Source organism: Chelonia mydas, chromosome 5, assembly GCF_015237465.2.
Source record: "Chelonia mydas isolate rCheMyd1 chromosome 5, rCheMyd1.pri.v2, whole genome shotgun sequence".
In the NCBI taxonomy this organism is placed as follows: domain Eukaryota; kingdom Metazoa; phylum Chordata; order Testudines; family Cheloniidae; genus Chelonia; species Chelonia mydas.
In genome coordinates this window covers 59935279-60145317 of record NC_051245.2, presented here as the reverse complement: position 1 = coordinate 60145317, position 210039 = coordinate 59935279, and the positions used below count along the sequence as shown (strand labels likewise).

At 43.0% G+C, this 210039-nt stretch overlaps 6 protein-coding genes across 22 annotated transcripts; 4 read left to right on the top strand and 2 right to left on the bottom strand.

The window, feature by feature from the left end:
* Positions 1-35857: 35857 nt before the first annotated feature.
* Positions 35858-42464, top strand: GLRX (glutaredoxin). Of its 2 annotated transcripts, none has more exons than XM_043547039.1 (3): positions 35858-36160; positions 39009-39129; positions 41833-42065. In XM_043547039.1, exons 1-2 carry the CDS (start codon positions 35954-35956, stop codon positions 39117-39119), a joined length of 318 nt encoding a protein of 105 aa, XP_043402974.1. In that variant the 5' UTR covers positions 35858-35953; the 3' UTR covers positions 39120-39129; positions 41833-42065. The 2 variants fall into 2 exon arrangements, with proteins under 2 accessions (XP_043402974.1, XP_037759195.1); XM_037903267.2 differs by lacking the exon at positions 41833-42065 and adding an exon at positions 42228-42464 and having other exon boundaries at positions 35861-36160.
* Positions 42465-63684: 21220 nt separating this feature from the next.
* On the bottom strand, positions 63685-137344 carry RHOBTB3 (Rho related BTB domain containing 3). Of its 9 annotated transcripts, XM_037903258.2 has the most exons (15): positions 137096-137266; positions 136219-136371; positions 129499-129724; positions 128476-128550; positions 121313-121505; positions 114897-115048; positions 95827-95938; positions 93913-94278; positions 86730-86842; positions 83686-83806; positions 76007-76180; positions 74326-74492; positions 69817-69913; positions 68430-68471; positions 63685-66511 (listed from the first exon to the last, which is right to left on the bottom strand). In XM_037903258.2, exons 2-15 carry the CDS (start codon positions 136245-136247, stop codon positions 66468-66470), a joined length of 1911 nt encoding a protein of 636 aa, XP_037759186.1. In that variant the 5' UTR covers positions 136248-136371; positions 137096-137266; the 3' UTR covers positions 63685-66467. The 9 variants fall into 9 exon arrangements, with proteins under 9 accessions (XP_037759186.1, XP_037759188.1, XP_043403629.1 ...); XM_037903260.2 differs by lacking the exon at positions 69817-69913; XM_043547694.1 differs by lacking the exon at positions 63685-66511 and having other exon boundaries at positions 68240-68471.
* An 85-nt stretch (positions 137345-137429) lies between these two features.
* On the top strand, positions 137430-150428 carry LOC102948102 (carnitine O-palmitoyltransferase 2, mitochondrial-like). Of its 5 annotated transcripts, XM_007054078.3 has the most exons (5): positions 137430-137622; positions 142385-142465; positions 144103-144209; positions 145916-147217; positions 149415-150425. In XM_007054078.3, the coding sequence occupies exons 1-5, from the start codon at positions 137438-137440 to the stop codon at positions 149741-149743; spliced, it is 2004 nt and encodes a 667-aa protein (XP_007054140.2). In that variant the 5' UTR covers positions 137430-137437; the 3' UTR covers positions 149744-150425. The 5 variants fall into 5 exon arrangements, with proteins under 5 accessions (XP_007054140.2, XP_043403626.1, XP_043403628.1 ...); XM_043547691.1 differs by lacking the exon at positions 145916-147217 and having other exon boundaries at positions 149415-150428; XM_043547690.1 differs by lacking the exon at positions 144103-144209 and having other exon boundaries at positions 137561-137622; positions 149415-150424.
* A 10325-nt stretch (positions 150429-160753) lies between these two features.
* Positions 160754-172769, top strand: SPATA9 (spermatogenesis associated 9). The gene is given in 6 exon segments (XM_007054099.3): positions 160754-160814; positions 160949-161037; positions 169182-169409; positions 170101-170196; positions 172502-172744; positions 172746-172769. Coding segments are annotated over 6 exon segments (741 nt in total).
* Positions 172770-176001: 3232 nt separating this feature from the next.
* RFESD (Rieske Fe-S domain containing) lies at positions 176002-183792 on the bottom strand. Of its 4 annotated transcripts, none has more exons than XM_043547700.1 (4): positions 183729-183792; positions 180525-180705; positions 180391-180425; positions 176002-179607 (listed from the first exon to the last, which is right to left on the bottom strand). In XM_043547700.1, exons 2-4 carry the CDS (start codon positions 180700-180702, stop codon positions 179338-179340), a joined length of 483 nt encoding a protein of 160 aa, XP_043403635.1. In that variant the 5' UTR covers positions 180703-180705; positions 183729-183792; the 3' UTR covers positions 176002-179337. The 4 variants fall into 4 exon arrangements, with proteins under 4 accessions (XP_043403635.1, XP_043403634.1, XP_043403633.1 ...); XM_043547699.1 differs by lacking the exon at positions 183729-183792 and adding an exon at positions 183427-183666; XM_043547698.1 differs by lacking the exon at positions 183729-183792 and adding an exon at positions 181802-183664.
* A 20612-nt stretch (positions 183793-204404) lies between these two features.
* Positions 204405-206850, top strand: GPR150 (G protein-coupled receptor 150). Its single transcript, XM_037902506.2, has one exon. It carries the CDS (start codon positions 204613-204615, stop codon positions 205903-205905), a length of 1293 nt encoding a protein of 430 aa, XP_037758434.2. The 5' UTR covers positions 204405-204612; the 3' UTR covers positions 205906-206850.
* The last annotated feature ends 3189 nt before the right edge of the window (positions 206851-210039 follow it).

Here is a 210039-nt window from a genome sequence, read left to right as displayed (position 1 = left end):
AAACTTCCAAGGAAGGAGATTCTACCACCTCCCTAGGTAACGCATTCCAGTGTTTCACCACCCTCTTAGTGAAAAAGTTTTTCCTAATATCCAATCTAAACCTCCCCCACTGCAACTTGAGACCATTACTCCTTGTCCTGTCCTCTTCTACCACTGAGAATAGTCTAGAACCATCCTCTCTGGAACTACCTCTCAGGTAGTTGAAAGCAGCTATCAAATCCCCCCTCATTCTTCTCTTCCGCAGACTAAACAATCCCAGTTCCCTCAGCCTCTCCTCATAAGTCATGTGTTCCAGACCCCTAATCATTTTTGTTGCCCTTCGCTGGACTCTCTCCAATTTATCCACGTCCTTCTTGTAGTGTGGGGCCCAAAACTGGACACAGTACTCCAGATGAGGCCTCACCAATGTCAAATAGAGGGGAACGATCACATCCCTCGATCTGCTCGCTATGCCCCTACTTATACATCCCAAAATGACATTGGCCTTCTTGGCAACAGGGGCACACTGCTGACTCATATCCAGCTTCTCGTCCACTGTAACCCCTAGGTCCTTTTCCGCAGAACTGCTGCCTAGCCATTCGGTCCCTAGTCTGTAGCTGTGCATTGGGTTCTTCCGTCCTAAGTGCAGGACCCTGCACTTATCCTTATTGAACCGCATCAGGTTTCTTTTGGCCCAATCCTCCAATTTGTCTAGGTCCCTCTGTATCCTATCCCTGCCCTCCAGCGTATCTACCACTCCTCCCAGTTTAGTATCATCCGCAAATTTGCTGAGAGTGCAATCCACACCATCCTCCAGATCATTTATGAAGATATTAAACAAAACCGGCCCCAGGACCGACCCCTGGGGCACTCCACTTGACACCGGCTGCCAACTAGACATGGAGCCATTGATCACTGCCCGTTGAGCCCAACAATCTAGCCAACTTTCTACCCACCTTATAGTGCATTCATCCAGCCCATACTTCTTTAACTTGCTGACAAGAATACTGTGGGAGACTGTGTCAAAAGCTTTGCTAAAGTCAAGAAACAATACATCCACTGCTTTCCCTTCATCCACAGAATCAGTAATCTCATCATAGAAGGCTATTAGATTAGTCAGGCATGACGTACCCTTGGTGAATCCATGCTGACTGTTCCTGATCACTTTCCTCTCGTGTAAGTGCTTCAGGATTGATTCCTTGAGGACCTGCTCCATGATTTTTCCGGGGACTGAGGTGAGGCTGACTGGCCTGTAGTTCCCAGGATCCTCCTTCTTCCCTTTTTTAAAGATGGGCACTACATTAGCCTTTTTCCAGTCATCTGGGACTTCCCCCGTTCGCCACGAGTTTTCAAAGATAATGGCCAATGGCTCTGCAATCGCATCCGCCAATTCCTTTAGCACTCTCGGATGCAACTCGTCCGGCCCCATAGACTTGTGCACGTCCAGCTTTTCTAAATAGTCCCTAACCACCTCTTTCTCCACAGAGGGCTGGCCATCTACTCCCCATGTTGTGATGCCCAGCGCAGCAGTCTGGGAGCTGTCCTTGTTAGTGAAGACAGAGGCAAAAAAAGCATTGAGCACATTAGCTTTTTCCACATCCTCTGTCACTAGGTTGCCTCCCTCATTCAGTAAGGGGCCCACACTTTCCTTGGCTTTCTTCTTGTTGCCAACATACCTGAAGAAACCCTTCTTGTTACTCTTGATATCTCTTGCTAGCTGCAGCTCCAGGTGCGATTTGGCCCTCCTGATTTCATTCCTACATGCCCGAGCAATATTTTTATACTCTTCCCTGGTCATATGTCCAACCTTCCACTTCTTGTAAGCTTCTTTTTTATGTTTAAGATCCGCTAGGATTTCACCGTTAAGCCAAGCTGGTCGCCTGCCATATTTACTATTCTTTCGACTCATCGGGATGGTTTGTCCCTGTAACCTCAACAGGGATTCCTTGAAATACAGCCAGCTTTCCTGGACTCCTTTCCCCTTCATGTTAGTCCCCCAGGGGATCCTACCCATCTGCTCCCTGAGGGAGTCGAAGTCTGCTTTCCTGAAGTCCAGGGTCCGTATCCTGCTGCTTACCTTTCTTCCCTGCGTCAGGATCCTGAACTCAACCAACTCCTGATCATTTCTTCTAGGGCTGTTGATTAATCACAGATAACTCATGTGATTAACTCAACACAATTAATCACGATTAATTGCACTGTTAAACAATAGAATACCAATTGAAATTTATTAAATATTTTGGATGTTTTTCTACATTTTCCAATATATTGATTTCTGTTACAACACAGAATACAAAGTGTACAGTGTTCACTTTATATTTTTGATTGCAAATATTTGCACTGTAAAAATGATAAAATAGTATTTTTCAATTCACCTTATACAAGTACTGTAGTGCAATATCTTTATCGTGAAAGTGTAACTTACAAATGTAGATTTTTTCGTTACATAACTGCACTGAAAAACAAAACAATGTAAAACTTTAGAGCCTACAAGTCCACTCAGTCCTATTTCTTATCCAGCCAATCACTAAGACAAACAAGTTTGTTTACATTTACAGGAGATACTGCTGCCTGCTTATTATTTACAATGTCACCTGAAATTGAGAACAGGCATTCACGTGGCACTTTTGTAACCGCCATTGCAAGGTATTTACATGCCGGATATATTAAACATTCGGATGCCTCTTCATGCTTCAGCCACCATTCCAGAGGACATGCTTCCATGCTGCTGATGCTCATTTTTGAAAAAAAACACAAAACCAACCTCATTAATTAAACTTGTGACTGAACTCCTTGAGGGAGAACTGTCTCTTCCCTGCTCTGTTTTACCCGCATTCTGCCATATATTTCATGTTACAGCAGTCTCTGATGACCCAGCACATGTTTGTTTTAAGAACACTTTCACAGCAGTTTTGACAAAATACAAAAAAGGTACCAATGTGAGGTTTCTAAAAATAGCTACGGCACTTGACCCAAGGTTTAAGAATCTGAAGTGCCTTCCAAAATCTGAGTGGGAAGAGGTGTGGAACATGGTTTCAGAAGTCTTAAAAGAGCAACATGCAGATGCGGAAACTACAGAACCCGAACCACCCACAAAAAATCAACCTTCTGCTGGTGGCATCTGACTCAAATGATGAAAATGAACATGTGTTGATGGTCTGTTCTGCTTTGGATCGTTATCCAGCAGAACCCATCAGCATGGACACATTCTCTGGAATGGTAGTTAAAGCATGAAGGGACAGCTGAACCTTTAGTGCATCTAGCATGTAAATATCTTGCAATGCTGGCTACAACAATGCCATGAGAACACCTGTTCTCACTTTCCGGTGACATTGCAAACAAGAAGTCAGCAGCATTATCTCCTGCAAATGTAAACAAACTTGTTTGTTTTCAGAGTAGCAGCTGTGTTAGTCTGTATCCGCAAAAAGAAAAGGAGTACTTGTGGCACCTTAGAGACTAACCAATTTATTTGAGCATAAGCTTTCGTGAGCTACAGCTCACTTCATTGGATGCATGCACTTGTTTGTCTGAGCGATTGGCTGAAGTAGGACTGAATGGACTTTGTTTTATTTTTGAATGCAGTTAATTTTTGTACATAATTCTACATTTGTAAATTCAACTTTCATGATAGAGATTGCACTACAGTACTTGTATTAGGTGAATTGAAAAATACTATTTATATTTTTGGTAAATATTTGCACTGTAAAAAAAAGTGAGCACTGTACACTGTTCTGTGTTGTAACTGAAATCAGTATATTTGAATGGTATTCTATTATTGTTTAACAGTGCGATTAATCACGCCATTAATTTTTGTAATCGCTTGACAGCCCTAATTTCTTCTCTGTGTAGATACTTAGACTGTCACCCCTTAACCTTTTAACTACATTTAACTGTCCTTTTGGAAAGAAAAGAGTTAGCTTAGGTGATGGTGAATAGAGCAGTTCCCCTTCTGTGAATTTTCGTGATTTCAAAGACCTTCTAGTTCTGGATCTGGGCAACCTGAGACCTTTCAAAGTTTGTTTGTGAAGAACCAGAGAGACCACTGCAGAATAGCCCACAGGTTAGGACACTCACTTGGAGTGTGGAAGACACAGCTTTATGTCTCTGCTCTGAATCAGGACATGGTAGGGATATGAGACCTAGGTTCAGTTGCTCCTACGGCCCCCTGTATTTTGTCCAGAAATTCCATCCTGGACCTGAGAAGCCTTCCTGACAAAAGTTAAGTCAAAACTGATACATTTTTGTGAAAAGTTTTATTTCTCTTGTGAACTGGTCTTTTCTGACAAAAGTTTGGTTGAAAAATTCCTGACTAGCTCAAGTCCTGAGCTGCTCCTGTTAAGTGTAATTCTGTTCCCTGTAAGGTATAATATAAAACACACAAGGGGGAGAGAAACGAATAGCAGCAACACTAGGAAATACAGCTTCTACCTTTGAAGCTTGCTCATGGCTGGCAAATTACAGGCACAACACACACTTGTCAACCATTCTGAGGCCTGGCAAATTTTTGTCAGGCTGTTTTAAGGCATTGCTTTTAGCTTGCTTTCCTGATTATAAACTCAGCAATGTTGCAAAAGGAGTCGTCTTGGCCAGCTAGGCTAGATTCCTGCAAGGGCTGGTCTACATAGGGCTGCACAACAGCTGTAAACTCATCTCTTTAGAGATAGCTTCTACTTATATTGATTTCTAGTACAGGAGTAAATTTTACATGTGTGCATACCTTATGCTGGTATAACTGCATCCACACTAGAGGGTAAACCAATCTAGATAATCAGTATAAAAAAACTAGATGAGAAGGCAAAAAGAGAAGAGAAAAAGTTTGGGAAGGAAAAAGATACAGTAGGGAGGCAAGCAGGAGGAATGTCAGTCACATTTTAATAATCAGAATTTAACTGTGGAGGGGATGTCACTTGGTGCCCTCTCTTGCTTGGTCTGGTTAAGGTACCTTTCAGGATCAGGACCCTGAATGCTGAATACTGTTATGATGAATGCTTGGGTCCCAGGAAAGAGTGAGGACAGGCAGGCATGCTCCTTCCAGTCTACCCATCCCACTGACTCTGTCAGTAACACCTACATAGGCAATGCCCCAAAAGGGGTGGAAAACCTCAACTTCAGTACAAACACATTTTGGGATGTCAGCTATAAACACTTCTCCCATTTCTAGAATCATTCAAAACATTATGCCAACTCGTGACTTTACCAGAGCCTTGAAGACTCCCATCGCAGTTCTTTTCACTTAAACAAGCCAGTATTTCCTTTTATAAACTTTCAACAGCTGCTGAGCTGGACTTTAATCAGGTTGGACAACTTAAAACAGGCCTCTGTCCAACAGAGGCTGGAGGTGAAGCAGCTACTATTCAGTACAGTCCAGTGGTCTTGGCAGGGATGTGGGAAGGCATGGGAGACTGGGGAGGAGCCACTGCCAGTCTGCACCCAGGCTGAAGGTCTCCACTGCTGCAAGGGAGTGCAGAAGGGGGAGGGGCTCAGGTGACTGGGCCCAAGTAGACAAGAGCTCCTGATTTCTCCCAACTCTAATTCCGATCCTTCCTGGTCCCTTTGGACAAGCTGTAGAGGAGCAGCTGTGGCCCAGGTGTCTTTGAGCAAAGGCAGCTGTGGGCTAGATGAAAATGCCTAGTAGGCTGGATCCAGCCCATATGCCATATGTTTGACACACCACGCTGGTTTAGAGAATAAAATGAGAATATGAGATGCAGTATGTCAAAAAAACACCTTTTGTGGGCTGGCTTCAGCTGGATAAGACAGGGCTTGTGGAGTAGTGTGCTCTGAATCCAGGCAGTATTGAATAGTGCTATCAGTTACTAACCAGTTCAGATTAGGTGGCAGGTTAGTCAGGATACTAAGAAAATAACACACCTAACTAGCAAAGGGCCTCGCAATAGTAATCCCTTGTCTAGATAAGGAAAAAGGCAATTTAAAAAACATTAGTTAACCAATTAAGCACTGTTTAAAAATATCTATACTAGATGCTAGCACTTTTAAAAATGTTAGCTGGTTATAATCAACTCTAGGGTTTTAAAGGTTTAAAAACACCATTTTTATTAATCTATACAAGGCCTGAAAGCAAAGTGTCAAAGGCTGGGAAATGAACTTTCACAGCAGGGACTTTCTGGTGTTTCCAATGTATGCTCCCCAGCAGCCCCTCCTGCCCGGCTCCTGGGCTCTCTGGGCAGCCGGCTGCCCAGGAGGCCTGTGAGCTGGGCAGCCCAGGCAACTTGATTCTGGGGAGTATATTTTGTTTCAGAAACTCCAGACCATTTCTGCTGCAGAATTTAGTTTCCCGAACAGCTCTAATCATTAGCCATATAAAAAGGTCTAACCTAATGAATCCCGTTAAGTTCTTGTCCTCCGTAATACCTTGCGCCAGTGAGCTCCACCGAGTACTTTTACATGGCATAAAAAGTATTGCCTTTTATTGATTTTAAAGTGGAATTATTCAATGGATGAGCTTTAATAATACTTCAAAAGATGTACATTTGCCTTGAGAATGAGCCTCAGTTTCACGCTTTTAGTACTGAAGAACAAATACAGTGAAAACATTTTGCTGTAGGACTCTGGCCAAGTAGAAATGCTTGATAAATGCATTCAATAAGTCTTGAGTGCAGCTACGTAGTTGAAGTGCTACTATCATTTTTAAAGCACTTGAGGTGCACACCAGGGCTATATCGACAGTGAGTCATTTTTCATAAGGCTGCTAGAAAATTAAATTTAACGTACTAGAAAAGGAAGTTGTTTCCCTGTACAGTACCTGGAGTTCTTTCTGATGTGTTGTCTTTATGGAGTTAAAATCTGAGGCATGTGTGCTCAAGATTGGAATTTTTTGGGCAGCAGCATCCACTGGGCCACACCTGTGCCTTTCAAACTCACATACCTAAGGGCATAAAGGGGACAGAGACCAACCAACCCTTAGTTTCTTTGCTAATACAGACTCTAAATGGTGTTAGTCTATTGTTGTGAGGAAAGCAGGGTAGGTTGTGGAATACACTGAGAGAACACATCTGGAAGAGCTCCAGTTATTGTAGAGGTAAGTAACTTTCCTGAAGGCTGCCCCCTGGAAGAGAATGCAGAGAGGAAAAAGTACCTGAGAAGAAGAGGAAATGATAGCAACTGAACTAAGAAGAGGCCCAACCACAAGAGAAAAGTACAACCAACCAAAGTCTTTCCCTAGCTTGGATCTCCTTTCTTCTTAGATTTGTAGCTCTCCTTCTGTAAATGGGTAGTGACTCAGTATAATTAAGCTGAGTTGGCTATGCCTATGCCAGCTGGCCAACACTGCGCCCTACCATAAACTTGCATATTTCCTGCTTGAATTTAGCCTTAGCTTGTATTTTCTGGAGGCAAACATAAGCAATGTTACATGTTTCTCCATGAGTGATCCAGGAAACAGGAGCTGCTTCATTACCAATTTATAATGATTTAGCTTTTAACGGCTGGTAACCTGGAAACTAATTGTTGGGTCACAAATGATAATGGGTGACCATCAAAATGTTCAATTCTCCTCAGCATCCCAAAGTTCAACCAGTTCCCATCCAAAGTTTTATTGGCTAAGACCAGTCCTTTTCACAAGATTTACAGATATTGTGGTTGTGGCTGAGCCAGAACTGTTGCAAAATTACCTTTGATCCTGGTCAAATCCTGGAAGTGCAGAGTCTCATGAAAATACTATTTAAGCAAAAAACAGATCCATAGGTCAAATACTGGGTGAACGATTGGGTCAGTTCTTTAACCAAGCCAGTTCCCCTTTCCCTAATTCTTGCCCTTTCTTCCCTATTAGTGTTGCCATGTCTGAGTGGTTTAATATTATGCATACATGCTGGTGATGTTGTTACAGAGCCTGCCCTTTGTTCTGTATGTTCTCTAATTCTTTCCACGTAGGTATGTACTTTTGTGTCTTATCTGTTTGCTTTCAGCAGTGAGAGTCAGGGAATCTTTATTTCTACCTGATTAGATTCAGTATTTTGCTACAGTCAGTGTAACTCAACACTCTTAGACCATGAGATTCATTCTCCCATAAAGGAGCAGAAAATATTAACCTTTGAGATGTAATAAAAGACACACAAATGGGTGACCCATATGCAAGGAATAAACTCTCTCCCCTTTCTCTTTTCATCTAGATTATAATTTCTTTATTTTTAAATGAATTTAGGTGTTGGATTGACAGTTTTGGGATCTGCAGTCCTCTTATAGCTACAGAACATGAAAAGTTGCCTCTGAAACTAATGATATTTTATGCAGTGACTCAGTGTTTGCCTGGAAGAACTTCCAAAGTTTTTCAGAGGCACAATGCTATAAAAAGATAATAGGTCAGATTGTCCTTGAGACGTACTACATGGTTTGAGATCAAGCTCAGTCTTAGTATGGGCTCCAGAACACCACCTATTTACATTATAAAGTTACAATGGTTGCCTTTGACAATTGTGATTTTTCATTATTTCTACAAGTGCTTCTTTCTAGTCAAAATATTTCAACAACATCGAAAGTGGAAGGTTTATATTAATAAGTCTGTGTACGTCTCCCTGTCCCAATAATTGACAGAACTTTTATGCCCAATGCAGTATGACTAACAATCAATCAGCCTTATGCATCCACATGACAAATTGCATAGAGGCAAGAGTTAATTCATTTAAAACTTGGAAACCTGAATTCTACTTGATTTCCTGTAAGTCAAAGTGTGTCTATAAATACAGGAGGACAATTCAGATAGTTATTCTTCCTATATTATGAATATCTCCAATTATTGTAACACTAAGGGCCACATTTACAAGGGTACTTAGGTATGTACTGGGATTTATAGATGTTCTTAAGCAGGGTAGGTGCCTAAGTTTCATTGGGAGTTAAGTGCTTTTGTAAATCCCTACATACCTATCTGCATGTTTAGGTACCTAGACATCTTAGCAAATCTGGCCCTACATGATTTAAAAAACCCTCTCCTCGAAGTTTTGGTCTTCTCCCCTTTATTCATCATCCCACTATTTCCAACTACTTATAGTCTGATCTTTTTACTCAGGTCCTTTGTATAAATTACAGTGTGAGTTCTTAAGAGCAATAGCCTTGTCTTATTTCTTAATTCTAATGAGCCTTGCATGACTAAGGCACTGTATTAAAAACTGAGACTCAATTTGCTAACAGATTAGGCCTCAAATATGAAACAAACTTTGATTATCTTTGGCTATGCAAGAGGATCTAAAGTTACCCAGGGTGTAAATCTTGAATGCAGGGTAGCCATATGATGTCAGAACTGAATTTTAGAGACACATGATTCTTATTGCTAAACTACCTAGTATGTTATATGTTAATTGCTTTCTGCCTTTTCTCTGTGATAGAAATTTGCTTCCTGCAAGACTTGGGGTACATCTACACAATGATACAAAAGCTGCGGCACCAAGTCTGAGCCCCAGTCAGCTGACTCAGGTTGCAAGGATATAAAATTGCAGTGTAGACGTTTTGACTCAGGGGCTCCAGCCTGAGCCCAAACATCCATCCTGCAATTTTATATCCCCACAGCCCAAGCCCCACAAGTTCAAGTCAGCTGGCCTGAGCCAGCCACAGCAATGCTGTGGTTCTTTAATTGCCGTGTAGATGTGGGACAGAGTTCTGAAAACCAGCAGCTGACCCAGCACTCTGGTCACTGTAAATCCAGTTTGTTCCCTTGGAGCCCAATTGAGAAGGAATGTCTAATTTCTAGATCAGCCTGGGCTGGAAAGAGCTAAGGAGCTAATTATCCCATTAACTGCTAGCGTAGAAAAGGAGCCAAAGAAAGTGCAAGGGAAGGAGGAGAGAGAGAGGGCGGGACAAGAAAGGTTATGGGGGCCAGGGTAAAGACAGATCTCTCTCATGATTGTATAATGCTGTAAATGAGAACTGCTGCACAGGACTATAAGAGGGTGGGGGTTAATAAAACAAAGTACCCAGGGGTGATTACAGACCAATGGTGTCAGAGCCATTTATATGGGAAGACAGGGGCAGAGGGCCACACCCTGTCACAAATAGGGGCTTGTTGGGGATCTGCCATCGCCCTGCTGATGGAGAACATGACGGTGGAGCTGGTGCAAAGATTCGGTGGTTCAGGCATTGGAGGAAACATTGCAATGGCTCCTAGAACTGCAGAAGATCTAGCAGGCCTCCCAGCAGTCCCACCACCTGCAGAGACGGTCCTTGCAACAGAAAAGCCTATGGGACTTTTTTCGATAGCAAGCCCATGCAAAGCAGCAGTTTCTCCACCAAGGTATCCCTGGAAGTACAGGTTTAGATGGAAATAGGTTGAGGTAGTGGACACGTGCCACACCATCATACTAGGCATGGACTGGAGCCCCTTTCCACTGGGGAAGCAGGCTATGGCCTGGAGTGCCCTGTGGAGAGGAATAAAAAGGAGAAACTAAACCTAAAAGGATTGGAAAAACAAACACAACCCAGAGGGAAAGAAAGAAAAGAGAGGCCTCCTAGAGAAAGAGGGGGAGAAAGAAGAAAACACAAAATTAGCTTTGCGGGATAAGGACAGCCTGTACTTGTTGACGGGTTGGATGGTCACCCAAAAGAGGAGGAGGGACCCCACGAGCTGTTTGGAGGCCTGAGAGAACCTGAGATCCTTGGTAACCAAGAGGGTGAAGGATGCCAGTGGGCCCTACCACAAAACAAAGGTGGTGTGAGAGTGGGGAGAATGTTCCAGCAGGCTGCGCCTGGTGTGAAGACATAATGGCCAAGACAGAATTATGTGGGGGCGAATTGCCCCTCAATGTGATTTTTGTGGGTGGAGAATGGGTGGACCCCATAAGGGGAGCCTGGAGGACCACCCCGGGGACAAAGAAGGACTCAATGAGAGCAGCACCTCCAGCAACAGAGGAACATCCCATAAAAGGGGAAACTTCCCCCCAGACAAGGTGGGGAGGTGTATGACAGAGTGCTGAGAACCAGGAGCTGAACCAGCATTCTGGTCACTGTAAATCCAGTTAATTACCCTGTAGAAAGCCTGACTGAGGGAAGGAATGGCTACTTACTAGATCAGCCTGGGCTGGAGAGCGCTAAGGAGACAATTAGCCTATTAACTGTAAGAATTAAGAGAGAAAAGGAGCATAGATAGGAAGCACAAGGGGAAGAGGAGAGCGAAGGGAGAAAAGCCAGCAGGGCCAGGGTAAAGGGACATCTCTGCTTGGAGAGATCGCTTCCTTCCCTTATGATTGTATAACATTGTTAATAGGAATTTCTGCATGGGACTGTAAGAGGGTGGTGGCTGATAAAACACAAATAAAGTACACAGCAGTGGCTACAGACTGGAGGTGTCAGAACTGCTTTACAAGAAGACAGGAGCAGGGGCCTGTGCCCTGTCATATGTACCGTTTGTGGGTAGGTGAGTTCAGACTTGAGTATACGTTGCAGTGTGTATAAGCCAAGTCCAAAATCACCTGGTTTATAGGAGGAGAAATGAAGAATGTCTGCCAATTGACATTCCATGGGCAACTTTAGGTAGGCAAAAAATAGCTTCCAAAATAAGTAGGCCAGAACAGTGGACTTAAGGCTTCTAAGTGTTGGGAAGGACATCGCAGGATCTTTAATGACTACCAGTAGTCAGAATCCAGATTTTTTTTAATGTCTCATTTTCCAGCCTTGCAGCGCTCCATGTTAATCCCAGATTTGGTACTGACTCAGAGGGAACAATCTCGCCTACTGAATCAACAACAACTCCACTTCCTGCACCACCTTCAAAGACCAAGTACTCACCAAGCCTGACCCTGACTGAGCTAATGAGATGTCAGAATCACAGACACAGACTGCATGGCCACAGGTTTACTTGCATGGTGTTACAGAAACCACAGCCAGAGATGTTAGTCTGTTTATAATTAGGTGTAGCCATTGAGGATTTATACCAAGCAAATCATGTGTTACCAACAGACACTGAAATGGCATCACAATTAGCAAGATGTGCTGTTTGCTACAAGTTAGAGGCAGGGAGAACACTAAGTACACAGACAGAATGGGACTCCTGCTAGAAGTCTGAAGCTTCTCTCTGAGCTGATCCAAAAACGGGGTGGGGTACTTAGGAAAGGCAAGTAGTGTTTTATATCTCTAGCTTTGGCCGCTGCCGAGAGAGGGTGACTGGTTGATTGTCAACAAAGTAGAGATGCAGCTCTTTAAATACAAAGAATCACAGCAAAAATAAGGGATGTCAATTATAAATACTTGAACAAATAGCTTTTACGACCCAGCCTTATATGCCATCCTTAAAGTCCAGGAAATTTCACTGAACAAGTGGGTGTAAGACAAGAAAGCCTGCTTGTAATGAACAAACAGGCAAGTTATTGCGTGTGGCCGAAACTCGCTGTGTCCCTGTCTTCCTGCACTCTTCTGCAATTATGACTACATTGTTGCTCTCATATGATTTCAGAGTATGTTTGGCTTGTAGCTTTAAATGGCCATTTACTTATATCTGCTATTAAAATAAACTTGGGGCTGCCCCACTATCCTTGTCATTGGCCTCTGTTGAAGGGGAGACCACCAACCATGTGAGACTATAGGGTGGTGAGGTGATATGAACAAACGGGAAAAAAATCACTTTCCCTTGTGATGCCAGCTCTTCAAAAGTTGCATCACCTGAGCATCTATCTAAAGTGCCTGTCACTACGATATCAAAGTGTCATAGGGTGGGATCCACAAAGAGATTTAGATGTTGCAATGCTGAACGTCACGGTGCCAAACTTTTAGACACCTAGAAAAATCACAGGCATCAACACTGCTATCTAAAAAGCCTGAGTCAGGCTCCCTATACAATGAATGGAGAGAGAAAGGTGCCTTGGAATGTGTTCCACAAAAGCCAGCATGCTAGGTGGGGGAGCTGCCTAAACTAGTCAATGGGAGATGCCAGTGAGAGGTGTGCGAGAGCCCCACCCCTCTCTGAGATAGGTGCCTCCCTGCCGCCCACACTCAGGCACCGATCTCTGCTTGGCAATCTACGAACAGGAACCTGCTGCCACCTGTAGCAGGCGTCTTCAGAGCCTAAGTACTCTGGTTTCTTTCAGGAATGAGTTAGGTGCTTGCTTCACTTACTACAAAAGAGGAGAAGGTGGGACCCACCTTTAACTTTTATCCCAGTGATTAACACAATCAGCTTGGATGTGGGAAACCCAGGTTCAATTCTCCTCCACTTGAGGGTTGGGGGGGGAGGAGAAAGGGGTCTCCCACTTCTCAGGGGAGTGCTCTCACCAGGGGGCTAGGGGATAGTCCGATGGGGTGCTTTCTCAGTCTCTCTAACTGAAGTTGTCCCACCGTGGATAAGTATGAAAGAGGGATTGATGCATGGGGACTAGATCTGGGTTCTTCCACCTCCCTAGTGGATGCCCTAACCACTGAACTACAGAGTCATTCTTCCTCGCTCAGGTCCAATGACCATTCAAATATCTAGCCACAGTGAAACAGAAGACTGAGGGAGTCTCACAGCAGAATATGCCATCGGTTGGTGATTAGTGCACCCTGCTTAGAAGTGGGAGATCACTGTTCAAATCCTTTTTCCCTCTCTGGCAGAGAGGTGGGGAGTGAACACGAGTCTCCCCCATCCCAGCTGAGTGCTTGAACCACTAGGCTAAAAGTTGTAAAATGGGCCCCATCTCCTCCTCTGGCAGCAGTGGGAGAATTCTGAATTGGACCCAATCTCCCAGATAGTCCAGTAGGCATGCTCAGAGGCCAAGCACTGCATATGATTTGGCAGCTGAATATCTCTCTTCCCCTGGTTTGTAGATTGCTCTGGGGAAGTGCACATGCTCAAAAGCAGAAACGTAAGCTTCTAGGGAACTTTCACCCTGAAAATGTAGGCATCAAGTCAGTTTAGCTGCCTACAGGCATCCAGGGGGAGTTTTGTAGATTGTAGTGGAGGCAAAACTGGAACTGAAGTGCCTAAACAGACCTGGGGACTTAGATTTCCCTCTCCACAAGAATTCAAGGCTTTGACTTGTAGCAGAAACTGAGATACTAAGGTAATAAGCGCATCTTACATGTCTCTAGACTGATTAATCACAGCACATAATTCTTTCCTTACACTAAGTCAATTGAAACTGCTCTCTAAAAAGATTAATAATGAGTACAAAACTGTTTGGGGGAATAAAATTCCCTGTGTCACCACCCGCCTTAAGGATGTGTGTCATATCTTCCTCATTCCTTTGAAATTTGCTGTGTCCTATTAAAATGTCTTGGGCACCATCTGCCTTAGCATGCAAAGATTATTACCCCTCTTACAAAACTGCTAACTTTTAAAAACACTCCTTGTATTACACAAAGTTAGAAAAGCAAAAAAATGCTGATGTGCGAGACAAGGCTGCGTGTTTGATTATACAAGATTAAAAATAAGGAGCACTCATTAGATATGTAGGTTAGCTTAATTTCCTTTCTCTAAATTATGTCATATACCACTGTAAAGCAACACACAGACTGAAAAATGAAATGTAACTAATAATTTTGTACTGATACAGTAAAATGCCTTTTTAATCCATGTTTTATCCAACCTTTGTCACTGCTTGTATGCACAACATATATTAGGGTACTCTGCCACAAAATAAAATCGATCAGTGGGTTTAAGGGTCCAATCCTACAAGACACTGATGGCCCTGGCCTGGCATTTATGTCAACGGATGTTGAGGGAACTCAATGCCTTGTAGGACATGTTTGACACATTTCAGGAGTTTGATAGGAAGTGAAGAAGCCAATTTAGAAATAGTATTTTGGGAATCCTTCATTCATATTTTTAGTTAAAACAATGTAATAGTAATCTCAATTTTCTCAGGTTAACATTTTGGGCCCAGATTTTCGTCTGTGGTTGAGGAGTGGTAAGTGCAAAGGAGGTGGTAAACCTGATCATGGGCCATCTGGTTGCCAGGATAGTCCCAGGCATAAAGTAGATACTATGCCTACAGACTTATCCTCTACACTGTGGGCCAGGAGCAGATTCCATGGGTAAGGAGAAACCTCAGGAGCCGTATCCACCTGACGTAAGATTCTGCTGTGCCTCCATGTGGCCCATAGTTTTGGAATGGTTAATTTTGGGGTTGTGGGGCATCAGAGGGCATGTTATGGTTTCTCCAAACCATGCAAAACAGATTTTGAACAAATAAAACTCCACAAGGAACTTAGACCAGCAGCATATCATTACCTAACTTAGAAATTGGCCAGACTACCGGAGTTAACAGACCTGGACTGTTGCAAAAATGTGAGCTCATTTTTAAATTACCTCAGGGGGGGCCAGGACTTTGGTTTTACACAGCACCTCCAGCAGCACAGTGTCACTGAAGAACATGCCTGGTCCATACTGACTCACAAGGAAACGCACCACTTCCTGCACCACCTAGGACTTCCCTGGAGATCTTCCACCCAAGTACTGGACACAGTCTAGCCATTTTCTATTTTTGAAGGTATAGGCTTAGTGATATACTATTAGTGAGATCTCGTCATGTGAACAGGTGGCCACCAATAGCCTTTGTTGTTTTCTTTTAGTAAATGTTTTCCGGTAATTAAAAAAAAAAAAATCTCTTAGACAGCAATTCTCTCAGTAGCATCAAAACAAGCAGTTGACTCAATGGTGAAGGTTTCGCTCTGACTAGTGATGCCTCTCCAGCATTGGTTGATGGAATATTTCATTCCACAATACATTTTCAAAAATCCCTCTGTATTTTTTTAATCTTGGTATTTTAACTGCACCAGAAAGATGTGTGTAGGTTACATTTGAGTGCATGTGTTTGTATCTATTGGTAGCAATTCCACAGTTAAGGCTGCATTGAGATTTACACTTAAAACTAAAATCTCTGTTTCTCACTCTGATTAAACAGAGTCCCCACATGTGATAGAATACCTCTTCATACGCTGATTAGGTTCTCTATGTATTTTTTTCTGATCACATCTCAGACATAAGCCATTTTTGAAATTTTTAAAATTAAAAGTTCTGCTTTGAGCTACATAAACATTTTCCCCTAGGACTGGCTCAGATTTGTCCGCTATGGCTGTTTTCTGATGCTCCCAGCCTGCTTCTCAGATCCACCAGCTGTCCTCTGCACCAGCCCAAGCTAGGCTCTTTTGGAGAGAAGAAGATAACCAGGGGTAGGCAGGCAGGCAGAGTGAGTAGGGCAAATTGGGGAGGCGGAAGAGGTTGAGCTCCCCGCAAAGGGAGGCAAACACAAGTGAAGGCAAAGTCCTGGAGCAGAGGATCTTGTGTGGGGAGAAGCTCGCTGGATGCAGACTAAGGCACTGTCCCCTGAAGAGCTCTATTAGCACCAGGGCTTTGGGTCCCTGGCATGCTGCAGCTAACACCTTCATCCAGAGCCCTTCAAATTCCAGTGGTTCAGTGCCAAACACTCCACCCTTTCATGCTGCTGCCTCAGCTCCATCCCACCCTGTAGCAGCACCAGAGGAGCTGGGTGACACGGTGCGGACCAAGTCGAGGAAATGACTTAGAGCCCCAGCCACAATTTAAGGCTAACTAACGGCTCTAGCCCTTTCTTCCAGATTGTTGTTTTTCATCCCCAGTGAGGCAACCCAGGCAAGCTAAGCATATCCCAGCCTATAGCTTGCAGGTAGCAATCAGTTATTCACTGCACGGCAACCTGCTGCTCTGCACTCATTCACGGTTCTATCTGGGACTTCGATCCCAAGGATTTTTCCCTTAAGCCACCCTGCACCAAAGGGTGATTCACAATGCACAGGCTTTCATGCTTCACTCAAAGTACCTAAAAGGAGCCGAAAGACAGGAATGGCATTTTAAATCCAGCCAGTGGATTGTCTGTTTGAGGTCTAATCAAGCATAGTGCTACTACATCATCTGTATGGGCCTGTGAGATGCTATTGAGCAGCCCCAACAACTGCTGGCTTCACTTGGAATTGTGGACATTCAGTACCTCACGGGATTGGGCCCTTTCTCAGCTAAAATTAACATTAATTAATTAAATAAAATGTCCGGGGGGGGAGAAGAGAAGTTTTTCACTCTAAAAATTTTTTAAACACTATTATATTTTGAAAGCCACTCTCAGAAGCCCTGAGCTGTCACCTACTCTTCCTCCTTTAGAATCTGTGCTCGCTGAGTTACCTGGCTACCTGGTCAGGCAGGATGTGTCTAGTGGCAACTATGTACTATAAACATCCCGATTTGTCATCTAATAAAGAACTTTATCAGCAGCTGTTTGGCTGCTGCTTTCTTACACACGCAATGGCAATAGTTACTTTAGCATTTAGTCGTGTCACCTCCTTCGGCCGATGCAGCATGCCGTGCCTAATGCGGTTTGATATTGAGGTTTTGGCTTAACCTGTGGGTGTAGTGCTGCAGCCGTCACTTGCATAAGTCCTACTAGTTCTAAGTGGACCTATTGAGGCTGCTTATGCAAGCAAGTACTTGTCCAGGTGTGTACGAGTGGCAGACTCAAACCCTGAATTTGTTTGAAAATCGTCAGAATTGAGAAGTCAAATTTTATTCTTCAGATTAATTTAGGCCAACTGGCGTTACTGTTAATAGGAGAGTGTTATTTAAAAGTTGTAGCTGCGTCAGTTCTGCTCGAACGTACCTCAGATAGATTTGTTCTGTTTGATTTGCATCTGCTCTTCTCAATTTAAAAGGATTTAAATTGTTCCACTTCTGTTTTAAAATGTATTAATAGAGTGCCATAGGCATCATGGCAGTTTACAAATACCTAAGACTAGCTCCCTACCCTACCTTGAAGTTATCATCTAAATTAGATGGATAGCACAAGCAAGAATCTTTGTCTTCCCAACTCTAATTACAGACTATGGAGGAGAGCCTGGATCAGTGAAAATAATTATTCTGTGGTTCAGAATTCAAACCCTCATTTACATTTCTCTGCTTCACTTCAGACCAACACCCCTGCTAATGTTGGAATAAGTGATACAGTTTGTCATAGCAGCAAAGAATCAAAGTTCTGACTCACTTGTTTAACCATAAGGCTCAGAAGCCTAAATTGCACAACAGTTGTGTGTGCAAACTTGATGCTCTGAGCAGTACACCCAAATATAAAACTGGTGGTGCAGTAATCAAAAGAGGAATCGCTGTGATGTGTGTGTGATTTATATTTTCTCAAAGTCATTTCCTTCTGATGGCCCTTCCTCTTATTCTGTTCATTTAATTCTCTTTTAATTATGAAACCTATGGGCCTGATTTTTCTCTCACACCAGTTTTATACCTGAGAATAACCCCACTGACCTCGAGGATTGGTGTACACTGAGTCCACACCGGTGTAAGTGAGAGGAAAGCCTTATTTATCTGGGAGCACTGTAGTGACTTAGAATCCTGAATACATTCATAATATAACCTCAACTGTAAGAACAATTGAGCAGGATCACTAGTGCCAGGAAGTTACATTGATTTTTCCAGTGGGATTATAAAGGCAAAAACAAAAAAAAATACATTAAGTCCACACAACAGTCGACAGAGACTGAGCAGCATCTCTGCTGTAGTAGGAGTCAATGAGCAATACTTTAGCAATGAGGGAAAATTACAGCTGGAGAATACAGGAAATCTACTCAGCTGTGCAAACATAAAATAGGAACAGAGGGGGAAATGTTACTAATGAAAGCCACCATTAAATTGAAGATGCTGGACCAAATTCATTCCTGATGTCACCCCACTGAAGTCCATGTCAATACACCAAGGATGAACTTGATCTCCTGTCTTCTTCTGCATGACCAAGTAAGACCAATGGCTTCTCAGCTGATAAGCAAATAGCACTGAGACCATTTTTAAAAGAGCATACTGATTGTTATCATGGTGAACAAACACACACAAAGCTCCCTCACCAGAAATCACTGCAAAGATGATCTGTACACGCAGGCAGAGTTCCAAATTCATTGGAGAGGATGGATGCCAGTCTTGTGTTTAAGGCTCAGATTAGGAGCCAGGGATCTTGGGATTCTGTTCCTGGCTCTGCCACAGGCTTCCAGTGCGACCTTTGCTAAATCTCTCAACCTCAGTTCTTCCCTCTATGAAATAGGGATAATAATGCTTCCCTACCTCAGAGAAGTGTAGTGAGGTGTCCAAATGGAGTACTGTAAAAATCCATAAAGCTACAATATTTAGGTGTCTACAGATACAGGGCTTGAATATGGTTCTGCTAAATAAAATTTAGGCCTGTGAAATACTGAGGTTGTCTGATGTTGTATGAAGGAAGGGATGAAGCAGTTTTCCTAAAAGAAGAATCAGACTTTTTACCCATCCCATGTTGCTTCAAATCCATTTGCTCTTGTATGCCTTTGAAACATAGAATCATAGAATATCAGGGTTGGAAGGGACCTCACGAGGTCATCGAGTCCAATCCCCTGCTCAAAGCAGGACCAATCCCCAACTAAATCATCCCAGTCAGGGCTTTGTCAAGCCTGACCTTAAAAACTTCTAAGGAAGGAGATTCCACCACCTCCCTAGGTAACGCATTCCAGTGCTTCACCACCCTCCTAGTGAAAAAGTTTTTCCTAATATCCAACCCAAACCTCCCCCACTGCAACTTGAGACCATTACTCCTTGTTTTATCATGTGGTACCACTGAAAACAGTCTAGATCAATTCTCTTTGGAACCCCCTTTCAGGTAGTTGAAAGCAGCTATCAAATCCCACCTCATTCTTCTCTTCAGCAGACTAAACAGCAGAGGCTCCCTCAGCCTCTCCTCATAAGTCATGTGCTCTAGACCCCTAATCATTTTTGTTGCCCTTCGCTGGACTCTCTCCAATTTATCCACATCCTTCTTGTAGTGTGGGGCCCAAAACTGGACACAGTACTCCAGATGAGGCCTCACCAGTGTCGAATAGAGGGGAACGATCACGTCCCTCGATCTGCTCGCTATGCCCCTACTTATACATCCCAAAATGCCATTGGCCTTCTTGGCAACAAGGGCACACTGCTGACTCATATCCAGCTTCTCGTCCACTGTCACCCCTAGGTCCTTTTCCGCAGAACTGCTGCCTAGCCATTTGGTCCCCAGTCTGTAGCAGTGCATGGGATTCTTCCGTCCTAAGTGCAGGACTCTGCACTTGTCTTTGTTGAACCTCATCAGATTTCTTTTGGCCCAATCCTCTAATTTGTCTAGGTCCCTCTGTATCCTATCCCTACCCTCCAGCGTAGCTACCTCTCCTCCCAGTTTAGTGTCATCTGCAAACTTGCTGAGGGTGCAATCCACGCCATCCTCCAGATCATTAATGAAGATATTGAACAAAACCAGCCCCAGGACCAACCCTTGGAGCACTGCACTTGATATCAGCTGCCAACTAGACATGGAGCCATTGATCACTTCTACATGAGCTCTTCAGGTGAGGACACCTGACATGCCTTTTGCCTTACATACCCACTGTCTAACTCAGCACTTCAAGATGACCTGTGAAGGAAAACAGGCTGGCTGTTTGCCTTTTTAAATACTTTATGACAGAAAAAGAAGAAATACCAGAAAGGCTGGGGGGTTAAACATTCCTAAATATTTTTACCTTATAAATATCAAGCATACCTAGTCTTTTGACCCCTGTTTTCTGCTGGAGGTCTACTTTAAAGCAGTGTTTCTCAACAACATTTTTGATACCCAGGACTAGCTTGCTGCCTTCCTAAACTGTGTGAGGGAGATCTCAGTGACCAGCACCAGTCCCTCAATAACAGATCAGTTGTTGAGAAACACTGTGTTAAAGGACTCAGAGAAGTGGACTGGGAGATGTTCAGGCTTTTTAGATAAATCAGGATTAATGAAAAGCCAAGAGTTTTGAACAGAATATAAATCACATCGCAAGTAATCAGATTTCATTTTTCTAGTATTTGCATAAATGAGGGTAGACAAGACCTGATCTTCTAGGGGACTTACCACTGTGTCAGTTGTCCACCTGCAACTCTTGAAGTCAGCAGATGAGGATCCTCATCCGCTGACAGAAAAAACCCAAATAGAAAGTAACCTTAAGAAAAATAATTCCTTCTTTATACAACGTAAAGAAGCAATAAAGGACACAAGCTTTTGCAGATCACCCGTTAAAAGTTATGGGTACAAGTACATGCCACAGAGAAGGGGATGTGTTTGGACGCAACGTGGCCACTCTGTTATCCCTATACCTTCACCAAAGCTCTGCTGGCTGCCAACACCCACACACCCTCCAATAGACTTGTCACCTCTCACTGATATTGCAGAAGCGCAGCACCCTCTGCTGAACCCCAGCTCCCATTTAATTACATCTCGTGTAAGTAGGTGCCAGGTCCTGCTGCTAGAAGGGGAACAGTAGGCAGCCTAACTTTTCCTTCCCCAAAAAGGGGTGTGCACACTATGAGAAAACTCTCTCCTGCTATACTGCTGAACATGCCCTCCCAGCCACACACCCCTAACTAGAATCCCCTAACGTCCAAGTGATAAATATCTCTAACAGGACCCAGCTGCTGAGCCCTCATATACACACTCAAGTTAGCAAGCAGCCCTTCTGAGCCCTTCTCCCAGGCTGCCAAACCCTCTGACAAGCCACCATCATCAAACAGCCAGCACCGGGTTATGGAGGAGGGCAGATAAGATTATCACAGTGGTCCCTTTTGTCTTCAGAATCTATGAACCCTCTTATACCAAGTATAACCTGATGCCACTGTTCCCAGCTGGGAAATCCTCCCAGAAGATACCTACATCCCCTGCTTCCCTGGCGCAAACTTCTGCTACCATTTGTCTCTAGTTTTAGGGTAAGGGTGGGGGAAATGGGAATAGTGTCTCCTACCTCTTTCCTCTATTGAAAGATCTAAGAGGGACAAATAAACCCTAACTGTCTCTCGTTCAATTTGACCATGTAGGGCCTGATCCAATGCCCATTAAAGTCAATGAGATCCTTTCTATTGGTGTCAGCGGGTGCTGGATCAGGCCCTTAATCAGCTACATTTAATGTAACCTACAGGGTAGTTGATTTAAGAAATAGCACGGCTTTATGTGGCTGAGTTGTTCCTTTTTCTAGTTCTCTCGTTAGCTGTGAAACATTTGATTGGGCCATGAGACCTACACAATAAGTGGAAAACAATGAGATCTTGAAAGGGGCTGACTTGTTTTTTACTGAAAGTGAATTGGCAGTAAGACAGCCACATATGCTAATATTTTTAACAAAAAGAAATGGATGTTATTTACTAATGTGATGCTGCTACCTGCTGGACAGCATGCATAGCACATGGACATCATGACATGACAGAGTGTGTATGGCAATAAAGAAGCTGATCAGAACAGAAGTTTATTAAAAGTTTCCTACCAAACACAAAAGGGCTTGATTCTGAGAAGTGCTGAGCACTTGTAACTGTTGTTAATTGAAACTATAAAGAAAATGTAAACCCAAAGGACCCAGTTCTGCTTTAATGCCACTATAAATGAGGAGTTTCAGAGTAACAGCCGTGTTAGTCTGTATTCGCAAAAAGAAAAGGAGTACTTGGGGCACCTTAGAGACTAGCCAATTTATTTGAGCATGAGCTTTCGTGAGCTACAGCTCACTTCATCGGATGCATACTGTGGAAACTGCAGAAGACATTATATACACAGAGACCATGAAACAATACCTCCTCCCACCCCACTCTCCTGCTGGTAATAGCTTATCTAAGTGATCATCAAGTTGGGCCATTTCCAGCACAAATCCAGGTTCTCTCACCCCCCCCCAACACACACACAAACTCACTCTCCTGCTGGTAATAGCTCATCCAAACTGACCACTCTCCGCACAATGTGCATGACAATCAAGGTGGGCCATTTCCAGCATAAATCCAAGTTTAACCAGAACGTCGGGGGGGGGGTAGGAAAAAACAAGGGGAAATAGGCTACCTTGCATAATGACTTAGCCACTCCCAGTCTCTATTTAAGCCTAAATTAATAGTATCCAATTTGCAAATGAATTCCAATTCAGCAGTTTCTCGCTGGGAGTCTGGATTTGAAGTTTTTTGTTGTAAGATAGCGACCTTCATGTCTGTGATTGCGTGACCAGAGAGATTGAAGTGTTCTCCGACTGGTTTATGAATGTTATAATTCTTGACATCTGATTTGTGTCCATTTATTCTTTTACGTAGAGACTGTCCAGTTTGACCAATGTACATGGCAGAGGGGCATTGCTGGCACATGATGGCATATATCACATTGGTGGATGTGCAGGTGAACGAGCCTCCGATAGTGTGGCTGATGTTATTAGGCCCTGTGATGGTGTCCCCTGAATAGATATGTGGGCACAGTTGGCAACGGGCTTTGTTGCAAGGATAGGTTCCTGGGTTAGTGGTATGTGGTTGTTGGTGAGTATTTGCTTCAGGTTGGGGGGCTGTCTGTAGGCAAGGACTGACCTGTCTCCCAAGATTTGAGAGAGTGTTGAGTCATCCTTCAGGATAGGTTGTAGATCCTTAATAATGCGTTGGAGGGGTTTTAGTTGGGGGCTGAAGGTGACGGCTAGTGGCGTTCTGTTATTTTCTTTGTTAGGCCTGTCCTGTAGTAGGTGACTTCTGGGAACTCTTCTGGCTCTATCAATCTGTTTCTTCACTTCCGCAGGTGGTATTGTAGTTGTAAGAATGCTTGATAGAGATCTTGTAGGTGTTTGTCTCTGTCTGAGGGGTTGGAGCAAATGTGGTTGTATCGCAGAGGCACTGCTATGGGTACCCACATGGCCCCACAGTATGCCAACATTTTTATGGCTGATTTAGAAAAACACTTCCTCAGCTCTCATCCCCTAATGCCCCTACTCTACTTGCGCTATATTGATGACATCTTCATCATCTGGACCCATGGAAAAGAAGCCCTTGAGGAATTCCACCATGATTTCAACAATTTCCATCCCACCATCAACCTCAGCCTGGTCCAGTCCACACAAGAGATCCACTTCCTGGACACTACAGTGCTAATAAACAATGGTCACATAAACACCACCCTATACTGGAAACCTACTGACCGCTATTCCTACCTACATGCCTCCAGCTTTCACCCTGATCACACCACACGATCCATCGTCTACAGCCAAGCTCTGCGATACAACCGCATTTGCTCCAACCCCTCAGACAGAGACAAACACCTACAAGATCTCTATCAAGCATTCTTACAACTACAATACCCACCTGCGGAAGTGAAGAAACAGATTGATAGAGCCAGAAGAGTTCCCAGAAGTCACCTACTACAGGACAGGCCTAACAAAGAAAATAACAGAACGCCACTAGCCGTCACCTTCAGCCCCCAACTAAAACCCCTCCAATGCATTATTAAGGATCTACAACCTATCCTGAAGGATGACCCAACACTCTCACAAATCTTGGGAGACAGGTCAGTCCTTGCCTACAGACAGCCCCCCAACCTGAAGCAAATACTCACCAACAACCACATACCACACAACAGAACCACTAACCCAGGAACCTATCCTTGCAACAAAGCCCCTTGCCAACTGTGCCCACATATCTATTCAGGGGACACCATCACAGGGCCTAATAACATCAGCCACACTATCAGAGGCTCGTTCACCTGCACATCCACCAATGTGATATATGCCATCATGTGCCAGCAATGCCCCTCTGCCATGTACATTGGTCAAACTGGACAGTCTCTACGTAAAAGAATAAATGGACACAAATCAGATGTCAAGAATTATAACATTCATAAACCAGTCGGAGAACACTTCAATCTCTCTGGTCACGCAATCACAGACATGAAGGTCGCTATCTTACAACAAAAAAACTTCAAATCCAGACTCCAGCGAGAAACTGCTGAATTGGAATTCATTTGCAAATTGGATACTATTAATTTAGGCTTAAATAGAGACTGGGAGTGGCTAAGTCATTATGCAAGGTAGCCTATTTCCCCTTGTTTTTTCCTACCCCCCCTCCCCCAGACGTTCTGGTTAAACTTGGATTTATGCTGTGGAGAGTGGTCACTTTGGATGAGCTATTACCAGCAGGAGAGTGAGTTTGTGTGTGTATGGGGGTGGGGGGGTGAGAAAACCTGGATTTGTGCTGGAAATGGCCCACCTTGATTTTCATGCACGTTGTAAGGAGAGTGGTCACTTTGGATAGGCTATTACCAGCAGGAGAGTGAGTTTGTGGGGGAGGGGGCGGGGGGTGAGAAAGCCTGGATTTGTGCTGGAAATGGCCCAACTTGATGATCACTTTAGATAAGCTATTACCAGCAGGAGAGTTGGGTGGGAGGAGGTATTGTTTCATGGTCTCTGTGTATATAATGTCTTCTGCAGTTTCCACAGTATGCATCCGATGAAGTGAGCTGTAGCTCACGAAAGCTCATGCTCAAATAAATTGGCTAGTCTCTAAGGTGCCACAAGTACTCCTTTTCTTTTTATAAATGAGGAGGAATGTCATAAAAGTCAATGAAAATACACCAGTCTAAATCAAAGTACCTGAAGCGAAGCAGCTGCAAATTGTTAGGAAATTTTTCAGTTAAGATTCCACCATCAACTTTACCTGTCCTTATTTTTCAGTGTGCACATCACAATTACAGAGGGACAAAATGGCTCTGACAAAATAAGAACTGGCCTAAACTTTGGCCCTTCCCTCAGATCAAAGCCAAATCTTTTTGGAGGTTTGGAAGTGACCTGGTTAACCCTTTCCCCTACCTCTGGCTGGGATCTCACGCAAAATTACTATTTGTTGAGCTCCATCAGCATGCTTGATACTGCACTACATATAACAGAGCCAGCCAGCCTCAAAGACACCAACACTCTGGCTTCTCCTGTCCTATATAGGGTTTATCTCACAGTGCTTGATTGGCCACTACCCTGCCACTGTGTGGCCATTTACTCATATGCCAAGTGGGGGTAGAACACCGCCAGTCTGATCTGGTAGCATTTTACGTTCACTTTGCACCAAATGATTACACAAGGTGCATGACAGTGCGGAATGAAGCCCCCAGAATTCACACTGCACCTAGCAGGAGCCACATTTCCCTGCTTTAAGCTTCCCATCTTGTCTTCTCTGACAGGGCAGCTCCAAACCAGGCTAAATTCAAAATAGGGACCAGTGGTTACTGCCTGCTGCTAACAGGGAGAGCCACAGAACATACAAGTGGGGGAAGGGCAACCCCACAAAGAGAGAGGAAGGGATGGTATTGAGGCTTAGGCTGGATCTCAGGTGATGTTCCAGGCCAAGTTGCATGGGGCCAGATTTTCAGAAGAATTCACCATGCTACAGTTCCCATTCAGATACCTAAATGAAGGAGCTGGATTTTCAAAAGTGCTCAGAAACTCCCACTGTTCTCAATGGGAACTGCTCTGGTACAGAGCACTTCTGAAAATCTGGCCACCTCATTAAGATACCTGAATGGGATCTGAGCTTTTTTGAAAAATTTATCTAGCCTAAGTTATATGGCCCTGTCTACATAGTATCTGAGCACCTCCCAATCTTTAATGTATTTATCGTCACAACTCCCCATGAGGTAGGGCACTGCTATTATCCCCATTTCACAGGTGGGGACTGAGGTTCAATGAGATTAAGGGGCAGATTTTTAAAGGTGTTTTAGCAACGACTGACGCAGATAGATGCCTAGTGGAGTTTGGCTCCTAGGCACTTTTGAAAATTCCATTAGGCCCTACTTGCAACTTTAGGTGCCTTAATACCTCTGAAAACCTGGTCCTAAATGACTAGCCCAAGGTCACACAGGAAGTCTGTGACACAGCAGGGAACCTGAGGCCTAGGCTAGTGTCCTAACCAATGGATAATCCTTCCCCTCTAAAAAGAAATATCTAGCCTCAATTATGGAAGCTGAGAACCTGAAAAGTAGCTACCAGTAGGGAGGTGGAGTGAGAGGAAGGCGGAACAGAGAAAACACTATAGCAGCATGAGGTTCATTTGAATTTCGGAATGCTTCTCCTAACCAAAGCAAACCTCTGACCTGTTGGAAGTTTATCCATCGTTAATCACAATAGGATCATTTCATGCTCACACAAACTGGGAACCTGCTAATCGGCAAATAAGACAATGTAACATAATACAAAGGAACTGCACCTTCTGCTCTTCTAGTAAATCCCCTCTGAGCGCTGCATGCTGCGTGTATATCACTGCTATAGAAACAGCAAAGGCTTTGCATAGAGGCCATGTTTCAAATAAAGATCCCCAAATATTAATTTCCTTTAGCTATAAGATCACTGCTGCATATTAAATAAAAAGCATTGCCCAAGCCTGCTAGTGTGATTGCCTTGTGGATTTTGTGATGTTTCACTGAATACTAACAGGTTGCTAAAAACATCTGCCAACTATGCAATATCCGTCAATCACAGTAGTTTGTAGCTTATCTAAGCACCAAATATATCCCTCCACTCCCCTCCACCCATCCAGGATGCTTCCCACCTAATTTCTCCAACTCAAAGGGCCTGTGTTTAAGTGACCATCCTTCTGATGACAAGGATGGGACACAGGTTCCTGTTGTGACTGACAATTCTGTGCTGTGCATTGGCGAGAAGGGAGTTAGAGCACAGAGACAACAGGAGTCAAACATGTTGCTTCTTTGGAATATCTTGTCCCTCTTGGCCTGGGAAACAAGGAGCCCAAGTCAGATCCTTGGGTCAGCAGCTCAGCACACTGCACAGCAACTAGTGGGTCAGCCAGTAAATATGTTGTTAGGTATTAACTGGCATTTAAGTTACATACCTTATTCTTTTATACATCATGTCCTATGAGTTAGAATGAACTAACATCTCATGCTGATGATTTAACAATTATATGCTAAATTGATGCCAGTAAATTACACACATTTATTTTAAAATGATATAGTCAATGTGCATCTGCACTAAAGTAATTAAATCTATTTTTCAATTATCAGTTTATTCATATACAACATTACCTCTAACTCTCAAACATTTGAGAACATTCATTTTTACCTGTTAATATTGTACATACTTTACAATAGTAAGATATCAGATCTTAACTCCCTTCTTTATACCTTATTCATTTTCTAAATTTCTTCAGTCAAAACACCACCACATTTCTAGGTAACAAGTGAATATGTTCCACATATGCAGTGACAAATAGTGTTTTTCATGTTATCAATGACCTCTCACCAGACCTCTAGTTAATAATTGACCTCCCCAGGCCACTTCTAACATTTCTGATCACTTGAACTGTTTCACACAGCTGCCATGTTAAAAACAAAGCAACTGTCAGAAAAACTCATTCCCATGTCCCCCCATTGGGCAGTCTCACCACATTTTATTTCCCTACAGTTTTGCCGTTGATGTCAGTAGGGTCAGGATTTCTCCCATTATACTGATGTGATAATCAACAAAAACTAAGGACACGTCTGCACATACAGCGCTGCGGGGGTGCAGCTGTAGCACATCTGATGAAGACGCTCTATGCTGACGGGCGAGAGCTCTCCTGTCGGCATAACAAAACTCTCTGTAAGCGACAGAAACTATGTCGGTGGGAGAAACTCTCCCACCAACATAATGCTGTGCACACAAGCGCTTATGTTGGCGTGACTTAAGTCCTTCAGGAGGGTGGTTTATTCACCCCCAAGCGACTTAAGTTATGCCAACATAAACTGTAGTGTAGCCATAGCCTTAATTAAAAACTCAATTGAATTACAAAGTTATGGCCTTGCTACTATTTGAGCGTGCTTGCCACACAAACTGATCAAATATAATGTGCCAGGTTTTCGCAGTTTTTTTTAATGTCACTTCTGACACTTGCATGTGTCTAACTTATGCCTGCAAATCTCTACCACATACTTACAGACCAGCTATGCTGAGCACTTTATGGGCTGGTGCAAATACCTTCTAAGGTCCCAGTCATACAAGCACTTAAGCACTTGTTTAGTGTTATGCATGGAGGGTGAGATTTTCAGAAGAGCAAGTCCCACTTGCATTTCAAATTCAGTGGGACTTCATTCAGTGGACATTCAATTGGACTTGTGCTCCCAAGTCGCTTAGGGTTTGTCTACATACAAAAAACGGTATTGTTTTAACTATACTGGCATAGTAAAAGCAGTATAGGCCCCTAGTGTTAATACAATCATAGCAGTGTAAAGATATAGATATTCATATAGCTTATTCCCATACAGAAACGGGAATCAGCTATACCGGTGTAAGACTTGCCAATATAACTGCATCTACACTAGAGGGATTGTACTGGTATAACTATTTAGGTTAAAAAAACAAACAAAAACAATAATCACACCCCTGACTGCCTTGTTAAACCAGTGCAACAACTGTGGATAGAGCAGTCCCTAATCCCAGTCTGCAGCAGTGCTAGCCATTGCTGCACTATGGCTGCTAGTTTTGTCCCTGTATCTTTCTAGGAAACATATGTTTTAGGTTTCTGCCAGAATGTGGCTTTAAAACACTGCCTCTCCTTAGTGATTGTTGTTTGGCCAGGCTTTTTTTTTTTGTTTCTATTACCCCAGTAATTCCCTGAAAGTTCATTGGAAGCCTCTTTGACTTGAATTGCTGAAGTTGGCTACAGTTCCCTGAATCCAGGAGGACCCTTGATTTAACTGCAGTGTGTGAGGGTTTCCTGGGCATCAGAGGTGTTTCAATGGTTCACATTCATCATGGCTTGATTGTTTCATTTGCTGTTTGTTTCAGTTAAATTTCAAAAACTGAGACAATTTTAAAAACTTCCTAGTGGTTTTGTTTTCTTTTCCCTTCTTGATCAGATCACACTGGTTACCACAGCAGCAGCCGCCACCAATGTTCCCTCTAATTTTTGACAGGCTGTATGCGCAAAAAGTTTCTTCTGTGCAAATTGTTGTGCTTCTGTGCAAATTTTTGTGCGCGTGGTGTTTCGCTATGTGCGTGCGGTTTAGGATCTGTGTGCTTAGAGGGAACAGTGGCCACCACCTTCTGTGCCCTCCCCTGAGTGCCTCTTCTCTTTGGGTGCCCTTCTGAAAATCTCACCCTGGGAGTAGTCACATTAAAGTCACAGGATGTACTCGGAGAAAACTGGGACTGACTTCAATAGGGTCAGGATTTCCCCAATCCACATAAATTAACTAAATGTCTAGGTCTGTACAGAACTGGTGCCTAAGTGCACACATACGAGGTACTTACAATCATACTTTAATACAAACAAATGTATGCACATAAATGCAAGCACCTAACTTGGAACATTTTGTCCTATCTCTTGCCCTCATTTACCAACCTCACAGTATATTTTTATTGGTTCTTACACCCATAGTTTTTCTTAAGGAAAAAAAAAAACAATTAACTTTTACAGGTCAAAGATAGAAGCATTTGCACCTACCAGTACCTTTTAGAGCTACTTTCCGTATATACTCGTTCGTAAGCCAAATTTTTTTTAGTAAAAAAGGTAAGCATCAGAGAAGGGGTCGGCTTATGCACAGGTATAGAGCGGGAGAGGTGGCACACAGCCCCTCCCCCCAACAGAGGGAGCAAGGAGAGGCGGCACAGCCAGCAGAGCGAGAAGGGAAGAGGCAGGGCCAGAGTCTCTCCGCTTCTGGCCACACTGCTCTCCCCCACACCTCCGAAGCGGCTGCTGCTCCAGGGCTGGCAGGCTGCAGCTGTGCCGCTCGCCCCGCCCACCGGACCATGCTGCAGCCGTGCTGCCCAGGCTGCCAGAGTGGCTCCGGCCAGACCAGAGACATCCTCCCCTAGCCCGCCCCGGCGAAGGTGGGAAGGGATAGGATGGGAAGAGTGTGGGGGTCCTGGGCTAGGGGTGGGGTCATATGGGGGGGCACAGGGGTTACTCCCCTGACCCGCAGCTTCTCCCCCCCCCCCCCCCCCCAAAAAAATGTCCCCACCAGTTTGGTGTCCTGGCCCATCAGAGTAAGCAGCTGGCAGGCTGGGACACTTTGTTTACTTAGGTTTACCTCCGTGCCTGCGGACACTCGAGGTAAACAAACCGTCTCGGCCCGCCAGCAGCATATCCTGGTGGGCCAGGAGCCAAAGTTTGCTGACCCCAGAATTATAGGGTCGGATAATGAATGGGTCATAAAAATTTTCCATTTTTACTTATCCATCGGGGGGGGGGGGTGTCAGCTTATAAACGAACCGTCTTATGATCGAGTATATACGGTATTTCTAATTCAACCAGGATGTCCATGATGAACCTAGAACAGAAGTCTGAGTAGCATACCCTTGCTCTTAGCTGACTCCTCTTTGTGAGAGATGCATAACCATATCACACCCAAACTAATCTCTGGGGTAACTCCAGGGCTTAATTCACTGTGCCTGCTAGTGCTTAGACTTGACTGCAATGTGTGACAGAGACCCCGGAGCCAGAAGGATATTAAATGTCAAATATCCTTGTGGTGAACCTTTGGCTGGTGTGAGATGGGCCTGCCACAGCCACAACAATGCCAGGGAGTGAAACTCATAGAAACGCAGGATAGAATGGTAACAGCCTAATCAGCTTCACAGTGCCAGACAACAAAATAATCATACTATCCTGTGAGTTAAACAGTGTCTCTTATCCCCAGGCCCCAAAAATATAGCCTCCCTATCATAAGGTCTAACCCTAAGGTGACCTGTCATTTTGGTGATGTGGCATCTACTCCACCATTACAGCTCATATAAATGTCCAAACCCACCCCTGCCCAGCTTTGTGGCTTCATACCCATGCATTCCATAACGGGACAATAACCTCATGCACAAAGAACTCTCATGCTTCCTATTCTAGAATGAATGGAGACCAAGTTAAATTTAACAAGTGAATAACAGCCAAAACCTCCCTCTTGCCTTATAGTCTCCTTTTGCTTTTCCTAGTGCAATATTAGCCACGCCCAGGTCTGGAGTGCTCTGGCAGTTACTATATCAAGGGCAGCCATCTGAAGAGCTTGTGTTCAGCTGTAAGGTTTTTTTTAACCCAATCTCTACCACATGTTGTCAGGAGCTTATGTTCTGCTGCTTCCCTGTGCGACATTATGACTAATAAAACAACTCAGATGATGACTAGAAACAAAATATTCCTGACGCACTGTATAAAACGCAAACTGTCACCCTCTCGTTTGGAAATACAAGCTGTTGTCTTTGTAATGTGGGTGGGTGGCAACTATCAGGAGTGACACCCCAAAGCCAAACTGTAACTCTTAATTTCCTGGCATTTGTCTGTTTGTGTCATAATCTTTACATCATTTAAACATAGGGTTGGTATCTCAGTTACTTACTTTCTTACTGAAAGCTGACAGCAGAGACCCTGAGGCTCTTTTATGTGGTAAGTACAGTAGGTAATTACTGGACTTTTTGCCTATTGAACTCTGGCAACTCACTATTTTATTTGTTTAGATTTATACAAAATATTATAAAGTACCCAGCCAGGGCTCTAGGTGCCTTAACCATGTATTATAGCCAAGCAAAAATAAATGCAGTACCAACCCAAAACCAGAAAAGAAAAGAAAAGAAAAACTCCACAAAAAACAACCCAGTTACAAATCTCAGTCATTGGTGCACTGTCCCTCTTTGCAAGCGTCTGGTAAGGGAAATGGACTTTGCAGCTTACCCCACAGGCCAACAGATCCATGTTGTTTCTGACTGACAGAAGGCGTAAATTCAGAAATACAATGCACCTCACAGAAACTGTCCTCTTTCAAACTGGGGGTCGGGGAGGTGTTCCCTCTCAGACAACTCCATTGGCCGTGGCAGCGCTGCATGGAAAGTTAGCTAGTCCCTCAAGCTAGCCCAATCCAAAATCATGGGGACCCAGGTTTTGAAAAGTGCTTGGCATCTGCAACAGGGGCAACTTTTTTGAAAAGCTCAGCTCCCATCAGGCAACCTAAACAAGGGCCTGGTTTCCCAAAATGCTCAGCATTCAATGCAGTGCGCCCTTTGAAAAATCTGGCCCCCCCTGTAGGTGCAAAACACCTGATAATCTGGCCTTTAAGGCCTTGTCTGCAATAAAAAAATCCCTACCTGTATCAGCAGCTGTCCCCAATAATGCATCTGCCCTGTTTACGGCAAGTGTGGATCAGGTGTTTTAATCACTGTGAGTAAAATTTTCCAAGGCACCTAAGTGACTTGGGAGTGTAAATCCTACTGAAAGTTGCTGGGTCTGCCTGTCACTGGAAAAGTGACTTTCAATGGGACTTAAAAGAACCATCAGTTCTGCTATCTCCACTAGCAGTTTTTAGTGACAAAACCAAACTCTAACTCCTGTCTACAGCAGTGCTACCTCCTCCTTGCTGCACTATGGGTGCAAGTTTTACTCCTTATATCTTTCTAGGAAACGTATGTTTTAGATTCCTGACAGAATGTGGCTTTGAAAAGCTTCTCCTTGTTGATTATGTTTGGCCAGAACTTTTGCTATTTCAGGGGATGACTGGGTTAATAGAAAGTTAATTGAAAGCCTCTTTGATTGGACTTGGTGCAGCTGGTTACAGTTCCTTGCACTCCACCAGGATTTTGACTTACCTGTCATGTGTGTGAGGGTCTCCGGGATGCTAGAGATGCGCAGATGGGATGCATTCTTCATTAATTGGATTGTTTCATTGTACAAGGGAGCAGGGTTCAATTAAATGTAACTTTAGCAGCCTCATAGCCAAGATGGAGCCTGCTCTGCAGGCAGCTTTGGCCAAGAGACGGTGCGTGCAGGAATGGAGCAGGAAAAGTCCCTTTCACCCCAGAGGCACCTGTTCCAAACGCCCCAGCGTGAACACACGTGCACACACACCCTGGAAAAGTACAAATAGTTATAAGAAAGAGAAATATTTATTTACAGAGGGATGAGGGGAGAAAAACAACAAGGGGAAATATAGGGGGAGCGGTAAAACAGGGTTGCCTCCAAACCAAGGCCCCATAGGTCCAGTGGTAGCAGAGTCCGAAAGGGCAGACACCGAGCAATGTGTCTGCACACAGAGTTTAGGAGTTCCAAGCAAAGTTTAGTGGTGAGTCTTGGGTGCTTCTGGTCATCTTTGGTGCCCATAAACTTTTCCCAACAAACCCCTTTGGTGCCCTCTTCTACTGCTCTCCGCAAAGCTACACAGAGCGACCACCTCCCCACTTAACTAGCTAACAGCCTCCCTCCTTATTCCCAATGCAGAGTCACAAGCCCCAGTTTTCACCGCCCCATGCAGCTCTGGGCAGCTGTGATACTGGATCCAGCTCTGGCCTGTCCTTCTTGGGTGATTCCCCCCTGGCATAGTGCTTCTCCTGGCTCCTGTCCGGGGGTGTTCCCGATTGGCCGCCCTCTCCTTCCCAGGCTTTAGGAAGGTTTTCTGCTGCTTCACTTTGTGAGGGCCTATGGACTGCAGCTCTTCTTCTTTTTTTTTTTTTGGAGCTCCAGAGCAACACCCTGGAGTTTTCCTTCTTTCTCTTACTGCTTCCCCCCCCAGCTTTTAGGAAAAAGATTTAAAAGGGCCATGCTCTCTAAACCCCAAAGGGGTTACATAAATTTCAAAAAACTCAAATTACGTTTTAAAAAGTGAGTAGTGATTTTGTTTTCCTTTCCCTTCTAGATCAGGCCAAGCCAATACGGTATCAGATGCAGCCACTCCCCTGAGTGCCTCTTCACCCCCCAGCTCTATTTGTGTCTAAGATGGGTCAGGTTGTGAAACATTTATTCTGACGCTGAGCAGTTACACAAGTGTTCCTAGTGAGACTACTCACATGAGGAACTGCTCACCTGTGGGAGCCAGCAGTTCACAATCTGGCACAGAGCTCTCAATACACCCCCTTAAACTGTATTTTTTATTTACTTTTATTTATTTCTTTTGATTTATATAAACATTCCGTGAATTGGGGCCCTTAGTCTGTATTCTAGGCTCATCTTGACATGTTGTAAAAAATTGAATGATTAAAAGCAGATTACTGCCGTTAATACACACACACACACACATATCCCTTCCATCAATAAATAACATAATCACCCACCAGTCAAAATTTTAGTTAAGATCTTTATAGGCTCCCATTTGAGTGATCCCAACCCTTCACAGCTAGAGAAACAAATGGATCTTCCTAGGTCTGGACCCAGTATTGAGAACTGTGCAGGTACACACATAAGCCTAGGGAGTTTTCAATGCAGTGGAGGGGCCTTAGAACCTGCACATGAATTACCAGGTGGACCAAGTGGAAGAGAGAGTTTTCTTTTTGTTATTTAAAAAGACGTAATTGTATTTATCGTTCTTCTGTATTAGGCCCCAAGCCTGCAAACAGCTAAACAAGTTTAATATTATGCCTGGGAATAGGCCCAGTTACTTCAATGGAATTTCTCAGATATATATAATTATGTGCATAACTGTTTGCAGGATTGGGGCCATGTTCAGTAAACTGCCTTGGTCTAGTAGAGGTTAGAGCACAGGACTGGGATTTAGGATTTCTTTTCTGTCACTGACTCAGTGTGTGACTTTGAGCAAGACCCCTAGCCTCTCTGTATCTCAGTTTCCCATGCCTCATGGGCCTGATGCCCTGAACCTGGTGGGGCTGAAGCCCTGAGCCCTGATGAGCTGAAGCCCCATATCCTGTGCCCCATGTGGGGCTGAAGTCCAAACCCCGCACCCTGCAGGGCTGAAGGCCCAAGCTGCACAGGACTGAAGTCCTGAGCACCAAGAGGGTGAAGCCCCAAACATAAGGTACAGAATTACAATTTTCCTCAGTGGGGGGGGAAGTCCAAAGTGGGTCACCAGCACAAAAAGGTTGAGAAAAACTGCATTAGAGAGATATCCACCCTTCCGTACAGCTGAAACCAGCAGCAGGCAAGCCACCACACAAACTGAAGTCTGGAGAGAGAGGCAAGGCTTAAGGTTTAACCCTTTTTGCATGCATTAGTTAATAAGGAAACATTGCAGAGTAGCCCATTTGTATAAATTTTCTCATATCACAACTCAGAGATGCTGAAATAACAGCTGATGGGCAAATTGCTTCACATTTGAAAACCGTTCATCTGTTTGCAGCCATGGAATTGCTAAAATATTATCTCTTTAACATCCAAGACTGAGTGAAGGAAAACTCCTCCTACAGGGTGGGGGCCCTATAAGGAAGGCAGTTTGCAGCTTACAAAAACGACAATCACTTGCTGCTTTAGCTATTACTGTTTCTGTTCTGCTTGAAGGATAGAGCTGCCTGACTCCTCCTTGTGTTAGAAAGCAATACTGTAAACATGACTCAGGAGTTTGTGCAGAGCAAAATCAAACCTGATAAAGTGGCTGTTTTTATAAAGCCAACCTGTCCTTACTGCCGTAATGTAATTAAACTACTCAACAAATATTCCTTCAAGAAAGGCCACCTGGAATTCATTGACATCACCACCCAAGATGATATGGATGGCATTCAGGATTATTTCCAGCAGACAACAGGGGCAAGAACAGTAAGTTTTTCAATTATTCATATTTGATAGTTGCTTAATCGTGGTCACAGTTTTCTCATTTATGTAGTGTGCAACAGTGTGCTAGGTGCTCTGCAGGCACAGAGGGCAGGTCCCTCCCTTGAGGAATTTGCAGTCTAGCTAGGTGGAATAGAAGGGAAAATAAAATACAGCCCAAGGCTTTTTTTCTCCCAATCCTGTTTAATTGGTTTTTAATGTTCTTTGTGGTGTCTTTTGTTTGTTCTCTTGTAAAATGGCTTCCCATGTTCAGAGTAACTGCAGTATTTCTGTCTTGTGTGCTGTAGTATTTTAGATCTCTTTGGTTCACCATGCTCCTCTCTGTGGGTCTTGCTCTGTTCCAGAGCTATTGTGTAACTAGTTTAATTAAGATGTGTGATACATTTTATAGAAACCTTTCAGCTTCCCTACTGGCTTTCTATGTATTTGGAAGGTGCTCATTGTTATGTCTACGGCATCATAGATACAATTAACCTGATTGATCCAAACAGCCAAAAGTTGTGATCCCTTGGATTGTTTCTGTTGGGAGGACACATGGATGATGGAATCAGCTATTTGTTCAATGCAATCCCTGTTTATTTACAAAGACTTTGTTTCCCTGAACACTCCCAGATATGGTTATCTACTGCTAGCTCCAAGTCTATTTCAGCCAGTACTGGGTCAACAAGCTCTGTTGGCTTTTTCTCTGGGCCATGTTGTCTGTGCTTCTGTGGCTGTGTTTTGTGTCTGGCTTTCCTTGCTGCCTTCTGTCAGCTTTTCCGGTCTTTCTGCTGTTTCTGTCAGACACCCAGATGAACACAGCTCCGATCCAGTCAATGCTCTGGCCCCTGCATTTGCTGTACAATTCATCAGGGATACCCTTTGACCCTTACAGTTCAGCTTCTACTCTGAAACCTACTCAAACCTTGCTAAGTGCATGTGTTTGGGGTGGTGGTCCTATTGTGTCAGCTATCTGGTAATATAAATGAGCTTAACGGCTTCTTATAACTATCCTAAATGGAAGATGGTGGATACGCTCCCCCAGTTTCACAGCAGGCTCGGCACAATCCATAATAAGCCTAATATTAACTCACTCTGAACACACTGTTCTTGCCCTGTCGCTTGTACTGTAAGAGTGGCATGGAATCTTAATGTACATAGACACTATGGTGATAAGCACCATGGAAAACCTGTACACAAGAGAACCTTTCACAACACAAGCAAAGTGAAAGTATGGTCTAGTAGTTTGAGCCTAGGACTAGAAGTCTTGGGCTTTAGACTCAGCTCTGCCACTCTTTCTATATATATATATATATATATAGCTTTAGGCAGAGCGGTTATCTGAATTGCCCCACTTTATGTAGCAGTAAAGTAGCTATAATATTATCTACTTCAGAATGCCCTCATTGTGAGTCATAATACTTGTGAAGCAATTGGAATTCCCCTGGTGGAAGGTTTTCCCAACTACTTATGAAGCAACTTCCTCATTTGCAGCACAGAGGACACACATTGTTATGCAAGGTTTCAGAGTAACAGCCATGTTAGTCTGTATTCGCAAAAAGAAAAGGAGTACTTGTGGCACCTTAGAGACTAACCAATTTATTTGAGCATAAGCTTTCGTGAGCTACTCACGAAAGCTTATGCTCAAATAAATTGGTTAGTCTCTAAGGTGCCACAAGTACTCCTTTTCTTATTGTTATGCAAGTCTCACTTGTGACCCTTCAGTTTTATATTTCACAAAGTTGCACAAGGATTGGTAAACAGATTTCCTCCCAGATAACAACTTGCATAGTAGCAGGCCAGCCTGTTCTAGTAAGTTAAAAAATAATTTGACTCAGGCTTTACACAGGAAATGTAGTTTTGTTTTGAACACAAAATAGATTTTGGTGTCAAAATCACTTGGACAGGCATAGAGATTTGCCTTTGAGTTGTCAATCTGCAGATATCTCATAGGGATGGGCAAGTAGAGTCAATGATGACACACTGCTCCCCAACCCTGACTCTTTTTTTTGGAGTCCTAAAACCAAACCTCTCGAGGTTTGGCAAAGGTCCAGTTAAGAGCTTCGGGCTAGATTAACAAAGGCAAGTTAGGTGTTGCAACACTACATCCTAGGATTCCTGTAGCTCAGTGGAATTTACAGCCCCAAGTTCGGGTCCCAGGCATTCCATACAATACATGGGAAGAGTTAGGTGCCTAAGGAAAGGATTCTGATAGGAAGCCAGCCTAGGTGCCTGGACTGACCAGCCAGAGGGAGATGCTTCCTCGGGGGGGCTGGGGGCGGTGGATTTTCAGCTGTGAACCCTCTCCTGGAGTGAGGTGCCTAACTAGGTCAGATCTTTCTCACAAGATAACAGAGCAGAATAGCCAATAGCCTCAGCTCCACCCCTTTCCTCTGAATTTCACTCCTGGCTAACTTAGATGGCCCCTGCTCAACTTGCGATGCCTACCTCCCTCCATATATAATGACAGGTTTCAGAGTAGCAGCCGTGTTAGTCTGTATCCACAAAAAGAACAGGAGTATTTGTGGCACCTTAGAGACTAACAAATTTATTAGAGCATAAGCTTTCGTGAGCTACAGCTCACTTCATCGAATGAGCTGTAGCTCACGAAAGCTTATGCTCTAATAAATTTGTTAGTCTCTAAGGTGCCACAAGTACTCCTGTTCTCGCCATAAAATTGATGGCACCTAATGCAGGGTTGTGAATTCCACTGGGTGGCAGAGCATCTAGAGATTAGGCTTTGTAACATGTAAGTAACATTGTGAATCTGGGCCCTAATGTCTTCAGAGATCCTGCTGTACAGCTTGTTTTTCCTCGCCACTGACTAACAAATGTAATTTGTGTGCACGTCTAGGTCCCCCGTGTGTACATTGGAGAAGTCTGCATTGGTGGATATTCTGATCTGGTTGCTTTAGAAGAGCAAGGAAAACTCTCTCAAAAGCTAACGCAAATTGGTGCTCTATAGTAACATGAAGGTAAGTGAGGGGGAACATACTCGAACCATCAGGAACCAGTTCCTGTATCAGAGAAGAAATTTGAATGTCATCAGGTAGATCAATGCTACTTCTGACTCAGCTGTAACTGGTATTGTGCTTACTGCACCTTTCCAGGGAAACAAAATCAGGACACCATCAGTTTCACTCTGTAACACAAAAGCAAATGTCCTGCTGGTTGTTTTGTGAAAGATTAGTGGAGGATAATACAAAGCCCGCTCTGCTTGCAGGGATAAGGAGGATGCAGAACCACACAAGGATACGTTATTGGTAGCTCTTATTTCAGATCCAGGTGAATACATGATGTCACCACTTTTGCCCATATCCAAATATATTTCAAGAAGATCCATTCCTGCAGAATGGTGGAGCGTTATGTTTCTCAGGTTAAAAACAGAAGCACTCTTGTGGTGGTTGGGGTTTTGTTTTAATGCTTATGCCTGACTCAGTATAATAATGGTGAGTGCTATGATGCAGTTGACCAGCGTTTGATTCCCAGGTCCGCTCATGGTTTCTTTCTACTTGCAACAGCTTGCCTACCAATTGACTACCCTACCAGAGAGAATGTTACACTTGCCCAAGTGTTTGACTGTTTTACCCTTTCCTAGCTGGTCTGTGTAGGATATAGGTTGCTGAAAACTACTGCAGCTAATAGACTCTTTACATCACAGGGCAGAAGCTCCTTTTGGAGTAGAGAGAGATGTAGCCTGACTGACAACCATGGAGAATTTGGGGCCATGGTATCATCATGTGGGCTCTAAGAGATCCATTGCAAGTTCCCACAGTCTGTTAATTTACCATATTTGTTACCTGATGACACTACTTTTTAAAATGATACTGTCTGTATTCCCAGTGCCTTGGAACCCTAGTCATGGGCCAGGATCCCATTGTGCTAGGGCTGTACAAACAGAACCAAAAGACAGTGTTGTGTAGTAATACAAGTGTGGTGGTCACCATTTTGATTGATACGTGGAGGGAATTGGAACCAGGGACCTACAGAGCTATAAGCACGAGCTGATACAACTTAAGTTAAATAGTCAAGGCTGTCTAGCTGGGGCTGTAACAGACTTGTATCCTCCATGGATTGAGTAGAGAGGGGGATCTGCAACACGCTCACCAGTGGTCTTTGGATGTTGTATAGCCAGGGATGGATTAAATCTATAAGGGATTCATATTGGTCTCATATCAGAAACTAGAGGCAGAAGGTTGTGGAAATGAATTGGGCAGCATTGCTTAGTTAGCTGGAAGGATGTCTGTCATAATACCAGAAAAACTACATGGGAGTATTAAGTCAGTGGAAAGCTTTGTGATCCTGTGGACAGGGTACTAGAGTGGGACTTGGAAAACCTGGGTTCTAGTCCTGGCTGGACCAGGGATCTGCTGAATGACCTTAGCCAAGTCACTTCACCTCTTTGTGCCTCCATTTCTCCATCTATAGAATGGACACAACACTTACCACCTCTATAAAGTGCTTCATCACCTAATGGATGAAAAGGCCTTTAAGAGATGGCTATTTATCTTGGGGCTCTAACATGTATGGGCAGGGATTGATCTTCATTTTAGTCTAATTCTGGGGGGGGAGTATTAAGTGGTCTTTCCTAACTTGCCACACTTGACTGGGGGGTAGGAAGATAAAGAGTGGGTAAAGCATTGATGGGTTTTATAGAAACTCAGCATAATATCGAACCTATGAAAATGTGAGGTAGCCACCCTAGTGCAGAACTTCCTATATATCTAGATTTACAAAGCACCAGATCTGCTGCTGCTGAAACAAGAACCACCCCCCACCCCCCAAGGGTTGCAGACTGGAGAAAGCACTATGCTAGCCGGTGCAGCACAACGTAGTCACGGTGACTGTTGCTAGGAGAGCGTGAGCATGAGCTGTGTATTATCTATCACTTTTTAAAAGGGATGGGACAGAGCGCTGGGAATCCACCTTATTAGAACTGAAATCCCAGTGCTGTACTGGCATCACTAGCATTGGCATAGTGACTTGAGTCACTGGGAGTGCTGCTACGCAAATATAAGTAATGCAAATATTTAAACTTGGATCTGTTTTCTGTTCCCACCAACTAAACTACTCATTAAACTCAGTCTGTCTTTGTCTTTGGTGCTTCATGGAGCTCAGTGGATGGCATCTCGGCCAGCAGATAAATAGAAATAACACTCCTTACTTTACTGTAAACTTAATGTTCATGCAATACCCTGCTTACTGCCCAAATATTGGTAACTAAGATGCAGCGCCTCTAAATAACCCTCTGCTAAATATGCACTTTCCATATGTGAAACTGTCCAGTATGTGGTCAGCTAGCTTTCCTGCTGTCTTGAAATTTCATATGTTCTTGCCACATTACAACACTCTCTACCCTCTGATAGGAAAGCAATTATCTTGCTCTGAACTAGGGCTGGCCAAAAAAACAAGTATTCCACTTAATGAAAAATGTTGAAGTTTTGACACTTGATTTTTATATCTCCAACAAAAAAAGGGGGGAGGTGGGGCGGGGGGGGGGAGGAGGAGGAGGAGGAGAGACCATCCCAGAATAGCCAATAGCCCAGGGATGTGGGAGAACCAGATTCAAGTCCTGCTCAGAATTAGGCAGGACTTGAATCTGGTTTTCCCTCTTTCCAAGTAAGCTCCCTAATAACCAATGGGCTATTGGTTATTCTGGTCTCTTTTCTTTTGACCAGAAATTTCATCATGGAACTGAGGCATGTCTTGTCAAAACTGATACATTTCCATGAAAAGTTTTGGTTTCAACAAATCAGCCTCTTCTGACAAGCTGTTCATGAAAATTCCTGACAAGCTGCACTCTGGACTATGTCAGCCAATCATATCCTCAATCTGCCTGAACTCTTCATTCTGAAAAATCCCTACTGGTTTTTTTTCCTTAACGATTTGCGCAATAGATCTCTTAGTCAAAGACGGCTACACTTCCATGGAGTATCCTGCAGTACTTATGTCACTAATGTAACTAGACTTCTTAAATCAAATCTAAGAGCTCTTCTAGGCATGTATTCTTTTGGTAAACTGGCCTCTTCCAAAAAGAACCTGGAATCTCTACTTATATCATTTCTAATTTCAGGCCAAAAATGACTGGAATTTGTGACTGCATCACCCTGCCACCGGAGCCTTAACAGCAACTTTCCTGTTGCCATCTGATTTCCTTCTAAATCTACAAGAGATATGGATATTGGGCATCTGTTCTTTTGGTGATGGTAATAGTGGTGCAATATGTTATATCCCTTCATCCTGTCTAGCCCTGGGAACAAACCCAGAAAATGGTTGGACTTTGCCTAAAGGAATAAAATGTTTGCACTAATGAGGTGTGTTTACCCATTTACCAATACAAACATTCTTTGTACTGCTCAAGCCTTATTATACTCCTGCTGTCTCCCTTCCACGCACATTTCTCTCTCGGCCCCTCCCCCACCCTTCAGGATAGTTACCCAGCAGCTCAACTCTTCCTTAGTAGTGTAGAGAACTTTAGCTGTTTTCCACTTTGACCATGTATTAAGCTGAAGCCATATAGGGGGAAGTGTAGGATGTTGATGCTTAGGGCCAAATGGGATCCTGGAACCCTGTTTGAAAGTAGCCGCTGGAGTCAGTGCATACTGACCCCAGCCATCTGCCAAGCATATGACCCTCTGGTAACCCTGACAAGTCTCTTAACAAGGGTTGAGAAAACAATATTCTCTGCTGTGCTGCCCTTATTACAACATACAGCTGCAGGCAGATAGCTGCAGCTCAGCTAGTTCAGAATGGGTGCAGCTGGATAGGAAAGGAATGCTACATGGGGAAGTGTAATTTTCTGGGGGAGGTGCAGCCTGCCTGTAAACTGTGTTGGGTCTTTAAATGGAAATAACTTGAAAGATATTAAGTTTATTACGTTGGAGCGTGGTGCCCCCCTGCTAGTCAGAAGGGGACCCCGAATGCAAGTTATGCAAAGATTATATACCTTTTAGCAAAGCATAAAAGGTATATGCATCAGAAACCTTAGCTAATAGACAAACCCTTTCCTTATCTACCACCTCTCCCTACTAGATACATTCCCCGTGCTCAACTATTACTTCAATTACACAACATGGACCTAAAGCAATGCATCAATAACCTTTCTTATCAGGATGGGAGGCCCACATCACAAGGCCAGGAGGCAGGGAGTTAGGAACAGACAAAGAACAGAAACCGGGAGTCGAGACAGGAAACAAGGGGGAAGGTTTTCACAGGAATGCAGTATCTAAGGAACACTCCTCCTCGTGCATGATGTGCTTGCTTTTAGACAATGGTGGGCCCCAAACCAAAATGGAGTCACATATACTAACTTTTCCTTAACAGTCCCCCCTTTTCTTTTGTATGCCAGTAAGCTATATCGGGGCTGAGTAACTGCGATGCAGGGTTAGCAGTTGCCAACAGCACATACTACAACATTGTAGGCATACAAAAAATAACACAAAAGCAATAACAGCCAAAAGAATTAAATACAAAATATGCCGTCCCTAAGCACCCACATCTGGTAGCCATGAGATGAGCCAGTTCCAGACCTCCTGGAATCCAGCACTGGTATTGTCGAGGCTGACGTGGTGGAAGAGGGCTGCCTGCTGCATGAGGATGTGGATGTCAGTTTCCACCCTGTGGTGCTGATTTACAAATACACAACAGCTTGAGTTAACCAGAGCACAAACCCCGCCCTGGTTTGCGAGGAGATAGTCCAGTGCTAGGCGGTTTTGCAATGTAGTTTGGGATAACTGAGTTACTTCAGTTTGAAGGGCAGATAAGGCGTCTGCAGTAGCATTTGCCATTAATTCCAAAGCAGCTGAAATGTTAACTATAGCTTTTTCTAGCTCGCTTACTCCTAGCCATGGCAGAAACCAACGCACAAAGGAGTGAAAGCCTGTGGGCCGTTGTGAAAGAGGGTTTAAAGGAATACTTTGTCAGTTTCTCCATACTAGATTGCGGATCTCTCCCTGGGTCAGGGTCTGGTGTACTGTCATGGCGGGTACTATAGCCCCTAAGGTACATGTACCACACCATCCTGCCAGGAGAACCTTATAGGCTGTGTGATTGCATAACCAATACCAGCCAGACCCCTCAGGGACTGGCTGGGGGCCCCAGAGTAAGTGGAGGAGCCTGCCACACCAGAGCTGATCTGGGTGGTGTCCTTGCACCCCACAAAAACTATTTTCCATGCCCTTACGTCGTGACACACATAAAGCATAATTCCCCTGGGCCACCATATCAATAGACCATCTTTGGATCGTAACGTTCCTGTTAAATGTAGTTGCCCATAGCTTAGCTTGGAGTGTTCGATTAAGAGGGATAGGTACCCCTACCAATGGGACCCCCTAACCCAAATATGTGGAGGTATGAATACAAATCCAACACTGCGTTCAGTTCACACCCTGTTTTATAGCGTGGGTTAAATTCAAGAAGCTATTGCCCTCCCATCCTTGTACTGGACTTGGAAATAGGAAGAGGACCCCCCCAGGCAAACCATACCAATGTCGGCATCCTCCTCTGTACCATACAAAAAACACCACCACCAATGTAAGTCCAATAAACAGGAACACAAGAAGTCCTGGTGGGCTGTAAAGGTCCCAATAGCTGGAAAGCTCAGTCCATGGGTTGGTAGTGGCGTTCATTCGTGAAATGGCTCTTCCGATGGCTTGTCAAGGTCAGGTGGGGGTCCCAGCACCAACTTAACGTAGCTATGATGGATCCAGGAACCTTTACCTGCAACTTTTAAAGCAGAATAAGTACATAACAGAACCTGGTACGGCCCCTCCCACTGGGGTTCCAGGGGGTCGGTGCGGGGGATCTTTTTTACCATTACCCAGTCCCCTGGGTTAAAAGAATGAACCTGTAACCCTAAGGGTGCGGTTTGAAACAATTGAGCTTCAGACTGGTTGTCAGTCAGCTCCTTTTGCAGTCTGGCAACATATCTGGCCAAAGTTTCATCTCCATCCAAGAGGCTAGCATGTGCAGGAACATAAGTTCCCGGGACTAAAGCTGGTCTCCCAAACAACACCTCAAACAGGGACAGGCCTAGGGGCATGCGTGGGGTTCGTCTTATGTGCCATAAGACTATAGGCAAGGCATCTGGCCACTTAAATCCAGTCTCCTTACAAAACTTTGCTACCATTGTCTTTATTGTTCGGTTCATGCGTTACACCTGACCTACAGACTGGGGGTGGTATGGAGTATGTAATTGTCGGATAATCCCCAAGCACCGGTACAATTCCTCCAAAATCTTTGCAGTAAAGTGTGAGCCCTGATCTGAATCAATGACTTCATGGACACCAAACCTGGGTACAATGTCTTTCATTAAAAACTTTACCACAGATCTTGCGTCTGCCTTTCTGGTTGGTATTGCTTCAGGCCATCCGGAAAGTTGATCCACTATGACAAGGAGGTGGTGAAACCCTGAGCTTTGAGGCATATCTGCATAGTCCATCTGCAAGTGTTGAAACGGGAAGTTTGCCCAGGGTCTCCCCCCTTCGAGTCGGCATCGAGCCAAGTCTTAGCAGAGAAGGCCAGGCAGTAGGGCAGGAGCCGAGAGCCCGCTTCACCGCTGGATAAACATGGGGCGCCGCCCAAGATTTTAGGATAGCAGCTGCTGTGCCCTAGATACCAGCGTGACCCAAGGAATGAAAATAATAAGCAGCGTAGATAACGGATAAGGGGGAGAATAAGGTAGAATAAGCAGCGTAGATAAGGGAGTAGATAACGACGGGGGAGAATAGGTTTGTTCCCGATTCGCCAAACCTAATCAGGGCCCTCAGATCCTTCCCAGCGTTTCCAGTCTCGAAGCTCCTCCGAGGATACGTCAGCATACAACAGCGTCCAGTCAGCAGGCGGGAAGGGCGTATCCAGGGGGAGGGAAGACGAAACCAGGAGGGGCTGTAGACCTGCAGCCTTCGCGGCTGAGTCAGCTAATGCTTTGCCCTGGGATACAAAAGTGTTAGGCTGCCTATGCGCATAACAGTGAACCACCGCCACCTGGCGAGGGGCCTGAATGGCATCCAAAAGGACAGAAATTAGAGGGACATTAGTGATTTTTGCGCCTGGGGAGGTTAAAAATCCTCGTTGTTTCCAGAGCTGGCCCGTAGCATGACAAACACCAAAAGCGTACTTAGAATCCGTATAAATAGTAACAGTCCTTCCCGAATACAACAAACAAGCCCTGGTAAGCGCGTATAACTGCACCCTGGGCGCTGAAGGAAGGTGGTAGGGGGGCAACCTCAATAATGTCTGCCTGAGAGGTAACTGAATAGCCCGAGACCCGGTGGCCATCTAAATAGTACGAGGACCCATCGGTGAAAAGGAGTAAATCGGGCTTGGTTAAAGGGGAGTCAGCTAAATCCGGGCGAGGCTTACCATCCTGCGTGACGACATCCATACATACATGCTGAGGGGTACTGTCCTCCGGGAGGGGTAGCATCGTGGCTGGATTGAGGACGTTGCAGCGACGTAAAGTAACGTTGTCAGCAGCCAACAGGATTAGTTGATATTTAGGAGCCCGCTGTGGAGACAATGCCTGTGTAAAATGTTGTTTTAAGAGAATCTCAACCTCGTGAGGGACCCAGACAGTCAGAGGGTGCCCCAAAACAATAGGTCATGACTGTTCAACCATGACAGCGGCACTGGATCGTACACAGGAGACAGAGCCCCGAAGGACAGGGTCCAGCTGCACTGAGTAATAGGCTGTGGAGCGTGGGCGATCCCCCAGGTATTGCAAAAGGACGCCGCTGGCCACCCCCTGGTGTTCATGAGTGAAAAGAGAAAATGGTTTACCGTAATCCGGGAATCCCAAGGCGGGCACAGAGATCAGAGCCTTCTTGGTGGATTCAAAAGCGGCTTCCATTTCCAGGGTCCAGGAGACAGGATCGGCGGTTGATGTTGTAGTGGCCTGGACTATGGGTTTGACCAGTTCCCCAAAGGCCACTATCCAGGGTTGACAGAACCCCGCAGCCCACAGGAAAGCCCGTAACTGCCTTTTTGTAACCGGGCGCGGGCAATCCCGAATTGCCTGCACCCTGTCAGGAGAGAGCAAACGCTCTCCGGGCCGAATCACAAAGCCTAAATAAATTACCTGATCTTTAAACAGCTGCAATTTGGATGGAGATGCACGATGACCCTTATTGGCTAGGGCAGTAAGCAAAACAACAGAGTCAATTAAACATGCATTATAATCAGAGGCAGCAATTAACAAATCATCCACATATTGAACTAGGACAGATGAACTAGGCAAGACAATATCTTTTAAATCCTCGGTGAGAATCCGGGAAAAAATAGTGGGGGATCCTGAAAACCTTTGGGGAAGATGCGTCCACGTTAGCTGCTGGCCCTTCCAGGTGAACACGAACAAATATTGAGAATCGGCGTGCAAAGGGATACTGAAAAATGCCGCACACAAATCTACGACAGTAAAACAAGTGGCCAACTGAGGAATCAGTGTTAGAATGGTGCTCAGATCAGGGACAACTGGATGGGGGGCTATAACATAACCATTTATAGCCCATAAATCCTGAACAAACCGATAGACTGGAAGCCCATCCGGTCCCGGTTTAGGCTTCCTTAAAGGAAGAATGGGAGAATTACAGGGCGAACTGCAGGGGACTAGAACCCCCTGAATCAAATAGCTGTCAATAAGAACTGAAATGCCCTCTTCCGCCTTCCTCGGCAAGGGGTATTGTTTTACGGAGGGAGGCGGTCCGTCCCTTGTTTCCAGACTAACTGGAACGGCTGATTTAAGAAGGCCTACATCGGTAGAAGTTGTGCTCCACAAACTGTGTGGAACACTGGACAATTCAGAGAGGACATCAGGAACAGGGGTAACCGATGCCATAAGAGAAGCAACAGCCGAGTCCGGGATGGACATGCAGACCCCTCGGGGACGCAATATATGTGTGCCCCCAGTTTGCTCAGCACATCCCCCCTGAGAAGGTTCGCGGGGCCCTCTGGCATTACAACAAATCTATGTGACAACTTTAAAGAACCAAGCTCAAAAGGGACAGGGTGGGATAGGGGAGCTGGGCACGGATTGCCCTCTATACCCTGCACCCAAACTTTGGTATCGGAAAGAGAGCCCGGAACTAAAGTTAAAGTGGAGAGGGTGGCACCGGTATCTACTAAAAAAGGCACAAGCTGTTCCCCAATTTTTAGATAAATTTGCGACTGTAACCCCAAATCCCATTCCAACTCTCCCAAGGTTCCCAAAATCTTCTCCTCTAGTCACTGGGGGTCAACAAGGTCCTGGGGAGCGTTAGGGGGAAAGGAAGAATTAGTGTCTACCTGACTTTTCCAAGGAGCCCCTCGGGGAAGCAGGGGGCACTCTCTTTTCCAATGTCCCGGTTGTTTGCAGTAGTTGCAATTCCCGTTCCTTCCCCGTTCCATGCTCCTCCCCGACCCGTTCCTCGCCCACGACCCCTCCCTCCTGAACAGTCCCTACCCTGCCAGGGCTGGTTGCCAAAGGGTACCTGCAATGCTGCTGCCAGCATACTAACCTCTTCCTTCTTCTGTTTACGCTTTTCTTTTGCCTTTTCCTCATCTCTACTAATGAACACAAAAGTGGTCAGGCGCACTACTTCATGTAAGGGCTTTCCCGGCCAATCGGGAACATGTTTAGAGAAATACTTTTTTATATCTGATGTTGCTTAATCGACATAAAAGGAAACCATCATAGGACGGTTTTCCTCTGCCTCAGGGTTTATACCGCCCCCATATACGCGAACCTGTTTGGACAACCGAGCCAAAAAGGCGGAGGGGTGCTCATTAAGCTCCTGCTGGCATGCACGAATTTTAGACCAATTAGCCATTTTACTACCAGCTTTGTGTATAGCCTCCAAAAGGCTGTTTTTACCAGCCTTTAAAAGGCCCATTTGGTCAGTCATATTGGGATTCCAATCGGGATCAGTCAGGGGCCAAGGAGTCCGGATATTATTCTCCCCTGCCCAGCGCCGATTGGCATCCAGAATGGAATATTTCTCATCAGGGGGATAAAGTGTGTCCAGGATTACCTGAACATCTCCCCATGTAGGACTGAACGCAGTAAATACAGACCGAATGGTTTGCAGAACCTTTTCTGGGTTGTCACGCAGGCGGGGCATCTGCTCTTGCCATATTACTAAATCGCCTGGCCCGAAGGAGCGGTGAACATGGGGGAAGACGATCTGTTCACCACCGTCCGTACCAACAAGGGGTTGTTGAACGAGGGGAGCTTCCAGAGCAACTGGCGGGTCAATAGTGGGCCTGTACGGGTTGGGGGGGTGGCAAGCAAGGAGGTGACAGGCATAAGTCAGAAAGCCGATGGTAAGCCGGAGGAGGGGCAGAAGCAGGCATAGCACAGAGCGGGGCTGGAGACCCCTGAGATAAATAAGAAAAGGAGGAGGAAAGAGGACGTCCTTTCGCACGTGCATAAGCCCAGTTGTCCCATACATACCAATAATCCATCTGGGCTGGAGCTTTGTCCTCCAGCCTTTTCCTAAGTGCTGTTAATTTTTCCCCAGCAAAGGACCCATCCGGTGGCCATTCGAGAGGTGTTTGAGTTGTTAGTGCTGGTCACTCAACCTTGCACAAGATTACAGCTTTCTTTTTACCTAACCCATGGGTACCAGAAATATTCCTCCAATTCTCGAGAATTTCAGCCAAAGGGGTCCCCTTACTTACACTCTGCCCAGAACCCATAATGGGCTACAAAAAGGACACCAAATGTGCCACCTTATCGCCTACGCGACGGCTCACACTCCTGCTCCTCGGAGTTCTCAAAGGTGAACTCACCCTGTGCCGGCTGGAACTGTGCGAGAGGAGGAGTGCGGTATCGCTCGTCGGGGCAAGCCCAGAGTCCCATCTGGGTCGCCAATAACTGTTGCGAATTATACCTGATAGGTCATGCGCAGTTCAAGTCTAGGCTGAAGCACACGAACAAAGTCCACAACTGCAGAGTTCCCAAAGATATTAAGTTTATTATGCTCAAGCATGGTGCCCCCCTGCTAGTCAGAAGGGGACCCCGAATGCAGATTATACAAAGATTATATACCTTTTAGCAAAGCATGTTGCCCTCGTGCATCGGAAACCTTAGCCAATAGATAAACCCTTTCCTTATCTACCACCTCTCCCTGCTAGGTACATTCCCCGTGCTAAACTATTACTTCAACTACACAACATGGTCCTAAAGCAATGCATCAGTAACCTTTCTTATCAGGATGGGAGGCCCACAACACAAGGCCAGGACAGGGAGTTAGGTACAGACAAAGAACAGAAACCGGGAGTCGAGACAGGAAACAAGGGGGAAGGTTTTCACAGGAATGCAGTATCTAAGGAACACTCCTCCTGGTGCATGATGTGCTTGCTTTTAGACAATGGTGGGCCCCAAACCAAAATGAAGTCACATATACTAACTTTTCCTTAACAGTTTCCACAACTGTGCTTCCTTCCCTTCCCTGGTAAAAAGCACCCCCCCTCGCACTCCGCCCCCCAAAAAAGGTGTGGGGAGGGCCTACTGAAAACTTTTGTCTTGAGGAAATTTTGTGTTGAGAACTCACAGTACTGGTAAGGGAATAAGAACCCAGGCTGGTTGATGGGGGTGAAGTACTGTGGTAGGGACTTGGCTATGTTGGGAGCTAGACAGCACAATTTGTCTCCAGCAGGCCAGCCCAACGTGACTGCGTGAGTCTGTCATCTAAACTTCCTGGCTAGGACCAAGTTTAGACAGTCATGCAGCATTCTCATATCCATGTGTTTCCTTCCATTTTGGAAAACCCATGGAGGGAAAAAGCAATGTGGGTCTTGGCCAGCTTAATACCCTCTTCCTCTTGGAGGAATAAAGGTCACACACCTATAAGTTAGCTGGCTTTAGACCAGGGGTCTCAAAGTCCCGGCCCGCAGGCCATCTGCGGCCCGAGAACCTCCCCACTGCATCCTGCAGAGGAGAGACGTAGGCAGACATGCTGCTGGCAATGTTGGCTGCAGGCACTGCCCCCCACAGTTCCCGTTGGCTGGGGAAGAGGGACAGAGATACCATCAGTAGTTGCCAGGCAGAGTCAGCCAGGGAGGCAGCATAACTTTTTTTCCACAATGAATAAACAAGTCAAAATACCGAACACAACTATCTGATGCACCCCTTGCTGCAATCCTGAAGGTTTCAACTGCTCAGCCACTGACGCCAAACATCAACACCTGGCAATACTGCAGTTCTGGTAGTTTATCTGGCAAACACTAAAAACACTCTGGCAGGCAAAGAACTGTATAAAGTTGTATGACAGTTTTATTATTTCTAAGAAATTCAAAATCAAAAATACAATATAAACATTTTCTTTTCTGAACACCATCTTCAGTGACATTATTGGCCTGCTGGGAGGATTTGAGGACTGGCACTGGCCCTAAGGTAAACTGAGTTTGAGACCCCTGCTTTAGACTGTAGGGTACTGCACAGCTTGTTCCATAAAACCTTTTCTATCACTCCCTGTTTCTTCTTGGTGGAATTTAGCAGACTATCAGAAGCAAATAAAATGTTCTGTTCCTTAAATTTAACATTTATCAAGTAGGGATTTCTTGAATAACAAATGCTGCTTTTTTTTTAAAACTGTGTTTAAGCTACGCTCAGTACTGTATGCCTAGCATTATGTACAGTATTTCCAACTATCTATTGTAGCAGCTAGAGTTGCTAGTGACTGGATAAGTTTAATAATAGCAAGTCCCAGCGTACCATGCTTTGGCTCTGCTACAGGAATTTCCCTTGCTCCACTCCCAACTGTAGGAAAATCAATCTCCCTCAGAACTCCACCTGCTTATATGATACTGTAAGCAGAACATCTGACTACTTTTGCAGAAACTTAGCTGACCATTTGCAGCCACAATCACTTCTGATGAGAGAATATGTTCAATACAGCATTACAATTACTGTATATGCAGGAGTATTTTATTTGTAGTGACTTATTACATTATGCAGCTGGGCTCCTTGCTCATCGTTTTCTGGGTAAAGCTGGTTTTTTTGTGTTATGCATATGATGCAAGTTAGTATGCTTATGCTCTCTCTTTCAGTGAAAGGCATATAAATTCCACACTATATTCTATTCTATTGACTAGTCTCAATAACGAACATTCACTAGAAAGTACTAACTGAGACCACTGATCTAGTAAAATATTTGGCCTCCAGCACCATCCACGACAGGATTCTTCAGAGGGAGGTGGGGAGCCTATGCAGTTATATACTCTTAAGGTGAGCTGTGTGATGTTATTGACAGACTCTGTAACCATATAGATCATTGTTACAACCAAAGTCCTGTAGTGGCACCAAATTTTGTATAAAGGGGGTCAAATAAGGTGTCTAAGACAAGGTTATGGTTTTCTGGTTATGATTATGCTATCTGTATATGTGTATCATTTTTGTAGTTGAAGTTAGGAATATTGGCTCTATACTGTCTGTATTTCAAACTTGTGCTATGCTTCTGGGTGACACCCCAGACAAGTTGGGGTCAGCTCTGCCTAACTAGCTGATGGTCCTTAATGGGCCATCAAGCAGTACAAATGACCCATTGAGAGAAGGCAGACACACCTTGTGACTCAGCAAGCTATGCAGAGACATGCCTATGGTCAGAACTCTGAGATTTTTCCAGGCCATGTGATGGACAGCTTGTCCTTGGGACAAAGAAAGCAGAGACCACATGGCAAGAAACTATAAAAAGCTGCTGCAGCTCCTCCATCTGGTCTTCAATCCTGCTTCTTACCTCTGGAGAGACTTTGCTACAAACAGAATCTTTACACAAAGGACTGATGACCCATCCCAGCTGTGGATGTACTCCAGCGAATAAACTGCAGGTTCAAATCAAGTCTATCACTTCTACAAGCCTGAACCAAGAACTTTGCCATTACTATATGTAATTGATTCCATTTAACCAACTCTTGCTCTCCTCTATATCTTTTTCCTTTTATGAATAAATCTTTAGATTTTAGATTCTAAAGGATTGGCAACAGCGTGATTTGTGGGTACGATCTGGTTTGTATATTGACCTGGGTCTGGGGCTTGGTCCTTTGGGATCAGGAGAACCGTTTTTCTTTTACTGGGGTGTTGGTTTTCATAACCATTTGTCCCCATAACGAGTGGCACTGGTGGTGATACTGGGAAACTGGAGTGTCTAAGGGAATTGCTTGTGTGACTTGTGGTTAGCCAGTGGGGTAAAACGAAAGTCCTCTCTGTTTGGCTGGTTTGGTTTGCCTTAGAGGTAGAAAAACCCCAGCCTTGGGCTGTAACTGGCCTGCTTTAAGCAATTTGTCCTGAATTGGCACTCTCAGTTGGGTCCTGCCAGAACCAGCCTCATGACAAGCTGCAAAGCAAAAATTAAAACAGTTAAGTTTAGACTTCACAACTAAAAATCTGCAGTATTCTAGTCATACAGCACAGAAGTTTTGCACAGTTCACCTGTGGCACTTGTTGCCTGGGGATGCTGTGAAGGCCAAAACTCGACTGGGGTTCAAAAAAGAATTAGATAAATTCATGGAGGATAGGCCATCAATGACTATCAGCCAAGATGGTCATGGATGCAACCCTATGCTCGGGGCGTCCCTACAGCTGGGAGTGAACAACAGGGGATACCTCACTCAATGATTGCCTCTTCTATTTGTGCCCTCTGAAGCACCTATCATAGGCCACTGTCAGCAGACAGGATACTGGGCTAGATGGACCATTGGCCTGACCCAGTATGGCTGTTCTTATGTTCTTAAAATCCTTTCTCTCAGCATAGTTTTCTTTGGGGGATGAGTTACAACAAAGGAAAGTTACTGACCTTATTGTACCTAGAGTTCTTCCAGATATGTGATCCCCATGGGTATTCCCTGAGTGTGTGCACGTGCTTGGGATTGCAAATTCTTCAATAGCAGTGGCTGTTGGTTTGCACTTGCGTGCTACGCTGCCTCGTGCTGCAAACAGAGGGTATACATGGTGATATGGCCTGACCATTTCTCAGTTCCTACTCTACTGTGATTCACATGATGATCCAAAGCAGAGAGGAAAGAGGGCGGGTTGTGAATACTCAGGGACCATACAGCTCTAAGAATAAGTATTGCTATAAAATAAGTAATAATCCCTTGAGTGCTGGTCCCTATGGGTAGTCACTGTGCATGATTCCCAAGCAATGTTAATTGAGGCGGGTGATCTGAGGTGGTACCTAGCACCATAGTCAGAAGGAGTGAACCAAAGTATGCACCAGCTGCCAAGGCGTCAGTCAGGGCATACGGCCTGCTGAATGCATACACCAAATTCCAAGTAGCTGCCCTGCTGACTTCAGAAAGGGGGACACTATGTAGTAACACTACTGAGGCAGCCTGTGCCCTAGTTGGGTGAGCTTTGATTCACCTTGAGAGTCTCTGAGAAGAGCGGACTTTGTCCTTCATTCTCTCAGCAAATAAAGTGAACAGTGGAGGAGATTTTTGAAAGGGCTTTGTCTGATCTGAGTAGAAAGCCATGGCCCTTCAACCAGTCAGAGAGCGTAATATCCTATGCTCTCCAGTTCATGCCACTTCAGCTAAAATACTGGTAAATTAATCATTTGATTCACATTAAAGTCGCACTGGGACCTTAGTAACAAACTTAGCATGTAGCTGGAGGAACACCTTGTTTCTGTGAAACATGGTATAAGGTGGGTCTGCCCAGAGGGCACCAAGGGCATCTACCCTCCACATTGAAGAGGTCACTGTCAAAAAGGCCACCTTTATAGCTGCATGCTCCTTTCTGTATTTAGCAAAGGGTTCAAAGGTAAGCCACATATGTGCTGCTAGTACTAAATTTGGATCCCAGGGAGGTGTAGATCCAGCTGCTGGAGGGAAAGTTCTAACAACGTCTTTAAGGAATTGGAATGTTGTGGGATGAGTGAAAACTGAATAGCTCTCTATAGATGGGTGAAATGCACTGACAACCATGAGCTGCATGCTCTTAAATCTAAACTGGCTGCCTCAGTGTAGAATATGCAAATTACTCTTGAACAAGAACTAGCTGATAATTCATAGAACTACATTGTATTGCTGGACATGTTTGTATAATCACCTTGCATTTGTTCTTAAACTGTATTAAGACAGAGCTTTATGTTGCCTTTGCTTGTGTGATACATGGATAAGGTGAGGCTGAAGGTTAAAATGTAGTCTATTAGCTGAGACACAAGGATTTGAGCTGGGACATACCCATGTACCATGTGCTCGTTTCCCAGGAAGCAGAAGGAGCTTATTTCTGGAGAAAAACAGGCAAGGAAATTCTCCTAGTATAAAGAAATGCAGATCTAGTGTGTCATGAGATGGAAACTAATTTGTGCACAGTTAGGGAGGAAGTATGGTTTTGTTGATAAAGCTCAGAACTGGAAAGTCAGGTCACCTAGGCTGCATTCCTAACTCTCTATCAGGCTTCCTGTGTGACGTGGGGTAAATCACTTAACTTCTGTGTACCACACATTGCTCATTTGTAAGACAGAGACAACTAGAGCGAGTCAGAACCCAAAATTCCCCTTCTATGGGAAATTTTGAAATTTCCTTTTTTTTTTGTTCCAAATTAGAACGAAAAATTGAAATTTGCTGCAGAGTGAAATGGTGACATTTTGTTTTGACCTTATTGACTGAACTTTTATGTTATATTATTACTACTAAAGTCAAAACATTTCAACTTGTATGTCGTACCTTATGCTAATCATAATAGTTGGAACAATCCATAAGAATGGCCATACTGGGTCAGTCCAAAGGTCTGCGTAGCCCAGTATCTTGTCTTTTGACACTGGCCAATGCCAGGTGCCCCAGAAAGAATGAACAGAACAGCTAATCATCAAGTGATCCATCCCCTGTCTCCCATTCCCAGCATTTGGCAAACAGAGGCTAAGGACTCTTCAGAGCATGGTTTTGCATCCCTGCCCATCCTCATTAATAGCCATTGATGGACTTATCCTTGCATAGCACCAACAGAACCCCTCAATGCATTTTTTTTTAAACAGAGACACAGCCATGGGTCGCACCTAAGGGAGGCTAAGCCTCCCCAAATTTCATGCCCCCATTTGGAGCCCCTGGAAAAATCTGCCCCCACTGCGGCCCTGGGGCTGGAGTAGATCTTGCTCCCTGATGCAGCCCAGGGGTTCTGGAAGGGGTAGAGAGCTTTTCTGGTCTTGGGGCCACAGCAGGGAGGGAGTAAGAGGGGGGAAGGGCCTCAGGGGGAAGAGGCAGAGTGGGAGTGGGATGGGGCCATGGGGGAAGGGACTATGCGTGGGGTCACACGGGAAGAGGTGAACTCAGGTGGGGCCATGGGTGGAAGGAGCAGAATGGGAGAGGGGCTCCAGGCTTGGAGCTCCAGCCAAGGCTGGGAGCTCCACCCACAGGAACGGACTTTTGGTTTTGCCAGTGGGTGCTACTCTCCGCCCCCTCCCCCTTGTGTGAGAAGTGGGTGGGGCCTCAGGGAAAGAGTTCGAATGGGGCAGGGCCTCGTGGTGGAGCACAGAAGGGGTCTTGGGGGAAAAGAGGTGGACTGGGGGGTGGGGCCTCGGGGTGGAGCACTAGTGGAGGGGCCATGATCAGGGCGCTGCAGCACACAAAAGATGAATCCTGCCCTGCGGGTGCTGAACACCCCTTATTTTTTTTCCAGTGGGTGCTTGAGCCCTGGAGCACCCATGGAGTCGGCACCTGTGGCTCCACTGCAGTCCTGGACAAGGCTGAGAGCTTGACCCTGGCTGGGGCTGAGCTCTCACCACTCTCCCTCACACACACACTCTGTGGCCCCGATTGAGCTCTTAGCCCCTCCCCCCTGGGGGGGGGGGACTGAGAGTACCAAGCTGGGGCAGGCCTTGGCCAGGAGGGGCAGACGGCCAGCCTCCCCAAGGGGAAGCTTCACCTGCCACCCATGGGCCCAGCTGCAGTAACAAGCTATAGCTAGCCCTCCTCACCTGCACCGTAACAAATCCTCTCTTACAAAGAAAGATGTTGGCACAAGCTTTCACCTCCCTTCCCTGTCCCCCTCAACCCTAGGATAATAGATGACTGCTCTCCTTTCCCTCTGGGATTTTATTATAGAGCATTTTGTCTTTCACAAATAGCTCCCCTTATGGAATATCTGTGACCTTAAAATATCACTTACTTGGAAGCAATAAATCAAATTGCTTATAGGATGTGAGTCACTGAAACACTACTTGAAAAGGTCAAATTGCAATAAGAAGGAAAACAACATTTCTGCTGCTGGCAGCAGACCAGATAATAATAGATCATTTCTATTTTAAATGTGTGTCTTGGGTTGCTTATAAACCAACCGGGCAGCCATTTTGTTAAAGCAGAGGATTTCCTCTTACTTTCATCACTATTTCCCCAGCAAGGTAGTGGTATGCGGGTGTTTACGGAATGCTGTCTGCGTGCCTGTAGCCACACAACTTCCCAAGGAACTCATAGTCTTAAGAGGCGTTAGAGGAGGTAAAACAGTTAAAGATTCAGTTGGAAAGGAAAGATGGTCTGGCTAAGGCACTGGATGGGTAGGAGACATGGGTTTGAATCCCAGTTCCACCATGGAGTATCTGTTTTATGTTGCACAAGTCAATTAATTTATGTAGTCTTTCGTTCCCCATTTCATACAACAGGGGAATAACTATTTTCTTTTTCCCACCCTCTGTCTTTATTTAGAGTATCTTACTACATGTATGTGTGACAGATGTGAGGCTGTGGAAGCATGGAAGCTTTACATTATTGTAATGAGATGTGCCAGATACTATTGGCACATAGGATATTCATAGACTACTATGTCTATAAATGCTTTATGTATATTTGTGAATTGTGTTCTGGTGGGGGGAATTAAAATTGGGAGTGAGGGGAAGAAAACACACTAATGCAAATCCCTGGACAGTTAAACAACTTTAGAGAAGTACCACCATTTGGGGGCCGGGGCAGGGGGAACTGTAGCTACTGGTTTGGACTAGTTTTAAGAGGCCCAGGAGAAAAAGAATGCAGAATAGTAGAAAGTGGAAAGTCTAATGTAGTGGAGGGGAGACTCTCATTCAATCCAAAAATTGACATGAGACTTTAACCAAGAGTGTTACTCTGCTGTAAGAATTTGAAGGACTTTGAAATATACCAGGGTCTCCATGGGAAAGACGGGTAACAACTGGTAAGCTTAGCCTGCGTATAGACTTTTTATTTTTTGGTATGTTTTCTCTGCAATGTTTTTGTCCTAAAGTAAATGTATTGTGCTTTGTGAAAAGGTGGCTGGTCATTGTTAATCCTGTCCAAGGTAAAAAAAATTTAAAAAATTAAAAAAATAAATCAATCAGTATGTTTGAGACTCTTGCTTGTAAGACAGCTGCATCTTGATCAGGGGTGGGCAATCCAGCCCACAAGCTCTGGTCGTGAGCTTGCTCCACACGTGCCGTGGCTCCAGGAAGCAACGGCACGTTCCCCCTCCAGCTCTTACACATAGGGGCAGCCAGGGGCTCCGCACGCTGCTCCTGCCCAAAGTGCTGGCTCTGCAGCTCCCATGGGCCAGGAACCGCAGCCAAACGGAGCTGTAGGGGTGATGCCTGCGGACAGGGCAGTATGCAAAGCTGCCCGGCTAGGGCCATGCCTCCAGGTAGGAGCCGGAGGGGCGACTGCCACTGCTTCTTGGAGCGACTTGAGATGAGCGCTGCCCGGTGCCTGCACCCCTGACCTCCTCCCATGCCCCATCCCCCTGCTCCAGACCTGATCCCCCTCCCACCCTCCAAACCCCTCGGTCCCAGCCTGGAGCACTGTCCTGCACCCCACAGCCCTCACCCCCCACCCACCCTGACCACCAATTTTGTGAGCATTCATGGCCCATCATACAATTTCCATACCCAGATGTGGCCCTCAGACCAAAAAGTTTGCCCACCCCGATCTAGATGCTCCAATGCTGTCACACATCTGGGGTAACTGCACCTTTGACCCCTTCATACCATCCTTTACAACACCCCACTTAGGGCTCAGGCCTCTAGCCGACATCTAAGTGGGGTGTTTTCAAAGATACCACAAAGGGGTCAAAGATGCAGTTACCCCACAACGGTGACAGCATGTACAGAGATTGGAGCATCTAGATCAGTGGTGGGCAACCTGCGGCACGCGGCCAGTCAGGGTAATCTGCTGGTGGGGCGCCAAACAGTTTGTTTACATTTTTACAGCCGCCTGCAGCTCCCAGTGGCTGCGGTTTGCCGTTCCCGGCCAATGGGAACTGTGGGAAGCGGAGGTCAGCACATCCCACGCCACTTCCTGCAGCTCCCTTGGCTGGGAACAGCGAACCGCAGCCACTGGGAGCTGTGGGCAGTCATTCAAATGTAAACAAACTGTCTGGCAGCTGGCCAGCAGATTACCCTGACGGGCTGCAGGTTGCCCACCACTGATCTAGATGATCAGAATGGTCCCTTCTGGCATTTAAGTTATGGCCCAGATTTACTTCAAAGGAAAAATCCTCAGCGCATAAATCTGTGTCAATCTTTAATATGCAGCATCAGGACTCAAATCCGTCCTAGCTTCATACCAAAGTATCCTGTTCTAGTTCTCTTTTCTACTACCGAGCTTCAGCTCATCTAAGAGATCAGCACTGAAGAGCACGTGTTGGCAGAAGTGCTACGATGGAGCTGGATACACTCCGATGCATCACTAAGAAAAAAACTGAACAGAAATACTTCATACGTCATTCTTTTTCCTCACCTCCCCATCTCCCAGGCTAGTTCAAACTCAGTAAAAGAAATTCTGAGAGTATTCGAGAAAGGATGAAAATAAAGATGGAAGTGTGGCTATGAAGAGACTATTGCATCTCTATGACAATTTTGGAAGCTTCATTAAAATGTACCCTCAGTATTTATATACAAACCATGTGAAGAATGCAATGCTATTCAACACAAATCCTATTACAAAATGTCTTCCTACGTACAACATGTAGTCCAGTGGGGTCCTAATTCTAATTTGGGCTCTGGAACACTACAAATGCAGAATAATGAAAACAACATTGTTTACTCTCACTTTATCTATCAGTATATGAATTACACAGTTTTGCTGTTTAATTCTTTCCAGCACACTGTTCAAACTTTCTAAACAAAAATAGGTAAATAATCACATGAAATTGAGATGCAGTAAAAATATTTATTGTTTTGTTACAAAGTGTTAAATACTAAATCTAGAAATTGTAAATTTTAGTCAAAGAGAAAATACCATTCCATAACTTATGAAAATATCAAAAGCTGAATTTCAGCACATGCCTTAGTAAAATAAGTTATTTTCTCCTAAACCTTTTTCTTACCTAGTTCACCAAGATCTAAAGACGAGAGCAGAGACTCTCTGTCCTGGGGAAATTAATGTTTCTTAGGACAGAAGACTTCCTATGTTAGCCTCAATATAAGTCTCCATATTGGCTTGACATAAGTGTACATGTGTCATAAACAAACATGGAAAAAAGGTGTGTAACAATGTTGTTAACAAGATTCGCTAATAAGGTAGAGGTCTAGTCTCTCCTCAATATGTATTCAAAGCAGTTATAAAAGAATAGATCCTTGAATACTACTATACCATATATTAAACTGATAAGAGGTGATAATCCTACCTCAGGAGAAACGTGCAAGTTATTAGCAGAATAGCTTTCTTAAAATAGACTTGATTGCCTATACAAAGCCCAAAGAGAGTTACTTTCTTAAACTAAATTTACTGGTTTTCCTTTTCTAAGCTATTTTAATATTTCCAGATCTTTTAGTTGTTTGAATCAAGTCTTCAGGAACTTCCTAATTTTTAATTTAAACCAATGCAAAAATATTATACATGTAAAGTTGTCACATATATCAAACTCAGTGGTGCTTTGACTAACTTCTGAATATCATCTGTGGATTTCTGAATTGTACCTAAGTAACAAGATATTGTTAGCGAAACCTTTATCTAAGGCATAGATTTTAAATTTAAAAAGCACATTTCTAAAGAAAAACATCCATTTGTTATTCTGTTTGTGTGGAGAAATCGCTCATTTTCTCAAATTATCACATCATTCTGGGTTTGACCCAGTGTCTCAACCTGATATAGGTAGCATAATAGGGGCACCTGCGAAGAATGGAAAGATATTTTGTGTTTGAGTAATTAGCAACTTATAAATCTGTGTCTCCTCACATTGCTTGGCCTCACTATATAAAGTGTTTGTGGATGATTAACACAAAAGACTGAAGTAAATATACCGTGGCGGTTCAATGACAAGACAGAACACAGCTTTTAGCAAGCAAGCGGCTGGTCTCTGCTAACAGGCTTCTGCCTGTCAGCTTTCCACCTTCCCCTTTATTCTCTCTCTCCCCCCGCGCATTACATTCTCCAACAGATAAAAGGAATACACTGGCTTTGTTTAACATTCTTATTTACCAATTTCTATCTACCGCATTCCTTGCTCTTGGGCCTTGAGCCCAGTCCTGAGAGGCTTCCCACGGTTCATGTCATCTTGGCGAGATTCCAAGGTTGATGCCCTTGAGAGGAGCTGGGTGTGCACAGGTCCAGCAAAACACTCTGGGTGTGCCCTGAATGTTGCCAAGCGCATAAACCTTTATGAATCCTACAATATACAATACCATAAAATATTCTCTGGTCCACAGAAATGATCCATATTTCCATTTTACCCTGTTTTTTTTTAAAAAGCTATTAACGGGAAAAAGGATTTATGAAATCTCCTTCGTGAAAATAAATACCACTACATTGAGTTATTGGCAAAAAATACTAACGTAGCAGATCAGATTTTCAAAATATTAAAAATCTAGGGCCACATGCAATATGGGCAAACATTCACACACTGAATTTGTATATGTAGTTACCATGACTGCACATGTGAATTTAATATTTGTGCATACAAACACCAGTTAAATGATTAAACTGGCCACCTGTATGTACAGATACTGTGACAGAGCATGTTAAGTACTGGTAATTGTTCATGCAAATTAGACTTACAATTCTGTAGTCATTTTTGCTGATGGCCTTAAGCTTTCAAAACTTCAAAAGTTGTCATTCATCCAGTTGATCTACATCTAGAATTTTTAATTTCTACGGTAACAGATATAAAAATTAGGAAATAAGGAGGTAGTTAAATCTTTTTTACATTTTTTAAAAATTATATGCATATATTGTTTCTACTTTCATGTCTGACCATTTTTATTCCATCTTTAACATCTCTTTTTCTCCATGGTAGCAGACTCATCTGTTTTATTCCTTGCAGGAGACAATGTGCTATTCCTAGTTCCGTCACTGACTAGCAATGTGATCTTGAACAAATCTCAACCCCTCTCTGCTTCAGTCTTCCTCATCTGGGAAACGAAGATAATAATGCTGCTCACATTTATAAAGCTCTCTTAGATCCTCAGACACAAAGCCATATATAAATACTATTAATTAACATTCCTATACTGAGCTAACCTTCAATATTTGGAGCCAGAAGGGTACCATTATTTTTGTCCCAAAATAGGAAATGCTATCTGGACCTCTAAAACTGCACCAGAAGAAAATACTCTATGGTTCTAGTATGTAATTCCCAAAAGAATAACTGTGTAGAGATACAAAAAAAACCTCCTCTTTTTTAACAGAAAAGCACTATAGGTACTAGTTAATATGGTGGGTCTCACCTTCACCTGGCTGCAATTTTTTCTGCAGGTGCCTTTAAAATGGCTCATCCTGCCTTGTTTTCAGGACTAAGAAACTTTTTCATTAATCTTCCTTTTTTTACACTGTCCCTCTAGGACCAAACACTGACATACCACAAACACCACTCCCTACAAGAATAGCTGGCTAACGTTGAACCTAAATAAGATTGTGGTTTTGCTGGTAGGCAGAGGGAACCACTTAGAAGAACTTGCTTCCTGTATAAAATTCCTGTTATTGTAGAAATCTATCCTTCAATTGTTAAGATCGTCTGGGCCTGGGGCTCCTTTTGGACTCAGCGTTACTGAATGTCTATTCACCAATAGTTGAAAAAAGCCACTCACTGTGATCTATGCCTCACCAGAATATCCCACAAAACTATGGTGATCCTATTTAAGATCTCCAGGCTTGATTATTTTGGCTCATATCAAAAAATGAATCCACACTACCTGAACCAATCCAATTAGTACAACATGGAGCATACCAACTGCTTAGAAACACAGATCACCATGAACACATTGGACTGATGCACCACTCTGCAAAGGCTTCCCATTGAAGAGAGCTGAGTTCTAGGTTTGTCCTGTTAGTCAAAGCTCTCCATGGAACTGGCCATGCCTACCTCTTTCTTTGTGAATATTATCTCCTTGGCAGCTGGGTTCAGCTGAAATGATTTAACTGTCAACCAACAGGGGGGAAGTTTGACTGTGGGAGACAGAACTTTCCCAGGAAAGTTGCCTACTCTATGGAATTTTCTTCTGCAACAGATAAGGATGACTGTTGACTTCATAGCTTTCACAAGAATACAAATTTCTTCTTTGCCTTTACTTTCTCTGAATTTTGTCACACACAGATATATAATATTACCACACAATAACAGAAAATGCCCTAAAATTAAACCAGCTTTTTCTCCTACAGGTTGGGAAGAAAGATTATTGTTATTTCTATTTTTAAATACAAAGGAGGCGCTCACACAGTACAATGATGGGGCCATATAAGCACCTAGCTAGAGAGAAAATACCAGTTCATATGATTGTAAGGGCAACTTATACAGGGAATAGTTATACACTTAACCCAATGTTTTGACAATACGCTTTACCGAGCAAGCCCATAAATATGTTACAAGGATTGTGTGATAATCCTAGGCTAAAATAAGCAGGTAGGGTGGGATATTCAAAAGCGCCTCAGAAAGCTGGGTACCCAACTTCATTGAAAATCTCACCCATAGGTTAAACAAAAGATTTACAAAAGTTAAAATGTTTTCAACATCTCATCTAGGAGTTGAAACCACCACTACTGCAGCAAAGAATCCTTAGGGAAAACTGGTTGCAGCTAAACAACAGAGACCACGTCTACACTGCAAACTTTGGTTGATGCAAGTTACATCAGCATAAAGCTACCACTGTTAGTACATCACTCGTGCATGCATACGTGGCTCCTTGCACAAGTATTGCACATCCTCATGAGTGCTTGTGTCAATACATGGTAGGTATCTCAGTGCAACCCACTACTGTCCAGTGCACTGTCTTTTGGGATGTTTTGGCAATGTATAGTGGGGCAGCAACACGTCAAGCGCGGTGACTGGGGGTAAGGGGCCAACTTCCCAGTTTGCAATTGTTTTCATCCCATCCATGCCATGTCATCTATATCCCATAATTTTCATGCCTTTTCCCCCATGAACCTACGCAGCCCTCCTCAATGTCCGTTTCTGACAGAAGCATGGCGCTTGCAGTTCTGCACTATTGCTGTAAGCACTGTGAGCACAGGACACATGATCTTCACAGAGCTGTAACACGAACCAAATAAGCAGGGAACACTACAAGATCTTGGAGCACAGACTGCTCTGGGACATAGCAAGAACCAATTCAAAGTTGTTTGTTGCTGGTGTTCAAACTGCAGATGGTAGAGCACCACTTCTGGAACCAAGAAATGAGCTCTGACTGGTGGGATCGCATCATAATGCAGGCTTGGGATGACGAGCAGTGGCTTCAGAACTTTTGAATACACAAGGCCACATTCCTGAATCTGTGTGCCGAGCTTGCCTCAGCCCTCCAGTACAGGGACATCAAAATTAGAGCTGCACTGATGGCGGAGAAGAGAGTAGTGATTGCACTGTGGAAACTTGCAGTGTCAGATTGCTACTGGTAAGTGCATAATCATTTTGGAGTTGGAAAATCCACTATCATGCAAGTGTGCAAGGCCACTAATCATCTCTTGCTATGCAGGACTGTGACTCTCAGCAATGCGCAGGACATACTGGATTGATTTGCAGTAATGGCATTCCTGAATTGCGGTGAAGCAAAGATAGTATACATATCCTTATTTTGGCACAAACCCATCTTGCCACAGAGTATATCAACAGAAAGGGCTACTTTTCTACAGTTATGCAAGCACTGGAGGACCACTAGGGTCTCCTCACTGACATTAACTTTGGGTGGTCAAGGGAAGTGTCTGATGCTTGCATCTTTAAAAATACAGGACTGTTCAGAAAGCTACAAGCAGGGACTTTCTTTTGTTGATGATGTTGAAATACCAATAGCAATCCCGGGGAACCCAGCCTACCCCTTCCTCCCCTGACTCATGAAGCACTCCAGTAGCACCAAAAAAAGATTTCGCTATTGGCTTAGCAGGTGAAGAAAGACAGTTGAATGTGCTTTTGGAAGACTGAAGGGATGCTGGTGTTGTTTACTCACAAGACTGGATCTCAGTGAAAAAAGACATCCCAATGGTTATAGCTGTCTGTTGTGTTCTGCATAATCTCAGGGAAGCAAAGGGGGAAAAGTTTCTGCCAGAGTGGACTGGCAGTCTGCTGAGTTAGAACAGCCAAACACAAGGGCTATTAGAAGAGCTCAACACTGAACCACACAGCTCAGAGAGGCTTTGAAGAGCATTTTAACAGTGAGCCAGAGTCATGTGTGGTGTACTCTGCTCTACCTGGCCCTGCTGTTTTGGGGCCTGTTAGGAATTGTGTGGTGTACATCTATGAATATAGCACTGTCTATGCACCTCTTAATTTTCTGGTGTTTGTTGTACATTTATGATTATTACGCTGTTTGTCACTGATCCTATGAGTTGTGCCACGCTGTAGAGTAACAATTAAGTAGGTGCTTTCAGAATTGCTGGGCACTCTGAAGCATGTATTGTGAACTAAAAGATTATTTTCCAAATAATATAATTTTATTCAGTAGCAAAACCAGTGCAAAGAAAAATCTGTGCAATTTAAAAGTAAATACATTAAAACTTAATAAATTAATGAAACAGAACAACCAGTGGAAAGAACATTCCTGTCCATTAATCTACATATACAACAACCATGGCTTTCACAGATCAGTTTATGGGATTGTGGTTGTTCTTAATGTCTGCTGGGATAGAGTGGTAGGGATAGGGATAAAGCCCCTGATACCACATGGAATGTAGGGTGGGAGGGCATAGGGAGGTGCTGTTATGGAGTTTCCCATGGACTGCAAAGGAGGGCAAAACTGGGATTGTTGTAACTAAATCCACAAGAGTCTGCAGCACCTCTGTTTGTTGCTGGAGAAGCTCCATTGTGTCTCGGTGCATTTCCCTCTCCTTCTCCTCTCTGCTTTTTCCTTCCCCAGGCTGTCTGTAATGTTCACCCTCCAGACCCTTTCCTCAGTCTCACACAGCACTGGCTTGCAGGATCTCATTGAACACGTCATCCCAAGTCCTCTTCTTTCTCCTCCTTATCTAGCTCAGGTGTTCCTCAGGTGCGGAGGGGAGAACCTCTCAGCGCCACAATAGCAGCTGCTGCAGATAAAACATACAGAGGTACCACTGTCAATATAGTTACAACAGGAAGTGAAAGTTAAAAATCAGAACCCCCTTCTCTTGCATCCCTAAAATTTTAAACAAGACATGCGTATTGACACTTTTGCTTCAGAGTGCTTGTGCACGGTGCCACTCATGAGTCAGCCATGGTGAGTATGGCCCACCAAGGGTGAAGGAAATGAGGGAATTTTGCTCAGTTGCACGAAACTGAGTATAGGACAATGGTACTAAATACTGGCACCACTGTCTGCAGGAAGTGGTGATTTTAGCGGATCTCTCACTCCTGATATAACAAAGGCGCAGAAAGCACAGCTACTGTTTACTGTCTGCTGCTAGCCTGTGTACTACAAGGGTGCCTGCTGAAGTTATCCCTGAGTGGCATGGGAAAGTGTCACACCACAAAGGAAGCAGTAAGGCTGCCATCCCTAGAAACCTTCAGGAGAGGATTGCAGAGTACCTCCATGAAAGTTTCATCAAGATCTCTTATGAGATTCAAGGGACATCCCTGTGTACATAAACTGCTCCACATGCCCCCACTGGCCTAATTCTACAAGAGAATGAAAAGCAGATAACAACAATATCTGTCTTTGTTGTACTCCTACTTCTTTTAGTACAAGTAAATTAATGAAAAGTCAGTAATTGTGCCATGTTAAATTGGGGGCACCAGCAGTACGTCATTGTAATGGGAAACTCATTTACACACTTTCCCGAAGTTTCTTCCCCTGCATCAAGCTCACCCATGCTCGACTGCTGGGACTGACTGGACTGTGGTGCAGTCTCAAAACAGGTCCTGGTGCCCCGCATAGGTGGAGCTCCCTGGTCGCACATCCCCCATCCTCCTCCTAGTTGTTCATGCCAGGGACCTGTGGCTCCACAAAGGTATCCATGGTTATGTGTGGGATATCAGTAGGGTCTCTGACAATTATGGCATGCAGCTCTTTGTAAAAGTGGCAGGTCTGCGGGTTAGCACCAGAATGACTGCTGGCTTCTCGATATGGCTGACCCATTCCTTCTCTTTCACACAGCACTGCAGCTGGCCTGTCGTACTCCTTCTCCTGCATACCCTGTGCAATCTGTTCATAGATAAACATGGCTGGTCCATAGCTGTGCTTACACAGCCTCTTCTCTCCACAGGCCCAGGAGATCCAATATCTCCTGTCTATTCCAAGCTGGAGTGTGTCTGGATCACGTGGCCGCCATGGTCAGCTGCATAGTTGCGTACAACAATGGGAGAGCTGGTAGGTGTGCTCTCCAGCTCGACAAACAGGAAAAGGCATTTTAAAATTTGCAGGGTTTTAAAAGAGAGGGTGGGTCTTTCAGTCTCCATGACCCCTGGACAATGGCATTCACAATTGTGACCAAAGAGGTCAATGTCAGACACTGTTGAACAGCTGCTGGAGGGCTGTTAGAATTCATATAAGTAATGCAGTGTTTACACTTGCGCTGCGTTGACCTCAGTACATCAACCATGGCTTAATGCTGCTCAGGGAGGTAGTGCTACTGCATTGCTGTAACGGGGCACTTACATCAGTAAGAGACAAATTTAGGTATAGACACATGCACATGCGGCTTACATTGACCTAACTTTGTAGTGTAGACCAGGCCTGATTAACTCCTTATGCTGTCCTATGGTATATTTCTTAATCCCTTTAAAACATAACAGTAATCATTATTAATGAAAAGAGTATTAGCAAGTGCATTAGAGAGTACAGTAGGACTCAAATGTTTATTTTCATCCCTGCTACAGTTTTAATAGCCTGCATGTCATTCCCAGCCTGTGATTCTCCAGTCTATGAACACTTTGTGAATAATCAATCTTCTGGTTACATTACTATGCAGTGGCATTTCTGGGAGTTGATATAATTCCTGTAATCTGCAAGCTGTTTCAGGTACATACTGGAAGGCCATCTGTGCATCTCAACAAAATTGCGTTCTTCCGCTAAAAGTAAATAAATAGTATTAATGTTAAACATGTGTACACACACACACACACACACACACACACACACACACACACACACACACACACACACACTACAAACTGAAAAACTTCTAAAAATTGCTTTAAACAACATTAAGGGCACACAAACCCATAACAGAAGGGAGCAATAAAGTTAAGGCTGAAACTCTGTCCATTGTGCCGAAGTTTTTTTTGCAGCACAAACTGTAAAAATCAACTGCCTGAATACCCTTGTTGTTGTGCTAGGCATAAATAAGTTAAATAATTTTAAATGAACATAGTATTCAGAAAAGATATCAAAATGACAGTCCTGGAGACAAATCCTCTATCCACAAAAGAGAAACAACACAGGTAGCAACAATGCGGGACACTTTCTTATGCAATCACAACACACAAGGAATAGTTCGTTCTCCACTCCTGACTTCCTATACTGAAAGTGACAACAAAGGGGATATGGATACATCTCTAATAAGAATTGAATTTAAAACTACTACTCAGTTTTACACAGACCACCAAAAGCCTTCTAATAGTGACAAAAGGGTAAAATAAGCCCTATTGCTGAATTTCCTTTTTGTTGCGGGTTTAGCTTAATTTTTTTCTTTTTGTTTTTTGATTTTGTTAGTGATCTTCCTAAAAAATAACTTTTTTTGAAACACAATTTTAGGTCATCATAATTAGGCAAGATACATCCTTCCTACTAACTCAGTGTCCCAGCATTTCCTGAATCAGATTGCATCAGAGGATGTCCACAGCCAATTTTCTTGGGCTAGGGACAGGCAGAATACAGATGTCAGCAGTGTACAATAGGGCCATAGTGTGAGAGGTGCTGAGCTAACACAACTCCCATTAATCAGGCAGGTGGGTTTCTACATTTCTCTTAAAGCAAACTGGGTGGGTACACCTCACAAGGTTTGGCTTAAAAAAAAATTATATATAATTTACCTCTTCCACTTCTATTTCCTAAACCAATTTGACTGACTACTTTGTCACTTGGATTTACTTACATGAATGAAGTGCCATTTAATCATTTGGTTTCATAATACGCTATATCACCTACTGAACAGCGCTATAGAGATCCTAAATTTTTTCTTTAAAAATTTTTTATGCTTCTTATGTGGTGTTTAAATACCATGTCCTTTGAATCAAGATTACAAGTTGTTTCCATGTATAAAATAAACACACTTAAGTACATCTCTCCGAAGTCTTATTTATCTCCTCATATGCTCAGAAGCAGCATTACTTAGCATTAATTCTTCAGTCCAAATACAATGGAAAAGGTTGGGTTTTTTTTTTAGTTTTTAAAAGACTGGAATTGGTTAACTACCTGAAAGATCTTGAAATTCAGGCTTTTGACTGAAGATGAGGTAGTTAGTGGCAATAAAATGAAGGAGCCAAGTTGAAAGGCAGTCAGAGTTGTGAAACTGCAAGGAAAAAAGGGAAGTGAAACAGAATACAAATAGTGTTCATGACTAAAACAGATAAAAGATAGCAGAAGGAAAAAAGCAGAAGTCATAATTTAAGATTTCCAGTGTCAAAGTAGCAGCATAGCAAATGAAGAATGGTATCCATGGCAAAAATAAATGAGGGAAAATATAGCACAACAATCTGGCAACAACATACAAATTCTCAGAACGTCAGGTGGAAGTAAATGTACTACCATAGGGATAGGCAAATTGTTTCACGTTAACAACAAGGCATGGTGCCAATTGTTAAAAACTGCTGTTAAAGGCAATCTTCCTTAGCTGAGGTAGGTGTTGAAGCAGCTGCTTAGACCCCTCCCTCTAGTGATAAATCTCTGATGAAGAATTACAAACAAGCACAGGTGCTACTACTGCAGCTGATCTACTATTAAATGAAGGGAGAAATGAGTAAGAGATGTCATAGGAAGAAGTTGACTTTAATAGTTTTTTGAATCCCAAATCTGTGTGGGAATGATGAGGGGATACTCTCTCTGAACGGTTACTGAAAAACAGATGTAATACAGGAGAATTTTAAAAGAAAATTACAGTGTATTACAAATTATATTCTAATTATTACTTCTATTTACAAAAAGAGTAAACTAAAACACAAAGTGTTTGAAATAGCAGCAAACAGGTAGCTGCCAGCCACCATGACAGTCTCACAAAGCAGACTAGGACTGAGAAAATTCAGGTCCAGTTAAAAATCAAAGGTTTCAGAGTAACAGCCGTGTTAGTCTGTATTCGCAAAAAGAAAAGGAGGACTTGTGGCACCTTAGAGACTAACCAATTTATTTGAGCATGAGCTTTCGTGAGCTACAGCTCACTTCATCGGATGCATACTGTGGAAATCGCAGAAGACATTATATACACAGACACCATGAAACAATACCTCCTCCCACCCCACTCTCCTGCTGGTAATAGCTTATCTAAAGTGATCATCAAGTTGGGCCATTTCCAGCACAAATCCAGGTTTTCTCACCCTCCGCCCCCCCCCCCCCCACACAAACTCACTCTCTTGCTGGTAATAGCCCATCCAAAGTGACCACTGTCTTCACAATGTGTATGATAATCAAGGTGGGCCATTTCCTGCAGAAATCCAGGTTCTCTCACCCCCTCACCCCCCTCCAAAAACCACACACACAAACTCACTCTCCTGCTGGTAATAGCCTATCCAAAGTGACCACTCTCCTTACAACCTGCATGAAAATCAAGGTGGGCCATTTCCAGCACAAATCCAGGTTTTCTCACTCCCCCACCCCCATACGCACACAAACTCACTCTCCTGCTGGTAATAGCTCATCCGAAGTGACCACTCCCCCTACAATGTGCATGATAATCAAGGTGGGCCATTTCCAGCACAAATCCAGGTTTTCTCACCCCCCCCCCCGAACTCACTCTCCTGCTGGCAATAGCTCATCCAAACTGACCACTCTCCCCACACTGTGCATGACAATCAAGGTGGGCCACTTCCAGCATAAATCCAAGTTTAACCAGAACGTCTGGGGGGGGGGGGGGGGGGACAAGGGGAAATAGGCTACCTTGCATAATGACTTAGCCACTCCCAGTCTCTATTTAAACCTAAATTAATAGTATCCAATTTGCAAATGAATTCCAATTCAGCAGTTTCTCGCTGGACTCTGGATTTGAAGTTTTTTTTGTTGTAAGATAGCGACCTTCATGTCTGTGATTGCGTGACCAGAGAGATTGAAGTGTTCTCCGACTGCTTTATGAATGTTATAATTCTTGACATCTGATTTGTGTCCATTTATTCTTTTACGTAGAGACTGTCCAGTTTGACCAATGTACATGGCAGAGGGGCATTGCTGGCACATGATGGCATATATCACATTGGTGGATGTGCAGGTGAACGAGCCTCTGATAGTGTGGCTGATGTTATTAGGCCCTGTGATGGTGTCCCCTGAATAGATATGTGGGCACAGTTGGCAACGGGCTTTGTTGCAAGGATAGGTTCCTGGGTTAGTGGTTCTGTTGTGTGGTATGTGGTTGTTGGTGAGTATTCGCTTCAGGTTGGGGGGCTGTCTGTAGGCAAGGACTGGCCTGTCTCCCAAGATTTGTGAGAGTGTTGGGTCATCCTTCAGGATAGGTTGTAGATCCTTAATAATGCGTTGGAGGGGTTTTAGTTGGGGGCTGAAGGTGACGGCTAGTGGCGTTCTGTTATTTTCTTTGTTAGGCCTGTCCTGTAGTAGGTGACTTCTGGGAACTCTTCTGGCTCTATCAATCTGTTTCTTCACTTCCGCAGGTGGGTATTGTAGTTGTAAGAATGCTTGATAGAGATCTTGTAGGTGTTTGTCTCTGTCTGAGGGGTTGGAGCAAATGCGGTTGTATCGCAGAGCTTGGCTGTAGACGATGGATCGTGTGGTGTGGTCAGGGTGAAAGCTGGAGGCATGTAGGTAGGAATAGCGGTCAGTAGGTTTCCGGTATAGGGTGGTGTTGATGTGACCATCGTTTATTAGCACTGTAGTGTCCAGGAAGTGGATCTCTTGTGTGGACTGGACCAGGCTGAGGTTGATGGTGGGATGGAAATTGTTGAAATCATGGTGGAATTCCTCAAAGGCTTCTTTTCCATGGGTCCAGATGATGAAGATGTCATCAATATAGCGCAAGTAAAGTAGGGGCGTTAGGGGACGAGAGCTGAGGAAGCGTTGTTCTAAATCAGCCATAAAAATGTTGGCATACTGTGGGGCCATGCGGGTACCCATAGCAGTGCCGCTGATCTGAAGGTATACATTGTCCCCAAATGTAAAATAGTTATGGGTAAGGACAAAGTCACAAAGTTCAGCCACCAGGTTAGCCGTGACATTATCGGGGATAGTGTTCTTGATGGCTTGTAGTCCATCTTTGTGTGGAATGTTGGTGTAGAGGGCTTCTACATCCATAGTGGCCAGGATGGTGTTATCAGGAAGATCACCAATGGATTGTAGTTTCCTCAGGAAGTCAGTGGTATCTCGAAGGTAGCTGGGAGTGCTGGTAGCGTAGGGCCTGAGGAGGGAGTCTACATAGCCGGACAATCCTGCTGTCAGGGTGCCAATGCCTGAGATGATGGGGCGCCCAAGATTTCCAAGTTTATGGATCTTGGGTAGTAGATAGAATATCCCAGGTCAGGGTTCCAGGGGTGTGTCTGTGCGGATTTGATCTTGTGCTTTTTCAGGAAGTTTCTTGAGCAAATGCTGTAGTTGCTTTTGGTAACTCTCAGTGGGATCAGAGGGTAATGGCTTGTAGAAAGTGGTGTTGGAGAGCTGCCGAGCAGCCTCTTGTTCATATTCCGACCTATTCATGATGACAACAGCACCTCCTTTGTCAGCCTTTTTGATTATGATGTCAGAGTTGTTTCTGAGGCTGTGGATGGCATTGTGTTCCGCACGGCTGAGGTTATGGGGCAAGTGATGCTGCTTTTCCACAATTTCAGCCCGTGCACGTCGGCGGAAGCACTCTATGTAGAAGTCCAGTCTGCTGTTTCGACCTTCAGGAGGAGTCCACCTAGAATCCTTCTTTTTGTAATGTTGGTCGGGAGGCCTCTGTGGATTAGTATGTTGTTCAGAGGTATTTTGGAAATATTCCTTGAGTCGGAGACGTCGAAAATAGGATTCTAGGTCACCACAGAACTGTATCACGTTCGTGGGGGTGGAGGGGCAGAAGGAGAGGCCCCGAGATAGGACAGCTGCTTCTGCTGGGCTGAGAGTATAGTTGGATAGGTTAACAATATTGCTGGGTGGGTTGAGGGAACCATTGCTGTGGCCCCTTGTAGCATGTAGTAGTTTAGAAAGTTTAGTGTCCTTTTTCTTTTGTAGAGAAGCAAAGTGTGTGTTGTAAATGGCTTGTCTAGTTTTAGTAAAATCCAGCCACGAGGACGTTTGTGTGGAAGGTTGGTTTTTTATGAGAGTATCCAGTTTTGAGAGCTCATTCTTAATCTTTCCCTGTTTGCTGTAGAGGATGTTGATCAGGTGATTCCGCAGTTTCTTTGAGAGCGTGTGGCACAAGCTGTCAGCATAGTCTGTGTGGTATGTAGATTGTAATGGATTTTTTACCTTCAGGGTGAGAAAACCTGGATTTGTGCTGGAAATGGCCCAACTTGATGATCACTTTAGATAAGCTATTACCAGCAGGAGAGTGGGGTGGGAGGAGGTATTGTTTCATGGTGTCTGTGTATATAATGTCTTCTGCGATTTCCACAGTATGCATCCGATGAAGTGAGCTGTAGCTCACGAAAGCTCATGCTCAAATAAATTGGTTAGTCTCTAAGGTGCCACAAGTCCTCCTTTTCTTTTTAAAAATCAAAGTTGATATCAACAAAAAAAATTTTAAAGAAATTCCATCACTCATACATTACATGTCCATGTATGAGCAATACATACCTTGGCTTTTCTGAGCAAGCTAACAACACTGAGACTTGTAGACGCTAATTCCCTACTAGGCATACTCTGCAGCTGTGTGATGATATAAAGCTCACAGATATGCTGGAGTCTGGATACCTGGTACATCTCAGCACAAATCAAGAGAGACATGGCTTGCAAAATACTGGCTGGTGAAAAAAACAAACACGACTTATGGTTAGCGCAATCTCACTGGCAGGCTGATCAAAACCAGTTTTACAGTAACCACTTAAATTTGCTTGGAATAGACACAAAATTGAAGTGCTGCTGATGATCTTCTTATGTTTCTGTATTGTATTTCACAATTTTTGACAGGTGAACTCTATTTTAGCAGAAAAGTATTTAATTTTAAAAAGAGTGACCACTATTTTATCTTCCAAAAGAATGAGCTAATGCAATATGTTGTTATTAAACTTTCCTATGTTGTCAACTGTGGGTCAAATATTGCTGGCCTCACACAAGAGAGCAGTCTTCAGTGAATTTAGGATTTACCTTCCAATTTATATCATTTTGCTGTGTGTAGAAAAAATTGTTTTTGTAAAATTATGCAAAGTTTCATGAAAAAAACCAGACATAATATAGCAAGGTCTTTCTCTTTTTTTCAAACAGTAAAGTACAAGGGTAACATTTAAGCAGGTAGTGTTGGACAGAGAGATGAAAAATAAAAAATAAAAAAAGAGCATTATTTTTTTTAAAATAATTTTCATTCATGTCCTCTAGGTGGAGTCACTTGAAATAGTTAAGTACTACAACGTAAAACTTTCAAAAATTCCTTATGACAGTTTATAAAACCAAGATTACTTTAACCAAAATCTGTTTTGGGGATTTATTCCAGCTCAGTATAGTCATCCGGTTTTGTTATAACTACACTATGAGATTAGACAGATTTAAGCTTTAAAAAAAATGAAACTTGACAAAGAGAAACAACTTTGTACTAACCTGGAGCTCTGACTAGAAAGAAATACAGTTTAAATATTGTTTTGATCTAAAAAATGGCCTCCAGGCATTGGAATGGCCTTGAAATGACTTAAGATTTAATTTTCAGTGTGTTACTTACGTAGAAGATGAATAAAACAATTTGTAAATTCTTTCTTTACTTCACCCTGATTCCATTATAAATACATTTCATTGTAATGATACACTAATGCATCATATTTTGATAACTTACAAAAAAAATAAAAAGTTTTCCTTTTTAAAGAGGAGAGAACTTCATTTTCATGTTGTACCTCAGAAAGTTACACCTAAGACAAAAAGTTTCTAAGAAATATCTTTAGCCAATAGAAATCCTTAACCAGAAAATACACTTTTACTAGTGAATTTAAAGTACCCGGTAATGCAAAACTCTTCCCAGTGTACTTTGTTTACAACACTGTCGTTTTGACACAAAACGTGAAAGGATGAAGCTGTTAAGAATACAACTAGCAACTTTTCACTTAATTTTTCTATTTTGGCATTACACCTGAATATTAATTTACAGAGAAGTGTAAAACTTCAATCCTTCATTCAGTATGTTGCAGAGGCAGGGAAATGAAAAGTCACCGGTGTATCTCCTCCCCCTTACTTCCCCCTTTTACCCCTCTATGCCCAAAAAATCTGGGGGCAAAAATATGCCTGAAGTATGCAAGGAGTTAAAAGATATAAGGATATTTTTACATTTGCTTACCTGGACAACAGGAGTCAGTGTACAGATACTCTAGAAAGGAGAGGAAAGTATCTTTGGAAACCCCATAAACTGGAACCAGAAAACTATTTGCTTCTATATAACTTCCATTAAACATAGCTGCCATTACTTCACAGCGAGCCACTAGGACTGCTCTGTGGGCTGGTACAGTAGCACCTGTCAGATTTAAAACAAAAAATTATGACATTTATTACTGCAGCCTGCGCTCAACACCAGTTTTGCAAGTTAGAGAAGTACCTATCACTTCAGGCCAGATCCTCAGCTGGTATAAACTGACATCACTCCACTGAAGTCAATGGAGATATGACAATTTACACCAGCTGGGGATTTGGACCATTGTGTCTTCTGTATGCAAGTAAAAGGCATGTGTAAGGATTTGCATTATACCCAAGTAGTTCCCAAGTTGACTTCAGGAGCATCACAGCTTTGCGAGATCTAAAGCTTTGTGAGATCACATTCAAACACACTAAGGCAAATCATCCAAGGTGGAATGCCAAGAAGTCAATGGAGTTTCAGCAAATACGAATTTAGCCCAAATTAAATGAAATATTTCACATTTCAGTAAATCTGTGATGTTTTATAATAATATCTACATATTATCTCATTATCTCATATGCGGCTTTATTATTTAATATTTATATTACCTACATGGCCTCATTAGGGCAGGACCCCATTGTACTAGGTGCTGTATAGTCCTTTCTTTGAAAAGCTTATAATCAAGGCCCTGATCCTGCAATTTTTTTGAGTCTAGGTGGATTGCTGCACCTGTGCAGCACTGTACTAAAGGGAATACGCTCCACAGAAGTGCAGCAATTCACCCATATGCAAGAAGTTATAGGATCAGGGCCTAACAAGACAGATAATGTCTGAAGGGTGGGGAGGAGTTATACAGTCAATATATAGAATTTTCACAGAAGTATATATATTAGCATTTAACTAATCTGTTTAACAATCTTCATTTCCCTCTGAACCTAACCATCACTAATTGACTGATTTCTTATAGGCATCAGTAAATGGTGTTTGCTTTCTGTTCTGTTACGATTAATCTTTGCTTATATTTTCAGATTATCTAATTAGCACACATTAAATATATTGGTACACCTATAGCATATATTTTATATCTATACATACACATATGTAAGAGGTGCACATTAAATAAAAGATATACTACATAAAATTATATAAAAATATTTGCATACATACACACATTCAGTATTTAGAAGATTAAATAACCTTCTGTATTTTTTCAACTGGGAGCCACTGAATTTGTATAATGTTTCAACAACACTTACTGAAGTACCAATACTTTTATAGTCTAGGTGCCCAAACCCTGCAAACTCAATGGAACTGCTCACATACTTAATGTTAAGCACATACGTTTGCAGGATCATGACCAAAGCCCTGTCACAATATATAAAAATTTCTTAATTGCACAGTTTAACTTTTCTAACTGTCCTACTTAAAAAATCAAATCAATTACTACAACGGTGACTGGAAAATTAGAGTAAAACTTACTCTTCGTGAAAATAGTAGCCATTTTGGTAATGGATGGCATGCTCCTTTATAAATGTCAATTTATACATCAGTGATATTTTCTTGGAAATATGTAGTGGGTGCTATTGTTTCATCAGCTTCCCACAAGAAATATCCTAAGAGCGGAACTTAGAACTAAACTGTTGTGTTGCCAAGTTTTGCATTAGTGTTTTGTTTTCATTATCAAAGGTCCTTTTGTTTTTATTGCATACTGAAAACATCAGAAAAAAATCCCCTTTCTCCGTGCACCCATTTTTGAGGGATTAAATCTTCATATTTGACCCTGGGTGTTTCAAGTTGAAAACAAAATAATTCAACAACTGTCTAGTCTTTGGAGCGAGGTTTTTTTGCATATGGGGTAGGAGCGGACAAGTCAGGAAAATTGTTAGTGTTCAGATAAGTATCTTGTTTGATACTGATTTGCAACAGCACGCCCCAGATGTATCATTATTTTTTCCATGCAACTGAATCCTTTACTGGATAAGTGCATTTAGTTCTTGTGAAAGTTATCTAGAGTATGCCATTACTTTTGTGGTGCACACACATTCTTCAGAGGCAGTGAGAAAATAGATCCAGTGATTTGGTCCCTTTTTGGGCTTCTGCCAAGGAATACTTACAAATCTTCATAAACAATCAATCCTGCTCAGCTAACAGTTAATAGCCTTTCAAATTATCCATTCAATTTTCTTAAAAAGGTCTCCTGTATTGTATTAAATCATAGATAGGCAAACTCTCTGGGCTGCTCCAGTAGCATGAAGGGACTAAAAAAATTGGCTGCATTCCCCCAAGCCAGGTTTCTCTCAGCAGGCATAGAGGCTGCACAAAGCAGAAAGCTGGTGATAGAGGAGCTAGCCTGTACTCTTCACAGTCACTTCAATAACAATCAAGATATTAAACATTAAATATTTTATTTAAGTCTTCACTATTAAGAGTGCTAGAAAAATTATGCAAATTCTTTTAACAGGTTATTTTTAGCAATTTAAATCTGTTCATCTTCAAGATCTGTATGACATCCCAAAGGAAAAAAAGTGCGTAAAAAGCAAGTTACACCTACAATAGATACAGCAACATAATACAAACAGCACACTCCTCACTATAAAGCAAAACCTTAATCCCAACATCACCATACATAACTGTTAGACACCAATCAAAGAAAGAAGCGTATGATGTATTATTTTCCATTAAAAAGTATGAGGGGTATTATTTTCCAGGATAAGTTCAAGTTTTGTGTCCTAGTGCTGTTGTGGGGAATGTGGTATATGTATAGTGTTACTGTACCTCTTGGTGGCGTATGGGATTATTCGTAGCGGGGCAAAGTCTATGAAAAGTACGAATGTAACGTGTCTGGAGTGGTGTACATTAAAATGGATACCTGAACTGGGCATTACCTTATTTTAAAGTATTTGGATGGGCTGTTTTTTTTTTTTATAAGCTAATAACTGGCTTTTAGAAAAGTTTCTTTTTCCTGTGGAAATTTATTGGAAAGTTATATGGTGATCATGGATCCTATGCATACCTACCACAACACATGCTGTACCTTGTCTGTGCACTAAATGCCCCAAAAGCAACTATGTGGGTGAAACCAGACAATCACTGTACTCTCAAACTAACTCACACAGAAAAATTATAAAAGACAAACACTGTTTTGCACCATATCACATCTCACAAAAGCATCACTCCATATATGACCTCTCAGTCCTCGTCCTTAAAGGAAACCTGCACAACACCTTCAAAAGACAAGCTTTGGAGCTTAAATTCATAACTTGGCTACACTCTAAAAACCATGGCCTTAATAAAGACACTGGATTTATGGTTTATTATAACAATCTGTAATATGCTACTTCCTCTTTTTTGTCCTATGACTATACGGTTGTTAATGGGCCATTTCCCCTTGAATGGTCCCTGTGACAGTGTGCTGACCAGGAATTGCTGAGCCAGCCCTCTGTCACTCCAGCTCCAATTAAGGGAGGTGAATTGGAGCTGATTCCAGGGAGGCGGAACAGCTGCCAGGCTGATTAGCCTGAGGCTATATACAGGCTCAGGGGGAGGAAGGGAGGGGAGTGGGAAGCCAGAGAGTGGAAGGAGAGGGGTAGCTATTCCCCCCTGGCTGCAAGAAAGAAAAGCCCCTCAGGCTGGAACCCCCAGTGATATATGGTGAGAGGTGGTGGATTTACATTGTGTAAATAAACTGCACCAGTGACTGCTGAGTCAGAAAGTCTCCGAGTGATTTTTGGAGCAAAGCAGAGACAGGACCAAGGGGGGCCCTGCTATAGTCCCTTATAGTATGTGCTAACTGTTTATGCTAACCAATCTTTTCCACCTGTGATGTAGCACTGTTGGTCCCAGGATATTAGAGAGACAAGGTGGGTAAGATAATATATTTTATGACTAACTTCTGTTGGTGAGAGAGACAAGCTTTCAAGCTTACACAGTGCTCTTCTTCAGGTCTGGGAAACTTACTCAGTGTCAGAGCTAAATACTAGATGGGACTGCTGTGCCACTGTAGCGTTTTAAATGTAGGCAAGCCCCGAGTACCTTTCCCAGAGCTGAAGAAGAGCTTGAAAGCTTGTCTATTTCACCAACAGGAGCTGGTTCAATTGGTTCAATAAAAGATAATTACCTCACCCACCTTTGTCTCACTAATATCCTGGAACCAACATGGCTATACCATCACCACAAACTAAAATCAAGAAGGAATTTTCCTTTCATAATCTCCTTCTGGAAAGAGCTTCAGAAGATATTACTCGGCATCTAAAATATTTAAGGTTCATTAAGATAGCCCCACAACCAATTAAGAAATTCCCTGCTATCTGTGCAGGTGAGAGTCATTAACATGAGCTTTCCTTATCAAGAGAATGTCGGTACAAGTGTTCTGAAATATGAAACAACAAAAGATACTAAAGCAATCAATATTTAGTATTTAATACAAACCCTTCTAATTAGCCACAGAGAAATCAACTGGGGGGGGGAGGGGAGGAAATTCTCCACTTGAGGGGTTTTTCCCTCCCGTGAGAACCACCAGGGAGTTAGGGAGCAATATCCATTTTCAATATTCTTCTGGACATGACATTCTTCAGTCTGCCAGGGTTAGAGCAGGTCAACACTACAGCTTTGGACCTCTGGCTCTGCCATTGAATCTCTGGGTGACCTTAGGCAATCCAACTAACCTCTGCAAGGCTGTTGTGAAGCTTAACATATATTTGTACAGTATTTTAAGATCCATGGAGGCAGGCAACTCTACAAGTCTGTAATGTTTTTAAGTAAACTGAATACCTTAGTGTTATTAAGAGCAAAACCCAGCATCTGCTCCTGAAGTGCCAGACAAATACACTTGGCTGATTAAATAAGGACTCCCCAGGCAAAGAAATCTGAAATGGGAGCCGCAGCAGTGACTCGCTAGGGGGATAGGAAGGGGTTTCAACAGTATGTCTATGCTGCACACAAGACTCTGGGATGACGTCTGAGCCCAACCCCTCCTTCTGTCCACTCACAAATCAGTCTCACTCAGATCAACAAGCACTCAGGACTTGAGTCCTAGGACCTTGCTAGGGTTGTCTTAGCTAAACCTGCCTTACCACTGAAGGAAGATTTATCCCTTCAAGGGCGAGGGCAGGAATAAGCTCTGCTTTCTCTAGTTCACTGTCCTCTCTGGGGTATGAGTGACGGGAGCAGGATAAATAACATAGAATCAAAATAATTTTAACTATAATCCCCCTTAAAAGTCTTAAAAACTTGAAAAATGAAGGAAATTCATTGGAAATGTCAAAATCCCCTGAGGAAAAATCACAGTGGATAGTTTCCTGAAGATTAATTTTATGTCAGGATAGATGTCCCACTCTGATCACATCCAAGTTGCAGTATTTATAACCGGTCTTGATGAGTGAATGGGGCACTGGCTTTGAACACAGGAGACCTAGAGTCAATCCCTGTCTCTGCCACTGGTTTTCTGGATGACCTTAGGCAAAGTCACTTCTTCAACCCCCTGAACCTCAGTTTCCCAATCTGTAAAATGGGATGACTTATTGGCCTCCATTTTAAAGTGCTTTGAGATCTATGGATAAAAAGTGCTAGATAAAAGCTAAGTACTTTTACTGGTGGTATTATGATACAAATGGAGGGAGGGAGCACAGGCAATATGCTCCTACCCAACCCATACACTGCCCCCGGCCAAACACACACATTTGTTTGGCTGGCTATTAGCCTGCCTGGAGCCTGAACTGAACAAATTGCATTTTTTGAATGAGAAAAACAATCTACAAAAATGAGGTTTTGAAAGGTGACTGCCCATTTCTCAGAAGACTTATCTAAATAGGAGATAAGAGGGGAGACCTACGCCTGTTGTCAGGGAAGCAGATGGTGTCTGAATGGAAGGGTCTGCCTGTGTCGTAAATGTAAAGGGAAGGGTAACCACCTTTCTGTATACAGTGCTATAAAATCCCTCCTGGCCAGAGGCAAAATCCTTTCACCTGTAAAGGGTTAAGAAACTACGGTAACCTCGCTGGCACCTGACCCAAAACGGCCAATGAGGGGACAAGATTCTTTCAAATCTGGAGGGGGGGACACAAAGGATTTTGTCTGTCTGTGTGATACCTTTGCTGGGAACAGATCAAGGATGCAAGCCTTCCAGCTCCTCTAAAGTTAGTAAGTAATGCGTTAGATTTTCTTTTGTTTTTTGACTTGTGAAATTCGCTGTGCTGGGGGGAATGTGTATTCCTGTTTTTGTGTCTTTTTGTAACTTAAGGTTTTGCCTAGAGGGATTCTCTATGTTTTGAATCTGGTTACCCTGTAAAATATTTACCATCCTGATTTTACAGAGGTGATTCTTTTACCTTTTCTTTAACTAAAACTCTTCTTTTAAGAACAGGATTGATTTTTTATTGTTCTTAAGATCCAAGGGTTTGGGTCTGTGTTCACCTGTACAAATTGGTGAGGATTTTTATCAACCCTTCTCCAGGAAAGGGGGTGTAGGGCTTGGAGGGATATTTTTGGGGAAGATGTCTCCAAGTGGTCTCTTTCCCTGTTCTTTGTTTAAATCACGTGGTGGTGGCAGTGTACCAGGTTTTTAACCTAAGCTGGTTCCCAAGGCAAGAAAGAAATCTGTACCTTGAGGAATTTTTAACCTAAGCTGGTAAGAATAAGCTTAGGGGGTCTTTCATGCAGGTCCCCACATCTGTACCCTAGAGTTCAAAGGGGGGAAGGAACCTTGACAACCTGCCACAAGCATCTTCCCCCCATCCCAGGGAGTTGAGGGGGAAGAAGATCACCAGAGTTTCTTTTCTTCTTTCCTTTTCCACGTGATGGCTGCGAGCACTGATGCATTCCTCGCTCAGTGCAGGTGCTGTCAGCAGCATCCCAGAAGCGGCACTTTATCAAACTGGGAATCAGATCTCAAAGCCTTCCAGCTCTGTTCTAAATTTAGAGCTACGATGCTTGTGCACATTCTAAATTTAGCAAAAGGTGTTCTTTCATCTCCAGCTAACTTGGCTGCTTCTACTGCAACTGCTCGTGCTGTTTTCTCTAAGTAGCTTCGTCACAAACTTTTCAGCTCATGAGGCAGCAAGTTACACTTTTTCCAGCTTCCTACTTTACGTCTTCCCCTTTACTGTATAGCTTTGCCTGCAGTAAAAAGAGCTAACCCTCATGTGCCTTGGGAGCCCATACGGGCTAGGAATCATGATCTGATCAAGCATATTTCTGGGCAGACATATAAGCTGTTGGTAGCTCATAATATTTTTATTACAAAGCTTTTATTCTGAGTTACCCAGGAAAGAATTTTCTGTAGTATCTGGCTGGTGAATCTTGCCCATATGCTCAGGGTTTAGCTGATCGCCATATTTGGGGTCGGGAAGGAATTTTTCTCCAGGGCAGATTGGAAGGGGCCCTGGAGGTTTTTCGCCTTCCCCTGTAGCATGGGGCACAGGTCACTTGCTGGAGGATTCTCTGCTCCTTGAAGTCTTTAAACCACGATTTGAGGACTTCAATAGCTCAGACATAGGTGAGGTTTTTCAGGAGTGGGTGGGTGAGATTCTGTGGCCTGCGTTGTGTAGGAGGTCAAACTAGATGATCATAATGGTTCCTTCTGACCTTAGTATCTATGAAAAAAACAAGGAAAAACTGAGACACTGTACCTTGTATTTGGAAGATGACATCAGCTAACACATGTGTATTAAAAAAAAGCCTGAGAGAAGTATCACATAACTGCAAGGGTCTTGCTGTCTGATGAGATCTGCAGTTCTTGGCACTATTTACCTGCAAGACAAAGATACTGACATGTATAATTGCCTCCTAGTTGTACATGGGTGTTGCATATTGTTTCTACCATGAAATGCAATGATTCTCATCTTTCCTCCTAATTCCTTTTTCCATCACTGTTGACAACTCCACTATCCTCCCCATCTCTCAAATTTATAATCTTGAAGATCCCTAGCACCTTTTTTGTTCTCTGCCCACATGCAAAAATCTTGACAAAACCTACTGCTTCTGCTGTAACATTTCTAAAATCTGCCTCTCTCTCTCTACAACCCCCATTATCACAACCTGTTTCATACCACTGTTCTCTCTCTCATTTGGACCATTGTAAACTCTTCCACTCCAGTCATTTCATCTCTCACCTTTTCAACATAAAAAGCTATAAAAATCTTTTTGCCATTTCAGTCATGTCTTTACCCTTCTCAAGACCCTTCACTGGTTCCTTGTCTCTTCCTTTGAAAAGGTGTAATTGCTCACCCTCATTGTTAAAGCTCCCATTTCTACATCTCATGTCAGCTTGTGGTTAGACCATTCCTCATGTCATTATTCCCTTTGTCTCCTGCTCCCACTTACACCTTTGTGTTTTTTTCCCAGTACACTACAGCCTACATCTGCAACGATACCCCTCTCCTGCAAACCAAAGGCTTTTCTACACTTACAGCATTGCAGTGGCACAACTGCAGCAGCGCTGCTGTAGCATTTAGTGAAGACACTACCTACGCTGACAGGAGAGCGTCTCCCATCGGCATAGGTACTTCATCTCCCTGAGAGGCAGTAGCTATGTCGATGGGAGAAACTCTCCCATCAATATAGCATTGTCTACACTGGGAGTTAGGTCAGATAACTGTATCGCTCAGGGGTGTGGATTTTCCACACCTGAGTGACATAGTTATACTGACCTAAGTTGGTAGTGTAAACCAAACCAAAGTGCCCTCACTTTCTCCCTTCAAATCCCTCCTCAAAAGCTAATTCTTTCGCTTTGATTTCAATTATTGATTTCAAATAATTTTTATGAATTTAGAAACTTTACGTAAAGCTAAAATTCATAAATTAAGTTCTATATAAGTAATTAAGAAGGGAAACCAAATTAAAAATAATAGTAATTAAAATCATACTGCTAATTTTCCTGAATGAAGTTTATTAAACAGGGCTCAACTGATATTTAAAATCTGATCTAATTTATGTAATATTTTTTATTTTTACAAGAAAACCCGACTATATATGCAGAGCAGCTAGAGGGGCCAGAGAGAGTACCAATTTAAAAGATTCTCTTTTCAATAGGAGTCTTCTCTCTCTTTCCATGACCCTTCCATCTGCCAGTCAGGGAAGCAAGAGAAATAAAAGGTCCATTTAAGACAGGGGTAGGCAAAATGCGGCCAGCCAGCCATTTTACTCCAGCCCTCAAGCTCCCGCTGGGGAGCGGGATCTGGGGCTTGCCCCGCTCCAGCCGGGGAGCAGGGTCGGGGGCCGCTGCACATGCTCCCAGAAGCAACAGCATAGCCCCGCTCCGGTGCTCCAGCTGGGGAGCAGGGTCGGGGGCCACTCCACGCGGCTCCCGGAAGCAGCGGCATGGCCTCGCTCCAGCTCCTACGCATAAGGGCAGCCAGGGGGCTCCACTCTTCATGCTGTCCCCGCAGCTCCCATTGGCTAGGAACTGTGGCCAATGGCACCTGCGGACGGGTCAGCGTGCAGAGATGCCTAGCCATGGAGCTTTACAAAGAAGGACTCCCTTTCAAGCACCCTCCACCTGTCAGTTGCACTGTTGTCAACTCTTGCAATTTTATTGTGAGTCTCAGTATATTTAGTGCTTTTCTTAAAGCCCCAAATATGAAATCAAGAGCTTGTGAGAGCTTCAACTTTCATTTTTAAAAAAGTATGTGTCTAGCTCTCATGACTGGGAAGTAAAGCTTGACAGTGCTAAGCAAGTGCACACTTAAGGTTCAAAAACCAAAAGGCAAATAAAAATCATGAGATTTTTTTTTGTCCCCATCAAAAAATACATATTGGATTATTTTTAAACCAATTTCATGAATATTTGGGTTTGGCTCATAACCTTTGAATGCTTGGGGTTGGCAATTTTGCCATTCAGAGAGCAGCAACTTCTATTCACAAAAGCTAACTGACTTGTTGATTCACATTTTGTCTTGGGGCGGGGGGAGGTTTAACACACTCAATTTAGGGTACAACCCACTTCCCATTTAAGTCAATAAAAAAAACCTTTGTAAAAGCTTTGCAGTAGCAGAGAGGAGGTAAATTTATTTAAGAGCTGTTTAAAATTAGACCACTATGTATTTTTGACTAATACACTTATTTTCATGTGAACTACATTTCCCTGTGAAGTAACTCTGGTTCAAATATAAATTATTAGTAGACAGATATTTACTTCACAACACCCACTTAAAGAAACCACCTCCTGATTTCTATTAGAGAGGCAGAACTTCTGGCAGATACACATAATGGCAGAGCTTTCCTGGGGCAGCCTCTATTACATCTGAATTACTGTTAATACTGGCGGGCAGACTGTGATGGAGAAAGTATTATTAATCGTTTTAAGTAACCTACTGTTACGTAGACTTCACTGATCAAACTTACAGTACTACTGTGCTTTGGAAGTGCACCTATGTTATTATACAACAGGGGGAGAGGTAACATCTTTTTATTGGATCAACTTCTGAGCGTCTCTCTCACCAACAGAAGTTGGTCCAACAATAGATGTTACCTCACCCACCTCGTTTCTCTAATATCCTGGGATCAACATGGCTACAAAATACATTTGTTACATTTATTTTTAAAAAACAGCTGACAGACAAGATTCTGCAAACCACAATACTTGTACAACAAAGATCATTATGAAAAGTTATTTTTCATGAGTCCAGCTATTCTATGCTAAAAGTGATTACAAAAGAAAATAATGGCAATTGACCTTTCCTGGAGTTTTCAGGATACATTTAACTTTCTCAAGCATGAGCTCAACTTCTCCTGGGTCTTTCAACTTCTTTTTTATATCTTCTTCCAACAGTTCCCATTGGAAAGCACCTATGACAAAACCAAGTTACATCCTTAAGGCATGGAATAGCTTTTTGGTCCATATTATTACATATAAATTAATGTGCATGGGACTTCATGGACAGATAAAAGAATGCCCATGCCCAACAATTCAGTTTTATAGAAAAAAGTATTTCACAGCACTTTTGTTACTAAGATTTTTCAGCAAGTTTGTGCCCTAGAAAGCACAAATTATAACTCTGCAATGGTCAACCCTATGCACTGATGTAATGTTGACTTTATCAGGATTTTGCAAGATAAGGCTAGCATATCTTGATTTAGAGTCTCAAAGAAGTCTAGGCAATTTAGATATGTCATAGAAAAAAATCTAAATCCCCTCGACTGCTTCAAAAATATCAAGACGAACTTAACTCAAGGTCCTGTATAAACTTTGTATGTACAATTTCAGAAAAGATTCTGTTTAAGCACAGAATCAGGCATTTAACTATGTTAATTTCTCCTAATATATCAATTATTTGACATTTTGAATGATGCCTACATTGCTGAAGCTTAAAGGATCAGCTACTTAAAGCAATTTACACACGAGGCAGAACAGGGAAGGGGCAGGACATTTCTACCAAAATCAGTTTATTTAGATTTTCGTTTTCTGTGTTTTCCCTGTTATGTTTTCTAGTCCCAAGGTTCTCAAACTACTGTCATTGGGCCATTAGCGGCCTGCAAAGAGCTGGCTGATAACAGTGTTGGCTCCTTCCTATTACATTAAAAGGACTAGAAACTACATTAAAGTATTTTCCTAATATTACTTTTCCATGTAAGCAATTGCTGTAGTTTCCACAGAAATGCTGCTAAATTTGAGAGGAGGTAAGCTTCACAAATGTGAATGGGACACAACTTTTCTATTAAAATCTGTTCTAAAATTTTGAAAACTCTAATCTATTTAGGGTTTTATACTATGCTCACCTCCCTAGTATGTATGCTCTCAACAGTACAAAATAAGTTTGTTCTTTGGCATATGGCGCTCTCTTCCTTAAAATCCTAGGATACTGTGAAGAAATTAGATTTTATTTTTATAACACTTTCTAAAGTTCTAAAGTTATCTATTGTGGAAGATACTTGTGTTTCAAGATCTTCCTTTACAAACCAACTTCTTCTCCTTCGGATTCTGGATTGAATTTATATTTGATATCTCTAATTGCCAAGGAAACTACAGCAACATCTAAAATGTTAAATCAAAAGTTTCCTGCAAGATCAAGTAGAAAAAGCTAGACTGAGAGGAAGAAAGCCATTACTGAAACACACATAAGTATCAAAAAATTCAAGTTAAAAAAACAAGTGAAATCTTCCCTAGTGAAAGCCTAGTATCTACAGGTCAAGAACTGTACGCTAAAGTATCCATAAATATCCTACACATATACCTGATCAAAATTTGGAAACTATTCTGAAAGAGAAAAAAGATCACATATCCACAAATTTCTCGGGTCTTGATAATTCTTACATAGGTTCCAGTTGTTCAGTAGCTGCTCTCCTAGAAATTTTATAGTACTTGCTTATATGAGAGAAAAATTCCACCTCTCCAAAAACTGCCGAAATGCAAGATTAAGCATTCCACAGATCAGTGGTCCCCAACCTTTCTGTGGGAATAGCACATTCGTATTTGCAACAGACTGTGGCGGGCAGCGGAAAGAAGCCTCGCCAGCGGCATTTCGGCGGGGGGTTCTCAGGTGGCCGCGTTCAGTGGCAGAATTTCGGCAGCATGGTGTCCTGCGGGCGCACACAACTGCCCCGGCGGGCGCCACTGCCCCCGCAGGCATGGCGTTGGGGACCCCTGCCATAGATATTCTGTTTTTAGAAGAGAACTCTATGACTCCATCCAGCCCAATCACCATAAAGGGCAACTGGGCCCACAGAAAGGATACTGAAAAACTTGCTGAATATGAGAGTCCATTAGCATCCGACTGTGAGAGCGTATTGCTTTATAACATACGTGCTCCCAGCTGTCATCTGAAGAAAAAAAGTTTAACATGTAGTTATAGTCCAAAAAGTGACTATGTAAAAATGGCACCTTCTAACATCTTCAAAAAAATCTGCTTCCTGTGGGTATTCTGGGTCAAATACCCAGATATGTTAGGCTCTCCACAGATAGCAGTTCTATTTTGGAGAAAGAAAGTAAAAGATCATGGACTTCAAAGATACGGAGCTAGAAAGAACATTATTACTTTGTCTGTTCTGCTTCTTTCATGGGTCTGGAAGAAATAAGCCTATTTATGAATAAAATGAAGAATGAAAAATGCATAAATGAATATACAGGAGAAAATAAACTTAAAACTAATTGAAACCTTTACTGCTACTAAGAAAAGTAGGTGTCAACAGAAAACACTAACTTCCAAAAAGATAGGTGTTCCCAGTGTCGCTCATCCCTGCTACAGGAAAGAAACTTTCAAGATTCTAAAGGAGCAAAGAAAGCCTTTCTGGGTTATCTGCTTTATGATTGACAATTTTAGCTGTCTCCAAAGAGATAAACCATCCTATAGTGGAATACTGGCTGACAGGATACCAAAAAGGGATTGCTGTTGCTAATGGCCTTAGATGCTGTGGTTTTCTGGTGTATAGGCATTACTGCCACAGGCAAAGAAACCAGACTTATTTTACTAAAAATCTGAACCCAAATACACACAAGGGTACACTAAACAAAAAGTATTTACTAAGCAATTGTATTTAGGGTATTTGGTAAACAGATGAACAGAACAGCATTACCTGATAATTTGATGTTTGGTTTCTATACTGATTATAAAGAGCCACAAACATCTCTGACTATGAAGAATTTTAAAGTGGCAAATTCTGTGAATATTCATGCGTTCTTCACTGTTTGTACTTTTTATCATTAAGAGAGGAAGGACGGCTCAATGGTTGAAGTGCTGGCCTGGGACATGGGAGATCTGAGTTCAATTCCATCTCCACTACGTAATTCCTGTGTGACCTTGGGCAAGTCACTTGGTCTCTGTGCCTCAGTTTCCCATTTGTCAAGTGATCGAGGAGATGGTGCTGCCAGGATAAAAAGTGCCTATGGAAACATGATACCCCTATGACCAAGTCAGTCAGAGGATGGACACACACACACACAATTATACACCTTTGAAAATTTCAGATGCTCATTTTTAAGTCACTGTATCCCCAGAAAGTGCATCTGAATTACATGTACGTGATTTTTAAAGACAATTATCCAATTGAGGGATTATCTATATTTTCAAAAGACTAAACTGCAATTGCTAAAATTTTTGGTAGTAAATGTGAAAAACAAACATTTTTAAAGTAATCTGTAGAACTTCCATCTGAACATTACCAAACGGTTATAAGGTTAGCAAAGAGAGAGTCTCTTTCAGCAATAGGTAGCATATTCCATCATTTAAAAAACTCTCTCCTCTTTCGGAGACCCTTATTCTATTCACAACTGCCCTTAATGGGGGTAGGATCCAGCCCAAACTGCACAGTAAATATCTTTATTTAGCAATAATGTATACTTAACTGGTATCATATGGTATCATTTGAAGAAACAAGGTAAAAAACATGGTTTAATATTTTGTCTGAATAAACTTCAAACATCAATGCTTTGTTTCAATGACCATTCGGGTTGGGGGACTCAACTATAGATAAGAGGCACATAGTCTGAAGGGGTAAGGGAGATGAAAAGGTGGCATACAGCTCATATTCATGTCCTTTTGTGATGCTAGGCCCCACATTGTGCAGGCCAGTCACCAGGCACAAGTCAGAGCACACCCTCAGTGTGCTCTCGCATTCACCCACTGTAGTCAAACCCAAGGGGCTGAAACAGCAGCTAGGCATTGATGCAGTATGGAATACCCTGATCTCACCCCCATCTGCCAGTCGTGCCACTATACCAGCAGTGGCGGGAGAGAGGGAAAGTCTATTTCAACTTTATGAATAGAATCCATTGATAGTGGGGCACAAAGCATCTACACTGTATCTCAAAAACTAGACTTCTATTCTTCCTGACTCCATATTTTCCTTAAAAATCCTCTAAATGGGAAGACCCAAGTCTGATAGGCACCATATTCTGCACTGACTTACACCATTTGCGATCTTAATGAGATTGCAAGCTATAACTTAGGGAAGAATTTGATCTATGCAAGTATAAATTGCTTGTGTGTTTTGGCTAATATACATGAAGGTAAAATTAAGACAGAACACCAGCATAGGCCAACAAACTGTATTTACAAGCCAAAGCACAAAGGATTACTGCACTAGTCTTTCTTCTCTGAAGATCTAAATTTAAACCCTGATTTATAACAGAAATTAAATTAATCGGTCACTATTGGTGCACATCAGAAAAACTCCATAGTATGAAAGAATTGGCAGACTGATCAAGAAAAGCCTAGGGATAGAATAAAAGGGATATTATTATTAGTCACAAATGAGGTATTGTTGACAGAGGCTCACACAGTGCATGCCCATACGGTATTTAAACCAACATTATAAATTCTTCACTTTGGTGAGTACTAAAGGGGAGTTAGCTGTTCAATTCCTTTGTGCCTTTGAAAGTCCCCCCGCATCTCCAAGTCAGTCACCATTAAAAGAGGCTGAATTTACAGCATTATCAAGGGCTTGAGTAACAAACTGTGAGGAATCTTCTTCTCCAAGACAGTGTTTTGTCCTCTGCATCTAATGCAGAACAACATTACGGAATGAGGAAGCAATAGCACACAACAAGGTGTGCATTCAGCCAATATGCACACATCTTCAGTGTTTGTATACTGGGTAAAGCACACACCCTTGAGCATATTACTAAGCTTATAAAATGGTTTATAAGAAGTTTAACAATTTAAATATAATAGTTATACTATTAAATTTTATTTGTTTTAATAAGTATTATATTTAAAGTAAGGAAAATTACTTATTTATTCTATGTAGACTGATTTAAAAAAAAAACAAAAAACCAAAAAAAAAACAGAAAAAGGTTCCAAAACAGTGTATTAAAAACATTTGGCATAGATTTCAAATACATTTCTTTTTGCGATTTTGTAAACTACCTACCTATACTCACTTTTCTCCTTACCCTCCATCTCTTTTCCTTTCCTTCTTCTTGCCCTATTTCTCCCTACCTTTACAACCACCGCCCCCCCTTCCTTCATCTGTATTTCCTCAATCCTCTGCCTACTTCAAAAAAAATAACCCCCTCATCAGTCCAGAGATGCTGAAGAGATGAGCATTTTCAGAGAAGCTGCCACCACTAGCTGAACAGAAAGGAAGGAGCAAAGATCCACAGAGAAGCAGTTCACTCAAGTGCTGCTTCTCCTAGTAAGGACTGCTCCAGCCACTCAGCTAAAATACATGGGACCAGCAGAGGTTTTCCTTCTGAAGCCCTACTTAAGCTGCTACCATTACTCAGTGGATTAATGCCAGTATCATCCTCCTCTGAAGTTCTGGAGCAGTAGAAGCAGAAAGGAAATGGAGTGAAACAAAAGAAAAAGATAAGGAGAAAGAGATGAGAATTAAAGAATTTCAGAAAGTCATTAAAAGGATATTAATAGTTAAACATTTCCTATATGAATATTATTTGATAAGTCTGCATGTAGCATAGTGATCTAGTTGGTGAAGTTGCTTTATAGACCTCATGTGTGTTCAGTGGGAGATAATTAGTACAGAAAAATCACATAGGATGCTCATCTCCTAATTTCCACTTTAAATTTTGTTTCAAATTATTGTCCAGCATATAAATAGTGGGAATATACACATGTATATAAGGCAGTACTGAACTGCCAAGTAGCAGCACTAAGTCCTGCCAGGGAAATCCAACCCCACTGCAGCGATAGATAAGCCATGAGAATCAGGAAGCATGCAGAGCTCCTCAGAGGTTAAATGCCATTACTGGGGGGGCTCAGCTCTCTACTTCCTCCAATGCAAGCCTCATATAAGATCACTCCTCCAAAGGTTGGCATGAGACTTTGGCCAAAAAACAAAAAATCAGCTTACACCCAATATGGTACACAAACTGAAGGCTCTTTCAGCCAACCAGATAATTTACATCCAGATTATTTTTACAAAAAAGTTTGCTAATGCTCCATGCTGGTTTACTGAAGGCATAAGATTGGAATCAGTCATGGAGGAATTAAGGTTAAATATTCCTGGCCCTTTCCAAAGGCTATGGACTGCCATTCTAAGGGAACAGTCCTTTAAATACTTTCAACAACCATCATTCTGGAGATAAACTCAGCTTCCTTACATATAACATCTCTAACAATATATAGGTACACATTTCTAATTACTGTGAATGTAATGATGCATTATTTAGAGAACTACTACTTCCTCCCAAAAATATCTTATAGTTTTCATTAGTGGGAATGTCATATGTAATACAACTAGAAGTCGTATCAGTACAAAGTAATAGGCTATTCAAACAAAAAAGAGTTGCTAGATGATTCAGTGTTCTTTAATACTTTACACTTTTTGTGTCTTTCAACTGAATCTCACAAAGTGCTTTACAGAGCAGAAAAATATAATTAGCACCATTTTAACAGATAGGGAAATGGAGGTTAAGTGACTTGCCCAAGGTTACAAAATGAAAATGGCAGAAATGAAAACAGAACACGGATCACATGACTCCCAGTCCTCTGCTTCAACAAACCAGATAATGTTGCTCCCCATTCTCTTTAACATACTAGTGTACACAATGTTTTTAACCATTTTTAACAGTTTTATTTTGTTCTGAAATTTATCTCACTGAAAAGCTATTTTTAGCAGGGTGATGTTTGGCATTACATTCATTTTTACCTGTTACTTATGGAAAATTTATCATCATTTTTAGAATTTTGGAGGAAATTTTTTTCCACTTTAGAAGCTTCTGGTTTACTAGATTCAGTGACTTTGGAACTGAATGTATAGTGCTAAAAGCAATAATTTTAAGGTTAAGCTCCATTTCCATGTAGAAGCTCTTCGAAATAATGGGTTATAGAGATGGACTTTTTAATCAAATTGATTTAATCCTAATAGAGGAATATATTTTGGTAGGGTAATATACACACTTCATAGCAATATGTTTGCTCTGTAAAAAGATAGTAAACACTGGAACCATTCTGACAGGATACCTGAATAAATGAAGTGCAGAATGTCTGACAAACAAAAACAGAAGAAAGAGTCTTTAACAATGACTCTAACCGGTGGGCCGCATGGTGAACCTTGGTTAGAAACGGGAAACACAGCCTCACTGTTCACTGCAAACAGAGTCTGTGCAGTCCTTATGATAGAGGAATCCTGAATATCAGCTGGACTCTTCACATTGAAAAGTAACATGAAGACATGGCTTACAGAGCACAAAACAATCTTGTGTGCTTCTACTACTTCCTTTAAATCTTCTGAGTAAAATATCACGTCCACACACTGGCAGCAGATCAGCAAGTTATGTAAATCGGAATTATAATGCGAGGCTTCACCTTTTAAGATTGGCATTTTTTCTATAAAAGTGAGATATTAAAAATAATAATGAATGAACTGTTTTGTAACCCTAAACTCCTATTAGTTGCTATGCAAACAAAAGCATCTTTATTCTCAGAAACTGGATCAAATGAGGACATAAAAGGGTATTTTCTTAATTACCCTCAATAAAAATTTGCTCTTAAAAACTACACATCACCTTCACCATTAGAACAAATCCAGTCTTTCATTCACCTTGAGTGAGGTTAGTAGAATAATTAACATTAGAACTGTTTAGTAAAAATGTTTCCACCATTTTATAAATCTTCCAAAAATTTTTTTAAAAATTTATAATTATAGACATGTCTAATCTTTCATGTCTTCTCACATGGTTTTTACATAAAAAGGGACTTCATAAAAACTATAAATAAGTGTATACTTTACCAATATTATGGTTTAGTAAAACAATCTTTCCAAACTCAGAACTTTAACAACTCAATTTTTTGCATACCCACAAGATAAATGCAGTCTCAACACCTTACACTCTGCAGAAATCAGAGAGGTTAGAGACAGAGCCTGAAAGACTCATAGCAAGAGTTAACTGTCCGTAAAAAATGTTTCAGTGCAAAATTATTTATAGAACAACTCCATTAAACGTACTAGGCCAAATCCTTCCTTCCCTTACACCCACGCAACCCCTCTGACTTCATAGACGGAGCTCAGATCGATTACAAGTACTACTCTGATTTCAATCTCGGAACTGAGTGTAAAATGATTTAGGAGATTGTATAATTATGAGAAGTTTTATAAGAGTATATATTTTGCAAAGGTAATTTCTAATATGTTTATTATCTTAACTTAAGGTAACTTCATTTTTGAAAGGTAAGAGGTGTGGTCTGGTCCTCTTCTCACTTAAATCCATGGGAATGTTGCCATTGACTTGAACTAGGAAGAGGACTGGGCTCCAGATCCTGGGCTAAGGTCCAATATTTGGCATTTTTTAGAAAAAGTTATATTATACAGAGTTAACACGAAGCACCTTCAAGTTGTTATACCATTGGTCTGACCCAGGGTGGCCATTCTTATGCACTGAAATTTGATCAAAAGAACTATAAAAACTAACATGATGTTAAACTGCTGAAACATAAAATAAAAAAGACAAACTACTTTTTAGCCTTTCATGCCTTCTTCCTAACATCTCCCTTTACTTTCTTGTGTTACTACTATCCTCTCTTATCTCCTCTTCACATGCAACTTGTATAAACTCAGGCTTCATCCATAATTTCACTAAATGTTCCACATTCTGAGTTCACTTTTATGAGCACAACCCCAGATTTTTTTATAAAACATACAAATTTTAAGTTTCAGAGTAGTTTTTTAAGTGATCACCCATCACATATCTTACATATACATATAGTTTTATAAAATCCTCAAGATTCACAAAGTCTTCCCTAAATGATTAAGTAATCCATTCTGAGATAAAAATCACAGATCACAGTAGTTGCTATTAATGGGTAATTCATTAAACGTGTTTTTAAATAATCTGATCAGTATTACACTGAAAAAAACTAAATTACCACTATAATCACCTGGCTGTTCAAGCTGAGGTGGTTTAACTCCATGGCACTTGTGGCTTTTTTTTCTTTTCTTCATTTTTTCAGAGGACTTCTGATTCAAGCTTTGGATCATAAAATACTCCAACTAAAACATGAGATGCATTTTTTAAAACTACAAATAAAGTTAAACTTCAACATCCTCACTTCTCCCAGTTTGTATGCAGAACTGACACTGATTCCAATGTGAGTAGCTGTGCAATGTTGACTGAGTACTAAAATTTTACATAAGTAAACAAGTAAAGTGAATTGTGATAAAGAACTGTAGGTTGGATTAACTTAATTAAAAAGACTATCAATTCAAAAGTTAGTCGTTTGTTCTCTGGGGCAATGAAAGCAGAAACCACAGCTGTGCTACCAGAAAAGAATTCAATACATCAACCGTAACAGGTACTGCTATAGGATTTGGTGGGAGGAAGAGCGGGGATTGATAGGTAAATATGGGTAATCAGATGCAAGTCCCAGAAATATGGTAAACAGTATGAGGGCTTTGTTACTAAGACCTATCCAGCAACATTTTATAACATCAAACTTATTAGCTGCTTTATTATACAAATAAAGTCAAAATATAAAGAATATATTTAAGAGCTTAGTTTTCTAAAAGCAGAAGATAAAAATGTAATCACTGTAACAGGAATGGTACATATAGTATAATTATCCATTTTGCAAAAGTCTTAAGATAATGTAAAGATGATAAAGTGTAAATATAGAACTAAGGGATCATAGAACAGAAGGAAAAGTGGCAGTAGTGAAAGGTAATTACTTACAAATGAGTAGGGTAAGGCAGTTATACACGATTACTGAATCTTATATGGTTTGTTGCCCCACAGGTAGTAGGGAGATATCATTTCAAGACTGGACAAGTTTTGGTCAGGGGCTTGGAATAAGAAAAAAAGTTTCCTCCCATGTTGGAATCAATGACACAGACAAAGGTAGACTAGATGTCATGCAAATGAGATGCAAATTATGAGAAAGTAAGTGAAACCAGACCCTCATTAAGTCTCAGAAATACTAACTTTATCCTAATCGTGGTACAGTTTAGAAATCTGAATAATGTAGTTGGCAATCAAATGACAGAACTATGCCAGAGTCAAGTTTGGGGTGTAAGTTCTCTCAATCAGTAGATGTACCACATGTAGCCTTAAAGGGAAAGGGAGCAATTCCATCACTTCTGAACTACCCCTATAATACAATACATAGGAAAACACAGAGAGGAAAAATAAACATCCTTCTTTGGGTCTTAACTATCAGAAAGAAATGGAGACTTTTTCTAGATGTTTTAAGCACTTGGAAGAAGTACTCCAAATTGAAGAACTAGAAAAACATGAACATAGATGGAAACACAACATTGGCTACATTTTGAAGTAAACCCTAATAGTGTGAAAGACACTAACGCCAAAAACTTTGACACCATTGGATAAACAATGCAACAATGGCATTGGCGTAAATACTGAAGTATTTCAAAGTAAATCAAGAGCACTGAAAACAGGAACATAGGTATTGGCATCATTAACCCAGCACACTAACAGCTCTGAAAGCTCAAAGCTGGCTCTAGATCAGTGTTTCAGTCAGCAATTAAATGTGGTGCATATGTCACTGACAAAGCTAAAGCTATGTAATGAAACGTGTTCTACAGGCAATACAAGCTTAACTGTAGCTCAGAGCCAGAGGTCTGTCCCAACACCACCAATGCTGTTGAAACTGAAGTAACCAGAAAGAGATCTCTGCAAAGAAATAAATTAAAGACAGATAAGGTATTATCAGTGGAGATATAAGGTCTCTCCCAGAGGTAGACTTCCATCTAAGGAGGTGGTACTTCAAACTTAAATTTGGAATTGAGTATAACCAATGCTGTAAGCGTACCAAAACTTCGGTGTGCTCACTGACTAACCTGGAGGGAGCAGCTGGCCACTTGTAAAAATGCAAAGGAGCTGCCCTGAAGCCTATTTTGGTACCAAAACAAAGACTCATCTGGGTTACAAGTACTGAAGTACTTAAGGACTTATGCTTTGAGGCCTTCTCAGCTACTTAGCAGAAGCTTTATGAGATCAAGAGAAGCTTGTGTTGCTCACTGAGACCTAGCAGCTTGAGTGGAATCTGAGCATAGATTTCTAAACCAAAAAGTTATGGCTCACAGAGACATCTCAAGCAATAGTCAGGTCCATCTGTAATGGACATCTTATGACTACATCCAGGGCAATGTTTTAAGCTACTGGACTACTCCTCTGACCTTTTCTAAAAGCAGAACAGTACAAAGCAACAACAACAAATACAGTATAAACCCAGTGTCTATAAGAAAACTCAAATGAGGCTATAAAAGTAAATTTAAGGTCCATGAGATGCTGAGATTGGATCTCTTCATAATGTTCAGAATTACATGTTAGTGTGATAGAGGGAGAGGTAAATTCATGTAAAAGATAATATGAAAGACTAAAGACAGCTACTGCTACAATAGCAACAGCTGTCAGAGGAATTTCCCCAACATCAGCAGTGGAAAAAAAAAAAATTACAGGCAACAGAGGGTGTTGTAAATCTTCAGTCATAACTGATGTGCACTGCCTGCTGAGGTTTAATTTACAGCTTAGAGAATTCCCACCTGTTCTGCACTAGGACCACTGACCCAGCAATATACTATTACTACATTTTTGGTAAAATCAACAACTCTTATCAAGTACAGTGATATGGTTATCTGGAGGGAAACTACTCAACATGATTTAAACATTCAGGAGCATTTTGCTTTTGCATTTAAAAGTAGTTTCAGATTTCCAGTTTTTGTATATTGCCTCCCTAATCATTGCACCAATCATATCCACTTGGGGTGGTGGGAGGGGGTGTTTCTACCTTAGAGCACTATACATGTTTTGAATTCTTAAATTTGCTTTTGAATTTGAACACCTCTATATTGGGAAAAAATGGCCATAGTTGTGATTTCAGTATGTTTTTAATACTTCAGCTTTTCATTTACTTCCCCTTTCCCATTGACATAAGTTATTATACTTTTGAAACTTCATGCATTTTGGAAACAAAAGAGCAATATGATATTCTCGCAGGTTCTGCATCCTGAAAAAAGTCCTGTTCAGTTTTATTTCAGGGCATTTAATCTGTATCACATGTTCAGGCATGCAGTGAGTGAAACAGGCCAGTTTCTGACTAAAGGAGAAACACTGTTGTAAAATGTTTATAAAGTTAACACTCTTAGGGTTAACAGTATAATTTCATTTTCAAACATTACATAGATTAAAAATTATTTTTTGTCTAGCACAAGAAGAGAATAGGTTAATCAGAAAAATGAGGTGAAGTTAAATCGTTTCCTTCTTAAAAATAACCACAACCATGCATGCTAAAAGTTGCTTCTACAAAATACGGTTACTGATGAGATTACATATTTAACAAATTTTCACTAAGGTACTGCGCTCCCTATATGCATGAGTCTTTCACCTTAAAAGATAGAGAAAGAACTTTCAGTTCACTATAAAAAGTGGAGACATGAAAGATGACTTGCAATGGGGGAAAATAACTGACTTGTATAATTTTTTGGTTTTTTATGTTAGTCTAAAAGATGTTTGTCAAAAAGGGTTTCACTTTTTTTACATTCGACATTCTGGTCCTATCTACTTTGGAATCAAGGTGGATAAAAATCAATTATTTTTTTAAAAATAAAATTTAAAAAATCAGATTTTTTTTATTTAAATAGTTTTCTTTTGATAAAATGATTTTTGAGGAAAAACCTATCTAAAGATAGTTTTAATTAAGATACATTATAGTTCAAAAATATCACATCATGGAATAGGGATTATAAATTCTAATTCTATAGTATGAGACAATATATTCATGTAATGTTTAAGAAAAGTTTTGTGAATGAGTTCCAATAGTTCATGGATTAGGGACCCAATCTTATGGGGTTCCAGGGGCTTCTGTACAGATTAATCTTTCTATCTACTCAGTGCTCAGTCTAGAAGATACCATCAGAGATGCTTAGTTTTGCAGTTTTCAAATTGTGTATTTGTCTCTTCAGAGAACATGCTTGTTAACAGCAAAAATGTTTTAAAATAAATAATATATAGAGGTGAGAAACAACAGACCTCAACCCTATTGTCCCTCTGCAAATTTGTGTACACAGAGTCAATCCCTCACCTCTCTCTAAAACAGCAAAAGTTTCAAAAAGTTCAGTGAATAGAAGATTATAGAGGGCGGAATAGATCTGGACAAGGAGAAGAAGTCTGGAGATAAATGTGAGAAGGGAGGGACAGGCAGTAGAAACGAAAGTGGAACTGTTTGAGCAGCATATTCCAGAAGTCTTGAGGTCTTTCTGAGTGTAGCCTTCATTGATTTGAAATCTACCATACCATTCTCTAACTCGAAGGAAAAACCTATAATGGCAGCAGGCCATAAGAGAGACCCAGTTTGGGAATATTTTAATGAAGTTCTTCTACCTGTGGGTAAGACAGACACGCGTGCAAAATGCAAACAGTGCAACAAAGAAATGCAAGGCCTGGTTTCCCGAATGAAACATCATGAAAAGTGTTCCTTCTCAGGAGGAAGCTGCATTGAAGATGATGAAAGGAACATGTCTGAACACGCAGGATCTTCAGGTTTGTAAACTTTTTTATTTCATACTTCTTTCTTAAGGACTGCCTGTTTTCCTTCTGGGACTATTCTTGAATTCTCATGTTTGAGCAAAAAATATAGTTCTTACTCTATGGTACTATCATTTTAGATGCAGTTGTGATAAAAAATAAATAGCTGAAATAGGTAGATCTTCCTTTTATAATTTCACCTTTAAAGTAGTACTGAATGTCAGTGAACGCAATGAGTAATACTAAATGAGCAGTATGGTAATAAATTAAATAACTGCATGGACTTATTTTGTTTAGGAAAATCCATCCTCAACATACAGGATTCTGAAGATCATCCACCTTCAAGATCACCATCATTTTCTATAGTTTCAGAGAGTTATCTGCCAAGGATAGTATTCCAGTCACATCACATATATCACAATAGCCACAGTATATTACCTGTAGCGAAAAGAAAAAATCTCCATCATCCAGAAACAACCATAGATAAGTTTGTGATAAGAACCAGCAGATAACAAAAAGAGGTAATTGATGAAAAAATTGCCTGGTCTGTTTATGCAACAAACTCTCCTTTCCGTATGATTGAGAACCCACACTTCATTAACACGATTCAGTCATTAAGACCAGGACACAGTCCACACAACAGAGCAGATGTCGAAGGCAAATTGTTGGATAAAGTATATGAAAGAGAAATTGACCAGTGTGCTTAAGGTGTAGAGGGTGAATTGTTACCCTGAGTCTTGATGGGTGGAGCAATGTCCACAGTGATCCTGTTGTATTTGCTTGTGTGACAACAGAAGAAGAGAACGTCTTCCTTACAGAAACAATTGATACATCAGGAAATGCACACACAGCAGAATATTTGCAAGAAGTAGCAGTAAAAGCTGTAACAAACTGTGAAAAAAAATTCAAATGTCTATTACGCAGCTTGGTCACAAACAAAGCTGCAAATGTATCCAAGATTAGAAGATATTTAGAAGAGTGAGTCCCAAGCTAATAACATACAGTTGCAGTGCTCATCTGATGCATCTCCTAGCCAAAAGTGTTCCAAAAATAAAGGCTAACATTGTTGAAATTGCAAAATACTTCCGTATCAACCACTTTACAGCAGCAGCAGCTCTGAAAAAAGTGGAAGGAACCAAGCTAACTCTCCCACAAGACATGCGATGGAACTCAGGAGTGGACTGTTTTGAGCACTATATCAAGAACTGGCCTAATCTGATGATAGTTTGTGAACAAAATCGTGAGAAAATAGACGGTACTATCACAGCCAAAGTTCTCAACGTTGGCTTAAGAGAAATGTTGAACACATGCTGAGTACCCTGAAGCCTATTTCTGTAGCCTTGAACAAAATGCAGGGAAATAGCTGATTTTTTGCTGACGCTGTTGAAATTTGGAAGGAACTGAGTGAGATCTTCAAAAGAGAAACATGCAATGACAGAGTTAAATTACAAGCATTAACGAACGGGACAAGCACTATCTCCAGCTCATTTTCTTGCAAATATTCTCAATACTAGGTACCAGGGTCAAACCTTAACTGCTGAAAAAGAGGAGTTGCCTATGACAGGGACATCCAGCAATCATCCCTCCATAATGCCAACTATAATAAACTTCAGACCGAAGGGTGAACCATTCAAGAAATATGTTTGCTGATGAGGTTTTAATGATGAACTGGTGGAAGTCACTTAAGCACTTGGATTCAGAGACTGCTGAAATGATAATCTCACTTTTAACAGCAGTAGCTTCTTCTGCTGGTGTAGAAAGAATATATTCTTCCGCTGGATAATTCATTCCCAACTGAGAAATTGTTTGGGACCTGAAGAAGCAGAAAAGCTTGTTTTTCTTTTCCAGATTATAAACAAACAGGAAAACGAAAGCGAAAACAACTGAGGTAGCTGCAGAAGCCAATATTTTAAGTTTCGCACGTTGACCTGGCTGACATAGTCAATTTAATTTTTGGTTTTTTTTTTTAAAATATACTTCATTTAACTATTTTAGTTAAAAACAATTTTAACAAAAACAAACCTGATTTTAAAAAACTTGAATGTTTAACTAAATTCAAAAATTCATATGCTTGTTTTGTTAAAATATGTTTGCTGTTGAAGAAAAAAATCCAGAATACATAACGTTGTTGTTTTAGTTAAATAAAACAATTTAAATGTCTGTCAGGTGATGTTCTCCTCCTAATACAGCATGGCAAGAAAATCCTCCAAATATTAATGATTAACCTATTGAATTGGAGATATTTATGAAGTCATTGGGAGGTGAGCGCTCTGCTTCAGTTACCTTTGGTAAGTGAAATAACCAAACAATCATTCATTTTCTGATATAGCTATAAAACAAATCTGAAATCCGTTTTCAAAATAAATCATTTTTAGAAATGTGTACTGTGTACCTTCTAAAAATGAAACCTACATCTATTTCTGAGTTGTGAAGAATATAACAACCAACAAGAATGCACTTTTATGTAGAAATCTATGATTAAATTGAGTCTTTCTTACTAGTGATTTAAATCAATTTAAATCAAATCCACTCTATTTGGAAGGCTATATGATGGGTGGAAAAAATTAATTAAGACTGAAAACTAGCAAATGAGAGTGAAAGGGATTTTTTGTCAACACATTTAAAACTCTGTTTAACTTCTATTTAAGTACAATGTCTAATCAACACTTGGTTGAAAGACTGTCTAAAAAATCCTTTTCACTAAGTTGTGAGAACTCAAAATAAACATCTGAGATCCCAAGACGTTATAATTGACAGGGAAGATCACATTTAACATTTCTGATACTCTTAAAATACTAATAAAAAACCGCAGAAAATAAACTTATTGGAGAAACAAAAAACAAACTTTTGGATCTTCTTCATACACCAGAAAGAAGCAAAAAAAGGTGCAATCCGGCATTTTTTAAATTCTTTACAAGTTACCAGTATGGAATACATTTAAAAAAACATGCACTTTAGCAATCTCACAAGCAAGTCTCCACTGTTTAATTTGTGTTACGCATGTAATTGCTCATTTCATATTTGTAAAAAACGTGGCGAGGGAGGGGAATGCCATGAGTGCTCCAATTTCACCAACCCAAAAGGCAGAGGTGATTGCAACAAGAAATGCTGTTTTCATGGAGAAGTGAACATAAGAGCACGTTGCCACTGGTTCAAATGGTGGTCTAGTAAGATAATGTAAGACAACGTAAGGGGCCCAAGCTGGGGTGGGATCCTATATGTGAGGATAAAGATTTTGGAAGCCTTTCAGGAATCTTTTCATGAGCGGTTGGTTGGTGGGTGAACGTAAGAGTGGCCGTCTATCTAGGGGTGAAAGACCATGATGGCTGCCAAGTGCACATGAATGGAGCTGGTGGATAACCCCCATCTTTTAAGGTGTAAAATATAGTCCAGGATGAATGGAATTGGAGTGCTCATTGCCTTGACATGATTGGAAGTGCATCAAGATTGGAATCTAGTCCATTTGTAGAAGTAAGTGCATCTAGTTGTATCACATCTGCTATTCAAGAGTACTTGTTTAACAGCCTCTGAACAGGTCATCTCTGAATCCTGGCACCATGGCTTCAGGTGGAATAGCTGTGGATTGGGATGGAGGACTTGATCCGCATCCTGTGAAAGGAGACATGGAGTCGGTTGCAGAGTATTTGGAGGGAATACCATTATGCGAATAAGGATGACTCGGGCTCGGTCCCCTTGGATCTTGTGAAGTACTCTGAACAGAAGGGGAAAGGGAGGAAAGACATAGAACAGTGGCACATCTCATGTGAGGAGGAATGCATTGTGATGCTACACCCCATATTCTTCATAAAGATATGCTGATATTAATATGGCATAACTAAGATATGTTTTATACAAGATGGGTCATGTAAGGTATCATTTGAAAGGTTCTGATTTACTGAATGTGATTATCTAATTTGTATGCAAGTGTCATTTCTGTATCTGAAGTTTCTTTAGTGTATTGAACTTAGTTTGCGAGTTTGTTTTATTTGCTCAGTAATCTGCTTTGTTCTGTTTGCTATCCCTTATAATCACTTAATCTACCTTTTGTAGTTAATGAACTTGTTTGTTTATTCTATAACCAATTTGTGTAATTCATGGGGAGGGGGGCAAAAAGCTGTGCATATCTTCCTCCACATTGAGGGAGAGAGTGAATTTCATGAGCTTACACTATAGGCCAGGGGTCACCAACCTTTCAGAAGTGGTGTTCCGAGTCTTCATTTATTCACTCTAATTTAAGGTTTTGTGGGTCAGTAATACATTTTAAAGTTTTTAGAAGGTCTCTTTCTGTAAGTCTATAAAATACAACTAAACTATTGTTGTATGTAAAGTAAATAAGGTTTTTAAAATGTTTAAGAAACTTCATTTAAAATTAAATTAAAATTTAGAGCTCCGGACCAGTGGCCAGGACCCGGGCAGTGTGAGTGCCACTGAAAATCAGCTCTCGTGCTGCCTTTAATTCAAGAAGAGATTCAAGAGGTCCATTGTCATTCGTACAGCATGAAGGGCATAGTGTTCAGATGGGGCCTTGAGGAGACAGTCATCTAAATATGGAAATATGACAATGCCCTCTTTGCATAGGTAGGCAGCCACTACTGTGAGGACTTTGGAGAACACTCAAGGGGGACTATAGAAAGCATGACGGGCAGTACTTCTATTGATAGCAATTGGTTCCCATGATAATCAGAGGAACTGTCTGTAGGCAGGGTTTATTGTGATATGAAAATACGTGCCTTGGAGGTCAAGGGCTGAGAACCAGTCCCTCTGTTCCAGTGCTGACATAATGATGGATAGGGTAACCATCTTGAAGTGGTGCAGTTTGACAAACTTGTTGAAGGTCTAGGATCGGTCTCCACCTGCTGGATTTCTTTTGGATCAGAAAATCATGGGAGTAAAAACCTTTCCCTCTGTGAAGGGATGGGACCGGTTCTATCGTTCTCAGTTGTGGAAGGTGGTTTATTTCTTCCCGTAGAATGTGTTCTAAAGAGACTGGGAGGGAGGGTGGGTGGGTAGGAAGGATAGATAGGAATGGGATCGAGTACCCTTCCTTGATGATCTCTAGAACAGTGGCTCTCAACCTTTCCAGGCTACTGTACCCTTTTTAGGAGTCTGATTTGTCTTGCGTATGCCAAGTTTCACCTCACTTAAAAGCTACTTGCTTACAAAATCAGACACAAAAATACAAAAAAGTGTCACAGTACACTTTTACACAATACACTATTACCAGAAATTTCCTGACTTTCTCATTTTTACTATATAATTAGAAAATAAATCAACTGGAAGTTGCAGCCGAATGTCCTGATCTTTTCTGTCCCTGGCAGTCAGGTTGTGGCAGTGTATAGTACTTAGAGCAGTATAAACCAGTCGTATAAAATTTTAGTTTTTACTCACCTCGCTAATGCTTTTTATATAGCCTGTTGTAAAACCAAGCATATATCTATATTAGATTAGTTGATCAACCCCCCAGAAGACCTCTGCATACCCCCAAGGGTATACCCCTCTCTCTGGTTGAGAACCACTCTTCTAGAACCCACTTACACAAAGTAATTAGCTGCCATGATGGAAAGGGGCTAAATGGTCATCAAACTGGTGGGATGTTGGAGATGGCTGTTGAGACCTGAACAGGGGGAAGGCTTCTTGGGGCCTCAACCACTCCTTTAAAAATTGTTTGGCCGAAGGTGTGAGAGACATAGCCCTTGAGGAGTTGTATGTCTACACTTGGTAGGGGGCTTCTGTTAACAGTGTTGTACCATAAATGAGGAGAGAACAGTGCTCAGGATTGCAGGGGTATTGCTATTTCCACAGTCGTCTCTTCAGCACTAGCATATAGATGCAGAGAGAGCGTAGAGTACTTGAGCGTTCAGGGAGTGCAGGGACTCGTCCATATATGAGTATATATCCATATATGACTCATCCCTATGCAAATAATTTGGGAACCTCAAAAGGACAGGTCCTCAGCTATGGTTTGTACCTCATTGGGGAACCCAGAAAGGTGCAGCTATGAGACCCACCTCACGACTACAGCAGTCACAATGGAACAGGCAGCACTAACTGCAGAATCCAAGGAGGACTGTAAAGCTATATGGGCCAAGGTATCCTTTAGATAAAAGCACCTGGAGCTGCTCCTTCATGGCATCAGGAAGGTCATGAGAGAGTTCCCGGATTTTGTAATAATTGACGTAATTTTATTTGGCCTCACAGTTGGAGATGTGGAATTGGAGCGTAGCAGATCAATTAATCTTGCAGCCAAATAGATCCAATCACTTCCAATCCCAGTCACTAGGGGTGGATCTAGGTTGGTATTGGCATCCCTTTTCGTGCACTGCCTTGACAACTAAGGAATTTGGAGTGGGGTGATGTAATATTTTTTGTTGGCCCACTTGCAGATGGATGCTGGGGTCTGCCAGAGCATGTTGGCCAAGTCGAGAAGGGACTCATTGACAGGGACGGCTATTTTGAAGGATGAGGATGTGTGCAGAATGTTGTGCAGTTTATGCTGTTCTTTCACTTCCTCCAAAGGAATCTGGAGGGAGTCTGCTATCCTGTGAAACAGCTCCTGGAAGTGTTTAAAGTCGTTGGCTGACATAGGGGGTAGAGGTATGATAGCCTCATCAGGGAAAGAAGAGGAGAAACAGAGTGGCAGTGTAACCTCCTCCTCCGGTTCTTCTTCTTCATCCATTATCGGTCTCCGGTGATCAAGAGATGGATAGGGATGGCGAATTTGTAGGCCTCTGGCTTTGTTCTATGGGAGACTTCCCAAACTGCCATCTGTATTTGACCCACGGATTCCAGTATGGCTAATGTGGAGGTGTCAAGGCTGAACCCCACTCTGTAACTCAGAGTGCAGAAGATAGGGGCCTGCAAGGTTCTAAAACTGAATACGTACCACTCCAGGCTTGTATTAAACTCCCAAGGCTATAGCTTTTCTCTGACCTTGGCTTGGTAAACATTGCCACCACCCAAATGCAAAAAAAAAAAAAAAAAAAAAAAAAAAAAACACAACAAAAAAAACCACACACACACACACACACACACAAAACCCGTTTGAACTCAGGAAGGAGCCATTTGGGAATTCCTTCCTGTGGGATACCACCAAGCCCTTTCACACACACCCCATCCCCCCCCGGGGGAAGAGCTTAGAAAGAAAACAAAGAAAATTATCTGTGACTATCAGCTAATCAAACAACATGCACAAACCTCTTAGGACACCAAAAATCCAATTCTGTTCTTAAAGAAGGTAAATTTTATTAAAAACAAGAAGGGAAAATATACACCTGCAACTTAGGCTTTTTGCTAGATCTTGAGAAACAATTACAAAAATTAAGCACCCAAAATAGCTTTCTTGGGGGTTCAGCTTAAAGGTTACAAGCAAACAAAAGCATCTGGGGTTAGCACAGAGGCGATTCACAAGCCAAAATAAAAAATAAACCTGATTGTGTCTAAACATTCCGTATCCAAATAATTTCTTCTAGGTATGGAAGATGAATTTTTATACCTGGTTCAAGATTTACATAGCATTGCTGCTCCACCCCTGCAGCCCAGAGAGCAATAGACAAAGGGAAAGTTTTCCCCCCCCAATTTTAAGAAGTTCTACCTTCAAATTGGCTCTTTTGGCAGGTACCCATTTCTTCTCTTTTACCCGGGGCCTTGTTAACCCTTTACGGGTAAAGCAAGCAGAGAACAGACTCAGAGGGATTTTACAGCTAACTGGCTGGCTTTCCATCAAAGGGAGCTACTCCTCTCCCTTCATGTCTCACACGCCCCCCAAATCACAGACGGTGCTGCCCAGCCTGGTTCAGGTCAGGTCCACACTGACTGGGATTTCTTCCTGGAGGTTTAGGAAACAGAATTAATAAGATACATGCACCTCTAACTTTACTAATAATTACATGAAAAACTAAACAGTAATTTTTACATTTCAAGGACTACAATGGACTTAAAATGCAGAGACATTTTTACCCGGTTGATTCTGGGAAACCTTCCTGGGAGAGTGCATCAGCCACTTTGTTAGAAGCTCCTGAAATGTGCTGTATTTCAAAATCAAAGTTTTAAAGAGCTAAACTCCACCAAAGAAGTTTTGTTTGTTTCTTTGACTGTGTGAAGCCACTTCAGTGCAGCACGGTCAGTCTGCAGGTGAAACTGCCGTCCCCAAATGCATGTGCGTAGCTTCTCCAGAGCATACACAAAGGTGTAATGTTCTTTTTCTGAGACTGACCAGTGGCTTTCCCCCTCAAAGTTTTTGCTGAGAAACACGACAGGATGGAATTGTTGATCTAGTCCTTCCTGCATTAAAACTGCTCCTACACCACACTCGGAGGCATCTGTGGTTACGACGAACAGGTGGTTGAAGCTTGGGACCCTCAATATAGGATCAGACGTAAGGGCCACCTTAAGCTGGTTAAAGGCTGTCTGACACTTCTCAGTCCACTGAACAGCATTTGGCTGTTTTTTCCTGGTCAGGTCTGTCAGTGGGGTGGCAATTTGGCTGTAATGTGGTACAAATCGTCGGTAATACCTGGCCAAGCCCAAGAAGGATTGGACCTGCTTCTTTGACTTAGGAACAGGCCAATTTTGGAAAGTATTTACCTTAGTCTGTAGGGGGTTGATAGTACCTTGACCCACCTGGTGTCCAAGGTACGTTATCCTGTTTAGGCCTATTTGACACTTTTTGGCCTTAACGATTAATCTGCCTCCCTTATGCGCTGGAAGACAGCTTGGTGTTCTGCCCACGAATCTGAGAATATTGCCACATCGTCAAGGTAGGCAACTACAAATTCCCCAAATCCATTCAGGTGGTTATTTACCAATCCCTGGAAGGTGACGGGTGCATTTCGCAGTCCAAAAGGGAGCACATTAAAATTCACACAACCCTACATGGGTGATGAATGCTGACCTTTCCTTGGCAGGATCATTTAGCGGCACTTCCCAGTACCCCTTAGTTAAGTCTAAGGCGGAGATGAACTGGGCATGTCCCAGTTCCTCCAACAGCTCATCTGTGCGTGGCATTGGATAGTTTTCTAGCCTAGTTACGGCATTTAGTTTACAGTAGTCCATACAAAAGAGGATTTCCCCATCTGGTTTGGGAACCAGAACCACTGGAGAGGCCCATGCACTCTCAGAGGGGAGGATTACACCCATCTGTAACATGTCCTTGATCTCCCTTTCAACTGCGGTTTTGGCTTGAGGAGCCATCCAGTAGGGTTGGACTCTAATTGGGCTAGCATCACGTGCGTCAATGGAGTGGTCTGCCCATTCTGTCCATCCTGGGGTGGCTTAAAACACTGGCACGAAGCTGATGCCCAGCTCCTGCATTTGCTGTCGCTGCTTGCGCCCAAGGGTCATGGATAGGCTCACCTCTTCCACACCACCGTTTTTTTTCCCGTCATAGTAGACTCCTTCAGGCCACTCAGTGCGTCTCTCTCCTGGGCTGTAAACTGGAGAACCTTGATTTCTCAGGAATAAAAAGGCTTTAGAGAATTAACATGGTATACTTTAGGTTTTAGGGTAGGGTCTGGGTAATTAACAGCTCCCAGATGCTCTTGGACCATAAATGGCCCCTCCCACAATGCTTCCATCTTACTGGCCTGGAGCGCTTTCAGGACCATAACTTGGTCACCTACTCTGAAGGAATGCTCTCTGCATGTTTATCATACCAAGCCTTTTGCTCTTGCTGAGCATCCTGTAGGTTCTCTTGAGCAAGGGTTTGAGAGTCCTTGAGGGTGTTTTGCAGGTTGTTTACAAAGTCCAAAATGTTAGTTCCTGGAGAAGATGTAACTCCCTCCCACTGCTGCTTCACCAACTGTAATGACCCCTTAACTTCGCGGCCATAAACTAGTTCAAAAGGGTGAAAATCCCAAACTGGATGTGGTACAGCCCTGCTGGCAAAGAGCAACTGCTGCAACACTAGGTCCCAATCATTGGAGTGCTCATTCATGAATTTACTTATGGCCCCAAAGTCCAATTAAACTTTTCTACTAAGCCATTCGTTTGATGGTGGTAATGGGTGGCAACCAAGTGGTTCACCCCATGAGCTTCCCAAAGACGTTTCTTGGTCCCTGCCAGGAAGTTAGTTCCCAAATCTGTAAGGATGTTGGAGGGCCAGCCTACCCCGGCAAAAATGTCTGCCAATTCCTGGCTGACGCTTTTAGCCATGTTGTTGCTTACAGCTACTGCTTCTAGTCATTGGGTGGCAAAATCCATGAAAGTCAGTATCTACAGCTTTCCTCTGGGTTTCTTCTTAGGGAATGGACCCAGAATATCCACAGCTACATGCCGAAATGGAACCTCAATGATGGGGAGTAGCTGGAGAGGGGCCTTGACCTGGTCTTGGGGCTTTCCTACCCTCTGGCACACCTCACAAGACTGGACAGAGGTAGAAACATCCTTGCCCATTCCCTCCCAGTGGAATGACTTCCCCACAGTCCTTGGTCCTGTTCACCCCAGCATGGTCACTAGGGTGATCATGGGCTAAGCTCAAGAGCTTTTCCTTATCCTCAGAGACAGTTGGTCGTTCCAGCTAAGTATGCCAGTTCTCCTTGTGCCCACCAGAAAGAGTCTCCTTGTATAAGAGTCCTTCTTCTATAACAAACCTGGACCTGTTAGAAAAGCTGAGAGGTGGTGGGTCGCTCTGTGCCGTCGTCCAAAACTCCTGTGAGTTTCTCATCCGCTTCCTGCTCTACCTGGAACTGTTCCCTTGATGCGGGAGACATTAGTTCCTCGCTGGGTTGTGGACTTGGGCTTAGTTCCATTGGAAGCAATGCAAGTGATGGGGTTGCTTCTGTTGATTGTGAACCGCTCTCCGCTGTTGCACTAGGTGGTATTTCAGTCTCCAGTTGAGCCTCTTGCGCCGGTCTAGCTGCTGCTGCAGTGTAGGTTCTGTGGCGTTCTTTGGTGCTGGCTCCCCTGACTCCGGTGGGGTTGCAAGCACGGGCTCTGGTACTGACTGCTCCGCCAGTTCGATATTTGGGCTGGTTCTGGCTGGGTTCCAGGAACTGGATTTACAACTGCTGCCATAGACTCTGGTCTGGAGTCTCATTCCACCACCTCTGGCTGGGTTTCTGTAGGAGGCTCAGGAATGGCACATGGTGTTGTCCTGGGGTGGTTAGGCATCATGGATAGTGAGGATGTGTAGATGATGTGCTTTGTGCCTGTCCCAAATGTAAGGGGGGGGGGGGGGGAGGGAAGGTGGTGCCTTCCTCTTCTTTCTCACGGGGGAAGGATGGTGCCATCCTCGGAGGGGAAAGGGAGCAGTGCTGTGACTCCAGAGAAGAGAACAGAGGTGGAGGGAGCTCATGTCTGAGTACTTGTGACTCAGGAGGGTCAGATACAAGTAGGTCCTTGGGGTATCTGACCTCCTGGAGAGGAGAGAGCCCCATCAGCAGATGCAATCGATGCTGAGGGAAAGGTGCATTCTCTTGAGCAGCCAGCAGATGGAGATGAGGATTTGCTCCGTGCCAAGGGTTTGCTCAGTGCTGGAGGCTGAACCAGTGACACGAGCATGGCCAGTGCCGCATGTTTTGTTGGTGCCGAAAGCGATGTCAGTACTGACAGAGCTGCCAGTGCCAGTGGTTTCGTTGGTGCCATGACACACAAAGTTGATCTGGTCGGGGCAGTCAGAACTATTTTTTAAGGTCTTGCATTGCGGTTTTTGGTGCTGAGAGATGATGCCGATGCCTGCAGGTCTGCTCGTTTAGCGCCTTTAGACATATGTTTAGCTGCGATACTGTAGGTACTCGGACAGTCTCTGGAGCTATATCTCATATCCGAAACTGATCTTGCAGGGAATGGTGTTCTGGCAGGCAGTGAGCAATGAGGGGGCTTGTTTCTTCCTGTCAGCACAGGGAAAAGATGTGCTCTTAGAATGACTTGGCGAATGAGGATCAGTGGATGAGCTAGCAGAGTGTGAGAACCGTGCAGCGGAAGCATCTGGTACAGGGTACAATGCTGTACTCAGTGAGAAGTCACAGCCAAAATGTCTTTATCTTTTCTGGCCCTGGCAGTCAGGTTGAAGCAATGGGTACACTTCTACGGGACATGTCTTTCTCCCTGGCAGTGGATGCACTGTGGGTGACTGTCGCCTACCAGGAAGGCCTCCTGGCAGGAAACACACCACTTACACTCAGGAGATCTGAGCATAAGGACGAGGGAGAAAGTTTCCCAATCAGGAAGGACGGGAAACAGGAAAACAAAATTTTAAGCTATGAACTAACAGGGAGGGTAAGAGGAAGGAAACTTTTTTTTTTTAAATAAAGGTAGAGGATGATAAAGGAAAGTATTAACCACTAAACTACACTAAAAACTAACAGGTAAGGCACTATCTAACAATTCAAAGGATAGGTGGGCTCTGCTGCGGATTCCATCCCAGACCAAAGGCAGTTTAAAAGGAACTGGGAGGCAGTTGGACTGCACAGTGCTGTATGTACACATGCCACTCACGGCGCGAGATGGGGAGGTGCGCACGTGTGGTCCAACCAGCATTGCTAATGAAGATCTCTAATCCCAGACGGGACACTGACATACCTACAGTGGAGCACCCAAAAGGAACATCATTCAAAACTTCTTTTTTTTTAAAAACCTAAATAGTTATACTGGTACAACCCCAACTGTGAAAACAGTTTTAAGGCACCTTTAATACCAGTGTAACTCATCCACAGTCAGGGAGGGAGGCTGTACCACTTTACCTATATGGATATAAAAACACAAAGAAAGTATTTTTCCACATTACAAATGCTTTGCCAGTACAGCTATAACAGCACAGCCTGCTAGCACAGATGCAGCATGATGACAGTAGGAGGAGTTCTGCCAGCATAGTAACACCACCTTCTTGAAGGACATTAGCAGTGCTGTATGTATGTACACTGGAATGCGTTACCTAGGGAGGTGGTAGAATCTCCTTCCTTGGAAGTTTTTAAGGTCAGGCTTGACAAAGCCTTGGCTGGGATGATTTGATTGGGGATTGGTCCTGCTTTGAGCAGGGGGTTGGACTAGATGACCTCCTGAGGTCCCTTCCAACCCTGATATTCTATGATTCTATGATTCTAGTGCTGTTGCAGCCGTGTTGGTCTCTGCTGAATATTAAAGAGACAAGGTGAGTGAGGTCAGATCTTTTATTGGACCAACTTCTGTTGGAGAAAGAGACAACATTTCAAGCTTACACTGAGGACTGGGAAATGTACGGAGCGTCACAGCTAAATACAAGGTAGAACAGATTGTTTAGCAAAAGTAGTTACACACATTTCAAGGGTCCATTCAAAATGAAGTGCCCAGTTACCTCTCCAGTCATAAGGAGGAGGAGAGGGGAGGCGGGGAAACCGGGTGGAGGATTTAAATGGGTTACAGATTGTTGTAACAAGCCATAAATTCATTGTCTCTATCTAGTCCATGATCTTTTGTATGCAAAGTTATGCATACAAAAGTTACGAATTTAAGCTCCCAGGCCTGTCTTTTGAAGGTGTTAACACCAACCTTTCCCCCACACCCACCCATTTTTTCCCCTATGACTGGAGAGGTGTTAACAGTCCACTTCACCTTGAATGGTCCCTTCAAATGTGTGTTGACTGTTTATTCTACTCAATCTTTTCCACTTTGTATTTAGCTGTGACACTTTGTACATTTCCTAGACCTGAAGAGCTCTGTGTAAGCTTGAAAGCTTGTCTCTCTCACGAGCAGTCCAATAAAAGACATTACCTAACCCATCTTGTCTCTCTAATTAGCTACGTTCACAGAAGCACTCTTCTGTGGCACAGCTACATCTACACTTGGGTTTATGACCACATACCTATGTGTTTTTTTCACAACCCTGACAGACACAGCGATGCTGACAAAACTTTGTAGTGCAGACCTGGCCAAAGTCCTTGCCTCAACAAATGTATGTTTAACTTGTAATAAAAATGTTCATGGTTTATTTTTTTCCATCACTCTCCTTCCCCTTGTTTTGCATTTTCAGGCAAAAGAAATGAGCTCAACTTTATTTTAACTGACTGGACAGACTGCTGGAGACTTTAAACTGTTTAAAGACTGAAAACAAAAAAACTTCAGGCATACCTTAAAATTCAAACACAATAACATGCTCATTTACAAGTAGAACACAACTGTAAGCAATGGAGCAATTAACACCAAACATCCCACCTTAGCATCTTGAGTAATTTGGAGCATATTATTAAAATGACAGGACAGTAGATTATATGACTAGGAAAAAGATCTGTTCCTTGAGTTTGTCAAAAAACTTCCTGAAGTTGATTGCAACAGAGGGAGTTCTAGTACTCCCAATATTGCTAAAACTGGGGAAGATGCACCACCAGTGGAAAATTTTAGATAAAAAAGTTGTGTAGATAAGGCCCCAGAGTCACTGTCCCAGTTATCCAATTCTCATTTACATGGTACACACTGTTTTAAATTAAAGCCAAAATTTGGCTTTAGAGAGATAGCAGAGCAAAGATAAAGTCTTCATGCTTAGTACAGTTTCTCACTTACCACTCCTCCAAAATATTTTCCTATATAGAAATCACTGAGACTGTGCAATTCAAGGTAAGTAGCTCCTAGCTCTTTAGCGAGTTGAATCCCTTCAGAAGCAGTAACACAGCTCCCTCTGTCTGAAGTGCACAGTGGACAAGTACAAGGTACTTCTGAGAAAACAAAAGATTTATAGAAGACATTTTAATTAAATAGTCCACTACACATTGGCTTGTAAATACTAGTAAAGATATACATTATATCATAGAATCACAGAATGTAGGGCTGGAAAGGACCTCAAGAGATCAATTCTGGTCCATCCCCCTTGCTGAGGCAGGAGTAAGTATACCTATACCATACCTGAGAGGTGCTTGTCTAACCTGTTCTTAAAAACCTCCAATGACAGGGATTCCACAACCTCTCTATGTAACCTGTTCCAGTGCTTAACTATTCTTGTAGTTAGAAAGTTTTCCTAACATGAAACCTAAATCCCCCTTACTGCAAACTAAGCTGATTACTGCTTCTCCTATTCTTGGTGGGCATGAAAAACAATCCATCACCATCCTCTATATAACAATTGTACACATGTGAAGACGGTTTATCATGACCCCCCATCAACCTTCTCTTCTCCAGACTAAACATGCCCAGCCAGTTCTTTCAGCCTTTCCTCATAGCCCCCATTTTCTAAATTTTTTATAATTGTTGTTGCTCCCCTTGACTCTCTCCAATTTATTAACATTTTCCTTAAAGAACGTATATAGTAAGCAACAAATCAAAGAGTTAACGAATTAATACTGGTACATGCAGTGTTGTTGTAGCTGTGTCGGTCCCAGGATATTAGAGAAACAAGGCGGGTAGGGCAATATCTTTTATTAGACCAACTTTTGCTGGTGAGATAGAAAAGCTTTGAAAGCTTCTCTCTCTTACCAACAGAAGTTGGTCCAATAAAAGATGTTCTTTATCCCATCTTGTGTCTCTAATACTGGTACATTACGAAATCAAACATTTTCTTGCAAGTCAGAATATTAACTATCTGATACAGACTGAATTTAACATAAAAAAACCCAACAAAAACAAAAAACCACCACACTAAAAGAATGTGAAGGTTGTGAAATCAAGCACTGAAAAGATAGGAATCATCAGCATTAAAGATGCCTGTGCAAATCTAAGTTAGCCCCCATGTGCTATGGAAGTAATTACATGATTCCATTTATATGTGGGAGAGAAGCAGTAGCCCCATAGAGACTGTTCTGTCCCCTGCAGTGTGACCGGGGATGCAGGAAACATGTGCAAAGAGGTAAGGGGAGCATTACCTTTATGGTCCCTTTACTTCCCTGTGCAAGTTTATATAGTGAGTCATGATTGTATCCTGTGTGACTGTCTGTTCAGAACAGAGGTGGGCAAACTTCGGCCCGTGGGCCACATTCGGTCGGCAGGACCCTCCTGCCTGGCACCTGAGCCCCTGGCCCCTCCTCCACTACTCCCCCTCCCCTGCAGCCTCAGCTCACAGCGCCGCCGGCACAAAGCTCTAGGCGACAGCAGGGCCGGCAAGTTGTATGGGCCCATGGTGCCCAAGCTTCAGCAATATTCAGGGCCCAGGCTCCACCAATGTTTGGGGCCAGGTCTGTCCCCTGGCCCTGCCTGCCACCCTCTCACCCCCGCACCTCCTGCAAGTGTCCCCTGGCCCCCAGACCATCCCTGCCTCTCCCCTGCAGCTCCACGCTGACTCTGCTCTGCAGGCTCCCGGCATCAACTGCCACCGCAGGGCCCTAGTGCCCCCCATCCCTAGTGGCAGGGCAGGCTGACCCTGACCCTGCCCTTCTGCCTTGGACCCTTCCCTTTTCCGGTGGGATGCTCCACCAGCACAGGGGACCCCCCTGCCCGCAGTCACCACTCCTGCCCCATGCTGGGCAAGGGGCAGCCCCATCCCTCACCCCCAGTGAAGCTACAGTGAGGGGCAGCAGCAGTGGAGGAGGCGCACATATGATGGCAACCCCCCCCACCACCACAGGGGAGGTGAGGGGGCTTCCTGGACCTGAGAGGGGCCCTAGGAGCACGTGCAGTGACAGTGGTGAGTGTGCTGCTGGGGCAGAGAAGAGGGGCCTTCCCCCCAGAGCTCACTGCTGCCGGTGAGGAGAGGACTGGGGGGAGTCCTCCTCTCTGGCCCCAGCCCCGGGGCAGCCTGCCTGCACCCCAAACGCCTCAGCCCCAGTCCCACCCCCACCCCACATCCTGCACCCCCAGCCAGAGCCCTCACCCCCGCTTACCCCTAGCCTCTGCCCTAGCCCTGAGCCCCTCCCACACCCCAAACCCCTCATCCCCCCACGCCCTAACCCTCTGCCCCGAGCCCCCTCCTGCATCATGAACCCCTCATCCCCAGCCCCACCCCACAGCCCTCACCCCACCCCTCTGCCCTAGCCCTGAGCCCCCTCCCACACCCCAAACCCTCATCCCCAGTCCCACCCCACAGCCCAACCCTCTGCCCTAAGCCCCCTCCCACACCCCAAACCCCTCATCGCCAGCCACACCCCAACCCTCTGCCCTAGCCCTGAGCCCACACCCCTGCACTCCTCATCCCCAGCCACACCCCACACAGCCCTTACCCATGCACCCCCTCCCTCTGCATCCCCTCCCTCCCAGAGCCTGCACCCCTCACCCCCTGCCCCAGCCCGCACCCAAACTCCATCCCAGAACCTGCACCTCCACCCCCTTCCCACAAACCCTCTCCTTCCCCAAACTCCCTCCCAGAGCCCTCACCCCCTCCTGCACCCCCACCCCTTGCCCCAGCCCAGAGCCTACATCCAAACTCCATCCCAGAGCCTGCACTGCTCACCCCCTCCAGCACCACCACCCCCTGCCCCAGCCCAGAGCCTGAACCCAGCACCCCAACTCCATCTCAGAGCCTGCACCCCAGACCCCCTCCCCCCACCCAAACTCCCTCCCAGAGCCCAACCTCTCACCCCTTCTGCACCCAAACTCCTTCTCAGAGCCTGCACCCCAGACCTCCTCCCCCCACCCAAACTCCCTCCCAGAGCCTTAGGCAGATGGAGGCAGAGTTTGGGCACCATCAAAATTTCTACAAACCTGCCACCCCAGGACAGCAGGACTAGGATCTCCTGGGGCAGCGCAACTGCAGAGCCCGGCCTGACCCGGTGCTCTGTGCTGCGCGGTGGCATGGCAGGCTCCAGCCAGGCAGTGCGGCTGTAGCGCCGCCAGCCACCGGTGCTCCAGGCAGCACAGTAAGGGGGCAGGGAGCGGGGGTTGAACAGAGAGGGGAGTTTGGGGGTGGTCAGAGGGCAGGGAATGGGGGGTTGAATGGGGGCAGGGGTCCCGGGGGCCAGTCAGGAAGGAGGGGGGGGGGTTGGATGAGGACAGGGAGTTGGGGGGGGGGGGTAAAATGGGGCAGAGGCCGGGCCATGCCTGGCTGTTTGGGGAGGCACAGCTAACCACTCCCTCCATACAATTTCCAAAACCCGATGCGACCCTCAGGCCAAAAAGTTTGCCCCCCTGGTTCAGAACCTTGTATTTTATATGCAATCTGTGCCTAGAACCTTGCATTTCCCTGGAACCACTGGTTAATTGAGGAAGGAACAATTATTTTTGCATTAGTCACGGTGGCTTCGCTTTAACAGACAATAGAAAAAACTTCTGTCCGTCTATAAACATGTTCTTTCATAATGTATACATCTCACAACCCAAACACTGTCCAACCACCTCAGCAAGAAGCAAATTATGCCAACAATTTTTTTTGCTCCATACCTATTTGAGTCCCAGTTCTGTATTGCGATTTGTTTGAGCAGACAGCTGTGCCTACACAGAGCCCCTCTGAAGTTAGTAGGGCTCTATAAGTAGGGCCTACTAACATCAGAGAGGCTCTGTCTGGCACAGCAGTCTGCTCAAACAGATCACAATACAGGATCCAAGCCTAAACTTAGCAAAATATTGCCTACTCTCCCAATAAAATTATTTCCAAAGCTTATTTTCACTATCAAGAAGAAAAAAAAAAAGCTACAAAGGTTCAGAGTCATTTGAAGTGAGGCATATGCTATGAAACAAATTTATAGGAAAACGTAAAAAGTAAAAGAATTGGCTTAGCCAAACATATAGTTAGTTAAATTAACCCTCATTTCATTATATCGGACAACAACAACTGGAAGAAGAAAAGGAGTACTTGTGGCACCTTAAAGACTAACCAATTTATTTGAGCATAAGCTTTCGTGAGCTACAGCTCACTTCATCGACATCCAGTGAAGTGAGTTGTAGCTCACGAAAGCTTATGCTCAAATAAATGTGTTAGTCTCTAAGGTGCCATAAGTACTCCTTTTCTTTTTGCGAATACAGACTAACACGGCTGTTACTCTGGAACAACTGGAAGATTTATCATCCACCTACATTACTCAAGCTCTCATGTTTTGCCATGCCAATGAACTACAAAACTGTTCATAAGGTTTCAAATACAGAATAGCAGCTCTTTTTGGTTCACTGAAGAGAGATACATTCAATTTTGCCAAGGCCTACTTGGGTAATATCTCCACAGAAGTTATATTAAAAAATAAAGTTCTTTTGGTTTGATTGTTTAACCAGTATTGACACTGGATAGAAATCTGCTTATACGATCTGCCTCCGAGAATACCCAGTTCATATATCCCTTATTTTTAATTCATACCATGTCAAATTTAAAATGCTGCCCTAAGTAAAACAGATGCAGATTTCTTTAATAAGTCCTGGTCTGACTTTTTTTTTTTTTTTTTTTTTTTTTAATACACTTTAAAAATCAGCAATACCACAATGCTTGGAAGAAGTATAGAATAAAGAATGAAAAAACACCAAACTATCAACATCAAGCAAATTTTAAAAAGCCAAAAGAAAAGAAATTTTCCTAGTGTAGGCAGAACCAACACAGTACCACACATAACAAATGCAGTAACGTGTGGTCAGTGGAGGTCTCCCAGTCCAGTACAGGCCACATTTAATTCTGCTTAGTTTGAGAATTTTGAGAAGTTTACACACCATGACTGCAATTTTTAATCACAGTGAAATATTCTGTATTATGTTAAAATTATTTTACTAAAATTATTCTGGTACCCGATGTGCCTTTTTTCCCTTTTTAAACACTATACTAGTTTTTATTCTTTTTATATTGGTACATGGGAACTCTGAAACAGTGATTCTCAACCTGCGGCCCAATCAGCACACAGCTGCGGCCCATGTGACATCCTCAGGGCCATAACTAGGGCAGGGCAAGAGGGTGCAAAAATGGGGCAGCACACCATCTGGCCCTGAGGCATCAGCTCCCCTTGCAGGATTGGGCCCAGAGGCATTAGCAAGAGACCAGGGTGCTTGGCACCCACCTTATCCGACACACTCGCAGGTCCAGTGACCCTGGCTGGAGCAGGCTCCCCGGTACTAGGACCACGGCAGCAGACAGGCAGCATGGGTTGCACAGCTGAGCCACCTGAAGAGGCAGGAGACCAGTGGGTATGGGGGGCGGGGGGGGGAGGGGACTTGAGGGGGTGCAGGGATGGGTGTGTGGTCAGTGCATGGGGGAGAGACTCTAGGTTGGGGGACTGGTGGCAGTCCCTGGATGTGGGGCTAGATATTGGGGCACAGTCCCTGGATGGGGGAGGGTCTGGAGAGCAATCCCTAGGTGAAGGGCTGGGTTTATCTGGGGCAGTGGGGGACTGAATGCTCGAGGGGGGCCATCCCTGGGGAGGGGAGGGCATTCTGCCCTGGACAGGGCATCCTGTCTCTGCATTATATGGCTGTCATATAACAAATACTAAAAACTTTAAAAAAAAAAAAAAAAAAAAAAAGAGGATGTACAGGTATTTTTATATATGAGTGTGGATGCAGCCCACATAACACAGAGAGCTGCATATGCAGTCCACAATGGTAAATAGGTTGAGAACCACTGCTCTGGAATATAGAGCACACTACAGTTATGTGTTTAAATCAAAACTGATGTCTAGAGGCTCCACAAGATCTTGAGTACAGACTTGATCTCTCCCCACTTTGTAGTCAGAGGGGTTAGCCCTCCTGTCCCAGTGTCACGCACCGTAACACACTGTAGTTCTTAGTCCCTCCAAGCTAACAGACTTTTAGCTCCAAAAGCAGATCCAGAGCTCCTGGTTCAATTCCTGCAGATGATGAGCCATGCAGGAGTGTTATTTGAGAGAGATCAAAGCATATTATTAATTTTCACTGTCTTTATTCAACAACAATTTAAAAACGCATAATATTGATATTAAAATTAATCAGTGTCAATCTACAGCACCTTAACACATCACATCTTTTTGTCAATGTGACAAACTCTGAAGAAAACAAAAACTTTTTACCATGACCGGACTGAAGATGTAATCAGACTTCATTGTGATTTACCCAACATCTAACTTCAAGGTAATATTTCAGCTGTTTATAATAGGAGATTTAATACATACCGCTTTTTCTTGCGCCAACAGCGGAAATTATGACTGGAACTGAACAATGATTTAATGCTCTTTTTATCATTGGAACATAACTGTCCTTTACTTCTTGAAATGAAGATTTGTCATTTACAGAGTATTTAATCACAATGATATCAGCTCCTCCAATAAGATTTTGAGAGGTGTACCAGTCACTGTCAAAAATATCCTACAGAGGGGAAAAAAAAATGCATCAAGAGTCTTTTTTATTATTATTATTTATAGGCAAGAGAGAGTGTCTATACAAATATTCTTGCACACAAAAAAACAGATAAATTATGCTTTTGAACTGACGAGATGCAACAAATAGAAGAGTGGGTTTGTGTTTTGTAATTTTTCTGTATAATTTTCTTGTCTGGGAAACAATTTTTGCACTAATAGTAAGCTTATGAATGCCTCAAATCCTAAGAAAGAACAGCAGTTCAAACTCACAGTATTTTTAATAAGCACTGCATGCAGAAATATACGTTGCTCTTTAAATCATTTAACTTCAAAATTGTATTACTAAGGAAATAAAGCAGTGCCATCAGCTTCAATTGTAAAAGTATGCAGTAATTTCTATGATATTGTTAAAGTACTGTATGATCTTTTTGGGTGGATACACAAACACTTTGCTGTGTACTCATAGAACTTTCAAGGCAAATTTTTAAAATTTACACTGTATATTTCTATTAAAAAGCCTGCACAAAAGATTCTGGTGTATTGACTAACAAGCTACCTATTAAGAGTTTGCAGTTTATAGACTATATAATAACTGTACATACGATCTCCAGTTCTGGTTACAAGAAGTAACTATGGTTACTGATTTATCACTGACACTTATAACAAGGTTTACACACTAAAGTTGTTTCATGATTCTAATTAATTACAGCTAAAGAAAACCTCTTCTCTGAAGGCCTATCTACACAGGGACACTCAGGAAAATTAAGGAGAATTAACTAAAGCTGCAAAGTAAACATGCATAAATTAAAACATTAAATCCTGTGTGGATGCTCTCATTTCAGAGGTAAAGTGGCCTTTGTTTACCATGCTATAGAGAACTAAGGCCATTTTACTTCTGAATGAGAACGTCTACCTTGAAGGGTTAGACGTGCTTCAACTTGTGCATATTAACTTCACTGTTTTAGTTAATTCACCTTACTTTTCCTGAGTCCTGGTCCATTCTACAAGCTTAAGTCAATATAACATCGCTCAGAGGTGTAGATTTTCCACACCCCTAAGCAATGTAGTTATATTGACCTAACCCCTAGTGTAGACAGCACAATGTCAACAGGAGAGCTTCTCCTGTCGACATAGCTACTACCTGTTGGGGAGGTGAATTACCTAAGTTGATGGGAGACGCGCTCTCATCGGCAGAGGTAGCGTCTTCACTAAGCTCTACAGCAGCACAGCTGCAACAGTGCAGCTGCGCCACTACAGTGCCGTAACTGTAGACAAACCCTAAGTATCCCTTTGCTTTAACCTTCCTGAGTGTCCCCATGTAGACAAGCACTGAGTCCAGAGAAGCGGAGAGCAGTTGAGCCATAGTAGTCTCGAACACCGTTTGCAACACTTTCCTCTTAAGACAGAGGAGCTAATCAGAATTCCTGTTCAGATGGCTGTTCAAGATTCCTGTTCTCCTGTCTGCAGTGTCCTATACTGCCAATACCTGTTTTGCAGTGTTGCTTTTGATTGGCAATCTATTCTTTTATTTCCATTTTTAGTAGTAAGTTAAAGGATTCTAGATTGCCAGTCTGAAGAGGGAAGTCTGTTTTATCTCCACTCCCTTCCCGTCCCTCCCCCACCCCCCAAAAAACCAAACAGGGTAGGCAGCAGCATAATGAGCTTCTGCACCAAAGTTCCGCATTGGTGACCTATAAGGGTCATCTCTAGGTGAATAAGCGGGCAGTTGTCTATATGACATTTTATCTATCCATGCCCTCTCTTCAGAGATTGTCACCCTGGATACTAATCTACTGAGAACAGGGGAATAGTTCTCATATCCTATTTCCAATCTTATGTACCAACCAGTTTAATCTCACAGTTAGCCTAAGGATCACTAAGCTGGAGAACTTCAAAAGTGGTCCCAGCAATATGAGAGCAGCAAAGAAGATCTCCCAACACTCTAAACAGTATCAGGCAGGAGAGGAAACCAGAGAACCACAGGAAGCTGGAACCAAACAAAGCCAGGGATGAAATAAGCCACAAAGCAAAGGAGGAAGGAAAGCAAGGAGCAGAAAATAAGGCAAGGATGGGCAACTTTAAGGTAGTGGAGGGCCACAAAATCCACTAAAACGATTTGGCAGGCCATACTTTTTTTTTTTTTTTTTTAAATTAAAAGAACCTACATATCTTATAAATCTGAAACGTTTGCTACAGTATACGTGTAAACATACAATTAATTGTGTATTAACAGTGTAAAACCAAAGCGTTCTTAAAATATAAAAACCCTTCAGAGCACAACCTTCAAATTAAAAAAAACAAACAAAAAAACACAACACACCCCAAAACCCAACAGTTTACACATAAATCTTTCACTAACCTTTTTTCAATGTGCTGAAGAGCAGGGGATTAATAAATGAAAACAACAAAGTAAAACATTCTTAATGTTTTTTCTCCACTGCCCGGCCATTTTCTTTCATGCCATTCTCTTTCATGTCAAAAGGGAAGGAGATCTGCCACTGTGCCACCCAGCTCTGGTTATTGTCTCCTCACTGGCAGAAATGCTCCCTGCCCCTCAGCAAAGTGGACAACGGGGCTGGGCACAATCATATTGTGGGAGCTGGCAGCCAATTATGTTCTTATCAGACGAAGAGCTTGCCAAGCCAAATGTGTGGCAGTCTCATCAGCAAAGTTCAGAGCCCTCAGACGACCATCAAATATGATCAGAGGGTGGCTGTCAGCATTGAGACACATTGTCTTCGGCCACAGCTTCACATGGGATCCCTTCTTTGGCCCCACGTGTGAATGCTGGCTGCATGTTACCCTGGCCCATTCAAAACCTGTTCAGAAGGGCCCATGAGCAGCATGGCAAATCAAAGCCAGATATACACGTGGTCAGGTCAGTTACAAGAGGGGAGCCACTGGGAAAGCAGTAACCAGAGCCAAGGAGTGTGGGGCAGAGCCCTGCTCCAGCGTGAGTGACCGATACATGGTTGGACCAATGACAGGCTATCATAAACATACAGGTAAGGGTACCATAAAATCCCTCCTTTACCTGTAAGGGGTTAACAAGCTCAAATAACCTGGTTGGCACCTGACCAAAAGGACCAATAAGGGAAGAAGATCCTTTCAAATCCATTTTGTTTTTGTGCCTTTCGTTGTTCTCTCTGGGACAGAGAGGACCAAGGCAGAAAAAAAAAAAAAACCACACACCTCTCCTAAAACCCTACCAGAAATAAGAATCTACATTACAAAAATTGTAAGTAAAGCAAGGAAATGCATTAGATTATTTTCCCTATGCTAAGAGGGAGGTTTATTCCTGTTTTTTGTAACTTTGAAGTTTTGCCTAGAGGGGAATCCTCTTTGTTTTAAACCTTATTACCCTGTAAAATTACCTTCCATCTTGATTTTATAGAGGTGCTTCTTTTACTTTTTTTCTTTAAAGTTCTGTTTTTAAGAACCTTATGGGTTTTTAGTGTCCTAAAAACCTAAGGGTCTGGTCTGTGCTCACCCTCTTTACCTATTTGGTTGGTATAGGATTCTCAAGCCTCCCCAGGAAAGGGTGTGAAGGGGCTTGGGGGGATATTTTGGGGAAACAGGAACTCCAAGTGGTCCTTTTCCTGAATCTTTGTCTAGCTCACTTGCTGGTGGCAGCAGTACCATCCAAGGACAAGGAAGGAGTTGTGCCTTGGGGAAGTTTTTAACCTAAGCTGGTAGAAATAAGCTTAGGGGATCTTTCATGCGGGTCCCCACATCTGTACCCCAGAGTTCAGAGTGAACCCTGACACAGGCATTGCAACCCAGAGCATGGGCTCCTGCTCCCAATCCTGGGCTTCACTCCAATTCCCAGAGTCGCAGACTATGGCTCCATCCCATGCCACCTAGCTCTAGTTACTTCCTCTCTGTTGATCGAGGTGAACCCTACCCTCATCCACCCACTGCTTTGTGGGGGGAGAGGGGCCTGGCCAGAACCTGTCTTTCTTACCTCCCACTCAGCCAGCCACTGAGGAGGCAGTAACTGGAGCTGGGTGGTGTGGGCTGAATCAGTGCCTGTGCTGATGGGGAAGCAAAGTGGTCTGAGGCAGCAGCAACTTTACTAAAAGACATGCCCCTCAGAGATCCAGTTCAATTGAAAAAAAAAAAAAAAAAAAAAATTCTCAGGCTGTGACCCCACCTATGGGCAGGACAAATAAAATGATCTGGCAGGCCAGGAATGTTCCCCAAGCCACTAGTTCAGGGGTGGGCAAACATTTTGGCCTGAGGGCCACATCAGCGTTGCAAAACTGTATGGAGGGCCGGGTAGGGAAGGCTGTGCCTCCCCAAACAGCCTGGCCCGCCACATCCTGACTGCCCCCCTCAGAACCTCCGACCCATCAACCCTCCCTGCTCCTTGCCCTCTGACCACCTCCTCCCGGGACCCCAACCCCTAACTACCCCCAGGATCCCACCCCCCCTGCTCCCTGTCCCCTGACTGCCCCGATCCCTATCCACACCCCCATCCCCAAGAGGCCGCCTGGGACTCCCACCCCTATCCAACCCCCATTTCCCATCCCCTGACTGCCCCTGCATGAACCTCTGCCCCATTCAACCGCCCCCCCCCCGGGACCCCTGCCCCTTACCAAACCTCCCCGCTCCCTGCCCCCTTACCACGCTGCTCAGAGCTGCAGGAGCTTGCAGCTGCCCAGCCAGAGCCAGCCATGCCACCAGTGCTGCCCAGTAAGAGCGGTGGGCCAGAGCATTGGGGGCGCGGTGTGCTGAAGCTGCGGGACAGGGGGACAGCCGGGGGGGGGGGGGGGGGGAGCTCAAGGGCAGGGCAGGACGGTCCCGGCCTGTGGGCCATAGTTTGCCCACCTCTGCACTAGTTGCTCATCCCTGAGGTGGAGGGAGGGAAGAAAGATAGAAAAGGGCAGAACAGAGGGCTCAGAAGGAATGGAAAGGAAAAAGAAGTAGTATGATCTGTGAAGGGAGGTTGTGGGAATGACAGAATTGAAAATGGAGAGAAGAGTAATAAAAGGGAAGGAAGGAGAGAAAAGACAAGAGAAAACAGAAGTTAAGAGGTAGGAACAGATGAAAGAGAAAAATCACTACAACATACAGTTGTGACTGCTTTAATTCTAACTGGAATGTATTTTGATAACCTCAGATATATATTTGGTTTTAAAAATTGTTAAATTAGTTTGTGAATTAACTGCTATGTTCAAGTAAGTGAAACTATTAGCACTGACATGACCTAAATATAGCATTGGCAGATATTTGTATAAACTCCTATATAGTTCCTCACATGCACCTCTCGCCCACCTTAGGTAGCAACACTGTTGACATTCCAGTTCTTGGCCATCCCAACTAGAGACCGGCAATCATGCAGAGTTCTGCAATAATCTTGTGCAAGGAAAACTTCCTATAAGTTGGCACCAGAATCCCACATTTATTTTTGTTCAACAATTTACCCGCACAGCTGTAGATCATTTAGGATAAATGCAGTTGAATATGGAGACAAGGTGTCTCACACCTGAGATCAGTCACAAAACACACAGCCAACCCCTTTTCTCTAAATTATGCTGGACTGCATATTCAGATGCCAAACAGAGCTAATACAGACACAGCTGTAACATTAAAGGTTTCAGAGTAGCAGCCGTGTTAGTCTGTACCCACAAAAAGAAAAGGAGGACTTGTGGCACCTTAGAGACTAACACATTTATTTGAGCATAAGCTTTCATGAGCTACAGCTCACTTCATCGGGTTGCATCCAATGAAGTGAGCTGTAGCTCATGAAAGCTTATGCTCAAATAAATGTGTTAGTCTCTAAGGTGCCACAAGTCCTCCCTTTCTTTTTTGCTGTAACATTAAAGTAGATATTCACTAATATAGATAAGATCAGGTGCATTTTCCATAAAGAAACTACAGATGGCTGCAGTCTTATTAGTGACAACCATACATTAAACATCAGCCAATAGTTAGCACAACCATTTACAATCTCTCCAGGCCACTGTGATAAGACATGTGGCAGACAAGACCAGTTGAACAAATCACAAATGTCAACCATCTGTCTTATGCCTGACAGTGGCCCTTTTATGTCTAGTCTTAGTCATAAAGGCATGTGAGCAGATTCTTTAGAACTGTTCACTCACTAAATCTGCCAAATCTCCAGCCACCAGCAGGAGTAACTGCAAACTCTCAACCACCATAGACATGTGGCATTGAAGTGGCAGTGTCACCAAATATACCTAGAACCTTCAGCCTGCAGAAGACAGAAGTCCCCAAGGGATCCATCCTTGAAAAAAAAAAACACAAATAACCAGAGACAGCCTCAAGCGTAAGCAAAAAATGCTCATCCTACTGTTCTCCACACTTCACAAAGGGCTTGTCTATACTGGCACTTTACAGCACTGCAACTTTCTCACTCAGGGTGTGAAAAAAAAAAAAAACCACAAACCACACCTCTGAGCGCTGCAAGTTTCAGCACTGTAAAGTGGCAGTACAGACCGTGCTCCCAGCGCTGGTAGCTACTCCCCTCGTGGAGGTGGGTTTTTTTAGAGCACTGGAAGAGCTCTCTCCCACCGATGGTGCCGTGACTACACGGCCGCATTAAAGCTCTGCCGCTTTAACGTTGCTAGTGAAGACATGCCCTAAGAAACCTCTCACCTGCCCCAGCTGGGAAAGACTAGAGTAGAAGTTACACTGGCAGCATTCCCAGAAGCATGAAGTGGGTGACAACAATATAAGCTGCCACTGCTGTTCAGTCACTGTGATCCTAAGGTCTTCAGAATTCAAGTTTTGGTTGTATTAAGACATCCAAAAAATACATATGATTATAAAACTAAAACAAATTCCTGAATGTGTGACCGCTCTCTGCAAGCCAGGCAATAGGATGTTCTTCTTATACCATTCTCCATCTACCCACCAACCCGCCTCCCAATTTATCCTACTACTCTCCTACAGCCTCTTAATTAAGGGTTCAATTCTGCAACATTTATTTATGTTGAGCAGCACTTACTCACAGGTCTGGTCCCACTGAAGTCAACAGGACTACACATATAAGGGTGAGAGACTTTCAGACTTGGATCCTCTTTCATCTGAATTTTTTGATTAAAGCAAAATGATTGATCAAAAACACAGGCTACCACTAGAGAACAGCATGCTGACTAACCCAGGTCTTAAGCTACCAATGCTTCATCATGCATTTCTTACACTCAAAACTCCTGTAGACTCCAACAGAAGTTTTGGGTGTGCAAGGAACGCAGTATAAGGCCCCATATAATAATATTAAATTGAAACTAATGAAGTCACCAGATGGAACAAACATTTAAACAATTAAAAAAAATAAAATAAATAGTGCTCTGAAATGATCACAAAAATAGAGGAGGGTGCGGATTCTCTCACAATCTCACAAAAACAGAGAAATCAGTCCATTATTGCACATAATGGAAAAAAAACTACTAACAAAAGCTAAATTTATAAAACTATCAATTTTTTTTTTTTTTTTTTTTTTTTAACGCTTTTGATTTAGGAGCTTATTTTCTACACTTGCTCATTCAGTATATTAAACAGGAACCACCAGAAATGAAAATGAGTCCATATACTGTACCTTAGAACGGACCAATCATAAAATTTAAATCAATAATTTTCAAAGAACTGTTGTAGCAAAAAACATTCTGATCAAGAGTGATTTTCAAGCTTCACAAAACATTTTTGTTTTCTTTTGGATTATTTTCATGCAGTTTTCACTGAACAGAGTTGAAAAATACTACCTCCATATAGGTGCAATAGATTGGGACCCTGCTCATGACGGTCTTTTACTCCTGTTCCTCCAAGAGACTATCAGTATTTGTTTTGGTGGTTGTATTTTAACATTAGAAGTAAACTTCCAATCTTTTTAAATTAATATTTTGACTGGTTAAAATACCACTAAAGAGCTAAGACCATCAAAATCATTTAAAAAAAAATACCCCCACTGTATTTGGACTGAATTAGGAGTGGCTACAATGTTGATTGCAGAACATAGTTTCAGACTAGTCGCTTACCCAAAGGGGACAGTCATGTACCACCAGTCTGACATTTCCAAACACACAGGCTTGATATTCAGTAAACACAGGATTTCCAACATGGTTTGCAGAGTTCAGCAGCAAACTGCTTTCAGTCGCTGAAATGAGAGCACTTCTTCCAAGATAGGACCAGATCAGACTTGATTGCTGATTGTCTTCAGAAAATCCATCTCTCTCATTTCCAAAGGCTACAACATGAACAGACCTAAAAACAACAAGAAGTGCTGTTAGCGAAGACTGGTGAAGAGGGGAGAATGGGGGGGCTAAGAATATACTTTCATATCAAAACAAGAATATTAATCCTTCTCTAACCTCTTCTTTCACTAGACTAACACCCCAGGAGTCAACAGTGAGTTACATATATGATCTCAAATCCAATAGCAAAAGTGAAAAGGAGTGCTTTATAAATCACCAGCTTGTTTGGCTTTTTATTTGTCCATTTCCACATGTAGCTTCACAGATGTAACCTCAACGATTCCTGTCACATATTCAGTGGCTTTGGTGTGTTTTCAATGCTCTAACCTCCTGTTCAGTCCTTCAGCCCCTGCAAGTCAATGAATGTAACCGCATGTGACAGTAGCAGGACAAGCCCTTGCTATTAATCTGCTTCTGTTGTAGGTGAATTCAGCAAATATCCTCAGCAGCAGGCAGCCCCAGGCTCAGCCCGTCTCCTTACGTCAACCCTACCCAAGGGCATAATTCATACAATGGAGAGACTTGACATTTCTGCAGAACCAACATAATGTGGCCAGGTCAGCAAAGAAAGACAAAGGCTCTTCAGCAACAGCACATTCGACTGCATGGAAGGGAGCTGATTACATGGTGTTCTTCTGTGTCAGCATGGGGGTGGTGGGGGGGGAGAGAACAAACAAATATATGAGCTCACTGCCATCCAATCTGTATGAAGACAGCCTTCTGAACTATGAAGATCCTACCCAAGTAAGAGAAGATAAATGAGAGCAGCCCCTGCTAAGGAATGGCTGCAAAAAGAAAAAATGAAGTATGAAAGGCTGAATCTTTCTACTTAAGCAATTCAAACCTTTTACTTGTATAAAAGTATTTTTAACAGTTGGCTGATGGCCCTTTGAAAATGGGGTTTAACAGCACGTTAGCACTGAAACATACTTTTAGATTTTCTATAGCTAATTTTTAGGTCTAATAAAAAGATGCAATATTTTACCTGTGTGAAGAGGCATATTTTTGCCAATTAGATTCAGTCTAAAATGAAATGGTTTCTACCAAATAGCACTGCACATATTATGGTCTAAACACATGGGGGAGCGGGGAGTTGGTGTGAGAGTGTAAATAATAAGGTAAATATAAAACTGGCTATAGGAGGAAATTCTCTGCTCAGTTTGGCTAACGTAAATACAAAGAAAAAACATCAAATTATGTGGAATCACTCAAACATGATCATTCATAAAATAACCAATGGAATCATCAACAAAAACGCTCCCACTGCAGAATCTGGATTATTTAAAAAACACTAATGCAAAAATCAGTAAAAAACAGAAAACTGTATATGAGATACTAAATATAAATATCACTACACATGTTTCATACCAGTCAATTGTGAATATCCATACTGATTGGCTGGACCATTTTTATAAACTTCAGTGTCTGACCCTCTGCACTGAAGTCAATGGGAGCATTGCCAATGACTTCCAGAGGCACAAGATCAAGCCCTAACATATATGAAACACACATATATGACAACACCAAAAAATATTTAATACCTATTATAGCAATGAAATAAATTCCAAAAAATCTTTCCTCCTATTTTAATAGCTTTTATAAACTATAAATATTAGACTTTTACAGCAAAAGAGACCAAATGGTAGTTTTCTCAAAAATTTCCTCTCTTTTGTCCCACTTCCCAGGTTCCCCCACTGCAATTAACTTTGGCTTAGGAAGCTGAAAGACCACTGATGTAGTTTCCTCTTTGAAGTCTCGTTGCCCTTTCTTGGCAGTTCTTCTCAAGGGAGAGAATTTAAAAATGCGCCACATTTCTCACTTGGCCCTCAAAGTGGTTGGCAATGTCACCTAATACACCCTTCATTAGTAGTGAGTGATGCTGGATAAAAAGTCAAGTGAGTTAGTACCAAAACAATGCTTCGACTGTGTCCATTAATCCACTCACATAAAAGTAAGTAAAAGTAGCCCTTGGAGACTGAAGGTCTGAACAGAAGAGCTGGGGTTTGCAACATACTAGACTACAGTAGGACCAAGGTTGGGGAGGATGTTTCAGTGGAATGTTTCCTGTAACCATACATTTAGAAGCATGAACTGTGAATAACCAAGAACTCTGAAAATGGGTGACTATGAGAATAACCCTGAGGAAACATAACTGTAGTATGAATGAACCAGAACCCCAGAAGATGACTGGGTTTGAGACTGTGACAGGCTGTGTGAATAAAGTACACCCCCAAAAGGGTGAATTTAATTGTCCTGAAGTCTTGTTTGGCACGTGGGCTGTGAAGATTTTCTCCATTCTGCTTAAACAGTGCAGCTCAGTCATTTTTGAGCACTGGGTCCTGGGTTTGAAAAGGGAGGGAGAAGGAACTGGATGGTCTAGAGCAGGATGACCAGAGGGAACTCTCATTGTCCACTCCCCTCCCCCAGAAAGAGTAGAGATTACAAGTAAAATATATTACATTTTGTCTGTATTATCTTTTCCATGGAGGTCATTATGCATTGGGCTGCCTCCGTCCAGGTGACTTCCTTGTGCAAGCACAGCTGAGGAATTCCCTGGCAGTACAACTTCAAGACAACAACACTGCCAGGGTCTGGGGGAGAACTGTCATAAAAGAGAGTTGCTATAGAGCAGAGGTGGGCAAACCATGGCCCGCGGGATGGTCCTGCCCGGCCCTTGAGCTCCCGGCCGGGGAGGCTAGCTCACAGCCTCAGCACACTGTGCCACCAGCACTCTGGGCCGCCACTCTTGCTGGGCAGCACAGGCAGCATGGCTGGCTCTGGCCAGGCTGCGCGCTCCTGCTGCTCTGAGCAGCACAGTAAGGGGGGGGGGGGCTGGGTAAGGGGCAGGGGGTCCTGGGGAGCAGTCAGGGGACAGGGAGTGGTTGGATGGGGCTGAGGGAGTCCCGGAAGGGGGCGGTCAGAGGACAAGGAGCTGGGGGGGGGGGGTTCGATGGGTCAGGGGTTCTGAGGGGGCGGGGGCAGTAGCCAGGCTGTTTGGGGAGGCACAGCCTTCCCTACCTGGCCCTCCATACAGTTTCACAACGCTGATGTGGCCCTTGGGCCAAAAAGTTTGCCCACCCCTGCTACAGAGACTCAGAGCTTTGGACACCGCCCTAATCTCCTACAGACACTTGGAGATTCATTGGATTGCAGTAAGCCCTGCGGGGGGAACAAGTTCCAGCACTCAATGAAACAATATAGTAGAAAATGTTTAAGGGAATCTTTCCTGAGTTTTCCTCTGCGATCCCATTACATGGGTTTTTCTACAGGTGTGAGCTACTCAATGATCTGTCACAAAAGCTTCATTAAAATTTTAATATTGTAAATAATATTCACACATCCTGGTTGTTTAGGTTTCCTCAAACACGTACTTATGATCTAACATATGAAATCAATGGAACAGTGGTTTTGTATAAACACAACTTATTTACATGCACCCATTTTAATAGTCTCATTTAAGGGAAAAATTCACTCCTTTCCGGACAAAGCCTGGGTAATTAAACTTTGTGTAAGGAACTTGGCTGGGGTTGACTCTAACAGAATCTCTCCTTCCCCACCATGTGCGTAGGTCTAACAGATTCTGCCCCGTGGGCTGGAATAATGGTACACACCCTCTCCATGTCCCTACACAGAGGTTTGGGCCTTTAGATCTTCACCTGGCAAGCCATAACATTTCCTTCCACTCCCACCTATTCAAGAGTGGCAAGAACTTTAACTATGAAGAAGTCTATCTCCAGTATTCCACTAAGCTGAACAGGTACTTTTCCTGCACAGCAAGTCATCTGTTCCCCAAGTCAGAAATCTCAGACTGCCTGTCACTAAATTCTGCTGAAGAAGACTGACCCCTACTCATCTTACATATACCTTCCTCCTCCTTATAGGACAGGGGTAGGCAACCTATGGCATGTGTGCTAAAGGCGGCACGCAAGCGGATTTTCAGTGGCACTCACACTGTACGGGTCCTGGCCACCGGGTCTGGGGGCTCTGCATTTTAAATGAAGCTTTTTAAACATTTTAAAAACCTTATTTACTTTATAATATATAACTAAACTATTGTTGTACGTAGACTTATAGAAAGAGACTTCCTAAAAACGTTAAAATGTATTACTGGCACGCGAAACCTTAAATTAGAGTGAATAAATGAAGACTCGGCACACCACTTCTGAAAGGTTGCCAACCCGTTATAGGATGACAAATTAGCTCCTCTTTCTGTAATGTAACTGACCATTTCCTATTAATATGGGCATGCAAGACTGGGCAGAACATTGCTCAAGGCTTCCATTTAAAGCAAAACAAAACAAAAAACCCACACGCAAATATATACATAGTAGAAATCTGAACTTTGCAAACCACAGATGCTGAATTTAATCCTTGTGGGTCATATACTAGATCTGAACTTTGTCTACCAATTATCAAATACTTTTTAACTGGCTCTTCTCTCTTGTGTTTTTATGTTTCATTTCAGGCCATAGAGATATTGCACTACCCTACAGTGTGATGGGAGCCACATAATACAGTAGTGTCTCTTGGGCCCAAAGATTTTAGCAGGACGTAGAAGAGTCCACACAGAAAAGGTTCAAGAAAAAAAAGATTTAGATTTATACATGTTGCTCATGTGCAGTGAACTAAACAAGCTCATTGCTATTACCGGATTGAACTGCCACAAAAGGTCCAGAAGTCCTTTGTAAAGATTCTGTATTATGATTAAATACGTATTTATCATTATCAGATCCAGTTAAATGTTAGAAAATGTAAAGTTACCAGGAGGACAGGAATTTCAAACCAGGAATCTTGAATACTGATGCACTATGCACAGGATAAATCCATTTTACACAACTACATGCTCTGCTATGGTAAATTAGCAGCTATCATAGCAAATGAGGTACACTACATGAATATCCTAAACTAGAGATGCAAAATCTTACTAGCTCTAGTACATACCCCTCAAAGTGCAGGATTGTTCTCACTGTTTAGAGAATAATCCGGTTTTCTGTACAATACCATTGTTCTCCAAGTTCTCATGGAAGGGATGCAATATATTACACATTAAATGAATCTTCTGAAAGTATATTGATAAATGCAATCAGCATACAGAAGATTTGGATTATTTTTACAGTGTTTTAAGGAAAAATGCATAAATCAAAACTACTATTTATTGCATCCTTTTTAAAGGAAGCCTCCAACCACATTTTCATACTAGCAATCTGAAAGTTCAAAAAGCATTTAAGTCCATGTACTATGAATGTATTTGAAAATAGTGTTTATAATCACAGGTGGTGTTTCTAACCCTATTGGGGACAATATCATCATACTAAAAAGTAATGAAATGTTACCTCTATGTGTGATTTAAATCTGTTTCATATTGGTTATGCCACAGCATTCAGAGACCCTTTGCACTAGACATTGTTCTATTTTAATGCCGGTTTGACAATAAGAAGAAAAACTTTATGTTTAGTTTTGAAAAGTTATTTAAGTAGGATGGAAACTGTCTACCTTGTTAAATCCAAAACCCAATTTCTTCAGCAGTACTGAGATTGTGTATTATATAAAACTCAAACTGAGAAAATACCTGCTTCATACTAATCAATGCCTTACACTGTAGGCAGTAGCCCACGAAAGCTTATGCTCAAATAGATGTGTTAGTCTCTAAGGTGCCACAAGTACTCCTGTTCTTTTTGCAGACAGACGAACACGGCTGCTCCTCTGAAACCTTACACTGAAAAACACACTTGGCATCTCTGTCACACAGTCATGTCAAGCTATTCAGTATGGCAACAGTAGCAAACAATAAATCAGAGTATTTAGCTGAAAAAAAGAATTATAAAGGGGATCACTCTGTTTGGTATTTTGCAGCTATAGGAATTGAGCATGCCACGAACAATGAACATTGCAACCAGCAGACGCTTGTTACAGCTGCCAGATGAAAGAAATTGTAAAACACTGCGCCAGTCTTTGGCATAAGTCAGAAAACAATGACATATCTGATATCAGTGACATTTAAACAACAGATCATCAAATTGTCTCAAATTATTTCTGCTGATGTATCCACTGGAAATCTGCCAGACAAAAAGATGAACAGGGACAGATGTTCTTGGTTGCTGATGAGGGGAAAATACTGGTGACGAAAAGGAAAGTACAGCTGAGTCATGGATGAAGACTTCATTTTCCTAGAGGTGCTGGTGTTACCTGTGTCTTTCAGATATGACTTTTAGCCTCCTTTACTGCAGAGAAGACGGAGCTTGGTGCACTCGGTTAGTGTGTGATTCGACAGGAATTCAGAAGAGCTGATAGTTCTCCTGGTTATCTGATCCGGCATTCTTTATGCACACAGAGCTTCCACTGATGTCAATGGGAGCTTTGGGTGCGCAAGGAATGCAGACAGGTAAAAATTCTCCAAAACATTTAAAAGAGAGAAGCAGTGAGAAAGCATTTCAGATTATACATTTATTAAATTATTATTAAACATGGCTCTCTTTTTCTTAATGAAACAAAATAAAAGCTTACATCAGGCTTGGTTTTAGGGAGCCTGCCATCAGGAATGTTCTTCAGCTATAGGATGTGTCATAAACCAAGCGGCAGCCTTTCCTCGCTTCAGACAAGTATTGACATAAATGTCCCCAACTGCATGTCAATATTTTGAACACTAGAGCTGGAGAACTGAAATAGCATCATGAGTTAAAGCTCTGTAAACCAGGAGTAACTCCATCGACTTCAATGGAATCACACCACTGAAAAGCCCAGCAAAGTGGAGTCGGGTCTGGTGCACCTCCCACCTTTGTTAAACACATACACAAAAAAACCCAGATTATTTTAGTACGCTGGGCAAAACAGCCCTAGCTCAAACCACCCCCCACCCCCCCAAAAAAAGAAAACAAACCCCACACCAGAGCAACAGCAATGCCAGAGACAGAAACTCTTCACAAGGCTGGCCCAGATTATAGGGGCCAGGGGCGCTGTCAGCTCAGGAGAAGGGTGAGGTCCTGAGCCAGCAGCCTGGGAATGGTAAAAGCAGGAGGTGGGCTCCTAGGCTACAGCCCTTCCCCACACAGCTTCACCCCCCCTCCCCCTCCCCCTCCCCCTCCCCCAGCCAGCGCCTCTAGGGCCCTGGCCATCCAGCGCACTCGACAGGCCAGCCTGAAGCCTCTGCCCGAAGCCTCAGGGGCAAGCGGCGCGGCGAGGCTGCCACAGGGGCTTCGGCAAAGCCTGGGCCAAGGCGACGCGGCCCGCGTCAAACCCGAGCTGCCAGGCAGCCGAACTTTCCCCGCCTGCGCCTTAAATCCTTCAGTCCCCGTCCCCTTCTGCGGGAGGCGCCCGAGCACCGGCGACTCAGCGAGCTGAGCCCAGGCACTTCGCCCCGGCTCTCCCGCGTCCCCTATTTTACCTGCGTGGTCCCAACACGCTGCTGCGTGGCAGGGTTCTCGGGGCAGCGAAAAGCCGCTCGGCAGCAGAACCCGAAACCGCCGCGCGCTCCGGACAGCGAATCGCGGTCCGTTCTAGAGCATTCTCTGCCCCTCGTCGCGCTCTTTCCCTCTCTTTGTTCTGGCCGTTCAGGTTACTGGGCGCCTGCGCGCAGGCGCACAGGTGGCCTACTTCGCGCAGCCGCACCGCTTATTCCTTCAACCGCCGCTCTCCCTCGCGCTGCCGTCGCGGAGGTGTTGGTGTTAACGGTTGCTCGGTTCCCGCCGCTGGGATGTTGAGCAGGGCCCCGGGTTTGTAGCGAAACATGCTCCGTGCCCGGCCCGCGTGCGGCGGCGGCATCCTGCTGAGGCGGCCGGGGCCTGTTGGGCGCCGCGGGTACTGGCGGACCGTGGGGCTGACCGAGAGCATCATCTCGGAGCTGGACACGGACCATCACTTCGTGCACAGGAGCACGATCCCCACCATGCACTTCCAGGACAGCCTGCCCAGGTGCTGCCCCGGGGCACGGCGGGGACCCCGGACCCTGGACGCCCGAAATGGGGGAAGAGGCAGCAGCGAACTCTCGGGCAGACTCTGGACAGCCTCCCCGCTCTGATGCTGCCCCTGAGGCTCCCCGCACTTCTTCACCCGTCCCCCCACCCCCACTCTACAGTAGGGTTTTCAGCCAGAGGTCCAGGGCCCCCTAGGGGGCCGTGAGCAGGGGAGATCCACCAAGCAGGGCTAGCATTACACTCTCTGGGGCCCAGGGATCTGAGTCCTGCAGTCTGGTGCTGAAGCCATAGCCTGAACAATGTAACGTCAAGGGGACCCTGTGGCACTGGGCCCCAGGCAATTGCCCTGGCTGCTACCCCATCACACTCGGGTTGGCTTTTATATGCAGAAAATCCATTATTGTGGCACAGGTGGGCTGTGAAGTTTTTATAGCATGTTGGTGGCGCTTCAGAAAGAAAAAGGTTGGGAACCCCTGCTCTAGAGAGCCAGTGCATGGGCTGGAGCTGGCGTCAGCACAGGCCATCCTAAGGTCCACTTGCAAACACTTGGCAAGAGCACCTATGCTCTGAGACTGCCCTGGAGTGCAAGCTTGTACTTGCCCTGGAGCTGCAGAAGTGTTCACGCTGCACCCTAGACATGGAGCCCTTCCCTACTCACTGCCTCCCTGGTCATTCAGAATTTGCTTCTTCCCTGCAAGGGTTGTTGTTTGCCTACTTTACTGTCAGCCTTTGTTTAGAGCAACTCCCCACTGAATAATAACAGGTTTCAGAGTAGCAGCCGTGTTACTCTGTATTCGCAAAAAGAAAAGGAGTACTAGTGGCACCTTAGAGACTAACCAATTTATTTGAGCATAAGCTTTCTTGAGCTACAGCTCACTTCATCGGATGCATTCAGTGGAAAATACAGTGAGGAGATTTATATACACACAGAACATGAAAAAATGGGTGTTATCACACACGCTGTAAGGAGAGTGATCACTTAAGATGAGCTATTACCAGCAGGAGAGCGGGCGGGGGGGGGGGGGGGGGAAGAAACCTACAGGCCAGTCCTTGCCTACAGACAGCCCCCCAACCTGAAGCAAACACTCACCAGCAACCACACACCACACAACAGAGCCACTAACCCAGAAACCTATCCTTGCAACAAAGCCTGTTGCCAACTGTGTCCATATAGCTATTCAGGGGACACCATCATAGGGCCTAATCACATCAGCCCCACCATTAGAGGCTCGTTCACCTGCACATCTACCAATGTGATATATGCCATCATGTGCCAGCAATGCCCCTCTGCCATGTACATTGGTCAAACTGGACAGTCTCTACGTAAAAGAATAAATGGACACAAATCAGATGTCAAGAATTATAACATTCATAAACCAGTCGGAGAACACTTCAATCTCTCTGGTCACTCAATTTCAGACCTAAAGGTCGCAATATTAGAACAAAAAGAGTTCAAAAACAGACTTCAACGAGAGACTGCTGAATTGGAATTAATTTGCAAACTGGATACAATTAACTTAGGCTTGAATAGAGACTGGGAGTGGATGTGTCATTACACAAAGTAAAACTATTTCCCGATGTTTATTTCCCCCACCCCCCACTGCTCCTTGGAGGTTCCTGTTAACTGCTGGAAATGGCCCACCTTGATTATCACTACAAAAGGTTCTCCCCGCCCCCCCCCCCCCCCAAGCTCTCCTGCTGGTAATAGCTCATCTTAAGTGATCACTCTCCTTACACTGTATATGATAACACCCATTTTTTCATGTTCTGTGTGTATATAAATCTCCTCACTGTATTTTCCACTGAATGCATCTGATTAAGTGAGCTGTAGCTCACGAAAGCTTATGCTCAAATAAATTGGTTAGTCTCTAAGGTGCCACTAGTACTCCTTTTTTTTTCCCCACTGAATGCATTTGCTCCCTACAAAGGTGATGAGAGTCCCAGAGCAGAGACAGAAAACTGAGTGGGATGGCTGTGTAAAAGGAGATTACGTCTCCTTCCCTCCCACAACCTGTCTCAGAAGAGTTGAGTAAGGGCAGAGCTAAAGGCCTTAGCACATGCACATCTTCCCCATTGGAAAACATAGAAACTTCCATGCTGGATCAGACCAATGGATTGGCTATCTAGTCTAATATTCTGTTTGACTGTGGCTAGTACAAAATATTTCAAAAAATGACTTCCCTCCATAGATAGTTAAGAAATAATCTTCCCATTAGGAATAGCCCCCTTCCCAGTTCGATTTAGTGGTTGCCAATGCCTTGGTGCTTGAGAGTTTACATCCATTATTTTTAAAAAACAAAACACCTATTTATTTGTTTTACTCATCCATATAAATGCAGTAGTTTTTCAGACTTTACTGAGGTGTTGGCCTCTATGGGTATGTCTATACTACAGTTAAAAAACCCACAGCTGACATGTGTCAGCTGACCCGGGCTAAGGGGCTGTTTAATTGCGGTGTAGATGCTTATACTGGAGCCCACGCCCAAGCATCTATACTGCAATTAAACAGCCCCTTAGCCCAAGCCCCACAAGCCTGAGTCAGCTGACATGGGCCAGTCATGGATGTTTAATTGCAGTATAGATATACCCTGGGATATATTGTGTAAAATAGTATTTCCTTTTCACTGACCTGATTCTCTTTCAATGGAAAAATATAACCTTTTCTTAAAAAAAGAATTTGCTGACTAGTGTGGAATGTAACCAAAATTACCAAGAGACTAACATTATGGGACCAGTACTTACTTGTTCCCCTTTATCCCCGCCCCCCCCCAATAATGCCGTAGTCAGGTCAGAATGTGTAGGTCTCCTTGCTCTGTGATGCTACACAGGGGGCAGAGTTTTATTAGGCATTGCTGAAAGCTTAAATGCCTACTGTGCATGTTTAAGAGTGATTATTTTCAATTTTTAAATGTTATCAAAGTTGGCGAAGGAACAGTTCCTTAAGTAGGACAAGCCCCGTGCCCGCTTTGTAGGTAGTTGTGTTCACCATGTTTTAATGATTAGTAACCAAAAAGAGTAAATAAACCAGGAACGCTACTACAACCATACTGGCCACTCCTGTAGCCTGCAAGCAAGTAGGGCCAGCTTAAGTTTAAGGCATATGCACGGTACACCCATGCCTAGAGATTTGGCTCTTTGATTTATGTGATGGTATCAGAATATCAGCTTTAATAAAACAAAAAATCGTTTTCAGCCCTCATAATTGTAAAGAAAATCTTGAAAACACAAACTGTGTAACTACTTGAGAGATGTCTATTTGATGCATTCTCTCTTGCTTTTAAGAGAGCCTAATTGTGAGATGGAAGAACTGCCCCATTCACCTAAATAGGGAGCTAACTGTGAAACATGCTACTTTGGGCAGGGAGGTCCTGCTAACACTATCCCAACAAAAGAATCAGTGTGTGGAGGCCTTTACTGATACCACCTCATTGTGACTCTGCTAGGATGCCATCAGAAGGGGACTTTGGACAGAGGACTGGGTATAGGCACAGTCAGAGTGCTCCAGGACAAACCCCAGCCTCCCAGAAGGGATAATGTTGTGATCCAGGGAAGTGGGAGTCCCAGCCTGCCCAATTGGAATGGTGGGCCACCCACCACTCCACCCACCAGTCTCATGTATAGGTGGTCCCTTCCACTCCCCCCTACCTCATTGTGGGGGGTAAAGGGGAGTGGCAAGGGCCACCTATACTATATTTTTACTTCATTTCATGACTGGTGCTTGTGTATAGGTAATTACATTTTGCAATAATGAGACCTTGAAACTTTGTACACTATTGAGCAAGTCCTGTTGTGGTTTGTGGGGAGGCCAAAGAGAGGGTTTCTGCAAATACCATATGCAATGGAGCTCTGTGGCATTTCACTCTGCAGATGTTGTATGTTAGGTCAGTGGGCCCAGAAACGTAACCAGAGCATCATAACAGGTCAAGGATGCTCCTATTGCCTGCAGGACCAGATTAAAATAATCCAGGACTCTAGCCCCCTGCATGGGGCTCCCCTTGACCCAGCCCCAGCACGGTGGCAAGGTCTCATTATTACAAAATGTAATTATCTATACACAAATACCAGTCATGCAATGAAGTAAAAATATAGTATAGATATTGGAGATTGTACCCAGATAAGTAAACTATGTAGTGGTTAACAAAATGAAATTAGTATTGGTTAACAGTTCATAAAATGGGATGTTCTCTCCAGGAACAAGTATAAAGGCTTTTGGTTTAAAATGTAATTCTTGCTTTTTTATAAAAATGCATTTGTTCAGGGCTACAGTTATAATTTTATTATTGTGTGTATTATTGTAGAATCTAGGAGCCCAAGTCATGCAGTATAAACAGAAGAAAAACATACTAACTGAATAATTGGTGATTTCAGCACAAATCTCAAATACGTTTTGTAGCCACAGAATTATTTGGGATTACAGCCTCGTCATTTAAAAAAATTATGTATACAATACATAAATCCATCTCTTGGATGGGGGAATCTATGCCTTAACTTATGTCTCCACTCTCCTTTCAGTTTCTGTCTCCGTTCTTTTACTTCTCTTTTCCAGATTCCCACTACTTCCCCGATTCCCCCAGGTTTGCTGTCAGTACAGCATTCACCTCCCATTCCAGAGACTTTGATTAGTCACATAACGTAATTCATGGGTGCACCGCAACACATTTTTTTCATGGATTTTAATGTTCTTGTTGCTCTCCCCATATTAGTAATAAATATATTTTGAACTTATTTAATAGTTTTGTGTTAAAATTCTGCACTTCTAGATTACCTCTTCCAAAATTGGAGGATAGTATGAAGAGATATTTGGCTGCTCAGAAACCTCTACTGGATGATGATCAGTACAGGTATGAAAAATGACACGGAGTAGGAGGCATTTAAATGAAGCCTGGATTGTAAATAGGCTATTAGAATTCACACTCATTTTAAAACTTGGCATAAAAATTCCAAGCACAGCATTACTGTTATTTTCACAATATTTCATTAAAATATTTTTCTTTGAAGTTTGCTTCTATATTCAAAAGTCACTTTGTTTAAAAAGAAAAGTGTGTGTGTGGGGGGGGGCATTTTGTGGTTCCATATTTATTGGCTCTCAATGACTCCAGATTAGATTTGCTCACTTTTCAAGTAAAAAAGCTATTTTTAAATGCCAGCCCTACAGATTCTTACTAAATCTTAAAGCGAGCTGTTTTGTTTTTTTCTGGGTCATGACCATTAATAAGGTTCCATCTATGTATTTTGCCATCAGTCCTTTGAAGTGTCACAAGTGCAACTGAGGATAAAGTTTGGCTTGACAATTGGAACTTGTGTTCTTAAATGTCTGTAGGATTAGAGCCTTAGTTTGGAACCCTACATATCTTGAAGAAAGAGTTCTTAATCTATTTTTAACCTTCTGCAGGAGGGTCAAGCTCAGCAAGGGTTTTCCCATGTCCCCTTGCTTTATAGAAATTATTCTACAAGTAGGTGCAAGGACCACATCTCTTGTGCTGTGACTTGTGAATCAAGTAGGTAGGGACATCTCTTTATTACTCATGAAATTTGTGCTCTTGAGATAATTAGACCCATCCTACTGTATATCCTATCTACTCTTCTGCTTTTGAACAAAGGTAGGCCCCCATCCTGCAAGTTGTGCAGTGCAGGTAGAGGTTGAAGTCAAGAACAGTTTGCCGGATTAGCGTTTTCTGATGACATTCTTGAATCAATTAATTCTACAAACAAAGCTGAGAACACAAAATATGCCAGAATCCTGAATAGAAAATTAGGTAACTCTTCCTATCACTTGATTTAGTTCAGGAAGAAGCAAGAGTTTACTTATGTTTTTAGGCAGCAACTTTTAATTTTTATATCCTAATTCAACTATAAAGTATGTTAACAGAAGCTCCTTTCCAAAATACAACTTAATCAAAAGTCAAAATACTCAGAATTTCTCCAGCAAGTACTAGGTACTTTGTCAAGTCATTAGTGGACAGAGGAACAGTTCTCATTTTTCTTTGTGAATCGTTGCACACACATGCAGCTCGATGACTTGAGTAGAGTTCTGTGGGAACACAGTGGTCTGCTTATATGGAATTAGTTGCAGAATTGGGAGTATAGTTACTTAATTGAATCAACCAATTGAAGATGTGGTTCATGGACTGGTGGAATTAGGTGCCCTAAATCTGTACTTTAAAAAGGGACAGTGTTACTCCCCAGTGTAATTTCTGTATTGGCATTGAAATAGAGCAATAATTACTTGTATTGTGGCAGCACCTCAGGGCCCCAAACAAGAATCTGGGCCACATTGCTAGGTACAGTACAAACCCATACAAAAAGACAGTTCCTGTCCTAAAGCCTTTACAATCTCATTACATAATGAGCTACACAATAAAGTTTTACTAAATTTTGTTATTATACAAAAAGGAATAGTATTTTTATGAAATACTATAATTAAAAGTTACTCTCAAAGAACCTATATTATAATAATAAACTGTTTTCAATACTATAGAAATACTGAAAGAATTGCTAGGGAGTTTGGAAAAGGAGTGGGCAGGAAGTTACACCGAGATCTTGTTGAATTCGATAAAAAGAATAAGCATACAAGTTATATATCAGGTTTGTTTTCTATTTTATTATTATTTTTAAAGTTCTGACATTCAGTTGTCTATTGGAATCATTAACCTCTTTTGAAACTTACTATTAAAGTACTTGGGTTACTTTTTCTGATAAATCTGCATGGCAATTGCTGTGCATTTCCATTGAAATCAACTAACATCAAGTGTGAGTCTTACAGACTATTCCTTCTGATTTGGTTTTGATTTGGCTTTAGAAGCAAAACCTCAACTTGTCTTGTTAATTTAAAACATTTTAGTTTGAATTTGGTATTTCCTAGCTCTTGCCTTCATCTCCTGATAGTAGGCATTTGCTCTCCCAGGTCCTGGGAAAAGGAACAACAATAAGTCCTCCCAGAATCACTCTCTCAGTCCTTTTAATCAGACAACTGGTTTCTAACCCTTTTCCCGAAATTAGTTACTCACACGGAACGCAAAGGGAGACCTAGATAAGGCTCCAAGTCATTACGATGCTCTGACATATGAACATTTAGGAGTAAAATATTGAATATTACATAGAGATAAACTGTAAAGCATAAATATACTATTTTGTTTTTATTCTTTACTGTCTCTTTATAATGTGTAAAGACTGCTTCAGACTTTTTCCCAAATAATAGGTTTGTTTGGGGTATTTTTGCTTGTTGTTTACTTTTGAAATGTCAGGGATATTATGTCTTCACTCCCTTCTCTTTGTCAGAGAGTCCTAAACTTTATCATCCATCTTGACTTCTCAAACGGTGGTAGGGAGAAATGCAATTTGGGTTAAAGTCTTGTGTGACATCACTATTCGGGTCCTCTGAAGTTGTAGCCAGGAACTTCCAACAAAGAGTGGGAAGTAAGGATATGAAATTTTAAATATAAAAAGGAAGCAGAATGAAATGGTTATTTTGAGGAGTGGACAGGGAGGGAATTGAAACAATTTTCATGCATTATAAAGAAGCAGTGAAAAGCAAAACCAAATGTTTATATTTCTTTTTTTTTTACAATGTTTTGTGCTTATATAGTTGCTTTCACATAAGGCTCTAAAAGTATTTTATAAATATTAATACATTACGCTTCAAAACACTCTTATGAAATAGATAACTGTTATGTTCATTTTACTGATAGGTAAACCCGAAGCACTAACAAATTTACTAACATGCCCTATGTCAAAAAAACAAATCAGTGGTATTGCTGGGAAGGGAACAGAATATTTGGGTCCTTGCTCCTAGTCTACATTCAAAACTGCTATTCAGTATAGTTTGTGTGGGAAATGAGATGTACAGCTTGTGTTTACCTATCATAGATATTTCTTGGACACCAGTTACTTTGGTATTGAAGAACCAACTGATTGGGAGTTTTATGCCTCAGGCCAAATTAATTCTGGGTTTAATGCTGTTTACTTCAGTGGAGCTATCCAGTGGATGAATTTACCCCTTAATCCCTATGCACTGCTATGAAAGCGTGTCCTTTTCAGATCTGAAGTGGAAATTGAAAATAGAAAAGATAAATTGGTTATCTTTTCAAAAACTCAGTACGTATCTATAGTTTGAGCGCTTTATACTCTTTTTAGATTACGTTCATAAATGTCTGTGTACTCATTTGAAACAAATAATTTAGTAAAATAATGAGATGCTGTATACAAATTATGTGTCTATAAAAATACGTTTGTACATCAAAATAATAAAATTGATTTTATTAACTTAATTTTCTATTTTATTTTTTTTGTAGATCCCTGGTTTGATATGTATCTCTGTGCCAGAGACCCTGTTGTTTTAAACTTCAACCCTTTTCTTTCTTTAAATCCTGATCCAAAAGAAGCATACAACAGTCAGGTAGTGAGGGCAACAAATCTGGTAGTATCATCAATAAAATTTCTTAACTCTCTAAAGAATGAGTTTTTACGGCCAGATATCTATTATGTCAATCCAAAATGGAGCCAAAGTAGGCTCTTTAAAAACTTTATCCGCCTTCTTCCAACCTCTGTGTCTTGGTATGGAGCTTATATGGTAAACGCATATCCCTTAGATATGTCACAATATAAGCGTCTCTTCAACAGTTCCAGAATTCCTAAATTAAACAAAGATGAACTGTTTACTGATGAATGCGGAAGACATTTGTTGGTGATGAGAAATGGACATTTTTATGTTTTTGATGTTTTGGATCCTATTGGTAATATTCTGCATCCGTCTGAAATCCAGGCTCAGTTAATTTATATTTTACAAGATGCAGATCGCTTGCCTGAGTTTCCCCTTTGTTACCTCACCACTGAAGACAGGAATACTTGGGCAGCAGTAAGACAACAGCTTCTCGAAGCCGGCAATGAAGACAACTTACAAAAAATTGATAGTGCCGTCTTTTGCCTATGCTTAGACAATATTTCCCCAAAGAATGATACTGAGCTGTCACATTGTATGCTTCATGGACATGGTTTTAATCGTTGGTTTGACAAATCCTTTAGTCTGATTATCACTAGTGATGGCACTGCAGGGGTAAATTTTGAGCATTCTTGGGGAGATGGAGTTGCAGTCCTTCGTTTTGTTAATGAAGTATATAGAAACAGTACAAGACACCCAGCTATTGTTCCCCATTCTAGTCCTCCTGCATTAAGTGCTCCCAGGTGTGAGAGACTGGAGTTTAAATTGAATGATTCAATCCAATCTGCTATAAATGCTGCACGTATGAAATTTAAAGAAACAAATGAGAAACTATCTGTGAGAATGTTTGAATTCAGAAAGTTTGGAAAAGAATTTTTAGTGAAACAAAAGCTGAGTCCAGATGCTGTTTTTCAACTTGCATGTCAGATTACTGCTTATCGACAGTTTGGAAAAATTATTTCTTCTTACGAAGCATGTAGCACTGCTGCTTTTAAACATGGCCGCACGGAAACTATTCGACCCACATCTATACTAACAAAACAATGTTCACGTGCATTTGTTGAAGAACGAAGCAAACACAGTGTAGCAGAACTGAGAAATATGATTGATGAATGTTCAAAATATCACAGACGGTTGCAACTGGAAGCTGCATTAGGTTAGTTCCATGTCGTGATCTTTCAAATGTTAGTAATATTTTTTCTAGGTGTTGTGATACCTGAAGTCCTCTTTAGAGAGGTATGTTAAGATCCCAAATCGTGTTGTTATATACTCATTTTAAACCTGCAAAGGGTTTTTTTAAAATTGACCTTCTGCCCTTTTCACTTCCTTATGATTTATAAAGGTTGTCTGAAACCATGGCATTGTTTATACATGGGTTTTGCTTGTTTTTTTAGCTTAGAAATATCAGTGTCAACTCTGATTTGTTGGAGGGTCCTGGATGACATATATTTTTAGATCTTGCATCTTAATTGTTGTTTGGTTGTTGAATCATTAACAAAAGCACTTTCTTTTGTCAAAACTACTTATTAGGCATTGAATTTAAATAAGTGTTAACAAAAACAAAAAGTTTTAAAGATTGACTGAATGTCTTTTCAGTTACCCATAGTTCAGTCCCTTTTCTCTTATGACAATTTAGTTGCCATCAAATATTCCAGGGTAGATAATACCTAATACCTGAATTTGTAAAGTAAAAAAAAAAAAAAAAAACCAGTCTGACACCCCAAACGCACACACAACCCCTGCTCATGCTTTTTTTGGCTCTCACCCCCCCGCACTCCTTCCGGCATCTTTTCAGGCCTTCTGTATACTTCATAATGAAGTCAAGAACTGGTACCACCCCAATTTTTTCCCCATATCTGCCTTGCAGATCACCTTTAAGAATTCCTGTCTTGTGTTCCATCCAGGCAAAGATCAGAATTAAAGTCAGTTCTATTATGCTCACATATAACACAATGAAGTGGAGTAACACGGGAAAGGCAAAAATAAGAGAAGGGGAGGGCTAGGGGAAGTACATAATAGAAGGGAAGGAGGAACAAAGCTGGAAAAAGGAATGGTCAACATAAAAAAGATAAGGGGAAACAAAATGTTGGGTGTAATAAAAGCTGAGGTGCATTGAGCTGATTTATCTCTATTTGGATATGAAAAGTATATTAAGTAAATCATTACATGTTCATTCTTTTTTAAGTTGCAAGCTCATTGGGACATCAACTTTTCACATGTATGTGTTTGTAAAGCATCATAGCTCTGTATAATGAGTAATACAGCTGGATGTTTGTTGCCCATCATTTTGTTCGCTTTAAGTATGAAGTAAATACAGCCTTTGAGCATGTAATATGTTCCAGTAACCAAGAGAAGGCAATATGGGAAACTTCTGAATATTTACTTAGGTTTCAAGTAAACGAATAGAATTACGTGTTTTATATCTAATGCTTTTCACACTCCAGTGTATCTTAAATCTTTAAATAGTAATTAATTGAATACTAGTGGTGATGTGACAAAATAGGCAACTGGAAGAGCGCTTAATCCTTAGAATTCTTTATTTTGATTTTAGAATTTTAAGTGGAATAAGTTTACCTGATGTCCTTTCCCTGATCACTCTCAGTAGGAGCCTCACCTCTCTATTCTGTTCTTCCTCCCCTTTCCTTAGGACTTGTCTGTGCTGGGAAATTGACTGGAATAGCTGTTGCATAATAAAATTATTTAAAATTATTTTATTCCAGAATAATTACCTTAGTGTGCTTCCAAAATTGAGTAATTGATCCAGTACAACGTAACTTTTATTCTGAAATAGTGTGCACATAGGGAGCTATTCCGGTATACCCTTATTCTCCCTGTACCCTCTCCTGACTCCCACTGTGAGTGCCAGAAGAATACCAAATTAAATGCATAAAAGGCTGGCCTGGAAATTTCAGAGTTTGTTTTAATCTGTTGGTTTTGGGAAAGAGTCAGATTAACGAAGCAATTTCATTTTGGGGGGTAGAAGGGAAGGTGAGGTAATAAGGGAATTGATTAATTATTAAGAGAAATTTATGCTTACATTATGAGTCCTATGAAGTGCCAACATTTTCAAAAATGGGTGGCTAAAGTTAGGCTCTTAATTTCCTACTTAGATGCCTAAATAATTGGCTTACATACACGCAGAAAATATAAGATTGTCAATCTTTAATGTAAGATAATGCCTCTTGTATTATTATAGCTACAGGATGAACAGTAAATATCTAATCGATTAAAATGTTGGAGCTTACCAACATTTATTCTTAGCTACCGGAAAGTTTTATAATGTTGCACTTTAATAAATAACCTACATATTTTCCATATTCTTAACATACTTTGCACCTTTTTGTTTTATTTAGGTAGAGGATTTGATCGCCATTTATTTGCATTAAAACATCTTTCAGTGTCCAGAGGTGATCCTATGCCTGAACTTTTTCTTGACTCAGCCTACCAAAAACTAAACCATATTATCCTTTCAACTAGTACGTTACACAGTCCTGCAGTTCATCTTGGTGGATTTGGGCCAGTGGTGCCAGATGGTTTTGGAATTGGATATAATGTATTTGATACATGGGTAGCATGTAACACAACTGGCTATTTAAATAGAGAACTACAAGAATTTCTTAGATGCCTTGAGTATAGTTTAAATGATATTTTAGATGTTTTAGAAGGAAGACCTCTTGTGTAATCATAAGTGATCAGCAATATTAGGAATTATTTTAAAACTAATTTCTGATCCATAAAAATAATGGTGCAAAATCAACAGCAAAAATCTAATAATGAGAATAAGCTATTGGGAAATAACTACAAAAGAAAGGGAAACTCTGAAACCTTTATTAGTGGACTGACAAGATAATGTTAAAATGTTATTCTGTTTCTGGCCTTTTTTTTTTTTAATTACTAGTTTTCAACATCCATTAAGGCCTTCAAGAATTTTTTTTCCATATATTTTCCAAACTCTTCCTATTTTAGTGAATCCATTAATTTTATACTTGTTTATTCTTTTTTATACTCTGCTTATTATTTATTTTTAGAGGGGGGTTGTTTGGTTGAGTTTTGTTTTGTTTGCTTTGTATTGTTATGCTGTATTATGTCTTCATGGCTGTCCTTGTTCAAACATGATTATTAAAATAAAAGTTTAACATCTTAACTACAGGAGAAAAATTTTCATAACTGTACTGCAATTATACTGGAAGCCAAACTTTTTCTTAGCTTTAATGTACATTAATGTGGAATTGATGTTTCTGTTATAAATCCTTATTTGCTTTGTGGTGTAGTTGAATATTTCTTTTCACTAGTAACTAGATATACCAATCAAACTGGGTAATCAAATTACAAACAAAAGTGGAACACACCTGGCATCTGCCCAACTATGAAAACTACTGCTTGCTCAGTCAAATAGTCATGCACACTGCCCTCCAGAATCTGGAATGGAACCCAAGATTTTTGACTCTCACCATTCCTCTGCTGCCAGGAAATGTCTCTGAAACATACTGGCAGAGTACATGTCTCATCCTTTGCTTGGGCTGGTCCACATAGAGCAGGGGTCTCAAACTCCCAGCTCGCGGGCCATCTGTGGCCCGTGACCTCCCCAATGTGGACCGCAGGGCTCCAGCAGTTTTGGAGCTGGGTCTCTCCCTTGGCCCCACCTGCCGCCACTGGGTGCTCCCCCGCCAGGGGCTCCCGCAGCCAAGCTGAACGGTGTCTGCCTGCTCGCTCCAGTGGCTGCTGGCCCTTCCCTGTGCCTCCGCGCGCTGCTCCCACCCCAAGCACCCCTGCAGCCAATGGGAAGTTGCGGGGGCGGTGCCTGAGGGCAACAGCGCGTGGAGGCTCTCAGGGTTCCCTCCCCACTCTGAACTCTAGGGTACAGATGTGGGGACCCGCATGAAAGACCCCCTAAGCTTATTTCTACCAGCTTAGGTTAAAACTTCCCCAAGGCACAAATTCTTTGCCCTTGGTGGGTACCCTGCCACCACCTAGTGATTTAACAAAGTATCAGGGAAAGGACCACTTGGAGTTCCTATTCCCCCAAAATATCCCCCCAAGCCCTTACACTCCCTTTCCTGGGGAGGCTTGAGAATACTATCCTAACGAATTGGTTAAAAAGTGACCATAGATCCAAACCCCTGGGTCTTAGGACAATAGAGAAATCAGTCAGGTTCTTAAAAGAAAGATTTTATTTAAAAAAAAAAAGGGTAAAAATCACCTCTGTAAAATCAGGATGGAAAATAACTTTACAGGGTAACAAAAGATTCAAAAACACAGGAGAACTTCCTCTAGGCTTAGTTTCAAAGTTACAAAAAACAGGAATAAACCTCCCTCCAGCAAAGGAAAAATTCACAAGCAGAATAAAAGATAATCTAACATGCCTTGCCTGGCTTTTACTTACATTTTTTGTAATATGAGAGACTTTTAGGTTTATAGGAGAAAGAGTTTTCTGACCTAATGCTTCTCTGCTTCCCAAGAGAATACACACTTCCCCCGCCCAAGATTTGAAAGTATCTTCTTTCCCCATTGTCCTTTTGGTCAGGTGCCAACCAGGTTATTTGAGCTTCTTACCCCCTTACAGGTAAGGAGGAATTCTAGGCTACCCTTAGCTGTATGGTTATGACAGAGGCCCAGGTAAGCGCCGCACTCCCGACCTCCTCCCAGAGCCTGCACTCCCTCCCACCCTCAAACTCCCTCTCAGAGCATGCACCCCATCCCCACACACCCCCTGCCCCCAAATTCCCTCCCAGAGCCTGCACCCTCTGCCCCAGCCCAGAGCCTGCACCCAGCACCCAAACTCCCTCCCAGACCCTACACCCCAATCCCCTGCCCCTGACCTCCTCCCCCACCCAAACTCCCTCCCAGAGCCTTAGGTAGGTGGGGGGCGGAGTTTTGGGGGGTGGGTTCTGGGTGGCATGAGTGACATTATTGGCCCTCTGGTAGGGTTTGAGTACTGGCACTGGTCCTAAGGTAAACTGAGTTTGAGATCCCTGACATAGGGGATGACAAATTACTGCTTGTGTCAGTTAATTACAGGTTTCAGTGTAGCAGCCGTGTTAGTCTGTATTCGCAAAAAGAAAAGGAGTACTTGTGGCACCTTAAAGACTAACCAATTTATTTGAGCATAAGCTTTTGTGAGCTACAGCTCACTTCATCGAGTGGCAGAGGCACATGAAGTGGATCTAAAGGCTTCAGCCCTGCTGATGAACCATATGGGGTGTCACTATGCCACATGACAGAATTACTTTTTTTTTATTGCTTTGAAGAAAAAAAACCTAGGAAATCACACAAAAAACTAGGTCAAAAGAATGACTTCAACCTTCACCAGCACTCAGAAGTTAGGAAATGCCAGTATTAAAGTTGTGTGTGCTATCTTCAGTCCTCTTGTACTAGGGTGACCATAAGTCCCATTTTGGCCAGGACAGTCCCTTTTTAAAGCCCTGTCCTGGCTGTCCTGATTTTTTTGGCAAAAGCGGGCATTTGTCCTATTTGTTCTTGGCAACTTCATCAGTTGGCAAGTGCAAATGGGACAAATATCCCATTTTGTCAAAAATGTGGGGTGTGGAAGAACATGGGGGGGGGCAGGCAGGGTTTGGGTGAGCAGCGACGCCAGTCCCGTGCAGGTGGGGGCGGGGGAACAGGCTCAGGCAAGCAACTTGGCCAGCCCCCTGTGGGGGGGGGGGAGCAGGGAGGGAGGACTTGGGCTAATCCCCACACGGTGTCCCATTTTCCCTTTAGGAAATATGGTCACCCTACCTTGTGCATATGCATTATGGTAGTCTTTAATTACATTATCACATACTATTTTTTCCACAGGAACCCAGTCTCATTCAGTGTACAGACTGTACCATGCTCTGGGGTGAATCAGAGTTGTGTAGTGAACGAGACTGTTGTCTGTAGGACCCCTGCTTCCTTTGTTGCACAAGTCAGAAGTTGTGTAGTGAATGAGGTGGGGATTTCTGGAAAAGAAATGTTTAGTCCAATGATAAAGGCAACTGAATGCTTCCCGGGTGAATTGGATTCTATCCCTGCCTCAGCCACAGATTTCCTGTGTAAAGCTAGGCAAATCACTTACATTTTTCACAGGCGGTCATGAATTGTGTGCTGCTCATTTTGTGAGTGCCCAGCTTGAAACCCTGGGCTCTGATTTGCAGAAGTGCTGAGCACTCACAGCTGCAATTAAAGTCAGTGGGACCAGTGCTCTGAACATATAAAATGCTATATAATGCTCAGTACTCTGAAAAAATCAGGCCCTCAGCATCTTTATTTGGGGACCCAAAATTAGTGCCTCAATTCTCTTTGGGTAAAAGGGGGATAATACCACCCCTTCACCTCACAGGTATGTTGTGAAGCACTCATATGCTATAGTGACACAGTTTGAAGAGTGTGCAGTAAATATTATGGGGCCACACATCTTGTGCACTGAATGAGTCAGAGGACCTACGCAAAACATTAGCATAAGTGCATACACACTCTTCCCACCCTTTGGGATAGGGATGTTCTTTGAAAAAGGCATAACTGGGGTATCACTGTTATTGGCAGCTGCCAAAATGGTCCATTAGGGACATACAACTTTAAGCAGTTATGGGAGTGCTCTTTCACTGGGATCTCAGAAGTTGCAAACTGGCATACAATTATCTTTGTCCTGTCCCACGCCCTTCACTTTAGTCCTGTGAGCACAGTACAGGCAGGTCAAAGAATCTGTGTCAATATATTTAACGCAGGCCCTTTTAGAATGAAGAAACCCTGAATACTTCATGAACTACTGTGTACAATAATTATTTCACCACTGAAATTCTGTTGCATGCACCAGAGTCCAACAGATAACAGTTTAGAACAGGAAAGACCTGATCTGGTAACTATTTAAAACTGCAGGAAAAGTAAAAAGAATCACCAGAACTGGAATTTAGCCAGGATCTCAGTGTTAACTGGCCTACTGTAAAAAATGCCATAGAATCTTTAATTCTTTGTGTATGTGTCAGTGTGGATCCCACGGTAGGTATGCATGTGCCCCAAGCACATAATACCAGATTTTTTTGAATAGCAGTGTCTGTTGGGGTGTATGTACCCTGTGCTGCCTCATGCTCCAGTATGAGGGCAGGCAGCTGCAACCCTCCCTCACTTTCTTCTTATCACCCATGGCAGCAAGATGGAAGCTAGCTGGTGTCTGACCCACTAGACTTTAGCCCTGGCTAAATTTCTCAAAAACTTATGAGATTCTTCAGAACCACCTTCATTCTTTTATTTTTATTACCCTAGGCTGCTTTAGCACTTGCTGAACCAAAAAGTGCTTGCAGACTGCCCCTCTACCTATACAACCCTCTCCCATAACACACACACCCTGCACAGGACTCAAAAAAAATGGTGGACTCAAAACCCACTTCAAGCCTTGTCTGTCCTGTAACAGATTAATTCCACTAAAAGACAGGCACAGAAGATGGCTGTTCTGCTTGGGAGAGTCTTGCTTCCCAAGCAGGTGCTCACTCTGCCTCTCCTTTTCTGCAAGGAACCCACAAGTGGAGGGATGTGAAGCTGAAGCTCTGTCTTCTGGAGAAATCTATGAGAAATCCAGAAAAGCCAAGTTCAAAGACCCCTCTAATAGTCAGACTCATATTTTCCAGTGTTCCATCTAATATGCAGACAACCATGAAGACCTCTGCAGAGAAAACAGCACCAAATCCAGGCCCAGCTCCAGCACTGGTATCATCAGCACCAGTGCTGATGCCATTAACAGTGCCAGCTTCAAATTTGACACCTCAAATGTCAATACAACGTGCCAAAAGGAGCCACCCAAAATAAAAGTGCAGGAACTTGACATGGAGCTCTAGGTCCTCCCATAAAGAGGGACACGGAAGATGCCAAGAAACAAGCTAGCCAAGTCACAATGGCTTCAAAGACAGGTGGAAAGGAGCAGACTGCAGTGCAGCATACTCCACTGGTACCAGGCCCATCACCAGCAATGCCCCATAGATGTCAACTCTGATACCAATTGCAGAGATACACAGCGCACTGGAGCTGCACTCGGCACTGAGGTATTCACTGGCACCAACACAGTCTGTTGCCGATACTGTTTTACCAGTTAGCGCTGTGTATGAAAGAGGTACACTTCTCCTCACCATCCCCAGGACACACTTTTTTTTTGCCAGCATCCAGCAGCAACTCTGCTACTGAGGTCTATTAGTAGTGCTGCCAAGAGTCGGGAGGATCTCTACAGACCTCAATCACCAGCATGGTGGCACTGGTCTTGCAAGCAGCTCACCAGCCCTCCATGCACATACAGTGCACCACTGTGGCCCTACTGGGGCTACTGGGGTCCACTTTATCAGTCCTTTAGAAGCCAGTCCCTGTCTTTATGGAAGAGGAGGTCCCCTCTCCTGTGACTTTGCGAGTGCGACCTCAGTCACTGGAATGAAGACATCCTAGATCTGGAAAGAGCCTTGTAACAAATATCAGTCACTATAATACCAGTGGTGAAACGTTGAAAAATGGTGTCAGGTATCCTCCTTGAGATCTGAGTATTCTTACACCCACCCCAACACTCTTGGATGTCAAGGAGAAGTCAAGATTCACCAAGAATATGCCCAAAGTCAAAGAGCCCAAATGCTTAGATCTGTTTGTAAGAAAGGAATACTCATCAGCCTTGCTCCAGATGAGGGTGGGCAACTGCCAAACATTGCTGGCCAAATATGATTTTTTAACATGAGAACGGGTGACACCCTTCCTGGCCAAGCCCCCTCACAAAAGCAGATACAATCTGAAAGACATAATAAAAGGCCAGCTTGTGGCCAACACAGCTTTACAGCCAGCAGTGGATGCTTCTGACACCACAGCCAGGTCTATGGTCACCATAGTGACTAAGCAGACAGCGCTGGGGCTCCAAGCCTCAGGTATCCCTCACAAGATTGAAGACACGACTGAAGACTTGCTCTTTGAGGGCTTGGAGCTGTTCAGCGAACAGACTGATAGCACCCTATGTTCGCTGAAAGTTTTCATAGCAACCCTGTCCTCTCTGGGAACCTACACACCTCAACCCTATTGGAAGGTGTACCTCCCTCAACCATTGCACCAGCAGAGGCTGCATACCCCCATCTTACCACAGATAGATGGAGTACATGCTGGGAATGCCCGAGATACAACAAGGGAGGGCCATCAAGCCTCTTTGACCTCTGTCCCACACTCTACCATGATGACTCATGAGCAAATTTGATGAGACAGTTGGGAGGCACATAGGAACCAGTCTACAGAGCACAACCTCTGGAAGCCACCTTGCTCCACTCCACATGGTTCTGTTAACATCAGACACATGGGTACTGGAGATTATAGCCCATGGCTACCCCATATAGTTTGATTCCACACCCACCCCCCTTCCCTATCCCTCTTCAGAGACTTGACTCACAAGAGCTTATTGCAAACAGAAGTGGTTTCTTTGCTTTAGCTTAGAGCTCCAGAGAGGGTTCCTCAAGAGTACAGGAGAAGTACTGTTAATATTTTCTTATTCCAAAGAAAAAAGACATCTTTGTCCTATCCTAGACCTGAGGGACTCAGCAAATATATATACTGTCTCATGTTCAGGATCATAACACTTGCCTCCATCATTCCCATCACTCCAACCTCAAAATTAGTTCACATCTTTTGACTTCCAGGTTGCATACTTCCACATGGCCATCCCTCTGGCTCGCAGGAAGTACCTAAAATGCACAGTGGGGACCAGCCATTACCAATACAGGGCTCTGCCTTTCACACTCTCTCCAGCACTGAAAGTGTTCACTAAGTGTCTGGCCATAGTAGGACCCATCTAAGGAAATGGAGAATTCATGTCTACTCATATGTAAGTCACCAGCAGGTCCCAAATGGAGGCTGAAACAGCTCTGGATCACTTCCTTTCCCTGTTCTCCCACTTAGGACTCCTAATGAATGGGGGAGAGAGATCTCAATACTGTTGCAAAAAATAATATTAATAAATATAACTTTTAAAAAAGTAAGTACAAACTTGTGTGCACCTTTACTAAATATTAAGAAATAGCTACAAGAATATTATAGTCAAGATGCTTGGAAATATAACAATACACATGCTTAGCTAACTACTGTATGTTACAAAATGTTAAAGCTAGTCAAAGAAATTCCAGAAGGTTTCTGCTTCTAGCTCCCAAGGACAAGCAAACATCAATCTGTATGAACACTTTTAGGAAGAAAACTGAATGTGAAAGGAATGTAGGTTTGTGTTATCAGAGCAATACATCTAGAGGTAAAGTGGGCCTATGCTAACCCCCCTTTCCCCCTTTTTTTTTTCCAAAGAAAAATCTGAGTTTAAACCCACTCAAAGAATTCTAGAAATAGCCTTAGTGATATTCATTTCTTTTGTAAACACACTATAGTTTTCATTCTTTAAACTTGGAGAACACTTATGATGGGCAATTTTTAAAGAAGCTACTGGCTACTTCCAACTCATTTCCACTTAGAGGTGATAACTTTTGTTGTTTCTCAAATGCTTAGAAGGTATAAGCTTCTACTAATATGTATATTTATAAATATTTTGTATTTAAATGAAAACTTTCATATAATAACTGTCTGATATTATATAAATCATAAAATGTTTTATGTACAAACATAGAGCAAGGTCATTTAATGCTAGATTAATTATTAATGTAAGAAGCCATTTAGGCATAGAATACAGTAATGGTTAATTAACAGCTTAGGCTAAAGATTTTCTTAGAGTTATTTAAACTTAAAATACTGTTTTGAGAACTAATAACTTTTAAATAAAGAAAATAAACTAATGGACTTTTTAAAAACAATTTCATTTCCTGTCAAACTCTAATAAAAGTAAAATCTCACAAAATGAACTGAATAAAAAAAGCTAAAATTAACTTTAAAAGTTATTTGAATCTTCACATATTTATATACACCCACAGAGAGAGTTATTAAAGAAATGTTGCATATTAGAAAGACCGCATATTTAGGAGATGAAAGTATCATATAAGCCAACCTCCAAGGCATAGAGCCAATAAAAGAATAACAGTAACCAACTTAAATCTGAACAAGCATTAAAGAGGTGTGTTTTCATATAGTTTCATCAAAATAATGATAAGGGTATACAAAATTCTCAAGTGAGCACCCCACACCCCTGGCTACTCTGTTTAGAAAGCAAGCACTCCTCAGTTTAGCCTTTCCACCACTAAAAGGAAGCTGCCACAGACAGATATGAAAAACAGAGAAGAATCAAGTTTCAGAGTAGCAGCCATGTTAGTCTCTAAGGTGCCACAAGTACTCCTTTTCTTTTAGAGAAGAATCAAGAAGAAACCAACCCAAGGAAACCTCCCCAAGACTTCAACATGGATGGATTGGTAAGAAAAAGTTAACTAAAACACTGCCAGGGATTAGATATAAAAGTCTCATAATGATTTTGTTGGAATACTGAAATAAATTAAGACTAACAGTTTCTCCTGTTAATCACCAACTGGTTAAAATGTATTTTTGGAAAGGAGAGGAGGACTAAACACTGGTAAACAAAAAAGTAGGATTTAATTAAATTTAAAATGTTTAATACTGGTTAATTGGCTTGTCTCAATACAACTCCTTAAATGGCTTCTTCTAAGTAACTGATTTTAATGTTTTCTTCTGTTTCATAGAATGTAGTTAAGATTATTGACTTTGCCAACTACAAACTGGCAGGTTCATCTGCCCTAAAATCTCCAGAGTACTATCTCTGTTAAAAGCTCTACACAAAGAGACATATAGAAAAAAATTGTAATGGAAGTAACCAGTTTATCATTTGTGTTCAGTCATTTGTGTTTAATGTTTTCCTATTCTTTTCTTTAATTATAAAATAGCATTGGTTAATAATTGTGATTATTTTTCTTGGTCTTAATCATGGTGTCCCATAAAGTATTTAAAAGAACACCTGTGACTCAGTGGTGGTAACCACACCCCTGAGTTTGTAGTAAGACAAACAATTAGTCCAAGCTGGCCTGCCATTTTTTGTTTCTCTGAACTAAATATTTTTAGTAATTTTTAAAACCAAAGTAGTAGATGTTCAATAATTAAAAACTACCCCCTTCCATCTCACATGAACTATGAGAATTTGTCTGTCATACCAATGCAGATGATAGAGTGCATAGGAGCTATGCTCAATTCTAGTTTGGCAAAAGCTTTCCTGCCAGAAGACAAGTTTGTGTACCTTCAGTCAAGTCAATGACATATGACCTGCAGACAAGATTGATAGTTGCAGTGCGTACATGTCTGGGTCTCTTTGGCCACATATCTACATGGATATATGTGATACTACTTGCCAGATTTTGCTAGTGACCTATGCATCGCTGCCGAAGGACAGTCTGACTTTCATCTGGCCACCTTATAACCAAATGAGTCTCAGTCCCACTCTGCATCCTGAAGAACTGGAATAGTGGATAGACCTGCTGACCGTGAGAAAATTGATACTCTTCTTGGTCCCCTCCCCAATGACACTGGGCACAGACACATCAGGGACAGGCTGGTGTGCCCCACTTGAATCACTTGCAAATGCAAGGTTCTTGGTCTCAGGACAATCTAAAACATCATATGAACATCTTGGAACTGAAAGCCATAGCATGGTGTTCCTTCCTTCCTCCAAGCCATCCAAACTGCAGACTTTGATGCACAACACCTCAGTGATACCCTATAGTGCAAATCTGAATTAATAAATAATATATATTCTGCAATACTTCAAGGAAAATGGGTGAAATTCTCAACCCCCCATTTTCTCAGTAAATGGGGCTTTATATGGGGCCAGTAGGAACACTACTTTCCTCACTAATAGTGGCAAGGCACCAGCCATCCTGGCATCTGGTCCAAAGGCATCACTATTGTTGTGGTCTTGCTGAACATTACCTCTCAGTATTAAACACAGGGGTTTATAAACTATACTAATTAAAGACAGCTGACAAATACCCCTAGTTCAGAAATGTGGCAATGTTTTGTTTCTGGTCTCTTTACGTTGGCAACCAATGCAGCCATATTAAGAATCACGTGAATTAAACATACATTTTTGGCACGTTTGAGGGCTCCATTGGTAGTGGCCAACATTAGTATGTTGACACTTGGGTATTTCCTTGTCTTAGAGAGAAGAGCAGAAGGAACTAGAAGCAGCTGGAGCCTATTAGTTTCCCAGCAGCCAACCTGGTGCATATAATAAGAAAAGGAATAATAAATCACTGGCTGACTGATGGAAAGGCTCATAGATATACTGCGAGAAACAGTCTAATGCAAAGGACAAAAACTATGAGTTCTCTTGTTGCTTAAAACTTAAGGAAAGGAATAAGGGACTTTTGTTTGTTTACCTTGAACCTGAAGACAAAGGCAATCAGAGACGTATTTTGTTTAGCCCCAAGCCCATGGATTTAGGATACCAGAAGAGCAAGATGTAAAAACAGTGTATCCTTGTGCACAACTTAGAAGAAATGTGATCATTTACATGGCAACTTGTGAAAAGTACGGATGATTTTTTTCCTGATAGGATCATACTTGGGCACCACACATCTGCAGAACATCAGAAGCTAAGTGGGTACCTAAGAGATCCACTGTGCTGTCATAAAGGCTCCCTGCCTGGATATGGTGATGTTCATGTGGGGGGGGGGGTCATGGTGTGCTCATTTGTGATCTGAGAGTCCATCTGAGTTAGTCTTGTGAGATAACTGGAGCTTAGGACTCAGGGGAACTCACCCTAGGACACAAGATGCCCATCAAACCAATTGGGTGGATATGTGGGCAGGTGTTAAAGAGATTTTCTGGACAAGGTACATAATCCTGGTTGTGATCCATTTAAACCCATAAACCTTCCTTGTCCTACCTATTTGTACATGGTACCACCACTTTGTTTAATTAATTAGGTTTTTAATTGAATCTTTAATTGCTTCTTTTTTTACCTCAGCTTACCTAATTCAGAGAGCAGTTGTGGAAATTATAGATGAGATTAAGGATGAATTTCCAACCATAATTGGATTGCAACAGTCAAACCAGGTAAAGGTACTGAATTATTGTATTTCATTGCCATAGAAGTTCTGATAAAGGATTTTCCCTTTCTTGTTTAAAAATATTATGAATGTGTTTTATCTATCATTATTTAATAAGACATGCTCTGCTGAGGTTGATATTTCGTCATTAAATAGTTATTGGAGCAGGGACTGGAACCTGGGTCTGCCAGGTGGGTGCTCTAATCTCTGGACTGTAGAGTTACGTCTCACTCTCTCTCTGGTGGGGCTTCTCCACTTCCATTTTGTGCTGGGCCCAATCTGGAAAGTGGTCTCTGAATTGGACATTGTACGTGAGACAGGCAGGGGAATGGCCTGAGCTGCTTTATGGCCTCAGGATTTAGATGGCTCCATACATACCCACTGGCAAAAATGTAGGGGAATTTATCAGCAGAAATGTAGATGCCTAGGTAATTTGTGGGTTAGGTGGCAGCTGAGTGGAGGTTTTGAGAATCCTAACTTGAGAATCTTAAAACTGCCTCAAGTGGCAGTTAGATGCCCAAAATGTTTGTGGATGCAGCCTGCTGTCCTCCATTCCTCATCTGTGGAATGGAGATTAAAATTCCCCTATTTCACAGAGATGTTCTGAAGGTAAAATCCATTAAGGCTTGTGAGGTGCTCAGACTCTCTATTGTGATAGACCCTCAACTCCTTCTACACTTCCAATTCCACTGACACTGGCAAATCAGACTGTGAAGCAGGACATCAATTCCAATCCCTCCTATGTAGAAATAAAATTGGGAGAAGAAGGCCTGTAATAAATTATTGCCTGAAACACCCCAACATCTACTTCCTGTGTTCCTGGTCTCTGGCTGCAGAGCATCTTTGGCAGAAATGCCGTGACTAGGCTGACTTCTAACACTACAAATTCATTTTCTTCTTCAGTTCTGGCATCTTCCTAGCTAAACAACTCCACTTAACCAATTTAATTGAATCTCATGTCCACAATCCCAACCACCTCTGACCACTCCTCAAACCCTCTCCTCCTCCAACCTCCACTTCTCCCTGCACAAGTTCTTGCCAATTTCTTCCATGAGAAAATTGGCAAAATGCAATATGATCTTCCACCTCTTTTTCTACAACTCTCTTCCTCCTCCCTGTCACAGACACAGGAGTTCCTCATCTGTTCTCCTCCTCTAAGCCTTCCTCTTGCCCCAGTGACCCCATCCCATCTGATTTCCCTCAGATTTCCCTCATACCCACTCTCATTCCTTCCCTTACTCTTCTTGACCTCTTGTGTGCCTCTGGCTCCGTTGACTGGGATGAGGGCAGTCTAGATTAGTGGTCAGAGCAGGAATCAAGGACTAGGGGCAGAGCCAGAGTCAGTAGTGGGAAGCCAGGGCCAAAGATCAAACCAAGGTCAGGAACTGAAGCAAGCAGGGTAACAGGCAAGGAGGGGTTGAAGGCAGAGGCAGGACAGGAATAAGGTAACAGGAGCAATCACAGTGGTGGGCATGAACATTGAGCAGCCAGCAAGCTGCTGCTGCTACCCCCTCCAGCCAATCAGGTGGTGTAGCCAATCAGACAGCTGTTGTAGGCCAAATGTACTGAGGAGGCTGCTTGGAGACTAGCTCTGCAGCAGGTTGTGATTCCTGACACTCTTTCCCCTCACGATACAAGCATGCTTTAGTCTTTCCCATCTTAAAAAAAATCCATCCTTGATCCAACATGCCTTTCCAGTTAGTGCCGCATCCTCCCTTTCACCTCTAAGCTCATTGAACATGCTGTTTACATTTGCTGTCTAGAGTCCTCTCTTCCAGTTCCATCCTAGACCCTCTCCAACTAGCTTCTATCCTTTGTGCTTAACTGAAACTTACCAATGCTCTTGAAATCTTGTCCTTCTGTGACTGTCCTTTCCTGATTCTCCTCCTACCTCTCTAATTGTTCTTTAGTGTGTCCTTTGGAAGATCCTCCTCATTTCCTCTCCAACTTTCTGTAGGGGCTCCACAGGGATCTGTTTTTCATCCCTTTCTTTTCTCCCTCCACACTTATCTCTGAAATCTCATCCATAAATACAAATTAAACTACCATTTCTATGCTGATGACTCACAGATCTACCTCTCTACTCCAAGCCTGTCCCATTCTGTCTAAACTAAAACCATGGCCTGCCTCTCTGATTGGCCAAAATCCACAACGCAATATCAGTGCAAGTTCAGCATGGCTGAAACAGAGTTCTTAATCTTTTCCACTATGTTATCTTAAACTCAGACCTGTTTTTTCATCTTCACATACAGGCTATATCTAAATCTTGCTGTTTCTTTCCATACAACAACTCTTGAGATTTCCCATCCATTTACACAGCTACAACTCTTGTCCAAGGTTTCATCTCACATCTCAATTACTGCAACATCCTTCTCACTAGCCTCGGTGAAGTAAATCTCTCCCTGCTCGTATCTATGTAGAATGCTGATGCAAAGATCAATTTCCTTGCCCACTGCTTTGACCACATCACCTCGCTCTCTTTGCATCGCACCACTAGCTCCATCTTCTCTATTGCATCAAATATAAACAACTTATTTCCACTTTCAAGGCCCTTTACAATGTATCACCACCCATCCTACCTATCATCCATTCACGATCAAAATGTCAGCTCCGACTTCTGATCAGGTCACGAGGCCAGGCTCCATCACCCACTCATTAATAACATGAACACCTTTATACTTTCTCCCATGCTGCCCCTCACAGCTGGGAGATGCTCCCCATAAATATCCACAAAACTAACTCATTATCCTCCTTAAAATTCTCCTTTTCCATTATACCTATTAAAAAAAACTTGACAACGGTTAGGCTGCTGGCATGCAGAGACCACTGACAATCATGCTGACAAGTATCATCTCGTTGTTTCCTTGCACTTCCCCATCTAACTCTCTGTGTCCATCTGTTGTCTCTTGTCTTATACTTGGATTGTAAGCTCTTTGGAACAGGGTCTGTCTTTTTGGTCTGTGTTTGTGCAGCACCTAGCACAATGGGATTCTGGTCCATGACTGGGGCTCCTAAGTTCTACAATAATACAAAATAATAATAGGAATAACACAGCAATGTCTATTGAATGTTATAATTTGTATTGCAGTAGTACCCAAAGGCCTCAATTAGGATTGGGATCCTGCTGTGCTAAGTGGTGACCCAAAGAGCTTAAAATATGATAGGCAACAAATGCCTTTTTCTATTGCCATTTAGGACTTGATCCTGCTCCTGCTGATGTCAGTGGGTCTTTTGCTATTTTAATAGGCTTGGGATCAGCCTTAAATGAACAAGAAAATATTTATTATTTCACCTCTTATTGACATTGGCATCAATAATCCCCACTTTCTATTAGGGGACTAATATGACCGAAAGAGTGGCCACAAATGCCCCCTCCCACCTAATTATACTATTGCAAAGCTCCCATTTGGGGAGTTTTGCTTGAGTAAAGATTGCCACTGACTCAGGTGGGAACAGCACTACTAAACCTGTTTGTGGACACTGATAAAATGTAATTTACACTTCTTCCTTGACAACATGAGCTAAAGTGTGTGTGGATGCATATACCATACATAATGGATATGGTGACATTTAGTCATTAGGTGCTAAGGGCATTGTGATACATATAAGAACAGCCATACTGGGTCAGACTAATGGTCCAACTAGCCTAGTGTCCTGTCTTCTGACAGTGGCCAGAGACAGATGCTTCAGAGGGAATGAACATCACAGGGCAATTTATCAAGTGATCCATCCCATGTGGTCCAGTCCCAGTTTCTGGCAGTTGGAGGTTTAAGGACACCCAGAGCATGGGGTTGAGTCCCTGACCATCCGGGTGAACAGCTATTGATAGACCTGCCTTCCATGAACATATCTAGTTCTTTTTTGAACCCTGTTATACTTTTGGACTTCACAACATCCCATGGAAATGAGTTCCACAGGTTCACTATGTACTGTGTGAAGAAGGATTTCCTTTTGTTTGTTTTAAACTTGCTGCCTATTAATTTCATTGGGGACCCCTAGTTTTTGTGTTACATGAAGAGCTAAATAACACTTCCCTATTCCATTTCTCCATGCCATTCATGATTTTATAGACCTCTATCATCTCTTTTCATTGTCTCTTTTCTAAAATGAACAGTCCAAGTCTTTTTAACCTCGCCTCAGATGGAAGTTGTTCCATACCCTCAATTGTTTTTGTTGCCCTTCTCTGTACTTTTTCCAATTCTAATATCTCTTTTTGAGATGGGCAACCAAAACTGCACAAAGTGGGCATACTATGGATTTATATAGTGGCATGATATTATTTTTTTGTCTTTTTTTTAATCTATTCCTCTCCTAATATTCTGTTAGCTTTTTTGACTTTTGCTGTACAGTGAGTGGATGTTTTCAGAGAACTATCCACAATGATCTCTTTCTTGAGTGGTAACAGCTAATTTAGACCCCATCATTTTGTACATATAGTTGGGATTACGTTTTCCAATGTGCATTACCTTGCACTTATCAACACTGAATTTCATCTGCCATTTTCTCACCCAGTCACCCAGATTAGTGAAATCCTTTTGTAATGCTTTGCAGTCAGCTTTGAACTAACTATCTTGAGTAATTTTGCATCATCTGCCACCTTACTGTTCATCCTTTTTTTCCAGATCACTTATGAATATGCTGAACAGCACAGATACCAGTACAGATTGGGGGACCCCACTATTTACCTCCCTCCATTGTGAAAACTCGCCATTTATTCCTACAATTTGTTTCCTATCTTTCAACCAGTTACTGATCTATGAGAGGACCTTCCCTCTTATCCTATGATTGCTTAGTTTGCTCAAAAACCTTTGGTGAGGGACCTTGTCAAAGGCTTGCTGAAAGTCCAAGTACACTATATCGAGTGGATCATGCTTGTCCAAATGCTTGTTGACGCTATCAGATCATTCTAATATACTGGTGAGGCATGATTTCCCTTTAAAAATGCTGTGTTGACTCTTCCTTAACATATCAGGTTTATCTAGGTGTCTGATAATTTTGTTCTTTACTACAGTGTCAATCAATTTGCCTGGTACTGAAGTTAGGCTTACTGGCCTGTAAGTGCCAAGATTGTACTTGGAGCCTTTAAAAAAAATATAAGTTACATTAGCTACCCTCCAGTTATCTTATACAGAAGGTGATTTAAGTGACAGGTTACATACCTTAGTTAGTTCTGCAATTTCATATTTGAGTTCCTTCAGAACTCTTGGGTGACAACCACCTGGTCCTAGTGACTTATTACTGTTTAATTTATCAATTTGTTCCAAAACCACCTCTACTGACACCTCAATCTGGGACAGTTCCTCAGATTTGTCACATAAGAAGATCAGCACAGGTGTCGGGATCTCCCCCATAGCCTCTGCAGTGAAGACTGATACAAAGAATTCATTTAGCTTTTCTGCAGCAGCCCCATCTTCCTTAAGTGCTCCTTTAGCATCTCGGCCATCCTGGGGCCCCACTGACTGTTTGACAGGCTTCCAGCTTCTGATATACTTTAAAAAAATTGCAGTTAGTTTTTTTTGACCTTAGCTAGTTCTTCAAATTTTTTTTTGCCCTGCCTTTTACACTTGACAGAGTTTAAGCTTCTTTCTATTTTCCTCACTAGGATTTTACTTCCAATTTTAAAGGAATTTTTTGGGGGGGGCTCTAACAGCCTCTGTTACTCTGCTGTTTAGTCACGGTAGCACAGTCCTCTTACAGTTTTTAAAATGATTATTTAGGGCATACATTTCATTTGAGCCTCTGTTATGATGTTTTTAAAAAGTCTCCATGCAGTTTGCAGGCATTTCACTCTTGTGACTGTTCCTTTTAATTTCCATTTAACTAGCCTCCTCACTTTTGTGCAGTTCCCTTTTTTTAAATTAAATGCGACTGTGGTGGGTTTATTCGCATTCTCTCCCCCCCCCCCATTATGTTAAATTTAATTACATTATGGTTGCAATTATATTCACCTCTTGAATTAGATCCTGTGTTCCATATCAATGCACATTCCTTCCTAAATGTTTTGAGAACCTTATGTAGTTTTATTTTTTTATATTTATCACATATAATAATAGTAATAGCCAATGGTACAAAACATTTAAGACAGATCCTCATCTGGTGTAAATTGTCATAGCTCCATTTATTTCAACAACTATGGCACTTTACATCTGAGAATCTACCCTGCATTTTTTTTCAAGCAACATTGCATAGGGTTTAGTTACAGGACTCCCATTGATGATTTTTTTTTTTAAATGGAAGTTGCACTTCTGACCAATATCAGATAAAATACAGGTCACTGCAGAGTGCACAGAAACACGTCTTAGTTCCCTACATGTGTAAGATACAATTTCTCCCATTTAGTGCAGTCACTGAAATTCATCACCCTCACTGAGCAAAATCCGAGTGGTTAGAATTGTGGAGGGAAGACTGCTATGGAGTGCTCATACTTAGATCTTTCTCACACCGTCATCCTGTGGCCAGGCTATTATGCCAGTGTATGGACAGGAAGAATGACTGCTGCTACATTGTATATTGTAGCTACTTGGATCATTGTATTCCTCTAATTACAGATCATGTGGTCCACTATAGAGCCGACACAGATCTCCCCTATAGAGTGTGAAGGAGAGGGTTCAGAGAACTCTCCACAATCTCTCTGACCACAGTACAATCACCATGGGGCAGAAATAGTGCTCAGGGCCTTGTGCTGCTTCCCTCACCATCACCACCACATTAGGGTAAATTTCACACTAATCAATTGATTGGGTTTTCTTTAACATTTGGTTGAATCCCATTGGGCTGTAGGATTTAAGGACAGGTTTCTAAGAGAAGCAAGGATGAAAGATTTTTGTAAGGCTTTGTTACTTGTAGTATGCTAATGCCCAAAGGCTCCAATCAGTACTGGGCCCCCTTGATCTTTAAATCAATATTTGAGGACGTCAGTAACTCAGCCAGAGGTTATGGGCCTATTACAGAAGTGGGAGGGTGAGCTTCTGTGGCCTGAAAAGCACAGGAAGTCCAACTAAAAAATCATGATGATGCCTTCTGGTCTTAAAGTCTGAGACTCTATGATAATTTGTACTATTACTAAAAACTGGCAAGCTAAGTGTCCTGGAAGAAGTGGGTAAAGAGGAGGAAAGGAGGGATCTGAAGGGGAGAGTAGAGGCTTTATTTTTCAGCTCAGGAATGACATTCCATGCATAAGTGGCATCATGGAAGAAAGATGTTTGTGGGAGAAGTGGACTCAGGCAAGGCTGGCATTGTCAGAGCAGGGGGCAAGGGAAAATGCATTCAGAGATGAGCAGATGAGAAGAACATATTTTAAAATATTTACAAATATTGAAGTAGAATATGCCTCTATCTTAAGCATTTCGAATATGCCCATCATTGTATTACCAGGTGGCAATGTTGTAACTGAAATCAATAGGTAAATCACCAACAATAAACCATTAAACTCTTTTGGCCCATATCAAGTGTAATCTCAGTTTAATCGGATACATCCTCTATTAGGCTCTTTATGTTCTGAACTGATAGACTCTCTCAGTTAGAACACCTGCATCTCCAAATTTATATATTTAGGTTTGCTTTTGATGCTGAGTCTGATGGAAAATATGGTGAGCTCTGCAAGATGACAGAGCCTCCTGGGAGGTGCTGACACCATCAACATCCACAGAAGTAAAGTACTTCTCAAATTCAGATGATAGCTGCACTTTCCTGTTTGCTAAGCCACTGTAGGGGGTGGGAATACTGCAAAGGCCATACACCTATTACAAGAGAAGGGTAGTCTTGTGTCCACTGGCCAAACAGGAGCTACAAAAGATTTTTCTTCTAGATGCTAACTGTGCTATATAAATGCATGTTGTTTCCCAAGACATTAAAAGTGTAAAACATTCTGGTACTTTATATATGAACACGGGGCAGGATTATATCTTCCTATGTGTTTATAAAGTGTCTTGGATGTTGCCACAATTCAAGTAATTATACGTGTTCATTAGTTGTAGAGTTAAATGAAGAATGATAACTGAGCTTTTAATAAAATCGCTTGTATCTCTGCATAGCCTCAGTATCAAAGGATTATCTTTGGAATCGCCTTTCACTCTCCATAAAGTCATGATATTCTAAGAAATTCATTTTAGAATCATATGCCATATTATTTCTCAAACACTTCCCTTTCAGGAAATTGTTCCCATTCTACAAGCATCCAGATCAGTTGTGGCAAGTGCATTCTCTTCATCTCCTGGAGTAAGAGTTATTAATGGGCTAAACAGAATATCAACATCTTCAAAATCTGTTGCCAAAGTCTTGCAGCCACAAATTGTTCAACATTTTGCAGAGTTAAATACCATGTCTCATCGTCTTCTGAAAAATGTAAACATACCAAAGCAGCCTCTCTATAAAAATCAGGTATGGGAGCATTAGTTCAAATGCTTATTATTTAGGACCTATTCTGACATTTTTTACCTGCAATGTATATCAGGTTTTCAAACTACTTACAATTCAAAGTTCTGTTCCACAGCTCATTCAAGTTACTGTGTGCAAAACTGGAATCTTTACCATCTTTATCTCATTTTTCCCCTATGAATACTTTCACCTCTATTACATAGTAATTCATACAGGCACAAATCCTGAAACTATTGGTTTGTCCTCATTCAGTTAACATGCTGGGCCAAAACAGTAGGCATTTTGCCTGAATAAGGACTGTATACAAACAGATCCCGATTGCACCCAATATCTGCAAGTGGAGAGGCCCCTGCATAGGCGGTTCTCCTCCTTCCACATGGAAAGAGACTTTAGCCAGCTCTGCAGCAGCATTAACTCTCCTCCTCCATCACTACTTTCTCCTATAAGCTACAGAAGGCCTGCTGAGTCAGAAGAATAGGCAGACTGGTAGAAGGGCTGTAGTGGATGCCACCCCTTTATGCTTGTGATTCCTGTATGTCCCAGTGACCCACACAGATGACAAAATGAATGTAAATATAGACATTTCAGAAGTGGATATAGATATAGGGAACTGCTGTTAAAACATTGTCCTATTGAACAGCATTGATATTTTGGCAGCAAAAAAATTTGTTTTAAAAAATTATTTTTCCTTCAGGGTAGAACATTTTCCCTGTTCGATGTGATCTCCTATCCAGCAAAGACTGCTCTCACCAGCATAATGTGTGCTTCCTATGCAGCACTAATTTATGTGGTAAGTATACGCTTCTTAGTTTTGCACCTGATTCTGCCACCCTTACCCACAGTGAGTAGTGCCTTACTCCATATATGAAACCAATAGAACTATGTGCAGCATAAGGTACTATTCAGTGGGTAAAGGGGACAGAATCAGGCATTTTTTGATCAATTCAGTTCCTTAATATTCATGCTATAGTAATATAGCCATCAGAATAAGATTTAAATGCTGTCATCAACAATAAGAAAAGGAGTACTTGTGGCACCTTAGAGACTAACAAATTTGAGCATAAGCTTTCGTGAGCTACAGCTTATGCTCAAATAAATTTGTTAGTCTCTAAGGTGCCACAAGTACTCCTTTTCTTTTTGCGAACTAACACGGCTTCTACTCTGAAACCTGTCATCAACAATAAGCATTTCAGTTTTCTCTCTGCTCTTTTCATACAGGTAGCTGCATGACAGGTGCAATGAAATGGTTATTTTTACTCAAGTTGCATTTGAGTGTGCTTTGTACATGTTTAGGCAGCCTTGTAAACTTGGTCCCAAACCAAGGCATAAAAATCTACTCCCGTCTTCCGCTATATTGATTGATAATGGAAACTAATGATATTTACTCACTTATTTAAAAAATTAAAAGAACCCAAAAACCCAACTACTTACCCTAGATAAGTGGGACGCTATTATTTTTCAATGCTGCATTAAATTGTCTCATGAATTTGTGGCTAATGATTCGCTGATTCTTTACTCAAGATTATTTGCCCCTCTGAGCCATCCCCTCTAACCTGTCTCATAGACTTTAAGGCCAGAAAGACCCATCATGATAATCTAGTCTGACCTCCTGCACATGACAGGCCACAGAACCTCCTCATTCACCCACTCCTGTCACAACCTCTGAGTTACTCAGCTACTCAAATGTTCATTTAAAGACTTAATTACACAGAACGCATCGTTTACTCTAGTTCAAATCAGCAAATGACCCATGTTTCATGCTGCAGAGGAAGGTGAAAAAACCCCAGGACCTCGGTCACATTTCCCAACTCAAACATGGCAATCAATTAGATGCATGCAGTGAAAAATACTGTAGGCAGGTATAAATATACAGCACATGAAAAGATGGGAGTTGCCTTACCAAGGGGGTGAGAGGGTCAGTGCTAATGAGGCCAATTCAATCAGGCTGGCTATGGCCCATTCCCAACAGTGGACAAGAAGGTGTGAGTGTCAACAGAAGGAAAATTACTTTTTGTAGTGATCCAGCCACTCCCAGTCTTTATTCAGGCTTCATTTGGTGTCAAATTTGCAAATTAATTCCAGCTCTGCAGTTTCTCGTTGAAGTCTCTTTTTGAAGGGTTTTTTTGTAGAAGAATGGCCGCTTTTAAGTCTGTTATTGCGGGTCCAGGAAGATTGAAATGTTCTCCTACTGGCTTTTGAAGGTTACAATTCTTGATGTCTGACCATTTATGACCATTTGTGACCATTTATTCTTTTGTGTAGAGACTGTCCGGTTTGGCCAATGTACATGGCAGAGGAGCATTGCTGGCACGTGATGGCATGTTTCCCATTGGTAGATGTGCAGGTGAACAATCCCCTGATGGTGTGGCTGATGTGGTTAGGTCCTATGATGGTGTCCCTTGAATAGATATGCAGACGGACTTGGCAACAGGGTTTGTTCCAGGGATTGGTTCCTGGGTTAGTGTTTCTGTTGTGTGGTGGGTAGCTGTTGGTGAGTATTTGCTTCAGGTTGGGGGGCTGACTGTAAGCAAGGACTGGCCTGTCTCCCAAGGTCTGTGAGAGTGAAGGATCGTCCTCCAGGATAGGTTGTAGATCCTTGATGATGTGCTGGAGGGGTTTTAGTTGTTGTAAGTATTTACAGTAATACATTCTATAGGAGAAATTTGTAATAGTAATAACTGTTCATTTAAATATTTGATAGACATAATGGCATTGACCCTGTGAGCAAATTCACTTAGCTACAACTGTACAAAGTGTGTGGCTGCTGTGGTGATGTATAAAAGCTTGATCCTATGAAGTGCTAAACATAGTAGCCCTGATCCAACAGCACTTAAGCCTCTGCATAATTTTAAGCACATATACAGTCTTACTGAATTTGCTGGGACTATTCATATGCTTAACTGTATTAGATTGTGGCCAAAGTGGTCAGCACCTTGAAGCACTGAGTCCTTTATTACTAAGATATTGGTATGTATTAAAAAACTTCAAAATAAAGGGTACTTCTTGTTGTTCATTTCAAATGTCATACAGACAGTAACATACAACTCCAAGTTATGGTTTTCTTCAACTAAACTATATATCTTTATTGTATGTAGGCAGTCTCTATAAACACAGTATTAGGGAAAATAAAAAACATTGTTGAAGAAGAAAAGGCCTCAAGAGAAAACACTAAGAATGAGGAAGAAAAAGATGTATTCGCCAAATATGAAGATTTAGCAAGTTACACTGTGCCCTCTCCAGAGAAGCAAGTCTTTTCTGAATTTCCTGTTGATTCAACTAAGAGCAGCATTCACATCCTACATTCTGCACTGGATCAAGATACAGTACTTAGTAGTGGTAACTAAAGCTCAAACAGGTTTGTGAGCTTTTTGTTAGTGCATTAAATGTGAAAAGAAAGACACAATATATACAGAATTTACATTCTCTATTTGTTAATAAAATAATTCATACAAAAACTTAATATCTTCAGAGTACCTTGACTAGTGAAAGGAAAAAAATGTCTATCTAGGTATGGCTGAGGGCCTTACTATGAATGTTTTTAGTGCCATGTTCTATAGGATGTAAATTTCTCACTGACACAAACTGTTTAAATTTCATTGATTATGCAAGTTAAAAAAATCCCAAGTTTTTAAGTGTAGAGTCTAGTGGGTTCCTTTTATACCAAATTCCACAAATCTGGCCCATGTCTAATTGCATTTTTCTAGCAGATGGTCACTGACTATATTGGATTAATGTATACTTTGTTTCCTTTACTGTGGTTCAGCCTGCCAAGGATGTTTCTCTCTGATTTTTCCCTTTACCCAGACTTTTCTCATCTCCTGTCTTGATTCACTGGACTAGGATGTTTGACTTCACAAAATGTTATGAAGTTTAAAAATAACCATATCCAATCATGTCAGAACTATGAAAAGAGATTATCTTTGCGTTTTACCCAAAGCATTAACAGAATACTCTCCTCTGTGTCCCATTGTTGTTGAGAGGCCACACACTCATATGCTTCATTTTTAAATCTCTTTACAACTTCAGAAGCCAGATTTTAATGAAGTGAGGCCCAAAGTCCACAAGCACCACCTTAATCCATCGGTGATCTTCCTGATAACACCATCCTGGCCACTATGGATGTAGAAGCCCTCTACACCAACATTCCACACAAAGATGGACTACAAGCCATCAAGAACACTATCCCCGATAATGTCACGGCTAACCTGGTGGCTGAACTTTGTGACTTTGTCCTTACCCATAACTATTTTACATTTGGGGACAATGTATACCTTCAGATCAGCGGCACTGCTATGGGTACCCGCATGGCCCCACAGTATGCCAACATTTTTATGGCTGATTTAGAACAACGCTTCCTCAGCTCTCGTCCCCTAACGCCCCTACTCTACTTGTGCTATATTGATGACATCTTCATCATCCGGACCCACGGAAAAGAAGCCCTTGAGGAATTCCACCATGATTTCAACAATTTCCATCCCACCATCAACCTCAGCCTGGTCCAGTCCACACAAGAGATCCACTTCCTGGACACTACAGTGCTAATAAACAATGGTCACATAAACACCACCCTATACCGGAAACCTACTGACCGCTATTCCTACCTACATGCCTCCAGCTTTCACCCTGACCACACCACACGATCCATCGTCTACAGCCAAGCTCTGCGATACAACTGCATTTGCTCCACCCCTCAGACAGAGACAAACACCTACAAGATCTCTATCAAGCATTCTTACAACTACAATACCCACCTGCGGAAGTGAAGAAACAGATTGATAGAGCCAGAAGAGTTCCCAGAAGTCACCTACTACAGGACAGGCCTAACAAAGAAAATAACAGAACGCCACTAGCCGTCACCTTCAGCCCCCAACTAAAACCCCTCCAATGCATTATTAAGGATCTACAACCTATCCTGAAGGATGACCCAACACTCTCACAAATCTTGGGAGACAGACCAGTCCTTGCCTATAGACAGCCCCCCAACCTGAAGCAAATACTCACCAACAACCACATACCACACAACAGAACCACTAACCCAGGAACCTATCCTTGCAACAAAGCCCGTTGCCAACTGTGCCCACATATCTATTCAGGGGACACCATCACAGGGCCTAATAACATCAGCCACACTATCAGAGGCTCGTTCACCTGCACATCCACCAATGTGATATATGCCATCATGTGCCAGCAATGCCCCTCTGCCATGTACATTGGTCAAACTGGACAGTCTCTACGTAAAAGAATAAATGGACACAAATCAGATGTCAAGAATTAAAACATTCATAAACCAGTCGGAGAACACTTCAATCTCTCTGGTCACGCAATCACAGACATGAAGGTCGCTATCTTACAACAAAAAAACTTCAAATCCAGACTCCAGCGAGAAACTGCTGAATTGGAATTCATTTGCAAATTGGATACTATTAATTTAGGCTTAAATAGAGACTGGGAGTGGCTAAGTCATTATGCAAGGTAGCCTATTTCCCCTTGTTTTTTCCTACCCCCTCCCCAGACGTTCTGGTTAAACTTGGATTTATGCTGGAAATGGCCCACCTTGATTGTCATGCACATTGTGGGGAGAGTGGTCAGTTTGAATGAGCTATTACCAGCAGGAGAGTGAGTTTGTGTGTGTATGGGGGTGGGGGGGTGAGAAAACCTGGATTTGTGCTGGATGGCCCACCTTGATTTTCATGCACGTTGTAAGGAGAGTGGTCACTTTGGACAGGCTATTACCAGCAGGAGAGTGAGTTTGTGTGTGTGGTTTTTGGAGGGGGGTGAGGGGGTGAGAGAACCTGGATTTGTGCTGGAAATGGCCCACCTTGATTATCATACACATTGTGAAGAGAGTGGTCACTTTGGATGGGCTATTACCAGCAGGAGAGTGAGTTTGTGGGGGGAGGGGGCGGAGGGTGAGAAAACCTGGATTTGTGCTGGAAATGGCCCAACTTGATGATCACTTTAGATAAGCTATTACCAGCAGGAGAGTGGGGTGGGAGGAGGTATTGTTTCATGGTCTCTGTGTATATAATGTCTTCTGCAGTTTCCACAGTATGCATCCGATTAAGTGAGCTGTAGCTCACGAAAGCTCATGCTCAAATAAATTGGTTAGTCTCTAAGGTGCCACAAGTACTCCTTTTCTTTTCACCTTAATCTAGCATTTAAACACACCCCATTACTCCTTAGTCCATGCAAATACATGATGTACACACACAGCTCTACTTTTGTATAAACAGATCTACCCATCTGATGGGTTACCCCCCACTGATATACTGAGGTACCCACCTGTTTCCCCTTACACTGTCCTGCTGAGCCAGGCCCTCAAGCCTCCTTCAGCATACACCCAGGTAGGGACACACCCAGCTTCAGAAAGACGGGAGACACTGAAATCAGCTCTGCATGGGAAGGCTTCACTAAAGAAATGCCCAGCACTCAAGTGCACATCCCCCCTGGAGTGTAAACCCAAAATTATACTGTCTTGCACTGTACAGAGAACTGTACAGTAGCATAAGCTCATGAAATTCACTCCCCTTCCTCAATATGGAGGAAGATGTGCACAGCTTTCCCCCCCCCCCCAGTTATAAGTTCCACAAACTGGTTTCAGAGAAAACAAAAAGTTTATTAACTACAAAAGATATCACTTAAAACCTAAGGGATCGCAAACAGATCAAAGCAGATTACCAAGCAAATAAAAGAAAAAACACAATATAAGCTCGAGATATCAAAAAAAGAAACTGGTTACAAGTAGTAGTTTCTCACCCTAAATATTGTTTTGGGCAGATTGCAGAGGTTCTTGAAGGCAAGCTGCTCTTGCTTGCAGCTTGAAACTCCAGGCATTACTCTCACAGGCCAGACATCTTTCCAGCCTGGGCTCAGTCCTTCTCCCCACCCCCCTTTGTCTTTTCCTGCACTCATCATGGGTGGGGATTCAATGAAGAATGAATGCTGATTAATCCTCCCCAGCCTTAAATAGATTTTACATATGGCAGGAATCCTTTGTTTTCCAGTGTGGTTCCCACCACCACCACCACCCTCCATGGAAAAATACTGGTATTCTACCATGGAGTCTAGTACTAGGTGACAATCACATGACCCTGCAGTGTCAAAGCAGCCATGAGTCAGAGGTTGTTTGTAGCATCCCAGGAAAGCTTCTGAGGAAGGTGGGAGATTAGTATCTTCAAAGACCTATTGTTCTCCCTAATGGTCCATGGACTGGTCCCCAGCTAGCCAGCCAGACTGGTTGCATTCTGTCTGGTGGGCATTCCCCAGGTGCAAATACTTTTGTAGTACAGATGTATTCAATGGAGTCAATATTCCTAACTTTAGATACAAAAATGATACATGCATACAAATAGGATAATCAGATTCAGTAAATTGTAACTTTTCCAACAATATTTCACATGCCTTATCTTGCAAAAATGCTATAATATTATAACAATAGCTTATGAAAAATATGCGGTGTAGTGTCACACCATCCTTCAACAGATTCAACTATACCACTTAAAACAAAGATGGCCCAGTTCTCTGATTAGATCAGCACCTGGATGAAGAATAGTTGGTTGAAGCAGACGCTGAGCAAGAAAAAGAATATGTTGGTGGGCAAAGAAAAGCACTATGAAGAATTTACAGGAATGAGGCAAATACCTTCCTCTGACTGAAGGTATATGCTCCTAATTGATGAAGTCACTCTGTAGTTTATGAATGTTCCTGGATTCCTCAATGATGCTAAGCTTTTGCATAACACAAAACATGAGTTATGCTTTCTACCAGCTCCAGTTGCCTATGAGATTCCATATCATCCTGGCAGACAGACAATGACCTGCCCTCAGTTATTCACACCTTTGCCAGCTCCTATCTGGACCACCATAATGCAATATACCTGGGCCTGAAGCCTTCAATGCTTAGGAAACTCCACTAGTACCAAATGTTGCAGCACATCTCAACAACATTGGCTACCATATGCACATCAGCCTTGTGCTCCACTCTCTACATTGACTTCACCCAGAATATTGAATCAAGTTCAAGGTCTTGAATGGCCTGATCCCATAGTATCTGAAAGATCTCCTAAAGTTCTGGGATAAGTACTGTGCTTGACAACTCTGATCCTCAGGCACAATGGGGCTTTCTACCATATGAGCAAAGCTCATCTGTCCAAGAGGCACAGCTTTCTCGGGGACTAGTCTGAGACTGTGGAATGAACTGCCTCAGTGCCTCTATCACAAACTTTGCCACTTTCTGCTCCAAGTTCTAGGTACACGCTTCTTTGAACTGCCTTATCCAAGATACCTTCTGTCAAGGTTCCTTCCCCACTCTGAACTCTAGGGTACAGATGTGGGGACCTGCATGAAAGACCTCCTAAGCTTATTCTTACCAGCTTAGGTTAAAAACTTCCCCAAGGTACAAACTTTGCCTTGTCCTTGAACAGTATGCTGCCACCACCAAGCGTTTTAAACAAAGAACAGGGAAAGAGACCACTTGGAGACGTCTTCCCACAAAATATCCCCGCAAGCCCTACACCCCCTTTCCTGGGGAAGGCTTGATAATAATCCTCACCAATTGGCACAGGTGAACACAGACCCAAACCCTTGGATCTTAAGAACAATGAAAAATCCATCAGGTTCTTAAAAGAAGAATTTTAATTAAAGAAAACGTAAAAGAATCACCTTTGTAAAATCAGGATAGTAAATACCTTACAGGGTAATCAGATTCAAAATACAGAGAATCCCTCTAGGCAAAACCTTAAGTTACAAAAAGACACAAAGGCAGGAATGTACTTCCCTCCAGCGCAGCTTATTTTACCAGCCATTAAACAAAAGAAAATTTAACACATTTTCTAGCTAGATTACTTACTAATTTAACAGGAGTTGGAAGGCTTGCATTTCTGATCTGTTCCTGGCAAAAGCATCACACAGACAGAACCCTTTGTTCCATCCTCTCCAGATTTGAAAGTATCTTGTCCCCTCATTGGTCATTTTGGGTCAGGTGCCAGCGAGGTTACCTCAGCTTCTTAACCCTTTACAGGTGAAAGGGTTTTGCCTCTGGCCAGGAGGGATTTTATAGCACTGTATACAGAAAGGTGGTTACCCTTCCCTTTATATTTATGACAACCTCTGATAAGTGTTTACATTTTTAAAGTAGTCCAAAACCAAAATTCTACACTACACATCCAATTTTCCTCGAGAGGAAAGGATGACAGAGAACTCACATGTGTCATGTTGGTTAACTGATTATTGGAATGTGCTCAGCCACTACCATGATGAAGGAAACATAAGTACTTATTTAGAACAGAACTGGGGTAATTGCACACACAAAAGTAACCATGCAAAAGCACATTACAACACACAAATGCTTTGTACATCACTTTATGAAACTCTGGTCCTATGTGTTAAGAAGATAAAATAATAGGTTTTTCTCCTGACCTGCAAATATAATATTTTTTTTAAAAATCTCCCAATTACATTGAAATTAATATAGTTCTAAACTATTTAATGTATACAAAAAATTCTATCCTTCAACGGATATTTACCGTAACATTTCAAGATGTTTTTATAAACTAATTAAATGCAATAGTATAATAATCCTCCTCCTAAAGGTTAAAAGATTTAAACTATAGCAATGGAAGATTTAACACTTCAAATATTACAAACTAGTCTAATGTACATACATTAAACTTGTATTTTATTAAAGACAAATATAAAACTGCACTGGCACAATGCTAACTCATTCTAAAGAGAGTCTTGAACTTTTGTTTATGATCTTACTCATTTCTACATTACTTAATGCTTTAATAGCAATAAGATTAACACTGGTATTTCATTATATTAACATCTAGAAAAAATCTGCATATCATCCTGATATACTGATGATGCCTTGTACACACACACACACTGATATTTTGCATTATGGCCACTGATTTTGAAGTTCAGGATATGCATTATTTTTTCATATCAGAACTTCCAGTCTTTTTGTACTTATCAGCATAGTAATCAGAGTCACAGCTGATAGATAAATCAGAAGGAGTCACATAAACACTTCCATTGTCTACAGTAACCGTGTGAGTTCTTTGCTTTATTCCTTTTGATCGCCATTTTGGTGTTGCTGATGGTTCTGTGGGGTTTACTGCTTGATATAATCCTTCTCCTGTTGCCAAAGTAATTTTATACTTATGCCAAGGGCAAATAATGCAGGGCTGTCCATTGATATCCTGGGGAAAAAATTAGGACAACCCACAAATCTTACTCTTCTCTATGAAATATCTCTAGACCAACACACAGCTTTGTGGACTAGTTTTAATGCCCTGTACTGCCATGGCAGGAACACCAGGTTCTGTTTTTAAAATTAGCAGCTGGAATACCAAATCAGATTACTGATCCAGATTACATAGCCTGTTTGCAACAGTGACCAATGTCAGAAGATTCAGAGGAAAACCCATAATGCCCCTAACTAGCAATACTCTATCATAATGGGATGTGTGTGTATAGATGACAAGGATTCTTTCAGACTCCAGATAATAAAGATAATAGCCATTTTTTATTTTCAACAGTGTGACTGGAGATGCTTTTACTTACTCACATTTTGACATACACCACATCTCTCTATGATGTGCAAACACAAAGCATGCTGTCAGTGTTTTATAAAGTAAGTGTCTCTAGTAAGTGCCTAATAATAAATGATTATTAAACTATGTGTCTCAAAAGTACCTGAACTTGGCCTCCTGTCCCTCAAGCCAGCAGGGAGTTGAGAGCATTGTGGACATTGAAAAATTAAGGACTGTTAAAGATAGTGGTCCATTATCGAGAGAGGGGGCCAAATTTTGCTTTCAGCTATACCAGTGTAAATCCAAAGTAACCCCACTGATTCCAGTAGAATTACTGCAGTGTTACTAAGAACATTATTTAGCCCAAAGTGAGAGAATAATATAAAATTGGTATTAAAATGTAAAAAGATTCTGAATAATTGTGTGTGTTATTTTTAGAATGTTACATACCTCTATCTCTCCAAGATGTAAAGGACCTCCTGCATCTGAAACATAGTGGAATATGGAATCAGAGTCAACACTCACACTAGCTTACTTTAAAATTGTTACATAAACACCAAGATGATGAGTGCAAACAATCTTACGGTAACAGTAACGGTCCATGGCATAAAATTTCCCTTCATGGTAGAAAACGACAACTTCTCTGTCATGGACGCTAGCTGTTATTCTTTTGGACTGTTTTATGTCTTCTTCCTTACCAGCATATACAGGAGCATCAGCCTTCACTTTATCAGGTGTTTCAACTGAGCTGTGCAAATCCATGTCCTTCAGTTAAAAATAGTGAAAAGCCACTTTATAAAACAATTAAAGTTTAGGGTTTCTAAACAAGGACACTTTGGATACCAAGTCATTCATATATTTAACCAAAATATCATAAGCAAAAGTTTTGGTGAAAATATATCTATTATATTAATAAAACATCCCTGCTTCATAACAACGTATTGCCAGTCTGTTAGATAAAAGAACAAATGTCATGGTACCTATTAATTAAAGTTCATTACTAGACTGAGGGCTTGGGTAACAGCAACACTTCAGTTGGGGCAAAATAAGACTTAGATTCTAAACCTCTTTTCATTCATTTATGCCAATCTCCAAAAAAACTCCATATAAACAAAAACAAATGTGCTAAAACTACTTTTTAGATCATGTCCAGGTTGGGGATATACACGGATTTAAAAAAATAAAAGCGTTAAAGTTTACATGCAAAAGAAAAACAAAGTTAAAAAAAAGTCTTTGTATGTACAGAGAAGAATGGGCACAAGGGAGGGTAGAGGGGAGTAACCAAAGTGGGACACAATCAAGCTCTAAATGGGATAAAAGCAATGTAGCTCCTCAGCAACACATCAAGTCACATCAGTACCTTAGATCCATACTAGAGCATGACAGAGATGAAGAATGGATGAAGAAATGAAGTTGCAAAGTAATGAGAGCAGCACGAATTCCCTCTATAGCTCCATCACATCCAGGCCTCCTCTATGTATCAGCTCTGATAAGTGCTTCTTTACTGAAAAAGGCTTTCTCAAAGACAGTGGAACTGGTCTGAACAGCAAAAAAAGGCAGGCTTTGTGTGGGACACAGCATGGCTGAAGTGAACTTTGCAAGAACTGAAAAGAGGAAGGCTGTGGCTGGGCTGCTAACAGAAGATGAGAGTTGTTTGCTTCTTTACTCCTTATAATTATCTCATAGCTGCTTTCTCCAGAAGGCATCGTGGAGTCACACTCATTTAAAACAGCATTTAGAAGTTTTTTATAACATTCCTATGTTAATTCACGCATGGCAAACAAATAATTCTAAATCAAATATGCATGTCACAGCCCCTGCAGGCTGGTGTAAACACCATGGTACTTTCCAGGCTACGTAAAAGCTGATCATGCATAAATCAAATAGCAGTACGGCTCCTTCAGGCAGCCCCATCCATTTCTGTTTCAGCTCATGCCATGTTTCTATTTCTAGCTAAGATTTTATCGTAATTATTAGTCACAGGAATACATTATCCTGAGAATTACTCACTTCTTTCACAGCTTGCTTTGTAAATAAGCATAGTACAAAATATTCTGAAGACTGAACTGTAAACTCCTGATCTCTAATATCACTGATTCAGTATGTAACCTTCAGCAAGTCACAGAGGCCAAAATTTTCAAATACAGTGCCTACAATTAGGCACTCTCATCCTCACGAAGGTGCCTAAATATAAGTGACCTGATTCTGCATGATGATCAGCACCCAAAACTCCCACCAAGATTGATGGGAGTTTTAGCTGCTCAACACCTCTGACAATCAGGCCACATGTATTTGGTTGCCTAAATGTAGGCATGCACCCAAGTTTGACTCAGACTTAAAAAGGCTTCAGCTCAACCTCTGATTTTGCTGGCATGTTTTGGCACCCACATTTAATAGCTGGGGCAAGTGCGAACATTTAAACATTAAATGTCACTTTGAGGCACAATCAGGCTGATATGTAAATACTAGCATATGTGCTTACAATTAACTGCAGGACCAAAACTGTCCCAAAAAACGGCAGGTCCTCCAGAGAAAGCCCTTGAGACTGACCATTTGAATCTGACTATAAGTCTGTTAAGAAGCACTGTGGCCGACGAAGGGTTTCTAGCACTGAGGGAGAGAGCCAAGGGCTTCTTGCCAAGGGCAAACTATAATTAGACCCTTTTTTCAGCCCACTAATGGCGACTCTCAGCTGGGAGCTGGTGGTGAGCATGGGAAGAACTGGCTGGAAGTGGATATTCTGGCTCTGACAGATGGGAGGAGGCAGGCTCCTTGCCCACTGGGAGCAGCAGAGGGGGGATTCCACGTCGCATGACAGAAACCTAATGAAAACTCCACTCCAGCCTTCCTCTGGTATCCTTCCTCCTCATCCTCTCTGTGCCTGGCTAGAGCGCTTCCTAGCCCCCGCCAGGAGCAGCAGCTCTCTCCTCAAAACACTCAGCTACCAGTTAACCGCCCCGCCACTGAAGTGCTACGGAAAGAGGAGTGGCCGAACCAGCTTCCCCCTCCACCAGCCGCTGTGGGCGCTCTAGTTTTCTGGCCGCTCCTCGGGGCAGGCCCGCGCCCTCAAGTTTCCATGCAGCATCTCCTGCCGCTCAGCCCTGCCAAGCCGAGGGGAGCGTGGCCCCAACCCCACCCCGGCTCCCACCGCCTGAGCACAGAACAGGGAGCGCCATCGCCCGGGCCCCCATGCTCGGTGCGAGCAGCAGGCTCAAGGGCTAGGCGCGGGCGGGAGCTCTCTGGGTCTGGCCGGCGGAGGGGACACAACGGTGCCGGTACAACTGGGGCCTCGCGCGAAGCGGAAGCACCCGGGGAGAGCCCGCTCCGTCAGTTCTCCGGCCGGGCTCGGCCCACGGTTCGCAGCCGCGACGGGGCTCACGAGCCCCACATTCAACAGCCGTTGGTGTTCGCGCCTGGCGCGAGCCCCGCAGCTGACAGAGCGGACAGTCTGGACCGGGCGGAGGAGTGGGGAATCACGCGCACAACCTAGGGCGCTGACTGATCACGACGGCAGCGCCGCCTCAGCGCGCTCTGGAGCCCAGCCGTCACTACCCTGCAGACAGCCCCTCTTCCAATGTGCGTCACGCACAGCCGGGCCGCGAGGCATCACTGCGCCGCCGCAGCCAGCCTCAGGGCCCACCGCCTCGGGAGACTACAACTTCCGGCAACCGCCGCGCTCGAGCACAGACTATAACTCCCGGCAAGCACCGCGACCGCTCAGACTCTGATAGGTCGCATAACAGAACACGCGCCAAGCGTTCTCCGCCCCTAGAACCGGCCTTACGCACCCATGTAAGGGTCCGGCAGCGGCGAGACACGCTTCCACCACAGAGGGGCCACGAAGTAACACGTGACCAGAGACCTACCAGGCTATTGGAGCCCTGAGCGCCACGTGACGAGCGCATATCCTGCGTGACTCGCGGGAATCCCGGCGATGGAGCTAGTCTCCATTGCCCCCTAGCGGGGAGGCTCAGTACTGCGCGTTGAAAGCTGTGGGGACTGGCAAGGCAGGGAGATGTGAGGGTCGCATCTGGCTAGTGGGGCGGGGAAGCACGGTACGCGCAGCCCTTGCTGCCGCTGCTCGCTCGCAAAACGTTTGGGATGAAAGAGCAGAAATTCAGAGGGGGAGACTTCTGCCATCCAGAAGCCCGTGGGGAAGCGCCATTATCCATGTCTGTTCAGCCGGTAGCAGACATGTGAGCCCATCCCTTACTTTCAGCAGTGACAGACCTGTCCTAAGGGGCTGGGTTGGTACCGCCCCCCCCCTTCCCCCGGCCCCCGCTGTCTTCTAAATATCACATCATTTCATTGGAATTCACTGTTGCGGACAGTACAGGTGGTGCATCTCTTGGGTTCTGTAGGTACATTGGTCTCTCACCACATAGGGCGACTGAAGTCAGTGGTGACAAGTTTCAGTCCTTGGGACTATTCACCTGTATAAAGCACGTCCCGTGCATCACTATTTGCAGCATCAAGGCCCTTGGAACATGTTACTTTAAGAAAGAGGGACAAAGCCACCTAGTGCTAACAGCCTAGAAATTCAGCTTTAGACTTGAAACTTTCATAGCTGATGATGATGACTGGATTCACATGCAGCTACAATAATAAAGTGAAAAACTCTCCCAAACCCATTTGTTACCAATGTGGATAAAAATCGAGGACTTTTTAAATAAAAGATTATTTTTTTAAATTTAAATTGAATACAGGTTATTTTTTTTCCAAAATAAGCCTATTTAAAATTAAATATATAATTGACAACCTATGTGAACGCATAAACTTATTATAATCTATTGACATAATCTAAATTAAATAAAAACATAATATGAAGTAGGATCTATTTGCTCCTGAAATTTTAAAGAAAGTCAAACCCCTAAATGATGGAAGTCACGGGCTAAGTACCTGGAACCGGAGTCTGCTGAAGTACTAAACCAACTTTTGATAGCAATGGCCTCTTCTGCAGATGCAGAGAATTTTTTTTCATTTCAATTTATTCACTTGAGTGACTAGTTCATTCAAAGTTAAGAAACTAATTTGGAGCTGAAAAAAATAGGAAAGCTTATTTTCCTCTTCCAATCTATGAATAAAAATTAGAAGATGAGATCTACTAATTCTAAAATCTTAAAGGACATAGGCCCAGATCTATAAAGGGATTCAGATAACGCATCACTGAGCATTGTGGTGCTTAACTTTTAGGCACATAGAAAATCACAGGAACAAAACCACAATCCACAAAGCCTGAGTTAGGTGCCTAGGATCCCTATAAGATGAAATGGAGAGATAGGTGCTGTAGAATGCTATCCACAAAAGTTAGACAGGGAGACACCTAAACTAGCCAGTCAGAGATGCCAATGACAGGTGTATGTGCTAAGCCACTCTTGACACATTTTGGGGACTACCCGGACTGTTAAGGGGTTCTCTTATTGCCTGCCCTGTAACTTTGGGGGTCTTCACGCTGTGCAGTTGTGGTTCAATTTCTTGACACCAATAGCCAGCCCACAAGCACACTCAGGCTCTCACCAGTCTTGTTACCCTCTGCAGGGTGACACCAAGAGGACTTTCAGTCCTGAGTCTCCCCAAATTAGGGTTACTATATTTCAGGTTCACAAAAAGAGGACACTGCCAGAGGGGCAGGGGAGTTAGAGGGGACATACAGTTGGAGGAGCTGGAGGGGGTATTTGGGAGGTGCTGGGGGGTGTATACTTGGGGATACTTGGGGATGCTGGAGGGGTATGTGTGTACTGGGAGGAGTATTTGGGGGGTACTGGAGCGGGTATCTGTGGCGGGAGTACTCACTGGAGGTGGGGGGCTGTGTCTCTTCCGGTGGAAGGGCGGCTGGTTCAAGCCCAGGACACAGTGCCAGCCATCAGTCAGTGCCTCCCTGTGGGACCCCCTCCCCAGGGCTAGGAGCCAGGGCCTGGATAGGTGGGATCCAGGAGCTGTGGCTGCAGGGGAATGGACCAATCAGCTGTGGATGCAGGGAGGGACCAGTCGGGAAGCGGACCAATCAGGGCTCTTTCTGAGCTGCAATGATTGTTCTGCAAAACCCCCGGACATTGCCTGTTGTTTGGAAAATCTGCTGGGACTGAGGGTGAACGGTAAAAAAAGAGGCAATGTCCAGGAACACCCCGATCGACGTATGGTAAACCTACCCCAAATTCATTGTAATTCTTCATTACCACACATTCGGACCATTCCCCCCTGGTTTGTCACACCTGAAAGCATGAAACCAGCCCCATAGATATCACTTACTTTGGCACACACAGTCCACACCGTTTGAAAACCAGAGATCTGCTTTGGAAGAAAATAAAAAGTTTATTTAAGAGAAAAAAACACAGATTCAAAGATGAAATAGTGAGGGAAAGCTAACCTGTACAATTTTCAGAGGGGTAGCCATGTTACTCTGTATCAGCAAAAACAATGAGGAGTCCTTGTGGCACCTTAGAGACTACCAAATTTATTTGGGCATAAGCTTTCATGGGCTAGAACCCACTTCATCAGATGCATGGAGTGGAAAATACAGTAGCAGGTATATATATACAGTACATGAGAAGATGGGAGTTGCCTTACCAAGTGGAGGGTCAGTCTAATGAGAGAATTCAATTAACAGTAGAACACCAAGGGAGGAAAAATCACTTTTGTAGTGGTAATGAGGGTGGCCCATTTCAAACAGTTGACAAGAAGGTGTGAGTAACAGTAGGGGGCAATTAGTGTGGCAAAATTACTTTTTGTGATGACCCATCCACTCCCAGTCTTTATTCAGGCTTAATTTCATGGTGTCCAGTTTGCAAATTAATTCCAGTTCTGTAGTTTCACGTTGGAGTCTGTTTTTTAAGTGTTTTTGTTGAAGAATGGCCACTTTTAAGTCTGTTATTGAGTGACCAGGGAGATTGAAGTGTTCTCCTACTGGTTTTTAAATGTTATAATTCCTGATGTCAGATTTGTGTCCATTTATTCTTTTGCATAGACACTGTCCGGTTTGGCCAATGTACATGGCAGAGGGGCATTGCTAGCACATGATGGCATATATCACATTGGTAGATGTGCAGGTGAATGAGCCCTTGATGATGTGGCTGATGTGGTTAGGTCCTATGATGGTGTCCCTGGAATAGATATGCGGACAGAGTTGGCAGCGGGATTTGTTGCAGGGTTTGGTTCCTGGGTTAGTGTTTTTGTTGTGTGGTGTGTAGTTGCTGGTGAGTATTTGCTTCAGTTTGGGGGACTGTCTGTAAGCGAGGACTGGCCTGTCTCCCAGGATCTGTGAGAGTGAGGTATCATCCTTCAGGATAGGTTGAATATGCTTGATGATGTGCTGAAGAGGTTTTAGTTGGGGGCTGTAGGTGACGACTAGTGGCGTTCTGTTACTTTCTTTGTTGGGCCTGTCTTGTAGCAGATGACTTCTGGGTACCCTTCTGCCTCTATCAATCTGTTTCTTCACTTCACCAGGTGGGTATTGTAGTTTTAAGAACACTTGATAGAGATCCTGTAGGTGTTTGTCTCTGTCTGAGGGATTGGAGCAAATGCGGTTGTATCTTAGAGCTTGGCTGTAGACAATGGATTGTGTGATGTGTCCTGGATGGAAGCTGGAGGCATGTAGGTAAGTATAGCGGTCAGTAGGTTTCTGGTATAGGGTGGTGTTTACGTGGCCATCGCTTATTAGCACTGTAGTGTCTAGGAAGTGGATCTCTTGTGTGGACTGGTCCAGACTGAGGTTGATGGTGGGGTGGAAATTGTTGAAATCCTGGTGGAATTCCTCAAGGGCCTCCTTCCCATGGGTCCAGATGATGAAGATGTCATCAATGTAGCGCAAGTAGAGTAGGGGCGTTAGGAGACAAGAGCTGAGGAAGCGTTGTTCTAAGTCAGCCATAAAAATGTTGGCATACTGTGGGGCCATGCGGGTACCCATAGCAGTTCCGCTGACTTGAAGGTATAAATTGTCCCCAAATCTGAAATAGCTGTGGGTGAGGACAAAGTCACAAAGTTCAGCCATCAGGTTTGCCATGACATTATCAGGGATACTGTTCCTGATGGCTTGTAGTCCATCTTTGTGTGGAATGTTGGTGTAGGGAACTCCTCCTGAAGGTCGAAACAACAGACTGCACTTTTACATAGAGTGCTTCCACCGATGTATACGGGCTGAAATTGTGGAAAAGCAGCATCACTTGCCCCATAACCTCAGCCGTGCAGAACACAACGCCATCCACAGTCTCAGAAACAACTCTGACATCATAATAAAAAAGGCTGACAAAGGAGGTGACGTAGTCATCATGAATAGGTCAGAATATGAACGAGAGGCTGCTTGACAACCCTCTGACACCACATTCTACAGGCAATTACCCTCTGACCCCACTGAGGATTAGCAAAAGAAACTACACCATCTGCTCAAGAAACTCCCTGAAGAAGCACAGGAACAAATCTACACTGATACACCCCTAGAGCCCCGACCAGGGGTATTCTATCTCCTACCCAAAATCCATAAATCTGGGAATCCTGGATGCACCAACATCTCAGGCATTGGCACCCTGACAGCAGGATTGTCTGGCTATGTAGACTCTCTCCTCAGGCCCTATGCTACCAGCACTCCCAGCTATCTTCGAGACATCACTGACCTCCTGAGGAAACTACAATCCTTTGATGATCTTCCAGAAAACACCATCCTAGCCACTATGGATGTAGAAGCTCTGAAAAAGCGGTTAAATGGTGAGGTAAAAAGTTTGTGGATGATACAAAATTACTCAAGATAGTTAAGTCCAAAGCTGACTGTGAAGAGTTACAAAAGGATCTCACAAAGTGGGTGATGGTGAAATAAAATGGCAGATTAAATTCAATGTTGATAAGTGCAAAGTAATATATGTTGGAAAACATAATCCCAACTATCCATACAAAGTGATAGGGTCTAAATTAGCTGTTACCACTCAAGAAAGAGATCTTGCAGTGATTGTGGATATTTCTCCGAAAGCATGCACTCTGTGCAGCGGCAGTCAAGAAAGCTAACAAAATGTTAGGAACCATTAAGAAAGGAATAGATAAAAAAAAGAAATAGATAATAAAAAAGAAAATATTATAATGGTAGTATATAAATCCATGGTATGCCCACACCTTGAATGCTGCATGCAGTTCTGGTCACCTCATCTCAGAAAAGATATATTAGAATTAGAAAAGGTGCAGAAAAGAGCAATGAAAATTATTACGGGTATGGAATACCCCTACAAGGAGAGATTAAAAAGACTGAAGCTGCTGAAAGCTTAGAAAAGAGAGGACTAAGGGGGAATATGATAGAGGTCTATAAAATTATGAGTGATATGGAGAAAGTGAATCAGGAAGTGTTATTTACCCCTTCATATAGCATAAGAACCAGTGGTCACCCAATGAAATTAATAGCAGGTTTAAAACAAACAAAAGGAAGTACTTCTTTACATAATGCATAGTCAAGCTGTGGAACTTGTTGCTATGGGATGTTGTGAAGGCAAAAGTATAATTGGATTAAAAAAAGAGCTAGATAAATTCATGGGGGATAGGTCCATCAAAGACTGTTAGCCAAGATAGTCAGGGGACACAAGTCCATGCTTCAAGTGTCCCTAAACCTTTGACTGCCAGAAGCTGGGATTGGACAATGGAATGAATCACTCGAAATTGCCCTGTTCTGTTCATTCCCTCTGACGCATCCGGTACAGGCCACTGTCAAAAGACAGGATATGGGGCTAGATGGCACATTCACCTGACCCAGTATGGCTGTTCTTATGTTGTTACGTTTTCTATTGCCTTAAAACAGTTTTCCAGAGTATTCCTAGCTAAAGGAAGGATCCAGTATTCATGAACAGCCTCCCACCTCAAGAGTCAAAACTGTCCCTCAAGTTCTGGATAAAAAACTTCTGTTCCAAGCCTGCTTTTAACAGGCTTTTTCCTTCTTTTCTCTCTCTCACAGCCTGTCTACACTACAGAGTTACGTCAACTTAAATTACGATGATGTACAGCCACTGCTGTATTTAAACCACTGGTGCATGTCCAAACTATGCTTCTTGTGTCGGTGGAGCATGTCCACATGAACAGCTCTTGCATCAACACAAAGAGCAGTGCACTGTGGATAGCTATCTCACTGTGCAACTGGCCACCATCTGCCACAGGGCATTCTGGGATGGGTTTGCAATGCCTCATGGTGCAGGTTCAGTGTCCGATGATGCAGCTTTCTGCATCCCATCATTTCATGGCCTTCCTAGTACATTTTATGCTGCTTTTCAACAGTCCCTGTAAACTGCCTGCCTACCACCTCTGTCAGAAAGCATGGATCCTGCACTGCTCTCCAGTATTGTGATGAGCGTTATGAACACAACATGCCTGATCCTGTAGTATTTCATGCGCTGCAACTCTGATGATGCCATGGTATCTGCCCTGTTTTGTGTCATGGACAGAAACAATTCAAGATTGATGTTAGCATTCACAGAGCAGCTGCACCTGGTGGACCATCAGTCCTGGGCTTGAGAAACAAGCACTGAGTGGTGTGATCACATTGTTATGCAGGTCTGGGATGACGAGCAGTGGCTGCAGAACTTTCGGATGCACAAAGCCACCTTCCTGAAACTGTGTGCAGAGCTTGCCCCAACCCTCCAGCGCAGGGACTCCAAAATGGGAGCTGCGCTAACAGTGGAAAAGCAAGTGGTGATTGCTGTGAGGAAGCTGGCAATGCCAGACTGCTACCAATCAGTTGAGAATCAGTTTGGAGTGGGGAAATCCACCTGGGGGTTGTAGTGATGCAAGTGTGCAGGGCCTTTAATTGCCTCCTGATACAAAGGACTGTGACTCTGGGCAATGTGCATGAAATAATGGATGGTTTTGCAGCAATGGATTCCCTAATTGGGTGGGGTGATAGATGGCACACATATCCCCATTTTGGCTCCAGACTACCTTGAGATGGAGTACATCAACATGTTATACCAATAAAATAAAAACCAGCAGGATCTTATTAAAGGGAGAAAGGCAAAATGCCACATTTATTGTGAATACAGAAAGAATCATAGTAAGCAGTTAGTTATAGCTATAACATTCCATTTAGTTTCATATTTATTCACACATTCATTCATACACACACATAGGTTCTGCAAGGTTGTTCTCGTAGTTACCAGCCTTAGAGTTGCTCGTGCCAAGCCACTGGCCAGGTGGCCTGGACATGAGGAGGGAGCAGGGCCTTGTCAGATGCTCATCTGATGCTCCTGGAAGTTGGTTTGCAGAATCAGACCTCAAAATTCTCACTTTCTAGAGTCCATTTTTATAGGAATTTATTCCTATGCCAGTCTATGGGAATTGCTTCATCATGCTGTTGCTGAATCAATCAGCATATAGCACATTCCTGACGGCTCCGTGCTGCCAGATGTTATCTTGTTCTTCGGTTCTCCTATCCTTGAGGCTGTTGGGTGGATTCCAGTCTGCCCTCCGAGGGTCCTCTGGTTGTTTCCACTTGACGACTTCTTTGGCCGATGGACACTGGATTCTTAGGCTGGCACCTCCCTGATCATTCAGTTATTATCCACACCAAGCATCCATCCACATACATCCTCTATCTCTATTTTAATCACAATTGTTAACAAAGCGAGATGAATACAACAAAAGGGCGGGGAGTCTCTCGGTGCTGTTTCTGTTGTTACAGAGTATTGCTTTGAGTCTCTCTCTGTGTGAGTAGTTGTTGTTACAAAGTATTGCTTTGAGAACAGACTCTGTCTTAGAATGTACTAACACAATTAGCAGCTTGCAAGTTTCATACAGAGAGGGAGAGAAACAGTAAAAACAAGAGAGCAAAAACCAAGAGACCTCTTATTTAGTAATACCCTGGAATTTAAACTATGGGGAATCAAACTCATTTGTGATTTTAATACAGAACTTCTTTAATATGATCCAACAAACAGAAAGGGCTACTTTTCTATGGCCTGCAAATGCTAATGAATCACCAGGGTAATTTCACTGATATCAATGCAGGCTAATCAAGGAAGGTACTTGATGAACATGACGAAGCTGCACGCAGGGACTTTCTTTCCAGAACAGAGGATTACCATTGGGTATATGGAAATGCCAATAGTAATCCTGGGAGAACCTGCCTACCCCTTGCTCCGGTGGCTCTTGTGGTTGTACGCTGGCCACCAAGACAGCAGCAAGGAGCGCTTCAGCAACAAGCTCAGCAGGCACAGAATGACTGTAGAATGTGCCTTTGGCCACTTAAAGAGGCGCTGGTGCTGTCTCCTCTGCAGGTTAGACCTCAGTGAGAAAAATATCCCCATGGTTATAGCTGCCTACTGTGTCCTTCATAATATATATGAATCAAAGGAGGAGAAGTTTCCTCAGAGGTGGAGCATGGAGGTGGAGCGGCTATCAGATACCAGGGCTGTAAAAGGGGCTCAATGGGGAGCTATTTGGATTAGGGAGGCTTTGAAGGAGCATTTTAAGAATGGGCCATTGGCATAGATGACTCGTGCCTCCCCATACTTGGGGGGTACAATCTAAAGGGGAGGACACGACCTCCCTAGGTGTCTCCTCTGCCCAGTGCCTCCTCCACCCCGCCCTGCGGCCAGCCCAGGGCCGCTGTGCTCTCCCCGTTCCACATTACCCTGCACCTCCCTCTGTCACATTCAGCTGCTCTCTCTGATAGCTGGGTGGGGAGTGGGACAGAGCCGCTTCTGCCTGAGAGAGCATGGCTGGGAGGTGGCCTGCTCCCTGCCCAGGCTTGACTGCCAATGACAGGGGCCAAGCAAGCTGGAGACCCTTTAACCCCCTGGCATGTGCTAATATAACACTGCAAATGCACCTATTGGTATTGTCTCTGAATGTCAGCAGTAGTCACCATATGCTGGATGATAATAAAGATTTGTTCACTTTCCATAAATTCAGTTTTATTCCATACCCATGCAAACCTATTTATGTATTGGTAACATAAATTGCACACACACAGGGAAAAGTATCTTTAAAGGGGAAGGAAAAGGAAATTGCCAAGCACATTTGCCAGTCAGGCTCTCAGAGCTGGGTGTATGTCCAGCTCTCACTGTGCTGCTGAGGCCCCAGAGGAAAGGAGGAATAGGGGAGGGGGCTGTTGCAGGAAAGTGCAGGAAAGCAGTTCTGTATGGGCTGCAGAGGGAGGGGGGCACAGATGTGTTCAGACTGAAGTTCAATCAGAAACCGCAACATGTCTGTTTGCTCCCTGAGCAGTGTTTTCCTCTGTTCCTGCCTGTTTCCTATCCTGACTATCCCTCCACAATCTGTCACTGATTGCCTCCCTCCGTGCTCTCTGCTCACAATTCGAAGCACCAGATGCCTGCAGCACCTCCTTAAACATTTCTTCCTTACTTCTCCAATTTCTTTTCCTTAGCTGGGTGAGGTGCTCTGCTGTTGTGTGGGAGACAGTCAAAGGCACATCTGCAGCTACTAAAGAAACAATAACAGAGGTGTTATTGTCAGTGCACTTACACCCTTGACCCAAATGAGTAACAAACACATCTTTTTCACTTTCCGTTGGCACCCACACAGCAAGGTGGTAGTCCCAGCCATGGTGAGTATGGCCCGGGAGGAGGGGGTGAGTTAGGACAAAGGTGTGGGGTAGCCATGAGGGTATCAGTACCAGAGCATAGGGCTACTGCACTGAATACTGGCACCATTTTTCACAGGCTGGGGTGACTGCAGCTGCTATCTCACTCCTGAGGTTAACCAAGGCTGCAATGGTCCAGCTCCTGCATGCATGTGGCTTCAGACCAGGACTGTATGCTGCTGCCCTGTGTGCTGCTATGGTCCCTGCTGAACTAATCACTGCGTGGCATGGCAAAGTTTCATACCATGGGGGAAGAAACAAGGCAGCCCTCCCAGGAAAACTTCAGCAGAGGATTGGAGATCACCCCCAAGAAAGTTCCCTCGAGATCTCTATGGAGGATTCCCGGGACATCTCAGTGTGCATAAACAAACTTTTCTGCAGGGTCCCCTCTCTCAAGCTGTAGAGGGGAATGAGAAGCAGATAGAAACTGTTCCTGCACTGGTTATTCACTACTTCTTGTAGCCTGATTAAAAAAGTAGTACATGAGCAGATGGTCCCTGCATTATTGAAACAGAATGAGTACTTACCAGAGGTTCCCACCCATGCATCAGGCTTGCCAGTGCTGGACGGCTAGGAATGGCTAGATTTTCCAGGAGTCAAAAAGCGTTCCTGGCTCACCACACCACCAGATCATACGCGCCGACTTATGCTCCCACCGGTGCGTACTCGATCCCCCTCCCGCACGGCCCTGCCCCAATTCCACCCTTGCCCTGCCCCCTCACACCCCTGCCCTTCCCCCATTCCAACCCCTTCCCCAAAGTCCTTGCCCCAACTCCGTCCCCTCCCTGCCCCTATTCCGACTCCTTCCCCAAATCACCGCCTCTTCCCCACCTCCTTCCCTGAGTGCATCATGTTCCCGCTTCTCCCCCTCCCTCCAAGTGGCAGGGCAGGAAGCGCTGGGATGGAGGCAGATGAGCGGGGATGCAGCACGCTCAGGGGAGGAGGTGGAAGAGGTGGGGCATGGGGGGGGGAGCTTGGCTGCCGGTGGGTGCAGAGTACCCCCTAATTTTTCCCCATGGGTGCTCCAGCCCCAGAGCACCCACAGAGTCGGTGCCTATGCACCAGATCACCCTGTTTCCTGTCCCCCATCCTTCTCTTCCTCCACTTCTTTGCCCAGCATGTTGTCCTCTGGATTCACTCTGGTTGCCAGTGACTCCAGCCTTCCCGAAGTATCCAAGGGGCTCTTAGCAGTGGAGATGGCGTCACTGCCAAAGATGGAGTGCAGCTTCCTGTAGAAGTGGTGTGTCTGCAGCTCTGTACCAAAGTGGCCATTTGCCTCCCTTGCCTTCTGGTACACCTGCCTCAGCTCCTTGATTTTTATGCAGTACTACAGCATGTCCCTGTCATAGCCCTTCTCCACCATACCCTGAGCAACCTGGCCATAGACATCAAAGTTCCTGTGGCTGAAGCAGAGTTGTAACTGCACAGTCTCCTCTTCCCACAGATCCAGGAGATTCACCACCTCTCGAGTACTCCAGGCAGGAGCGAGTTTGCTGAGTGGAGGCAGCATATTCAGCTGGGCAATTGCTCTCCAGGTCGAGCAAACAGGAAGAGTATTTTCAAAACTTCTCGGGGCTTTAAAGGGGAAGGGGCATTCACCTGTGTACCTGGCTGCAGGGCAGCAGAGTTCAAAGTGGCAACCAGCGTGGTCATGGTGAGCATTGTAGGACACCTCCTGGAGGTCCCTTATGGCCACATAAGCCACGTAGCATCTACACTGACACTGCATCGCTCTAAGGACGTTGCGATATGCTTAATGCCTCTTGTCCAGGGAGTTTTATTAGGTCAGTTTAGCAGGCGCATTAAAGCGGTGGAGGAGCACTGCAGTGTGTACACCTGCATATTTAGGTCAGTGTAAGCTACCTTACATCAACTTAACTTTGTAGTGTAGACATGCCCACAGTCTATGGTTACCTTTGGTTATTCAGAGTGGGGAAATTCCCTCTTGGCTTCAGAGCTGGGATGTTCTGTTCAATGTCAAGTTTGTCTCAGTGTATTTCCATTACCTGTAATGGTTCATTGTTGTTTTCTGCTGGGTTGGACAACAGATAGTTATTTGAAGCTGGTTTTATGTAAACAACTGGTTTTGGTGGTGCCCCTCCCGGCTTGACAGCTCACTGCCTTGCTGTGAGGTATAGTACTGATTATGAGCACAGTTTTCTATATACACAAATGCATACATTTACAACCACAGTCTGTATAAATATTTCATAATGACATCACATTCAGAACATTGTAAGTTTCACAAAAGACTTACCTGATACACGTTTATAGTACAATAATACAGTATGCAATCATTTAGCTTAAATGGTTATTTTTAGAGTTTAAACCTCCTCTTCTTCCTTTGGGGTATCTGGACCTTGATTGGGTCAACCCCTCCCCTCACAGAGATAGACACCTACATCCAGGTTGCAGGAAGGTGCCTATCTCTCCTTAGCGATCCATGAATGGAAACCTGTCTCCTGCAGTCAGGTGGCTTAGGTTCCTAAGTAGTTTTTTGTGAGAATGAGTCAGACGCCTGCCTCCACATAAAATGGCTGGAGCAGGAGGTGCAGTGGTGGGTCAGAAGGGGTGACTGCCTGGTGGCCTTTAGTTATACATGTGGCATCCCCACATCAGAATATCCCATAGTTCAGTGGTTAGAGCACTGTCCTGAGAACTAGAAGACCCCCTCTTCAAATTCTTGCTCCCTTTCAGGCAGAGAGGGAACCTGAATCTGGGTCTCCACATCCCAGTTAAGTGCTCTACCCACTGTGCTAAAAGTTATAAGGTGGGTGACAGCAGTGGCACCTCTTCCTCCGGACAGATTTTGAATGGGCCCTGATCTAGGCAGGCAGCCTCTGAGTATGCCAAGTGGATTGGACCCTGCATGCGAGATTGGTGTTTATCTGCCTGTATTCCACAGTTCAGGGATTGCTCAAGGAATTAGGTGGACACCTAGAGTGAGGCAGCAGTGCACAAGCCAGAGAATCATAGAATCATAGAATATCAGGGTTGGAAGGGACCTCAGGAGATCATCTAATCCAACCCCCTGCTCAAAGCAGGACCAATCCCCAACTAAATCATCCCAGCCAGGGCTTTGTCAAGCCTGACCTTAAAAACCTCTAAGGAAGGAGATTCCACCATCTCCATGGGTAACCCATTCCAGTGCTTCACCACCCTCCTAGTGAAAAAGTTTTTCCTAATATCCAACCTAAACCTCCCCCACTGCAACTTGAGACCATTACTCCTTGTTCTGTCATCTGCTACCACTGAGAACAGTCTAGATCCATCCTCTTAAACATAAAAAAGAAGCTTACAAGAAGTGGAAGGTTGGACATATGACCAGGGAAGAGTATAAAAATATTGCTCGGGCATGTAGGAATGAAATCAGGAGGGCCAAATCGCACCTGGAGCTGCAGCTAGCAAGAGATGTCAAGAGTAACAAGAAGGGTTTCTTCAGGTATGTTGGCAACAAGAAGAAAGCCAAGGAAAGTGTGGGCCCCTTACTGAATGAGGGAGGCAACCTAGTGACAGAAGATGTGGAAAAAGCTAATGTGCTCAATGCTTTTTTTGCCTCTGTCTTCACTAACAAGGACAGCTCCCAGACTGCTGCGCTGGGCATCGCAAATGGGGAGTAGATGGCCAGCCCTCTGTGGAGAAAGAGGTGGTTAGGGACTATTTAGAAAAGCTGGACGTGCACAAGTCCATGGGGCCAGACGAGTTGCATCCGAGAGTGCTAAAGGAATTGGCGGATGCGATTGCAGAGCCATTGGCCATTATCTTTGAAAACTCGTGGCGAACGGGGGAAGTCCCAGATGACTGGAAAAAGGCTAATGTAGTGCCAATCTTTAAAAAAGGGAAGAAGGAGGATCCTGGGAACTACAGGCCAGTCAGCCTCACCTCAGTCCCCGGAAAAATCATGGAGCAGGTCCTCAAGGAATCAATCCTGAAGCACTTACACGAGATGAAAGTGATCAGGAACAGTCAGCATGGATTCACCAAGGGTAGGTCATGCCTGACTAATCTAATCACCTTCTATGATGAGATTACTGGTTCTGTGGATGAAGGGAAAGCAGTGGATGTATTGTTTCTAGACTTTAGCAAAGCTTTTGACACGGTCTCCCACAGTATTCTTGTCAGCAAGTTAAAGAAGTATGGGCTGGATGAATGCACTATCAGGTGGGTAGAAAGTTGGCTAGATTGTCGGGCTCAACGGGTAGTGATCAATGGCTCCACGTCTAGTTGGCAACCGGTGTCAAGTGGAGTGCCCCAGGGGTCGGTCCTGGGGCCGGTTTTGTTCAATATCTTCATAAATGATCTGGAGGATGGTGTGGATTGCACTCTCAGCAAATTTGCGGATGATACCAAACTGGGAGGAGTGGTAGATACGCTGGAGGGCAGGGATAGGATACAGAGGGACCTAGACAAATTGGAGGATTGGGCCAAAAGAAACCTGATGAGGTTCAATAAGGATAAGTGCAGGGTCCTGCACTTAGGACTGAAGAACCCAATGCACAGCTACAGACTAGGGACCGAATGGCTAGGCAGCAGTTCTGCGGAAAAGGACCTAGGGGTTACAGTGGACGAGAAGCTGGACATGAGTCAGCAGTGTGCCCTTGTTGCCAAGAAGGCCAATGGCATTTTGGGATGTATAAATAGGGGCATAGCGAGCAGATCGAGGGACGTGATCATTCCCCTCTATTCGACATTGGTGAGGCCTCATCTGGAGTACTGTGTCCAGTTTTGGGCCCCACACTACAAGAAGGATGTGGAAAAATTGGAAAATATCCAGCGGAGGGCAACAAAAATGATTAGGGGTCTGGAACACATGACTTATGAGGAGAGGCTGAGGGAACTGGGATTGTTTAGTCTGCAGAAGAGAAGAATGAGGGGGGATTTGATAGCTGCTTTCAACTACCTGAGAGGTGGTTCCAGAGAGGATGGTTCTAGACTATTCTCAGTGGTAGAAGAGGACAGGACAAGGAGTAATGGTCTCAAGTTGCAGTGGGGGAGGTTTAGGTTGGATATTAGGAAAAACTTTTTCACTAGGAGGGTGGGGAAACACTGGAATGTGTTACCTAGGGAGGTGGTAGAATCTCCTTCCTTGGAAGTTTTTAAGGTCAGGCTTGACAAAGCCCTGGCTGGGATGATTTGATTGGGGATTGGTCCTGCTTTGAGCAGGGGGTTGGACTAGATGACCTCCTGAGTTCCCTTCCAACCCTGATATTCTATGATTCTATGATTCTTTGGAACCCCCTTTCAGGTAGTTGAAAGCAGCTATCAAATCCACCCTCATTCTTCTCTTCTGCAGACTAAATAATTCCAGTTCCCTTAGCCTCTCCTCATAAGTCATGTGCTTAAAGCCCCCTAATCATTTTTATTGCCCTCGGCTGGACTCTTTCCAATTTTTCCACATTCTTCTTGTAGTGTGGGGCCCAAAACTGGACACAGTACTCCAGATGAGGCCTCACCATGTCAAATAGAGGGGAACGATCACGTGACTCGATCTGCTGGCAATGCACCTACTTATACATCCCAAAATGCCATTGGCCTTCTTGGCAACAAGAGCACACTGTTGACTCATATCCAGCTTCTCGTCCACTGTAACCCCTAGGTCGTTTTCTGCAGAACTGCTGCCTAGCCCCTCAGTCCCTAGTCTGTAGCAGTTCATGGGATTCTTCTGTCCTAAGTGCAGGACTCTGCACTTGTCCTTGATGAACCTCATCAGATTTCTTTTGGCCCAATCCTCTAATTTGTCTAGGGCCCTCTGTATCCTATCCCTACCTTCCAGCATATCTACCACTCACCCAGTTTAGTGTCATCTGCAAACTTGCTGAGGGTGCAATCCTCGCCATCCTCCAGATTGTTAATGAAGATACTGAACAAAACTGGCCCCAGGACCGAACCTTGGGGCACTCTACTTGATACCGGCTGCCAACTACACATGGAGCCATTGATCACTACCCGCTGAGCCCGATGATCTAGCCAGCTTTCTATCCACCTTATAGTCCATTCATCCAGCCCATACTTCTTTAACTTGCTGGCAAGAATACTGTGGGAGACCGTATCAATAGCTTTGCTAAAGTCAAGGAATAACACATCCACTGCTTTCCCCTCATCCACAGAGCCAGTTATCTTGTCATAGAAGGCAATTAGATTAATCAGGCATGACTTGCCCTTGGTGAATCCATGCTGACTGTTCCTGATCACTTTCCTCTCCTCTTTGACACGGGAGACCGTGTCAAAAGCTTTGCTAAAGTCAAGAAACAATACATCCACTGCTTTCCCTTCATCCACAGAATCAGTAATCTCATCATAGAAGGCGATTAGATTAATCAGGCATGACGTACCCTTGGTGAATCCATGCTGACTGTTCCTGATCACTTTCCTCTCGTGTAAGTGCTTCAGAATTGATTCCTGGAGGACCTGCTCCATGATTTTTCCAGGGACTGAGGTGAGGCCGACTGGCCTGTAGTTCCCCGGATCCTCCTCCTTCCCTTTTTAAAAGATGGGCACTACATTAGCCTTTTTCCAGTTGTCCGGGACCTCGGATGATTGCCATGAGTTTTCAAAGATAAGGGCCAATGGCTCTGCAATGACATCCGCCAACTCTTTTAGCACTCTCGGATACAGCGCATCTGGCCCCATGGACTTGTGCTCGTCCAGCTTTTCTAAATAGTCCTGAACCACTTCTTTCTCCACAGAGGGCTGGCCACCTTCTCCCCATGCTGTGCTGCCCAGTGCAGTAGTCTGGGAGCTGACCTTGTTTGTGAAGAGAGGCAAAAAAAGCATTGAGTACATTAGCTTTTTCAACATCATCTGTCACTAGATTGCCTCCCTCATTCAGTAAGGAGCCCACACTTTCCTTGACTTTCTTCTTGTTGCTAACATACCTGAAGAAACCCTTCTTGTTACTCTTAACATCCCTTGCTAGCTGCAACTCCAAGTGTGATTTGGCCTTCCTGATTTCACTCCTGCATCCCCGAGTAATATTTTTATATTCTTCCCTGGTCATTTGCCCAGTCTTCCACTTCTTGTAAGCTTCTTTTTTGTGTTCAAGATCAGCAATGATTTCATTGTTAAGCCAAGGTGGTTGCCTGCCGTATTTACTATTCTTTCTACACATCGGGATGGTTTGTCCCTGTAACCTCAATAAGGATTCTTTAAAATACAGCCAGCTCTCTTGGACTCCTTTCCCCTTCATGTTATTCTCCCAGGGGATCCTGCCCATCAGTTCCCTGAGGGAATCAAAGTCTGGTTTTCTGAAGTCCAGGGTCCATATTCTGCTGCTCTCCATTCTTCCTTGTGTCAGGATCCTGAACTCGACCATCTCATGGTCACTGCCTCCCAGGTTCCCATCCACTTTTGCTTCCCCTACTAATTCTTCCTGGTTTGTGAGCAGCAGGTCAAGAAGAGCTCTGCCCCTAGTTGGTTCCTCCAGCACTTGCACCAGGAACTTGTCCCCTACACTTTCCAAAAACTTTCTGGATTGTCTGTGCACCGCTGTATTGCTCTCCCAGCAGATATCAGGGTGACTGAAGTCTCCCATGAGAACCAGGGCCTGCGATCTAGTAACTTACGTGAGTTGCCGGAAGAAAGCCTCGTCCACCTCATCCCCCGGTCCGGTTGTCTATAGCAGACTCCCACCACGACATCATCCTTGTTGCTCACACGTCTAAACTTAATCCAGAGACACTCAAGTTTTTCTGCAGTTTCATACTTGAGCTCTGAGCAGTCATACTGCTCCCTTACATACAGTGCAACTCCCCCACCTTCTCTGCCCTGCCTGTCCTTCCTGAACAGTTTATATCCATCCATGACAGTACTCCAGTCATGTGAGTTATCCCACCAAGTCTCTGTTATTCCAATCACATCATAATTCCTTGACTGTGCTAGGACTTCCAGTTCTCCCTGCTTGTTTCCCAGGCTTCTAATAATAATCATCTAATAATAAGAAATGGATCATTCACCGTTTTCTAATACAATAAAAATGCAAAAATTAAGTATCTGAATAAATGTAAATTAAACTATACAACTGCTTAAATAAATGTGTATAACTATAGTGTATACTCTTAGTTAGAAAAAAGAAGCACCAAATTTAGCATAAAGGCTATATTTAGTTGCAAATCAACATGTTTTAATGGTTACCAACTAACGAGAATCAACCTTTCTTTAGGAAAAAACTAAAAGTAAAATGCAAAACATGATTAAAATCCATGTTTTTAGTCACAGTTTCCTGCTTGCTGATTTAAATCAGGATTGAAAATGGTGCTTTAAATCCCTTTTATTTAAATCAATCCAGCCTGCTTGTTACAGATCCAGATCTTGTGGGAAATCTCCTGACAGTAATGGTTTCAAACCCCCCTTTTTTAAAAAGTTGGCACACTAGTGAGCTCTTTTACCATAATTGGTAATACTCCTTGATACAAGGCCATTTTATTTCCATATATGCATCTGATAAGTTTTGTACTGATCTACTAATGAGTTATTTTTAATTACACCTAAACATTTTACAAAGCCAAATAAATGTCTTATCATTTTACTGGTACAGTATATATTTGAAATGTTCGAAAACTATTTATTTAGTGCCCCGATAGAGCAGCGGTGTACATGTAATACATTCCTCAACACAGAAAGGTAGCAGTAACCTCTCACAGGTCATATGCTCACAGATAATTTATCATCCAACTAGGAGGAGGTAGTTAATTATACAACCCCTTCCTCCCAGGGGCTTCTGAGTTAACTGTGAACATACCCCTTAATTACAGTCACCGAACCTGAAGAGCATTTGACTGTCTCATTAACCACGTACTACATGTACAGGAAATAACAGAAGCAAAGCTACTGTCAGTTAAATTAACTAGTTGAATCGCACCTGAGAGCAAACAAGTGGACAACTTTCCTTCTGACTGGGACAGGTTGGATCTTCCTATGGTTGATAATTCACAGCATTTTCTCACATTGGGATGCTCATCCAGCTCAGACCCTTTCCTGCTCTTTGCAGAATCGTCTTAGATAGGTTCCTATTTCCAAGTGCAGTTTGCACCTGATGCCTGGTTGGATACTGTACAGCTGAATTACTCGAAGCCTTCTCTCACTGGGGGCCAGATGAGTGATGGGTGGAGTGTCCTCAACAGGCCTTGAAGTCAGTGGCCCACATACGATAGGACCCTTGATTACCGTGTTCTTCTGCAGCATAGCTACAATATTTTTTTTATGTCCTTTGACTATCAGGTTAAAGTGAATCAAAGTCATGTGGGTAGTGTAAGTATAGAAGATGTTTGGTTCAAATATGATAGTGCTATTCTTGTTTATTCGAGAGTTTTACTTTTCATGTACTTTGAAAAGAAAATGGATGGTACCTCATGACTGAAAGGACATTTCTTTTTTCACTTGGCCCCAAATGTTGTTTGTGGCTGTGTCTATCTTTGAAGAGCTTTAAGTCTATTTTTCAGGTGATGAAATATGTACACCCATCTCTATGAATAGCACCCAGGGGATGGGATCAGGGCACCAATGAAAATCTAAATACATGCTGAAAAAATGTTGTGATTTCCTAAGACAGTATCTAGTTATCGAAGTGTGGACATCCATCCCAAACCCACAATTTCCCAGCTCTTGTAGGATGCAATTAGTTTCATCTCTGAGAGTCAAAAGGCTATAGGTATTGTCAATTAGATTAAATAAAAACTCTGAGTCAAAAGGAGGAAAGTTATTTCCCCCTTTTACTTTAAACTGATTGTGTTATTTGGTTTGTTCTCAATAGTTTATGAAGAACTTGGCTCCTTTCTTTAGCATTTTCTGAGTCACTTTATCTTATGTTGAATGGAGGCGTCCCTGCAGCCAAGTGCCATCTGGTGGAAATTTTATTAAAAGAGATTGGGTATAAGGGAGAGATTTGTTCTTTGAATCAAAACACAAACCAGTTCACATGAGTAATGGCTCATTTATATAAAACCTTTCAATTTCCTACCCTTCTAGGTTAATACTTCATATCATACCAAGGGGAGGAGCTGCTGTTGAAAAAAAGAAAATATTTTGAAAGATGCCTGAACAAAGCATTGCCATGGAAGTACAATGTGGTGGTGATTGGTATTTCATCAGGAAACGACACTAACTACAGAATGCAAGCGCTCAACAGGCTGATTTCTGATAAATGGGACTCCTGAACAGCTTTAGCGTCATTTTGTTTTGATTAAAACAAGATGCCACATTACCCTTTACTTCTGATTTCTTTAGCACTTCCTCCTGTTTACGCTGCGCTCAGGGGCTGTGTAATAACAACACACAGCCCAGAACTGAGAATCCTTTTATTTTGTCTGGTATGAAAGATTGTTGAAATTGCCCCGCAGTTTAAAAACCCGGGTCAGATGCCTGAGCTGTCTCCGTCCGAGATTCCCTTCCTCTTACTGCAGAGTCCCGAGACAGACCTCAGAGGTGGAAATGGCTTTGGGTGATGCAGGGCAGCGAGAGCGTGAAGGTGTGTTGCGGGCACTTCGGACTGCGCTCGGATCTGTTCACCGCCGGTACGTTAATAAAGACTTTGGTTAAGGGCTGGAGAGGAGATGGAGGCTGGCGGGCGATTGTATGGGCCGTGTGAGGGCCATACCTGTTTCATTTTGGGATGGGGTGGGGGGGAAGACTGTTGCTTGGTTCAGGTGTTGGGAACTGAGATGGTTGCTAAACTGCAGGGATGCGGGGAGATGGTTGCGATTGGATCTGGGGGTGGGGATACTGTGTTGTTGGGGGGGGTACTATAGTTGCTTTGTTAGGGTGGGGTGAGAAGCTAATTGCTTGGTTGGGGAAGACGTTCCTAAGTAGGTGGTATGGGAGAAATTGGCTGTTTGGTTCGGGGGGTGGGGGGAGATAATAGGCGTGCTCGCTGCGGTGTGCATGCACAGCCCACCCTCTCTGTGTGCCAGATGACAGGCAAAGCCCCTATATATGTCGCCGGGAAGCGCATTCATCAGTAGCGCAATCCTTTCTCTTGCTTCCCAAGAAAGTTTGTATCCCAAAGAGCAGAGTCGAGCCGGGAGGCGTTCAGGGACCGGGCCGCTGAGAGCCTGGGACCCCGGGACTGCCCTGCACAAGACTCCAGCCCCCCATTTGCTCGGGCTCTGCGGGGAGCCATGGAAGATCCTTTCAGCCTAGACAGATTTTCCCCGGAACTCAACCTCTCGAGTGCCCTGCAGCCAGGCTGGAGCCTGAATCTTTCCTCCTCCCCCGGGGACCGGCGCTGGCCTTCCCTTGGCCGGCAGGTGCGGGTGATCTCCGCGGCCGCCATCCTGCTGCTGGGGCTGCTGGGCAACTGCCTGGTGCTGCATCGCCTCTGCTGCTGTGGCTGCTGCGGCCGGGGCCGGCGGCGGCGGAAGATGGATTTCCTCATCGCCCACCTGGCGCTGGCCGATCTCTACGGCTGCGGGCTGGCCCTGTTCTCGCATCTGGCGGCAGAGCTGCTGGGGGCCGCCTGGCCGGCGGGGGACGCCGCCTGCCGCCTGCTTAAGCTACTGCAGGGCTCTGGCCTCCTGGCCTCGTCCAACGTGCTGGTGCTCATCGCCTTGGAGCGGCACCACGTGGTGAGGCGGCCGGCGGACCCGCCGCTGCCCGCCCGGGCCCTGGCCGCGCTGGGCTGGCTGCTGGCCCTGCTGCTCGCCTTGCCCCAGGCCTTCGTGTTCAGGCTCGCCTCCCGCCCCGGGGGCAGCCGCTGCCTCAGCATCTTCGAGCAGCTCCCGCGCTGGCACGGCCAGGCTTACGGCGTGTACGGGGCCGTCACCGGCTTCTTGGCGCCCGTCAGCCTGCTGTGCTGGGCCTACGGCCGCATCCTCCTCGCCCTCTGGGCCGCCCAGGAGGAGAAGCCGCCGGCGGCGCGGGGGGAAGGCGGCAGCGGCCGCCGCCGCCTGGGGCTGCCGGCCGCGCGGCCCCTGCTGCTCAGGCTGCCGGCCGCCAGCTGCCCCATGCCCCGGGCTCGGGTGAAGACGCTGCAGCTGACGCTGGTGCTGATCGCCCTGTTCGCGCTCTGCCGCCTGCCCCGCTTCGTGCTGGAGCTCAGCATGGCCTTCGGGCCCGGCGGGGAGGCCCCGGCCGCGGCCGGGCTGCGGGAGGCGCGGGCCGCGCTCGGCATCGTGGCGGTGACCAACAGCGCGCTGAACCCCTACGCCTATCTGCTCTTCCAGAGCCACCGGCCCTGGGCGCGCCGTCTGCAGAGGAGCCTCTGCAGTGCGGGGCCCGGCCCGACCTGCTGCTGCCCCGGCCCAGAGCGGGAGCCTCGCCGCCGGCCGAACCACCGCGCCCAGCACCGACACCGCCCGAAGGACGGGCCGCCCCCCAGAGCCCAGCGCGCCGCCTTCTGCACCCCTCCGCCGCCACCCGGCTCAGACTCCCGGGAGCTTGAGGACACCTCCGCCTGCGAGAGCGGCTTCTAATCAGCCTTCCTCGGGGCGGGGGACACCGCCAAGCGGCACCCACCGCAGCAGGAGCAAGCAACAGGCCACCGAGGGCAGAGAACGATATCGTTTAACATCCTCCTTGGCCCAGTGCCCGGTCATCACCCCAGCCTGTCTTTCACCTGTCACCTCCCTCCCCCAGTCACTCCCGCGCACGCCTTTCTCTCTTCCCATTACTTTTCTGCCAAGTTTCTCTTGTGTCACTTCTTCCTGTTTCTCTCCCATACCCTTCCTCTCAATCATCTCTCCAACTTTCCCTTCTTTCTTTTTCCGGAGTTTGAATAACGACAAAGATGGGGTTTAAAGTTAACGTCCTCTGATGAGAGGCTCCTTACATGTTCAAAATGCTCCCAAGATACTGATCTTTGTGTTCCTGGGATGACGGAAATTCAATTCCCTAACCAAGCAGGGGGAACAAGCCTCATTCCATCACTTTTTGTAGCCATGTGATGACTAGATGTAATGTGGTTTATAGAAGCTGAACTGTGTATTTTGCATCTTTAATATTTTTATTACAACTGAAGTAGCTGCCTCCTTGTTCCTTAGGGATGTGGGGCTCAAAGATAGGGTTTTCAAAAGAGCACCAGTACTTTATAATTATATACAGATATGTATAGGCAGGAAGGAATTTCGGAAAGCCTTTAGCTGAAAGCCTCCTGAAAACTAGCCAGGATAGGGTTCTGTATTATGAGGTGTGTTTTCATGTCCTTAACCATAGCATTGTCCTTTGTGTTTTCAGTCTTTTTTTTTTTTTACAGGAGAAGAGTGCAAAAATCAGCAGGGCTGCTGTTGCTATGCAAACTGACTGAATGTTGTACATATGAATAGCTCTATATTTGTAACCTTTACAAAGCCTTCTGAATCTTTTTGTTGCACTCTGTGGACTTAGTGGTAGCCCATTTGTAAATAAAATCAATGAGTATATGAAGTGACATTTTGTTTAAAGAAACAATGTAAAAGTAATGGTTCCATTTTGTTTCAATCTGGCTGGACTCTAGGATAAGCTGCTGAATGTGTTAATAATCGGCAATGAAGACTGAGTCAGTGGGTTGTGTGGGCACGGTGTAATGGAAATCTACATGTACAAAACACACCTTGCAAAAGACAAAGGTCTTCTAAAATTTCTTTATATGTCTGCCTAACGAACAGTAATATAGAGTTCATTTGATGAGATAATTGGCTCCATCCCTCCTATTGTTTAGGATTTGGCAAATACCCATGTAGCTAATTGAATATTTTCTAGATGCCCTTTTGGGCCCTGTTCACACTACAAAGAAAGTGAAACACAGGGCTAAATCTTGTTTTCAGATAGCTAGGTAAAACTCCTATTGAGTTGAATGTTAATTGTATATCATATAGCACATTATACATCTGGTATATACATCAACACTACTAACATGCTAGAACTGGTTTCCATCTTTACTATAATTACAACAGAATTCTGAGACCTAGTGATAACAAGGGTTGTCCTTTTACATAGTGACAACTTGATTCCTGTAGATGGAACCTGAACAGTATTCCATAATTGGACTTGGAAGGTCCCACTGATGCTACAACTGGGAGCTACATAGTTACTGGTTCTCCTAACTTCATTGGAATTGTAGTGTAGAGAAGCCTTAAAGTCACATTCATATACTGCTGGGGTCAAGAGGTGGTAATTTTGAACACAAGTTTTAACTTGTTTAGGCTGTATCTAGTCTGTTTCCTTCCTAATGCTTCCCATTATTGCTACCACATAAATGGCCTGTAATGGTGTGTGAACCTCACACAGGCCCTGAAAGGATTAATGTGGGCCTAAGAGGCTATTTATGTTACCTGGCTGCTCCTGGAAGAAGAACTAGGCTTAATTGATCATGAAGCCAGTTTGGTAAGAGCAAGCTGGTTAACAGAAAGTCAGGAAGTTGAGAGCAGAAGTGGGCTGTAGTAAGAGATGGTGTAGTTATTTCCTAGGAACAAAGAGGTGGTGGGGAGGAAACCTGGGGAGGGAAAAATAAGCCAGGGATCATAGCCCTGAAAGAAGGGTCAACCCACAGAAGTTGTGGGGAAGATGGCCTGAGAGAGGTTGGGTAAGAAGAAGACAAAGGAAACAGCAGCAAAGAGTGGGACTGTACTGACTTTGTCTGCTAATTATAGAGTCCAGGGGCTGGAATCTGGCGTAGTGGGAGGGCCTGTTTTTCCCTGGAAGAGAGACTAACATCATGAATGTCCGCAGAGGGTGCCAGAATGAAGGAGAGCTGCTATGCTACGCCTGCTCATGAGGAGGCCACTCTACACAGCTCTGTTGATGGTAATGATGGTGGGAGCATTAATATAGACAAGGTTCCAACTGCCACATTTAACACTGTTTAATGCTGCTGATATGGAATATAAATCATGCAATTGTTTAAAAAAAACGGTGGCAGTTTATCTACACTTGAGCTCTCACCTGTGGAGCTGCACTGGTGTTAGCCACAGTGGGAAGTTCTAGTGGGGGAAAGGCTAATGTATGCTGGGATTCCAGTTGCGTGTTCACAATTTCATCGGTTTTTCTACAGAACTGTTACTTGGTCCTCCTAGGCAATTTCATAATGCACAATAGAATAGCATGGTCCAGTGAATAGGGCACTGGACTAGAGCTTAGGAGACCAGGGCTCTATTCCTGGCCATGCCACCAACTTTCCGAGTGACCTTGAGCAAGTAACTGTACCTTTGTGTATTTCTGTTTGCTGTTGTCTGTTTTGTCCCTTTAGATTGTGTATCCTTTCATGCAGGGACCATCTCTTGCTATCAGGGTGGATTTGATTTAAATCAAATTGATCATGATTAAATTAATTCATGATTTAAATCACTAGTCAGGAAGACTCGATTTAATCATGGATTTCTACATAAAAGTGCATTCTTGTTGGTTGTTATAACCTTAAAACATATTCTTCACAACTCGGAGATAGATGTAGGTTTTATTTTTAGAAGGTACACACTATACATTTTTAAACAGTGATTTATTTTGAGAACTTTTCAGATTAGTTTTAGAGCTATATCAGAAAATGAATGATTGGTTATTTCATTTACCAAAGGTAATTGAAGCAGATATTTATGAAGTCATTGGGAGGTGAACTATCTCCAATTCAACAGGTTAATCATTAATATTTGGAGGATTTTCTTGTCATGCTGTATTAGGAGGAGAACATCACCAGACAGACATTTAAATTGTTTTATTTAACTAAAACAACAGCGTTAAGTATTCTGGATTTTTTCTTCAACACCGAACATATAATATTTTAACAAAACAAGCATATGTCCCTCATTTCTCACATTTATCTCCAGACTTCTTCTCCTTGTCCAGATCTATTCCTCCCCCAATAATCTTCTATTCGTTGAACTTTTTGAAACTTTGCAGTTTTAGAGAGAGATAAGGGATTGACTCTGTATTTACAAATTTACAGAAAGACAATACAGTTGAGGTCTGTTATTTCTCACCTCTATATATTATTTATTTATTTAAAAACATTTTTGCTGTTAACAAGCATGTTACCTCTGGAGACACAAATCCACAGTTTGAGAACGGCAAAACCAAGCATCTCTGATGGTATCTTCTAGACTGAGCACTGAGTCCCACTGGGTAGATAGAAAGATTAACCTAAATAATCTATACAGAAGCTCCTGGAACCCCATAAGATTGGGTCCCTAATCCATGAATTTTTGGAACTCATTTGCAAAACTTTTCTTAAACATTACATGAACATATTGTCTCATACTATAGAATTAGAATTTATAATCCCTGTTCCACGGTGAGATATCTTTTATAATGTTACTTAATTAAAACTATCTTTAGATAAGTTTTTTCCTCAAAAAGTATTTTATCCAAAAAATCTGATTTAAATAAAAAAAATCCAATTTTTAATTTTTTAAAAAAATCATTGATTTTTATCCACCCTGCTTGCTATGCATTTATACATTGGTGCCTTGATTTTAGTTGAGGTGTCTAGCTGCTACTGCGATACAAGTAACCAGTAATAATAATAGATCCTGCCAGACAAGTTCCTTCTGTGCCATTTAAAACTGGATTAGTTCCTTCCTAGAAAATGACATTTAAACATGGTTCTCCCTAGAAAAGTGCTTACATTTTGAAAACAG

Excerpts from the sequence above, each read along its gene's own strand:
- LOC102948102 (XM_007054078.3), top strand. The coding sequence starts at position 137,438 with ATGCTCCGTGCCCGGCCCGCGTGCGGCGGCGGCATCCTGCTGAGGCGG. Across the intron at positions 142,466-144,102 it reads CTGGATGATGATCAGTACAG|AAATACTGAAAGAATTGCTA; the intron begins GTATGAAAAATG and ends TCAATACTATAG. Across the intron at positions 144,210-145,915 it reads GCATACAAGTTATATATCAG|ATCCCTGGTTTGATATGTAT; the intron begins GTTTGTTTTCTA and ends TTTTTTTTGTAG.
- RHOBTB3 (XM_043547694.1), bottom strand. The coding sequence starts at position 136,247 with ATGGCAGGCTCCCTAAAACCAAGCCTGAT. Across the intron at positions 74,493-76,006 it reads CACTGACTCCTGTTGTCCAG|CCAGTATTTTGCAAGCCATG; the intron begins GTAAGCAAATGT and ends TTTTTTCACCAG. Across the intron at positions 69,914-74,325 it reads GCTTGCTCAGAAAAGCCAAG|TTTCACAACTCTGACTGCCT; the intron begins GTATGTATTGCT and ends TTTTCCTTGCAG.
- GPR150 (XM_037902506.2), top strand. The coding sequence starts at position 204,613 with ATGGAAGATCCTTTCAGCCTAGACAGATTTTCCCCGGAACTCAACCTC.
- RFESD (XM_043547698.1), bottom strand. Across the intron at positions 180,426-180,524 it reads CATGGACCGTTACTGTTACC|ATGCAGGAGGTCCTTTACAT; the intron begins GTAAGATTGTTT and ends ACTATGTTTCAG. Across the intron at positions 179,608-180,390 it reads TACATCTTGGAGAGATAGAG|GATATCAATGGACAGCCCTG; the intron begins GTATGTAACATT and ends TTTTTTCCCCAG.
- GLRX (XM_037903267.2), top strand. The coding sequence starts at position 35,954 with ATGACTCAGGAGTTTGTGCAGAGCAAAATCAAACCTGATAAAGTGGCT. Across the intron at positions 36,161-39,008 it reads AGACAACAGGGGCAAGAACA|GTCCCCCGTGTGTACATTGG; the intron begins GTAAGTTTTTCA and ends GTGCACGTCTAG.